This window comes from Ictidomys tridecemlineatus, chromosome 11 (genome assembly GCF_052094955.1).
Source record: "Ictidomys tridecemlineatus isolate mIctTri1 chromosome 11, mIctTri1.hap1, whole genome shotgun sequence".
In the NCBI taxonomy this organism is placed as follows: domain Eukaryota; kingdom Metazoa; phylum Chordata; class Mammalia; order Rodentia; family Sciuridae; genus Ictidomys; species Ictidomys tridecemlineatus.
This window is the reverse complement of record NC_135487.1, coordinates 10,386,591-10,665,935: the sequence shown is the minus strand read 5'-3', so window position 1 is coordinate 10,665,935 and position 279,345 is coordinate 10,386,591. Positions and strand designations below refer to the sequence as shown.

At 51.6% G+C, this 279,345-nt stretch overlaps 8 protein-coding genes and 2 long non-coding RNA genes across 22 annotated transcripts; 6 read left to right on the top strand and 4 right to left on the bottom strand.

Annotated features, from left to right (window-relative positions):
* Nucleotides 1-437: 437 nt before the first annotated feature.
* Arhgef19 (Rho guanine nucleotide exchange factor 19) lies at nucleotides 438-13,348 on the top strand. 3 transcript variants are annotated; one of them, XM_078025391.1, is made up of 16 exons: nucleotides 441-2,609; nucleotides 3,927-4,361; nucleotides 4,749-5,021; nucleotides 5,187-5,298; nucleotides 5,371-5,447; nucleotides 5,765-6,027; nucleotides 6,694-6,854; nucleotides 6,961-7,113; nucleotides 7,297-7,426; nucleotides 7,505-7,579; nucleotides 7,762-7,851; nucleotides 7,978-8,138; nucleotides 10,365-10,523; nucleotides 10,812-10,894; nucleotides 12,210-12,314; nucleotides 12,633-13,348. In XM_078025391.1, exons 1-16 carry the CDS (start codon nucleotides 2,510-2,512, stop codon nucleotides 12,788-12,790), a joined length of 2,535 nt encoding a protein of 844 aa, XP_077881517.1. In that variant the 5' UTR covers nucleotides 441-2,509; the 3' UTR covers nucleotides 12,791-13,348. The 3 variants fall into 3 exon arrangements, with proteins under 3 accessions (XP_077881518.1, XP_077881517.1, XP_040143908.2); XM_040287974.2 differs by having other exon boundaries at nucleotides 442-2,609; nucleotides 10,812-10,891; XM_078025392.1 differs by lacking the exon at nucleotides 6,961-7,113 and having other exon boundaries at nucleotides 438-2,609.
* Nucleotides 13,349-45,888: 32,540 nt separating this feature from the next.
* Nucleotides 45,889-71,325, top strand: Epha2 (EPH receptor A2). Its single transcript, XM_078025380.1, has 17 exons — nucleotides 45,889-46,154; nucleotides 50,696-50,763; nucleotides 52,573-53,242; nucleotides 61,054-61,209; nucleotides 61,285-61,617; nucleotides 62,123-62,238; nucleotides 62,511-62,664; nucleotides 63,142-63,241; nucleotides 63,654-63,709; nucleotides 63,974-64,099; nucleotides 64,206-64,394; nucleotides 64,533-64,594; nucleotides 64,700-64,909; nucleotides 65,026-65,175; nucleotides 65,595-65,788; nucleotides 66,398-66,553; nucleotides 70,345-71,325. Exons 1-17 carry the CDS (start codon nucleotides 45,893-45,895, stop codon nucleotides 70,448-70,450), a joined length of 3,108 nt encoding a protein of 1,035 aa, XP_077881506.1. The 5' UTR covers nucleotides 45,889-45,892; the 3' UTR covers nucleotides 70,451-71,325.
* Nucleotides 71,326-80,880: 9,555 nt separating this feature from the next.
* On the top strand, nucleotides 80,881-83,197 carry LOC144367894 (uncharacterized). The gene is made up of 3 exons (XR_013427466.1): nucleotides 80,881-81,058; nucleotides 81,969-82,057; nucleotides 82,596-83,197. It is a non-coding gene; the product is annotated as an uncharacterized LOC144367894 (long non-coding RNA).
* Nucleotides 82,941-88,153, bottom strand: LOC120890639 (uncharacterized). Of its 2 annotated transcripts, XR_013427468.1 has the most exons (3): nucleotides 87,977-88,153; nucleotides 86,067-86,231; nucleotides 82,941-83,481 (listed from the first exon to the last, which is right to left on the bottom strand). It is a non-coding gene; the product is annotated as an uncharacterized LOC120890639 (long non-coding RNA). The 2 variants fall into 2 exon arrangements; XR_013427467.1 differs by lacking the exon at nucleotides 87,977-88,153 and having other exon boundaries at nucleotides 86,067-87,046.
* Nucleotides 88,154-100,962: 12,809 nt separating this feature from the next.
* Nucleotides 100,963-117,207, top strand: Fam131c (family with sequence similarity 131 member C). Its single transcript, XM_078025372.1, is given in 11 exon segments — nucleotides 100,963-101,244; nucleotides 112,077-112,192; nucleotides 113,040-113,075; nucleotides 113,305-113,398; nucleotides 115,236-115,253; nucleotides 115,256-115,314; nucleotides 115,316-115,418; nucleotides 115,616-115,726; nucleotides 116,376-116,504; nucleotides 116,507-116,560; nucleotides 116,563-117,207. Coding segments are annotated over 11 exon segments (834 nt in total). The 5' UTR covers nucleotides 100,963-101,222; the 3' UTR covers nucleotides 116,655-117,207.
* A 217-nt stretch (nucleotides 117,208-117,424) lies between these two features.
* Nucleotides 117,425-128,617, bottom strand: Clcnkb (chloride voltage-gated channel Kb). The gene is made up of 20 exons (XM_005317495.4): nucleotides 128,477-128,617; nucleotides 127,804-127,906; nucleotides 127,150-127,278; nucleotides 126,276-126,404; nucleotides 125,668-125,807; nucleotides 125,335-125,412; nucleotides 125,174-125,252; nucleotides 124,518-124,643; nucleotides 124,171-124,255; nucleotides 123,978-124,079; nucleotides 123,412-123,496; nucleotides 122,983-123,156; nucleotides 122,550-122,619; nucleotides 122,296-122,406; nucleotides 121,672-121,885; nucleotides 120,809-120,942; nucleotides 119,140-119,228; nucleotides 118,913-118,996; nucleotides 118,324-118,410; nucleotides 117,425-118,020 (listed from the first exon to the last, which is right to left on the bottom strand). Exons 2-20 carry the CDS (start codon nucleotides 127,898-127,900, stop codon nucleotides 117,973-117,975), a joined length of 2,061 nt encoding a protein of 686 aa, XP_005317552.2. The 5' UTR covers nucleotides 127,901-127,906; nucleotides 128,477-128,617; the 3' UTR covers nucleotides 117,425-117,972.
* A 15-nt stretch (nucleotides 128,618-128,632) lies between these two features.
* On the top strand, nucleotides 128,633-135,915 carry Hspb7 (heat shock protein family B (small) member 7). Of its 7 annotated transcripts, XM_078025374.1 has the most exons (7): nucleotides 128,633-128,771; nucleotides 129,197-129,279; nucleotides 129,586-129,650; nucleotides 130,210-130,371; nucleotides 132,710-132,938; nucleotides 133,364-133,497; nucleotides 134,638-135,915. In XM_078025374.1, the coding sequence occupies exons 5-7, from the start codon at nucleotides 132,728-132,730 to the stop codon at nucleotides 134,815-134,817; spliced, it is 525 nt and encodes a 174-aa protein (XP_077881500.1). In that variant the 5' UTR covers nucleotides 128,633-128,771; nucleotides 129,197-129,279; nucleotides 129,586-129,650; nucleotides 130,210-130,371; nucleotides 132,710-132,727; the 3' UTR covers nucleotides 134,818-135,915. The 7 variants fall into 7 exon arrangements, with proteins under 7 accessions (XP_077881500.1, XP_077881503.1, XP_077881499.1 ...); XM_078025377.1 differs by lacking the exon at nucleotides 130,210-130,371; XM_078025373.1 differs by having other exon boundaries at nucleotides 129,197-129,650; nucleotides 130,210-130,940.
* Nucleotides 135,916-144,155: 8,240 nt separating this feature from the next.
* Nucleotides 144,156-146,429, bottom strand: Srarp (steroid receptor associated and regulated protein). Its single transcript, XM_005318042.4, has 2 exons — nucleotides 146,249-146,429; nucleotides 144,156-144,951 (listed from the first exon to the last, which is right to left on the bottom strand). The coding sequence occupies exons 1-2, from the start codon at nucleotides 146,316-146,318 to the stop codon at nucleotides 144,524-144,526; spliced, it is 498 nt and encodes a 165-aa protein (XP_005318099.2). The 5' UTR covers nucleotides 146,319-146,429; the 3' UTR covers nucleotides 144,156-144,523.
* A 9,653-nt stretch (nucleotides 146,430-156,082) lies between these two features.
* Nucleotides 156,083-182,625, top strand: Zbtb17 (zinc finger and BTB domain containing 17). 2 transcript variants are annotated; one of them, XM_005317491.4, is made up of 15 exons: nucleotides 156,083-156,231; nucleotides 176,937-177,143; nucleotides 177,695-177,883; nucleotides 178,504-178,644; nucleotides 178,943-179,065; nucleotides 179,426-179,667; nucleotides 179,747-179,889; nucleotides 179,977-180,277; nucleotides 180,619-180,706; nucleotides 180,795-180,911; nucleotides 181,001-181,121; nucleotides 181,312-181,442; nucleotides 181,753-181,962; nucleotides 182,071-182,160; nucleotides 182,239-182,625. In XM_005317491.4, the coding sequence occupies exons 1-15, from the start codon at nucleotides 156,225-156,227 to the stop codon at nucleotides 182,520-182,522; spliced, it is 2,394 nt and encodes a 797-aa protein (XP_005317548.1). In that variant the 5' UTR covers nucleotides 156,083-156,224; the 3' UTR covers nucleotides 182,523-182,625. The 2 variants fall into 2 exon arrangements, with proteins under 2 accessions (XP_005317548.1, XP_040143898.1); XM_040287964.2 differs by lacking the exon at nucleotides 156,083-156,231 and having other exon boundaries at nucleotides 177,006-177,139.
* A 1,387-nt stretch (nucleotides 182,626-184,012) lies between these two features.
* Spen (spen family transcriptional repressor) lies at nucleotides 184,013-266,733 on the bottom strand. 3 transcript variants are annotated; one of them, XM_078025369.1, is made up of 16 exons: nucleotides 266,327-266,733; nucleotides 245,146-245,466; nucleotides 241,099-241,575; nucleotides 230,113-230,148; nucleotides 212,154-212,314; nucleotides 209,610-209,810; nucleotides 206,179-206,330; nucleotides 202,098-202,223; nucleotides 201,640-201,753; nucleotides 200,140-200,253; nucleotides 199,080-199,180; nucleotides 187,210-195,325; nucleotides 186,283-186,792; nucleotides 185,945-186,139; nucleotides 185,550-185,708; nucleotides 184,013-185,169 (listed from the first exon to the last, which is right to left on the bottom strand). In XM_078025369.1, exons 1-16 carry the CDS (start codon nucleotides 266,407-266,409, stop codon nucleotides 185,038-185,040), a joined length of 10,998 nt encoding a protein of 3,665 aa, XP_077881495.1. In that variant the 5' UTR covers nucleotides 266,410-266,733; the 3' UTR covers nucleotides 184,013-185,037. The 3 variants fall into 3 exon arrangements, with proteins under 3 accessions (XP_077881495.1, XP_077881496.1, XP_077881497.1); XM_078025370.1 differs by lacking the exon at nucleotides 230,113-230,148; XM_078025371.1 differs by lacking the exons at nucleotides 230,113-230,148; nucleotides 241,099-241,575; nucleotides 245,146-245,466 and having other exon boundaries at nucleotides 266,327-266,732.
* Between the last annotated feature and the right edge of the window lie 12,612 nt (nucleotides 266,734-279,345).

Sequence of the window (279,345 nt, the reverse complement as noted above, 5' to 3'; positions counted from 1 at the left end):
TCTCCAGCCCCCAGGAGTCCCCTGAGCACACCTTGCATTGGAGAAGCTCCAGCAGAGGAGTAACCTGTCTCCCAGGAGAAGCAGCAATGCCTCCCCCATCTTTAGGACATCTGGGGTCCTTCAGAGCCTCTCTTGCAGGCATAGGACTCCCATTGTTCCAGCCCCCTCTGTACCCCAGACTGGCCAAACCGGTTCTGAGGAAGGGGGGCGGGGAGCAGGCACGTTGAGACAGCCGCCTGCCTCTCTGCAAGGTTCCCTCCGCCTTCCCCCGCCCTGCCCCACACAATACCCAGCAGTTTGCCTTGCCGGGCTCAGGGGCCATGCTGACATCGCCCCCTGAGGACTTGGCTACAACCCCAGAGCCCCCAGGGTGGCCTGCAGCCCTGGACTGTGCCCGCAGCTGGACGGAGCTCCCTGGCTGAGGTAGGGCCCCCAGGGTGCCAGCAGCCCCATCCACCTCCCACCAGTCTTCCCCAAGTGAGTCCTTTGTGCTGCCTGCCTGGCCTCTGATCTTGGCCCCAACACACTTATGGCCTCCTGGGGATCTGCAGACCACTTGGCCTGGATCCCCTTTCTAGCCATGACCTCCCACTTGTTTTTTGTCCTTAGGGGGCAGGATCCCTCTTCCTGTGGGCTGCAGGGCTAGGGGCACTAGGCAGGAGCAGGGAAAAGACCATAGTCCGTGTCCAAGGACACTCTCTGCCAGCTTTGCCAAGTGGCCTATTGCCCTCTGTGACTGGCAGTGCCCACCCGATAGGACTCTCCCTGGCCTCTGCCTATCCTTTTTGTCCTGGAGAAATATTTATGATGACACAGGTTTCTTAGAGGGAGCAGCTGGGGCTGGGAACTTCGGGATACTTTGAAGGTGGGGATACTGAGGCCCACAGATGGGCCATGACTTGTCTAAGGTCACACAGAGCTGATTAGTGCCCACATGGGGCCTTGAACCTTGTCTAAGGTCACACAGAGCTGATTAGTGCCAATATGGGGCCTTGAACCTTTGGCTGGGTTTTTCCCCTTTGGGTTCTAGAATGGCCACTGGTCTCTCCTGAGGTTATGTCCTGGGCAGGTAGTGTCCCTGCTGCCTGGGCCCAGTTCTCTCCCTCAGGTTTTCTTCTCTTTTTTCCTAGCAGAGATGAGCTACACACAATATGAACGCAGCTCTGCCCCTGCCTGATCCCCAGCATTGAGGTTGGGTGGCCACACCACAGCTGGGTGGATCATTCCCTTCGCCCCTCAGCCTGGGCGTGGGGTGGGTGGAGGCTGCTCACTCCTGACCGCCCACTCAGGACCTGCCTCCAGCCCGCTCCTGCCGTCCACCTTCCCTCTGCCCACACTCACCAGGCTTTTCCCCAAGGCCTCAATTGGACGTGCCTCTGCCCCGAGACTCAATGTTTGGCTTATTTATCCCTGTAAATTATGGGGGTTGCCTCTCCCTGCCTTCCAGGGGCGTCTAGAACTCCAATAGAATTTCCTCTAATACAGGGAGCAGGGGCATGCACGAACTGTGCTGAGGACTTCTTATTCCTGGAGAGAAAGAAACCTATCTGGAGGGCAGAGGCCACCTGGGTCCCCACCCACATGCTCCTAAGATGTCATGTGTATCTTCATTTTTCCCATCTGGCTGATGACCCAGACCATCCCCCAACACCATAAAGACTGATGACAATAATAATGATACTCTGGGGAATGACCGTGAACAACAAGCTCCACTCTGCCCTGGGTGCTTCACCTCTACGGTGCCTATTCTCCCATTAGCACTGTCAAGTTGGTGTCTGTCTCCTGTTTGCCAAATGAGGAAACTGAGGCTTAGGGAAGTATACTCAGATGGACAGAGGCTCCAGGTACAAGCTAGAGGCGCCACCTCAGGGAGGCTCCTTAGGAGCAGCCGGTTCCCACCTGGCCAGGGGTAAGAATGGGGAAGCAGCTGGACCACTCCTCTTTAGGTGCTCTGGGTCCTGGGGATTTTGCATTAGCTGTTACCATGACCTCCTCCAGGAAGACCTCCAGGATTCCCAGGTTGAGTGAGCCTGGCACACTACTCAGCTGTGCCTCTGGCTTGGCTCTTGCCAATCTGGATTGTAACTGTTTTCATTCTTGGCTCTCCCACCAGACTGGCAAGCCCACGGGGCATGAATTGTTTGTCCATCTGTCTTCTGGGGTTTTTCTGGGCTTCATGTCTGTCTCTGAGTATCTGGACTGTCTGAAATTTTTTGTGTCTCTGTCTGCGTCTCTGGGTCCCTGAATGTCTTAGCATCTGTGGTTTTTCTGTTTGTCAGCATTCAGGGTCTCAGTTTCTGAGTTGCTTTCTAAATGGTCTACATTTCTCTGGGTCTCCCTCTGAGTTTCTTGGCCCTGCCAGACTGGGCACTGCCCATTTGGCCAGAAGGGACCTCTGGGGGGTCCTTGCTGCCCAGCCTGCCCACAGTGAGGCCAGGCTAGGGTAGGCCCCCGCCCAGCCCGCTGCCTGCTCCCTCCTCCCTCCCGGCTTGCCTCACCACAGGGTTTGATGAATCAAACTCTTTGTCTGGGTGGGATCTCCCCCAGCCAGCTGGGCAGAGAGAGGGCTTCCCCTGCACAGCAGCCCGACAGCATCAGCAGCTGGAAAGGTGAGGGGCAGGAGGGTGGTAGTGGAACACCCTGGGGCAAAGGCCATGGGGGCTTAGACCCCTCAGATCATGGTTCTACCCCAAGGCTCTGGCAGGCTCCCGGGATGACGTCCTGCCCAGAAAGAACCCAATTAGCCTTGCTTGATCCAGGGGCTAGGAGCCAGGGTGGGAGAAAACCCCCCTGACCCCAAGCTGGGGGGCTAGGCCACCTCTCTACCCTTCCCTGGGAGGGCCCCACCTAATCTGGGTTGGCGGCCTGCCTTCCGGCTGTGACCCTCCCAGCCAGCTTGGCATGGGTGTGGGCATCACTCAGCACTGAAGGCCGCCACTCGGGGGGAGGGGGGGAGGGGGGTTGGGTCACACCAAAGCAAGGACTAGTGGGCCCATGCATTCATGTCTGCATCCTGGGGTGTGTGTGTGTGTGACTGGAACAGAATGGGAAAGTGTGTGTGTGTGTGTGTGTGTGTGTGTGTGTGTGTGTGTGTAAACATCAGATAGGTGAGTGCATGTTTGGAAGAAAACACCTATATAGATGTTTGATTTAAAAAAAAATAAAAAAGCGAATCAAAAAATATGTGTCCGTGAGCCAGGCATGGTGGTGCACGCCTGTAATTCCAGCAGCTTGGGAGGCTGAGGCCAGAGGATCTCAAGTTCAAAGCCAGCCTCAGCAAAAGCGAGGTGCTAAGCAACTCAGTGGGACTCTGTCTCTAATAAAAATATGAAATAGTACTGGGGATGTGGCTCAGTGGTTGAGTGCCCCTGAGTTAAATCTCCAGTAAAAAAAAAAAAAAAAAAAAATGTGCCCGAGAATTTGTGTACTTGAATCTCAAAAGTCTGAGTGTATCTATGAAAGTGTATGTGTCAGTGTGTGTACTTGAGGGTAAATGTGTGAATGTATTTGTTGGAACATGGATTTGTGTGGCAATACACATATATGCCATGCATCAGTGTATTCAAGAAGGTACACAGTGAATAAATAGCAAGTCTTGAAAGTTGCAAAGCCCGAGTGAGTATCCTGGCTCTACCACTCACCACATATCCACCTCTTTGCCTCACTTCCCTCACCTATAAAATGGGTAGAATAACAGCATCGACTTATAGGAGGAGTTAAATGAGATGATATGTGGAAAGCACTTGCCCGGCATTATGGCATTACGTAAGGGCCAACTATTAGCTCTTAATTAGATAATCAGGTGGGTGTTTGTGCAGATGTGTATAAACAGCATACACGAGGGGTTGTCCAGGCCTCCAGAATGTGGTGGCTTACTGGCTAGTCCAGCTGTCCTGTGCCTGGCTCTGATCCCTTCTCCCCTGCAGGCACAGGTGGGTGGCACAGCAAAGGAGGAATGGACTGTGGGCCACCTGCGACCCTCCAGCCCCACCTGGCTGGGCCACCTAGTACTGCCCGCCGCCCAGTAGCTGTGTGCCAGCAGGAGAGTCTGTCCTTTGTGGAGCTGCCCACCCTGCAGCCCCTGAGCCCTGTGTGTCTGGACCTCTTCCCCGTCGCCCCGGAGGAGCTACAGGCTTCTGGCAGCCGCTGGTCCCTGGGGACCCCTGCCCCTCTCCAAAGGTTGCTATGGCCACCATCCCCAGGAGGCCCAGACACCACCAGTGGGGGGATGCGGCCCAGCAGGGCGGGCAGCTGGCCCCACTGTCCTGGTGCTCAGCCCCCAGCTCTGGAGGGACCCTGGAGTTCTCAGCACACACAGCCACAGCGACGGGCCAGCCATGGCTCTGAGAAGAAGTCAGCCTGTGAGTTACCCTTCGGGGAATGGCCCATTGGGGCAGACAGGGGAGGGGGCTGGGTGGGCTCTTTTTGAACCCCTTAAGCCCCAGAGTTCCAGGACAAGTGGCAGATCTCAGTGATTAGGGAACTATAGTGCTCAGGGAGGGCAAGTGACTTGTCAAAGGTTACACAACAAGTCTCTGGCTGTCCTGGGCCCTTGCCCTGTGCTCTCTACCCCTCTCATTGCTTCCATGGCCCTGGGCACCAGATCCTCACAGAAACATCAGCCTTTCTCTTGGGCATGGGGCCTGAACTCCCTGGGATGCCCAGAACCACAGGGCAAAAGCAGGAGACAGGGGTTGGAAGAGACCCCAGTAGGTGCCAGCCTGTGCTCTCATGCCCCACAACCACAGGGCGCAAGATGCGAGTGTACCAGCGTGAAGAGGTCATGGGCAGCCCCCAGGCCCAAGCTGTCTTCATGGAGCCTGGGCAAGCTGCCCAAGAGAGGCATTTGAGCACAGAGGAGCCCAGGCCACTGGAACTGTCTGGGACTACCAGGGCTGGCCTTGAGGGGCCTGAGCGCAGGCGCTTCTCAGCCTCAGAGCTGATGACCCGGCTGCACTCTTCTCTGCGCCTGGGGCGGAATTCATCAGCCAGGGCACTGACCTCAGGAGCAGCCCGGGAAGGTACCAACAATTCCCCTGGTCCCTGACAGCCCTGGGTGAGCACATGAGGGTGGGGCATGTCCAACTCGCTAGACACCGGGACACTTGCCACTGGATGCTGGTTGAAAGGGTGTTGTGCCCTGTACCCTTGGGACCACCCACCCTCAGCTCTTTCTCTCTCTCTAGGGAAGGCATCTGGAAGGGAGCCCCGAAGCATAGAGATGAGGGTGGACAGCATTTCTCCGCCGGCGGCACCTGTTGACCCAAGCGAGAGCCACGGCGGCTTGCTGGAACCCAGGTAACCACCACTCACTCGGCTCGGGTCTGAGGCAGGGTGCAGCCAAATTAGAGTCCTGACACTCTTTCCTAGGCTGGACACGCAAGAAGGGCCGCCTCCAGATCCTAGAAGCGCTAACGAGCGGCGGCAGTCGCGATTCCTCCTTAACTGTAAGCGGAGAGGGTCTCTGGGAGGGGATCACGGAGGAAGAGGCTGGGGTGTGGAAACTCCAGGGTTTGGAGAGGTGGGAGGTTCAGATCGTGTGAACGAGAGAACTGAATTCTCGAAATCTAGCACTGGTGCTACCGCGCAGCTGGCGCTCAATTAGTGTCAACGGCATGAATAAATGAGTGAATGAATGAATTCAATGTGTCCCAACCACTGCAGAGGCTTGTTAAGTGAGGCTGGCTCTCGGGAGAACCTGGGAGGAGCCGTGCCGGGGCCGGCGGGCGTCCCACGGCCCTACCCGTGTCCCTCCCCCTCCCAGCTGTCCTGTACCAGGAATACAGCGACGTGGCCAGCGCCCGCGAACTGCGGCGGCAGCAGCGCGAAGAGGAGGGCCCCGGGGACGAGGCGGAGGGCGCGGAGGAGGGGCCCGGGCCGCCGCGCGCCAACCTCTCCCCGAGCAGCTCCTTCCGGGCGCAGCGCTCGGCGCGAGGCTCCACCTTCTCGCTATGGCAGGACATCCCCGACGTGCGCGGCAGTGGCGTTCTGGCCACGCTGAGCTTGCGAGACTGCAAACTGCAGGAGGTGGGCGCCGGGACCCGGCGGGGCGGGGAGGAGGCGGAGCCTGAGTCGGGGGGGGGCGGAGGCGGAGCCTGGGCGGGGGGGCGCCCTCAGAGGGTAGGACAACAAGTAGGTAGGTAGGGAGCGGGCCACAAGTCCTGGGACTTAGAGCGGACCGAGTCACAAAAGGACCGAGCGGCAGGGTTGCCCACACTGAGGACGGGAGGGTCCTGGAAGCTAGGACAAGAGAAGTAGTGGGGCCGAAGGCAAGTAGAGAAGATAGACTGGGAGCGTGAGGGGCGGAGCCAAGGGAGCGAAGCCTCGGATAGGGCAGGGCCTGAGGGGGGAGGAGCCATCGAGATAGCCGGCGCTGGGTGGGGCGGGGCCTAGGGCAGGGGCGGGGCTGATGGAGGAGCGCTCCGCGGGCGAGGCAGGGCCCGGATTAGCGGAATGGGGCAGGTGGGCGGAGCTAGAGGAAGGGGTGGAGTCGAGGGCCACTGTTTGGCTCCTACAATTGCCTGCGGCAGGAGGCGGGACCCTGGGCCGCCGCCAAGAACCAGATTAAGGGTGCAATTAGAGAAGGGATGGGTATAGGGTGTCTGTGGAGGCGGCCTTGGGTTTGGGGGATTCCAGGCCAGGATCTCGAGGTAGGCTAGCCTGGCCCTTACAACCCCGTCCATCCTCCCTCAGGCCAAATTTGAACTGATCACCTCCGAAGCCTCATACATCCACAGCTTGACAGTAGCCGTAGGTCACTTCTTAGGCTCCACCGACCTCAACGAGTGTCTGGGGGCGCAGGATAAGCAGTGGCTCTTTTCCAAACTTCCTGAGGTCAAGAGTACCAGCGAGAGGTGAGGGAGTGATCTGGCCTGGTGGAGGTGGGGACCGACTCTGTGGCTGGCACGCCCCCAGATCTGTGAGCTCTGCTCTGGCCCTGAGCCCCGGCCCACCCTTCAGGTTCTTGCAGGATCTGGAGCAGCGTCTGGAGGCAGATGTGCTGCGCTTCAGTGTATGCGACGTGGTGTTGCAGCACTGTCCTGCTTTCCGCCGTGTCTACCTGCCCTATGTCACCAACCAGGCCTACCAGGAGCGCACTTACCAGCGCCTGCTGTAGGGCTGGGGGCTCTGTATGGGGGAGGAGGGAGGGAGGTCCCGGCCGTGACTCTGAACGGGGAGGGGTCCCTCTAAGGGGCTCTGTGACCAAGATAAGTGGCACCTGAAGAGCCAAGGAGTAGTGGGGTGGTGGACACCAGGAGTTCAGGCCTAGGGGTGACTCCTCTCCCCATTTTATAGCTTGGAAAACCCCAAGTTCCCCAGCATCCTGGCCCGTCTGGAGGAGTCCCCAGTGTGCCAACGACTGCCCCTCACCTCCTTCCTCATCCTGCCCTTTCAGAGGATCACCCGCCTGAAGATGCTGGTGGAGGTACCCAGAGGGAAGGGCTGGGCAGGCAAGATCATGGGGGAGGGAGTGGCCTGTCTCATTTTAGAATCTCACCTCTAGAACATCTTGAAGCGCACAGCCCAGGGCTCCCAAGATGAAGATATGGCCACCAAGGCTTTTAATGCACTCAAGGAGGTGAGCTCAGGGGGACAGGGCTGTTTGGGCTCCTGACCAGCTGTCCTGGACTCCTAGCATGTCCTTTAAAGAGCCTCCAGCTGTGGGGGTCTCTGATTCCTGGGCAGAGGCCTGAGGCTGGGCTCTGGTATCCTGGGCTCTGGTCAAGCGGCTTGCAGGTGACCTGCCCCTGGCCTCCCCAGCTGGTACAAGAGTGCAATGCCAGTGTGCAGTCCATGAAGAGGACCGAGGAGCTCATTCACCTGAGCAAGAAGATCCACTTTGAGGGCAAGGTTTGTGGCTCTTGTTTCCTCTTTCCCCTGGGGACTTCAGGCCCCAGTGTCATTCCCATACCCACCTCCCAACTTGTGCTTTCTGTCTGTGCCCCTGAGCCTCTCTTTGTCTACTCCATCCTCCAGATCTTCCCGCTGATCTCTCAGGCCCGCTGGCTGGTTCGGCATGGGGAGCTGGTGGAACTGGCACCACTGCCCGCAGTGCCTCCTGCCAAGCTGAAGCTGTCCAGCAAGGCTGTCTACCTGCACCTCTTCAATGACTGCCTGCTGCTCTCCCGGCGGAAGGAGTGAGTCTGGGTGGTGGGCAGGAGGATCGGAGCCAGGCTTTCTTCTCCTCCATCAGGACCACTGCTAATGGCCTCTCACAGGACTTGGGAGCCCCAGCTTGTGCCTGGCTAAGCTCCCCAGGCACCGTGAGCTCCCTGGGCACCCTGAGCATTGGAGGCTCCTAGAACACAGGTGGACAGTGAGGCCATTGTCCAGATGGGAGAGTCAAGGGCTGGGCTGTGTGCAGAGGATGTGAAGCTTCAGCCAGTGAGATCAGAAATGAGCAAAGCTCTGAAGTCCACCTCTTCCCTGAGTCAGTGATAATAGCCAACATTGGCCCAGGACATGTTCTGGGCCAGGCGTGCTGCATGGATTCCCTTCAGTCCTCCAGATACCTCCCTGGAAATTAGGCTCCCTTGTTATTCTCAAGATTGGGGCACTAGTGAATGAAGGACCCAGAGGTAACCACCTCTGTGTGATGCCAGAACCCATGTTCTTACCTACCACACCGCCCTAGTGTCCACCTGTAAAACAGGCTACCGTGTAGGGACATCCAGTGTGACAGTCACTCTTAAAAAGAGCTCAGCTGGGTGCCTGGGCCCAAGGAGCACTCGCTCAGTCCTAGCTGTGATTATCCCAGGTGAGGAGGGATCAGAAAGAAGAGCTCATTAGGTGGAGGCTGGATGGGGTGGAGAGAGGGCATCTCAATCCATGAGAAGAGTTCATTCCTGATTTTTTGCTTACTTGATAAACTGTCACTGAACTTGTTCTGTAATGGACCCCCTCTGCTGAGTACTGGGGACATAAATATGCATGACAGTTGCTGCCTGCTCACAGGACTCTCAGACCAGTGAGCATCCATCCTGATAATCATGTCATGTGGGTTCAGATGGGAGGGTGTGTGTGGCAGCCCCTAGTGTGGAGTGAGTATTGATAAAGCTACACAAAGGAAGGGACATTTCAGTTGGGTTCGTAGGATGAGGAGTTGTTTTCCAGGTAGAGTAGTAATTTGGAGGAGAGTATTCAGCAGGGCTGTAGGAGTTTAAGAGAGGACAGTGTGGTTTTTAAATTTTTTTTTTTTTTTTAGTTGTCAGTGGCCCTTTATTTTAGTTATTTGCATGTGGTACTGAGAATCAAACCCGGTGCCTCACATGTGTTTGGCAAGTGCTCTGCCACTGAGCCACAACCCCAGGACAGTGTGTTTTGGAATGATGAACCTGCTGTGGCTGAATTTATAGAAGAGAGGTCAGGAGAGGGCAGTTGGGATGTTGCAAGTTTCAGTGGAGAGGTCAGACTTGTCCTGGGGGCAGCAAGGAGCATGGAGAGCCAGGAGCAGTGTGACTTATTGCTCCTGTCCATCTGAAGGATGGCCGGGAGCAGGAGAGACTAGAAGCCCTCGCAGTCGCCCAGGTGAGTATGGGTGCCCCAGGGGTGACAGGGTGTTTCAGGGTGAGAGGATTCTGGGGACAGTACATAGGAGGGAAGACAGGTCATTTGGGGGGTGGTGCGTTGGCACCTGACTTCCTTTGGGGCAGTTGGTGGGGTTCTTCCCTAGAACGGAGAAAGAGAAGGGAATTGATTTGGAATGGCAGATGCTAAGATAAGGAAGCTACGGGACAGATGGGCACAGTGGTGCCACTCAGGATGTTGTAAGTCACAACTGTAATTCCAACAACTCTGGAAGGAGGATCCCAAGTTCAAGGCCAGGCTGGGCAACTTAGTGAGACCCTGTCTTAAAAAAAAAAAAATCAGAAATAAATGAAAAAATTAAAAGTAGGGCTGGGGATGTAGCAGAAGCTGTGGGATACCCTGCCCACTTTCCACCCTCCTTCTCACAAGTGTTTACTGAACCTAAATCGTGTGCCAGGCAGTGCCCGGCTGTAGGATGCAGGGCTAAGAGGCAAGGTTTGGCCTTCTTGGAGCTTCTATACCAGTTAGGGAGTCAACACCAAACAGGAACGCATGTAGTTGGGTCCTCCCAGCAGGAGCTGGGGCAGAGGTTCAGGGAAAGCTGAAGGTGTGCCTGGGTCAGGACTGGTCACCACTTTCCCCCTCTGTCAGCGACCTCTGGGATGGAGCTGCCAGTTTCTTGCTGGCCCCTGGAGGAGTGGCACCCTTCATGGGCGAGGTTCCCTGGGAGGCTGCTGGAGGGGCAGAGACCCCTCTCCCTTCGGTCATCTTACCTTGTCCAGAGGATGGTGCTAGGAGCCCGGGCCCAGGCCAGGCTGACCTCCTCCTTCCCGCAGGCTCGGGAGGTTTGCCGTCTTCGTCCATGCCAGGATGGTGGAGCTGCAGGTGAGGGACCTCAGCCTGCAGCTGCAGGGCATCCCGGGCCACGTGTTTCTCCTCCGGCTCCTCCACGGGCAGCATGCCAAGCACCAGTTCCTGCTGAGGGCTCGTACAGAGTGAGTGGCCAGGGGAGGGAGGAGGACCCCGAGTGCCCAGAGCAGCAGATGTGTCCGACTTGGGGGCCAGGGCCAGGCCCTGGGTGTCTTCTGGATGCCAACAAATACCCCTTATCTCTGGCTTCAGGATGGGGCAAGGCAGGACATGGGCAGCGCTAACATCCTGGGGGCTCTGGGGCGGAGCAGACGTGGCTCCTGAGTTGGACATCGTTCTCCGTGACCTGGTTTCCCTCACCTCTGGGCAGTGGTATTTGGCATGTTGTGACAATACAGCCCCCTCTTCCTTAGGAGTGAGAAGCAGAGGTGGATCTCAGCCTTGTGCCCCTCCAGCCCCCAGGAGGACAAGGAGGTCATCAGCGAGGGGGAAGGTAGTAGCCTCCACCCCAACCACCCCATGTCCCTTAGGCTGGGGACCTCACTGCTTTCTCTTCCTCCAATCCTGGGTGGCTGTAGGGAGGGAGACGGGCAGCCTGGGGTGGTTAGGGGTGGCTCAGAGGACCCTGGAAGGCTAGGCAGGATTGACACAGGACAGGCCGGCCCTGTGGGAGGGGGGCAGCACAAGGAATCTCCAAAGTCCATTCTGCATGTTAAAGACAGATTCTGAGTGGGGAGGGGATTAGTCCAGTTCACCCAGCCTGTAAGTGGCAGAGCTCTCTGGAGACCGGGTCTGCCTCTGCCTTTGCATCAGTTGCAAAGAGAACGGTACCTGTGGGTGGTGGAGAGAGGGTGGGGGCCTGCTTGGTTGATAGAGTCACCTCCTTGGAGTCTGGGCTGGGGAGTCACGGTGCTGCCTAGTCCCAGAGCACCTTGCTGGCAGGCAGTTGATCTTGATGGCTCTGAGCAGAGCCTTCGGGCTGAGCTTTAGGAAGGGATGCGTTCAGGAAGGAAGGGATGCGTTTCCACCAGCACCTGCCACACGCCAGGCCCAGGGCTAGGACCTTTGCATTTGCATTTATTTTATTTAATCTTCACCACAGCTCTGTGAGAATCATTTTCTTCATTTTTCATATCTGCCCAGAAAGGTTAAGTAACTTGCCCAAGGTCACAGAGCCAGTAGGTGACAGAGCTGGTTTAGATGCTCTAACCTGTGGCGTTTGGACCTCCTGCCCAACTAGCCTGTTGGAAAGGGTAGGGCCTGGAGCCACAGATCCTCTGACTTGGGCTGAGTCCCACTGGCTGGCATGAGACCCCTACTCCAGACAGGTGGTGAGGGCACGCCCCTGGGAAGTAACCTCTGAGCCCTAGGGGATGAGGAGGGCAGCCATGGACGGTCCAGGAGGAGCACTCCTGGCCGACCACACAGGCCTGTGGGCCCAGGGAGGTCTGAGGACGTTCTCAGGGGAGAGGGAAGGGTGTGGCTGGCATCGCTGCAGAGGGAGAGCCTCAGTGCTGTCAGGGGACGTGTGACGCCATCACTATTTCCTGAGTGGCAGTTGGAGGTTGGAGTCTAGGGGTCAAGGGCAAAGTGTGGGATTGAGCTGGGAGGTGAGAGCCTTGGCCAGAGTAGAAACCAAAACGTGGAGGGACTGGACCCAGCAGGGTTGAACTGCAAGAAGAGGGCGCCAGGTCTTGCTGGTGGCCTGCGGCGGGGAGGGACAGAAAAGCTCCTCCCTTTGCTTTACATTTTCCTACTACCCCTCCCTTCCCCACGTGCCTGGGACTCCCCGACCCTCCCTGGGGCTGTAGACCGCCCTCAGGTTCAGTGTGTCAGGACGTACAAGGCCCTGCAGCCTGATGAGCTGACCCTGGAGAAGACGGACATCCTGGCAGTGAAGACCCGGACCAGTGACGGTGAGCGTGCCACCCTGGGAAGCACTCCCGGCCAGGGCTTAGACATCACAGGGAAAGATTGTGCAAAGGTTGATAAACCACAGCGTGTGGGAATCCGTTAGATAAGAGGAGGAACTTCCTGCTCCTAAAGCTGCAGGATCTAGAGTGAAGGGGGAGACTGGGAAATACCCTTCTCAGAGGTATCAATAAAAACAGGTCAGTTTATCTACAAGACAGCTAGGACATGCTGAAATAATGTCACCTGGGCCCAGGCTGGCATCAGGCGGAGGCCTGGTGCCCCTTTGATGCTACCAATGCTGCTGTGGGCTGTGTCCCTAGGCTGGCTGGAGGGGGTCCGGCTGGCCGATGGCGAGAAGGGGTGGGTGCCCCAGGCCTACGTGGAAGAGATCAGCAGCCTCAGCGCCCGCCTCCGGAACCTCCGGGAGAATAAGCGGATCACCAGTGCCACCAGCAAGCTGGGGGAGCCGCCCGCGTGACTGGCACCCCTGGCCTGGACAGGTCAGGGGCCTGCAGTGTCTCCACACCCCGGGGCTGCTGCGGCCGCTGGCCCTGCCATCGAGGGAACAGGCTGGACCGAGGAGTGGGGCCTCCAGAGGGTCTTCCCTGTCCTGTGCTCCTCGGTGTCCACACTTCAGGGCCGAGTGAGGCTCTTCCTGTGGGATGGGGGCCATGACAGGCGAGGACGCGGCCCTTCCCGCTGTGCCCTCCACCCTGCCCACCTCTGGGCCCCTCTGGCAGGGTGCTGGCCGAGGAGTGCTCTAGTGCTGGTTGGTGGGTGCTGGGACCTCTGTGTGTCTGGAGTCTTCTCTGCCCCCTCCCCACAGCGCCAGGTTGGGGCTGGTGGCTGTGACCCGTCTCTGGAGCCCGGGAGCCTGCGCACTGAGACCAGGAGCGCCTCTGGCTGCTTCGCCCTGGGTTTCCTTTTCCAGAATTCTCCAGGGACAGGCGCCGCATGGTTAGGCTGCCTTCAGCTGCCGTCATGAAACATTGGGTTCCAACAGCTGAATATTAAAGAGATTTTATTAGTTCTTGGATTTGTCTCCTATGGCTTCTGGGTGACTTCAATCAACAGCAATGTCTCTGTCACCGCTCTGGAGCAGGACTCTAAAGTCCAACATCGCTGGGCCCACGTCCAGGTGTTGGCAGGCTGGGCAGGGCTGCACTCCACTGGGGACCCAGGAGAGGGTCATCCTGCCTCTTCTGGCTCCTAGTGGCTGCTGAATTCCTTGACTTGGAGCCACATCGTTCCAGGCTCTGTCTCTGGGGTCACCTTCCCGGTTCTTGTCAGATCTCCTGCCTCTGCTTACGAACATGTGATTGTTCCTAAAGTTTGGAGCCCACCCAGATAATCCCCCATGTCATCATCCTGCACTGATACAGGCAGAGTGGGGTGCAGTGGCACATGCCTGTGATCCCAGGGACCTGGGACACCGAGGCAGGAGGATCCCAAGTTCAAAGCCAGCCTCAGCAACTTAGCAAGGCCCTGTCTCAGAGTAAAAATAAAAGAGGCTGGGGGCATTGATCAGTGGTAAAATGCTTGCCTAGCGTGTGCCAGGCCCTGGCTTCAATTCCTGGCATCTCAGAATAAATTAATAGATCACATTACAAAGATACTCCTAATCTACTATTTTAAAAAACCGTTTAATCATTTTTGAAAAATTAGTTTCCAGAGATTAGGACATAGATATACTTTGAGGGGTCATTTTTACCATAGTTTTTATTCTGAGCACAGAAGAGACAAGGTGGGCTTCAGACTTGGCTTGATCAGGTGGCTCATTGATGTCACTGAGGACCCAGCTCTCTGCATTTCTCGACTCCTGTCCTTGGTGTTATCTTCCTCTTAGAGCTTCTAGGGGCTTCTTTGTTCCTTTTTTTTTTTTTTTTTTTTTTTTTTTTATTGGTGGTGCTGGGGATTGAACCCAGGGCCTTGTGCAGGCAAAGCGAGCACTCTACCAGCTGAGCTACATCCCCAGGCCTGGGGCCTCTTCATTCATATCCAACATGGAGGAAAAATGTCTCAGTATTCCCAAAGTCCTGGGATTGTTTTGTTGTTGTTGTTGTCAGTGAATCTTTTATTTATTTATATGCGGGGATGAGGATCGAACCCAGGGCCTAACACATGCAGGCAAATGCCTACCACTGGGCCACAACTCCAACCCCAGTCCTGGGATTCTTTCTGACTGGACTGCCGGGGTCGCATGGCTTCCTCTGGGTTGATGTGGGGCATGGTTTATGCTGTTAGATGTAGGCTAAGTGTGTCGGTCAGCTCTTCATCACTGGCACAAAACACCTGAGATAATCAACTTAAAAGGAGAAAAGGTTTATTTTGACTCAGGCTTTCAGAGGTTCAGTCCAGGGTCTTTGGCCCTGTCACTTGTGGCAACACAGGGTGGGAGCGAGGAGGGGAAGAGGTCTGCTCACCTCAGGAAGTGAGAGGGGAGAACGGGTCCCAGTGTCCACTTTAAGGGCACCCCTCCACAGTGACCTAACTCCCACCAGCCCCACATCCTACAGCTCCACCACCTCCCAGCAGAGCCATGGGCAGGGGACCAAGCCTGGGACACGTGGGCCTGGGGACACTCAGATCCAAACCGCAGCACGCCAATCACATGCTCCTCCCCGAGGCCTGGCTGGGGTCAGCTGCCCTGGAGTCCAAGTGGTCCCCAAGCAGGATGGGCAGCTGCTGGGAAGCAGGGTCCACGTTGAGCAGGCCACTGTTGGCGAAGTCCAAGCCGCCAGGAGAGCGGGAGGAGCTGGACAGTGAGCTTTGAGAAGTGAGCGCGGGACAGGGGGCTGGCTTCAGCTTCCAAAGGAGGTCACTGGGGGAGGAAGACAGAGGCCTACCCTGCCCCAGGGGGCAGACCTGGGCGGATGGAGAGAGGCACAGACCCAGGGCAGGGCTTGGGGAATGACTGAAGTGCCCTGCCACTCAGTTACCCACACCCCAGCCCCACGTGCAGTGTTTACAGTCATTTTAAGTTTATTTATTATTATTATTATTATTTATTTTTTTGCAAAGCTGGGGAAGGAGCCCAGGCCTCACCCTGCACGCTCCCTACCCATGAGCCCCACCTCCAGCCCTCCCACCTTTTATTCCTGAATCCTTTTGGGTGTATGGGGATATTGCAAGGGGAGGGGTCCCATCCACCCCCTCACAACCCTCCACTGGAAATGCCTCCCAGGACGGGGTCCCCGTGGCACAGCTAAGGACCCCTCCGCACCCCACCGCTAACTCAGCTGTTTGCCCTTTTCTGCTCCTGGAGCCCTCGTGGCTTCCGGCTACCATGTCTGTCTGTCTCTCTGGTCTGTGACCGTTTCTCCATCCTTCCTTGCTTTTCCTGACCTTGTACATTTTGAGGAGTTCTGCTCAGTGTTTTGCCGACGAGCAGGGTATCTGATGTTTTCCTCATGGCCAGACCTGAGTGATGGGGTTTGGGGGCAGACAGACCGCATCTCGGCAGGGGGCACATGCTGGCCCGGGACTTGCCACGTGAGCTGGTTCTGTTTGTGTTTTTGTGGTGCTGGGCATTGAACCCAGGAGCGCTTAACCACTGAGCCACACCCCCGGCCCTTTTTATTTTTTTTATTTTGAGACAGGGTCTCCCTAAGTTGCTGACGTTGGACTCCAACTGGTGATCCTCCTGCCTCAGCCTCCCTCGTAGCTGAGATCACAGGTGAGGGCCACTGCTCCAGGCTTTGGCCTTTTTGAATTTTTTTTAAACCACCGAGTTCTGCAGCCCCAGCCATGTTGACCTCGACTATGTGGGTAAGGTGGTGTCTGCTGGGTTTTCTACCATGAAGCACCTCTTTCTCCTCTTTCCCAAACTGTTCCTTGGAACCCAGTGGAGCCCACAGGGCGTGCTGCACTCTGGGAGGATGCATCTCCACGTGTTATTAGGAATTCCTCCTCATGGAGGATTTGTCCCTTTCCCTTCATTTATTTAGTCTTCTAGCCGCGTGGACTCGTGTGTCTATGCATTCTAAACTCTGGGCTGCAATCTAATACTATGGGCTTGTCCAGGGGTTCAGATTGCTCCAGCTTTCTGCCGAGGTCTCTCAGGTCACCTCCTGTGACTGTCTGCCTTGCCCACGTCCTCTGAGGTTTTGAGCATTTCCTTGGTTTTGGCCCCTGCAGGACACTCCAGGCTCATCTTGCGTGTCTCCTGCCTCCACCGAGGACTCTGCTGTATCTCCAAGGAGGGCAGGCTCCACTCATTAGGACAGTGGGATTTAGACACCAAGACCTGGCTGCTGGGGGTGCCCATTGCCGCAGAGGCACCCCTCTTCAGCCGTGGGAAGTGTGTGCGCGCACTCGTGTGTGTGTGTGTGTGTGTGTGTGTGTGTGTGCACACGCGCACGCGCGCACATATCATGGGATTTTAGACAAGGCCCCAAGCTCCTCAGAGGGTCTTTAAGTCCCTGAGCCTCAGTTACCTCAACTGCAAAATAGGGTACCTACTTCCAAAAGCCTCCATGGACAGAAGCGTTGGACACGTGCCCTGTGAAGAAATTATACCAAGCGACCACCTTGGAGGTGGTGCGGCCTCTGCCCCTGGAGGACTTAAGGCACGTGGACAGCGTGAGGATGGCTTTCCTGTGCCTACCCCAGGAATCTGCTCGGGGAGAGCCGAGGTTGACATGGGCTGGCAGAGCAGAGGCCCCCCACGTTTCCCTGCCCTGGCACATCCGATTCTGGCCTGTGTTGGGGCTGGGCTAGACTGCTGGCCCCGGGGGCTGGCTTGGGGGTGCTGCCAACAGGACTTCCCAAGGCTGGCTGGCCCACTCCCCTCCCCCCCTGCCTGCTCCCCCACCAAGAGATAGGTCCAGACCAGGCCTCTTGGAGGCCCCTCTCTCAGCAGCGCCTGCCTCTGCCCAGTAGGCCCTGCACTGGTATCTGGCCTTGGCCACGGACCCAGGGCCCTGCCCCTGCTTGCTGAGGCGGAGGAGGCTGGAGCGGGTGGTATTGGACAGGGCAGGAGGTGGAGGCGGGCATGTCTAGGGCAGGTCCGGCCTGGGGCTGTCTGCCCAGCCAGTCTCCAAGCCACGTGCCTGCGGGAGCCAGCACACATGGCTTCCGGGGACTGTCTCCCCACCAGCACCCACGCTCCTCTCTGCTGCCCATGACCATCCCAGGTCCCCAAACTCTGAGTCTATGTAGATTTTTGTCCTGAAAAATAATTGAGAGAGTGATGTATACCGGTTGACAGTGCAGCCCAGTGGTTGGGTACTTAGTATAGGCAGGGCCTGAGGCTCAGTCCCCAGCACCAACAGGGGGGGCAAAGGGAGGGGAAGAAATTTGCTCAGTGGTTTGTTCCCATGGCACAGCCTGGTTTTGGGGAACCAATGAGCACAGCTTCTGACTTGGTGGGCACTTGTCTGGGGCTGCAAGCCTGGCAGAGCACAGCCCTGTGTGCTTCCGCCTTCCCGCCCTCCTCCTCCCCTTCCCTCCTCCCTCCCTCCTCCCTCCCACCTGCCCCCTCTTTCCAACCTCCTTCATTCTCCTCCCTCATTTACGCCTCCTCAGGACCAGGGGACACAGTGCCAGTCTTTGTGGCGTCCCCTACTGGGTAAACAGGGGAAGTATGGGACTCTTGAATAGCTCCCCAGGGTTGGCACAGCCAGCCAGGCAGGCAGTGGTGGGCGTGAATGGGCACCACCGCTCTCAGCAGCCCAGCAGCTTCGCTAGAGCTGAGCACGTGCTGAGTGCACAGTCCCACCACCTTCTTGGTACACACTCGACAGAAATGGGCACATTCAAATCCCCAAAGACGGGAACTGGCACCTAGTGCAGTGGTGCATGCCTGTGACCCCAGCAACTTGGGAGACTGGGGCAGGAGGATTGCAAGTTCTGACCAGGCTGAGCAACTTAGCAAGACCCTGTCTCAAAATAAAATAAAAGGGCTGGGAATGTGGCTCAGTGGTAAAGCACCCTGGGTTCAATCCCCAGGGCCAAAATCCCCCTAAAACACGAAATAGCATGTTCTTTTTTTTTTTTTTTTAAGGGCTTTTTATTTTTTTTTAAAGAGTGAGAGAGAGAGGGGGGACAGAGAGAGAGAGAATTTTAACATTTATTTACTTTTTCTTAGTTCTCGGCGGACACAACATCTTTGTTGGTATGTGGTGCTGAGGATCGAACCCGGGACGCACGCATGCTAGGCGAGCGCGCTACGGCTTGAGCCACATCCCCAGCCCCGAAATAGCATGTTCTTAACATTCATTGTCAAAATAGGAGAAGCTACCCAGGTGTTACCAATGATAGATGACAACCACACCGTGGGACTCTGTACAATAACGAGAATAAAACATCTGCAGCCACGTGTAAGGACGTGGACATGCCATGAGAGAAACCAGACCAGATGGCAGAGGAGATCAGATGGTTGTATTTGCATGAAGTACAAAAGCAGGCAGGACTGACTGGCCAGGGCGGGGAGTCCCCTGGCGCGGGAAGCAACCAGAGAGGGAGGCGGCTGGAGCTGTTTGCCCAGGGCCGGTCCCTTTGGATCCACCCACTGAGCCACACACTTAGGATCTGTGCAGTTTTGCATGTGCGTTAAACTTACTCACTAGCTGGAGTGCAGCCCCTGGGCTGTGGAGTGCAAATAGGGAGCAGCCAGCCCTCAGGAGGAAGGACAGACTGCCTGGAGGTGGTACCACCAAGGGGTCATCCTGAGAACCCAAACGGAGGTGGCAGGACAGGAACATGCTGAGCTGTGGCTCAGGAGCTGCCCTCCCCTGGGAAGCAGTGGCCCAAGGAGAAGTCCTTTCCTGCTGGGGAGAGGGAAGGGATTGCCTCCTTAATCTGACCTTGGCCTGCTCCTGCTCCGTTTCCATGTGGGAAGGACCAAGGACCCTTCTTGCTCCAATATTTTCTGGGTTTTTTTTTTGGGGGGGGTGTTGGCAATTGAACCCAGGGGCATTAAAACACTGAGCCACATCCCCCACCACCCTTTTTATTTTTTTATTTTGAGACTTGGTCTTGTTAAATTGCCTGGGCTGGCTTTGAAACTGCAATCCTCCTGCTTCAGCCTCCCGAGCCGCTGGGATTATAGCTATGTGCCACTGTGCCAGATGCTTTGGGCTTTGATGGAAAGTCACCTTCTGACTTTTTTTTTGTACTGGGGATGGAACACTCGGATACGTCACTGCTGAGCTGCATCCCCAACCCTTCATTTATTTACTTATTTTTTTTTTAACTTTTGGACAGGATCTCCCTGCGTTCTGAGTGTGGCCTCAAACTTGCTACCCTCTTTCCTCAGCCTCCTGAGTCACTGGGATCACAGGTGTGTGCCAGGCTAGAAGGTCACCACCTGATCTTAACCAAGTATAGCCCCGTGCCAGCACCTCCCTGGCTTGGGGTTCTGGGTGTTGGGAACACGATCCTTCAGATGTCAGAGGATGGTGAGAAAAGCTTTGGAGTCGGGAGTTCCTGGTTCGGGGGAGCAGGGCGGATGGCAGGACCTGAGCCTGAGCCTCCTGTGGCCTTTAGATCCTTTGCCATCGATGGCTCCAGAGGTTTTGCAGCGATCAGACTTCGCAGGGCACTTCAGCGATCAGAGGAAGTGCTTGGCAAACTGTGAAGTGCTGTGCATGAGCACTCAGAAATATCTTCCAGTACCCAAGGGAACAGTCGAGCAGCCCCTGTGCAGGTGGGGTCATTTTCGAGGGGCGGGTGGTGATGAAGTGAAACCCCGAAGGCTACCACGGATGGCCTGGCTACTAGACCAAGGACTAGGTGGTACAGCACTAGGGACTGTGAAGCCGTCCATGTCAAGATGGAGTCGCGTTGGTTGGGCGCTGACCAGAAATTCAATACAGCCCGGAGGCTCTAAAGGAGGGGATCTGGTGCCCGATGACAGGCGCCCCTCACAGGACTGCCAAGCCACCACCTCACCCAGAGGCCACTGCACCTGACACCCAAAGCACTTCCGCAGGAGGCCTCCCCACACTGCCCGCTGAATCCCGGGCTGACACTCGGCCTCTACTGATCCTTGCCGCCAGGAATTGTTATTTCAAAATACTTTGTGGCCTCCTTCCCGTTTTTGCCTTTAAAGCATCCTCCTGGGCTGGGGACGCAGCTCAGTGGCGGAGCCCTTGCCTGGCACGTGGGAGGCCCTGGGTTTGACCCCAGCACTACGGGACTTCCCTGCCCGTGTGTCCACCCCTGTGGATGGGAGTACCTTTGGGTACCATTGATTCCATTTGACAGGTAAGAAAACTGAGGCTCAGAGCTGGGGGCCCTGTGAGTTCTCGCCCTGGTGGGCCCACAGAGCCCTGCCCCTGGCCATCTTTCTAGGTGGCTTCACACCAGCTCCTTGTGCCCCGGGGCTTGGCTCAGCAGCTCGTTATCAGGGTCTCCCCGGGATCTTGGGGCCTCCCTCCTTCTTGTTATTCAGGCCTCAACTCCAAGCCGCCTCCCTGGAGACCCTTCCCAGTCACCTGGCCAAGGGTCACTCCACCACCCTCTCTGGCCACTCCAGGACTCCTTGTCCGTTCATCTCTGGGCTGGCTCGCGGTCGTGGACTGTGCTACCCTTGAGGGCAGGGACGTTGGTGTCTTCCCGGTGCCGTGGCCTGGGTGCGAGATGCGTCACCAGGCCCAGAGGAGGAATCAGCAAACGTGTGTGGACGGTGACAGAGCCGTTGCCAACCCGGTTCCCAGAATGTGAGCACCACTGTGCGATGAGGCAGGGTGGACTTGTCAGGCTGCCCGGGGCACCAGGAGGAGACCAGCTCGGCCACTCTTGCCACCCTGACCTGGACTTGGACTTGGGTTCGGCTCTCACTTCCTGCCCCTGAGAGCTGCTTTCCAGTCCCAGGGTCCCTCTCTGTGGTGTCAACTGTGCTCCTCACAGGGTGACTCTGTCGCTACTGGAACAAAAGGAGATGGGCGGAAACAGCAGCAGGAAGGACTGTGGTTAGACACTAGAGTCTACTGCTATGGGAACCCTCACAAACACCTGGGCGGGAAGAGGAAGCAGGTTATGGAATCTCCTCCCCTGAGCAGCATGAAGAACAGGATGAACAGTCATCTGCCTGGGTGGGGTGCAGAGGGATGGACAGGATGACCTTTGGAAGCCACTTGCAAGCTCTGGGCTCATGAGTGGGCTGGGGAGCTGGTCAGGAGGGAAGGGGTCAGCTGCTGGGCTTGGCACTTCAGTGCTGCCACGGAATGGGAGGGGGAAGGGACTCTGACAGGGACAGGAGCTGGGCCTGCAGAAGGATGCAGGCACCCTCAGGAGCTTCAGAGTGCAGAGCATCCAGGCGCGGGGAAGCGAGGTGGGGCTGGAATCAGCACACCGGCCTTCAGTCCTGCCTTAGCACTTACAAGCTGTGAGGCTGCAGGCAAGTTACTTCCCCTCTCTGGGCCTCGGTTGCCTAATCTGTTAAATGGGGGTCACCATATGGGAGCGGCCTCTCAGACCAGGCCAGTGTCACTAGGTGACGATGCCTATGTTATTGTCCCCAGCTCAACCTCTGTGACAGGCAGTGGGTCCCTTAATCCTCATAACAACCTTGTTTTTGTCACCCCATTCTACAGAAGAGGAATCTGAGGCTCAGGAGATGATTCGCACAAGGTCACCAAACCTGTTGGCCCAGGGCTTAAAATCCCCCTCTGATTTCCGCCCAGAACTGTCCCCTGCTCTGTGCTGCCCATGCTCGGATGGGGAGCTTCTCCGCAAATTCAAAGTGATGAACAGCAGAAGCAGAACTGCAGCACCTGGGGTTTGGGTGTTTGCTTGTTTATTTATTTATTTATTTATTTATTTATTTGGTTCTGGGGATTGAATCCAGGGGTGCTGGACCTTGAACCCAGGGGTTGCACCACTGAGCCACATCCCCAGCCCCTGCTTTCTAGTTTGAAACAAGGTCTTGCTAAGTTGTCCAGGCTGGCCTCAAACTTGCCATCCTCCTGCCTCAGCCTCCCGGTAGCTGGATCACAGGCTGCACCACCTCGCTGGTGCATCATCATCATCATCATCATCATCATCATCATCATCAATTTATTTTTTAATGGTAATTGCCATTTGGTTCCCCCAGTGGGAGCAGCGTCCTTCTCAGGATAGCCACCAGGGGGCAGCAAAGCCCAGGGTAGGTGTGGAGGGGACTGGGAGCCGGGCTGTGTGTTCCCTGGGTCCCAGGGTGAGCCTTCCTGTTGCTTAGCTGCCCCTGGGGCAAGGGAACAAGGCAGTGGGCTGCACAGGGGCACAGGTCTCAGGAGATAGGAGCTCATGCCCGGTCCTGGTCTCAGCTCTGAGGGTTCCTAAGACTGGAAGGTGCTTATTTCCAGAAACTCTGGGGACCAGCAGCTTGTGCTGTCTCAGTCCTTCATGCCAAGTTCTTGGCTGAATAGTTGGACCATAAAAACCACCAACACCAAGTGCCACATGTCACCAGTTCATTGTCACTGAGTACCTCCTTTAATACCTGTCACAACCATAAGAGCAGGTTCTATTCATATCATCCAAATTTTACAAAGGGGGAAAAACAAGGCTCAGAGAAGGGATGTGACTTGCCTGAGGTCACACCTGACCTGTGGTTAACGACCATGCCACGGCTCCCAGCTGGCCGAGTGCCCGTCCTTCAGCTCCACAGTTCTCACGACAGGTCCTGAGGCAGGCAGGCAGGCAGGCAGGCGGGGATGGGGAGGTGTGCCAGGAAATCTCCACCCTGCACAGAACCGGTTGTTAATGTTTACCAGCACACCACTGTACCAACAAGGGACCCTGACATTGAGCCATTGGAGGACCCTCCCGCTTCGCCCTCCAGGCCTCAGCCCTCTGCCTGGCCCTCCAGATGCCTCTGGCCAGCTCTCTCTGCCCTCGCCCCGCCTGGGTGTGGGTGTGGGGATGATGCAATTGGTGGCCGCCAAGCCCCTGATCCCATTATCCCCTCTAGGGCGTGACAAATGCCTGTGACCGGCCCGCCAGGCTTCCAAGGACCGCAGGTGCTCCTGCACCCAGCCCCTGTTCTTGACCCCAGCTGGGCCGTGGACGCCTTGGTCCTGATGCCTGCCACCGGGTTCTTATGTTTCCCTAAAGATGCTCCCCATGGCAGAGCAGCACTGAAGTCCCCAAGTAAGAGTGGCACCTAATGGTGTCACACCGATGTCTGTCCACGCCTGGCCCCTTCAGGATGGGGCAAAGCCAGTCTCTGCGGAAGGCGAGTGGGCACATGCCCAGCTAGGCTGTGCTGCTTGGCTGAGGGGGTCACTTAGGGGGCCCTACTGGCACCCTTGTCCCAGCCCCACGGCCAGCTCTGGCCCTTGGATCCAGGAGCCCTAGGTCTGGGCACACGGCAGGGGGCTCCTGAGGCACCTGGAGGGGGATCCTTGTGGACCAGCTGAGGCAGGATCTGCGGGCAGAAAGGGGTGCCCACACCCCCTTCCCAAACCGGAGCCTCCTCCCTGACTCCCTCTGTGTCTGCCGTTTTCCAGGAAAAGGCCCTCACAATGGCTGAGTCAGCGGGTTGAGGTGGCATCACCCAGTGGCTCCATGGGATGAGCCTGCTGCTTCCAGGGCCCGGCAGGGCCGGCCCAAGGGCCCCAGCCTGGCCAGGCTCCCGTTACCCGCCCTGCTGTGCGGCTGCCTGGCACCTGCCTGGGCCTCTCACTCTCCTCACCCGCCCCACCCTCTAGCCCAAACAGCACCTCATGCCCAGCCCAGCCTCTCTCCAGTTCCATAGGTGCCAATCCTTCCTGGCCCTGGGTGTGAGTGGGGGTGGCCAGAAGAAGTGAACTGGAATCCTAGGACCACACTTTTTGGCTGTGTGGCCTGGGGTGAGTCCTCTTCCTTCTCTGAGCCTCACTTTTCCTTGTCTGTGAGATGCAAGTCAGCATCCCCACCAGACCATGCTGTTCAAAGTATCAGGTGCCAGGTGCAGGGGCCGCACCTGTAATCCTAGTGACTTGGGAGACCGAGACAGCAGGATCACAGCTTGGGGCCAGTCTGTGCAATTTAGTGAGCAATTTAGTTTTTTTTTTTTTGGGGGGGGGGGTGGGTACCGGGGATTGAACTCAGGGGCACTCAACTACTGAGCCACATCCCCAGCCCTATTTTGTATTTGATTTAGAGACAGGGTCTCACTGAGTTGCTTAGCAAGTCTCTTTTGCTGAAGCTGGCTTTGAACTTGAGATCCTCCTGCCTCAGTCTCCTGAGCTGCCGGGGGATCCTATTTTAAAAATAAAAAGGGCTGAGGATGTAGCTCTGCGGCAGAGCACCCCTGGGTCCATCCAGTACTGAAAAGAAAAAAGAAAAGATATTGAAAGCCCAGCTCGGAGCCTGGCCTAGGGAGGAATTTGGGAAACAGCTCTCACAGGATCCCGGTAGGTAGGTTCCTGCCCAGCAAACCTGTTTTCCGGGGCCCATGGGGAAGTAGGAAGCCAGTGGAGGATCTTCGGCTCAGCTGTCTACCATTAATCAGCATGCAATTATTATGCACCGCACGCAACTCTGCTTGTTCACTGGGGAAATGGAGCTCACTGAAGCCGGCCCTGGCCGATGGCTTGGGTACCGGGTCCGGGGTCCTGGCATCCGGGAAGCCTGAGGTGTGAGTGCTTGAGGTCTGGCCCTGGGACAATCTAGCTGTCAAAGAGGCAGGGTGGGTGAGGCCACACTGGGAAGGACACTGACTTGCCACCTGCAGGCTGGGAGGCCCGACCCTCTTCGGGCAGTGCCAGGTGCTGGCTCCCGGCCAAGGAGCCCATCCTAGGGGCTTAGCGTCCACACCCAGGTCTGGTCTTAGCACGTCACCCCTGCTCCAGACGGCCCTTCTCGTTTGTTTTGGGCCGAGAGGAATTAAGGAAATTGTTGCAGTCATTAGCAGCTCAGCCAGCACCGTCCAGGACTGGCAAGGGGCTGGGACTCACTCGGGGACTGCCCAGCAGATGCCTGGCAAAGAGGGAGGAGGGTGAGTGAGGCACTGAATCAGGGAGTGAATCGGTGAGTAAGTCAGTGGATTAGCGAATGTGTACACTGTCACCTCCGTCACCCCTGGGCACACACAGGCCTGCCATCATTCCCATACTTGTGTGGATTCACAAAACCCCGCCATATTATTTTCTCCATTTCACAGAGAAGGGACAGGAGGCACAGAGAATTTAAGTTGTGTGACCAAAGCCACACAGCTGGGGGGTGACTTGAGTTGGGACGGAAACTCAGGCCAGCTGGCTCCAGAGTCTCTGGGTCCCAACTGGGATCATAGCTTCAGCTCCAGGAGGAGGAGACGTGGAGGAGGGGACAGGAAGAGGGGCTCCTCTGTTCCCTTGAGCTTGGACCCTTCAGATTGCACAGTGACCATCTGCCTGTTCTGCATATCCGCGCACTCGCGGGCTCATCCACGCTTGGGGTGCTGCCTTCAGGGCTGGGGAGGGCTGGGATTAAGAAGATTCCATCCTGGCCTACCAGAGTTCACCCTTCAGGGCTGGGTCCAGGTGCTGCCTCCTCCAGGAAGCCTGCCCTGACTTTCTCTGCAGGGAGCCCCTAGCTCGGCCCTGCTCCACGCTTCTGTCTTGGAGCACTGTGGGTGCTCAGCAAGTGCTTGATGAGCATCCCTTTCTGCTGCGCCTCCTCCTGGTTCTCTGGCCCATCCTCTCCTCGCCCCTCTGGCCTCCTGATCCCACCGATGGAATGGAAACTCCCAGGCACTGGTTCCAGCCAGGGGCCACGGTCAGCGGGGCTGGGATTCACCCCTGCCCCTGCCGAGGGAAGGAGGGAACCGGGCCCGCCCTAGCTCAGCCGCCAGAAGCAGCCTCTTCCTTCCCTGGCTAAATGTTTGTTTTCAAATTCCTGAGGCCCCAGTCACCCCTCCCGTGTGTCCGCTGGCCCTGAGCTGCCTCCACTTCCTTCCTTCCTTGCTTGACCAGGCTGGTCTGCCTTGGGGCACCCGGCCAGGCCTCTGCTCCCCACTCCCCACCCACGGGGGCCAGAGCCTGGGGCTGATGGGTGGGGAGCCCCAGAGATTGGTGAAACACAGGACGGGGCACCACGGGAGCCCTCCACCCCTCTGGATGCAGCATGGAAGAGCCCCCATGTTGGCTCTTCAGGGAGAAGCACAGGCTCCCAGGAGCCCCAGGCTGCTAACCAGAACTAGTTATCTTCAGGTTTGGGTTAGCTGGGTTCGGGGAGCCCTAAGGGGTGCCCACCCTGAGCAGGCCTGATCCTCACAGGTCAGACCTGATGCAAACTCTTCTTAGCTGGGAGTCTTGAACAAGAAGGGTGGTGGGTTCAGACCTGACCTTGTGCATCAGAATCACCCGGGGACTCAAACACAGACTCCTGAGCCCATTTTCTGAGATGCTGATTCTGTGGGTCCGAGTGGAACCTGGATTTTAGCATGCTTCCCTGGAGACTCTGATGCAAGAGGTCTGACGTCCTGCAAGGCAGTACCTGGAAGCTTGACTAAGACAAGGCCAGGGGAGATGAACGGGGCTCTGAACGGCGCACACATGACTCACTGGAACTGCACAGTCCAGTTTGGTAGGCATCAACCACCTGCGGCTGATGAATTTAAATTAATTAAAATGAAATAAAATTAAAGTCAGTACCTCATTTGCATTAGCTACAGTTCAAGGGCTTAATAGCCCCGCGCCAGTAGCTAAGGGCCACCCTATTGTGCGGAGCAGATCCAGAACGGGCCACCCATCTGTCACTCCATTCACAGAAAGTTCTCCGGGCAGCACTGTTCTAGAATGTTAGCTCCACAAAGGAAGAGATATTTGTTTTGTTCCTCTCTGTGTCCACAGTATCTGGCACAGTGTCCAAAACACAGTTGGGGATCGATACGTTTTGTTTCTTTGTTTTATTGTGGTAAACTACACGCAGCGTAAACAAAGACAAAAGTCCAAATCAGCACACCTGGCCTACGCGCGGCCACTGTAACCCTCTGAAAGCTGCAGTCCTGAGACTTTAAGTAGATTCATGCTGTGGTGCGGCCTTCAAGCCTCCTATGGGGAACTTTTTCACCTTCCCTAACTGAGACCCCGACGGTTAAACACTCCCTGTTGGGGTCCCTCCCCACTTCATGCAGTGCGTGCCCCCAGGGAAGTCTCCTGGGGCTCCGTCCAGGGTTGCACACCTCCCTGTTCTCTGAACTCTGCAAGGACCATGATCCAAGTCCTTGGAAAGAGACCCCTGCCGACCGGATTCACACAGGTATGCGAGGGGCCTGGGCTCTGAACCACAGCTGACCCCTGGGTCCAGCCAGGCGGGTTGCCCTCTCCTGGGACTCTGATTGCCCCAGATGGGAGGGAAGCTGGAAGGAGCCCTTACACAGAGGCCATGGTCCAGATGGGAGGCTGAGGCCCAGTAACACAGGGAGCCCACAGCTGAGCCAGGACTCAAAGCAGAAACCCTGATCTCACTGTTTCCAGACATCACCTGGCGCACACGGGAGACACCAGGCCACGGAAGGTGGACGAATGGATGGGCCTTGCCCATGAGCCCACCATGCCGGGGAGGAAACGGGCTGCGGGGGGGTAAGCGAGGCGCTTGGCCGATGTTTATGGTGCAGTGTCAGGGGGCAGGGTGCGCTGGGCGGCAGCTCTGAACTTGCAGGACTTTTAATTTCTGCCCCAAAGGGACAGTCAGAGCAGTTTCTTGCCCTGGACAGGAAGTCGTCATGGCGGAGTAGAAAGAAAGAGAAGCCACCTCCTGACATCACCACCCGGAGGAAGGAATTTCTTTGGCTTTGGATTCAGACAGGCTCAGATCTGTCTCCGGACCGAGACAAAGCCCGGCTCTCACTAAGCTATTGTTCCTTCTCAGCCAGGGACCCCCCTGAGACACTGTGCGAGCTGTGGGCTCCTGTCAATGTTCAACAACCCCCTTCTGAAAGGAAAAAGAAGACAGAAAGGAAAAGCGAGGCAGGCTGGGGCTGTGTCCTCTGCTGCAGAGCTGATTTCCAGGAACCGGGGACACCTGGTCACAGCCACGCAAATGTAGCAGTCTTCTCTGCCTGGAGCAGCAAAAGCCAGCCCCAGCACAGGGCTTGGTGCCAGCTGAGTCCCACGAGAGGGCAACCCGCCTGGCTGGACCCAGGGGTCAGCTGTGGTTCAGAGCCCAGGCCCCTCGCACACCTGCGTGATCCGGGTCGGCAGGGGTCTCTTTCCATGGACTTGGATCATGGTCGTTGGCAGAGTTCAGAGAACAGAGAGGCGTGGGACCCTGGAGGGAGCCCCCGGAGACTTCCCTGGGGGACACTCGCTTGGTGCAGTGAGCTCAGGGCACCCCTCCCCTCCCGCTGCCTTGCCTTCCCCATCTGTCAAGTGGGTGCTGAGGGTTCCTGCCAGCAGGCAGTGGCCAGGGTGGAATGAGTCACTTCCACGCTCCAAGGCAGAGACGAAGGGACCGGGGACACAGGTGGGGACCTAGGAAGGTCTTAAGATCATACTTCCCACCCCTAACTGGGGCATCTTGGGGGCCCCAAGGGGCAGAAAGGAGCATCGGCTGTTGGAGGAGCCTCATCCCTCCCCTGACCTTGGGCTCCTGGTCAGCTCATCCTCCGCTGACCAGCAGGGGCGCTCATGGAGCCCTTGCCCTTCCCTCTTGGCCACGTTTAGAAGCCAAGCAGGGGTGGGTGGAGTGGCGAGGCGCTGGGACGGTCTGCCCAGGCCTGCCTTGCCCCCGCCTTGCTGATCCCCCCCACCCTGTTTACCTGCGCTTGGCAACTGGCGCTGTGGGCCGGGAAGGGATTCCCCTCTGCCAGCAGGCACCACCGTCCTGTCCCCACCCTAGCCCTGGCGTGACCTGCATATGCAAGGGGGTACAGCTTTGGCTGCAGGGTGCCAGGTTATGTGCCTCTCCTCGGCCGTGGCCCTGAGACACAGGGCACCAAGGGCCTGGATCTCAGGGGGGGGGTCGCCTTGAGGAGGGTCCTTCTCACTCAGGGAGGGGAACCTGCATTCCGGCCAAAGGTTCTAGAATTTCTTCCAAAGGAGGCAAGAACTCAGTGAAGGATTACAGCAGGAAGGCCCTCAGTGGCCAAGGCAAGCCTCCAATTACAAAGACAGGGACACTAGGGCCTCGGAGGGCAAAGGTCCTGTTCACAGTCACTAGAGGACCCAGAGCTGGGACTTGGATCCCGCCCCTAACACTGCGACCAAGGAGCTGGAGGTGGGAGACGGGCAATATGGCTGTGCGGGGGCCAGAGGTGACCGACACGCAGGGTCTGCCTTTCCCTGGGGGTGCCTCATGCCAGGCCGGGTGACCATCTCAGGGAAGGGGTCACTACTCCCTGAGGAAGCAGCCCTCCCTGCTACACCTAGGGGACCCCCATCTGCCCAGCCTTGTCCCTAATTCCCTTGGCAGCTGTGGTCCCCTTGGACCTGTCTCTAGTTGCAGGACGAGTGATTTGGATTGGACCAATGTTCAGTTTTGGATTTTGCCCACCCCCCCTTTAATATTTATTCTTAAGTTTTAGGTGGACACGATGTCTTTATTGTGCACGTATGTGGTGCCGAGGAGCGAACCCAGTGCCTCGTGCATGCTAGGCGCGCTCCCCCGCTGAGCCACAACCCTAGCCCCCCACACACACTTTTTAAGCTTTTTCTTTTTTTTTTTTTGCAATGCTGGGGATCAAACCCAGGGCCCTGAATAGTGAAGCAGGTGGTGTACCACTGAGACTCGTCCTTAGCCCGGACCGTCTTTTAAAACTTATTTCAAGGTGAAGGGCTTTAGTATCTGAGATGCCTAGGACAGAAAACAGACCCAGAGGGCAGAGGAGCGGCCGCGGAGCTGCGCAGACCCCAGGCCCCCAGGAGCAGGCTGGGCCCTGGTAGCAGGGGTCCAGGCCATGTCCTCAGCCTCCCACCTCTGCAGACGCCTGCCCGCCGGGAGGAGATGGGGAGAGTGACAGATGAATCAAGAAAGAGGGAGGGGAGGAAAGGGAGGCGCCAAAGAGAACATGGGGGGGTGGGATGGAGAAGGATGCGGGGAGGACACATGTTTCCACTCAGAGTTCTTTCTTGTTTAAAATAAAACCGACCCAACCATTTCTGCTGCTGACGCTTGGCCAGAGCCCAGGCCTCAGGAGGGGCATGACCACGACCTTCTGGCCCCCTGCCTGGAAACTCAAGTCATCGCTGAGTGGACAGCTCTTGGCCACTTCTGACACGGCGCCTTGTCCCTTTCTGAGGGTCCCAGCAGAGAGCCCTGAGCGGGCAGGGCCCCTGAGGCACTCCCAGCTGCCTCCCGGGGCTGCCCAAGCCACAGAGCTCTGGCCATTCCAGGATGGAGGCCAGGGGTTGGGGCCAGGCAGGGGACTGAAGCCAGGAGGAAGCCCTAGGTGGACAGGCTGAGGCTCAGCTTTAACTCAGGGTCCCCTCAGCAGCCACCCACATGCAGACTGCCCTGGGCACTGCAGCCCTAGGCCCTGTGCACTTGGCTGAGAGTGAGACGCACTGTCCTGGGGACTTTGCAGGTGTCAGGGGAGGTCGCTCTGGCAGGTGGCAGGGTGGGCCACGTCTCTGGCTTTCTCACCTGCACACACTAGCCCTGGCCTAGGCCCCAGACTCATAGGCAAGACCAAGCGAGTCAGAGCGACTGCCATCTGTCTGTCTGTCTGTCCCATTGTATGCTGGGCCTATGCTGCCACAGGCCTCCTCTCATGGATCCTCAAACCCGCCAGGCAGGAGCCATCACAAGTCCCCCTGACAGATGGTGACACTGAGGCTCAAGGTTAGAACACCTGCCTGATCCCACAACAACTGGGATGTGGGATGGACCCCAGGTTTGCTCGCCTACGGCTGCTCACACCCAGGGTGTGGGGAGCTCCCAGGGTTTGTCCCCCATCCCACCTGGGCATCCCAGGGCCTCCCAGGGCCCGGGAGGGAACACAGCTCATCCCTCAGGCCCCGACTGCCATCCCTTCCGACTGCCATCCCTTCCGGAGCAGAGAGGGGCAGGGCAGAGAACAGCTGATCCCCGGGTTTTGTTCTTGGTACAAAGGCGCCGGATCCAGGCTTAGCGATGAATGGCCTGGGGGCCCTCAGCCCCCTCCCTCGGCAGGCCCGACAGGCCCAGCCCCTGCCTGCTTCCCACAGCCCTGAGCTCCCTGCTTCCTATTCAGACCCCAGCTCAGCTGCCCACAGGGGAATTCAAGGCAGGCAGATCTGAGGGGATTAAAGAGGCTGTAAGGGGCTGGGGGCAGGTTGATGTGGGGTGGGGGCAAGCACCTGGGACACTCATTTTCCAAGGAGCAACTCTGTTGGGCACATGATGATCAAATATGCAGTACAGGTGATCTGACTTGAGCTCCCTCATGCAAAAATCCCAAATCTGAAAATTTTGAGGGCCAACATATGCTCAATTGATTTCAAATTCTGGAGCATTCTGGATTTTGAGATTAGGGATGTTCAATTGGTGAAGTCTGTGCAAATGTTCCCAAATTGGAACTATTTCTGATTCTGAGCATTTCAGACAAGGGATACTACCTACCTGTGATGGGAAATGGAAGACCAGAGAGGGCAAGGGACTACACAGCAAGTCAGAGACAGAACAAGCTCCGAGTCAAAGCTTCTTTTCCTGAACGAGTTCCTAGTGCTTCAGACACCCCGTCCTGTGGCCTCCTCCCAGGGAGGAAGAGAAAAGGCACACAAAGGAAGGAGAGACACCAGAGAGAGGGTTCCTGGGGCAAGAGGCTCTCCTGGCCTGTTGAGGGGCAGGGGGCAGGGACACAGGAGTGACACAGTTCTGCCCTTGGTCAATGCCTGTCTGCTGGAAGAGTCTGGGACTGGCAGGGGTCCCCAGTGGAACAGAACTCCTGAAAGAGGAGAGACAGAAGCCCAGGTTTCCCCACCCAGAGCCTCCAAGCCAGTGTAAGGGGAGGGGCCCCAGGTCCTCCCTGACCTGAGGCTCTGGGTGCTTGTAGAGGACAGAGGGCAGCATGATTGACGGGAGCTGTGAAGCCTTCTCTGGGCCTCAACCCCTCTCTCCAGGGCCCCAGAGCCTGAGGGTCCCCCCATTCCTTCAGGAGACGTGCTCTCCACAGCTGAGGGTCCCGCTCACTGAAGGGCTCCTCAGGTCAGCCGGGCTGGTCTGAGCCCTGGCCTGCTTTCCTCCATCCAGGCCAGTCCTGAGCGACTGTCACCCTCCCCACATTACAGATGAGGAACCTGAGGTTTGGTCACACAGCTTGTAGAGGTCACAGAGCTGCATGACTCTCTGTGGCTGTCTTCTCTCATGTCACCAGATCCAGACTCTGGGCTGGGACTCTGAAGGCCAGGCCAGAGGCAGGCAGCTGCGGAACCCTGGGCCCTGGTGAGGGGGCTCCCTCCTGCCTGATGCCCAGGTGGCAGAGCTAGGAAGGTGCCTACCTGCCCCCCAGTCCCAGGCACAGTGCCACAGCACCCCCAGGAATGCCGCTGCATTCCTGTGGCAGGGGTGTGGCTGCCCATGGCTCTGTTTGCCTGGGGCCTGGCCTGTTGCTAAGCAAAGCCTAGCTCCAGGCGCTGAGTCAGCAGGTTGGGTGCTCGTCACTCCCAGTCAGCCGACCATCACCAGGAAGGTGGTGGCAGGAGCTAGAAAGGAAGTTCCATTTCCCTTGGAAGAGGAAGGAGCCTCGGGGTTTTAAACCTGGGGGCAGAGCCTAGGAGTAGCAGGGAAGACTGGGCCTGATGTCTGGGTGAGAGGGAAGACATCCGGCCTTGAGGGGGTGGGGGTCAGGGTGCAGGACTGGGGGAGAAGCAGGTGCCCTGTACCACCTGTGTGCCAGGCGCCGTGCTGGCTGCAGCAGCCTGAGCTCTTATCTCAGATAATAAAACTGACTCACTCTTTATCCTGGATTTCACCAAATGGAGAAACTGAGGTGCAGTCGGCGGGTAAAGGGCAGACGGCCTGTGACCATGCTAGGACGCCTACCTCAACCCATCAGGCCCAGGGACATGAGCCTGGCCAATCCCCTCCTTTCCTGGGCCTCGCTTCCCACCCTGGCTGGGGTCAACCCAGGTCTCTCCAAACCCTGTGAAAGCCAGAGGGGAGGTCCCAAGATCTCCTTCTTAGTGGGGTTTGCTCAAGTGGCTTTCCCTAGATGGCTTCTGCCCTCAGGTTGCCTTTGATCTCCCCGCAGAGCCTCAGCCTCAGGATCCCTTTATCTTTATGGACAGCGCCCAGGCCTGCCACCCCACGCTGGCGTCTGGACAGTAAATAGCGGCACACCCAGGAGAAACAGTATGGGGCTGAGGGCCAGGGAGCTGGGACTTTGGGGTGTGGGATGTTGGCTCCCTGAGGCGGGTTCTGCTCCCTTGGGGGCCGCCTTGGGACAGAATTGGCAGGATGTGGGTGCTGGGTGCCTGGGTGCGGCAGACTGGGTGAGACAGGGGAGGGTGGGACAAGGGAGGGGAGTTTCGATGGCTGGTTTTGGTGGTTTTGATAAGAGAACCAAGGGGTGGGCAGAGTCCATGGGAGACAGGGTGGCTGGGGCGGGAGGGGCAGTGGGTGTCACTCCCAGGCCACTGAGCACTTTGGGTTCGACTGTCCAGGCCAGGGCAGAGGCCCTGCTGCCCTCTCAGGTAGATGGGATTGATTTGGGGGGAGTCAGGGATGAAAGCAGATGCCCCCTCCTGAAATGCCCCCCCCCCCCGGAGCTGGCGGGCTGGGGTGGTCCATTGTGGAAGCTGGCCTCCGCCCTGGGATGTCCCTGCTTGGGTGCAGGAGCCACAGCCCCCAACCAGGGTGGCTCCAATCTGTCCAGGGCACTTGCTCCATTCCTGGAAGATTCCCTTCCTCTGGGAGAGGAACTGTCACCCTTTCCTCTAGCGGAGCTCCCAGTCCGAGGGCGGAGGCCAGCATGGAGGTAAGGAGGCAGGACTGGCCCAGATCCCCACCCTCCAGGATCAGCCTGGAGTCAGGCCTTGGGACATGGCCAGCTGCCCTGACTGGGGTGGGGGGTCTCCCTTAGACAGGCCTGAGGCACATTTTCAGACAGTGACAGGAGGCTGCAAAACAGTCATTACCTGCATCCCTGCAGCCAGGTGAGTAGGGAGGGTGGATTACAGGGCTGGAGGGCAGGAGGCCCTCCCTCCTCCCCACCCTGCCCACTGCACACACCCAGACCCAGACACACACCTGTGCACACATGCCCACCAGCAGACAAGCAAACTTCTTCACCACCGTGCGCCTCAGTTTCTTCATCTGTAAACAAGGATTATAATAGTATGCACGAGGGCTGGGGGTGGGGTGGCTCAGTGGCAGTGCATCTGCCCATCACGCTCATGACTCTGGGTTCCATTCCCAGCATAGCAAAAAAAAAAAAGCATGCACAGTACACAGTGTCTGCATATACCAGCGCCTCCTCCACACCCTGTTGCACTGGGACACACAGGCATGAACACATATGTGACCTCACAACCCACCTGGGCTGGAAAATGACCATGTGGCCCTCCTCAGGGCACCCCGTACTCACGCGCAGTATGCATACATAAAGTTGAAGGCCAGACCCAGAGGGAGCCCTAACTGACTCCGCCAGCCACACCCCATCTCTGGGGTGGACCCCCAGGTAAGACAGGCCTCTCTGCAGGCTCAGGGACCCTCATGCCGTCTCTCCCAGGGAAAGGCCAATCTGGCTGAGGGAGAATGAGTGTGAATCACACAGATGAAGCTTCAAATGCAGTCTGGGGCTGGGTGAAGCTTGCCTGGCAGGTGTGAGGTCCTGGGGAAGAAAGAAAGAAAAAGAAAGGAAGAAGACAACACTGAATCAGTTTCCTCATCTGTAAAATCAGGGAAATGAAAGTAGGCGTTGTGACGCACTTCTGTAATCCCAGAGACTTGGCTAAGGCAGGAAGATCAAAAGTTTGCGGACAGCCTCAGCAACTTAGTGAGATCCTGTCTTAACACAGAAAAATAAAAAGGGCTGGGATGTACTTGGTGGGAAGGCACCGCTGGGATAAATTCCTGGTACTAAAAGAAAAAAAGGGAAATGAATTTTTTTTAAATACCTTCATTTTATCTATTTAGTTTTATGTGGTGCTAAGGATCGAACACGAGTGATGGTCTTTATCAAGTGTGATTTGTGTTAAATGAGTGGAATGTAGTACATGCTTAATACATGCTGGGTGGATTGGCCTGAGTAGGCAAAAGCCTATCTGGAATGTGGAAGGAGAGAAAATTATCAGGTGCATTCAACAAACCTGTTATGTTCCAGACCCTGAGCTGGGCCTTGGAGACCAAGATTAAAAACAAAGAAAAAACAAACCCAACCAAACCCTGTTCTCTCCCTTCCCTGAAGGTGCTCACCCGACACAGGAGAGGTGTCAACAGCCAGTTTCCAGGCAGTATGAGGAGCTCGGTTGACACAGGACACAGGGGAAGGAGAGAGGGGCCACTTGCCAGGGGTGATGGTAGTCAAGTGACTTTCCCTCTTTGATTTGGTTTCCTTAAAATGAGCATGAAATATCCACCTCACTGGACTGTCGTCCACGTTCAGAGGCTCAAGCACGCTAAGCAGGAGGGAAGACGATTCTGGCATGGCTGCTCCCTGGGAGGTGGTCTCTGGACTCTTTTCTCCCCTTCTGAGCTTGTGTGGAGAAGGGTCTCAGGGTCTGGGGCAAGGCTCTGTTTTCCATGGCAGAACCTGCAGGAACCTAGTCCTTGCCAGGCAAGGTGGTGCACGCCTGTAATCCCAGTGGCTTGGGAGCTGGGATAGGAGGATTGCAAATTCAGAGCCAGCCTCAGCAAAAGTGAGGTGCTAAGCAGCTCAGTGAGACCCTGTCTCTAAATAACATATAAAATAGGGCGCAGGATGTGGCTCAGTGGTCGAGTGCCCCTGAGTTCAATCCCCAGTACCTGCCTCCCCACCCCCCCAAAAAAAGAAAAGAATCCATCTCTGTAGCCATCAGATCTCAGGAGCAAGGTGAGGAACCATAAAGGAGCCCTGGGATGCTCTTGTCCTGGGAGGGACACGGCCCACCATGTCCAGCTTGGGTTTGGGCATTTCTAGTGCCCACAGGCTTGGGGAAGTAGCAGAGATGTACGGACCCTTCGCAGCACCTAGTCTGATTAGAGAGGCACAACCCCCTGCCCCAGGGAGCACCGGGTATGGGTGAGGCACTAAGGCAAGTCACCGGCATGGCCTAAGTCTTCAGAACGTCGGAGCTGGGAGGCCCCTTAGAGATGTCTCTTGAGTGGCCAGCAGCTTGACCCGGAAAGAACCACCGAGCATCCCAGGTGAAACTGTCCCCGGATAGGAGGTGATTTTTAGCCTAGTTTTCTCCTTTGTAAATAGGGACAAAAGTAACCGGTCCCCACGGGGTTGGTACGAAGACAAAATATGATGGACGTGAAGCGTGCAGCCCCTGCTCGGCCGAGAAGAAGCCAGGTCCACGGTAAATTATTTTTGCCAGGAAGCGCCAGCGGGGCCGCCAGGCGCGGTGGCAGGTGCTGAAGGCTTTCTGGAGGAAGAGACTTTAAAGGGTGGGTGATGGATCCGGGGAGGTGGGTCGGAGAGAGGCGGGCCTGCCGGGTGGTCGCGACCGAGGGGAGGAGCGTGCCAAGACCCGCAAGGTGCGCAGCGGGAGCGTCCTGCGCCCTGCAGCGCCCTCCCGCCCGCCGTCGCCGCCCCCAGGGCTGCCCCGGTTTCCATGGTGACGGAGGCCGCCGCTCCGCAGGCCCCCGACCCCTTTTACGAGGCGCAGAGGCGGTTCCCAGCCGCGGGAAGGAGGCTCGGGCCCCGCCGTAAACCGCACGCGGCGACCCTCAAAGGCGGCACCTGCAGCGTCGGAAGCCCGGGCTGCCCCGGTGCGAGACGGGGCGGGCGGCGGGGGAGGGGCGCTTCCGGCCCGCCCACCCTGGGCTCGGCGCGACCTGCGGCGGGGCAGGTGGGCCTCCAGGCGGGGGACCGGAGCTCCGATCCCTTCTCCCTCCCCCGGCCGGGTGTCCCTCCGCAGGTCTCCTCCGGCCCGCTCTATTGTCCTGCCTGCCTTTCCCTGTCCTTCCTCCGGGTCCCGCCGCTTCTCCACGTGGCCCGGGCTCCCTCCTGGGCCCATCTGGGTTCTCCAGCATTCCCCTTCCCGGGGTGTGTGCGTCTCGCTCGCTCGGCCTTTGTCGCTCTCTGCCTGTCTCTTGTCTCTCAGCGCCAGGAAGAGCAGAGGGGGCGGTGGTGGGGAGAGGCTGCCCTTGGGGGAGGGGACTGGTGGCTCTAGGCAGGGGCTTCCAGGGCGGCTGCCTGGGCCCCCAGCCGTCCTGGGCGTTGGCTAGGTCCCTCTTAAGGAATCAGGAAATAAGAGTGGGGGCTGGATATCATCTCAGATTATGTCTATATTTTTGAACAGGTCAATGATGAATATGGGAGAAAGTGCAAACAGGGGCTTAGGAAGACAGGACAGTAAAATAGTCCACACCCATCTGCCAGCAGGAAAGCCCCCAGTTTCCCCCACACTGGCACACACAAGGTCCTTAGAGCAGCAGGACTGTGCCCAGGTTTTCCTGCCCTCTTTCAAGGATGCAGCCCAATGAATGCTGGAGGTCACAGAAAACTCTAATGTGGGTTCCTGTACACACAGATACACCCACCTACCCAGGCCTGCGGAGGTGACCTTAGGGGGCCTGACCAGGAAACATGTGAATGGCAGCAAGACTGGACAAGTGGTTTGCAGCATGATGGATGGGCTGGTGGACAGATGGATGGATGGGCTGGTGGACAGACAAACAGAGCAGCCAGGAGGTGACTACCTGGCAGGGCAGGGCTGTCTGGGAAGTGATGGATGGGCCCAGGGGGAAGGAAGGAAGTATGGATGGATAGATGGACAGACTGACAGATGAGGGAGACAGATGAGAGGTTGGGGGATGGATGGGTGGGGGTCTGGTCTGGTCGAGTGATGAGAGACCCTGCTGAGAAAGGGGACAGGGGCTTGCTGGGATGTGACAGAGATGAAGGATCAGGGATGAGGATAGACTGCTCACCACTGGGCTGGCCCAGGCAGATCACATACAGCTGGACTTGTGCAGGGTTCCCCAGGGATGGGCTGATGGAGATGGACAGATAGAAACAGGACAGGAAGGAGGAGCAGGGTGGGGGTGGGGTGGGAGGAGAGAGCCCTAGATCTGTCCCCAAATGATCCCTGAGATCTGGTCATTAGGAAAGTGCATGTTTCAGGATTGTTGCTTGTGGACACAGGAATGAGTGTGCATGGGCAGATGTGTGTGCACATGCATGGGTGTGTGCCCAGGCATATGAGGGTGCTTCTGTGGCTGGGTTCACAACACTTCCCAGAGAGTTGTGTAGGCCTGGAGCGTGCAGGCCTGGTGATCGGGCCCTGGCATGTGGGGACCTTCTCCTCCAGCTGGGCTGGATGTGATCCTGGTGTGTTTCTCCAGGAAGCATAGCAGGAAGGGGACCTGGGACAGATTTCCTGATGTATGGGGCCTTTCTAGTGCTCTATAGGGGCAGGTTTGGGGGGGGTTCTCAGAGGCAGGGCAGCTTCCTTCCGCCTTCCGCCTTCCGCCTTCCTTTCAACCTCTACCTAGGCTTGCAGCAGAACTGTCTGGACTCAAGAAGCGGGTGGCACCTGGCAGGTACTGTGCCAGCCTGAGGCCCCCTAGTATGATGTCAGTGATAAAAATAATCACAGCTGACATTTAGGGAGGACCTGCCATGACATGCCAAGTTTCTCATACTTCCATGTCTCCCCAACAAGGTAGGCATTGGATTACTTTCACCTGCACTTGCTGGAGGAAAAAACAAACTCAGAACTTTTTTTTTTTTTTTTTTTGGTACCGGGATTGAACTCGGGCACTCAACCACTGAGCCCCATCCCCAGCCCTATTTTGTATTTTATTTAGAGATAGGGTCTCACCAAATAGCTTAGTGCCTCACTTTTGCTGAGGCTGGCTTTGAACTCTCGATCCTCCTGTCTCAGCCTCCTGAACCTCTGGGATTACAGTGAGCCACCATGCCCAGCCCAAACTCAGAACTTTGAAGTGCATCACCAGAGTCTCACAGCAAGTGGTGGCCCTGGGAAGCCAGAGATGTGTCCTTGGTCCTTGGCCAACCATGGCTCAGTCTTCATCCCCACATTTGCTCAGGGGACCCCAGGTGTTAGGGAGGGGACCAGGGTAGACAGAAGATGGCAGTGAGCTCAGGAGGCCGTGATTGTGACAATGGGAGCCAGGGGAGTTGCTAAACTGGTTTTAGAACCTGGCTTTGCCACCTATTTGTGCAACCTTGAGCAGGTTACCTCACGGGGGTAAGCCTCAGTTTCCCAGTCTGTGAAATGAGGAACGTGCTACTCACAGGGGGTGTCGTGAGGATGAGATAAGATAATGTAGGGTAAGTAGGGGCATATCACATCAGAAGGCCCCACAGCCACAATGGGAAGAGTGGAGGATTCTGGGACTTGGGAAAGGCCACTTTTGGAGCCTTCTCCACCCCCCCCCACCTTCCACCCCCTTTGTTGGCCCCACCATTGCAGCAGTGGGAATACCCCACTAGTTATTCTCCCCAGAGTTTATGGGGCCTCTAGACAGGATGCCAAGCTTTGTACTTGGAATATGGTAAACCATGCAGACTTTACACCTCTTTAAAATGGTGAGGAGCTACTGATCAGGAAGTAAGGCAGGCAGGGAGCACAGGGTGGGGGAGGGGTCCTGTGTCCTGTTGGTGTTTTAAATAGAGTGGTCAGGAAAAGTGTCACAGATGGGCTAAACCTCTAACAGGGCTCTGAAAGAGGAGAGGGAGTCAGCCCTCCCTCTTGGGGTGGGGGTGAAGGCAGGGTAAAGGCAGAGAGACAGTCATTGCAAGAGGTGGGGGGGGGTCAGTGCTACAATTTCCTTATTCCCAAGATTGTGGGGAAGCACCTTCCAGAGGGCTGACAGCCTTTAAGGGCTGCAGTGGGGACAGAGAAATAAATGAGAAGGTGAGCAGAACAGAGACCAGGTTTCTAGTGTTCACATTAGCTCTTTCACCTCCAGCAAATCCCTTCTCCAGAACTTGGATTGACTTCATCTCCTAAGGTTCTGAATATGGTCAGATGGAGGTGAGGCATGGAGAACCAATCGGCTTCAGAGCCAAGTGTATTTTTTTTTTTGAGGGGGTGGGTGGAATTGAATACTCAGGAGCAGTTGACCACTGAGCCACATCCCCAGCCCTACTTTGTATTTTATTTAGAGTCAGGGTCTCACTTGGTTGCTTAGCACCTTGCTGTTGTTGCTGAGGCTGGTTTTGAACCCTCGATCCTCCTGTCTCAGCCTCCCCAGCCACTGGGATTATAGGAGTCTGCCCAGTGGCTGTTTGTTTATTTATTTATTTGGGGGGGGGGCAGGGATTGAACCCAGGGCATTGTGCATGTGAGGCAAGTGCTCTATCCCTGGCCCTGTTTTTTTTTTTTTTTTTAACATTTATTTTGTAGTTGTAGGTGGACACAATACCTTTATTTTACATTTATGTGGTGCTGTGGATTGAACCCAGGGTCTCACTCACGCAACCTAGGTGAGCACTCTTCCTCTGAGCCACAACCCCAGTCCCCAAAACCAGATTTTGAAGATACTTTTGCCCTTTCAGTTTCCTGACCTTGAGCTCCCAACTTCTCAGAACTTCAGTGGTTTCATCTGTAGTTCCAATGGGGGCACAGTCGTCCTCCCACCCCAGCACTTGTGCTCATGGATGAGGTGAGGCTGAGTACCCTGGGCCCAGAGTCTGGCCCCTAGTCAGGCTCAACAAGTGGCCACTGCTTTTGCTCTGATTTTTTGAAACACCTGGCTGCAGACCAGACACTCAGAGGCTGGGGAAAGGCCTGGGGCCGGGTGGACAGGGAGGGAGTGGAAGCCTAAGCTGAGTTGGAAGGGGAGGAGGATGTGGCTGGATGGGGAAAGGAAGGCCGAGCGGAATGAGGGGCGCTGGCCAGGAGCCTGGACTGGAGGAGGGGACTAAGAAGCCCGGCTGGGGCTGGGGCTGGGGCTGTAGCTCCGCGGCGGAGCGCTCACCTAGCATGTGTGAGGCACTGGGTTCCGTCCAATACCACGTAAAAACAAACAAATAAGGGCATTCTGTCCATCTACGACTACAAAAAAGAAAAGCGCCCGCCAAGAGGTGGGCAGCCGGCGCCCCAGAGACCTTGGGGTGGTGCCTGGCTGCGGGTCCGGAGGAGGCCCCGCCCCTCCCGGAGGGCCCCGCCCACTCAGGCCCCGCGGGCAGGATTTGCCCAGAACCCACTTCAAAGGGGCCCAGGAAGCGCTAGCGAGCCTCAGAGGAAGCGGCGGAGCCTCTAATCCAGCGCAGGGGTGGGGGAAGCCCCGCAATTACCGAGGGGTTTCCTCCCGCGCCCCCCCCAATCCTGGAACATTTAACGTTCCCTCCATCCTCACCTCTTACCGCTTCATCTCTGGGAGTGGGGACCCCACGGTGCTGAGCAAAGCTTTTATTCAGCAAAACCTCACCTGGAAAGTGGAGCAACCAGTGCCCACCTCTTGGGGGGGGGGTTAATGAGAAAAGGGGTTCAGCGCAGAACCGTCGTGAGCACTTCCCAAGTGTTGGCTGCAGCGACAGCATTTTGCTGCTGCAATTGCGGAATGTGTTCTTTTGAACACAAAAGTCGCCGCGTGCCCGCGCAAACTGCAAACGTTTGCTGAGCACCTAACCGTATGTCAGGCACCACTGGGGCTAGCAAGATGGAGGAAAGGGAGCCTCTGTTCCTCCAGGAGCTCCCTGCCTGAAGGGGAGGGAGTTATAAGATACTATGGGAGCAGAGTTTGTTGCAGGATGAAGCTATTTATTTGGCCCCAGGGAGCCCAGTTGGCTTTTCAGAAGTGACTTTTGATTGTAAAAGCAGCAATAGCTAAGATTTAATGCAATCACTGAGTGCCAGACACTGTGCTAACTAAGGGCATTAGCTACATGATCTCCTGTAATCCTAGCAGCATCCCTGGAGGGTGGAAACCATTTTTATCTTGCCCATTTTACAGACTATGCAGCTGAGGTCACACAATTGGTTACATGGTGGAATTCAGGTCTGCTGGAATTCAGGTCCATCCGTCCACTTGCCAAGACTATCTTGGGGGCACAATATGGACCAGGCACTCTCCTACACTTTGGGGCTCCATCCTCCTGTGCTCCACCAAAGCAGGTCTGGAAGAATGAATGGGAGCTGCTCTGATGGAAAGAGGATCCAGGGAGAGGGCACAGCTTGGACAATGGCATTCAAGCATGAAAGCACATGGTGTGTTCAAAAGGAGCAGGCAGACCTGGCTCTGGGGCAAAACACACTTAACCCTCTAGTGCCATCTCTGTGGTGTAAGAGTCATGTAACTTCAAGTGAGTTGGTTCTCTTCTCTGAGCCCCACATTATCCAAAATGGGGTCAATATTAGGTTTTCCTCTAGGGCTGCTGGGAGGATTAAATGAGTTCCCATAGATGGAGTGGCTTGGCATACAGCAGACCTTCGAGAAACATGGATTGAAGTAAGTGGAGGAAACTGATTCAAAATGTCATCATCGAAGGTGAGCATCTACCCAGTGAGGCACTATTCTGACTAGTGCCAGGAATACAGAGGGCTGGGAGATTCATCCCCTGCCTCCAGGGATCTTCACAGTTGAGTCAGGGATAAGGTTTGGTTCAGAGGCTCGAGAAGGCAAAGAAAAATTCACTTGGCTGAGACTCGAGTCCTGACTGGCATGTAGCCTGTGGCTCAGGGGCAGGCACGATCCCTGGGGTTTCTCTGAAGAGGTGGTCCCTAGACTGTAGAGTGGGCAGGGGGCGGCCATTTGAGTTCTGTAGAATTCAGAGACAGAGGACAAAAGAGATGCTCACAAGGGTGTGTGCTGGATCCAGACTAGAATCCCAGCTACAACTTTCACTAGCAAGGTTGCTTCTTGGCAAAACCCATACAGTAACAATGCCCACCTCTTAGGGGTAATGAGAACCAAGGGGTTCAGTGTGGGAGAAGTGCTGAGAACCGGGCCTGCTGCGCAGTAAGCACTTTATAAGTTTTGGCTGCAGTCATCTTTTCTGATAGTGTCTGGCTCTTGGCCAAGGCAGGCGCAGATCAAAGGTGGGGTGGGTGAGACCAAGGCTCCAGCGTTCAGCCTGCTAATCTGTTTGTGCCCAGCCAAGTCCTAGCAGAGGTGAGCACCTGCAGGGGCAGATGAGGCAGGCGTGCACTCTCCTCTCCTTCTCTGTCTCTCTTTCGCACATACATATGCTCAGATTCTACCTGCCTGTACCAAAGCTTTGCCCGCTGCAGTGGCTCTTAGGCCCTGAGGGCTCTTTGGGGCCTTTATAGGTAATTCCATCTCCATTAGAGCTGATTATGTCACAGTAAATACCACATTTCCATGCCGCTTTATAACACTCACTGGAGAACTTTCCTCCTCAGCATCCAGTCACCCAGAGCCAGAGACTGACTTGGGACAGGAAAAGAAGAAGGCTGAGTTAACAAGTGGGTGACTAAGGGCCAGGGAGCTTCCCCCACCCCACACCCTCCTGCCACCTCACATATCTTCCTTCCCACAGGCTCATGTCCCAGGCTGTTAAGTGAGCACCATTCAGTGCCAACACATACTGCTGGGCACACAAGCCACAGCCATGGGGACCTGCCTGACACCAGCATGGGTGGGTCCAGGCTTTGGGGGGCTGGACACATCCAACACATAGAACCTGCAAATGGCATGTAACACATGTACAAGCAGGGCCTTTTTTTTTTTTTTTTTAATGTGGTGCTGGGGAGGGAACCCAGTGCCTCACACATGCTAGGTGATTGTTCTACCTCTGAGCCCATACAAGCAGGATCTTACAAACAACTCCTATGAAGTCTTCCATAAGCCAGTGTCCCCAGCCCAGTAAACATGCAGAACACTCACCATACCACATGTTACGCACACGCACGTGCCCATGCACGTACCCTGTGCGCACCACATGAACCACCCTCTCCAGAGGGGACTTCCTTTTGCTGAACCACATGTACCAGTAATGACAGCTGAGATTGAACTGGCGCTTTCTGACATCCCGCCTGTGTGGCTTACACACATGACCTTATCTGATCTTCACGGTCACTCTCCCAGAGAGGAGTCTTCCCAAAGAGCAGACAGAGGCTCAGAGAGCAGAGATAGCCTTTCCAAGCCTGAGTTCTCAATCACTGTGTGCAGGGCACACTCACACAACACACTCAGAACAAACCCTCTCATACGCGTACGTACATCAGCATCCATATCCACAAGCACACCAGCAGTCAAACACAACTTTACACACTCACACACACATACAGTTCCTCTCATGGCCACATACTCTCACACACACTTATAAATCAACACTTGTATCTACACTTACACATGCATACACACTCGCCAACACGTCTCTACACACACACACATATCAGTACTTACATGTATACACATCCACACTCAAACACAATCGCTCGCACACATGGACTCCCTCTCATGGACACTCACACACTCTCCGAAGCCCAAGGCTCCCCTCTCATCATCCTGATCAAAGGCTTTAATTAATCCCAACACCTGTAATTAACCCTTCCTCTCCCCCTCCAGGGGAGATGTCCAGACCCGCTTCGCAAGGGCAGAGGCCAAGACCAAGCTGTCCACATCTGGCAGGAGGACCTGGGTACCTGAGTAGCCCAGCATGGCTGCTGGGTGAGGGGTCCGTGGGAGTTGAGGAGAGGCTGGGGTCAGAGAGGAGGTGAGCAGAGGGCAGCTGGGGAAACCAGGCCAGCTGCAGCTGTTCCTTTCACACTGGCCAAATGGTGACAAGGCAGTAGGCATCTGGGGGTGGCTGGGTGGGTGGCCCCTGGCTGGGCAGTCAGTTGAGAGGACATTTCCCATTTGTTCCTCCGCCACTTCCATCAAGAGGGGAGGTTGTGAACTCACATCTGAGGGACCTTTGAGGAGAGGCCCCTGGAAGGGACAGGCAGGAGGCAGGAGTCCTCCAAAGTGTCAGAACACACCAACTTGATCATGCCAGGGTCAGGGAATGAAGGGTGTTAAGCTCAGCCACCCTCCCAGAATGCAGCAGGGGTTAAAGCGGAGGCCACCAAATCCAAACTTTGCTTCTACTACCTGTGAGTTATGTAAGCTTCGGGCATGGGGTACAATCTCTTGTAGCCTGAGTTTTCCTCTTCTAAAAAAGTGTGGACTATGATGGCTGCTTCCTAGAGGAGAATTAAATCAGGGCATGTCTGACCTGTTCCCCGAAGAGGGTTGCTCCTAGATCCCAGTAAGCATAGAGGCTTCTGAACAAAGGAACTCTCCTTGTCCTTCCAGGGTCTGGTGCACCCTTCAGAGGTCCCAAGATAGAAGGCATCCGGTTTATTTCAGGCCTCCTCTCCCAGGACTGATGCTAAGGAGGCAACTACTTCTTGGACATCCGGCCCATTTCTGCCTAGACTGAGGCCAACGTTGAGTTCACTCACAACAGCGCACGTTTGGGCCGAACATCCTGGATTCCGAGATCCCTGGGGACTAGCGCGTGGGGGCGCTGATGCTTTGAGACGCGCAAACTCTGGAGCGCCTGGGGGGCGCCGGTGAGTCCAGAGGGCCCCAAAGTCTTACCCAAACCCCTCTGGACTTTCCCTCCCTCCCCTCGGGATGCCAGCCCGGCCCCTTTAAAGACATTCCTGAGGGCGTGGCTTGGGTGACGTCAGCGCGGGGCATGAATGAACAGGAGCGGGTTCTCACCCAACTTCCATTAAGGACTCAGGGCAGGAGGGGCAGAAGTTGCGCACCGGCGGGCGAGCGGGCGGGCGCGAGCCGGACTCCGAGGCCTGCGTACGCGCGTGCGGGCGTGCGGGAGCCGGGCGCCGGGGATCTGTCCCGGAGCGAGGAGCGCAGCATGGAGCACCGGACAGTCGGCGCCTGCCTCGCCCTGCTGTGGGGCTGCGCGTTGGTGGCCGCGGCGGCTCAGGGCAAGGAAGGTGAGCGTGTGAGGCCGAACCCTGCCCGGCCCCGGGACCCCTAGACCCCTGCTCCTCCTGGAGCCGCGCGTACTCTAATGCGCACAACTTTGGAAACGGACCAGGTGCTGCCCAGTCTCGGCGCGCTGGCGTCCGGAGGGCGCGCGAGCTGCGATCGGGACGAGCCTGGGGCTCCTCAACGGGATTATAGGGGCTATGGAGACTTAGGGGTTTCGGCTCCGGCGCGCGGGACTTGGAGGCCTCGGAGAAAGGGACGCAGTGCGGGCCACGCGGTTGCAACCGGCTTCAGGAACGCGTCCCGGCGGGGGGCGCGGGGGTCCCATGGAGAAGCGGGTGTCTAGAGGGCCTTTCCGTGGGATCAACTTCTTAGTGGCTTGAATTCACTTAACTCACTTGTCCCGATTTTGCATCTGTGGAGGCCCGGTTTGGGGGGAGGGGGCTCCTCCACGGGCCGGGGGCCCTAGCCGTAGGTCCTGCTTGTTGAGATTTTCTGTATGCTCTGTTTTGCCTCAGTCCCAGCAGTGAGCCCGGGGAGAGGCTGGGGTCACTCCTGACCACGCACGCCCTTCTCTCCTTTCCCACACCGCACTCCGAACTCCAGGACAGGTCAGGGGAGCTGGGAGAGAAGACAGGAAGTCCCAAAGTCAAGTGTTCTGAGTAAGGGGTGACTCAGAACGAGGAAATGCGGCAGGTGGGGGCGCGGTCTCTCAAGGTGTGGAGCCGTCACCCCAGAGCCACCAGGGAACCTGGACACACGGGGGTGGGGGATTGAATCACCCACCTCCGCCCCAGCGTTTGTGAGCCGCGCTGGGTGAGGGGCCGCAGACTTTGTCCTGGGCGGGGCAGGTGTGTGGATGGGGGCGTCGCCTCTCAGCTAGGGTCGCTGAAAGGATGGGGGCTCCTGCCCTTGACCGAGGACCTTCCTGACCACCCAGCCGCGATCGGCTGCCTTTCCCGGCAGAGAAAACAAGTTTTCCTCGCCTGCCAAGGCTGAGCGCGGCTCACAGGCTCCACCAGGGGAAGCCCCGGAGGAAATCCTGGGCCGGAGAGAAGTTGCCTTGAGTCCTGCGGTCGCTCCCCCTCCAAGCTGGAGGTTTTGCTCTTCCACGTTGGGAGGATAAAGAGGACGGAGCAGCGCTCTAGGGGGCGGGTGGTTGGGTGTTTGGGGGTCACATCCCGTTCCAGTCCCTAGGGCAGACATGAACTCTAGTCGCAGCTCAGAGCTCTAGCGGAGAGCTTGGCAGGGATTTCTGCGACCCTCCATACGCCCTGTCTTGTGATCCTCCCCCTTCCAGGGGGACTGTGGTTGGAGGGAAGGGGAGAGACAGCTGGAATCAGTACCGGCCTCTCTCCAGGCTGCCAGCGGGTGGGGGGATTAAACGGTTGTTTTGGGCCCCAACCCCCAGCCACCCCTGGGGGAGCTTGGAACTCCCTTCCTTGCCCTCTGCCTCTGTATGTCTCTCCCTGCCTATGCCACTAGCCCAGAGCCCCATTACCACCCCACATAAGACGGAGGGGAAAGGACAGCATACTGTACTGGGGTGGGGGGACATGAGAGCAGCTTCCTGGGGTGCTGTGCCTATGTGGGATGGAGCGGGGGTCAACACCCGGCTGGCAGCTGCTGGTTTTGATTTCCTTTCTTTTTTTTCTTTTTGGTGCTGGGGATTGGACCCAGGGCCTTGTGCATGCGAGCGCTCTACCATTAAGCTGGGTCCCCAGCCCTGGATTCATTTATTTGGATTCAGCTGGATGCACTGTGTCTGCCCTGGGGAGGTTTGGAGAGAGATAGGAGGCCACCCAGGCCCGTCCACCCATGCTGCTCAGATTCTCTTTCTTTCTTGCCCCCACCTTTGCATTTGGAGGTCCAGGTGGAGACTGCTAGGTCCTCTCTTCCACATCCATTGAGTTGACCCTCCTTTACAGATGGGGAAACTGAGGGAGGCCTGATGCTTGCCAACCAAGGCCCTCTGCACAGAGGGTCAGACCCCAGCACCTGGGCAAGAATCTCTCACCTTGCTCTTGGTGGATTTTGCTGGAAAGCTAGCATAACCCAGGATCCTGGTGGCCAGCGTTGTTCACCTGGAGTGTTGCCCATAGGAAGGGGGCCAAGCAATGCCCAGGGCCTGGGGAGTCCTGGGCTTCTTAATTCTGTTGGGGCCCTGTCTGCTCTTTGTCTACCCTTTGACTCCCTCCCTATTTTTCTTCCAGGACCCTAGCCTCCTGCTTTCTTAGGCTTTAGGGGTGAGCAGGGAGAGGGCAATGGGGGAGTGGGTGTTAAGTACTGCATTTGTGGGAAAATAAGTAAAGCAATATGGACCCAGGGTGGCATTGATAGAGGAACTTCAGGTCGAGGAAGGCAGTTCTTCCGGGGGTGTTAGTGGGGGGATACAGGGTAAATGGGTAAGGCCCCAACTGGGCCAACCTCTCAGTGAAACTCTAGGGGGCTAAAGAGCTCCTAGGCTCCCCACTAGAAGCCCAGCTTATGGCCTAGGGGAGCTCAGGGAACCCAGCCAGCTCCAAACTATGGGCTGGGCTCCCCTTGTTCCTGGTGGTTGGTTCTAGGGAATTTTCTGGGAGGGGGCTGGGGCTGGAAGCCTCTGGGGAGGCTCCTTCCTGGTGAAGGCTTCTTTTCTTCTCAGATTGATCCCTGAGATACTTCTAGAGCCCGACCCAGGTTGGAATGGGCGGGGCTTCTGTGCCAGGTTAACCCTTCAGAGCCATATCTCACTCCCTGGGGTGCAGATTGAGTGTGTGTGTGTGTGTGCCCCAGGAGCACCCACCTTGTCTTCCTACCTACCCAGTTGGATTCAGGAGCCCCCAGATTCCTTCCTGTATAGCTAGGACATTCCACTTGCTAGTGGAGTCACTGACTTTCCAAACCTGGGCCCTGGACATGTCTGAACAAATCCCTGTCCCTCCCCCTGCCCCCGCCTGTGCCATGGGGCTTGGTGCCACATGGATTTCCTCTTCCCTGTCTGGACTGCTGGACCCTTCCTAGAGAGATTTGAACAAGGTCAGCGGTCAGGGGGTCAGGGCCTCATACCAAGCTTCCAGCCTGCAGGACAGAGGGGGCAGGCTAACCTCAGAGGATGGCTTGCTATTTATTTATTATCACATCATTACTTTTTGTGGTATTGGGGATTGAATCCAGGGGTGCTTTACCACTGAGCTATATCCTCAGCTCCTTTTTTTTTCAAAAATTTGAGACAGGATCTTACTAAGTTCCCCAGGCTTGGCTCAAACTTGCCATCCTCCTGCCTCAGCCTCCTGAGTGGCTGGAATTACAAGGTGCACTCACAATGCCTGGTGGCCTTTTTAATTTTATATTGTTATCCTTTCATTACCTCTGGGGATAGAACCCAGGGCCTCGCACTGTGCTTTACTGCTAAGCTACTCCCAGCCCAAGGAAGAGGTTTTCAGCTGCCCTCAGGGCCTCCAGGGGTTCAACTCACCTCTCATCTTCCCAAACAGGTGACCTGGCTCGCAGCCTGCCTGGTCTCCCAGGCTCAGGGCTGAAGGAGGCCAGATCCTCAGGATTCCCGGCTGCAAGTGTCCTTGGTCCCTTCCCCTCCACTTTAGGCCTTACCTTCCAGTACATGGCACTTGTATAGGTTCTAAGCCTCAGTTTCACCAATCTCCTTGCCCTCTATTGAGGGTGGCCCTTGGTGGCACTACCTGGACTTTATTTAGAAATAAAGAAGGGACAGTACTTTGGGTCTTGGCTTCAGCCACTGACTCTGGCGCAGAACCAGAGGGTGCTCCTGGGAGGTGCTCCCGGGCAGGGCTGGCTCTAGGGAAGCCCCTAGCAGTGGGTCCCTCTGCCTGGCCCTGGCACCTGGTCCCTCTGGGCCTGGAAGTCCCCCACCAGGGTTCTCCTCCTGGCATTCCTGGCTGTGGCAACAGGAGCAACTTTCCCAGGGCGGGGACCTCAGCAGCTGTGTGTACCTTGGGGCCCCTCCTAGAGGCCCCTGTGGGCTCAGGGCTTTACCCCGCCTGCACTGTGGCTTTTGTGGTGGGAAGATCCATTTCCAGCCCCTCCCCTCCCCCAGAGCAGTTTCCACCTGTTAACTGCGCTGTCTTGGAGCGCCAGGAGACACGTGTGTTCATGCATGTGTGCTTGTGTGTGCTGTGTGGCCGGGGCTGGGTCTGGGAATTTTATGCTGGGGGATGTCATAGAAGCAGACACCAGTGTCCCCAAGGCCCACGTGTGTGAAGTGCTGCCTGGGGGCCTTGTTCAAGGAAGCAGAGGGGCTGGCCGGGTGTTACTTAATACCCCTGCCCACTCCTGGCTCTGCCCAGCTGCTACTCTCCCGCTGGGTTGAGTCCCTGTCTGCCTGAGAGGACCGCAGGGCTTGCAGCCCTGGCCTGGGAGAGAGGAGGCCCAGTCCTGACCCCGGCCTGCTGTGTGACCTCCACAGCCCTGTCCCTTCTCAGGTCAAGGACCCTGTGGGTTCCTGGGAGGCCTCTCCCCTTTTCTGCCATGCTCTTTCTCTCCCCTGGAGACACCCCGTGCTCACGGCTCCCTCCCCTCTCTCCCGCAGTTGTCCTGTTGGATTTTGAGGCTGCAAAAGGAGAACTTGGCTGGCTCACACATCCCTATGGCAAAGGGGTAAGTAAGCCAGCGGGGCTGGGCCCGGGGTGAGAGCTGGGCTCTGGGTTCCTGGGATCAGGGAGGATGGGCCTGGCTGGACTCAGCAGCTGGGCCAGGCTTCAAGCTCATCTTGCTTCCTGCATCCGACTGAGTTGCCCTCCCAGGCCAAGGCTGGCTGGGGTGGGAAGGTAGGGCAGGGGCCGCGAGGTGGGGGCTCTGGGGAGACGCCGGGGGGCTAGCAGAGCAGGACCCTTGGATGCCCCAGAAGGGCTGATGACCTGAGGGAATGTTTGGCTTCCTCCATCTGCCTCTGGGGAGGGAAAGAGTTGACAACTCCCCCGTCTTGAAGATCGCAGATGAGGAGATGAGGGGTGAAGGAGGAGGGCTCCCCACAACTCCAGGGACAGGGAGCAATTCACCTTCTGCCTGTCCTGCCTCTCTGCTGCTCCTCTTTCACCAAGATTGATGGCCCAGAGGCTAGGGTCCCTTCCCCAGTTTTGCTTGTGACTTTCCTGTGATATTTTGGGGGGGGGTACCAGGGATTGAACTCAGGGGCACTCAACCACTGAACCACATCCCCAGCGAAATTTTGAATTTTTATTAGAGACAGGGTCTCGCTAAGTTGCTTAGCGCCTTGCTGTTGCTGAGGCTGGCTCAGTGATCCTCCTCTCTCAGCCTCCCGAGCTAGCGGGATTACCGGTGTGTGCTGCTGTGCCCGGCTGCCCTGTGATCTTGGGGCAGATGCTGGTGCTGCTCTTGAGGGACCCCGTTTCCTCCTCTGTACAGTGGATTCCTGCTGAATTTGTCCTGGCGCCCTGAGTGGGCAGGGGGTTCAGGGGGCTCCTTGGCACCGTTCCTACAGCTGGTTTCACCTGTGACCTGGGTGCCTGTCCCAGGCATAGCTCCAGCAAGGCCTGGGGTGTAGCTCTGAGTGGATTTCTAGGGTCCTGGAGTGTCCAGCCGGGAGGCAGAGCCTCTAAGCCAGCCCAGTCCTAACAGAATGGGAAACAGCCTAAGGGCCTCGGGGCCTTGGCCAGTGCCACCCAGTGCTGGCTCGGCCTCTGTTCTCGTCCGCTCTGTTTTATTCATTTACTGTCACTCAGTCACTCAGACTTCCCTGAGCACCTGCTCTGTGCCACAGAGGCCCTGGGGACAGAGATGAATTAGATGAAGTCCCTGCTCCAAGGAGCTCAGAATCTAGCTTGGAGCTGGGGTGGGCGTCACTGTGTGCCAGGTGCTATGACAAAGGAGACATGGAGACTGTAGGAACCAGAGAGAGAGGGGCTTGGCCCAGCCTAGGAGGTCTTTCTGGAAAAGGCTTCGCTCTGTTCTGAGGAGGGAGGAATGCATGTTGATCTGTTCCAGGGCTGAGATCAGGATGAGGGAGCTCACCCACTGCCTGATCCCACCCTCCCCCTGCCACTCACACACAGGGACCCCCCCCCCCCCAACCAGGGACCAGTGACAAATAGCAGTGATGAGGCAATGAAGGCTACCATGCCAAGTGCCGTGTTGGGCATTTTGTAGACATTCTGTCATTTATCCTCACAGCAGCCCTGTGAGTTTTGGGGTCTTGCACCCCATTATATAGATGGGGACATTGAGTCTCAGAGAGCTTAAGTGACCTGCCTGAAGTCACACAGAGCCCCATGTTCCACCCTGGGCTCATGATCTCAGGTTCAGCACCCTGACATTAGGGTCAGAAAGGCCGGAGGGCTCCTGGGTGCTGCTCTCCAGGCCACAATACCACCTCCCCCACCCTGCTCTGCCACCTGGGCCTCAGTTTCCCGCTGGTGCCACCCACACTGACCTGTTGACCCCCCACAGTGGGACCTGATGCAGAGCATAATGGACGACAAGCCCATCTACATGTACTCCGTGTGCAACGTGGTGGCCGGCGACCAGGACAACTGGCTGCGCACCAACTGGGTGTACCGCGGCGAGGCGGAGCGCATCTTCATCGAGCTCAAGTTCACGGTGCGCGACTGCAACAGCTTCCCCGGTGGCGCCAGCTCCTGCAAGGAGACCTTCAACCTCTACTACGCCGAGTCGGACGTGGACTACGGCACCAACTTCCAGAAGCGCCAGTTCACCAAGATCGACACCATCGCGCCCGATGAGATCACGGTCAGCAGCGACTTCGAGGCGCGCAACGTGAAGCTGAACCTGGAGGAGCGCTCCGTGGGGCCGCTGAGACGCAAGGGCTTCTACCTGGCCTTCCAGGACATCGGTGCCTGCGTGGCTCTGCTGTCTGTCCGCGTCTACTACAAGAAGTGTCCCGAGCTGCTGCAGGGCCTGGCTCGCTTCCCCGAGACCATCGCAGGTTCCGAAGCACCCTCCCTGGCCACCGTGGCCGGCACCTGCGTGGACCATGCTGTGGTGCCGCCAGGGGGCGAAGAGCCCCGCATGCACTGCGCGGTGGATGGCGAGTGGCTGGTGCCCATTGGGCAGTGCCTGTGCCAGGAGGGCTACGAGAAGGTGGAGGACGCCTGTCAGGGTGAGTGCTGGTCCTGGGTGTCAGGGGAGGGGGACGTGCGGGGGTTCTCTTGCGGAACTTGGATGGCCTTTGTGAACAGCAGTTTCCTTATTTATGGTGAGGCTAACTTAATGATCAAGAATTAATGAACTGAAGCCAGGCCAGCGGTGGCATAGGCCTGGAATCCCAGCGGCTTGGGAGGCTGAGGCAGGAGGATCAAAAGTTCAAAGTCAGCCTCAGCAAAAAGTGAGGTGCTAAGCAACTCAGTGAGACCTTGTCTCTAAATAAAATACAAAATAGGGCTGGGGATGGGGCTCAGTGGCCTCTGAATTCAATCTACCCACACCCCCGCCAGTACCCCCCCCCCCCAAAAAAAAAAAGAATGAATTGAGAAAGGATTCTAGAGAAAGAAATTCTGGCTTCAAATCCCAGCTTTCCGTTTAGCTTGTGTGACTTCAGGCTGTTTGCTTAACCTGTCTGTACCTGGGTTTCGTCCTATGTAAAATGGAGATGATTCTAGTATCTCTCTTGTAGGGTGGTTATGATAATCAAATGACTTAATACTCATAAAGTGCTTAGGTCAATGCCTGACACATACTTTTAAGCATAGCTGTTATTCTTGGCTGTTCCCACGAAGAGTTCCTGAGTATCTGCTCTGCATCAGCCCTGTGAAAGAGTCCCAGGAATTAGTTCACCTCTGTCGGTTATTCCCTGTGTGTCCTTTAGGCAAGTTACTTAACCTCTCTGGGCCTCAGACTCCTCGTTGATAATTAGAGGTAATTGAATTGGACCCAGGGTTTGCATTAGACTCACCTGAGGAGTTTTTGACCCAGGCTTGTGTGGAGGGAACAGACACAGATGAGCCTAGAAAAGAGACCAGTTCATTCTGATTCTGGGAACGGGGCTTGTGCATCAGTGAGCTCGGGGAGGCTACGGCTTGGCAGGGCCAGGCCTGTGGCAGCGGAAACCTACACCCAGGTGAACTTTCATTGGATGACGCCTTCTGGAAGTAGCTGTGGGGCAGGGCATTTGAGGAATGCGGGTGACCTTTGCAAGGCCCACTCAGCCTTCTCTCTTACTGAGATAAGCTAGGTGTTGAGAAATCCGCGTTGTCCCCCGCACTTCCCCGCCACTACCTCCGGTGAACCTGCCTCAGCTCCTGCCTTGAGTTTCCCATGAGTTCGAGGAAAGGCATCACGCGCAGAGGGGATGCTTGGTTTCTGGCATGGAACTTGCAGCCCATGAAAGCACCTGAAGTGTTGGGGGACCTCAGAGCCCTTCCTGAGAGAGGGTCCACATGCGCCTCAAGGCTAGTCCTCAGAATCTTGCTTAGCCCAGCCTGCAAAGTCCTGGGTGAGAAGCTCCTAGGAGCCATGTGCCTGCGGTGTGTGCGGTCTCTGCTTCGGCCTCTGCTTCGGCCCTTCTCATCTCCCCCTTGTCCTCCCAGCTCCCCTCCGCTGACGGTCCCCTTCCCCAGGCGGCCCCTGTTTAGGTGACCTCAAATGCTCACTCTCAGCTCCAGACAATGACTGTAGGGTGGGGGGGCACCCGTTGGGCGCAGGCTCCTCCCCCATGACATCCTCGCACAAGAATGCGGGGGTGGGGGTGAGGGGCAGCTGAAAACTTTCCACAGGCCTGTGATTCAGGCCCCGCAGAGATAAGTGGAAGGGTGGGGGGGTCTCTCCAGGCGCCTCCCCTTCTCTGGAGGCGGGGGTCAGGGTGCTGGCAGGCCTTGTGTGTGAAGAGCTGAGCAGGCCCCTGGTTGGGAGGGCCAGTTCCCTAGAAGGACATTTCACTTAGTTGGAGGGACCCTCCCCAGTTGCCGGCCACCTATTGCCGTGGTTCTTCCTCCTTGTGATCCCTGCCCAAATCGGTTCCCCTGTGGCTGGGAATCCCAGCCTGGCTCCACGCTTAAAGCAGCTGCCCGACCGTGGCCCCGGGAACAGGGATGGTGACCACCAGAGACAAGGGCTTTCCGAGCCCTTTGTCTGCACCTCCTCTCTGTGCAGAGGGGGTGCTCTCCCCCCCATCAAATGGATGAGCAGCCTGAGGCTCCGAGAGGCCAAGGGGCCCGCCTGGAGTCACAGAGCTCGGAGGTGGCTGCCTCAGGATTTGAATCCTGGCAGCCAGGCTGCAGGAGGGTCAGGAAGTGGGGTGGGAAATGGGCAGTTCCTTTGGAATCCCTGATTCAGCTCCTGGCCCCTGGACAGTCCTGGTGCACGGGACTGGGGGCTTGGAAGGGGAAGTGGAGGAGGCGGGGTCTCCCCTCAGCTTGACCCTGTATGGCCCGTGGCCCAGATTCTCCCCCTGGGGCTTCTATTGAGGATAAACAAGCCCACTGTGTGCAGGGTCTGGGCCGAGATAATATGAGAGGGGGCAGGGTGTGCCAAGGCCACCCGGCTCCTTGTCCAGGTCACTCGGCCTCTCCCCAGGAAGCCGAGAGGATCCTGGAAAGTGTTAAGTGGGCAGTAGCCAGTGGAAGGCACCTCCCAGGTGCCTCTTACGGACAGGTGGGCACACTGCCCAGCAGCTCCAACAGCTATGTCAGGAATGAGCCACTTCCCTCCAGCACACCCCCCCCCCCCCCCCGCCCTGCCCAGGGGACAGTGCAGTCACTCGGCCGGCCGCCATCCCCCGGGGCTTCCTGTGCGGGCATCACTGGTGGGGCCCCGGCTGGCGCCTCAGCCTGGGGAGATCGCCAGCCAGGTGAGCAGGTGGCCAGCAGCCGTGGCCAAAGGCTCAGCCCAGCAGCGGGGAGGCCAGCCCCTTGGGGATGTCTCCTTCCGATTCCAGTTTTATTGTCTCTGAGCTCGCAGGGACACCCCATTCCTCACACCATGCTGAACATTTCACAAGCAAGATTTCCTTCATTCCTCAAAACAATCCTGAGAGGGTGAGGACTTTAGCCCCATTTTACAGGTGAGGAAACTGAGGCCCAGGGAGGAAACAGTGACCCAAAGAATAGGGACCCAGCCTGAGGAGGGCAGTGCACCATCCCCAGTCTTCCCTGGTGTGTGTCCTTCCACCCACAGCAGCGTGGCCTTGGCAAGTCCCCTCTGGGCCTCGTTCTCCCCATTTATAAAATGAGTAGATGGGCCAGGAGCTGTGAAGGGACTTGGCCCCTGGAGATCAGAGCCAGCCCTTGTGGCTTTGAGCTGTGGCTCAGTCTGAGCTGTGGACTGTATGACTCACTGTGTGTGGTCAGGAGGGGGGTCCAGCACTGGCATCCTGAGTGGCCCAGGCCTAGCCTAGAGTCCACTGTGAAGGGGACAGCTCTGGTGCAGCTGGTCCTTAGGCAGGGTGGCCTTGGACCTTGGCCCAGCTGTTTGCAGGACCCTTGCTTCCTAGGGACCTGGCCGATCCTTGCCTGGGGGCTCCCAGGCTTGTCCCCCGCCCTGGGGAGGGCCGCAGGCCTTATTTCTATGGCCTGCAGAGGCAGCCCCCACGCCACCCCATGTGGCTCTGACCTTGGTGTCCTGGCAGCCGTCCCTCCCTGGGCTCGCACTGTGGGGAGCCTGGGTGCTGGCAGCTCCACCGGGCAGGCCCGCCCCTCCCTCCTTCCCCGGAGGTGAGTGGGTCCCCAGAGCGGAAGGAGGCAGCAGGGCAAACAGGAGATAAGAGGCTGAGTAGGGGGAGGAGGAATGTGCCACAGATAGCTCCCGGGGTGTGTGTGACAGGGGCAGGGTGCTGGCAGCAACGGGCCCTGGGGACGGACCCCCTTCTGCAGGAACAGCAGGGCCTGAAGTTATCAGTCCCCCCCCGTTTGCTGGGTCAATAACTCCCAGGTCACCAGTTTACTGCCATCAGGGCGTAGAGACAAAGTCCAGGCTCCACATCCTTGGGCTGAGGTGGTGCCTGTGGTCACTCACTGGGCCTGGTGTGGGAAGGTGACTGGCCCTAGGCGAATTGCCACTGTGACCTCTTAACCCCAGGACCTTGCCACCTGAGGCCTAGGAGGTGGCCAGGCCTGGGGGGAGGGGCTCTGCTGGGGGCTGGGCTTGCGTCATGCAGAGGGTGGCTGTCCCTGAGTCACCCCACGCTGCCACCTGAGGGGCGGGCACCAGGAACTGGAAAAACCGGGGTACAGCCCTAGGTGCAGCCGCTGTGCCCCAGTTCCCCTGCTTGGAGTGGCCGGGGCCTGCCAGGCAACTGGGGCCAGAGACGCTCCACACAGGTGTGCCAGGGTGTGCCAAAGCCAGGCTCTTGTGCCAGGCAGGTGGGCGTCCAAGCATATGCCCCCCGGGGTCCCCTGGGTGTTGAGACACTGCTCACCTCCGTGGCCCCAGAGCGCATGCTCAGCTGCAGCGGTAGGTTTTGCCCTTGATTCATTCATTCACGTCTGCATCCCGCCATGCAAGAGACCCTGGCTGAGATCCTGCCTGTGCCAGACCCTAAATCACTCTCCCTTCCCGCTCCCGGGAGGGCTGGGTGGCGGGGTGGGGGGGGTCTGCCAGTCTCAAAGAGGATTCTAATATGTGCAGAAATGATTTCAAATGACACGCGAGAGCCAGGCTGTGAATTCCCCTGGAAACGAAAGATGTTTATCTGTGTCGTCACGTATCCCAGCACCCAGCTCCGTGCCAGGCTCGTAGGACGCTCTCCTTTCTGTTTGGTAAACATGAGATTGAGTAACAGACGCCCTGATGGGGCCTACGGGGGCCAGCAGTGGGGCAGTCTGGGAGGCCGTGTAGGGACCCGTAAGCTGGGTATTGAAGGGTGCATAGGAGTTTGTTGGTCGCCCAAGGAAAGGCGGGTGGGTGTGATTCTCTCCCCACTCGCCTGCCCAGGATGCCAGGTTGGAGGCTCACCGGTGTCCTACTCTGGGACCCCCCAAGCACTGGCAAACTCCTGGCAAGCCTGGGGAGATCCCGGTCTTTCGGGGTTGGAGGAGGGGCAGCACATTCTCATCAGGCAAGCACATGCCCCGTTGAGGCCGCCTCTCCACTGCATTATCTGGCACATCCGCAGCGGAAATCTCTCCAAATTCCCTCTTTCCTGCTGGCAGCAGGCAGGCCACCCCCAGGCTCTGGGGCCAGGGAATGGAACCCATCTCTTCCCCCACTTCCTCCTCTTGGCCTCCGGTGAGGGACTTGAGAGCACAGGGTGGCCAGTGAGGGCAGGTGGGGGCTTGCAGGTGTCTGGGGCCCTGGGTGGAACTGACCGTGAGCCATGGGGCTTGTGGTGCACTCGCCAGCAGGTGATCCAGGGCTGGGAAGGGTGACTGTGGTTCCAGGGGCTGGACATGCTGCCCCAGGCCCCTACTCTGCTGGACCTGGACCAAGGGCCAGCACTTACCTGGAAGGCAGGTGCCTCAGGGGACAAGTCAGGGCATTTGGGGGGAATTGTAACCCCAAGATAAAGACGGCCTGGCTTCTGGGAGTCTCATTTTTTTAAACTTGGAAGATTTGGGGGAAGAGAGAGCTATTTATATGTGGTGGGGAGGATGGAAAGTACACGTGGATTTCTTAAATCCAACAGGAGACTTTGAAAGACACTTGGGAGGCCACATTAGCGAACCCCCCCAGCCCCCGAGCAGGGAGTCTATGCTCTTCCACAGCAGATGTGCCCAGTTGGAGGGGATCTGAAATGAGTCCTGGATTTTTCTGGCTGTCAAAGCAGGTCAGGGCTCGACTCCTCTCTCTTTGGGCTTATTGCAAAGTGTTGATTTTTTTTTTTTCTGAACTAAATGTTTTATTTATTTTTTTCTTTCTTTCTTTATTTGTGCATTACTGTTCTTAATACACCTTTATACTACCATTTATCATGCTCAAATTGGAAGTTGATTTCTCTTAACTCCAAGTCGAGGCGTTCCTGGGCAGGGAGGCGGAAGGAGAGAGGTCAAAGCCAGGCATCCCGGGTTTACATTTGGATTTCGTGTCTTGTTAGCTTGGAGACCTTGGGCAAGTTGTTCTGCCTCTGAGCCGCACTTTTCTCACCTGAAGAATGGGGTGCGTGTTGGTGGCCGTGGTAACAGGTGTATTGTGAGGACTGATGGACGCGAGGTGCTTGGCCCAGACCCTGCACACAGTGGGCGCTTCATGAATGCTCACTGTCCTGGGGGTTCCTAGCTTTGCAGAGATCAGGCATCGTTTCTGGGCCTCCACAGCCCGGCTGCGTGTCCCCAGCCCCCTGGTGCCCAAGCTCTCAGCCTGTGCTTAGGCAGAGGGGATAGGAGAGGCTGTTCGTGTGATCCCCAGGCCAAGGTGGCTGTGGCTGGGCTGCCTCAAGGGATGGCCAAGGGCTGGGTGCAGCCCAGTTCCGGTTGCACTTGGAAGTCACAGTCTAAGAACTTATGGAGCTTCTGTCCCCTGCCTGTCTCTGCTCACACAGGGTACTGTGCAAAGGGGGCGTGGCCCCACTCTGCAGCCAAGGGCGAGCTGCGGGGCATGATCAGAGGTGCCCATGGGCCAAGCCACCCCATTTCTTTTCTGCAGTACTGGGAATTGAACCCAGGGCTTCGCATGTGATAGCCAAGAGCTCGTCACCTCAAGCAGGCCAGGGCGCTTGACCCTGGCTTCCCTGGAAGGGTTGTCCTTAGGCTGTTACAGGCCAGGCTGCCCCAGATCTTAGGCAGCCTCTGTCCAAGAATTTTTCCTGACAGCGCAGATCTGACTGTCAATCACTTCCAACATCAGACCTCCGGTGGCTTCCGTTTCCCCACTTCTTGGCCCGGCATTCAGGGTGGCTCTTGAGTGCTCTGTAGCCTGCTGCTCGTTTCCATTTGTGTCCCCAGAGCTGCTCGCACCTTCTCTATTGGGCATGTCCTTTCACACCCTAACTCCCTCCCACAGTATCTCTGGGCTGCGGACTCCTATGCAGCCTCTAAACCCTAGCTGCAGTGTCCCCTCTGAGATTCCTCAGATTCCTGACCTAGGTCATTTCCCTTCTCTGTCCCATTAGCTCACCTCTTTATTATGGACGTTGTCACATGCTCCCAGAGCTGGGGGACGGGCTTTGTTTTCATCCCAGGGTCCATGCTCAGCCTGGGGTCAGGCCCTGGGTGGGCGTGGCACTTGGGGGGAGGTGTCTGCGGGTAGGCAAAGGGTGGTATTGGAGGGGTGTGGGGGAAGGTCTCGGGGCGACCCCACTCTGGTCCTTTCTGCATCCACCCAAGCCCCTGACAGTGGGCTGTGTCTGAGCTGCTTCCTGCCTGTGGGGTCAGGAAGGGGCTTGGGGCAGGGACAGGAGAGGGCAGTGGGAGGAAGAAGCCCTCGGTCAGGTGCAGGAGCCCCCGGCCAGCTGGGCCAGGATGGAGGCGCCACTGGGGGAGGAAGAGCTGCTTCCTGACTGCCCTGTGAGCGGTGGAAATGACTCGGCCCTGGAAACAGGTCAAGGTGGCCGGGTCCTGGGTCGGGGGAGCCCCTGAGGAGTGGCATCCTGAGCCATGGAGGCCTGCTGGTCAGGCGGGTGGTGGTCACGGTCCGTCAACAGACACGATGGAGAAGCGGATGCAGTTGCTTCCCTGGTCAGCTCGGAGCTGCCTGGTGGCGGGCGGGCGGTGACCGTCTGGTTGTGCCTATCAGGGGTGACGAGTCAGGCGGGCAGTGTGCTGCGAGGTGCTGAGCCAGCACGTGGCAGGGTTCTTAGGGCACCGCCATGGACCTTGGATGCCAGCACAGGGTGTGGCACCTCCTGAGTTGGTGGGGACTGTGCCAAGGTTTGGGGACACAAGCCAGGCTCCTGCTAGTATCCCCCACACCGGGTGCTGGCACGTTTCTTCTCATCCAAAGACATTTTGAGAAAACAGGTCCGGGAAGGAGGGGTGGAGGGGGACCCGTGGGGAGGGACACATCCGGCTGATGTCCTTGTGCCCTCTGTCCCTGTGCCATCAGCCTGTTCACCGGGATTCTTCAAGCCCGAGGCCTCCGAGAGACCCTGCTTGCCGTGCCCGGCACACACGCTGCCGTCCCCCGAGGGTGCCAGCTCCTGCGAGTGCGAGGAGGGCTACTTCCGGGCGCCCGAGGACCCGCTGTCCATGCCCTGCACACGTGAGTCCTCTGGCCGGCCGGGGAGGGCGGGTGGGCCGGGGTGACCGGGGCTGACGCCAGCTGCCCCCTCCGCAGGCCCGCCCTCCGCCCCCCACTACCTCACCGCTGTGGGCATGGGCGCCAACGTGGAGCTGCGGTGGACACCACCCCAGGACAGCGGGGGCCGCGACGACATCGTCTACAGCGTCACCTGTGAACAGTGCTGGCCGGAGTCCGGCCAGTGCGGGCCCTGCGAGGCCAGCGTGCGCTACTCAGAGCCCCCCCACGCGCTGAAGCGGACCAGCGTGACGGTCAGCGACCTGGAGCCCCACATGAACTACACCTTTGCCGTCGAGGCCCGCAATGGTGTCTCGGACCTTGTGACCAGCCGCAGCTTCCGCACGGCCAGTGTCAGCATCAACCAGACAGGTGAGTCCCAGGGGTGGTGGCTGTGCCCTGGGGGAGCCTGCCCAGGTGGCAGAGGACAGCCACCCAGGGCTCAGCTGCGTTCCAGAGATAGGCAGCAGGACAAGAAGTTTAAAACACTGTCTCTGGAGCCACTTCCAAGCTCTGTGACCGTGGGCAAGTTACTTAGCCTCTCTGGGCCTAGGTTTTCTCATGTGTGAATTGGGCGTGATAATGATGATTGAAAGGATTGAACAACTATTATCTTCAAGGCTCTTAGAGCAGAGCTTGGTTCACAGCGATTATTTAATTTTTATTATTTGTGTACTAAATGCTCAGAGGGCACTTCTGTGCCAGCCCCTGGGGTGGGGCCTGGGGCTCTGTGATCTGCTCTGGAGCTTGCCTTTAAGGACGCAGGGTGGGGTCTGGGAGCCTGGGCTTTGGGGGCAGCTGGTCCTGGGCCTGCTGGTTCTCTGTCCCCTGTCCCCCGGTGGCTCCTCACCCCCTTTCCCACTCTCTGCCTGCCCAGAGCCCCCCAAGGTGAGGCTGGAGGGCCGCAGCACCACGTCACTCAGCGTCACCTGGAGCATCCCCCCGCCACAGCAGAGCCGAGTGTGGAAGTACGAGGTCACCTACCGCAAGAAGGTAACCCACTGAGGGTCCGCGCTAGGACGGGGTGGGCTGGTCACGTAGACGTCCACACCCACGCCATCTGGAGGGACTCCCCTCTGCAGCTGGGAAGCAGGTCTGGGGTCTCCCAGGGCCGCTCAGCAGAGATGTGTAGACGTGCTCTAGATCCTGGAAGCCGCGGTCAGGGAGGGAAGGCAGGGCCTCCGGGTGGCCGGGTGTCTTGGGGTGCTGAGCGGAGGTCCTGCGGTGGCCTCATGGCCTGCTCCCTGCCTGCCTGCCACCCACAGGGGGACTCCAACAGCTACAACGTGCGCCGCACTGAGGGCTTCTCTGTGACCCTGGATGACCTGGTTCCTGACACCACCTACCTGGTCCAGGTGCAGGCGCTGACGCAGGAGGGCCAGGGGGCTGGTAGCAAGGTGCACGAGTTCCAGACGCTGTGTGAGTCGGGGGCCCTGGGCACGTGCCAGACCAAGGCTCTGAAACCAAGCCATCAGGACATGGGTTGGGGGGTGGATCCAAGAGGTGAGAAACTCGTGTCTCCTGGTCAGCTGGAGCCTGGGACAGCCCTGCATGGGCTGTCTCCCAGTGGGAGAGGGCAAAATTGAGGTTGGGGCGTGGAGGACCAGGGAGGTGCATTCAGGCTGTGGGCTCCGGCGTTGGAGACCTGAGTTCAGATTGTGCACCAGAGCTGAGTCCCCATGCAGGGGAGTCCCTGCCACAAGGCCCTGGGGAGGCCCCGCGCTAGCTGTCCATGGGAGGGAAGAACATGTCCTCAGGGGCCTCAGGATCACTCTTGCGGCCAGCACATGGAGACCCCAGGTGTCCTCGGTGCCTGCAGTGGGTCTTGGGTGCAGCAGGGGAGTTTGCATGATTTGGGTGGGGGGGCCCCCTGTCATCAGCTGGTCTTTCCTGCAGCCACAGAAGGTTCTAGCAACATGGCAGTGATTAGCGGTGTGGCTGTTGGCGTCTTCTTGCTTCTGGTGCTGGCAGGAATCGGCTTCTTCATCCACCGCAGGTTGGTCAGAGCCCACACCCAGGTCCCTGAGGGCTGGGGGAGGACTCGGGGCAGGAACTTCAGTTTCCTCCTCTGAGGAGTGGGGCTGAGGCTGATCTAGTCCAGTGCCGTGCAGTCCCCAGCTCCTGGGTGACGTGAAGGTGTGCCGAGCCAGACACGCCAGGCAGGTGCCTGGCACCACGGGGGGCTCAGGACACGGTGGGTAGCCACCCTGCAGGAGGCCTGGCAGCCCTAATGAGAGAAGCCCTTGTTATGGCCACTTACGGGGCCATTATGGGGCGTGGATCCCAAAGTGTGAGTCCCGACTGGCTCATTTCCTCTGGTTCCCCACGCCCAGTGCCCGCAGGGGGCTCCCCCGGCCCGGGCAGGCCTCGCTGACCTTGTGTATCTGGGTCTCTGTGGGTTCTTTCAGGAGGAGGAGTCTGCGCGCTCGCCAGTCCGCAGAGGACGTCTACTTCTCCAAGTCAGGTGAGATGCAGCCCGCCCCGAGCCGGCCTGTCCCCTCCCCAGGACACCCCCTCAGCTCTGTGCGGAGCTGAGGGCAGCCAGGGCGTCCCAGGGCTCTGGGTGGACACAGAGGCATCATCCGGCAGCTCTAAGGGCTCTTCCAGAAGGCCTGTGCCCCAGGCCTGGCCTGGCCCCCAGGTCCCTGGTCACGTGGCGTCTCCCTTCTCCTTTAGGGACTTGGCCTCCCGGGCGTTCTGTGACCCCGCCCCTTCTCTCCCCTTCCAGAGCAGCTGAAGCCCCTGAAGACGTACGTGGACCCTCACACATATGAAGACCCCAATCAGGCTGTGCTCAAGTTCACCACGGAGATCCACCCGTCCTGTGTCACCCGGCAGAAGGTGATCGGAGCAGGTCAGCTGGCACACCTGTCACCAGGGGAGGCGGGCAATGGGTGATTCGGGTGGGGCCCTTTGGCGCCCAGGCTGACCAGGAGGTCCCCTACCTTGCCCACCCACAGGAGAGTTTGGGGAGGTGTACAAGGGGACCCTGAAGGCGTCCTCGGGGAAGAAAGAGGTGCCCGTGGCCATCAAGACCCTGAAGGCAGGCTACACAGAGAAGCAGCGCGTGGACTTCCTGAGCGAGGCCAGCATCATGGGCCAGTTCAGCCACCACAATATCATCCGTCTGGAGGGCGTGGTCTCTAAATGTGAGACTAGGGGGACCCTAGGGGCCTGACACAGGGTGGGGGCAGAGGGACTGCCTCAGGGCCACCTGACCCTAGCCTGCCCACCTGGCCCACCCATCTGGCCTGCCTGCCTCTCACCCCTGTGCCCACACCCCGCAGACAAACCCATGATGATCATCACAGAGTACATGGAGAACGGGGCCCTCGACAAGTTCCTCCGGGTAAGGACGTGGGCAGTGGCGGGCGCGAATGCTGAGCCGGGATGCGGGGGGGAGGTGCCCTGGTGGCTCAGGGCCACATGGAGCTGAGGGCCTGTGCCTGGGCAGGAGAAGGACGGCGAGTTCAGCGTGCTGCAGCTGGTGGGCATGCTGCGGGGCATCGCGTCGGGCATGAAGTACCTGGCCAACATGAACTACGTCCACCGTGACCTGGCTGCCCGCAACATCTTGGTCAACAGCAACCTGGTCTGCAAGGTGTCCGACTTTGGCCTGTCCCGCGTGCTGGAGGATGACCCCGAGGCCACCTACACCACCAGTGTGAGCTGGGAGAGGGGCCGTCACTGTGGGGGCTGGGGGGCGGGGGTGAAGCAGCCTTCACGCTGCCCCAGAGGCCTGGCCAGAGGGACAGCAGTGACTGGGCCTGTCCTCTGCAGGGTGGCAAGATCCCGATCCGGTGGACGGCCCCCGAGGCCATCTCCTACCGCAAGTTCACCTCGGCCAGCGACGTGTGGAGCTACGGCATTGTCATGTGGGAGGTCATGGCCTACGGCGAGCGGCCCTACTGGGAGCTGTCCAACCATGAGGTGGGGGCCCTTCCCAGGCTGAATGGACCCCAACCCTCTGGATGTCCCCAAATCCTAGGGCACAGGCAGAGGAGGGAGGGAGGCTGGGGCTGTGCCAGGGCTCATGCTGGGCGCCAGGCCCTGGTCCCTGCCTACAGTCCAGTGGGTACAGAGCCGAGGAAGCAGGAAGTGGGTGTGTGTGCACACGTGTGTGTGTGAGAGGGTGCACGTGTGTTTGCATGTGTGTGTGTCCCGGTGCCAGGTTTCTGATCCAGGGCATGATGAGGAGGAGCACCTCCACCAAGGGAAGTCCAGAGGGAGGCTGGGCCCCAGGGGGCACAGTGTGGCTGCCCTACGGGGGTGGGGGGCTGCCGGGGGTCTGTGCCCCAGGCTGCGGTGGCTTCCTGCCGTGGCCACCCTGACCCTCCTTTGCCACCCAGGTGATGAAAGCCATCAACGATGGCTTCCGGCTGCCCACGCCCATGGATTGCCCCTCGGCCATCTATCAGCTCATGATGCAGTGCTGGCAGCAGGACCGCGCCCGGCGCCCCAAGTTCGCGGACATCGTCAGCATCCTCGACAAGCTCATCCGCGCCCCCGACTCCCTCAAGACCCTGGCTGACTTCGACCCCCGGTGAGTCCCATGCCCTTTGCCCGTGGTGACCCCCAACTTCACTCCTGGGGACTCCTGAGCCACTTGGGTGTCGTGGGCAGCTGGGGGGAGTCAGGGGCAGCAAGGAGGGCTCAGAAGGTACGCTTGGGCTTCCCTTGGGCTAGACGGGGTTGTCTCTGGTGAGTGCCAGCCTCCTCGATGCCGTGTGGGCCGCTCAGCGCCCAGCGTGCTTTACCTCCTGGGGACAGGTCCTGTAATGATCCCCTTTGTGTAGATGAGGAAACTGAGACAGCGATTAAATATCTTTTGTGGCTGGCAAGTGGCCAGGCTGGGGTTGTGACTCCAGGACTCTGAATCTCTGTCCCTTACGCTTTGTGATTGGGGGCTCCTGACGGTGGTCTTGTTGGTAGGATCAGGGGAACCACAGTAGAGACAGCTGTGGACCGACCACTACCGATGTGCCACCGTCTCCTGGAACCCAGCCTGGCTGGGCCTCCCTATTGCCCAGATGAGGAAACCGAGGCTCAGGCGGCTGTGTGAGCTGCCCAGATTAGGGGGCAGCAGGGCTGGGGCCTGGGACAGGCTGGGTGCTGCAGCCTCTCACCTGCGCGCGGGCGGTTCCCCTTCCAGGGTGTCCATCCGGCTGCCCAGCACCAGCGGCTCAGAGGGAGTGCCCTTCCGCACGGTGTCCGAGTGGCTGGAGTCCATCAAGATGCAGCAGTACACAGAGCACTTCATGGCAGCTGGCTACAATGCCATCGAGAAGGTGGTACAGATGACCAGCGAGTGAGTAGCACCCACGGCCCCGCCTCCCTCCTGGAGGCTGCCCCGACACCCTGTCCACATCCTCACCCTCCCGCCTGCCTCCCTTGCTGCTCTGTCTCTCTCTGGGGGGGAGGGGCTGGGCAGGAAGAGCAGAACAGGCTGGCTGCCAGTGGTTCTGGGGTCCACCCTCCGCGCCCACCCTTCCTGCCTCTTTCTCCAGAAAGGGAAAATAACAGTTAATGTCACAATAGCATAGCCACCAGCGACGGGCTGACTGCAGGCCAGCTCTGGGATGGAGCCCTAGGACCCAGTCCTTACTAGGACGGGGCAGTAGGGCCTATCCACGTCCCCGCCAGACAGAAGAGACAGGTACAAGAGAGAGTTCCTGCCAGCGGGCTCCCGGGCACTGTCCCCACGTGGTGGCTCTCAGCCCTGGAGAGGCTTGCCAGTCCTGGGTCTGCCCTCTGTCTGGCTGCCCCTCCGGACTCTCCTGCCCCCTGCACTCCAGCACCATGACTTCCCAGCACAGCCTTGGCAGGGCCACCTCTTCCGGTCCCTGCAGGGAGAGGACATTATGCTCTTAGCCTTCTGTGCCTCTAAAAATAGTAGTGGGTCCCCACAGCCCTGATTGTGCAGCGTCCAAGGTCTCATCAAGAACAGACCCTGGCCCGGGAGGTTTTGGGAACCACTTGGAGGGGATGACCTGGCCTCCCACACTGCAGGATCACAGAAGTCCTGGGACTTGGGTCTCTGCATGAATATTCTCTAGGGCTTCTGGAAGCTGCTCAGTGGGGCCTCCAGCCTGCTGGCTGTGTCCTGCCCCAGGGGGACGGCCTGCAGTGGGAATCAGGCAGGGACAGAGCTAACCAGAGGGAGGTGCAGAGACACGGGAAGGGGACCCAGGTCCCTGGGTCTCTCTCACCGCCAGCCAAGGGCAGGCACACACTTGGGCTCTGTGGTCACACCTGGGTTCAAGTCCCATCTCTCCCTCTTCCTAATCACCTTGATCCTATTAAGTCCACTTTGACCTGGGGGGCCATCTCCTGCTGTGGGGCCTGCATGGGTCTGAGGTGGGTGGACCTGCCCAGCACCTAGTGAGGGCTTAGCTGGGGTCTCCTAGTCCATGTCTCCCTGGCTTTCTGCCTGTAGACCGTGGTCAAATAAATACCTGGGTTCCCGAGCTCTCTCCTCCTCCTTGGGAACCTGGGCCAGGCCCCTTGGCCCCCCCCAGGGGTCCCCCTGGAGGACAGCACAGCTTCTCTCCTGGTGACCAGAGCGGAGGGCGAGAAGTCCTTACAGGAAACACATGTTCTTAGAAACGTCCCGAAATAGCCTGGGGTGCTCCTGGCCAATTCCTTTCCCACGAGCAGGGACAGGGCTCTCTGGGATGGACAGAGGCCGTGTGCTCATGTGTGTGTGTGTGGTTTGGAAGGACCTGGGTAAAGCAGGGACTCAGCCGGCAGCCCGTCCTCCCGCCAGCCTGCCAGGGGCACTGGGCCCTCGGGACTCACAGCCGCGCAGACTCCCCAAGGAAATGGGGATCTCAACACAATTTTACAAATCTGCAGTGTGTTGTCTACACGGCCTAAATCTCACGGGAGCTGGTGGCAGGGGCACAGGCCCTGGCCTGGTGGGCTCGCGCTTTGGCTTCCTGTCCCCGGCCCCCGCTTCTCTGCTCCCTGGGGCCTGCTGCTCGCTCCTGCCCGAGTTTCTGGCTAGACAAGGAGTGATGGGACAGGTGGGTGTCGTACACGCCCCCAAATTGCCCAGCCTGACAGCAGGTCCTGCCCAGTGTCAAGGCGACAGTGAGCAGTGCCTGTGTGTGGCCGGGGCACAGGCCACAGCCCCGGGACAGGCTCTGCAGGAGGAATAGCCCAGGGAGAGTGGTTGAGTGACTTGCGGGCGCTGGGGGCCATTCCTCGTGTCCCCCTCCTAGACTCAGAGCCACATGCCATAGATGTGCATTGGGTAGGTGGCCTGGGGCCAGAGCTGGCATTACGAGTGCTCAGGAGGTGGCCCAGCGAGGTGTCACCTTGCTCCCATTCAGGAAGCTGGTGGGGGGCTGCCCAGCGTCGGGGACCCCCGCTGGCAGGGCAGGCTCGGGGCGTCTGCCGTGGGTCACTAGTTGGTCCCAGTGCCTTGCTCTGTTCGTGGTTAGGAAAGAAAGGGGAGGGTCGGGGACTGCGTGTGAAGGAGGAGGGGCTGGGCTGCTCTCTGGAGAGGCTCGCTGACCCTCCCTTTTTACATGTAAAGACCCAGGACAGACCCACCCGGGGCTTCTGCCTCCGGAATGGGGTCAGAGGCCACTCAGCGCCCGGGAGATGAGCCTGCGCTGCTCTGATGGAGGAGAGGAGCCCGAGGTGGCCTGGGCAGTGGCTCCATCCTCACAGAAAGCACGCATCTGCTCATTCTGTGCTCAGCAGGTGCTCCCTGAGGAGCGAGCATGTGCCAGAACCCCTGGAGGGGCGGTACGGGGGTGCCAGCCTCCGCACGTGTCTAGGAGCTCACAGACTCTGGTGTTTCTTAGACTGAGGGTCAGTCTAAGACTTCTGCACTTTAGCTGCCCAGGATCCTGCCTTTTCTGGGGATGCCACCTCCCCAGGTGTTCTCAATAAGTGCTTTTCCAGCACCCACACTGTGACACCTCTAGGGGTGGGAGAGTGCTCCCAGCTAGGTAGGTTTGAAGTGTCATTCAGGTGGTAGGTTTGGAAGTTGTCCTGAAAATCTAACTTCTGGCTTTCTTGCTGCAGCATGAGCAGCCACCTCCCTCACCTGGGTCTGCCCTTCCCTGCTCAGCACTTCTCAGAGGGTTCCCTGGAGCCTGTGGGAAAGTCATGTCTCCGGAATTGCAAATAGGAGCTTGCACCATATAATTAGCTTCGTTTACAGCCAAGAGACGGCTGTAAAAACCTGGGTGTTTTCATGGGTTTGGGCTGGCGGGTGAGGAGAGCCGGGGAGAAAACTCCCAAAGTTAGCAATAAACGGCCTGTTGCGGGCTGCTGGGAGCCTAAGTGGTTTTACAAGGGGACGGCGGGCGGGCGTGACGGGGAGAGGCCGGAGCCTGCACCTCTCTCGGGTGGGAGGGGAGACCTGCACTCCTGGGAACAGCTTCCCACCTGGCACTGAAGCTGCGTGCTCTGCCGTCCCTGAGGTCTCCCGCCTGCCATCGGGCACTGCCATCCCCTTTTACAGGGAAGGGAATCAGGGTGCGCCAGGGAAGACACCGGCCTCAGGCGACCTGGTCACTCTGCCGGTCAGAGCTGTAATGCTGATGGTCCTTCAGCAAGTCTTTCCTGAGCCCTTCCTCAGCTGCCCACGGGGAACTTGAGATGAGGCGATGGACAGATAGGAAGAGACCTTGAGTGGAGAAGGGCTTTGTGCAATGGCCTTCAAGGGTCCCTGGAAACTAGTCACCTGGCAGTGGCCTCGTGCCACCTGGAGAAGGGGCCTCGGCTCCCCACTGGTTAATACCCAGCTCTTTCACCAGAGAGCTGTGTGACCCCGGGCAAGTCACTCCACTTCTCTGAACTTCAATTCCTGAATTAGCAATAAGGGGCTAAAAAGAGCACCCACCTCAGAGATAACTGTGAAGTTTGATTAGATTAAAAACAGGCAGAGTGGGCGCTGCAGTCACTTTCCCAACTTTGATGATGGTGGGCCATCTTAGATCCTCTCAGGATCTCCTCGGGCCTCCCTGACGGGAACAGGTCCCCTTGTTCTCCTCCTCGCTCCCCTACCCTCCCTGCCCCGTCCACCTCCCTCCGCAGCTCTGGCCCCTAACTCTCCCTCTCCCTCTTCCTGCCTGCCCGCAGCGACATTAAGAGGATCGGGGTGCGGCTGCCCGGCCACCAGAAACGCATTGCCTACAGCCTACTGGGACTCAAGGACCAGGTGAACGCCGTGGGGATCCCCATCTGAGCCGCCGCCTGGTGCGCCCTCGGCCGAGAGTACTTGAAGGATCCAGATGGCCCCCTGCCGGCTCTGCAGTTGGCCACCAGGGACCTTATTTATTTCTAGTTGTTCTTATTGATGCCCCCCCCCTGAGGACTCTGCTGGGGGGTCATGGAGGACATCCTGCCCTGAACTGATGAGACCCTCGGGGATGCTGGCCGAGGCCTCGTCCCCAGTGAGGGACACGGCCCAGCACTTAGCAGGCACCATCAAGTTCCCAGCATGCCCCCGGGCAAGCCCCACCGAGACCTCGGACATCCACGAGGGACATTCCAAACTGACCCCCACTTTGCCTCCTCCCACCTGGTAGAAGCCACCTTGGGAGATGGGGGTCAGCCCTGGCCACGTGAACAGGTGGCCGCCTCAAGCCCCACCCCTCGCTGAACGAGGGCAGACCTTGAACTTGGCTGGGTGAGAGCCACAGTGGTGCTCCGTCCCTCGGGCCTTCTGCAGACCCCAGGCCCTGTCCTCAGCCCTAACAGGCCAATCTCTTGCTCTCCTGGGCCCTTTCGGGACGCTTGGTTGTGTTGAGGTTTTTTTAAATCTGTATTTTGTACTTCATGGAGAGAGTGCACGTGTGGCAGGGGCCCCGCAGGGCTGGGGGCAGAGCGGGCCTGGGTGGACGCGGCCAGGCTTCGGGCACCGATGCTGCCGGAGGTTCCTGCCGGCCGCCCGTCCACCCCATCTCCCGCCCTCTGGACGACATTCCCACATTGTCAGTGTTAATGACTTTGTTTTGTTGGATATTTTTTGAAACCTTAATTTATTATTTTTTTTTTATATTTATTGTTAGAAAATGACTTATTTCTGCTCTGGAATAAAGTTGCAGATGTTCAAACCGATCTTGGCTTTCGGTCTTGGGAGCGGGCTGGGGATCGAGAGGCCTCCTGTGTGGGGTGTCGGGCAAGGGCTCCCCACTAACCCCGGGTGTTTAGACAGAGCTTCTTGCGTAAGGCAGGCATGTCGTGTCACTGGGTGGGTGGGAGGTGGGCAGGGGGCCAGGGAGCAGGCCCTGCCAAGCCTGGCCTCCATGCCAGCAGGCCTCAGTCACCTTTGATCTCCAGGCTTTGGCCGGGCCAGGCAGGCACTAGGCAGGCACTAGGCAGGCGCGAAGTCGGGGCAGCTGCCGGCCTCCCTCCCACACGGCTCCACGGAGTTGTTGGAAGAGATTCTTCAGCGAGCTTTTCACAGGTTTTGTCTTGTCGGAGCTTCAGCGACCTGCGACGGGTTTTGTGGGTGGCCCCATTCTACAGAAGAGGCAAACCGAGGCTGAGCCCAGTGAACAGCCTTGCCCCAAGGCACACAGCAAGTGAGGGGCAGAGGCCAGATGGCAAGCAGAGCTGGGAATCCCCCTGAGAGGCTCTTCTCATAGAGGGGACCAAGGGATGCTGGCCGGGGCTTTGGACTTTCCAAACTGACCTCCCCCTTGCCTTCTCCCACCCACTAGAGCCGCCTTGGGAGATGGGGGTCAGCCCTGACCGTGTGAAGAGGGCACCTCAATCCCATAATCCCAGTCCCAACCTCTCCCTGCTGGACCCGACTGCGGCCCTGCGGGTCAGAGGCTGTGGGAAGCAGAGCTCGGGAAGGTGTTGAACACAGGTCACCAGGGAAGGGCCCGGCACACGGAGATGATCTGGAGGAAGGCTTCCTGGAGGAGGCAGCCCCCGGGCTGAGGCTGAGGGACTGGGAAGGATCTGCCAGTGAGGCCGTGGGAGGGGCGTGCAGCCAGGGTTGTGCAAGGGACCCGCCAGCAGCCTGGCGTTCTGAAGTCGTGACACGGGTTCTGCCGAATTCGCCAAGGTCTTGCAGGGCAGGTCCAGGAGTGGGATTTTGCTTGAGGGTAATAGGGAGCCATTGCAGTCTTTAAGCAGCACGTGGCAGGATTCCCGTCCCTGGGAGAGGCAGCATCGACTCAGCCTGGAGGACTCAGCCTGGAGTCGTGGGGGATAGGACAGATGCTGCTTGCCCTGGGGTGGCAAGGCCTGCACTGCCTAGCTCCCTGCTGGGGGAGACTTTCCTGGGTCAGTTGTGGCTGGGGCTGGGCAGGGTGAGGGTGGTCAGGGCAGCTGGCCTTCCTCCCCTCTCACTAGTGCTGGGCCACCAGGTGGGCTGGCATGGTGCTCAGCAGAACGTCCTGGGGCCTCACCCTTGCCTGGCCTGGTTCAGGTGACCACTCTACCTCTGGCTGGACAAGGGCCACAGAGCTGTTGGTCCAGCAGGGGGTCAGCCCGTTCCTGAAGCTGCCAGGCCGCTGAGCCCACCCCACTGGTGAGCAGGCACGGTCGAGGAAGGGCTGAGCCTGGCAGAGGGGTCCCGTGCTCCCGCTCCCTCAGCCCCGCTGGACCTGAGGCCCTCCGTGGGCCTGGGAGCCCGCACAAGCCTAGAGGCCACAGACCGACCCTGTTCTCTCTAGTTCCCCAGAGACCCCACAACTGGCTAAAGGGGAAACTTTTTTTAAATTAAAGCAAACTAAGCTGTGTCCCCTAGAAGGCCGGAACGCAGTGACACCCCTCTAATAACATGCACACCCGGCCCCACACCTGGGCTCCTCCACACGCTTCTCCAACAGACGGAACCAGGCCCCCTGGGAGAGAGGGCCGAGCCCGGGGCGAAGTACGCCCAGGGACCTGGGAGGCTGAGGCTGGAGCAGTTCCAGAGCCTGTCTCCAAAAAACAACAAGGAAGGGCTGAGGATGTAGCTCAGTGGCGGGGCGCCCGGGTTCCATGGCTCAATCCCCAGGACTGCAAAAAAGAAAGTCTAGCGAGGGTTAAAATTAAAAAAAAAAAAAAAAAAGGAAAAAGTAACTTCACTGCAGCGAAACCCGGCCAGCAGCTCGGGACCAAGTGATCCAAGTTCCCGCCACGAGTGAAAAGCAAACAAGCCACCGAGGGCAGAAGGAGCCTGTGCCCCGGGGCAAGATCGGGCATCAGCAAGCACCTGCCCGGGTCAGCTGGGCTCGCCACTGCGCCCAAGGGCTTGGCCTAGGTCCTTCCATGACCCTCCAGGGCTGCAGTGGCGGGCCGAGCTTGCCAGGGCCACTGGCCCATGGGCAGCAGGAGGGAGCCGGAGTCAAGCCCCAGCGGTGCTGATCCAGCCCTTCGCCCCGTGCCACAGAGGCCTGGCTACACAGCTGGCCGCCGGCCTCCCTCAGCCGCCAGGACCGGACACTGTCCTGCCTCCTCTCAAGGGTGCCTCGCTAGTGGAAGTATGGGAGTCACTAGTTCTGGGGACACTGAGGCCACACTGCCACAGACCCCAGACACCCGGAGTGTCTGTCCCTCTGTTCCTTCCCTCTGGTCACCTCCCGCTCTGTGCCAGGCCAGGCAGTGGGCCACAGAGTCGCATGAAGCCCCTCTCTGTCCACATGAGTCCGGTGGGGGCCACGGAGGCAGAAGAGGAGCCGGTGGAACAGAAACTGGGGGGTGCACCTGACCCAGTCTGGAGGGTCCAGGCAGCTTCTTTGAGGAAGTTCCGTCCCAGACCAGGTGGGAGCCCATCAGGTGAGGGGACGGGGAAGTGTCAGGAGGAGGTTGGCCCTGCCTGATTCCAGGTCTGTTGGGGAGGCCCCAGCCTCCCCTTCACATCTGGGAGGCGACCAGGACAGCCCCCCTCTGCCTCCACACTGGCTCTAGACCACCAGCCCTGCCACCAGCCGCCTCGGTCTTCCCGGCTGGGAAGTGGGCCTGCAGCCTGCTGCCCTTCTGGGCTCTGAGCTGCAGGGCCTTGGCAGTCAGGGCCCAGCAAAACCCTGACAGAGGCAAAGGCAGCAATTAGAGGGCTCTGGGAGGGGACTCGCCCCTCCCTCCAGCCTCCCAGTCTGGGTACAAGTCAAAACAGTTTCGCCAGGAACCGGCCTTCGACTACCCAATTAATTAGCAAATCCTAGAGGAACCGGCCGGCTCTCTGCCCTTCCTCCCCACTCACACCCCCCAGCCCTGGCTGAGGCCCAGGATCTAGGTGAGCCATAAACAGGAGCCCGAGGAGCACCTACTTGGAAAGCGCTTGGATCTGCAGCTGGGACCTCTGGGCTGCACCCAGGCTGCGCATGACACTGATCACTCGCTCCCCGATACAGTTGGCCCAGCAATAAATATTTGCTCAATAAACAGATAAATAAAAAGGGAGAAGGACTGGGCTTGACCTGGTGGTGCCCCAGGGAAGATTATTCCATGTCCGACCAGGTTTGGGGCGGGACTACCTGTGGGGCAGGTGGCTCAGCTCCTGCTGGCTGACTGGAACCACAGAAACAGAGAAGCCATCAAACATTTCTGAGACCTACTTTGTGCCAGTCACTGAGCCAGGCCTGAGACTCTTGTTTTTTTGGTACCAGGGTTTGAACCCAGGGACACTTAACCCTGAGCCACATCCCCAGCCCTTTTTATATATTTTATTTAGAGTCAGGGTCTCACTGAGTTGCTGAGGCTGGCCTTAACCTTGCAGTCCTCCAGTCTCAGCCTCCCAAGGCTCTGGGCTTATGGGTGTGCACCACGGTGCCTGGCTTCATGTTGTCTTATTGAAGGTTTGTAGCCCTGCAAGGCATGGATTTATTCCCATTATTAGATGGGAACACTGAGGCTCAGCAAGGTTACAATCATCAGACAAGGACCAGCTCATCTCACCGCCTAACATAAAGGGGCAATTAGAAGCCTTGGGGGTTTAAGATCCAGTGGAAAGGGGCTGGGGATGTGGCTCAGGCGGTGGCGCGCTCGCCTGGCATGCGTGCGGCCCGGGTTCGATCCTCAGCAGCACCACATGCCAACGGGGATGTTGTGTCCGCCGAGAATTAAGAAAAAATAAATAAATGTTAAAATTCTCTCTCTCTCTCTCTGTGCCCCCCTCTCTCTCACTTTTTTTTTTTTTTTTTTTTTTGTGTGTGTGTGTGTGTGTGGTAGGGGCAGGTCCTGAGGTTTGAACCCAGGAGCACTGTCCTGCTAGAGGCTGGCTTCGAACCTGCGGTTCTCCTGCCTCGGCCTCCCCACAGCTGGGATTCCAGGGGTGCGCCACCACACCTGGCTCCGGTTCTATGGGGCGTCTTCTGTCCCTGGCTCTGGGGCCCTGCATGTGCCCAGGCCTCTGTGGTCTCAGGGGGTCCGTCTGTAACATGGAGGCTTGGAGGAGTCCCTCCTGGCGGGGATAACCACCCGCTGCCGGCTCCCACCCTGGCGCCCTCTCCAGGGCAGCGGGCCCACTCCCGCCATGTGGGTCTGGCTCTCCCCTCCACACCCCAGGAGCCAGCCTCCGCGGCGGAGCTGGCCGGGCTGCTGGGAAGCGGCCGCCGCACCCCACCCGGCCCGGGACGGCCCCTGGCCCTGGCCGGGCCCATTCCAGCAGCCTCATCACATTCCCGAGCGGGAGCCGGGTGCACGGCGCAGTTTCCACACTGGTCTGGCAGCGCCAGGCAGCTTGGGGACCGCTGGGTGAGGGGCCTTCCCCCAGGGCTGGGGCCCAGGGGCATCTGAGCAACCCCAGCGTCTGGGCTCAGGTGGTGGCAGCCCTGGGACAGGCCTCCTCTGCATCCACAGAGGCTGTCCCCTCGATTTTACCCTGATTCCCCGCCCCCCACCCGTTCTCCATCCCCGGCCTCCCCGGCCCCCCTCTCCTGTTCCCGCCTGTGGAAACCACAGCCACCTGCAGAACCCCTCGGACCCCCTGTCCTCAGGCCTTTCCAGAAATCTCTGCTACCAGACCCCATACCCGAGCTGTCTGCCTGTCCCCACTGCCCTCTAAGTGAAAGTAGCTTGCTCTGCCCCCCTCTGTGGGGCTGCAGCCTCTGCCCAGCCTGTCCTTCAGGGCCACTCCCAGGCCTGAGCCACCAAGCATGCAGGTGTCCCGGCCCTGCCCCCACGACCCCATCCCAGCCCTCTGTCCCGCCCCCAGGCTGGGCGTCTGGGAAGGTCCATTGTGACAGCCCCTGACATCACAGTGGGGGGCAGCATGATGTCACAGGGCCCCATTGTGGCTGCGCAGGGAGGGCTCCCTACCAGAGGCCCGCTCTGCCCCCGCCCAATCCTATTAAGCCAGCCAGGCTGTGACAAAGGCCGGGCTGGGGTCTTAACCGTGTCTGAGGGAGGGGATGGCAGAGGTTGTGCATTCCAGAGCTGGCAGGCCCCCCAGCGGGGCCTCCAGGTCAGAGTGGGGCCCTGCTGCCACCACCAGGGGCCATCTCCAGTCCCCAGCCCTCCTCCCACCGTGAGGGGACAACAGAGATAAAGAACTCCCGTCTGAGCTGCCTTCCATGCCAGTCACCCTAGGCCTGGGGAGGAGGCTGCCAGCAGACCCTGCACTGGGTCCCCCTCATCCCCTGTAGGATGAGGTGGCTACCCCAGAGGACTCCCAGGGTCATTCAGGAGGAGACAAAATGTCAGTGGAAGCCAGGCAGAGAAGGCAAAGGTGCCCAAAGGATGGCCTGGAGGGCCAGCTGAGGGCACATACAGGGGACAGGCACACAGGGGCCTGCCTGGTCAACCAGGGTATCAATGAGCACTTATTAGACACCTACTGAGCGCTTCGCCCTTTGATCTTATAAGCCTGGAAGGTGGTGGGGGTACAGACCTGGTGGATGGGCGCTCAGATTCCCAAGTTTGGGGACAGATGGGCAGCTGCTCTTCTCCCAGGTGACCCTGAGTCTCCCTGCAGCTGGGAGGAGGGGGCAGGACTTGCGGAAGCTGGAGCTTTGGGGTCAGAGCTGAGAAAGTCCCTTGGCTGAGCTTCCCTTTCTCAGTGGACCTCCCCCTGGGTTGTCTCGGGGCTGACAGAGGCAGCAGCGTGGAAGTGGGAGCCCCGGGCTGTCACCTGCCCTCCCTGCCTTGGCCCCCAGCTTGTCGGGGTGTTTCCTCAGTCTGGGCACCGCCACCCCAACCTCCCGCTCTCCCTGGGCTCCAGACTGAGCCCCGCCCCGCTGCCATCTGTACTTGGCTGCCCCTATCTAGGCCCTCAGCTGGGAGGGCAGCGTGGCCGGCAGGGGACACCCAGCTCGAGGCAGGCAGAGGCTTCGACAGAGGCCTGGTGCACCCTTCGCGGGTTTCTGTATCCCTGGCAGAGCGCCCAGGCATACAGGGAGGCCGGGGGTGGCTCAGCTCCGGGCAACAAAGTCCCCTTTCTCCCTGGTCAGAGGAATGCCGCGCACCCCTCCCGCCCCTGCCTCGATCGTGTCTGCTCCCCGGACCTGGGAACTCAGGCTGTGGCCACCCTCACCCCTCACAGTGCCTCCCCCGACTTGGATACCCACACGCCCCCAGACTGACACAAGCTCAAGGTGGTAGCCCCAATCCATGCAGAATCCAAAGCTGTCTAGGACAAAGGTGTCCCCAGCCAGCTGTGAAGGACAGGCCACCGAGCCCTAGGTATGCAGCGACGTCTCACCTCTGCTTCTCCTGTGTCTTTGTGCTTGACATTTGGCTTTGCCCCAACTTGGCAAAGCAAAATGTCACAGCCCACTCAGGCCTGCCGCATAATTTGGATTGGTATCAGTTGTGAAATTCCAGAGTCTGAGACCCTCGCTCCACTGGGCCCTTCATCCTTACCAAGGAACGTGCAGAGGCCCAGAGGATGGGGTGCCCAAGGCCACAGAGCCTGGCCGGGCGGGACGAAATGTGGAGTGGGGCTGGTGACGTCACCCAGAGCTCTGGGGGGGCCTCAGCATCCCCTGAGCCCAGCCAGGGACTGGAGGAGACCCGGTCTCTGCACAGATGGTGCTCCCTTTGCACAGATGCTAACACTGAGGCCCAGGGGAGAGGCCCAGGGGACACAGCCAGGAGCACAACAGGAATTTAAGCTCCACCCCTGGGGCCCCATGGATGGGAGGGACAGTCAGAGAGGCCGAGCCGCCGGATCTCCTGGCCACCATGTCCCCAGCGCATCCCCAGGCCTCGGCCGCAGGCGGGTGCTCCTGCCCAGGCTGCTGCCCTGGTCTTGACCCCTGGGTGGGAGCTGCCCCTCCTGCCACATCCCTGGCCCGACTCTGCCCAGACACCTCAGGAATGCAGGGGGAGGGGTACTCAGTGAAGATGGGGCCTGGGGTCCAGGGAGGAGAGAAGAAAGGAGCCACAGGTGGGGCTCCCCATGTCCCTGGGCTGGGTCACAGCTGGCAGAGGGAGGCCGAGAGGCAGCCCAGGCGGGTGCCCCCTCGGGGCTGTGTGACCCTGGGGATGCAGATGCCCATCTCTGAGTTCTTGGGATGCAAAATGGAGTTCCAGAGCCGGGGAGCTGAGGCAGAGGAGCTGCCGGGCTCTGAGGTTGGGGCTTCTGGCGGAGGTAGGGAGAGGCGGGGCGGCAGCGCTCTCCTCCGAAGCCTCAGGAATCGCCTTAATTACAGCGTCAGCCTCGCTGCGCTTCCTGCCATAAACCCAGGAATCTAAATTAGAAGGCAGAGGGCCGGCTCCCCGTCCTGCCGACCCCCCAAGTCTGCTGGGAAGCTCTCCTGGAGACAGGCCGCCAGTGGGGGGCTAACTGCAGAGGTCCCAGGCCCAGACCCAGGGGGCCCCAGGGGTCAGAGGAGGGCAGGGGGCCGTCTGCAGATTCCCTGTGGCTGTCCTGGGCCAGACTGAGGGCAAGACTCCTGTTCGCAGGGGAAACCGAGGCGCGCACCCAGGTCTCCCAGGGCGAGGGGTCTCCAGCTCCCAGCCGGGGTTGGCCACCAGAGGAGGTGGCGGGCTCCTGCCCAGGTCAGCCCCTCTGCCCTGAGAGAGACGGGAGGCAGGAGGACGGCGAGGGGTCCTCTGCTCCTGGGCAGTGGTCCGGGGGTGGGGACGGGGAGCCTCCCTGGGCGCAGGTCTGGTCCACGTGTGCGTGTGTCCCTGTGTTTGCGTGAGCTCACATACGCGGGCCGTGTGTGCAGGAGCGTGTGCAAGTGGGGAGTGAGGTCATGTGGGCAGGAGGCGCTGAGCGTCCAAACCACTGGAGCCGCTGGGGAGAGACAGCCTGGCCCAGGGAGGGGGCCCCGGGCAGAGAGGGGAGCCGGGGACAGGGCGGCCAGCCAGCCAGGGGGGTGGCGCATGCCTGGGTGGGCAGAGGGAAGACAGGAGGGACCCAGAGAACGGCGGTGGGCAGGGCGGGCCAGCGCTCTGAGGGGAAGGGGCTGTCCAGTCCCAGGCTCCCCTCCCCCTCCCCTGAGTGGGGGCCCAGGGCAGCTCTCTGAGGCTGGTTTTTCTGGTCGGTGGCTCTGTGACCACCCTCCCCTAAGGCAATTTTTGGAGGGCCTCTTGCACATGCCAGGGGGCATCTAGGGAAGGCCCCGTGGGAGGCCAGATCATGGAGAGGAGGGGAGGCAGGGTCCTAGGGACCCCAAGGGGCCTGTGATGGCTGGGGGAAGGCTGGGCCCACTGGGACCTCCCCCAACACCCGGCTCCTGACAGAGGCCGCTGGCCACATTCTCCTGCACCCGGTGATTTTCAGCCAGCAGCAATTTTGGCCTGCCCCCAGGGGACATCTGTCTCTGCCTGGAGACCTTCTGGCTTAATTGGGGGTGGGGACAGAGGCCAAGGTCCTTTGACAAACCTGTGAGCTTGCCTGTCTCCTGTCCCCACCTGGTGGCTTCATTCCTGCCTCAGGGCCTTTGCCCTGGCTGTTCCCCTGCCTGGAGTACTCTGTTCACAGACTGTCACACAGCTTCCTCCTCATGGGGGGGGGAGCAGGGGGGTGTCTCTCAACTGTCACCTGCTCAGAGCAGTTTTGACACCCCCCACCCCTCCTGCACTCTGTCACAAACCTCAACTCTTTCCTTCCCAGCACTCACCAGGCCATTGAGAGGATGGATCTTGTTTCTGTATTTGGATTCTTATTTGCAGTTTGGCTGTGTGAGCCCCAGGAGGGCTGGGGACTTGTCTGCCACTTGCTCAGAAGACAAGATCGAGAGGTCACTCAGAACAGCCAGAAAATGCTGCTGGGAACACTTTGCAATTAATACCTTCCTGTTATGTCCATTTCGCCGGTGGAGAAACTGAGGTTCAGAGATGTCAAGTGACTTGCCCACAGTGACACCGCTAGTGGATGCCTGAGTTAGAATTGAAACTCAGGCAGGTGGGCTCCCCGGCTCACTCTCCTGACACATGCCCCCCCTCTTTATAAGTGTCAGCTGGACGTGTGCATGACCTGGTCACCAGGAAGCATGTCCCAGCAGCCCGGTCCCCGTTTCTCCCTCTCCCTGAGAAAGCCTCCCCAATCCAGGTTTTGGAGGCTGCTGCCAACGGAGCCCCAGCTCCCAGAAAGGAGGAGGGGCCCTTCCACCTCAGGCCAGCAGACACACAGGCCCTTCTTGGCAGACTCGGGTGCAGGGTCCCTTACCAGGGGGAGCCCCAAGTCTTAGTCACCACGTTGGGGCTGCAGCTGCTGCCCTGAGTCACTGTTGACTGGCCCTGGATGTGTCAGCCCTGTGCCTCCTGCAAATCGGAGCTGAGCAGGAGAGGGACACACTTAGGGACAGGAGGAGGTGCCCCCTCCTCTTGCTGCCTGGCAGGGCCACGTGGGCTGGGCCCTGGGCTGAGTCCCAGGGTTGTGCTGCACTGTGAGCCAGGGACCCAGAGCAGCTAAGGAGGGTCCCACCTGCCCCCCGCTGGCGGCCCTAGTGAAGAGCTGAAGGTAGGAGAGCGTCACGGCAGCGAGGGTGTCACAAGGAAAGGGGGGACTTGTCTATGGGGGTGACAGAGGAACTCGGAAGTCTGTCCAGGGCTCTTTGCTGCCCAGATTCCCAATCAGGAAGCCCCTGCTGGCCCTGGGCCCACCGCCCACTCCTCCTCCTTACCTCGCGCCCCTCCACCAGGCCACCGTTCACCACTACACCCCCAGCCGCACAGCCCTGCCCCAGGCTCCCCGAACTCCTTTCCCCGGCCTTCTCCTAACTTCTATGGGGCCACTCAAATAACAGCCAAGGCCTGGGGTCTGTTGAGGGTCCTGGCCCATCCTTTCAAATGTAGTGGCTTGGTCTCAGATGCTAGGCCCATGTGGCTGAGTTAAGGGTCACTTCACCACTTACCAGCTGTGTGGCCTTGGGCAGGTTTCATCACATCTCTGTTTTATCTTTTTTTTTTTTTTTCAGTGTTGGGAATTGAACCCACGGCCTCACACATGCTAGGCAAGCACTTTACCATTAAGCTACACCCCAAGACCTTTCATCAGGTCTCTGAACCCCTAAATTTGCAACAGTTAAAAGAGCAAGATAAACAGGGGATGCAGTAAGAAGGGGCTTTGGAAGGTTCACTAGGCCAGGCTCAGAGCGTGCGTGGCACTTTGCCCTGCTCGGGGTGCGCAGCAAGTGTTCTTATTCTCTGTGAAAACTTCCCTGAGGTCCCTCCAACACCCAGAGGAAGGGCAGGCCTCTAAGGTCTAGGAAATCAAGTCCTGGATCCTAATAGCAGCCCCAGCCCCCGAGCCCCTGAAGCCGAGGGCCTCCTGTGGGGGGTGGGGGGGCACTTGGGAGGCCCCTGTCCTGGCTCCAGGCCTGGTGGGCGCTGGGTCACGTGGGACCTGGGCACATCCTCCCCACCCTCAGGCTCCTCTCCAGACAATGATCTCAGAGCAGCAGGACGTGGGGAGACAGCCTGGGTCTGAACCTCAACTCGGCCTCCTGACGGACCTCCGGTAAGCGGCCTCCCTCAGTTTTCACCTGAGATTTGGAAAAGTAGCGGCCCCTGCCTGGCGGGATGTGGGGGGACAAGTGCCTCCCCCCAAGAAGGTGCTTAGAAGCCTCCGGCTGCATGGTTAGCGCTCAACATGCCTTAGCCGGCATTTCTTAGCATTATTTCTGAGGGTCTTCACATACATAATCTTTAAATATTAATATATTAATATCTAATTTTAAAATATAGAGCTGGGGATGTAACTCAGTGGCAGAGCAGAGCACTGCCTAGCGTAGTCTCATTCTAGAATATTCCGTCCTCCCAAACTGCATTGTCACCCCTCACCCCTAGCAATCGCTAAGCCACCCTCGGTTGTCCTTAACAACACCTGTCACTGACTTTCTTCTTGGTGTAGCCACCTTAGCCATCTTGCTGTGGCTTTAATTTATATTTTCCGGATGACTAATGATGTTGGCTCATTTGGGGATGCTATAACAAAAGTGCCGCAGACCTGCGGGCCTGGCACAGAAATCCAGAGAGCATTTCTCATACTTCTGCAGGCTGGAAGTCGGAGATGAAGGTGCCGGCAGGACTGGATTCTGATAAGAACTTCCCTCCTGACACAGATGGCTATCTCCTGGCTGCATTCTCAGTGGCAGAGAAAACAGAGGGAGCTGGGAGTGGGGTAGGGAAAGAGGGAGAAAACGCTCCTGTATCTTATGACGTGAGTCTCCTTCCTGAGGCCTCCACCCTCATTTTGAGTTAATGGTGTACTGGGGTATAAGGTGGGAGGTAGAGGGACAGCTTCATTATTTCACAAGGTAAAGGTCCAGCTGTCCCGGCGTAATGTGTTGAAAACTCTCCCCGCACGCTGACTTCTCTTAGTACCCTTGTCAGAATTCAAATGAGCACAAACACGTGGGTTTATTCCTGAACTCTAAGTTACATTCTTTTGGTCTATTTGTCTGTCTAAAGGTTGGTCCGGCACAGTCTTGATTATTGTAGCTTTGCATTAAGTCTTGGAATCATGGGGCTGGGGCGGTAGCTCAGTGGCAGAGCACTTGCCTCTCATGTGTGAGTCACTGGGTTCCATCCTCAGCACCATAGAAAAACAAATAAGTAAAATAAAGATAATCTATCTATCTGCCTATATATCTTGGAATCAGGAGCTATGAGCCTCCAAATTTGTTCTTTTCCTGATTCTTTTGGCTATTAGGGGTTCCTTCCATCTCCATGTGAATTTTAGGATCAGCTGGACCACGAGGATCTGTAAGCCTGTGATTCTTATGTTTTTTTTAAACACCTTTCAAAGGCCATAATGTCTGATAATTCCTGTATCGGAACTCTTCATGGTCAATCTCTGTTGTCTTTTGTTTGTGCCGATTCTTGCTCATGGGGTCTTGTCTCCTTGTACGCCTGGTTATCTTTGTGCTCTGCTCACCACATCTGAAAAATAATTTGTGAGAATCACATGAGGCCTCAGATGCTATCACCTCCCCTTTAGACAAGTCTTTCGTTCATGTCTACCAGATACCTGGGGTCATTACTAATCCAAGGCCCTTTAATTCATGTTCAGGGGCTGAGTTTCTTGAATCACCCATGTGACTGTGCTCAAGGTTTGGTTCACCTTTATTCAAGGACATTTTGATTTAAAGGTGACATAGAGTACTGGATTCCTCATCTTTTCTTCCTTCTTTTTTCTTTTTTTTGTGGTGCTGGGGGTTGAACCTGGGCCTCATCCATATTAACCAGGCACTCCACCACTGAGCACCTCCCCGGGTCCCTGGGTTCGCCTTTTACCCTCCTTCTCTCACCCCTGCCCCATGAGGTCATCACAACCACAGGTTGGTTTCAAAGCTGTTTCTTTCATGTTGGCAAATGCTCCGGGGAAAATGTGGTCTTGCACGCCGGACATTTCCCCTGGATTCTTGCCTTCTGAATTCTGGATAGAATATTCTTTGCTAGAAAATGACTTGCTACCTTGTTTTTTTTTTAATATTTATTTTTTAGTTATAGGTGGACACACATATCTGTATTTTATTTTTATGGGGTGCTGAGGATTGAACCCAGTGCCTCATGCATGCTAGGCGAGCGCTCTACCTCTGAGCCACAACCCCAGCCCCTCTTTGCTACCTTGTTAAGTTTTGTTTTTGTTTTGAGGCATGATCTCACTGTGTTGCCCTGCTGGTCTTGAATTCCTGGACTCAAGTGATCCTCAGCCTCTCAAGTAGCTGGGAACTACACGCGGGCACCACTGTGCCTGGCTTCTACCTACTGAACTGTTCAGTGGTCTTAAGAAGATGAATTTTTTTTTTTTTCAAAAAATTGATCTAGGGATTGGAGTTGTCCTTAGCAGGATCTAAGTCCCAGCCTTACCTGAAGTAGAAGTCTCTCAGAGCCATCATTTCCCACTGGTATCTCCTCATCTTTGCCCAGGCTGTGCCTAGACCAGGGCAAGCCCCTCCCTACTTGACTCAGGCACCCCAATCTCCAAATCTTGCTCAAAAGCGTTGCCACCAAAACCTTTCCAACTTACGGTTCTTTGCTTTCAGCTCTGGCCCCTAAAGTTATCTCCATCACTGTGATCACTCATCATCAAACATTTATGTGGCACCCACTGTATGCCAGGCTCCTCCCAGGCAGTGGGGATTCAGGGGTGAACACAACAGGCTGCTGCTTACCCTGGAGGAAGGTCACAGACAGTGACTTACTACTCACTGTGTTCAAGTTTGAGAGGGAGGGGCAGAGAGAGCCATAGGTACATCCAAGATCCAACCAGGGGAGGCTTCTTGGAGGAAGTGACATTAAGATGAGGCTTGATGGATGGAATCTCCAAGCAAAGGGGATAAGGAGGGGAGGGACTTCCAGGCAGAGGGGAGAGGCATTTGGGAGGGGGATGTGGAAGGGCCTGGAAGAGTGAATCTGAATAGAGTGTGAGGAGAGGGCACTGAAGGACCCACAGGCTTTCTGGATCCTCTCTTCCCTCTTTTGAAAGGTCACCTGTTGGCTCACACCTCAGTCCCCAGCTCTGCTTCCTTCCTGTCCTCCCGCCTGGGGCAGAGAGGAGAATGCCACATCCCGTCACCAGACAGCAGGATTTAGAGCTGAATGAAGCCTCAGAGACCTTCTTCCTCAACTGCCACCGGCTCCTCCCTGGGAGCCCCGGGGCCCTGTGGGCCCTACCTGAGCCACCTCCGGCTCTGTCCGGACCATCCTGTTTGGCTTGGATGTGGTCCCTGATCCGGGGAGTGAGGAGGAACCGGGCTGGAAGGACACAGAGCCTGAGCCCGACGCTTTCCACTGGTCACGGCTCCCTCCCCAGCCAGGGCTCTAGTGACCGGGGACATATGGAATCCCCCAGATGCGCACCTGCGCCTCAGGTCAGCCCTGTGTCTGTTCTAGAAGGTGAAGACTGGATTAACCCTCAGGGAACCAGGGTAGAGAGCGGGAGACCAGAAGGTTTCTGCCCTGCCTGAACCTGAAGGGTTCATGGCAAGGGAGAGAGCGGGCCCAGGTGGGCAAGTCCCATCAACCTTTCACCCGCCTGGGCCTCACCCACCCATTGTCCTGATGGATAAACTGAGGAGCAGGCTACATGGCAAATGAGAGGCCGAGGCAAGCGCGGGGCCCAGGGCTGCTGGCCCAAGCACTCGTTCCCTTCCTCCGTCTCCTCCTGCAGGTGCCAACGCCCTAGCACAGGGCTGGGGCGGAAGGGACAGCGAACGGGGCCAGCAGGTGCTGCGGGACCATCAAGCATGAACATTCTTTCTCCAGCCACGGGGCTGGAAATAGGCCTCCTGGGGACAGATGGAGTGAAGGCTCCCCTCTGGCCCCGTCGTGCCTCCCAAGGGGCTGATACTCTGGGGCTGACTCACTGCTGTGGCTCCAGAGGCATCAATGAAATGGGCTGAACAAACCAAGTCTTGTTCAGTTGTGAGACTTCGTGCAGGGTCCCAGCCAAGGGCCACCAGAGTCACCTGCCTGAGCGCAGTGGGGGTCTATTGGCGGTTGGAACGGAGGAGCGTGCACACCTGGGAAGCCGTGGGCCATCTGCGCACAGGGTCCTAGGAAGGACTGGAAAACGGGGGCTTGTTCTGGGTGCTCCCGGGAGGATGCAAGGAGACGGTGCTTTTGTCTCAGGCGTGTGCTCACAAAGCGGAGGCGATTCTGTGATGGGGGATCTTAGTGGCTTTTATCTGGAAAGGAAGAGAAATGAATGGGTGCTGAAGCTGCTGTCACTCAGGCAACCAAGACAGAGGACATTGGGTCGTGTTGGAGCGTGTTGATTTTTTTGTCTGTATTCAGACACGATGGCAGCGTGCTCTCGATGTTTTGTCTTGATCCATCCTGGTCACAGAGTGGTCCTGTCTGACATCAGGGACTGAAATCAATTCCGTGTGGCAGGGTGAGTCCCAGGCTGGGCTGGGAGGGCCAGGCTGGGTCCTGGCTGTCAGGGGCTGCTTCTTGCAGCCTCCATTGGAAAGGAAAGGTTGGGGAGCTCTGGGAAGCTGGCCACACGGTGCAGGGTGCCCTCGAGGGCAGACGCCAGCCGTGCCTCCTGGGTGGGTCCCAGGGCTGCAGAGGAGGCTCGGCCAAGGACCCGGAGCCCAAGAACTTCTGACACCAGACCTGGGTTCCAATCCTGGGCTCCTGACCTTGTGCAGGTCACATCCCCCTTCAGCTTCATCCTCTCAGCAAATGCCAGGGACACCAGCTACATGCCTGGGTCAGGGACCTGGGGCCGGTGACTGAACTCTCCGTGGCTTAGTTTATCCCCCTGGGAAAAAACGAATTCTGTTGGTACCCAAGGGACATTAGTGCCCGTCTCCTCGGATTGCTGTGAGATCAAATGAATAACCAGAGCTGGGCACCTGCCTTCTGCACCTCCCAGAAGCCTCTGAGCCGCCCTGACCACCTCTGCCTCATGGGTCCCTCGTTAGGAAAGAAGCAGCAGGTTCTCCTTCCAGGCAAGTTCCCTGCCCCGCTGCCCAGGGACCTGAGCCCCCAGCTGGGTCCCACACAGGCCTGGGTTGCACGAAGCAGGCTCAGGGCTCCTGGTGTCCTGCCCCCCCCCCCCCCCCCGCCTACAGTTTAAGCCGATCCCTGAGACCGGACCACATGATGCAGCCGGGAGAGGACCCCAAATTTTGGAATGGCCCTGCTGGCAGCCAAACCCCCAATGCCACCCAGACACTAGCCCACCAGAGTGGGTGCATGCTGCCCACTCCTGGGGCTCCATCCACCCTGTGGGAACCAGGCTCGGGCCTCTGCCACTGATGCTCTGTGAGTCTCAAGCCTTCTCCAGAGCGTCTCGTGTAGCCCTGTGCAGCCGCTGGGGCCCGGGAGGCAGAAAGGGCAGCAGGGCTGCGGGGGTGGAAGCGGGCATGTGCCATCCTGCCTGCTGCAGGCGTGGAGGAGGGGGTGGTGACAGAGGAGGGTGTGAGACCAGCACAGAAGGAAGTCTGTCTGCTGGAGGTGCGGGGGGAGCCCCATGACCCGGGCTTGAGCAGCGTGAGCGGCCAGGCGCTCCAGGGGGGTGTGCACCCACATGGGTGTGTATTTGTGTAGGCAGCACTTGGACAGAAGGGTGGGAGCACACTCGTGTGTCCGTGTGTGATGCCCCCACCTCAGTGGGTGGCTCTGAGTTTAGGATTCACACTGGCCTGGGGTTGATTCCCAGTTGAGCTCTTTTCTCGCTGTGTGGACTCAACCAGTCGCTTGACCTCTCTGGGCCTCGTCCGTCCATTACACAAGTTCACCCTAAGGTATTGCTATGTGCTGGGGCACATAAGGCAGAAGAGGTGCAAGCCCTCCCAACACTGGAGGCCTAGCGTCGGTTTCCTTATCTTTAAGTGGAGGTGCCAGGGCACTGGGGCATGGGGTCAAGAGCTTGGTAGAGATCTGTGTTCTTTTCCCTTCTGGAAACCTCGGGGCTGCAGACCTTCCTTCCCAGGGTCACAGTTCTCAGCTGGTGGCAGCAGGGAGCAAAAGCACGCTCAGGGCATGATCCAGCTCCACCTGCCCCTGCTCTGCCCGGCTCGGGGTCCTGGAGGCCTCTGAGTGGGGAACTGAGATGGGTCTTGGGCTTTCCAAGAGCCTGGGGAACAGGGAGAGAAGGGAAGGGCGGGGTCTGGAAGACAAAGATTCTCTGTGGCCCCGTGGGTCACCCCCGCACACGCCCAGCGTGGGCTCAGGTGTGGGATGGCAACTCCTCCGACAAGTTGGGACACCCTCTTCCCCTGGGCGGGCGGGGCTCCCGGGGAGGGGGCTGGGGCCGGCCGCGGAGGCGCCTGCCCACTTCCCACTGGGCTGCTGTTTACACCCAAGCCGTGAGCTGGCTCTGGGCCTCGCGGCCCGCTCACCTGGCCAGGTGTGCTTGGACAGGCTGCGGCTTCTGCCTGGCTCCAGCCGAGTTCGAGGCCCTGGCCCTGCTGGGTTGGGCACCAGAAGGTGTGTCTGGAGGAGGACGACTCCGGTCCCTCTTGGGAGCCAGCTGACCAGGTCCCACCTGGGCCCCGGCAGCCCCTCTGCGTGGGAGGCCTCAGTTCCCCTCAGGGCGGGCTGGCAGAGTGCCAGGGCACCCGGGGCCAGAGAGGACCCTGCCCTGGAGAGAAGCAGTGTGAGCTCTCCTCCCACAGCCCTGGGCAGGATGGGGTACACGAGAGGGACTGCCCTCTGCCGTCCCAGAAGGCAGCTGGACAGGAAGCGGGCTGTGGCTAAGGCAGAAGGGATCGGGTTCCACCCGGAGTCCCTGCAGCCCCAGCATGGGTGCTGGCCAGAAAGGGGTCTCCTGGGTACTGGCACCATCCCTCTCAGGGCCTGCCCTTGGTAGGGGGGGGCGGGGGAGGCCAGGAGAGATGGGAGGAGGGATGGGTGTCCTCTCCCTCCAGCCAAGTGAGGAGCAGGTGGATTCTGCACCCACCACCCACCCCTTTCCTCCCCTGCTGGAGAGAAAACAGCTTTGGGGGTTAGAACTGCCGGGTGATCATGAACAAGCCCCTTCACCTCCCCGGACCTCAGTCTCCCCCTTCTGCATGATGGGTGGGTTGTATCTGCCTCCCAGAGTGTCCCCGGGCTGCCAGACGTGCTAGATCTTATACGCCACTCACCCCACACAGGGTCTTTCTCTCTCTTTTCCCTGTAGCAATGGGGGTTGAACCCGGGAGCAACCAACCACTGAGATACATCCACAGCTCTTTTTTTTATATTTATTTCTTAGTTATAGGTGGAACCAATATCTTTATTTTATTTTTATGCAGTGCTGCGGCTCGAACCCAGTGCCTCATGCATGCTAGGCAGCGCTCTACCACTGAGCCACAACCTCAGCCCCAAAGTTCTTGGGTTTTTTTTATTTTTTTATTTTTATTTTTTTAAATTTTGAGACAGAGTCTCACCAAGTTGCTGAGGCTGGCCTTGAACTTGAGATCCTCCTCCCTCAGCCTCCCAAGTGGCTGGGATGACAGGCGTGCGCCACCTCGCCTGCCTTAGCGTCTCTTATTCTTGCCACCAGTCCTCTGAGGCAGGACTTTAGAGCCCCCTTTTAGAGGGGACCTTGGAGAGTCCGGGAGCCCTGGGTTGGCAGGAGCTCTCTGTGTCGTGGACCTTGTCTTTCTCAGAGAGCAGGCAGTTGAGGCAAAATCCCCGGCTGTGGCGGCAGGAGACGGGACAGCTGAGCTCCGGTTGCGGCTGCAGGGTGTTCTCTTCTGGTCTTCTTCCCGAGTTTCATTTCCTTAAGCAATGGGTCACAGTGAGCCTCCACTGATAAGGCCGTGGGAACACAGGTGTCCGGGTCCCCAGCTGGGGCTCTGCGGACACGGCCTGCCCTCCTGTTTCTTTTCCTCTTTCCCTCACCCTCTGGGCCTCCATCCCACCTTCTTCCCCCTCCCGCCTCCCAGACCCCTGCAGATGTCTAAATGTGGCCTCCTCTCTGGCCTGGTCTTTACCCCCCTAGCTTTGGCCTCCGAGCCTCCAGTCTGGCCCCTTCCGCGGCCTCATCCGACCCCCTTCTGCGCTGTGCTGCCTCCTTCAATGGCTCCCCTTTGGCTCCTGGCTGGTCTGACATTCAGCACCCTCCCTGGGGTCCCTGGCCTAACTGGGACCTGCAGGGCCTTGTCCTCCCAGCCGGTTTCCTGGCCCCAAGTCAGCTCTGGATGCAGAGGGGAGGCGGCCATGGCTCCAGGAGGCCCGAGGGCCTCACCTGGCTCCAGGAGGCGGGCAGCTCCACAGGGGCTCAGCCTCTTGGCTTTGGCCCTGCAGGTACCAGCTCCCTGGGAGCCAAGCAGCCCGTGGGCAGGGCTGAGCCCTCCTCCCACCTGGACGCCCACTGAATCCCCATACGCCTGAGCCAATGAGTGGCAGGCGTCCCACCCGGATCACCCCAGAGGCCACGTGTGCCCACTGGCTTCGCTGCCCACCCACATGCCCGCGGCTCCTCAGAGAGGCCACATGTCAGGGAAGCCGCCAGCCAGCCGCCCCCTCAGGCAGGTTTGGGGCACAGGGCCCCGAAGCCTCCTCCCAGCACCATCCGGGGGAAGGCCAGCCCTGGGCCACTTCCCCTTCTCCAGCAGGGCGGCCTCCACCCTCTGCCCACCCCAGCAGGTTGTTTTCCGGGCACTGATCCTGGCTCAGCCTCCAGGGAGGGCCAGTCACGTAGCCAAACTCGTTCCTCTTCTCCGCTGCCCAGGGTGCTGAGCGCAGCGGTTTCCTGCTGGGGAGAGTACAATGGAGCCTGCCCCAAGGGACCCGCCCTGGGGAGGCGCCAGCCCAGCCATCTCAGAGCGCTGTGTGACCCAGAACGGGGCCCACACCCTCTCTGAGCCTGGAGTTTTCCCTCATGAGAAGTGAGGGGGTAGACAGGTCACGGGAGGCCACCTTCCAATAACAGTAACCGCAAGTGTTCCCAAGCACTCGGTGTACGCTGGGCCCAGCAAACCCACAGCCCCGGCCACCGGGAAGTGGGGACGGTGAGGTTAACTCACTTGGTCACAGCTGAATCTCCCTTTTTGGTCCCAAATCTCTCTGAGCTTCTTCACAGCCTCCCGCTCAGCAAGCTGCTGTCTCCCTGTCCCCCCCAGCGACCCTGTCCCCCTCTGCAGGAAGTGTCGCCAGGTGCATATTAGATTGCAGGGCCTCGGAGCCCAGGTCTGCTGGTCCCAGTTGGTGAGGACAGGAAAGGTTAGGGAACTGCAGGGACAGGGACGGGCTGTGAGGAGGGCCAAGGTCAAGGGAGAGGGTCCCATCCAGAGGGAGCCAGAGTGTGGACAAGCCCCGGCCAGGCAGCCTCTTCCCTGCCCGGCTCCTGTCCCCCATTCCACCCCCTCAGCCTTGGAAGTCTGGCTCTTGTTTCCAAGTTGGAAGGGGCTCTCTGACCCAGAGCCGGGAGCCAGGGGCTGACCCTTGTGGGAGCCTCACTGTGGGGACATTTCCCCAGACCCCAGTGTGCCAGGGTCCCCAAAGGAAGGCCTTCTGGGGGCACTGAAGAGGTTTCCAGGTGAAAATTGGGGGGACAACAAGAAAACATCCTTCTTCTGACTCAGGGGGTCCCCTAGGGCTGGGGAAGGGGAAGTGACCACTGTCCCCAGAGCCACACCTCCTTGCTCTTCATGTTCAGTGTTAACATGGCTGGTGCCCTCCACCCGCAGCCCTCCAGGATCAGAGGCTCACCCCTGCTCCTGCTCAGCCCTGGCCTCCGTCCAGCCCCAGCCAGGCCCGGGAACGTCAGCAAAGCTCAAGGTCCCCAGAGTCACCAGCCCCAGGTGAAACCCCCATCGTCACCCATCCTGAGTGTCCCGAGCCGCAGTGGCGAGTTCCACTCTAACAGAACTTGGAATCCCAGCACTCGGCCCCCAGAGCCTCAGACTGCCCAGTGCACCGTGTCCCCAGCGGGTGGTGAGGCTCAGAGGAGATGCACACGGGGCCCTCCCCCAGGTGCAGGAACCAGGGAACTTTTAGTCTTAACTGAACTCCGTTCCCCGCCCCCATCCTGCTCCTGGGGCACCCTGCTGCCCACCTGCAGAGGTCCTCCCCACCTCAGTCAGGACCTGGCTGGAACCCGCTTCCTCCTGCCTCCTGGGCTTCTGTCCTTCCAGCAGTCCTCAAAGCCCCGCTGAGGGGGATTGGCACTCTCCAGGGGCCTTCGGGCTCCTGACCAGACGCAGGGGTCAGGACCTTGGGAGGATTCTGATGTGCTCCCAGGGGCCCCAGTGCCTACTGTCCCCCCTCCAGAAAGGAGCACTCTCCCCTCAGGTGAGTCCTGGGGCCCCTCTGTCAGTGCCCCTGGCCCCCTGGCTGCCCCTCCACACTCCGCTGACCCCTGGCCGTGCTATGCTCCCCTCCCACCTGCCCACTCCAGGGCTGGGAGGTTGGGCCGGGCAGGGCAGGGCAGGGCAGGGCAGGGAGGCCAGCCGGGCTGTTTGTTTTGGGGGTTTCCTCTTAGACTGGTTTCCTAAACAATGGGCCCGGTGGCGGCTGTGGGGACAGAGCCAGCTCCGGCCCCTTGTGGGCCGAGGAGATTTCAGCAGAAGATGGTGGCGGGTATCTAATTCCTTCCAGAACTGGGCTGGGTCTTAGGGCAGCTTTCACACCCTGTGACATAGGGGCTTCTCCCCCATTTTATAGAGGAGACTGAGGCTCAGAGAGGCCCCAGGGCACATGGCAGAGGAGGCTCCTGTCAGTGGAAGGTGACTCTGCAGAAGAGCCAGGTGGGGACAGCACCAGCGTGTGGCCACCCTCTCCTCCTTCCAACTCCCTTCCCCACTCCAGGACCACCCCTCCTGCCTCCAGCCTGTGCTCCCCTCCCCCAAACCTCTCAGCCTGTGCCCCTCTCTCATCTTTAGGTGGCCTCCTTCCCAGCCCTGTCCTCACCACACTCCCCAAGTGGCACGCCCCTGGTGGCCTCCACTGCCAACATTGAGACCATTGACATAAGGAGCTTGCAGGGTCGGGCCCTGTTCGGAGGGGCATTACCCGGGATCAGCTCTGGAGTCCTCACGACAGTTCTGGGGTTTCTGGGGTGCAGACTGTTAGTATTATTCTCATTTTAGAGGTGAGGAGAAGCCCAGAGAAGTGAAGTAACTTGCCCAAGGTGGCAGAGCCAGCATTCGAAGCCAGGCAGTGTGGCCCTGGAGCCCACCGCCCTGAGCGCCTGTGTTTCCCTCTGGACTCCCAGTCCAGCCCTCTGGCCTGAGCTTTAGGTGAGACATCTCTCCTCAATTTCCTGTGGGCTCCCAGGGCAAGGGGTCACTATGCCTGCCTAGCGCCCACCCTAGTCCCCATCTCACTGAGTTAGGACCCCACCACCACCACCACTTGATAGGGGCACCTTGGCATCCCTGTCCTTCACAACTATGTCCCCACAGCTTGTGCTGTAGGCTTGGTACCTCACTCCAGGGCCTCCACAAGGTGTTCCTGGAGGAACCAAGGGGTTCCAGCTCAGGATCTGGCCCAGGCTGCCCCTCATAGTGCCCCCTGCTGGTCAGACAAAACACTGCCAGAGCTCGCCACAGCCCAGGCTTGATGGGATCTCCAGGGTAATAACCCCCTGAGTTTATAGGGCTCCTTTTTTTCCACTGAGCTCAAAGCACTTTCCCATCTGTGATCTCCACGGCCTGGGACCAGCCCCAGGAGTGTGGGAGGACCCAGCATTCATCTCCCCATTTTACAGAGACAAACCAAGGCCTGGAGGGGGGCTGCGGCGAGCCCCAGCCTGTCACTGGCAGATCTCACAGATCTATTTATTCAACTCCCTTGGTTACAGATGGACACACCGAGGCCCAGTGGGCACAGGCTTGCCCACACGAGTCCTGGGCTAGAAACCAGGCGTCCTAAATACCATCGGGGGCTTTCCCATGACAGATCTACCTGCAGGGACATGGAAGAAGGTGGAGCCTGTTCATCAAACGTGATGGGCTGTTGTCCTATTTGTAAAAAGAAATGTACCTCCTGCTCCTACCACCTCCAGGAGGCGGCAGGCTGGGAAGCACTGGGGACCCCCGGGAGGCCAGGTGAAGTGTTGATAGGATGGAGCCTTGGCCCAAACTGCAGATTCCAGCAGAACCCTTGGCCCTGCCTGGCCCAAACACCACTCGGCCCCACTGGACCTTCAGAAGGGCCAGCTGTTGAGTGCTGTCCACACCCTGCCCTGGCTGGCCTGCCGAGGGTATTAAGGGTGGGAGGTGAGAAGAAACCAGTCTCACCCTAGGTCTCCATTCCTGCCCCCAGAGTCCCCCCCCCACTTCTTGTGATTTGTTGGTTTATTTATTAATTTATTCCACCAGCTTGTTAATTCCTGTCCCTCTGCCAGATTCCAAGCAAGCATTGGCAAACCTTTTCTGTAAAAGGGGAGAGAGTAGATATTTTCTGCTTTCATGGTCAGACCATCGCTGCCTCAACTCCTGTGTAAGGGGCAGAACAGCCATAACAAGAGGCAAACAAATGAGCATGGGTGTGTTTAAATAAAACTTTATTTAAAAACCCATCATTGGGTCATAGCTCACCAACACCAGCTTCAGTCTCCAGACAGTGGACCGTACCTGTTGGTCTCGGCTGTCTCCCATTGTTTGGACATGAGGCACCTTGCAGGTGTGGCTTCAGTCTGCCTTTAGAGTAGGAAGGCGTGGATGAGGGGCAAGACACACAGACCTCTGTGGGTAGAGCTCACAGCACAGGTGTGTGTGGTGTGGCCCGATGGGGGGAGTGCACGGCTTGTGCAAACATCGAGGAACAGGAATAGGGAGCTGCCTCCTGTCAGGCCCATGGTTATCAGGCTTGGATTCACCTGAGCATCCAAGATGGGAAGGACTCTGACCTGACACCTGACTCCAGCTAGAAGCCCCCAATCCCAAGCCCAAAGCCAAGTGTGGGCATGTTCCAAGGTCAGCCTGTGACTTTCTCAGCCCAGGGGCCTGAGCCCAGGCCCCTGGGAACCCCAGGAAGGGACAGGTCTGCAGAAGTAGCCCTTAGCATCTGAGCCTCCAGATTGGAGCAGGGAGTCCCCTGGTTCTGGGGTTCCAGGCCCAGATCCACTCCCAACATTTGCTCAGTGGGAAGCAGGACCAGGAGGTGTCTAGGTTTAAGGGTGCTGTTCACCTATGTGGAGGCTCCGGGCCATTAAGAAAGACCTCCCTCCGGGCGAATGCAGCCTTGAAGTGCCACCTTGCGCTAAGGAAAAGGGGCTTCTTTCTGGGGTAGACGCAGCCCTGGGGCATGTTAGAACTCAGGGCTTGGTGACCAGGGCACTGGGAGGGTTTCAGTCCCCTGCCCTCGGCTGAGCACCTGAGCCCTGGCTGGATCCGAGTTGCCAGCGTGGTACTTTCTGGGTCTGTGGCCTAGGAAGGAAAGTTAAGACAGCTCAGAATGACACTGTCTCAGGCTGCCCCATGGTGGCCACTCTCTGCATGACACTCACAGGTCTGATGAGCTTGGCTCCTGCCTGCAGGGATCCTGAGGTCCTCTGAGCCCTGTCAGGAAGCAGCCGCTGTGAAGCATGGGTATCTCATTGTTTTGAGCTGAGGATTGAACCCAGAGCCTCATGCTTGGTAGCCAAGTTCTTTACCACTGAGCCTCATCTCCAGCTGTGGGCCAGGCTTTTAGGGATGGGCTCAGTGGGCCTCTTTCCTTCAGAGGCTGGAGGCTTCCCGAGGGTGGGCACTGGTCTCCCCACTATCCCAGGACCCAGCCCAATGATTGTGTCTTTTCCAGCAAACTTGGAAATCCCTGGGGGCGCTGTCTCCTGCATCACACTAACCCACTTTCTCTCTGTCCTCCTAGTCCAGCGGGCTTCTGGGGGTGAAGGTGGAGACCATCTGACCTGCAAGTCTGGTTGGCAGGCCTCAGGCCTGAGCTGGGAGCTGACAGTAGGCACATCCTGAGGCCAGCCTGGAGACTTCTTTCTCAGGCCTCCTGGAGAGCGACTGAACTCTGGCCCCCAGAACCCCCAGGCAGGGCCCGGCCACCAGAAAAACAGGGAAACCCCCACAGGCCCCGCCCCCAGAGTCAGGTTCACATCATGGGGCTTCTTGGGGCTCTGTGACAGCCACAGCCCGTCCCCAGGTTCCTCCCTCCTCCCACCTCCAGCCACTGCCTGAGCTGGTCTCTGCCTGAGGTCCTGTCCCTGCTGGTCCAAGTCTCGCTCATCCTTCAGCTCCGTGCCACCACCCCGGATGCTCCCCACCTGTGCTCTCGGGGGCTCTTCCCGGGCACTTCCAGGGCCGTGGTCTCTGTGCATGCTGGTCATCGCGGGACCGACGGCAGCCTCCTCCATCAGAACCTAAACTCCAGGGAGCGGGGCCCTGTGTGCCGCACCCACACGGCTGCCTCAGCACCAGACAGGACTCTGCTCACGATGCTCAGGGAGCTTCTGCTTCTTGACTGAAAGGCTGAGTCAGTCTGGGCCGGAGCCACTGTCCAGATGGGGGCTTGGGCCAGTCTGTCAACACACACCTCCCGAGCAGCTGCTACGGACGGTCCAGCCTCAGGGTCCAAACCCAGGTCTGCCAGGCGCCCAGCCACTCTTCCTGCTGGTCCAGCTCTGTCTTTCCTAAGGGATGCCTGAGCCCTAGGAAGGCCAGCCCCTGTCCACTGCCTCAGCCTCTCCCGCTAGTCCCCCATATATCACCTGTGCCAGTCCCCTGATGGTCCCCAAACCTTGGTTTGGAGCTCCCCACCGTCTCTGCCTGGCATCATCCACCCCACCTTTAACATCCTGGTGCAGGGTCACAGTAGCCTTGAAACCGTCCGTCCTCAAGGCCCTGGCAGAAGCACACACATACTCAGAGGGAGGTAAAACCACACACACTGACCCCGAGTTATTTACATACTGGTCCCCACACCCCCAGGACTGCCCGGCAGCCGCTGGTCTGATCTGGTGCTGTGGGGCTCCCACTGGGGCATGTCCCTGGGGTCAAGGCTGCAGCACCTCCTCTTCACGCTCCAGCGCCCAAAGCAGCGGGGGACTCAGGGCTGATGAGCGTCCGCTGATGAACAGGAGCGAGTGGGACGCACGTGGGAGGGGGGCCTCCCTGGGTCCCCAAAACCACGACAGGAGAGTGGGTTGAGGTGTGAAGGGCACGGCCTGGTGGTCCCTCCCAGGAGTGAGTGTGGCAAGGAGGGGACTGGGGTGAGCAGTGGACGGTCACAGGGCAGATGGGCCGTGGGCTGAGCTGGGAAGGACAGCCCGCCCCAGGGAGGACAGCACACATCTTGGAGCTGTCTGGACTTCGTCCGCTTCAGCAGAATTCCAAGGACTGGGAAGGTGAATGTGAATGCACAAGGAAGAGCTCCCCGCCCCCCACGTGGCCCAGTCTCAGGCTGGCACCTGTGGGGGAGGGGTGCTGACCGGCAGAAGCCCTGGGTTCTAGTCCCCATTCTGCCATTGATTTGCTGTGTGACCTTGGGCAAACCCCCGCCCCTCTCTGACAGCCAGTCTGTACAATGAGAGGACTGAGTCAGCAAGGAACTGGCAGGCAGGAAGCTGGACGCTAGGGAGCCAGAGGATAACAGAAGCACCCATCCCACCCTGGCAGGGCCTGTGGTGAGCCAGGAACCCTGGGCAGGGTCTCTGCTCACCTTATCCTCCGGTCCCTGTCTCAGACTGAAGGGGGCACAACAGGGACTCCAGGAAGCCCCTCCCCTGTGAGGTACTTGTCCTCTCTGCAGGGGTCCCGCCCTGTCCCCTCTCCCCCAGAGCTGTCAGACTGCCAGCTGGGAGCCTCGGCAGCTGTGTCCAGTGTCCTGCATCATGGTGACTCAGAGCCGTCCTCCACGCCAGATCCAGTCACTCCGAGACAGGACTAAGAAGGACACTTCTGCGTCCTCAGTCCTGGGACCCAGAGCCTGGCCACAAGCAGAGCCATCTTTCCTCCTCCACACAAGGGCAGAAACACCCCTTGCGTGTCACCCGGGCATCCAGATGTGACAAGACTGTCCCTTCAGAGCCGCCTCAAAGAGGCCAGACTTGAAGGGCAGAGTGTGGGGGGCTCCTAGCACCTGTGCTGAACAGAGCACCTGCCCGTGGAGAGTCTTGTCTCGCTCACCCTGGCACAGAGTAGGTGCTTTGCACATATCCCCTGAATGGAGGAATTCAGGCTGCCGAGGGGATGTGGGAAGGTATGCGAGGTAATGAGGCTTGTGCTGCCGGCAGGACTACAGCCCTCCCCCGTCACCCGAGGATACGGGAACCCAAGGATGCTCCAGTACCTTACATAACGCACGTAGTATTTGCATGTGTGTCCTGCCGTACACCCTCCAGCACATCATCTCCACAGCACTGGCCATACCGGGGACAATACAGACACTCTGGGAAGAGTTGTTAGACTGTATCTGTTACAGAATAACGACAAGGAAAAAATCTGTATATAGTACAGAGGAGATTTTTGGCTTTGGATATTTTTTTCGATTTGCTGTTGTTTGAGTCCACAAAGAAGCAGAACCCATGGATTCAAAGGGCTGACTGTATTTATTTTTAGCCTTAAGTACCTACTATATGTCAGTCATTTCGTGGGCATTATCTCACTAGCCCTTAAAGCTATCCTATGAGATGTGGGTTTTTTTTTCGTGTGTGTGTGTGTCAGGGGGTACTGGGAATTTAACACACACACACACACACACATATACACATATGTGTGTGTGTGTGTGTGTGTGTGTATATATATATATATATTTTTTTTACTTCTTTTTTAAAAAGAAATATTTTGGGCTGGGGATGTGGCTCAAGCGGTACCCCGCTCGCCTGGCATGAGCGGGGCACTGGATTCGATCCTCAGCACCACATAAAAATTAAATAAAGATGTGCCCACCGAAAACTAAAAAATAAATAAAAAATATTTTGTTTTACTTGTAGGTGGACACAATACCTTTGTTTTATTTTTAAATAAAACTGAGGATCAAACTTAGGGCTCGCTAGGTGAACGCTCTACCGCTGAGCCACAACTCCAGCCCCCGAGCCTTTTATATTTTTTGATTTTTTAAAATTTATTTTTTAGGGGCTGGGGATGTGGCTCAAGCAGTAACGCACTCGCCTGGCATGCGTGCGGCCCGGGTTCGATCCTCAGCACCACATACCAACAAAGATGTGTCCGCCGAAAACTAAAAAATATTAAAATAATTCTCTCTCTCTCTCTCTTTAAAAAAAAGAAAAAGAAATAAATATTTAAAAAATTATCTTTTAGTTGTAGTTGGACACAATACCTTTATTTTATTTATTTTTATGGGATGCTGAGAATCGAACCCAGGGCCTCCCAAGTGCTAGGCAAGCGTTCTCCCACTGAACCACAACCCCAGCCCAATACATTTTTTGATTTTGAGACAAGGTCTCACTAAGTGGCTGAATTTGGGATCCTCCTACCTCAGGCTCTCAGATTACAGGCATGTGCCACTGTGACCACCATGAAGTGAGATTTTTTGGGGACAGTTACCAGAGATCGAACTCAGGGACACTCAACCACTAAGCCACATGCCCAACCCTATTTTGCATTTCATTTGAAGACAAGGTCTCACTTTAGTTGTTTTTTTTTTTTTAATATTTACTTTTTAGTTGTAGTTGGACACAATACCTCTACTTTATTTACTTATTTTTATGTGGTGCTGAGGATCGAACCCAGGGCTTCATGCTAGCACTCTACCGCTGAGCCCCAGGCCCAGCCCCTCACTTTAGTTGTTTAGTGTCTCACTGCTACTGAGACTGGCTTTGGACTCACAATCCTTCTACCTCAACCTCCAGAGTCACTGGGATCACAGGCGTGCACCACCACGCCACGGCATGAAGTAAGATTTTTAACCTCCAATTAACAGATGAGAAAAACTAAGGTTCTGGGAGATGGAGTGTCACACTCAGCTTGTGTGAGCTGAGCCCTGAATTCAGAGCCAGGTCTGCTAACACCGGCGCCAGGCACAGAACCCAGACTTTACCTGGCAGAGGGAACCCAGCCTAGAGAAAGGGAGCAAGGCCGATGCCCACTCCAATCCCAGCTCAACTGACCACTACCATGGCAGCCCAGCTTCTGCTCTGCAAGAGACCCTAGTCCCACCCCAGGCCCCTGCCACCAACCTTATCCATCTTGCAGGTCTGTCTTTAGTGACAAGGACAGCTCCCTGCCTGGTTTACAGGGCGGTACAGGAAGGAGCCTGATGAGTATATGGAGGTGGGTGTCTCAGTCACTGAGGCGCTGATTGCCCTTTGGCTAAGAGATCTCCAGTCACCCTCCCCAGGGGCCAGTGCATGTGTGTGTGTAAATGTGTGTGCAAGTGTGACAGTGCACAAGGACAAGGGTGTGTGAGTGGCGGGGACGTACACGTGGAGCGCGTTCTTGCGTAGGGGAGTGTGAATGAAGGTGCGTGTGATCGGATCCTACCGCCGCTGCTCCCACAGAGGCCACCCAGGGCGCAGACAGGGACCTGTGCCTCCGCGTACTCTGCCCTAGATAAGCCGGGAGAGGCGGCCCAGCCTTCTTCAGCCAGAGCCCTGGTCCAGCCACGAGGCCACCAGTGGCCTCTCCCTGCCCTCCGCACCCCCACCCCGGTCCCGCGACCCCCAAATGAGGAGTTGGGGTGAAGAGGCGCAGGTCCTCGAAGCTAGGGGCTCGGGCGAGGCGCGTGACTTCTGTGAGCCTCGGGTCTGACTCCGCGCGCGAGACGCCAGGATGGAAAGGGTTCCTGGGCGCAGCTCCGGGAGCCTGGTCATTGTCGTTAAATGAGTGTTGTTGACTGGGAGCCCTCGCGCCAGAAGCCTCCCTGCCCCGCGCCCCGTCCCTGACCTTCAGCTGCGGACACCGGGCGGTGCGGCAGGCCGAGGGCCAGAGGTCCCCGCTCGGCGGCCCGCGGACCCGGTCCCCCGCGCGGGCGGCAGCGGCTGCAGGTGCGCGGTGGGGGCGGGGCCCCCGCGCCGCCCCCGCCTCCCGCGCTCCGCGCTCCGGCCCCCGCCCCGCGCCCCGCGGTGTCGCCGGGCCCTGGCGACAGCGGGCGCGGCGCGGGAGGCGGCGGCGCGAGGCGAGCGGGACGCAGCGGCGGCGGCAGCAGCGGGGACGACCCGGCGGGAGCGGAGGCCGAGCCGCGCGGAGCCCGCGCCCTGTCACCCGCCCGCGGTGCCCCGGCCCCCGCCCCGCGCCAGCGCCGCGCACCCCCGGCGCCGGAGACATGAGCGCCCCGCGGCCCGACGCACCCGAGGCGCAGCGGCCCGGCCCCGAGGCCCCGTGATGGGCTCCTGCGTGTCGCGAGGTGAGGGGCGGCGGCCGGGGGTGGTGGGAGTGGGGACCCGCGCGGAGCCTGGGCCACTCGGAGGAACCTGGGACGCGGCCCGCCCTTCACGACCGGCCGCACCCCCAGCGGACGCGGTGCCAGTAGGGGACAGGATTTGGGAGGGGTGAGGACGGAGAGAGCGCGAGGAGGTCACTGCATCCCGGGGCCCCTCCGATTCGCACCTGGCAGGTGGCGAGAAGCAGGGTCCCCAGCCACGCTTTCCTCCCAGCAGCCACACACCCCCTGCCGCTGCCTGGGAGGCGAGGGAGGCTTCTGACTCCTCTTTCTCGAGATTTCAGGGCACTAAGAGAACTAGCAGACCCCCTCCTTGTCCCCAGACCCAGGCCTTCTTAGCCCACCCTACCCCAGCTCCTTCCTCCCCTCCTGGGTTCCCTGTCCCTGAACCCATTGGCAGGAAGGGTTAATGGTGAGGAACAGGTTATAAAGGAGGTCCCCTCCCCCATCCTCATCCCTAACTCCTGGTTCCTGCCTCCTTCCTTGGTCAGGGGACAGGAACAGAGGGCAATTGATTTTCGTAGTAACTGCTGGGCCTTTCTCTGGTCTCTGCGTGACACCCCAGCTCTCCCCAGAGTGGTGCCAGGGATCCACAGTGACCTGCCCTCATCTGGGGGCCGCCTGTCCTTGAGGGTTAGGGTCATGCACAGAGGCTAAGGGGGCAGGGTGGGCTTGGGAGCCCCCCTTCCCAACATGCTGCTGAGCAAGGTTGCAGGAAAAGGGACCAGGTGGAGCTCCCTGGCCCCCAGACCCTTCACCCCACAGTGGAACCCGGGGGCAGGGCTGGGAGTGGGGGTGTCTTTGGCCTTGTCTCAAGCTCTACAGGCTGAGGCCACTTTGTCTGACCCCAATCACAAGTTGTTCTGGGGTACCACCCCACCTGTCACCCCAGTAGCTTCTTCAGGTGCTTGGGGAGGGGCTAAGCAGGTCCTGGAGGGGCCCTGGACATCTGGGGGAGGCTGAGGAAGAAGCACAGTATCCCTTCTCCACCCTCCCGACTCTGAGGGGCTCTGCTCACTAGTTCATGGGACATTCAGGAAAGTGACTCAGGACGTCTCTGGAAGGTGGGATCACAAGTGGGGGAGAGGAAGGAGCAGCTGACTGTGTGGGGCTGGATCGCCCTTCACCAGGCTGATACCACCTACACCGTGCCAGGCGTTGTAGGGAACCCCATCGAGGGACCCAGCACAGCACCTGTTCTGTGGGGCCAGTGGCCGGGAGGGAGGAAAAGCGACCATCAGAGCAGAGTTGAAGGTTCTCTAGGAGTCGCAGCTCTTAGCGTCCCAGATGTCCCCCGGGATCTGACCATCTCCAGTGGGACCAGCTTGGGTGGTGGGGATCTGGGTATTTCCTTCAGCGACTGTGTTTGTTCTCCACGACGCGGCCATCTCGTGCCGGGTGCCATGGACACCCAGCCACAGATGAACTCATCTGTGCGCCGAGGACCCACTGAGCAGAGGCCAGGGAGGAAGAGATGCCCGTCAAGGTCAGGCTGAGGCTGAGACCTGAGTCCCCTGACCCGCACCCGGTGCTCCCCCCACGGCACCCTCTGCCAGGGTTGTGTGAGGTCACACTGGCTGAAGTGACCTCTGCACCCTCCCTTTTGCATCATGGATTTCCTAAGTGCCACCCCCCAGCTAGTTGTATATTCCAACCTTGTCCCTCTCCTGAGCCACTTAAGAGTTTTGACACATACCCAGGCAAGTTGGATAGAGGAGGGGAACTAGAGAGACAGAGGGTGACCAGTGTTCCAAAGCCAGTGCATGGAGGCCACCCCCTCCAATTGTCACTAATTGGGTGCTTACAGCTAACCAGGTACTAGTCTGAAAATTTTAGGGACAAACAGCTAACCTAGGTTGTATACCACCATAGTCCCCATTTTATAGACAGGAAAACTGAGGCAGAAGGCGATTGAATGACTTGCCTAGGGCCAGGTAGCCAGGAAGCAGCAAAGCTAGCTCCCTGGCACTCTGACTCCAGAGCCTCGGGGTCCTGAGTCTTGGCATTGCCCAACTGTCCCTCGGCTCCTTGCTGGCACCTGTCCTATTCCCCTTGAGCTGCCGGGTGTGGGCCTGAGCCCCCGAAGTGGGTCTCCACACCTGCACCAGTTGCTAAGAACGTCTTCTAAGTGCCAAGGTCAGAAGCATAGCCTCAAGTGGAGGCCAGGGACCAGGAACCTTGTACTCATGGCCACAGCGAGTCTGGCGTCCTCACCCAATTGGCGCTGCTCAGGCCAGGCCCCACCTGAGAGAGCCATGCTGTGCATCTGGTGGCTTCTGCTTCCCAACCTGCTAGGCTGGAGTCCCTGCCACTCCCTAGCTCTGTGATCCCAGCCAGTGTGTGTGCACCTCAGTGTTCTCATCTCTAAAATGGAGATGCAGCAGTGTTGTAGTTATGGATTGCTGGGGGCAGGGAGTGGCTTGATTCATGTAAAACACCGTTGCCAGGACCTGCCACGTGGTCGGCGCTCATGAGTATTAGCTATTACGCCCGTTTTTAGTTTGTCCGAGCAGCTCTGTGCGCACAGCTAGCCCAGACCTTCCTGGCTGGACTGGGGAGCCGTAGAGGCAGAGCTCGGCCTTCCTCTCTGGGAAGGAGCAGGGCTGGCCCTCGAGGTACTAAGGACAGGGCAGAAGTGATTGGGTCCAGTTTAAAGCAACAAATGCAGTTTCCAGGAGCTTCTTTGTGTTCGTTACCTATTTTTAAGCTATCGTTTGTTGGGAGTGTCTCCTGAGCCGCGCTGAGCCTTTGCTCTCCTGACCTAGTTAGTTCTCCTTCAACCCTGGGAGGGGGAAGTGGGGCTCAGAGACGTGCAGAGCCTTACCTGGGGTCACCCAGCCAAGGCATGGAGAGACCGATTGGAACCCAGGCTGGGAGGGGCTGGGAGCTGAGTGGGGAGCCCCTGCTTTTTGCTTTCTTGTGTCCCCCCATAGACAGGTGCTCGGTGCTTAAAACCAACGCTTAAAACCAACCTTCTGGAATAACTCAAATGGCTCACATTTGGCTGGGGCTCTGCCACCACTGCCATTATCAAACTGCCCATCCCATGCCCTTGGCCCAGTAACCTTCTCCCTCCTGTCCGTGTCCTCTCCCCCACACCAACTGGTCAGCCTCCTGGCCCCACCCTGGAGGTCACCAGTACACTGGGCACCAAGAGGCTGCAAGAGCAGAAATGGGAGAATGAGGATTTTCTTCTGGAAGGTCAGACATCCATGCCGTCTAAACGGAAGCAGGGCTCTAAGGGGGCCAAGCAGAGCCACCCACAATACCCGCCGTCCCCAATCCCTGTCTGGAAGGTCGTGGCATTGCTGGTGAGCAGCCTGGTACTGGGCACCGTGGGGAGAGTGAGGAGAGGGCAGGGGGGACCTTGCCCTTAGGTGCTCAGAGTGAGGAGCAGGATAGAGCCTTGGCTTTGGAGTAGTGAAACGGGGGAGGCGGGACACACACACACACACTCACACACACACACACTCACACACATACAACACACACTCACACTCACTCTCACACACACACACACAGTGGCGTGAGGCCACTCCCTAGAGATCAGCCCTGCTTAGTGGCTGGGGAACGTGCTTTGGAGTTTCAGACTGGCCTAGGTTTGAGCCCAGCTCTGCCACTTGCCACCTGGTGAACTTGCATTAAGACTTCTCTGAGCCTCAGTTTCCCCATCTGTGCAGTGGGCATGGTGGTGCCTGCTTTGTAGCATAGTTGTGAAGATTCAATGAGAGGGGACAGGGGAAGGCCTAGGACAGCACCTGGCGCAGTCGGCATGTGATCTACAGTGACCTGCTGCCAGACCTGGCCCATTAGGGCTGCCGGTGAGGGAGGCACCTGATACAGGAGGCCCAGCTGCCTGGAGGAGGTGAGGCTGGAGCAGGGCGTCCCCGAGGCTGGTGCCAGCTGGCAGGGAAAGTGGGAAGGAGCCGGGCGTGTGCGAGTCCTTGGTAGGGGGTGGAAAGGGACCCCCCTGAGCCTCTTGGAGCTGTCGTCATGGCTCAGGTGACTTGTAAACAAATGTCCCAGGGAGCGGAGGACACTCAGTCCGCTGGAGACCCAGCATCTGCTAAGCTCCGTGACCTGCTCCCTGGGCAGGCGGTGACTCACCAGGCAGAGGCCCGGGACCCCGGGGCAAGCTCCACCCGAGGGTAGGACTAGAAAGTGGCTTGTGGTCCAGGAGAAACTGAGGGACAGGGACAGGGGCGCTGCCAAGAGAGAGCGCTTGCCGCAGCAGGAGCTCGGCCGCAGCCCCTGGGCCCACGTCTCGACCCACAGATGAGAAGCCCAGGTACCCGGGGGCAGCACGTGCCCAGCCCAGGGGCTGGCAGGGAGAGCGGGCAGCCCCTGAGAGCCGTGCCTCTGCACCCCTTCTCCCAGAGCTGAGGTCAGAGCTGCCCGTCACAGCTGGTGGCAGGCACCCGCAGTGGGGACTGGAGGCGTGGCCTAGTGCATTTGCCACAGGTGCCCTGAGGAGCCTGGAGGAGAGCCGGTGGCTGGCTGGGGAGTGGCAGCGTGGCCTTGGGCCCAGGTTGCTGTTTGTGCCCTCGCTGGGCTTCTGGGAAAGAGCAGGGCTGAGCATGGCACCCTGTGCCCTCCCCGAGTGCAGAGCCCTGGGAGACTCTGGGAGCAGATGGCAACCACGGTGACTAATAGGCTGGGACACAGAGCCCCAGAGACCAGCTGCAGGCACTGGGTGACTCTGAGGAAGATGCCCGAGGGGTTGGGGCTGTGCTGCAGACTCCCCCAGGGAACAAGCGGAGAAGGCCAGTACAGGAGCGTTGCAGCAAGAGGGGTTTAGGTTAAACATCAGGATGAACTGTCCAGGTGGTGAGACTGGAAACCTGATAGAGGACCTCAAGTAGGAAGGCCGGAAGCATCCTGGCTAAGTCGAGGGGAAGCTCTGGTTGAGGACAGAGGGTTGGAGGAAGCATCTGGATGAGGGGGCTCTCCTTGAAGGATCAAGATGGCCTTCCATGTTGCTGTGGCAACCAGAGGCCTCTCATTCCTGTGGTGGGGGGAGGTGTGGGAGGAAGCAGGTCCCAACGGGGCCTCAGACCTGGAGGTCAGGGAGAAAGAAAAGGATGACCCCCAGAGCTCCCTGGGGAAGGGAGGTAGTCACAAAAGCAGAGCCAGCGTCCCTCGGGCTGCCCCAGCCCCCACCCCACATGAAACTCTGTGTTTTTCCAGTTGCTAGTGGTGGTGACGTGGCCCGGTCCCAGCTGGGCTAAGAGCAGCCTGTGATTTCACCCTAGGCTGGTTCATTACCTGACGTCTCCATGGCAACCAGCCGTGACATCACGGGCCAAAGTCCTCTGGGGGAGAAAGTGAGTTTTGCAGAGGCACCTGCACCCCAACTGGGCTGGGGGCAGGCAGGCTGGGGGGCTGGGAGCCGGAATCCCAAGGCCACCACCAACCATGGCACAGGCATGACCTTGTCCGAGTCATGTTTCTGCCAGGCCCAGCGTCACCCCCAACCTGCTCTGAGCTGGCTCCCCTCTCCGCCAGCTGCACCCCTGCTCCGCAGCTAGAGGACTTACGGACAGCTTCAGGGGACAGCCAGGGGCCCTAGACATATCCCAGCACTCTCGAGGTTCCCAGGGACAGCCCGTAGCTGGGGCCACCCTGTCCACAGCCTGGCAGAACCCCAACTTGCAATAACATGCAGCATCTCTGCACCTTACATGTGGCTGATTTCAGACTTGTGACTCGACTCATCAGAATAACTATTTTGCTTTTTTTTTTTTTTTGGTACCAGGGATTGAACCCAGGGGGGCTTAGGCACTAAACCAGATCCCAGCCCTTTTTTGTATTTTATTTAGAGACAGGGTCTCACTGAGTTGCTGAGTGCCTTGCTGATCTGCTGAGGCTGGCTTTGAACTCTCAATCCTCCTGCCTCCGCCTCCCAAGTTGCTGGGATTATAGGCATGTGCCACCACACCCAGCTATATTTTACATTTTGACCCAGGGTGCCCACCGTGAAAATTCTCGCTACACGAGTGTGCAGACACACACACGTATCCGTGTGATTCCAACAAAAACTTCAAGAAATAAGACTTCAGCCGTCTCTGCCCTTGGCTCTGTTAGTCTCTGCTCTATTCAATTCTGCTGTATTTGCTTTAAAAATAGACCAAGTTTGCTGGGCGCGGTGGCGATCGCCTGTAATCCCGGCAGATCCGGAGGCTGAGGCAGGAGAATCCTAAGTTCAAGGGCAGCCTGGACAATTTAGCAACAATGTCTCAAAATAAAAATATAAAAAATAAAATAAAAAGGGCTGGGGATGTGGCTTAGTGGCAGATCATCCCTGGGTCCAATCCCCAGGACTGGAAATATATATATATATAAAATCAGTGACGCGCAGGACCTACCCAGAACATTGTCTTTGTAGAGATGGAGACTCTGAAGCCCATCTAGCTCAGGGTCACACAGCCAGGACTGGGGACAAGAGCAAGCTGAGCTGGGTGCTGCGGTGTGCAGGCACATGGCTCAGCCCACAGGATCCTGTGTCCTCCCTGCCCTGACCTCCTTATGCCTCAGTCATGGGCAGTGGGGGCAGTTAGCCATGGCCCTACCCTACCTTCCCTTTTCCCAGCCCCAGCCCCTGCCAGCCTCTCCCCAGCCTCTCCCCAGCCTCTTGGCGGCCCTTCACAGCCCTGGGCTGGTCTCGGCACCCACTAGTCCCCTCTGCGTACTAAACCAGTGCAGCATGGGTGAAAGCAGGTGTCACTTCTGTGCTTACCTCCCCACCCCCCACCGCCGGGGCCGGCCACACTCTCTGCTCTGGGATCCCTTCCTCCACTAACACGCTGGGGCCTGGCCCGAGGGATTGGAGACCAGGACGTCTGGGTTGACCGGGGCTCTAGTGGTCTCTCTTGACAAATGCTGGCTGGCTGTCGAGGCCCTGCATGGCAGGCATCCAAATATTCCTGCCTTCCTCCTGGAAATAGATATGTATTGAGTACCTGTTGTATGCCGGGCCCTATGGCAGGTGCTGAGGCTGTCATGGTGAATGAGATGGACAGAGTCCAGAGGAGCAAGACAGGCTGAAGGGATGGAAGGGCAGGTGTCGTGTCCAATAAGATGGTTTTGGCGGGGGATATTACTGAGGTCACAGCTTTTGAGCAAAGACCCAGATGGGACAAGAGAGTGAACCTGCGATCATCTGGGAGGAGAGTTCCAGATGGAGGGAGGGAAGAGCCAGTGCAAAGGCCCTGAGGCAGCAGCGTGCTGGGCCTGTCTCAGGAAAGTGCAGGATCGTCAGCAGAATGGTCAGCGTGGCCAGAGTGGAGAAGGGAGGGCAGTGGGAGATGAGGTGGGACAGGGTCCTCCAGGTTGAGTGGGTGATTTCTTCAGGAGACATTGGAAGCAGGGGCTTCCTCTCCACAGGGCCCTGTCGTAGCAGATCTGCTCTGGTTAGACCTCCTTCATTCCCACCAACTCCCCCATCCTCCTGAAGTCTCCAGCCTCTAGTCTCTTGGCCTGGGGTCCCCTGCACTACAAGCAGCCCCCTTAGGGGAGTCCAGCGAGACCCAGACATGACATCTTCCTTGTTGTCTCCTGACCCTTGAAAAACTCCCAGTCCTGGCCATGCTGGGGAGGGGGGCCGCTGGCTGCTCCCCTCCCTGCCCTGCCCCAGTCTCTTGGGGTCAGACATCTAGTGGGGGGTCTCCTCTGCAGGCATCTCACATTTCTGAGTGATTCTCGGGGACCCCCTCTTCTGGTACGTGGGTGGAATGGGCAGTCAGGTTTGGAGGAGCGGTGAGTGGCTGGGGCAGCAGAGTCTGCTGGCCCCTCAGAGGAGGCTGTCCTCAAAACACGGGGTCCCCAGGGCCTCTCTGTGTCCAGTTTGGGATGCTGATAGACAATTCCTGAAGGACAAGAACAGGCTCCCCCGACTGCTCACTTTACAGATCAGGAAGCAGAGACCAGGGAGGTAAAGTCACGGGGTAGTCCCATCAGGAGCGAAAGGCAGGTTGGGTTGACAGATGTTTGGGGCAATTCCTCAGAAGGGGACCCTGACTTGAGAATTCGGGTGCAGCTGATGTATGAAGGGCGGGAGCAGGAGGGCGTGGTGTCAGGCCGTCCTGCAGGGGGCGCTGGAGAGTCAGTAAAGTGGAATTTCCCATCCCAGAGGAAGGAGCTGGGGCCCGGCCACTGATGGTCAATGGCTGAGGCCACACAGGAGTTGTCCTGTGCTGCAGCAAGATCTTTGGATCAAAGATAGATGGCATATATATCGGTGGTCCCAGAAGATGATAACAAAGCTGAAAAATTCCTATCACCTTGTGATATCAGAACATCATCCATCTTGGCCCAACACATTGCCCCCCCCCCCCCCCCCCCGTGAGTGGGCGTGTGAACTAAGGGATACATAGTAGCAATACAATAACTATGTGTAGCACATAAGACTTCTTATTTTTTGAGTTATAGATGGACACAACATCTGTATTTTATTGATTTATTTTTATGTGGTACCAAGGATCGAACCCAGTGCCTCAAGCATGTGAGGGGAGCGCTCTACCTCAGAGCTACAAACCCCAGCCCAGCACATAATACCTGATAATGATAATAAATGATGCTGCCACTCTCTTACGTATTTACTAGACTAACTTTTCATCTTTTGGGGGAGAATCGAGCCCACGACTTGGCACTGTACAGCTGAGCTCCACCCCCAGCCCATACCCGTGTTTCAGAGTGTACTCTACTTTTTCTTTTCTTCTTTTTTAAGTGGTGCTGGGGATGGAACCCAGGACGCTGCTCAGCTGGGCAGCCCTGTGTCCCTGCACATGCCAGCCCAGCAGACGCCTGCTTGTTAAAGGAGAGTCAACTGGTCCTTTGGTCCATCCAAAAGGTGGCAGCTCTTTGCCTGTTAGTCCCTGAGGACCCCTTAGTGGGATAAGATGATCCTGACCCTGGGCTCACGTGTACGTTTGTGTCTTAGGCTTGTTTTGTTCATGGTGCTGGGGACAAAACCCAGGACCTGAGCATGCTGAACACACAGTCTACCACTGGCTTGCTCCCCCAGCCCTGTGTCTTAGTTTTTAAGAAAAGTTTTTTTTTGTTTTGTTTTTTTTAATTTATTTATTTATTTATTTTAGTTCTCGGGGGACACAACATCTTTGTTGGTATGTGGTGCTGAGGATCGAACCCGGGCCGCACGCATGCCAGGCGAGCGCGCTACCACTTGAGCTACATCCCCAGCCCTAAGAAAAGTTTTTAAAACTACAATGATAAATTTTAAAATAGAAGAAAACTTATAGAATAAGAACATAAAAACCACACACACACACACACACACACACACACATTTTGCAGTGCTAGGGATTGAACCCAGGGTCGTGCACATGCTAGGCAAGGGTTCTACCACAGAGCTACATCCCAAGCCCTTTTTTATTGTTTTATTTTGAGACTGGGTCTCACTAGCTTGCTGAGGCTGGCCTGGAACTCGCCATCCTCCTTCCTCCTGAGTGGCAGGGATTACGTTGATGAGTGCAGCTAAGTGTTCTCCGGACATAAAGGCTACACAGTAGTGCACAGTAGCCTCCTTGACTTTCACCAGCACTTCCTGACTCCAGGCAGCTGCCGGTCCTGCAAGCCCCACCCACGGCGGGTGGCAACGCAGGTGTACAGTTTTTACCTTTTACCCTGTATTCTTGCCGCACCTTTTCTGTGCTTAGAGGACACTTGGCACTGTGTCACCGTTGCCTACAGCGTTAGGTACAGTAACACGCGGTGCAGGTGTGCACCTAGAGCGTTGGCTTCACCACCTATGGGGGTGTGTGGCTGCACCACTAAGGTTGGTGCAAGTACACGAATATGTCCACAGGACGACAAAATCACTTAGCAACGCTTTTCTCAGAACACCACTAGCCCAAGGGCAGCCTTCCCAGAGAGCCAGAGAAAGTGCCCACTGGGAGGGAAGTGTATGGGGGCAAGGGGGCACAGAGGAGGAAGGGACCCAGAGACACCGGGTGGGACATCCACTTTGTCCCCAACTCCAGTGACCTGCCTGGCCTGGGCTGTAACTTCCCTGTGCCTCTGGGTGGAGGGAGGACTGAGTCAATCCAGAAGCCACAGTGAGGATGAGGATGGATGAATCTGGAACACACTGGCCAGAGAACCCAGAGGAGTTCACAATGACTGGGTGATGTGGAGGGAGGAAAGGCAGGACAGAAAATTCCTCAGAAGGTTGGAAATTCAGACCAGAGCCCAAAGGAGGAGTCGGACCTGGGACATGAGTATAGGCATCGTTAGGAGTGGTTTTTTCTACTTCTGTGAAGAATGTTATTGGTGTTTTAATAGAATTGAATGTGTAGATTGCTTTGGGGAGTATGGACATTTTAACCATATTAATGCTTTCAATCCATGAACGTGGGATGTCCTTCCATTTGTTGTGTGTCCTCTTTGATGTTTTTCCACCAGTTTCTTGTAATTTTCATTGCAGAGATCATTCACTTCTTGCTTAAATTTATTCTTAGGTATTTTATTTATTATTTTTGCAGCTGCTGTGAAGGAGATGATTTCTTTCTCAGCAATTCTGTTATTGGTGTATAAAAAAGCTACTAATTTTTATGTGTGGATTTTGCATCCTGCAGCCTTACTGAGTTTGTTTATCCTTTCAATCAATTTTTTTTCGATTGAGTTTTTAGATTTTTCTCTGTATGAAATCATGCCATCTGCGAGCAGAGATAATTTGACTTCCTCCTTTCCTACTGAGATGCCCTTTATTTCTTGCTTCTGCCTGATTTATTGCTCTATCTAGGGCTGTGCTTTTCTAAGTGTCTCCTTCTTATTTCCAGATCTGTTCACAAGTGCCCACAAAGACTGCCCCATGCCCCAGGGCACAGAGCCCAGGAATCCAGACCTGCCCTCCAGCCACCCACCCACCATTGTTGCAGACCATGTCACTGGCAAGGTAACCTGTCACTCATCATCCCCCCCATCTGCCTGTTCCCTGGTTCCTAGACTGACCCCCTACAGATCCCCACAGAGAGCGAAAACCATTCCAAGCTCCTTCCTTCCCTGCCCAACTCAGCTTCTTCCTGTGGCATTGGGCCCCTGCCCTTGAGGTTTGTTGTTCAGCCCAGGGAGGGTCTGGATTGACCTGGGCATCCAGAGACCCGGCCAGCCCTCTTTGAAAAGATAACCGAAGGTCCTCCCACCCAGATTAACTCAGCCTTGCAGACAGCAGGGCCGCTACCCGCCTGTGACCCTTCACAACCTGTACCACCTCTCAAGAACACAAGAGTGGAATTCTCAGTGCAGGTAGATGAGGAAGATGTGGCTAGGGAACCCAGATCTGGTGCATAATTTCCACCCCACCCCCCAGATTGTGACCTGAACTCCCAGTTGGACACAGTTGCTTTTTTTCTTGAGCACCTACTGCATGAAGAGCACGGTGCTGGGCACTTAGTGTCATGTCATTATGCTTCACCACAACCTTGGGGGTGGATTTAGTCTGCCACCTTCCACAGAAGAACAGAGGTTCTGAAGGTCAGGTCCCTAGTCCACAGACACCTGGCTAGAAATGACAAAGTGGAGAGCCACACCTGGGTCTGATCTATGGCCTCTCCTCCCAGTGCCACTGTGGCTCTCCTCCTCTCTCTGCTGCCGGGTGACACCAGGGCATGACCCAGGAGTGCAGACTCCACCTCCTGGAGCACCAGAGGCCGACCCACACCTGCCCTGGGGAGCCAGGGCTCGGCCATCTGCTGGCAGGGTGTGCCGAGCCCTGCCTGACCCTCTTTCTCCTCTTGCTGTAGGACAAACAGATGGATTTCTGTTGGGATCCTTGGCAGGTCAGTGCACTTGCTGTCCCCAGTTTAGCCAGCCGCAGCTGACACCATCTGCACCTGCTGTGCCCAGCCCAGGCCCACATCCTGCCAGCCCTGGGTGGGGGGATAGGCCCTCCCTGGCTGTACCTGCCCTCTCCCGGCCCACCGCCCAAGGGCCTGGGGTGGGCTGCAGTGGTGTGGGGACACCCTCTGGCAGCCTGCCCTCCTGCTGACTCCTCCCTGCTTCCTCCAGAGGTGCTTCCAGACCACCAACGGCTACCTGTCCGACTCCAGGGCCTGCTCCGGCAACTACGGCGTGGCAGCCCTGGCCACCTCGTCCCTTGTGGGTAGGTTCCAGCCGCCTGCTCCTGCCCTTGGAGCTGGCATGCTCCACCTCGTACGTGAACTTGGGAAGGCAAAGCTGAACTGCCGCTGGAGGACGGCGGCCCTTTGGATTCCTTGTTTTCCAAGCGCCGGGCTCCATGCTGGGCTCCGGGTGACCGGAGGGTTCCTGCTGCCAGGGGTTGAGTGGTTGGCTTCTGAAGACGCTCGAGGTTGGCCCAGATTTGGGGGATGTCTGTCTGGTGTGGTCTCCCTGCCTCTGTGCCACCTGCGTCTAGCGGAGCCTGGAATAGGATCCTGTGCTGAAGGGTCACCCTCCAGCCCGAAGGAGTGTGGGAGGCGGCCGGGGCTGCCGGGGTGCTCAGCCTGGATCCGGTTCTGGGAGTCTCCTGCCAGCCCCCCGAGAGCTTGCAGCCCCAAGTGCCCCTCAGAATTGGCAGCGATTGAGGCAAGGGGGCTGGCTTTATGTCCCCCACTGGCCATTCCTGTGTGGCCCTGGGAGGACTCTGCCACCTCGCGGCCTCTCAGAGGGGACAGCCGCAAGCCTCAGCGGCTCTCCAGAGAGGGTGCGGGTGTGAACCAAGACAGCGCACCGCAGGCGCTGGGGTGGGCACGCAGCCTGGGGAGGGCGGGCTGCGCTGCTCCCGGGACGCTGCTCCGGGTGGCACTGACCAGCCTTCCGGGCCAGCCCACCTGTCAGCCAGCTTCGCCACCCCCCCACGCCTCAGGCCCCCCTTGCATGAGATCCCTCACGGCTCCCCGGAGCACCCTGCTGCCCACGCTCCCCTGGTACCTGTGAACCCCACTCCCCCAAACCCCCGACTGCTAGCACCCTGCCACCCGGGGGCTCAGCTCCCCCGCTCTGCCTCCCCTGGGCCTGTCCTGCCGCCCCAGGTCCCCATTTGCTCTGTGGCCACCTCTGTGGCTTCAGGAACACTGTGAACCCCAGGTCTGTGTTCTCGGCCGCAGGTCACAGAGACGCAGAGCCACCCTGCCAGCCCTGCCCCTCCGTCCACGCCTGAGAACCCTCTCCTCCCACCATTCCAGTGGCCTTTACTTTTTCTGGGTCCCTGCAGTGACCCCCCGTGGTGCCCTTGCCTTCACCCTTGAACCCTGATCCTCCGATCAGGAAGCTGGTCCTAAACAGCAGGGCCAACCTGTCCCTCTCCTGCTGCGGCCCCCGCTGCTGTGAGGACACCTGAGCCTCAGCCTGGCTCTCTAGGCCCAGCCTGGCCCCTGGGGGCTCCCATCTCCTGCTGTCCTAGTCCTGCGGTCACCCCCGTGTCTCCCCGGGGGGCTGGAGTCACACCAGGCGCTTCCCGCCTCTCATCTCTGAAATAATAGCCCCAGCCTCGCCCCCACCTGCCCAGCCCCAACCTGTCTCCAAACTCCAGGCCGTTCCTCCAGGCAGCCCTCCCTACTGGACCACCCAGGCCTCACTGTCAGCAGAGCTGAGAGCAGAGATGCTCCCAGGAACTGTCCCTGGGTGGGCGGGGCTGGGGGACCCTGGGTAGGGAAGGAAGTGGGGTGGTGGCCACCCAAGAAAGAAGCACTCAGTGGCCCCCGTGTTCACTGGGAGGAGGACACTGGAGGGGCAGGCATGTGAGTGGGTGGGGTCCTGTGAGGTGGGGTCCAGCTTGGGAGGGCACAGGGCAGGCCTGGGGCAGTGAGTGAGGCATGGGCTGGGCATGGGGGAAGGCACAGGTGCAAGCCACAGGTGTGTCTGGCATCGGGCTCGGGGGATGTGTGGTTGTGGGGTCCAGACCCTGGGGTGGGCCAAGGGTATTGGGGGTCCGGAGCTGGGCCTTGTGGGACAGCCATCGATTGCCCTCAATGACCCAGGGGTGGTGCAGAGCATCAAGGACACATCACCAAGCCCACGGCCATGGCACGGGGCCGGGTGGCCCACCTCATCGAGTGGGAAGGGCTGGAGTGCCCAGCAGTCGGGCTGGGAGCTGTCCCCAGCTGAGGACGAGCATTACTGCTGCCTCCCGGATGAGCTGCGAGAGGCTCGATTTGCTGCAGGTCAGCAGGGGACAGGGAGGAGACAGAGGTCACCACAGGTGGCCACTGCCTGGGCAGGGAAAGTAGAGGCCTGGGGTGGGCAGGGCAGGGCGTCCTTGGTCCCCTGGGCACGGCTGGCCAGCTCACAGGCCTGCTCTGGCTGGGAGGCCCTGCCCGCCCGCCTGTGTCCCCAGCGAGCCGGCCTCACTGTCCCCCAGGCGTTGCTGAGCAGTTTGCCATCACCGAGGCCACTCTGAGCGCCTGGTCTTCGCTGGACGATGAGGAGCTGCACCCCGACAGCAGCCCCCAGGACGCTGTCCAGCTCCAGGGTACAGCCCATGGGGGCCGGGGCGGGGCGGGAGGAGCAGAGCACAGGCCGTCCCTGCCCTGGCACCAGCTGCAGCGTGCGTGGCCTCCCCTTCCTCCCCTCAGCCTCGGTTTGTGCTACAGAATGGGACGGGGGTGCTCACTCTGCATTGGCCACGGCGTGTCCCCAGCAGAGGGACAGCCACTGTGATGTAAGAATCAGGCGTCTGCCACACTAGGCACTTCCTTAGTCTCCCCCGCAGCCCTGGGAGCAAATCCCATTGTCCCCACCCCAGAATAAGGAGACCGAGGCGCGACGAGGTCCAGAGGCTCACCCGAGGGTCACAGCGGGGAGTGTCCGAGCCAGGATCTGGAGCCGACCCCCAGGCACCCCCAAACACCTTTCTAGAACTCCGAGCGACTAGGGAGGGGGTCAGCGAACCTGGGTCCTGCATTAAGTCACCTCATCTGATCCTTCCTCTGACCGGAGGGGAGCACTGGTTGTCCGGGTCCTCTGAGCCTGCTGTTGACTAGGCACTGGGCTCAGGGGCTCTGCGCTGTGAGCTCTCCAGCAGGAGAGGGACAGGTCTCGTGCCCTTGGGCTCCCTCACACGCCCAGAAGGTGAGCAGGGACGCAGGCCTCAGCGCCCCACCCCCTGTTTGGTTTTCCAGACCTGGAGAGCGTCTACCTGCAGGACAGCCTTCTGAGCGTTCCCTCACAGGACGACAGTCTTCTGGCCTTCTCTTCCCCGGGCCTCTCCACGGACGGCTGGCCCTCGCCCCAAGAGCCCCCCGTCACAGCTGCCAGCCACCGTCACCCAGCTCTGAACAGCAGTGTCAACAGCAGCTCTTGGGGGCCTGGGGCCCGAGGGCGGGGCCCACCTGCAGGGCTCCCTGCCCTCGGTGAACAGCGGCTCCCTCTCTGAGGAGGACGAGGTGTTCTACAACTGAGGCTGACCCCTCTGCTCCAGCGGCTGCTCAGACCTCCACCTTGCCTGGCGGGCAGCCCAAGATTGCCGGGACCGTGGGGTCCGAGCTGGGCACCTCCTGACCCTCAGGGCAGCAGGGATGAGGCCAGCACTCCTGTGGACCACTGTGTGCCTCTGCGGACCTGCCCAGCAGGGGAAGCCATGGTCTCCCTCTGTCTTCTGAACTCGGCCACGTGGGCACCTTCCCTGCAGGCCTTCTGCCCTCAGTGAGCTCCAGGACTCTCAGCAGATGCCAGGGCAGCTGGCCCCAGGGAGAGCGCCATGAGAGGAACTGCACGGCCACTGGGAGCCCGGGACCCCACCTGGAGCCTGGCTCCGCTCCTCCCTACTCCCTCTGTGCATCTGTCCCTGTCAAAGATGGGGTGGTCTCTACTGGTAGCTCAGCGCCCACTCCTCCGCAGTCTCCGGAGTGTCTGTTCCTGGCCCTCTGAGCCTGCTTCCTTGGTGTCCCCCCCACCCCGCCCCGTCCCCCTCAACGTTCTCTGGTGACATTAAAGTGGTGGATTCACCCTGGATGAGCTTGGCCTGGTCTCTGCTCCTGACGGCATGTCCTTGGGCCCTGTCTGGAGGAAGTAGGGAAGGAAACGTACCGCTGGTTGACCACAGCCTTCCACATGGGAGAGGCCCCGTGCAGGACGCCCCAGGCTCATGGACTCCCCAAGGACAAACCTGGGGAACCCCACTTGATCAGCCATGGCTCAGCCAAGGGAACTAGGGCTGGAGTGACAGTAATTGTGCAGAGTCCTGTTTATTCGTGAGGACAAGCATCAGAGGACCTGGGCGGGAGGGCTCTCCCCCAGCATCTCCCTGCTGGGGAGTGGGGCACGAGGAGAAGAGCAGGGATCCAGGCCTGCAAAACCCGGTGGCCACCAGCAGCCTCAAGGGCTCACTCTGGGCTAGCACAGGGGAGCCAAGGGGCCAGCCCTGGGAGCAGGATGGATGGCCGCTCAGGAGCGCCTCTATTTTTCTCAGGAGCTTTTGGTTGGGAACAGACAACCCCCAGAAAGCACAGGTGCCATCCCTTCATTCCTGAACTTCATGACCACTCGCTGGGCGCCCTGTGCCCCTTACGCTCGCAGCCCCATCCAGGGTGGGGTTTGTCCTTCAAGCAATAACTGCTGTTGGCCCCAGGATGGGACACAGCGGATGCAGGGCCTCTTCAGGGCTCCGTTGCGCTGCCTGCTCCACAAGGCACGGAGCTGGGCTGGAGGGGTGGGTGGGTTGTGGTGGGGAAGAGAGGAAGGTCTCTGCCCGGCCTGGCATGGGGTAGCTGGGTAGGCTCACTTCGGGGCAGGTGGATTTGTCAGGTTGGAAATCGCTTTCTTCAACTACAACAGAGGAAACGGGGTTTGGGGAGAAAGCACGTGCAGGAGGCTGAGAGTGGGGCCCTGGCGTGGTGACTCCCCTAGTGGTGGGTTCTTGGGCCAGCGTCTGAGCTGCAGCCTGGTGGTTGTGCAGAGGGGTCCCTGCCGCCCAGAGCGGCAGGCCGGCTGTTAGGGGTAGCCAAGGCCCAGTGGCCACACTGATTCAGGTATGGGGCTTATCAAAGTCTTTTCGAGGCCCCCAAACCTTGAATGGAAGGATGTTGGTGCCCCCCACCCCTCATCGCCCTGCCGTTGAGACCCTGGTACCTCCACCCAGGACACGAAGCCCACAGCTCTGCCCCGTGACGTCACGAAGAGGGACTGAAGGTTCAACAGCTCAAAGAGGTTGTGCGTCTGGAGGGGAGGTTGGTAGGAAATGTTGGTGGGCAGGGGACCCTATGCCAGGACCTGAGTGAGATGGGGGGCCCCCCCGGCAGGCTGGGGAAGGAGGGACCTGTCCTGCAATATCTAATGTGACCACCAGGGGTCGCCAGAGTCCATGCAAGGAGCAGGGCAAGGCTGTGGTGGAAAAGTGGCCTTTACCAGCAAAGTGCCCCCCAGCCCCCTGGTCTGCTGTGCTCTTCCCCTCCCCAGGCTCTGTCCTGAGTGGATACTACATAGGGAGCATGCGCTGGACCTAAAATTAAAAGCCACCAGGCCCCACGTGACACTTAACCCCTCTCTCTACCCAGAGGCCTGTGCCCTTGTGGTGAGGGGCAGGTGGGCGGCACCTGCCGAGGAGGAACAGGCCCCGGGAGCAGAGAGCAGCCCAGCACAAGGGAGGGGCTGCCAACTGCTCCCTGTGTGCCCACCCCGCAGCCCGAGTCTGCCCGCATTCTCTAGTGCTCCCCGGTACCTGGTGCAGGGAGGTCTCTGGGGACAGCTGCAGGGTCACCGGTTCCATGGGGCAGCCCCCAGCCAAGATGTCCTGGAGACACCGCTGGAGATGGAGGACACACAGTGGGGGGGTCTGGGCCAGCCTCCCTCCCCAGGCTGCCACTCTCAGGCCACCTCTCGGGCAGGTCAGCTGGCCCCTCCCGTCACTACCCTCTGACCTCCCGACTCGTCCTCCAGAGGACCTACCTGTTGTCCTGGAGCCCAGGATGGGGGGTCGGTCTGGAGGGCCTGCACCAGCGGGGCCCTCGGCACGATGCCCACCAGGATCTGAGACTCTAGCAAAAGCGGAGAGAGAGCCGAGTCACAGAGAAGGAATTCTCCTTTACCAAGAATCTTCAAGGTCAAGGACGGTGCTGCGCCCCACGTCTCTGAGGGCGTGGGGCAGCCTGGGTCTGCTATAACCCTGACTGCTCGTTTTACAAAGGAGGAAACTGAGGCTTCAGGCACAGAGGACCTCTTGTCCTGCCCAAGGTCGCCCAGCTTCTGGCGTGGGGGTGCGGCAGCTCAGGTGGTTGGGAAGGCCGCCTGGGGGGGCAGGAGGGTAGCAGGACTGGGCTTCCTCCTCCGTTTCCCACAGGAGGTTCCACAGCCAGCTCAGCCAGAGCAGGAGTGAACCCAGGGGCCCGCCATGTTCTGTGGTCCTACTGTGTGCTGGGGGCTCGGCAAGCCTCTCTCTAGCCCTGGGTTATCAGGGGAGTTTGCAGGCTGGAGGAGCGAGCTTGGCATTTTAACCCTGCATCCAGTAAAATACAAACTCCAGGCTGGGTGTGCCGCTCAGGGCCCGGGTTCCTTCCCCAGCAACACAAGGAAAGGACTGGAACTAGAATTATAAGCGCTCTCCCCGCCTGCAATCCACAGAGCTGTTTCCTGGGTGGGCGGAGATTCTACCGCCTGGTCCCCTCTGCCTGGGACCTCCTTGCTTCCTGTGACTCAGCAGAAGAGATCTTTCAGGTCAACTCTTTGTTTAGGAGGAAAGCCTCTTGGCAGGGTCAGCCATGTGCAGCATCTTGAAATGGGATTCAGGCCTGTTCTGGAAGGTAGTGCCGAGGGTTTCCTTAGGGTTCGGACGAGTGCCTGATATTTGGGTGATGACCTCTAGCAACCTTCTACCATAGTGATCCCCGTTTTCCAGACAAGGGCACTGACTTATGCAGCCACAGTTCTTGAGCTCATCAGTGGCCTCTTGAGGCGGCACACGGGGGACCCATAAGGTTGTGCAGGTTGCTCACTGCCCCAGATGCCAGCTCAAAGGACAAGTAGGGACTAAATCCAGCTATGTCATGTGCACTTTGTCTCACTACACAGAGGGGACGTGTGGCTGGTAGTAGCCCTGATGGAGCAGGGCCACCCCTCCCCAACTTCTCTTTACTTAGATACTGGACTTTCAAACAGGAAAGATGTCTGGTTCCCTCCTTCCCTGAGATTCCGTTTCCGTGGAAGAGCCACCATTCATTTGTCTACAAACATGCTTTGTCACTGGGAGAGGGCACTCAGGTAGGGAATTCTGCAGGGAAGCCCGGAGGGAAGCTTCTGGAAGACCCTAACAGTGGCCCATCAGCCTTCCCCAACCCACAGGCCACCAGGCCAGGCTCCTGCAACGAGCCCCAAAGCTGTTCATGGGGTACCTTACAACACCCCTCTTTTATCCCTTAAACACGTGGTTTTATGTCCATTTTATTGATGAAGAAACTGAAGCTCAGAGAGGTGAAGGGACTTGCCCAACGTCACACAGCTGCTAAGCTGCAGAGCCTGGATCCGGTTGGGATCTACACCCTGGTTGCCTTTTCTGGTCCTGATCCTTGGAGGCCCTATGGGAAGGCAGAGGGAGGCCCCCGCCCCAGCCCTTCCCTGGCACCTGTGCTCTCTACCAGGGGGTACTCGGCCACGTCTGTGGAGGTCACGACCTTGACCACCTCCTGGAGCGGCATGTCCTTGGCCAGCGTGGTGAGAGAGCGGTTCATGAAGTGCTCCACGGTCACAGGGTGGGAGCTGCGGGCAGGGGGATGCTCCCTTTAGGTCCTGGAGTGGGGACATCAGACCCCAGGATGGGGCCGGGGCCCCTAGGAGGGTGGCTCTGCTGGGACAGGACCCACGATCCTCCAGTGCGGGAGGAGACTGAGGGGCTGTTGCAATGAGTGCCTCCCGGGCCCTCGGGTGGACGGGAACCTGGGGCCATGTCACTGAGGCCCTGCGTCCCCGACCAGCTCTGCTGGGCTGTTCCATTCGGCAGCCTTCCTGGAGAATCTCATTGGAGGGGAAGTTAGATGGGAGGAAAAAAGACTTTAAAATTTGGAAGCCCCTGGAGTAGCCACCCGGGCCTTGCAGCAGGCAGCTGAGGCCTGGGGCAACCTGGCAGTTTGCATCCGTGGGCGCCGAATCTCAACCCAGGGGCCCCGAGCCTCAGATTCCCGCTTCCCTGGGGACAGGAGCTGCGTGGGTCCTCCCTGGGGGAGCGAGGGCCTCGAAGCCCACTCCGTGTCCACCTCCAACCACGAGCCAGGACCCCAGAGAAAGAGCCAGGAGGACAGAGGGGACCTCAGATCTGGTGCTGGCCCTCAGGACCTGGCGCAAGACAGCACCCGAGCCCCAGCTTCAGGCAGCCAATGCGGCCCCGGGGAGGCTGAGGCCGGGGGCCCCGAGTGCCGGCCCCTCCCACCCCGTCCCCCATGGCTGCCGAGGGGCTTCTTTGCCCCCCCCAAGCGTGAGCCGCCTGCTCACCCGATTTTGCGGCCCCGAATCCACGGCAGGAAGGGCAGCTTCTTGACAATGATGGTGCCGTCGTAGAAGGACGGCTGGCAGCTCTGGGCGATGGCGTTGGCCGCCAGCACCGCCATCAGCACGGGCAGCGCGTGCACGATCTGACCCGTCAGCTCGAAGGCCAGCAGTGCCGTGGAGATGGTGTGTGTCACCGCCCCCGAGAAGGCCGCCGCCCCTGCGGGGAAGAGCCGGGGTGGGTGGCTCAGGCGGGGGGCCAGCTTCAAGGGGGGAGGTGGGCAGGGCCACGACCGTGGCCAGGGTGGGAGGTGCGAAGGTGGCCAGGGTGGGAGGTGGCCAGGGTGGGAGGTGGCCAGGGTGGGAGGTGGCCAGGGTGGGAGGTGTCTGGGAGGTCCCTGGCAGCCACCACTGGGTGTACCGTGGAGCCTGGGCATGGTCAGAGGAGAGGGATGGGGGGATTGACACAGGGACAGGACAAGAACCAAGAGGGAGTCAGGAGGTGACAGGCCTCCGTGGGAGTGGGGGTCAGATTGAGGGTCTCAGTAACCACTCATGGGCCCTGCAGTGCCACCAGCAGATCCAGGGCCCCCAGGAGGTTTGTGCCCAGGCCGGGCCCTGACCACTCACCTGCCAGAGCATAGCCCCCGGGCATGATGGGGTTGACCACTCCTCCAGACACGATGCCCTCGGGGAAGGCCACGGAGAGCGCCTCCCCCAGGAGGCGGCCGATGGCAGCTCCTGCACACAGACGGGGTGAAGGGGACAGCCCTCTGTCCCTGGGACCATCCTCAGTACCACCCCGGGAAGGAGGAGGTGAACCAGGGCCATGGCCCTGCCCCAATACCCCTGGGCCTCCCAGACCCTCGGGACCCCAGACTCACCATACACAAATATGGGCAAGAAGTAGCCAGCGGGGATGGGGATGGTGGTGGCCAGGATCAGCATCCAGAACTGGGGGTGGACCCAGAGCCCGGAATTAGAGGCCTCGGAGCCAAGTACAGGGCAAGGGAGGGACAGGACCGAGGGAGTTCCTAGGGGGGGCTGCCATCAGGGATGCAGGGGATGGTGCCGACAAAGGGCCCACTGTGTGCCTGGCACCTGCCAGTTACTTTCTTTCCTCCCTCTCAGCCTTCCCTGGAGGCAGAAGCCATAGCAATCCACCTAGAGACTAGAGACCGAGGGTCAGAGGGCCGAGGCCACTTGCCCTGGGCACCCAGTGAGCAGGGATCAGATGGGGGACCCCGGGTGGAAGGGCTCCATGCCGCCTGAGGCAGCCCCAGCCCGCCCAGAGCTGGCCTTGGCAAGTGTGCCCACCTTCATGACGAGGAAGAAGGCCAGGGTCCCGAAGATGGTGAAGCGCGGGTGGTGCCATTCGAACCACAGGTTCTGGGGGTCAAGCTCCGTGGGCCAGGGAGGGGACGAGTTCCGGCTCATCAGGGCCCAGGAGTTGTTGTCGAACAGGGAGTCCAAATGCTCACTCATGGACAGCTGCAGCAGGGTGGGGGGTGGCAGTTTCGCAGTCCCCAGCCCCCTCACTGCCCGGCCCTGCCCCCCAGATCCTACTCTGCCGCTCCCCAGTGGGGACCCTGGGTCAGCCCTGACCTCCCGGAGCTAGCCTCTTCACCTATAAAATGCCACACAGCATCTCCCTTGGAGGGTGTTCTGGGAACTAAGTGATAACGCTCACAGAAGGGACATGAATAGGGTCCCCCACTCCCGCCACCCCCGCCCGCCGCCCCTTACCCTGGAAGCCAGGAAGCGGCCCACGCCAGGCGGGTAGGTGATGGAGGCCAGGACCAGGGCGGCCAGGGCCGAGTACAGAGGCTTGCTGGGTTGAGAGGATCGGCTCCAGTGGGGGCCTCCTCTCCCCAAGAAGGGGAAAGGGGGCTCACCCAGGCAGGGGCGGCTCCCACCACCCCAGGACTGACCCCAAGGCAAAACTAGGGTGGAGGGAGGCCGAGCTGGGGTGTGGGTCAGACACCCCAGGGGACCTGGGCTGGCGGGACAGGGCCAGGCCAGGGCAGGGCAGCCAGGTGTCCTGGCCGAGGGGAGGGAAGACAGGTCTGGGAGGGAGGTGGCTCGGGGAGGGAGTTGGGGGGCAGTGGTGTAAGGACTCAAGGAGGGGGCTGGGGTTAGTGCAGGGGCTGGCTGTGGGGACCTGCACAGGGGTCAGCAAGGGAGTGGGGTCTCCCCAAGTGGGCAGTGGGCTAGGGAGGGGGTTGTTTGATGGTAGGATAGGGGCTCAGTTAGGGGCACAAGGCTGAAGTGGGGACCCCCTGAGTGGTCCCCAGCCTCAGCCCGCAGCCCACCTGGTGGCCAGCAGTTTGGAGGTGAACCGATTGGTCTTGATGAAGCCTAGGAAAGTCCGCTGGCAGAAGAGGTAGGCGCAGCTCAGGATGCCGCAGATGGCCCTGCGGGGGACAGGAGGTGAGTCCAGGGCCCCTGCCCACTTGGGCTGGAGGAGGCCCCCAGCTGGCTCTCAGGGACCACGCCCCGGCTCACCCCAGTGCCACAAAAAAGAAGATCTCTGGCAGGTCAAAGGGCACGTCCACGCGGAAGCTGGTCTTGTAGAGGGAGGTGATGGTCTCTGGGGCAGGAGGGCAGCGCGGGTCTCAGGTGGCACAGCAGGTAGGGGGGGAGGTGGAAGCAAGATGGGCCCTCCCTCAAGGCCACCCCAGGGCGCCCCCCAGGGCCTTCCCCCTCCTCCTGCACCCCAACACCCTCCCACCCTCCCGGAAGGAGGCACAAAGAGGACGCGAGGGGGAGAGGGAGGGGGCAGACGAGGATGGACGGAGGGGGGAGGGAGGGAGGAGCGGGCCGGCGCGGTGGGCACCGCAGCCCGCGCTCACCCTGCTCGCTGTTGAAGACGGCCAGCAGCCGGAACATGAAGGCCCCGCAGGTGGCAGCGAAGAAGCCCCTCCAGTAATCCCAGACGGAGAAGTGGGAGGACATGACCTCCACGCTGAACAGGACGCCTGGGGCCACGCTGAGTCAGGACACCCGCCCGCCCCATCCCTCCTGCGGGAGCCCCTGCCGCCCCGTCCCTGACCCTTTTCTGATCTGCTCTGCAGCCTGGACAGCCAGGGCCACCCTCTCCCCAGAGCGGGGGAGGTCAGGGCTTGAGCCCTGGGCAGAGAGGACCGCGCTGACCCGGGAGCACCAGCCAGCTGTGGGCTGTCTACCCGTGTCCTCCTTTCTCCTCACCTGTCACGCAGGGACTGCTTTGATCCCCATTTTACTGCTAAGGAAACCCAGCTCAGAGAGGTCAACTCACTGGCAGGGGCCACACAGCGGGAGCTGGGCTTCAAACCCTCGTCTGTCTAAGGTAACCCTGAAGCCACTGAACACCTGCCAGCCTCCTGGGGGGGGTCGTGCCCACAGCAGGACGGCAGTGAGAACTAGAATTCAGCCCAACCCCTCCTCCTGACCCGGGGCAGGAGCCAGCGGACCACAGGGGCGCGTGGGAACCCGAGTGCAGGGGCAGGGGCCGGAGGGAGGGTCTCACCGCTGAAGGGGGCTGCGAAGACGGTGGCCACGCCCACTGCCGCTGCGGCCACCAGCATTTCGTTTTGCTTGCTCTTGTTCTGGGGGGTGGAGTCCTGGGCTCGAGCCCGCCTCCTCCCCACGGGCCCTCCCATCCCCCCAAGGGGCCTCCCGGGCGCTCACCTGGGGCTCCCCGATGGTCCTGGTGCGCACGCGTCCCAGGTAGGCGGCAATCATCACACTCAGGTGCACGAAGGGACCCTGCCGAGGCGAGGCGTGGGTGCAGGGCCTGGGGAGTGGGGGGCCCACCCTCGCTGCTGGCGGAGCCTCCCCAGGGACAACAGGTTCCCCTCTCACATCTCCCTCCGAACCCCAGGGCTGTCCTGACAGGACTCTGCCCCATCTGGGGACCTGGCTTGTCTGTCCCCCCAGAACTGAGCTCAAAGGCAGGACTGGCTGTGGTGGGGGAAGGGCAGAGGGGCGGGAAGCCGGGTGGGCGCCCCACACTGCCCGTACCACTTTGCCCAGGAAGATGGTGCTGCCGGTGGCCAGGGTGCAGGAGAGGCCCACCACCTTGGCCCCGAAGTTCTTGATGTCCAGGTAGTCCTCCAGGACCACCCCCGACAGGATGGTCTTCAGCTCGGGGATTCCAGAACCTTGGCGGGGAGGGCAGGGTGAGAGTCAGTATGGGAGCTCTTAACCCTCTGCCCTGGGCACAGGGTTTTCATGTCACCCTCAGGTCCCAGCCTCCTACACCCACGCGGTTCCGATTCAGAGCCTCGCTTTGCAGAGGAGGAGACTGAGGGTCAGAGATGTGGGCTGTTTTCTGCTCAGGTCTGGCAGACCTCAGTGGCAGGGTAGGGGGTCCCAGGGCGGAATGACAGGCCACACTGGAGACGCCTGACAGCCCCCACTCTCTGGAGGCTGCACTAGAGGCCTGGGGAAGCTGGCTGCCTCCAGCAGCTGCTCCTTGGTCTGGCCTTGGCCAGCCTGTCAGGGGAGCCTGCCGTCACCTGTCCTGTTTCCCCCGCCCCCCGGAGCCCCATGGGACTTCAAAAGGCTTGGGCAGGTGAGGGCTGCAGTGCAGGACCCCCGAGAGACTGGCATGGTGCCCACGAACTCACCGCCAGAGAAGGGCGTGATGCTCTGGGAGAAGCCGGAGGAGAAGGAGAGGAGGGCCACTGGGTACACGGTCCAGGAGAGGTACCGGAGCAGGTGGCTGTCCCCGATCTCCCGGTACAGCCACTTGTGCGCTGGGGATGGCCAGGTGTCAGGGGGCCACCACAGCCTTTCGTGGGGGACACTTGCTCACCAGGAAACAGAGATTCACAGCCACCCAGTGAGTGGCCGACCCCCAAGAAGTGGCAGGAGTAGGACCTGGGTCCCCACATCCAGTTTTGCTACTTCCTAGCTGAGTGACCTTGGGCAAGTGACTCAACCTCTCTGGGCCTTTGTTTTCCCATCTGCCAAATGGACCATTGTGGATGCCTCCCTCTCAGGGTCACCAAAGACTACAGGAGACCTGTAGAGGCCTGAATGAGACCCAGTGGGAGGCCCCTCGGGTGACAGGTCCTCATTAAGGCAGTGGATTCTCCAATGAAAGTTTTTAGACCTCTCCTGCCCCATGCCTCCTCCTCCAGAGAGGCCTCAGGGTGGAGGCCAGCTGAGGGACAGGGACAGAAAGCCATATGCCTGGAGTCCAGGGTAACTGAGCTGAGAGCAGGGAGCGAGGCTGGAGGAGGAACAGGAGACCCCAGCGCTCAACTGGGGAGGGGTCGGGGAGCAGCTGTCTCCCTCACTGTCCAGATGAAGTGACTGCCCAGAGAGGGCCAGGAGCTTTCCCAGGGCCACACAGCAAGTCAGCAGCAAAGCCAGGGTCAGCCCCAGGCCTCGTCCCCAGGGCCCTGCCCACCCTGCTGCGCTTGGCAGCCCACGTGGCATCCCCGGTGTGTGCCCGGAAGCCCGAGGTCCAGAGCGGGCGAGCCGGGGAGGGGCTACCTCGGACCACTCGCGCGATGGCGAAGTTCATGGCGTAGCTGATCAGGGCCATGAGCACCCCGAGGGTCATCAGGAAGTACCAGTCCTCGCCCACACGGAACAGCTTCTGCTTCAGCCACTCCAGGCCCCCTGGGCGGAGCACTGGGGTCACCTCCTGGGGGGCCAGCAGGGACGGCCCTCCCTGGAGGACTGCTGGGCGGGGGCGGGGCCAGGGGAACCGGAGGCGGCTCTGCCTCCTGAGGGCCCAGAGGACTGGGGGCAGGTAAAGCCAGTCCTGTTGTCCCCCCAGAGAGCCTTTGACTTGCCCCCCCTCCTCCCCGATCCTGGGAGTCCTGTGGAAAGCGGCCAGGGGGTGGCCCGGAGCGGGTGGCAGTGACAGCCAGCGTCTCGGCAGGGTCTGGGGTGCACAGAGCGCGTCGTCCCAGGGCCTGGGGCCATCGAGCCTTGGGCCCCAGGCAGCGCCCCTCCATGGTGGCCAAAGGCAGAGGGCAGACCCCGGTGCGGCTGGCCCACAGACAGGCAGGCCCCTGCGCTCCCTGCCACCCAAGAGAGCCCGGGCAGCGCGGCCAGGGCTGAGGGGGGGAGGGGCCGGGGTGGGCTGGGGCTGCAGGTGACGTCCCCAGGGATCTCTGGTGGGGAGTGGAAGGACCTCACCTCGGATGCCTCGGCGAATGCGGGGACACGGGCCCCACAGCTCCTGCAGAGGCACGGGGCCCGAGGAGCCCTCACGCAGCCCTACCAGCTCCTCCATGGGGCCCTGAAGAGCAGACAGACAGACAGACAGACCCTGGGTGAGCAGCCTCAGCCCCACCTGCCTCCAGCCTCTCCAGGTCTCAGTCTCCTGAGTGGAAAGGCAGGTCCCGGGTGCCTGCGTAGCTGGTGCATGTGAATGTGCACTCGGGCACTTCTCAGGAGGGGACGCAGGTCCTGGTCACAGAGGCTGTGTCCCCGAGGGGTGGAGGGCGTGTCTGATGGGCAGGGTGGGGGTTCCTAGGCATCCCCCATGTCCAGCCCAGACCCCTGGCCGGAGCCTCTCTCTCCCTGCCCCTGCACCTGCTCTCCTGGGACCCTAGGCTGCTTCTACCACCCAGGGATGTCACTGTGTCACTGCAGGGTCCCCCTGGTGACTCTGATTCCCCAGGCCCATCCCTGGGCAGCTGTGACCCTCCACTCAGGCCGCAGGAGGCAGGAAAATCCCAGGCCCAGAGGGAGACCCCTCGAGCATCCAAGTGAGGCGCTGGCTCCTGCCCCGACCTCTTCCTGCCTTGCCCGCCCCGGCCCCAGCAGGTCCCAGCCATGTCCCCGCGCTGCTCCGGCAGCTCCTCACCCGTCAGTCCTTCCTGCCCTGCTGTCCTGCTGTGGCCCCCACCGGCCTCTTCTAACAGCCTCTTCGCGTCCAGGTCTAGTGCACCTGGACAGGTGTGCACTCCACCAATCAGCACGCTCCCCGCCCCCGCCCGGCCCAGGTTCACTGTGGCATTGAGAACGTCCTTGACAAACCAACCAGAACTGCCTGCGTCCACTGAGCCCGCAGAGCAGGGCTGCCCACGGCGGGGAGGAGCGGAGTGTCCCGTCCACACCAGAGCTGGCAGAGAGTGGCAGCTGACTTCACAGCAGCACGGGTGGGGCTCCTGGGGGCCGGGCTGGGAGGGGGACACCAGTGCTCCTGCAGGACAGGGAGAGGTCCCCCGCTGAGGCTTGGGGCTCTGGGTTCTCAGGGCCGACATGGGAGCGGGAGAGTGGGGTGTGGAGCAGGGGAACACACTGGCGGCGGGTGGGGAGCATGGCTGTGCTCTGCCGAGTGGTGGCAGGGCTCAGTCCTCTGAAGAATGACTGAGTGCTCACGGAAACCCAGCGAGGTGGCAGTGTCAGCCTGTTTTTTTTTTGTTGTTTTTGTTTTTTGTTTTGTTTTGGTACCAGGGATTGAACCCACTGAGCGACATCCCTAGCCCTTTTTATTTTTTATTTTGAGACACGGTGTCACTAAGTTGCTTAGGGCCTCCCTAAATTGCTGAGGCTGACCTCCAACTTGATCCTCCTGCCTCAGCCTCCCGAGCTGCTGGGATTACCTGCGTGCATCACGGTGCCTGGCAGTGTCATCCTGTTTTAAAGAAATGGCATCGCAGAGAGGTAAGCTTTCTTGCCAGAGATCAGAGAGGCAGGCCGGGTGTGTGGCACACCTACAATCCCAGCTACTTGGGAGGCTGAGGCAGGAGGATGGCGTGAGCACAGGAGTTCAAGCCTAGCCTGGGCAACGTTGCAAGTCCCCAAGACCCCATCTCAAGACACCACCACCATCACAACCAGACGTGGTTCTGCCTTGATGGTCCCATCTTGTTCAGGGGCAGGAGGAGCCCAAGGACAGTGGCCTGGGGTGACTGAACCCTCAGAGCCTGCTGAGGAACTTGACTTGATGTTTGTGTCTGGACCTTCAAGTCCCAGAAAGCTGCCAGTCAAACCCACAGCATCCCGGGGCACCGGCTCTGGCCTGGGGCCTCTAGGTAAGTGCCCCAGACCTGGTCTCACCTCAGCAGAAGCTAGGAACACAGGCATCAGGGGGAGGGTAAGGGAGCAAGCAAGCTTTGTGTGCCAGCCACTGGCTCTACCTCTGCAATTCAGCTCATCCTCCCCACACTCTTGGGAGTCAAGGGTATCATCACCACTTTGCGGATGATAAATGGAGGACCAGAGAGGTGCAGTCACTCAGCAGAGATCACACAGCAGAGGCTGCACTCAGACCTAGACTGTGCAGCTCTTCCCCTACTGGGAGTTCCTCCAGCCATGATCTGGGCACCAAGCTGAGGGTTTCTTTTGCCACTTTTAGAAGATTTGGGCAAGGGATATGGGACAATTGCTGACCACCCCAAAGCCAACACCTGAAAATCGCAACGGTCCTTCATTGATTTGCTCAGTTCTGGGACCCTGGGCTGCCTCTGCCCTGGACGCCAGGCCAAGTCCATTCACGTAGGAGCTGGAGTGTTGTTGGTGACGTCAGGGGGTGAGGGCTTGTGCTCTGTGTGGACTGGGCATGCCCTCACCTTAGCCTCTGTGACTGTCCAGGATTGGATAGGGACTGCCCTGTTGACACCTCAAACCCCAGTCTCTGGTCTCGGACAGCTGCCACCACAATCCCACGGCCAAACCACGCCCACATCCTTGATCCCTGGTCCTTCGAGCACCAGGAAACTGGGAAGAGGGCAGCAAGGAGACACAGTCCCTGGGGTAAGTCCCTCCCAAAGCCACTGTCCCCAAGCCAGCCTCCAGTTTCTCCAAGTGCCTGGCAGACGTACAGATGGCTCAGTAGGTTCCGAGCAGGTTTGAAGCCAGTTCTGCCAGCCAACCCTTTCCCCACTTAGAGCCTCGGTTTCCTCTTCTGCCCAATGAGGATGGCCTAGGACAGTGTGTGCCTGTGCCTGTGAGGGCCAGTGCCTCCCATGTCCAAGTGCCCCAGCCCAGAGCAGTGCCCGGCACATGGGGGAGGTGTTCCACCCCAGGTTCCAGAACCCTGGCCTCGGGGCTGGCTGAGAACAGGTCTGGGTTCCTCCCAAAGCCCAAATCAGGATCTTGGGGAGTGACTTTCTTCGCCCCAGTACCGAGGATTGGACCCAGGAGCACTTTACCACGGAGTCACGTCCCCAGCCCTCCTACTTTCACTGGGACACAGGGAATGGGCTAAGTTGCCCAGTCTGGCCTTGAACTTGCGGCCCTCCTGCCTCGGCCTCCTGAGTGGCTGGAATCACAGGCCTGGGCCCAGCTGGCTTTGGGGAGCTGTGTTGGTGAGAAGCCTCCAGGTGGGTGGGGCCACCTCTGGCCTCCAGGGACTGGATCCTGCTGGAAGCTCCTCCCATCCCTGTGATCCCCAGGAAGAGGTCTAGAGTTAAGGAATGGCCTTGATGACCTTTTGAGGTCCCTCCTGGCCACGGAACCGTTCAGTATTTATGTGCATGACGCCTGGGCGTGGGGGAAGGGAGGAGGGCTGGTGGGCGGGGTGGGTAAAGGGATCCGACGTCCAGGGGCCATGACTCAGGCCCTGGGCACCATGACTGAGTATCTGCATTTAGCCCTGGCTCCTGTCACCCCGGCGGGTGGCGGGCTCCTGGGCCCCCCATCCTGCCCCCACCTCACTCAGTGCTGGTCACTTCCCTGCCAGAACCCCCTCGGTCAGTTATGTGACCGGCCAACACAGGCAGGCATCTCCACAGTGACAACAAACTTCTCTTGCTGCAGCGCCACCCTGGCCCCTGTGCCCTGCCTGCCCCTGCGTCACACACCAGTAGCCCCAGTGATGGCAGGAGTTCCCGAAGGGGAAGCTCCGGGCTGGGCTTCGTGGGAGCCGAGAGGAGAGGCCATCCGTCTGCAGGGACCCCCTGTCCACAGGGAGACCAGCGAGCCCTGGCAGATGGGGGGGGAAGCTGCCCAGAAGTCTTAGATCAAGGAAGGCCGTGGCACAGGGATAGGGACAGGTGTCATGGGCACCTGGACGGGGCTCTGGGTGGACTGGGTTCGAGAGGAGACTGGAGGTCCCCGACTGCTGCTGGACAGCGCAGGCCACCCTGAAGGGCCTTCCCCTGGCTTCCACCTCCTGGCCCAGCCCCTCAGCGGCGCTCTCTGAGCAGGGGGTGGACACACGGGGCTTCTCAGGCTGCGGCTCCAGCCTGTTGCCATAAGCGCATGTTCAGGGTCTGGATCTGACACCTCCGGGTTCCCGACCCTTGCTCTGAGGTTCCATTTCTCAGTCTTTAAAAGGGGCACATTTCTCCTCCTTGTGAGCTTGGGGGCCGGGGGGGGGCTGCTGGAGAGCCCACAGCGGGGCTCTGGGCCCAGAAGGCAGGACTGGAACACTGTCCCAGAGTTCGACTCAGATCCTCCGACTGCAGCCCGGGGTCTCCTGAGCTGGAGGTCAGGCTCGCAGTTGCTGGGAACTTGACCTCTGGGATCTTTAGGGACAATTACCAAATTATCTGCCCCACCCCCCACCCCCTTGTGAGCCCAACCCCCAGCTCTGCCTGGCGCTGACAGCTTTCTCCTCTCTGGGCCCCTAAACGTTCGGAGAAGGGGATGAGAGAAGGGGGTGAGGGACGCGGAATCCAGGCCCCCTGGGAGTGGCAGGGTCACAGCCCACACTCTACCGGCCCCCAGGGCTGTAAACAGAGCCGTGTGGGTTTGATGGGGGAAGCACAGTCCCTAGAGAGTCCCCAAGCTGCTGGGGGAATCACCAAACCCACACGGTCCTGGGGCAGCACAGGACTCGGTGCCGGGGCCCAGGGCCCACCCCTGCCCTGTGGGCGCGGAGGCCTGGCTGGAGCCAGGCCTGGAATGCCAGGGTGAGCTCAGCCCTCGGCCCGCGTGCGGCCGGCTGTCAGCAACGCGGATTCTCCGGAGAAGACTTCCAGCCCCCTCTGGGCCGTGGAGAGGCCTAAATTTAGCTGGTAGACAAGGGGGCTGGCCCCGAGCCCGGCGACCGTCGGGCCTTATAAAGCGCTGGCAGTCCGGGCCAGGCACGCTCCCCTGGAGGCCTGCGCCACATCCCTCTCCTGTCTTCCCCTGGCCGCCTGGACAGGGCCGGTGTCACCCGTGGATGAGCCACCGAACCTCCTCCTCCTTCAGAGCGGAGAGAAGCTTCCACTCCTCCTCCTCCTCCTCCTCCTCCTCTTCTTCTTCCTCCTCCTCCTCCGCGGCCGCCCGGGCCCTCCCAGCCCAGGACCCCCCCATGGAGAAGGCCTTGAGCATGTTTTCTGAGGATTTCGGCAGCTTCATGCGACCCCACTCGGAGCCCCTGGCCTTCCCAGGCAAGTGCTGGGGGCTCTGGGGGGGGAGGGGCTCAGGTTGGGGACTCCCACTGTGGCTGCCAGCTGCCAGGACAGAGGTGGGCCTGAAAACAGGTGGGCCTCCAAGGAGCAGAGGTGGCCCTAGGTGAGATATGGCTTCGCTGACCATGCACCTGTGACCAGGCTCTGGCTGGGACCCTGGAGGGCTGGAGGGGACAGAGATGTGGCAGGCAGCCCGAGCCTCCTGGACTGGGTGGGGCTGCCGCACACTGTCTGGAGGGGGCCCCGCCCGCCACAGAAGCTGGGCTAGGACGCGAGGAGGGGCCCCCAAGCACCATGGAGGGGAGGTCACCTGGGACAGCCACCTGCTTCCCAAGAGAAGGACAGAGAGCAGGTTCTGGACACGACCCCCGCCCATGCCCAGCTCACAGCTGCCCTCCCCACAGCCCGCCCCGGGGGGGCCGGCAACATCAAGACCCTGGGGGACGCCTATGAGTTTGCAGTGGATGTGAGGGACTTCTCCCCCGAAGACATCATCGTCACCACCTCCAACAACCACATCGAGGTGCGGGCCGAGAAGGTGAGCCTGGCCTCCCCTGCACCTCCCCTCTGCACCCCCTGCCTAGTCCAGCCCCCCGGGTCCCCTACTCCCACCTCCCGTCCTGAGACCTCAGACCCTTGCCAGTGTCCCCTGCCCACCCAACTCGCCCAGGGCACACTGGAGATCTTGTCCCTGCAGCTCCTGGGTCAGGGGTCCTCCCGCCCTCGGAAAGCTGCCAGATTCCGCCGTCAGGAGCCCGGGCAGCTGAGTGGCCTAGGGGTGGGCGGGAGGGGGGGGATGCAGACCGAGGGGACGCCAGGGGGTGAGTCACAAGGATGTGACAGGAGATAGATGGAATGGTGGCATGAGGACTGCAGTTCTGGCAACAGAGGGCGGGGTGTCCCCACGGCCACACTCCATCCGTCTTCCACCCAGAGCCGGAGGCCCAGGCCTCACCTTGGGGCCCCCAACTGGGCCCGAGACCAGGCAGAGGCCACACACTCCAGACCACACGTTCCTCCACCCACAGGCTCAGGGTCACTGGGTCACTAGGGTCCCTGAGTCTGAGCTCCCAGGAGACACTTCACCCCAGAGAGGGGCGGGGCCGAGCCTGCAAGGAAGCAGCCCCAGGCCACGGTGGCCAGTTGCCTGTCAGGGACCTGCACAGGATTCACCGTCCCCAGCGGCCTCCTCCCCTGTACACAGGGAGCTGGTCCCGAGCGAGAACCCCGGCCACCGGAGCTGAGGACCAGGGCCAGGGGCAGCACGTGCCAGCCCTGTCACCCTGACGGTGACTCAGCCGGCCAGACTCCTCTGGACACTATGTGCTGGCTGAGCTGTGGGGGAGGGCGGTGGCCTGGTCCTGGTGGGCGAACCCAGGGTGTGTGGGTATCCAAGAGGGCACTGCTAAGGAGCCCCAGAATCCTAGTGTCTGTCACGGAGCCTCGCCCTCGCTGCGGTCACCAAGCCCCTCTTCCCCCGTTGGGACCACTGGAGTCCTTCCATGCACCCCTGCACCTGTCCCTGCAGACCCGTGGCCGTGGCCGCCCCTCCACACGTGACGGCAGAACCCTCAGCACCCGGAGCCCCGCTGGGATCCGAGTGGGGAGGAGGGCTTGTGGCTTGACATGAAAGGACAGGGCTGAGGGGCAGCCTTCCCTGACCTGTCACCCTCCCCAGCTGGCAGCAGATGGCACGGTCATGAACACCTTTGCTCACAAGTGCCAGCTGCCGGAGGACGTGGACCCGACCTCGGTGACTTCAGCCCTGCGGGAGGACGGCAGCCTCACCATCCGGGCGCGGCGTCACCCGCACACAGAGCACGTCCAGCAGACCTTCCGGACGGAGATCAAAATCTGAAGGCCTCCCCCACCCGCCCTCCCAGCCCACCTCCCCTGGCCTGCCAGACAAGTCTCCCTGTCCCTCCACGACGGCCCGCAGGACATCACAGCCCCCCCGCAGCCCTAGGCCCCAGGCGGGCCATCCCTTCCAACCAGGGCCCTCCCCTCTGCCCAGGCAGGCCAGGGACCTCCTTGGCCCACCCATGGACCCCAGATTCCAGATATGGTCTCCTTTACTTAATTCAGAACACAGGGGTTGGGAGGAGCAGGGAGGTCCCAAAGAACCTATTTTGGGAAAACAGGATGGAGACAGGCAGGGCTTCTGGGCGCATCATCTGCAGGACAGACAGACAGACCAATCCTTTGATCTGTGGAGTCTCTGCAAGGCAGGGGCAGGGTCTAGGGATGGGAACTGCCCTGGCCAAGCGGGCAGAACAGGGAAGGCCAGACAGAGGTGGTCACCTGGATGGAACTGCAGGAGGGCCCACGGAGGCCAGGAGTTGGCCATCCCGGAAACCTCCCTCTGCCGCCCTCCAAGCCCCAAAGCAGATGGCAGGCTGCCCGCTGCCCTGTGCCCCAGCCAGCCAGCTGTGCGAGGGCTGGGCACTCTGTGTCTGTGCACAGATGGGTTTTTCCAATACAGCTGGCTGGTGGTAAACAGGGAAACTCCTGCTGCCCCTACCTGCTGCTGCCTCCAGGTGAGGCTGGGCCCAAATGAGGCTGTTCCTACAGCAGACAGGACCCCAGGGTGGGAGTGAGAGCGGGGATGGCGAGTCGGACCCAGCCTCTTGCAGCCCTCCCTCTCCTTAATCTAGGAATCTAGAGGTTGGTGTGTATATAGCGCGCGCGCGCGCACACACACACACACACACGAACACATGCACACACACACGCACACAGGCACACGTCTCATCACTGTCCTTCAAATACTCGGCATTAACCTTGGTGGGGGCTGGGTTCGGAGCGTATAAAATCAGCTGGAGCCTGGGAACTGCGGCAGAAACTGGTAATCCCAGCAACTCAGGAGGCTGAGGCCGAAAAATTGAAAGTTCGAGGCCAGCCTGGGCAATTTAGCAAGACTCTGTCTCAAAATGAAAATAAAAAGGGCCGGAATGTGGTTCAGTGGTGGAGCTCTCCTGGGATCAATCCCCAGTACCAACAAAAAAAAGAAAAAAAAAAATCAGACTTCGTGTTAGTGTTTCCATTTTCATCAATGGGAAAGGCGTGTCTCTGAGCTGTTGGATGTCGGGTTTTGTGGCTGAAGGCTGGATCTGAACCCAGGACATCTCAGCTGCTGGCTGCCCCCACCTTGGTCTCCTTCCATCCAGTAGGGGAAGGAATCACAGGAAGATCTTCATCCCAGGTCCCTCCTGGTCCCTGAGCCAGGGTAGGGACCCCATCAGCTGTGACTCTGGTGAACCTCAGCCACCCCCAAGACCCTGACTCAGTCTCCCACATACAGAAAGGTGAAGGAGGTGATGGCTCTGTCTTTGGGGGCCCCAGAACAGGTGGAGCCCCCCAGTCCCGCCCTAGCGCTGTAGAGAGCCATTCTGGGATCCTGGGGGGGAATGGGGGTGGGCGCCATGGGAGGGTCCAGGCGCTGTAGCGCTGTAATCTGCACACACAATAAACACAGTGTTGCAGTCTGCTGCAGGGCCATAGCCTGAGATTCTCAAACCTGGGGTTGGGCAGGAAGCAGCCAGGCAAGGGAACCCAGGATAAACAATTTAAAGTTTAAGCTCCCAGCCTCCCTTGGCTCCCCAAACCCACCTGCAGAAACCCCAGGATTATTTCAGTGAAAGTCCTGTATTCCCTATCCCCCAGCTGCCTGCGCACCCCCCCCCCTTTAGATTCATTCATTATTGCAAGAGACATTTATTGTTTGTGACTATGTACTAAGAACTACGTCCCAAACTGTCACAGGTGCAAGGGACACAAGACTGGTCAGGCTGCACAAGGCCGCCTGACTTTTGAAGCCCTTCTACCAGATGGAAGCTCTGAGGTCCAGAGTGACTGAGTGACTAGCCCAAGGTCACACAGCTCCAGAGCTCAGCCGGCTGGAACCTGGGGACAGGGTGGGGTGCTGACTAGTTCAGGAAGCCTGGGGGCGGGCTCTCTGGAGGAACCCCCACCCTGCACACCCCCAGGCACTACTGAAATCGGAGTACCAGGTTGCGGTCAGAGGACTGGAGGGGAGAAGGGGTGCGGTATTTCCAGCCTCCGTGACTCACTGATTCCACTGGGCTATTTGCAGACCCAACCTTCATCCGCGCGGGGCTGGGGGATGGGGACTGACCCAACTGGCTTTGCGTCTTCGCCCCCCCACCCAAGGTCAAGTTCGCCTGGTGGCTCTCTCGGGCTGGAAAAGGGGGCAACTTCCCGGTGAGATTGCAGTGGCGATCGGCCGCTGGGGACAGGGCTGGTCCAGTCTCAGGGAGCCCTTGGCCGGCGCTCCAGCCAAGGTGACCCTGCGGCAGGCTAGGGCGGGGACGTGGGGGCGCCGCCCATCTGTCGTCGGCTCCTCCCCCTGGGCGCCTGCAGGGCCGCTTTGTCTGCGGCGCCCCCACCCTTCCCAGGCTAAACATAGGCCGGCTGCCCCCGCCCCGCGAGTAATTATAGCTGCCCATTCATTGAGTGCCTAGTGTGTGCCAGGCGCCCTGCTCACCCCCACAGCAGTCCCGCAAGGTGGGGAGTACTAATTATAATCCTACGTGAAGGGTATGGAGGTTCAGAGAGGTCAAGCAACTGGCCCAAGGTCATCCAGCTGGGTCAGCCCAGCTCAATTCACCCACAGGGCCACGTCCACCCAAACAGGAAGCCGTGGTCGCCGCCACCCACCCGCAGCTCCTTCGGGAAAAGGGGACTGGCTTGTCCTGGAAGTGGAAAAGATGTAACCCTCGGTCCTGTGGACCTGTGGGACAGTCTAGGCCAGGTGGCGCCACAGACTCTAAGAGTGATGGAGGACCCTGAGTAGTAGGAACGCGAGGTTAGGGGGTGACTCGATAAACCGGGGCCACTGTGCTGACCACCCCCACCCCACACACTGTCACTTTTAAAAAGCCATTTACCTGCCACCCTGTCTGGCTTAAGAGCACAGGTCGGTCACATTCCTCAGCAAACTACCTGTTCTCTGAAGGCCACCTGCAGGCCCCAGAGACAAGAACAACAGGGTAAAAGTCTGATGTCATCCTGCTGTCATTCCAGAGTCAAGAGCTGGACCTGGGGGGCTGGGGACGTGGCTCAAGCGGTAGCGCTCTCGCCTGGCATGCGTGTGGCCCGGGTTCCATCCTCAGCACCACATACCAACGAAGATGTTGTGTCTGCCGAGAACTGAAAAATAAATATTAAAAATTCTCTCTCTCTCTTTCTCTCTCTCTCTCTCTCTCTCTGTCCTCTATCACTCTCTCTTTAAAAAAAAAAAAAAAAAAAAAAAGAGCTGGACCTGGGGAGGATCCTCTGGAAACTTCCCTGGAGCCCATCACGGTGAGCGCAGGGTCACCTTTCAGCCTTCCCTCTGGCAAGAATGCCAGGGTCGTTCCCACTCAACTGTGGCTCCCAACACTCTGGGCGGCCTCAGGTTCACAGAAGGTCCCCGCCCTGTGGCAAGAAGACACAAGATGTTCCCCCTTTTAGGGTCAAAGGCCTCTTCCCCCAGAAAGCCCTTCAGAGAAGCCAAGCCCAAGCAGCCTCAGGCCTGACGATTCCCATCTCCTTCCCAAACCCTGTCTTCAAAAGGAACCCACTGCTATGCGAGTCCTGCGTGCCCTCGGGGGAGCGTGGGCAGAGCCTCACCTCCCACTGTGGTTGGCCAGGGACACCTCTCAGGGAGCCAGCCAAAACTCCTGATGTGATGGGGCGACCTAGGCTCAGAGAGGGTAGGCCTTTCCCAGGGTCACACAGCAAGGTGTGGTGGAGGTGAAATGAAGATCTCAGGCCCCCACCCTCCGTGGACGCCGCCTCCCTCCGCCTGCTCCCAGTCTGTCAGTCCTGGATACTGTTCCCCACGCGGGACAGGGCTTCTTCTGCCCTCTTGCTCCAAAGTCTGGATGGAAAAGGAACAAAGTCAATGTTTATTGGACTAAAATATAAGCAAACAAGCCTCAGTAAAGAGGGGAGGGGTCAGTCAAAGACCCTGGAGCCAGACCACCTGGGAGTGGACTTAGACCCTGCTGCTCCTGAGCCTGCGATTTCGATTTGGAGCAGGTAGCTTGACCCCTGGGGCTCAGTGGGCTTTCCGTGAAGAGGCACCGATGGCCTCTGCGGCCAGGGTTGCTTGTACATTTGGTGAGTCACCGTGTGGAGTGCTTGGCACACAGTAGGTGATGGCTGCTCACCTGTGCCACGCTCCGAGGACACCGGGAAGGCTCAGCTGCTGTGGTCTCATTTAGATTTGGTCCCACTGTCCCCACTGTCCCTGGAACCATCAAGACTGGAACTTAAAGCCCCTGCTCCTCTTAGGAGACCCAGTCTGGGCCCTGGGGACCTGCTCCTCGGCATCTCCAAGGTGGGCACAGTGCCCTCCCAGGGTGGCTCTGAGGAGCCATCCACCTGGGGTTTAGTGTAAACTCAGGAAATGCCAAGCTCTTGGGAGATGGTGGCAGTGGCTTTCTGGGCAAGACAAAGTCTCACTGCTCCAGGCTCTGGCCCCAAACACGAGAGGGTCCTTGGGGGCAGGGGCTGAACCTGCTGGCCTGTGGCCGACCAGGGGCTCTGGGGAGGGTACTGCTCACAGTCAGTACAGCCAGGCCAGCCCTCAGCCTGGACCCCAGGTGTCCTCTGTCCCCAGACATCAGGGACCAGTCCTAAGCCCTGGGGCTTCCTGTGGGAGTCTAGGGGCTACAGGGAGGGGTGGGGGGTCCTCTGGGTGCTCCCTGCAGGGCACAGAGCCAGGCTGCTGGCCCCAGGGAACTGAGAGGAGAGGGCAGGTCGCTTGACTACCTCCAGACCAGGGGCTGGGGACAGGGTCCTGAGAGGCATGGCAGCCAACCTCGAGCACCAAAACTGATCCCTCGCGGTTCAGTGAAGTCTTCCACTTACTGATTGATGGAGTCAATCCGTAAGCACCTGTAACTTCGGTTAGTAGGGAAAAAAAATCTAAGGTCAAGCCACGGCTGTTTCAATGCTGTGTGGACACACTGTGGTTTGTCTGTCCATTCGTCAGTCGATGGCCACTTGGTTTGTTCTCACCTCTAGGCTTTTGTGACTCACACTGCTGACGTGCGGGTTTCGTGTGAGCGTGTCGTCCTGTGCCCGTGGGCGTGTGCCCAGGAGTGGAGCTGCTGGGTTATGTGGTAGCTCTGTGCTTGTTTGCGGTAACCCCAGGCTGGTTTTCCACTTGACATTGTCACTGAAGACTTTACAGCCTTGGTCTGGTGTGGAGCTCAGGGGTAGAGCGCTGTAGACCAGGGAATACTGGAGAGAATGAGCTTCTTCCGTGGTGGGGGTGTGGATCCCAGGCCCCCTCCACAGGGCAGGACGGAACCTGTTTACTGCAGACACTCCTGTGCGGCATGCCGATGTGTTGTTACAATACACAGAGTTGTGAAATGGCTCAAAGGCCTGTAAAGCAGTTCGGCCCCCAGAGAATCAGACAGCATTGGAGACACCCGGGGATTTTTTTTTTTTTTTTTGCTTATTCCAAAACTAGAAATATTTATTCGTTTATTTAGGCAGTGCTTGGGGTGGATCCCAGGGCCTCTGCGTGCTAGGCAAGCACTTTGCCACGGAGCCGTACACGCCCCTAGCCCAGCCAGAACTGTCTTACGCGCCCTTAACCTTGGGCCTTTAGGCGGCCTCCTCCAAGCCTTCTCTGAGTGGCTGTAGTCACCCACCTCCATGCCGATGGCTCTCCTGTCACCAGCCTGGGCCCCTGACCAGAGCTGCAGTGGGGGAGGGGGCGGGACATGCCCCACCTCCCAACATGTCCCAGGGTCTCCATGCGGGTGCCCTCCTGACGCCATTGTCTTCCCATGTTTTCCCGTGTTCCTGCTCGCTCCTCCACCATGTGGAGGGCCAGTCACCCACTCAGTCACCAAACGCTCCCGTGCCCACCAGGCCCTGCCCTGGGTCCGTGGGAAGTGTTCACTGCTCCTCACTTACACATTCATCAAGGTGCACTGAGCGCTGAAGCACCCTCTGCTTCCACGCCAGGTCTGCACCTGGGCTCTGCCTCTTTCTGATTAGTGACCAAGAGCAGAGTATTGAACTTCTCTGTGCCTCCATTTCCTCATCTGTAAATGACAAAGAAAAATAATATCCACTCCCGAGACTGGAGCTGGTGAAGTCAAGCAGTGTTGCATGTGGTACCTAAGAACTGTCTGGCCTGGAGGCACGCCTGTAATCCGAGAGAGACTCGGAAGGCTGGGGCAGGAGCACGGCAAGTTCAAGGTCAGCCTGGGCAGCGCAGGGAGGCTTGTATCAAAATAAAAAAAGAAATAGTAGAGGCTGGAAAGGAGCCCAGAGGTTGGCACTACTGAGTTCAATCCTCAGTTCTATAAGGGGAAGAAATGAATCCAGCCGGGTGTGACGGCACACACCTGTCATCCCAGCAGCTCGGAGGCTGAGGCAGGAGGATCACAAATTCAAAGTCAGCTTCAGCAACTGAGTGAGGCCCTAAGCAACTTAGAAAGACCCTCAAAATAAAAGTAAAGAAAAGGGCTGGGGATGTGGCTCAGTGGTTAAAAGCCCCTGGGTTTAATCCCTGGTACCAAAATAAGTAAATAATAGAATAAAAATATCTGGACAATAGGAACAGTGACAGCCCCCTTTACTGAGCAAGTGATAAACGAGTGGTCCCTCTGAATCTCCACCAGACGCCCCACTACTAAATTCTGAAATGTCACTGTGCCTGGCACAGAATGAACACTTATTATTCAGGATGAAAGGGGCTGTGGCTTCTGAAGACAGACCCACCTGTGCCTGGCAGGTGCTTCCAGAAGCTCAGTGCCCTCCTGTCTGAGGCTAGGGCGACACCTGCTGGTGGGTTGTAGATGTGCAGCCACAGACCACCCTTTCTTCCAATGCCTTGACTTTGGCTGACCTCAAGATAGAAGGAGGGCAGGGAGCTTTATCAGCTTTCTTAATGGACATATGTCACCCAGGTTACTCTTAATATTTTTGCACTTCTGGGATCGAACCCAAGGCCCCATGCATGCTAAGTAAGTGCTCTTCCACTGAGTTCCATTGCGAGCCCGTCATCCAGATTATAACTGCCACCTTCCCGATAGTGGCTCCCCTTTGCTCAGCCTCCAGGGTTTCAGACATGCTGTCCACATTCTTTTCAAAGGTGAGGCTGGGCCTGGGCCTGTCTGCTCCCAATTTCCTGAGTCCCATTCCAGAATAAGATCTGAAGGCTTCTGATCTCTTTGATCTCTGATTTGATCTCTGCTCTGTAGATGTGCATTGCTTATGTCCCCAACCCGAGGGCAAGCTCCTTCACGCTGGGCTTTGTCTGTCTTCTTCGTTGATCCATTCCAGGGTCTAGCCCAGATCCTGGCATACAGCGGTGACTAATAAATACTTGGTGAATGAATCAATGAATGGTCAGACTGAGTGGCCCTGATCCTCCTGCGTAAAGCCCGTGGGTCCCCTCCCACTGTGTACTCAATCTCTCGTCAGATCTGTTTAGCTGTCACTTCCTGCAGGATGCCCTCCCTGACCCCCTGTCCCCAGAGTGAACTGGTCACCTTCCTCTGTGTCCTTGCTGTTAAACTTAGGTTTCAAAATTGTATTTTATTCACTTTTATTGTTTGAGTCAGCTTTTTCACTGCTGTGACCAAAAGACCTAAAAAGAATAATTTTAGAGGAGGAAAAGTTTATTCCGGGCTCACAGTCTCAGAGGTCTCTGACTGTAGACAGCCAGTTTCATTGCTCTGGGCCCAAGGTGAGGAAGAACTTGGCAGAAGGGTGTGGTGGACGTGGCACCAGGACGTGGCACCTTGTTGAGCTCTACTCAACCAGGACAAAATATATACCCCAAAGGCGTGGCCCCAGAGACCCACCTCCTGCAGCCACACCTACCTGCCTACAGCCACCACCCAGTTAACCCCATCAGGGGATTAATGCACTGATTAGGTTAAAGCTCTCATAACCGGATTGTTTCCCCTCTGAGCTTTCTTGCATTGTCTCACCCATGAGCTTTCGGGGGACACCTCATATCTAAGCCATAATAGTTATTATTGTTATTGTTATTACTATGGTACTGGGGATTGAAAGAAGGGAGCTTTACCTCAGAGCTTCATACTCTACTTGGGGCAGAGTTCTATTAAGTTTCCAAGGCTGGTCCTCAACTTGCAGTCCTCCTGCCTCAGCCTCCCAGGTGACTGGGATTACAGGCATGTGCCATGGTGCCCCACACATGCTATCATAGCTATTGGGAACTGGTAACTGCATCCCTTCTTTTTTTGCCCACTAGGCTGTAGGCTGCTGGAGGAGAGTTACGTGTAGCCTCTCAGGGTCCCTCTGCCTAGAGGACAGGTCCTTCCCAAAGGCGGCCCACTGTGAGGAATGAGAACTTGGGCACCAGATGAAACTCAACTGTACCAGCCTGTGGGAGCTTGAATGCAGTCCTCAACCTCTCTGGGCCTTGGTTCCTAACCAGTGAAATGGGCACAAAACAGTGCTCCCTTAGACCTGCGTTGTGAGGATGTCAGTTCCCAGGATCCAGGGAAACAGTCAATCCGTGTTAATTGTCAGGGTTTGTAAAGCCTAGTTCAATTGTCACTGAAGGAATAAATGAACATTCAGCAGTTTTTACCCAGGTGCTTAACCATCAGAGGCCCCGCCTTGCTCTGGAACCTGACTGGCCTGTGAGGACCAGGCTCCCTGGCTCCCGCGTTTCCTGTGTCCCTAGAGGGCAGTGTGAGCCTGGGATGGGTGACGCTCAATCAGTCGTCTCTCCACTTGTTCAAATGTGCTGCCCATTTCATTTCTGAGCACCTCCACCCCTTCTGGGAAGCCGGGTACCCCTATTTTCCATGGTCACATCCCCCCCACACACCAGGCTGCCTTCTGGGTTAGTTTCCTGTGGCCACTTCCCTGAGCCTCCCAACCCCCTGCCCCACCCTCCAATGGCCTGTCCCAGCCACCTCCAGGCCTGCCTCTGAGCCAAGATGGCCGCAGCCACATGCCGACCCTGCCTGTCACGCAGGGGCACCGGCCTCTGCCGGGTCTAGATGCAGCAGGTGCCCTGGAGAGGGTGGATTCCCACCAGCTGGCTCCTTCCCATTTTTCCAATGGTCCTGTAAGTGTCACCTGCTTGACAAGGCCTCTCCCAAGCACCATATCAGGAAAGCTGTCCCCCAGCCATGCCTGGCCCAGCGGCTCCCTCCAGTTCCTGCAACTGAGCACTCATCACGGTTCACAATGGCCTTCTTTATTTATTGGCTTACTTGTTGAACCCTTCTTGCCTCCCCCTGCCCCAAGAATAGAAGCTTTGTGAAAACCAGAACGACGTCCCGGGCCTTGCCCAGGGCCAGCACATAGAAGATGCTCCTCTAGTATCTGCTGGGTGAACGGTGAATCTCTGTCCCCGCAGGGGGTCCTGGTGGGCCTCTGTTGAAAGGTTGGCAGGGACGGCAAGGATGGAGGAGGCAGATGTGCACCGGTTGGCTGTTTCCTTTGTCCTTTAGTAGGCCCAGGGGACAGGAGGCTGGCCTGGGAGTCACAGCCCTTGAGCATTGGGACCTGGCCTGCCAACCCCTCCTCCCACAGCCTGGCCCTTCCCGTTAATCCGTCTGCCCACAGACACAGGAAGAGAGGGCTTTGAGGGAGCCCTTGACTGTCCCCCAGGTTGAAGACCTCGCAGGCCCAGTCTTCAGGGGCCTCCCCTTGGCTTTAGGAGCCCCCTGGGGGCAGGGCGGGCTGTCTGGGAGGGAAGCGGGGTCCACAGCCCCTCTGCGGGGTGGCAGGGCATCCTTGGCCTGGGCAAGGCACCCCCCACCCCAGGGGATGTCCAAAGCTGATCGGGGCTGGTTTTCCCCACAGAACACAATATAGGTCTTCATTGGCACAGTAACAGGTCCCTGGCTAGGGCTGGGGACTTGGGGCGGCACTCGGGGAGCTGCTAGGGAGAGCTGTTTCCCACGGACACAGTCAATAACGAAAGTCATGTGAGCCGTAGGGATGGCCTTGTGACAGCGGGCCCGCTTCCCACCTAGAAGGAAGGAAAAGACCAAGGTTGGTGTTGCACAGCCAGGGACGAGGTCTCCCAATGCATTCTTTCATCTGTTGCGTAGGGCTTAAGTGACCCACGTGACAGGACAGCTGGGAGTTCAGAATACGGGGTCAGCATGGATTTATTTTCACTCTATGTGTTTTTGGTGGTGCTGGAACCCAGGGCCTTGCACACACCGGGAAAGCACCCTACAGCTCAGTTGCACCCCCAGCCCGAGACCCTGTCTTCATCACCACCTTGGAGCCTCAAGTTCAGCACATCGGTGGTTCTTGGGGCATACTGTGCTCCTCCACGTACTGTCGTCCCCCCCCCCACATAATCTTTTCTTATTTTAAACACATTTTTGTAATATTGGCAATTAAATCCAGGGGTTCATGCATGCTAGGCAAACATTCTTCCACTGAGCTATTATACCCCGGTCCTTTTAATGTTATTTTATTTGTGGTACTGGGGATTGAACTCAGGGACACTTGACCCTGAGCCACATCCCCAGCCCTATTTTGTATTTTATTTAGAGACAGGGTCTCACTGAGTTGCTTAGTGCCTCCCTTTTGCTGAAGCTGGCTTTGAACTCTCTCCGGACTCAGCCTCCCTAGATGCTGGGATTACAGGCATTCGCCACTGTGCCCGGCTCCCCAGCCCTTTAAATTTAATTTTATTTGTGGAATTGGGGATTGAATCCAGAGGGTGCACTACCAATGAGCTACAGCCCTTTTTATTTTGAGACAGGGTTTTGCTAAGTTTCTGAGACAGGCTTTTAACTGGGGATCCTCTTGCCTCAGCCTCCCAAATCCCTGGGATTATAGATATTCACCATCACACCTGGCTTCTCCCCACATACTTTTGTCCATGGCCTCAGAGAGTCCTATCCACGCCCGGTGTCCTCTACCTGGGGATCCCTACTCTAACTGTTGTACCCCACCTTCTCCCTAGCTCAGAGCCTATTAGGTGGTAGAAGAGTGAGCGGAAAAAAATCAGTTATCGATAAAGCAAGAGTCAGAGCTGGTCTATCTAAAACCACAGTCTGTTCTCTTAAAAAACTAACTTTTCAGGTGAACCAAACAACATGCCTGTTCTCTTAATTCTGCCCTCTTCACCACGCCATGGACTCGGAAGAAAGCTTATGTTCTGGCCAGCTGGTCAATTCAGGCACTACGTGAAGCCCCCCACTCCGCTGTGGGGTGTCTGTCGTCAGACCCCCCACCTGGCCTGCCCACCTCCCCTTGACCGAAGCTGATCTTTCTCCAGGGCTGAGGTGCCCTGTGCCACCCCTTACCAGAGCTGGTCTCTAGGCCGGTGTCTTTGAGGCTGGTTCTCCAGTCCCTGACGTCCTCTGAGGGAGCCATGCCACTCACAGTGCCTGCCTGGGACTGGCAAAGTCCTTGCTACCTCTTGCAGGATGTAGCCACCCCACTCCAGGGACCAGGTCTTTTATATTTACCAGATCCGGACCGGATCCGCAGAGTGAACCGGATCCGCAGAGTGAGCCGCAGGAACTGGCCCAGGGCAGTCAGGGGCTTGCTTTGATCAGCAGGGGTATGTCAACACGATTGTTGCTAGGTCCAGGGGACGGGCTTCCTATGAAACGGCCACTATGTTTTCCCAACCCTAGCTGCTTCCTGACTTGGGCTGGGTCTCTGGAACCTTCTCAGCAGGCCTCAGTTTCCCAAATCTGCCTTTATCTGCCTGTTTCACCATCTCGCTTTGTGGGTTTGTTTCCCATCTAAAACAGGGTGCTGCAGATACTCAGGCAAAACCACTGAGTTCACCGAAAAAGAGATGGACTTTAGAAGGAAAGTCGACCGAGCTGCATTAAATGGGAACGGCATCATTTCCATAAAAAAGAGGTAACCCGGCCTGGCCAGCAGGATCATGGTCCACTGGAGGTGTCCCCGCCCCAGGACCCCGGGATGGGTTACCTTCCAAGGCAGAAGGGACTCCGCAGATGTGATTAAGGCTGTGGACTTTGACTTGAGGAGATGATCCTGGATTCCACGGCTGAGCCCGGTCTAATCCCAGGAGTCCTGGGAATCCAACCTTTCCTGGCCTGAGTAGAAAGACGCACGGAGGAGGAGGAAGGCCAGGAGCAACTGAGGCCTCCATGCACCATGGCTGGCTTTGGAGATTGTGTCCCAGGGGAAGGAACCAGCTCAATTCAGTTTCTCAGACTACACTGTCTCCGATGGCAGGTGCCAGCGGGGTGTCCTGTATTTCACCTGGGTTCTGACAGTGTCTACCTGGGGACGACATCGGATCCCAGAGGCTGAGGGCTGGGTCCCCAGGACTGCTCAGTTCAGACACTTGGAGAGCCCCATTCATATGCTTTACCTGGGCTTCGGATCCACCAGCTATACATGGGGGTTCCATTGATCTGCAAGAGCAGCTCCCGGGACTCCAGGAAACACCCTCTTCAGTGGGTTTACTGCAGGGGATGTTACGAAGCGGACAGGTGAAGAGGTGAACGGGGCCAGGCACACGGGAACCCGGGAGGGGCTTCCCTGCCCTCCTGGTGTGCCACCCTCCAGGAACCTCTAGGTGTTCAGCTCCCGGGAAAGCTCTCTGTCATTTGGGGCTTCTACGGAGACTTCAAGGCATGAGCGTGACTGAAGTGTGGGTGACTGGGCAGAGGTGGTCTCCTCTAGTTCTGCTGGACTGAGGGCAGAGCCCAGTGGCACTGTCGGCCTGCACCCCTCCCTCTGGGGCACGGGCAGGACTGCTCCTGCCAGGAGAGGTTTGAGAGCTTCATGCGCTGGGGCCAGCTCAGGGGTGAGCGCTTGTCTAGCATGCCCAAGGCCCTGGGGTCAATCCTCAGCAATACAGAGTTTTTTTTAAAGAAAGATAGAAAGAAAGAAAGAAAACAGATCTACTCTCAGGCAATGTTTTCTCTGGCCATCTCCGTCCGAGGTGGGGGAAGGTTAGGGTAGGTTTTTCCTCTCTGGGGCCCATCTCGGGAAGCTCTAGTTTCCAAGACCTGCCTTGGGGAGAAAAAGGAGCAGGTGAAGGGGGGTGGTCAGGTGGGAGAGAGACCTTGCTTCTGAGGCTGAAAGTGCCCCTCCTTCCTAACAGAGGGCTCCTCCCCTTTATGGCCTTGAAGCCTCTTTGGAAACCAAAGACAAAAAGCCAAATACTTCACCCTTATTGTCCTAATCCCTGGAGCTAGGGACCACGGACAAAAAAATAGAGTATCACAGCAACAGAGGAAGAGAGGAGAGCCAAAAAACCCAGGTGCCTCTGGAGGCTGGGGAAGGCAGGAAAAGGACTCCTCCCTAGCCACTCCACGGAGGAGCCTTCCTGTGCTCCTCAATTTGGTGGGTGTTGACGATCCGCAGAGAATAAAGTTGTGGTACCTTTAGTGACTGTACTGTGGTGACTTGGTGCAGCATCAATAGGAAACAGACATGCTAGGCAAATAGCAAAGAAACTAAAACAAAATGAAATCCTTGCCAAATATTTTTTTTGCCTGCATTAAATGACTTAAAATGTCACTTTAGCAATATATATATTTACCACAAATTTAAAAAAAAAATTTCTTAACAGCCGTGCCCATGTAGGCAACTCTGATACCATGTGATAAGAAGGGTGTTCACCTCTGCTAGGTCCTTCTCCCAAACCTGTGACCTTGGCTTAGACATGAGACTAATTGGGACTAATCCAGAGAAATTGGGGATTGAACCCAGGGGCACTCAATCACTGAGCCACATCCCCAGCCCTATTTTGTATTTTATTTAGAGACAGGGTCTCGCTGAGTCCCTTAGCACCTTGCTTTTGCTGAGGCTGGCTTTGAACTTGAGATCCTCCTGCCTCAGCCTCCCGAAGTGCTGGAATGACAGGCATGTGCCACCGTGCCCAGCTAACGTTACTTTTTAGAAAGGAAAAAAACTTCTGTCTTCTTTCTCCTCATTGAACTACATTTCTGGGTAAGCATACAGACCTGGTTGTTGGGAGGAATTCTTGTTTACAGAAAAATTCCAGCTGATCCAGGCGCAAGGCACTGATTTTTCCAATCACTAATGAAATCATTGCCTCAGATAAGGAAGATTCCACTACAAGTGGAAAGTTGATGGGAATTTTCCGGAGGAGAAGGCTGGCTGGCCAGCTCCCCACCCAGAGGCCTCAGGGGACGCTTTCCGAAGGTCTCAGCTGTGTGCTCTCACCCACAGGCCCGGTTTGAGTCTACTCAGGCCTGGGGTTAAGTAATGGGGAACAGGGGGACAAAGTACAGCTTATGGGACAGGATGAAAAGCAGGGAAGTCCAGAGTGTAGGAAGTTCTGAGAGATGGGTGACCCATTTCTGCCACGAGGCAACAGAATGGAATGAACGGAAAACATCAGAACAAAAGTGACTCAAAAAGACGGTTTGGAACAACACCATCACCACCACCCAGTATGGCCGTGACAGGAGGCCCTCTGTGAATCCTGACTTGAACAAAGCAATCACGAAAAGACAGTTGGAGAAAACTAGAAATGTTTGATTATGGTTGGATAGCCAAGGATCCCAAAACAATATGTTCTTTTGTTTTTTTTTCCCCCTTTGTAGTGTGGGGCACTCTACTGTAGAAATTTACACCCAGCCCTTTTTATCATTTGTATTTTTAAATTTCAAGGCAGGGTTTGCTAAATTGTCCAGGCTGGCCTCAAACTTGCAATCCTCCTGCCTTAGATTCCGACTCGCTGGGATTAAGACATGAGCCGTGGCACCATTGATTGATTGATACTGTGAACTGAACCCAGGGGTGCTTAAGCACTGAGCCACATCTCCAGCCCTTTTTTTGTATTTTGAGACAGGGTCTCACTGAGTTGTTTAGGGCCTCCCCAAGTTGCCGAGGCTGACTTTGAACTCACAATCCTCCTGCCTCAGTCTCCCCAGCTGCTGGGATTATAGGCATGCACCGGAGCACTCGGCAGGATGATGATGATGATGATGATGATGATGATGATGATTATCATTATCATTATTTTATTTGCTCTTTTTAGTTATACATGATAGTAGAATGAATTTTGGCAGATTATATATACATAGGAGTCTAATTTATTCTATCTGGGATCCCGCTCTTGTGGTTGTGATGTAGGGCAGAAGAGGCCAAACACCAAGGAATCAAGAAGCAGGTTTATTGGCTGCAGGGTCCAGAGAGGCTATCACTTAAAATTCTCTGGACCTCGAGTCTGGAAATGTTTGGAACTTTATACCCAAGGTCGGGGGAGGTGGGGGCCTCAGAGGTTACATTTTTTGGAATCTACATAAAAGTATTTTTTTTCCTTGAGTTCATATTTTTTAGCCACAACCCCAGCCCCGGGATTATTTTTTAATGGCTGCACGCTGAAATATATCAGAGTAGAATGTCATGATGCCTGGAATGTGCTTTAACACTTCTGCACTAAAAGAAACAAAGAATAAAAACTCCTGAGTCTATACGATGGCCATATAGAAAACGTTTTATTTTTTCTAATTTTGTGTATCTAACATACATTTCAAAACGGAAAGCTACTCAGGAGGCTGAGGTATGAGTTTGGGTCCAGCCTGGATAACATAGCGAGATCCTGTGTCCAAAAAACCAAAACAATAGGGAAAAAAAGGGGGCTGGGATTGTGGCTCAGAGGTAGAGCGCTCGCCTGGCACGGGTGGGACCCAGGTTCGCTCCTCAGCACCACACAAAAATTGTGTTGTGTTGTGTCCATCTAAATAAATAAATAGGAAAAAAGGGACTGGGGGGTACAACTCAGTCCCCAGCTCTGCAAAAAGGAAACAGAAACCATTTCATGATGAGTGGGCAGAGGGCAAAAAGTATGCTTGATAAATTATGTGTAGCTGGGTGCGGTGGCACACTCCTGTAATCCCATCGGCTCGGGAGGCTAAGACAGGAGAATCATGAGTTCAAAGCCAGCCTCAGCAAAAGCGAGGCACTAAGCAACTTAGTGAGACCCTGTCTGTAAATGAAATTCAAAATAGGGCTGGGGATGGGGCTCAGGGCGCGAGTGCCCCTGAGTTCAATCCCCAGTACAAAAAAAAAAAAAAAAAGTTATGTGCAGCTCACTTAGAAGTTATGAGCTATATAACTCAGATTTTCAATATTTGTGTCATCAAATCCATAATCTAAATTGTATAAATAGATGTATGTTGGTTCACCTACAGCTTTTTTTTTTTTTATTTCTTAGTTCTCGGCGGACACAACATCTTTGTTGGTACGTGGTGCTGAGGATCGAACCTGGGCCGCACGCATGCCAGGCGAGTGCGCTACCGCTTGAGCCACATCCCCAGCCCTCATCTACAGCTTTTCAAGTTTATGTCTGTGAGGTGGCTAATCACCTGAAAAATTCCAGTTGCTGGGAAAACGTGGACAGAAACCTTCAGGTGGCAGGTGGGTGAGGGGTAGGCTGGAGACTCAGCATGTCACTCATGTCACTCTGGTGGTTGAGTGGAGGGATGTTGGGTGGGACTTGGGGCACCTACTGGTAACATACTGAAGCAATGATCTCCGGCGGGAAACCAGGCAACTGGGAATCATCCCCTCTCGGGTTGGACGGAGGACGTGGTGCCTGCCCCGTCCAGCCATGGAGCCCAGGGTTGGGCTTCTTTCTTCCACACCATCCTAAGGAGTTTCTGGCATCCAGCTTCATTTGATAAAGGCCAATGGAGAGCCCAGATTCCAATCACTCAGATGAGCTCTTATAACTATTTCAATTTGAACCAGGTCCGGAGGCACACGCCTGTAATCCCAGCAACTTGGGAGGCTGGGGCAGGAAGATCACAAGTTCAAGGGCAGCCTCAGCAACTTAGTGAAGCCCTAAGCAACTTAGTGAGACCCTGTCTCAAAATAAAAAAATAAAAAGGGCTGGGGATGTGGCTCAGTGGTAAAGCACCCCCTGTGTTTAATCCCTAGTACAAAACAACAACAGGAAACACTATTTCCATTTGAAGAACAAAATCCCAAATCTCTGCCATGTGCCCTTTTATCATATTCATCAATCTGTTGCCGAAATCTCAGTCCTTGTCTCTGATGCCAATCCAATAATGAGGACACGGTTTTGAGAAAAAGGAAAAAGAAGGTTTGTTGCTTCGCTAGCAAAGGGGAGACACAGGAGACTCCTGTCCCAAAGGCTGTGATTCTGCCTATCTTCAGGAACAGGGGACTTTTACAGAGGTGATTCAGAGAGAATGAGATTAGGGTGGAGAGATCAGGAAGGAGATCAGGGAAAAGAAGATGGGGGAGAAGATTAGGAAAAAGAAGATCAGGGAGAAGTTTAGGGAAAAGAGGATTTGGGGCGGGGGGACATGTAACTTTCAAAGCCAGAAGGGATATATAGTCAAAGCATCAAGTGAACCCCTGTCACAAATTCAGCAAAGTTGAACGTTGTTGTGTTCTTTCCTCCCTGACACAGCTCCTCTAGACCCCAGTCCTGCCCCTGTTCCCTAGATTTCTGTTCACTTAATTGCCCAAGGCTTGTTTTGTAAACGAGGGTCAGACTCAGTCTGGTCCTTGAGGTTTCTTGGAAGCTATTCTTACAAATCTGGAAGCCACAGAGGTGGGTGGAGCCTTCTCCAGCAATCAGCCTGCCCTCGAGCAATAACATCCTCAGGTGAGACCACTACAGCTCCCATGGAAATGAGGATCAGCAGATGGGAAGAGGGGCTGCTTCCACCTGCAAGGAGTTCTCATTGGATTTTGGATTTGGGGAGTTGGGAAACTGCTGTCTACCCAAATATCCCCTTTCCAGTTCTCTCTCTCTCATTGGTACTTGAGATTGAACCCAGGAGCACTTTACATATATATGTAAAGTGTGTGTGTGTGTGTGTGTGTGTGTGTGTGTGTGTGTGTATCCCCCCCACCCCCCCAGTGGTCAAGAGCGGCCCTGGTCTCTGACCCTGTGTTATGCTGAGAACGTAAACCCTCAGTCTTTCATTTCTGGAGATTGCAGTGCAGTTGTAAGCAGCTCTTCCCATCTTTATTCCCACCAGAACGGTCAACTGCACTCTTGTCTTCATTAGACAATCTCCCCTCGGCAATGATATTTATCATCATAAGTGACGACTTATGTAATGATTTTTTTCCTGCCTGAAGTTGATTACATGGGGATCACCTTCCAATCCAGTCTCGTGATTTTCAGCCTTGAGGACCCACCACCTGCGGAAACAGAAAACTCACTGGACTCTTTCTCCTTCCGGATCATGTCCTTTCTCTTTCTCTCCCTCTTTCTTTCTTCAGCGCTAGGGACTGAAGCAGGGGCCTCAGGCATGCTAGGCCAGCGCCCTACCACTGAGCTACACCTCTAGTCCCCAGATTTTCTTTTTAATTAAAAAATGTTAATTTTGAAATAATTGTAGGTTTACATACAATTGTAAGAAATAATACAGAGAGACCACCCTGCATCCTTTACCCAATCTCTACTGATTCTAGTAACTTGTGAAACTAGTTCGATAATACAACCAGGATACTGGTGGTGATATAGGCAAGGTGCAGAACATTTCCATGTTGTTTATAGGCTTCTTTTAAGCACAGAGGGATTTCATACAGAAGATTAGGTATTTATAAAATCATCTGAAGGGCTGAAAGAGTGGTCACTGTAGTGGACCTTATAGTGATTCCCAGAACACTTTAGAACTCACCAATCAAGAACTGTTGCTTCTGCTACAATCAAGAAAACGGGAAATCAGAGACCATTCCGGGAATTATTGCATTTTAGAACACATCATGGCCAGGTGAAGTAATCCCAGCCACTCAGGAGGCTGAGGCAGGAGGATTGCAAGTTCTAAGCCAGCCTCGGCAAAAGTGAGGCACTAAGCAACTCAGTGAGACCCTGTCTCTAAATAAAATACAAAATAGGGCTGGGGATGTGGCTCGGTGGTTGAGTGCCCCTAAGCTCAATCCCTAGTACTAAAAACCAAAAACAAAACACACATTAGGGCCTGAGTTCGGTGGTATGCGCCAGTAATGCCGGTGACCCAGAAACTGAGGCAGAAGGATTGCATGTTCAAGGCTGGCCTGGGCAATTTAGCAAAACCTTGTCTCAAAATTAAAAATAAACAAAAAGGATCAGGGCTCAGTGATGGAGCACCCCTGGATTCAATCCCCAGCACCCAAAAAACATGCTAGGGGGTCACGAGAGGGAATCTTTCTCATATGCAGGACTGTGATGACATTCACCTTCCAGTTCTCACTTACGGGAAGAATCCATCCATAGGTGAGATTCTAACTCCAATTAAGTCTAAGTAAAAATTTAACCTCTTACATTCTGGAGAGAATGGATGCTGGGTCCTGATAAACCCCATCTAATGCAGATAGACAAACATTTGTACACTCAGTATTGGGAAGATAAGAGGATTCTTACCAAATCTATTATTTCCCCCTAAAAAAGATGCGAAAGTCCAGGGTGGAGGAGGATGCAAAGAAACCAGAACCCCTGTGCACAGCTGCTGGGAATGCAAAATGGTGTGGCCAACATGGAAATTCCTCATAAATTAAAAAATAGGGTGAGAAAGTAGCTCTGGGTAGAGTAATTGCTTAGCAGGTACAAGATTCTGGGCTTGATTCTGGCACTGAAAAAATAAATAGATAAGGAAGGGCATGGTAGTGCACACCTGAAATCCCAGAGGCTGAGGCAGGAGGATGACAAGTTCAAAGCCAGCCTCAGCAACTTAGGGAGGCTTAGCAAGACCCTGTCCCTAAATAAAAAGGGCTGAGGGATGTGATTCAGTGGTTAAGCATCCCTGGGTTCAGTGCCTGGTATCAATAATAAATAAATAAAATTAGATTCAGCAATCTTACTTCTAAGTATTTATCCTACAGAACTGAAATCAGGATCTCAAAGAAATAGTAGCACGCCAATGTTCATTGCAGCACTATTTGAAATGGCCAGGATGTGGAAACAACCTAAATGTCCATCAGTAGATTAGTAGATGAAGAAAATGTGGTATGTACATACAATGAAATATTATTTGGCTTTAAAAAAGGAAACCTGCAATGTCCAACAACAATGATAAAACTTGAGAGCATTATACTAAGTGAAAGAAAGCAGTCATTGAAAACGAATACTATATGATTCCACTTCCATGAAGTATCTAAAAATGGTCAAATTAATAAAATCAGAGGGTAGAATTGTGGTTGCCAGAGGTTGGAGAAAAGGGGAAATAGGGAATTGCTAACCAATGGTCATAAAGGCTCATTGTACAAGAGAAATGTTACCCTAAAGAGCTGTTGTACAACACTGTGCCTGTGCTGTATTGCACAATTAAACATTTGTTAATAAGACAGAGCTCATGTTAAATATTCTTACCACAGGTTAAAAAACAAACTTAAAAATCCAGGATGTTAACTGCTGAACTTTTTAGTTTCCATAGTCATTGTGAAGATAGTAGTGAGTTGGCCAAAGTGACATTTGCTGTCGTTCTACTTAAGGGCCAGGGACTGAAAATGTGTAGGAATAGCCTGTCCTGTTGAGTACTTTCTTCAGCTGTGATTGGCTGTTTGGGTGCAGGCAAAGAGAAAAGGTGACGCTTGATTCACCATCGTTGGAATTCTTACCAATCCATGTGACAAAAAAAAAAAAAAAATAAGGAAATAGAAGAGTAGGTGGCGATGGTGGCGAGAGTGGAGTTAAAATTGGGAAGAAGTCAGTGACTTTGAGAAACCAAAGAGATGGAATGAGGTGCCGGGTGGGGCGTGTACACACCCGTTGTAGGGCAGCCTCACGTGCACTCAGGCTAATCCTGGAGTCGAGTAAATATGGAGCGAGTGACGGTGGTTTAAAAAGTAGAAAAATATAATGGGATTTACAGAGATATAACTAGGTTCATATCTCTGCTCCATCACTTAGAAGATGTGTGACCATGGACAATTTATTTATCCTTTGAGAGTCTCCCTTTTCCCTTCTTCAAAAGGGGGGGAAAATAAAACTATTTGAAAGTTGTTATAAGAATTTAATGAGAATGCACATAAAGAGCTCAACGCAGCGTCTGGCGCTCAATAGGCGCTGAACACATGGAAGTCGGTACTGTCATCATGGTAAGGCAGGGTTATAATGAGGACAATTCTAAGCGCAGAAGTAACGTAGAACTTTTGGATAGCTAGGCGCATGCGTCGGTCCGCGGTCGCGCATCCAGCGCGAGCGTTGCGCATGCGCCGGAAGTTGCAGCCGGGAAGCCAGCGAGGTCGGTTCCGCCCGACTCTAACATGGCGGCGCCCTTTGTCTGCTCTGAAGTGCCGTCCCTGGCCTTCTCGCGGCCGTGATGCACCTCCTCCTGCGGTGGGGTCCGGGACATGGCAGGTGAGGGTCATCAAGCGCCGGGGGCCGGGGGAGTTCCCGGAGCCGGGGCGGAGGCGGCGGAGGATGGGGCGCGGCGGGACGCCATGGACGGTTGTGTGGGGGAGGGGAGGGAAGTGGAATGGGACGGGAACCCGGCTGAGGGGACACCGCGGGTAGCAGGTGCGGGGCCGCTGGGAGGGGGCGCCGCCCCGAGAGCGGGCGGGAAGTGGGCGGGCGGACCTGCTGCCCCAGCGAGGCGGCGAGAGTGCCCTCCGGGGCCGGGTGACACCCCAGCTGGTAGCATCTCCGCCCCCGCCTCCGGCTGTCACCGCCCCTTGACCCCGCGCGCCGCGGCGGGTGGGCGTTCTGCGGCCGCGAGGGGGCGAGGTGCTGGGCTGCGCTCGTCGCCTGCGGAGGCTGGAGGGCGCAGGTCCGCCGCGGCCGCCGCTGGCCCTGTCAGGAGGCGCCGTTCATTCATTCGTTCCGCGGACGCGGTTCAGCCCCCTCGGGTCCCGGGCAGAGCCCGCGATGCAGCCTGACGCCCGCCAGCGCGGGGCCCGCGGCCAGGAGAGGCCGGTTCCCTCTCCAGGCTGCGTCTCTGGGCTCTTTGGGCTCCCTGCCTCGGTTTCCTCATCCGTGAAGCAGAGAGGATAATAAAATCTGCCGCCCAAGATGGAGATAAAGGTTAAATGAGGTAGTAGGTGTGAAGTGCTTCAAATACCTGTGGTTAGGAGTAAATGCCGTACAAGTGCGCGTTGCTGGTACTTGTGTCATCATTTCCCGGAGTTCAGACTCAGGTGGGAGACCCTGAGATACTGCTGCGCGGGAAGAAGTGCCCCCCTTGCTCAGGGAAGACGCAGTAGAGGCACTTCGCTGCTCCGGGAGTCTGGGTGGATCCAGGGAGGCTTCTGTCCCCCGAAGAAAACTGACACCCAAAGCTGGAGAAGGGGCCAGGGATCTGGGTGGAAGACAGGAGACAAGGCTGAAGGAAGCAGGCTCTCTCAGCTGTAGGGGACCTTGTAAACCCAGATAAGGACTTTAAATTGTAGGGTCTCCGGAGGTAGCTCAGTGTAAAGCGCCCCTGGGTTCAATCCCTACTACCAAAAAATAATTAAATAAATTTTAAGTTAAGGAGAAGGCATTTAAGAATCAATCTTGTGGCCGGGGTGGAAAGTGCACACCTATAATCCTAGCCACTGAGAGACTGAGTCAGCCTCAGCAACTTCGTGAGGCTCCAAACAACTTAGAACCTGTCTCAAATTGAAAAATAGAAAGGGCCTGGGGATGTGGCTCAGTGGCTAAGCACCCCTGGGTTCACTCGCTGGTAATACTACTACTACCACCACCTAATAATAATCAGGCTTGTAGATTAGAAAGATCGCTGGCCATGCTGAAGAGTGTGTCAGAGGAAATGGCCCTGGAAGCCCATTAAGAGGCTGCTAGACTAATCCAGTTGAGAAATGGGGGTGGACTTGAGTTAGGTTAGAGGCAGAGTTGGGGAGAGATGGTTTCCAAGGTAGAACAGTGATTAGTTCAATGAGAGTAAGGGGCAGGGAGGGGTCAGGATTGTCTCCTAGTTCTTCACAGGTAGATGCCAATACCACTCAATGCTATAGGAAGAGCACAAGGAGAGAAGACTTTCGAGTCAGGTGCCTGTAAAACTTTCAAGTGAAACCATCTGGTGGTGATCCCTTTGGCTGTCATCTACCTAAGTCTCCTGGAGCCAGGAGAGGGGACATGCTCACCTAGGGGAGGGTGGGAAATGAGAAGAACAGTATCTGGGTCAGCGCAGTGGAATGCCATGGTGGAGTAATACCGGGAGCAGCCTCGGGTTTTTTTTTTTTTTTTTTTTTTTTTAAAGAGAGAGGGAGAGAGGGAGAGAGAGAGAGAATTTTAATATTTATTATTTATCAGCAGACTCAACATCTTTGTTTGTATGTGGTGCTGAGAATCGAACCCGGGCCGCACGCATGCCAGGCGAGCACGCTACCGTTTGAGCCACATCCCCAGCCCAGCCTCGGGGTTTTTGCCTCTCAGTCTTCCATAAAGCAGGAGTTCCAGAGTGTGGGGACTGAGGCTGCGTTTATTCATCTTTGTGTCCAGCACATTTTCCGGTATGCAGCAGGCCAATAGTAACCCCGTTTAACATTTATTGAGCACTTGCTCTGTGCCAAGCATTCTGCACTTGCCTGTTTGATGGGTGGGTGGAAGTCTTAGGGAGCAGGTGCTGCCACCCTTCATTTTCTCATCAGATTTTTTCACTGAGTGTCTTTGATTCAGATAGTGAGCCAAGCTGCAGTTTATGTAGACAGATTGTCAGAAAAGAGTAGACTGGGCTATTTGGAAATCTGCGATGCATCTGTAAACCTCAGTGGTGAAACCAACCTTGAAAGAGTTTGTCTTCTCTGAGCTCAACATTCAGCTTTTTCGCTGGGCATGGTGGTACACACCTGTAAGCCCAGTGACTGGGGAGGCTGAGGCGGGAGGATGACAAGTTTAAAGCCATCCTCAGCAACTTAATGAGGCCCTAAGCAACTCAGTGAGACCCTGTCTCTTTTAAATAAAATATAAAAAAGGGCTGGGGATGTATCTTAGTGGTTAAGCATCCTGGGTTCAATCCCCAGTACCAAAAAAAAAAAAAAAAAAAAAAAAGAAAGAAAGCTTTTGCTTTAAAATTAGTAATGACAAAAGCCTTATTACAGTTTGGTTGGGAAATCTTTTTTTTAATATTTTTTATTTCTAGATGGGTGTAACATCTTTATTTTGTTTATTGATTTTTATGTGGTGCTGAGTATCAAGCCTAGTACCTAACATGTGCAAGGCAAGCACTCTGCCACTGAGCCACAACCCCAGTTCTTTTTTTAATTTTATTTTTTAAGATATTTTCTTTTTTAGTTGTAGTTGGACACAGTACTTTTATTTTATTTTTATGTGGTGCTGAGGATCGAACCCAGTGCCCTGCATTTGCTAAGCAAGTGCTCTACCGCTGAGCCCCAGCCCCAGAAAATTGTTGATATTCCTATTTTTTTAATCAGGAAAGATAAAAGTAGATTAATTAGTGGGCAGTATTCACTCTTATTTTAATTAGGTGTTATCTAGAATGCTCCAGTAGGACTGGGGTGTGGCTCATTGGTATAGCGCTTGCCTAGCCATTTATTTAGTACTGGTTCAATCCCCAGCACTAGAAATAAACTGCTCCAACAGAGCAAGCCCAAGTACAGAGACTGAAACAAAATAGAAATTTACTCCTCACCTTTTAACTGTCTGAAAATCTGTAGTTCAGAGCTGTAGAGCAAGTCTCACTGTTCTGTGAGGTCCATTTGGGAACAGGGATCCCTTGATCATGTGGCTGTCCTTGCTCAAACCCAGGCATCCATATCATGGTCCAAACTGGCTGCTTCATCTCCTGCCATCATGTATGAACTTCATCTGACAAAAAGAGTCGGAGCAGGGCTGGGGATGTGGCTCAAGCGGTAATGCGCTCACCTGGCATGCGCAGGGCCTGGGTTTGATCCTCAGCACCACATACAAGTAAGGATGTTGTGTCCGCCGAAAACTGAAAAATAAATATTAAAAAATTCTCTCTCTCAATAAAAAAAAAAAAGGGACAGAGCAAGAGTCATGCTCATTTTTTTTAAGGTTCTAAGGTTTAAAGAGACATTGTTATGTAATATGGTCCCCAGACATAAATCAGTTTTGGTATCTAATATTCAACTAAAGAACCAATCATACCTGTTCTAGTGCTGGAGGGAAAACTGTCAGAAGTCCAAGGAGTGTTGGGCTTGCTCCCCAGGCCTCTGTCTGCCTGGGCAGGCTGCTCTGGCTTGGGGTCGATATGTGGTGATTGGGCCCAGAGAGCCCAGGCTTGCTTATGCATTCATTCGTTGTTTCTGTGCCTGTTGTACGCTGCACACTGTGCTCAGTGTTAGGAACATGGACATGCGTAACATTGGATCCCAGAAGCAAGACACTCCCCAACCCAGGTCACCCTGAATTGTGCTTGTATCATTCTCTTGCTTATTTTTTGGTACTGGGACTGAACTCAGGGACATTCTACACTGAGCTATATCCCTAGTCCTTTTTATTTTTTATTTTGAGGAAGGGTCTCCCTTAGTTGCCAGACTGGTCTTGTGCTTGTGATCCTCTTGCCTCAGCCTCCTGAGTAGCTGGGATTAACAGGCCTGTGCTGCGACACCCGACTGAGCATCTTTTCTTATACTTGCTCATCATTCCCGCTTCACTTTTTCTGAAACATCTGCTTAAATATTTTGGCTATTTTTCTATTTGGTTATTTTTTTTAATGTTTTTATTTATTTATTTTTTTTTAGTTTTTGGCGGACACAACATCTTTATTTGTATGTGGTGCTGAGGATCGAACCCCCGGGCCACACGCATGCCAGGCGAGCACGCTACCGCTTGAGCCACATCCCCAGCCCTGGTTATTTTTTAATTACATGTAAATTTTTCTGTTATTGTCTAAAAAATTTTAGATACTGATTCTTTGTGATCATACAGGAAAGCTGAACTATCTGCTTCTAATTTATGGCTTGTCTTTGCACTCTAGTCCCCCCACCATTTTGGATGAGAAGAAATTCTTAACTTTATCATTTTTTTCTTTTATAGGTAGCACTTTTTGTTTCTTTTTAAGAACTTTTATTATTTTTCTGTATAGTGTGAAATGGAGGCTGACTTCATTTTCACTTTTTAAAAGAATGTACCAAATTGTCCCAGTTATTAAAAAACTGTATCCTTTTCCTCAAATTTTATCTGTACTGTCATCAGTACCCATTATTATATATTAAGTGTTCACAAATGTGTGGGTCTGTTCATCGACTTTTTTTTGGTTGTTGGTACCGGGGATTGAACTCAGGGACACTCGACCACTGAGCCACATCCCCAGCCCTGTTTTGTATTTTATTTAGAGACAGGGTCTCACTGAGTTGCTTAGTGCTTCTCTGTTGCTGAGGTTGGCTTGAACCCGAGATCCTCCTGCCTCAGCCTCCCGAGACCATCTGATTCTGTCCCAGCGTTCTCAGATCTGTTTGGCTCGTTTCACTGAGTTGCTTAGTGCCTCACTTTTGCTGAGGCTAACTTTGAATTTGTGATCCTCCTGCCTCAGCCTCCCAAGGTGCTGGGATTACAGGCATGCGTCACTGTGCCCAGCTTTTTTTTTTGGGGGGGGGTGGAGTACCTTGGAGCACTTAACCACTGAACCACATCCCCAGTCCTTTTTGTTTCTTTTTTAGAGACAGGGTCTTGCTAAGTTGCTTAGGGTCTTACTAAATTGTGGAGGCTGTTTTTTAATTCATGATCCTCCCACCTAAGCTTCCTGAGCACTGGGATTACAGGTGTGCTCCACTGGGTCCAGCTTCATGGGCTTTTTACTATCTTTTATCTGTGTCCTTAAACTAGATTGATTTAATCACTATAATTGATATTAGGTAAGGTCCTGAGCCTTTGTTTTCCCATATTCATTTTAGATCATGCATGTCAAATGCTGTAACATTTTTTGACAATATTTTATTAAAGTTTCTCTGAATTTATTATGTATCAATTTGGATAACCACCTTAACATTTTTTAAAATAATTTTTTAGTTGTATTTGAACACAGTACCTTTATTTTTCATTTATTTATTTTTATGTGGTGCTGAGGATCAAACCCAGAGCCTTGCACATGCTAGGCAAACACTCTACCTCTGAGCCACTCTACCTGTTTAGCCTTCCTGTCCATGAACATAGTATGTCTTTGAATTTCATAACTTACAAAGTTTAATTTTAGTCACTGTCTTAACATCTTACACTCAAACAGTTAAGGGCCTTAGAACACTTTAATTTCTATCACTTGCTCTTTTTTCTCTCCCCCCTTCCCCTCTGCCCAGTATAGGGGATTGAATCTAGGGGTGCTTTACCACTGAGCTGCATTTCTAGTTTTTTTTATTTTTTATTTTAAAACAGGGTCTTGGACTGGTTGCAATGCAATGTGCCTGTCATCCCAGTGACTCAGGAGGCTGAGGCAGAAGGATTGCAAGTTCAAAACCAGCCTCATCAACTTAGTGAGGCACTAAACGACTCAGTGAGACCTCTCAATAAAATACAAAAAGGGCTGGGGATGTGGCTCAGTGGTCATGTGCCCCTGAGTTCAATCCCCGGTTCAAAAACCAAAACAAAATGGAGTCTCGCTAAGTTGCTGAGGCTGGCCATGCACTGTGACCCTCTCCCAGGTCGCTGGGATTGCAGGTGTGCCGCCGTGTCCAGGATCATCCTTCACTTTTATGTTGTAGGTGTATGTTTTAGTTCTGTTTAAAAATTTACAAGACATCATTAGTTCAGTATTTGTTTAGATTTATCCACTTATTATTTACGACTTTCATTATTTCTCCTTCCTTCTTGCATTGTATACTTTCCTTCTGGGATCACTTTTCATCTGCCTGAGGAATATCTTTTATAATTTATAAATTTGGGCTGTTAAAAAAAATAGATTTTGAACTGTCGTCTGCCGGGGGGCCGGCTAATGGTTACACATTGGTGGGGAAGCTTTTTCCCTCCTCCATTCAGTGCCAGGATAGGAGGCAGTTTTCTGTGCAGCCTTCTTCCCACCGAGGTCCTGTGAGACCTCCTTCCTGGTGGGGTGGGGCATTCCGCTTGCTCAGTTCCGTGGATGCTTACCCAGCCTCCAGAGCGTCCCTTGCTCTCTAGATTCCAGCCTTTTAGTTTCATTTGACCTCTCTGTATTGCTTACTGATTTGGTATTTCTGTGATGCATTTACAAACGTACTTTATAATCGTTTCTTCAGCTTCTGTAGCTGTTTGCTGTGGGTAAGAGTTGGCCCTGGCATGCAGTGCTTCCAGAAATTCAGATGTTTTGTGGTTTTAATTTTGTATTTCATTTGGTAGCAGCAAACTTTAAATATCATATTTTATATTTTACAACACTCATTAGTATAAGGAAAGGGGTTAGCAGGTTCATGGCAGAATTTGCCCTTTGGGGACTGATTAAGGATCTGTTGAGCCATGAAAGTTTTTTTCTTCAGTAGAAGGAGCACAGTTTTTAGAGTATGTCAGACTTGGCCATGAATCTGGGAATGGTGGCAGATCTAGGTCAGTCTCTGTAAGCCATTGTTTGCTCATCTGTACAGTGGGGTGACCATGCTAATGCCATCTTCTTAGGATCACCGTAAGCACTGTTGAGGTGGCATGTGCGTGGGAAGCGTTCTGCCGGTCGGTTCCCCAGCAGCTCTTGCAGTTGTTCTCTTTATGGTCTCAGTTGGCAGTGACCTCTCCACTGCCCTTGTGAAACAGGAGCCTACAGATTTCTCTTGCTAGTCACTTCCCTTGAGTATTTAGTATGGGGAGCTTATTACTAGCAGAGCTGAGTTTTCTTAGGGCGCTGTCACACTGTTCCACCAACATTCTTTTTTTTTTTTTTTTTTTTTTTTAAGAAAGAGTGAGGGAGGGAGGGAGAGAGAGAGAGAGAGAGAGAGAGAGAGAGAGAGAGAGAGAGAGAGAGAGAGAATTTTTTAATATTTTTTACTTCTCGGCGGACACAACATCTTTGTTGGTATGTGGTGCTGAGGATCGAACCCGGGCCGCACGCATGCCAGGCGAGCGCGCTACTGCTTGAGCCACATCCCCAGCCCCCCACCAACATTCTTTTACAGAACTCATGATGTCTTTTCTCTTTCTCTTTCCCATTTGCTGGGGATGGAACTCAGGGCCTTGCACGTGCCAGACAAGCACACTACCACTGAGCTACATCCCCAGCCCTTTCTAGTTTATTTTGAGACAGGGTCTTGCTGAGTCACCCAGGTTGACCTCCAACTTGAGATCCTCCTGCCTCAGCCTCTTGAGTAGCCTGGTGTGAGTAGCTTTGTGTGGACACGGCCTTTCTGTGTTTCAAGGGCCTTTTGTATTTCAGGGCTATTGCCCTGTATTTACTGCATGGGCCAGAAATATTCTCTTCACATTGATATTTGTGTTCAGGAAGTTGAGAAGAGTGGAAATTGAATGAAACTGCACATTTAGGTTTCTAGTCTTTCACACCCTAAGCATAGTTTGTGGGTCCTCCTCACTGCAGCAGCCCCTAACTTGACCAGCCTGCCTGCCTCAGAGCAGGCATGGTCCTGGAGTCTCAACTCTCTCCTGCTCTCACTGTTCTAGGACCAGGAGCCAGGCAGCACATGGGTGGTTTCTGAGTTTCTCTCAGAAGCTTGCACTTCAAAGTGGCAGGCTGACAGAGTGCCAGGGTTGCAGGTCACCCACTGCAAGGCTTCCTGCAGCTTAGGGGTTCACAGGTGGTGGGGTTTAAAAGGCGGAGGTCAGTAGCACGGTTAGTTCCAGGGCAAATATGGAGGCCCAGCCTCAGCTTATCTGTAGGGTCACCATATTATATCATCTGCATCTGATGAGCCCTGTGCCTTTTAGAAATTATTGGAAATTGAGACATCAAGTTCTTGACCATTTTTTTATGTAGGTGTAACTTAAGGTTTTGAGATCCCCAGAATATTTAAGGTATCTTTTTACTTGTTTAGATTTCCTAATCAGGTTTTTTTTTTTTTTTTTTTTTTGTGTGTGTGTGTGTGTGTGTTAGTGGTGCTGGGAATTGACCCTTGGATCTCACACATGCTAGGCAAGTGTTCTACCATGAGCTACCCCCCTAGTCTTTCTCAGTTAAGTTTTACAAAACCTTTACTTAGTTTAATCCTGTTTGGAATGATAAATGTAACATTTGATGTTGACATCCACCATATATTTCACAGTTGGTATTTATGTCCTGTGTAGTTCATGTTCACAGTTGGTAGTCTTTCATACTGTAGGAAAAATTTTAAATGAAAAAAATCTGCTGGGTACTAGGTAAATAGCTAATTTTTTATTGTCATTCACATGATATCCACTATACTTAAAATTCATATCTTTGTAATCTGTAATCTCACTAAAGAAAGCATTCATTTGTTCAGCGTTTATTAAATCTTAACACTTGAAGGACCTTAGCAGTCACCTAATCCTAATGAGGATACAAACCCAGGGAAAGTCAGTCGAGGGAAGAGCCTGTGTCACGTTGAAGTCCTCCTCCCTCCATTTCCAGTCTGTATTTAACCTCCTTTTTTCTTTGGCTTGGCTTCTCCATCCGCCACAGGATTTGTGCCTCCTTTGGAATTGCTGTGCTCTCTCTCTTTGGGATTGTCACGCTCTGCTCCTCAGTGAAAGCCTCATTACCTTGGAGCCAGGAGAGTGAGCATTCCTTGAGCCTTTTCCTGGTCTCAGTGCAGGTGGAAACTTCACCTGAGATGGGCACCTGGACACCTGATGAGATTTTTACATCCACATTTAGAAGAGAGGACAGGATCAGAGCAGCAGGTTCCCATGGGTAGTAATAATGACGATGGCCAGGAGCCACTCCACCACATAGGAACCTTCCCGTCATCCCCATCTTATAGGTCACCAGTCGAGGTTCGAGGTGCATGTGCTCTTGCCTGAGGTGCTCACCCATCCTGGGATGGACAGGTGGGGGCTTTGGCTGGTGCTGGGGCTTGTGAGCCTGGGGTGAACACAGCTCCCGGCTCCCAGCATCACAGGGCTTCATGTGGGCCTGAAAACGAGGGTGCCACCTGTTCTCTTGGGGAGTCCCCTGAAGGCATTTCTACTCAGAGTTTCCTAAGTGACACATTCTCTGCAAATGGCACTTTTCTATTTCCTCTATGGGAAATTTTTTCCTATTGATAAATTTTTAGTCACCAGGTCTTGTAGAAAATGTCTTAAAGGATTTATGGTGGCTAGAAATGAAGGACTTAGATCCCTGACTCAGGGTATTCTCTCTGTATCTCCTTTCTTCCTTCTTAACATCCTCAGTTTTAAGTTTTTAATAGTATGTACAAGTGGTAAAACAAAAAAGTGCATTACCATTGGCTCCTGCGCCCTCTGGAGATGTGGGTGTGGGTATCTTCTCTCAAGTGAAAGTCAGAGCTGTGACTCTTGGCCTGGTTGTGGCCTGGACAGCAGCGTGGCCAGCTTCTGTGAGGAGCGAGCTGACTATCACTGAGGGTGTTAGCACCCCCGCCGGAAGAGGCTCTTGGCCTTTGCGGGTCATGTGGTCCTCTGTGGGAGGCGCCTCTTATAGGCTGCTCAGAGGCCCATGGAAGAGTGTGTTGAGTTCTTCTAGGACCTGGCTGGACCCTCCCAGTGCTCGTGGGGCAGGAGTGGGATACTGTTGTTTTTCCCGTCCCAAGGGTCCAGTGCTGTGGGCATCCCAGCCTGCTTGTGTGCTTTTGATCTCCACTCTGCTTTCTGCTTGCCAACTGCAGAGGACGAGCTAGCTCTGATGTGGAAGTCACACCTGCACCTGGTCCCCCCATGTGCCCACCATTCTTTGTCATGCTCCTGCTCCATGGCTCATGCCTCCCCTGCCTGCACAGCCTTGGTGCCTTTGCTCACACGTCTCTTTAGATGCAGCCAGGTCCTTGTCACCCGCTCATCAGATTGTCTTTCTCCTGGGTGGATGGTCCCAAGGGTGAGGCTCAGCCCTGGCCGCCTTCTCCTGCCGGGCTGCCTTTGCAAGGCTTGATGGGGTGTTGTGGGAGGTGAGCCCTGGCTTCACTGGCTGAGCACTCCCTCGAGTGCCTGGTTCGTTCTGCTTTATGGGCTCACCTTCCCTTCACTGCAGGCCTGTGTGAGGGCGCAGTATCTGGCTCCACTCTTGCCAGGCCTGGGCAGACTTCCTGTTTGCCTTTTGTCTTGGCGAGTGCTCAGTCATCATCTTTTTGTGGTTTTCCTGTTTTATGGGTGAGCAATCTAAAGCTCTTGCCTGAAGTCACTCGGTCAGGTACTAGATAGAGCAGGACTCAGGCGCTCGCCCTTGGATCCCGAATCTGTTGGTCTTTTCCCTTCTTCATCCAGTGTCTGCGCCCTTCACTGTCTGCACGGCTGGCCTCAGCAGAGCTCGACTCTTCCATGGAAGACTCCCCCAGTCTTCCTCAGCTTGGCCAGCTGCTCAGGCCCGATCCTCCAGGTCCCCACGACTCCTTCCCTTTTCTTCTAGTCAATGTCGATTAGGTCAGCTAATGATGTTGGTTCAGCCAAACACAACCCTGATCCAAGCACTTCGGTTGCCACCTGGGTGAGGGTGCCACCATCTACCATCTCTTGCACCCACTGCCGTGGTCTGTGTAGCCTTCCTGTCTCCACTCTGGCCCCCTTGTAGTCTCTCTCCTGCTGCAGTCAAAGGGGCCCTGTGAAAATGCCACCATTGTGATCTCAGCTCTCCCAGGGCCTCCCAGTGCACTGAGGGGAAAGTCCAGTCCAGAGTGCCCCTCAGAGCTGGGAGCCCTCAGCCCTCTGTTGCCAGTGCTGACTCCTCCCCACCTGCCCGCCCTCCCACAGGCCTCGGTGCCATGGTCATGCTGCCTCGAGGCCTTTGCTTCTGTTCTTCCTGTGTCTCTTTATAGTGTCATAGCTCACTCAGGCACTTCATTTAAATGCCACTTCCTCAGAGAGGGATGTTTGGTTCCCCCGCTTCCCTTTTCTTCTTTCCTATAGCAGGGCTTGAACTCACGGGTGCTCTGCCAGTGATTACATCCCAAGCTCTTTTTTTTTTTTTTTTTTTTTTTTTTAGTTGTAGATGGACATAATATCTTTATTTTTTTATGTGGTGCTGAGGATCGAACCCAGTGCCTCATTCATGCCAGGCAAGCGCTCAACCACTGAGTCACAGCCTCAGTCCCACCAAGCTCTTTTTACTTTACTCTGAAACAGGGTCTCTCAAAGTTGTTCAGGCTGGACTCAAACTTGACATCCTCCTGCCTTGGCCTCCTGAATATCTGGGATTATAGGTGTGCATCACTGTGCCCAGCTTCTTCTTCTTCTTCTTCTTTTTTTTTTTGAGAGAGAATTTCATTATTTATTTCTTAGTTCTTGGCGGACACAACATCTTTGTTTGTATGTGGTGCTGAGGATCGAACCCCGGCCGCACGCATGCCAGGCAAGCACGCTACCGCTTGAGCCACATCCCCAGCCCTGTGCCCAGCTTCTTGGTCCCTTTCTTAAATATTAAATTGAAGAATGTCCCTCTAGGTGTGGTGTCACACACCTGTAATCCCAGCTGCTGAGGAGGCCAAAGTAGAAGGGTCACAAGTTCAAGGCCGGTCGTAGCAACTTAAGGGAGACTCTCTCACAAAATAGAAAATAAAAAGGGCTGGGATGTGGCTTAGTGGTAAAGCACTTCTGGGTTCAATCCCCAGTATCGTGGGTGGGGCAAAAAAAAAGAATGCCCCCTCCCCTCTCAGCTTGCTCTAGCTTTCTCCACAGCACCTGGGAGATCGAACATACTGTTTTACATACTGCATGGACTTCTTACTGCCTTCCCCGTGAGGCTCACAGTCCTCACTCGGCACCTCAGACGAGCTGAAGAGGCTCTCCCAGTGCTTGTGCAGCTTGGTAGTCTTTGTTATGCTCTTATGTGGCTGCAGAGCCCCAGGGGCAGTGCAGCAGATGGGAGTAAGGATGTCACCCTCTGGCCCTCTGTGTGCTGGGAACATCTCCCACCTACCATGTAGGTTTCTCAGGTGGCCATCGTCTTAGTCTGTCTTGTGTTGCTGTATAATATACCACAGTCTGGGTGATTTAAAAACCCTCACAGTTCTGGAGGCTGGTAAGTCCAGTATCAAGGTGCCAGCATCTGGTGAGGGCCTCCGAGTTGCAATTTCCTATGCAGAAGTGGGAAGGAAATGGGGGTGCAAGACTGAGGAGGGGTGCCGGGCCTCCTCCTTTCTGCCAGGAGCCCACTCCTGCTGTAACAGCATTGATCCAGCAGGAAAGCAGAGCACCCTCATGGCCTGATGGCCTCTCAAGGACCCCTCCTCTTTATACTTTGACCTTGGCAGTTAAATTTCAGTGTGGGTTTTGGAGGGGGCAGACATCCAAACCACAGAGCACATGGATGTGCTTGTGATTGATAGTTCAGAAGTTCATTGTTAGAGTGGATTTTGTCAGTTCACTTGATTAACAAATACAAAAGCACAACTGTCATTTCTTTTTTTTTTTTTTTAACACTTGTTTATTTTTTTATGTGGTGCTGAGGATCAAACCCAGGGTCTCGCACATGCGAGGCGAGCGCTCTACCTGAGCCACAACCCCAGCCCCTACAATTGTCATTTCATAGGGGTCTAGGGAATGTTGACATTGAGTTACACAACTCAAAAAGGCCTGCTCTCTGCTCTCTTCCAGGTCTGTTTGTCACCTCCATCTGTAACTTCTTTAGAGCAGGGTCCTGGATTAGTGCTGTGAGCAGCTGTGAGGGAGAAATAAGCACCCACACCTGACAGTGGGCTTTCTATGCTGGCAGGAAGATGAGGTGGCACAGTGTCATTTCAGGCTATCAGTACTTGTGGCTGGGGGTGAGGGGAGAAAAGCTCAGATGTGCCCACGTCCTACATGATCTTAATATAAGAAGAGTGTTTGCTGGGCAACCCACTAGGCTGGGTTGGCTGCTGTTTGCTTCCCTGCCAGGTCACACCTAAAGGGAGAGATTGTCACCTGGGTGGGTGGTGGATTGGGTGGGTAGCTTTCAAGGTCACAAGGCTGGTTGGAACTTCCATTTCCTTGGCTTGAGTTTGTTGACCCACCTGTATTTCTAGAAGATCAGGAATGCCAAGTCACTGGCAGCCCAAAGGTGACTTCTCCCACCTGCTCTCAGGTTCCTCAGGGCACTTGGACAGGCTTGGCTGTGTTCCTGTGGAGGCTGGAGCTGGGCATGACCTGTTGTGGGAACCAGAGGCTATGGATGTGAAGCTCAGCATCTTCTTGTGGTAGGCCAGTTGTTTCCTGGCCTAATGGTGCCCCTTTGTGTGGCAGTTTGGCTGAGTGCTTGATAATAAACTGGGTAATGTTTCATGTTTGAAAGGTGTCCACTCGACCCCAGATGGAGCTGCGCTCTGTGGGGTCTCTGCGCACTCTGGGGAGGTCGTTGCGTGCAGAGCGCTTAGCAGAACAGCTGCTTGCTGTAAAGTGCCTCCCAGCAGAGAAAGTGGCTCTGAGTGGCTCTTTGCTCAGCGCCTCCTCCCTGGACTCCCTCCCTCCCTCTTTTCTTGCTAATGGTGTTCTGGGATTTTCCCAGATTGCATTTAGAAGGAATAATGGGTTATGATTATGCCTTTCTAACAGGGTGGAGTCACCAAACAGTTATTGACTACCCCTAAGGCATCCGGTATAAAAGGGACATAGAAATCATCTGATAAAGTCTTTGGCCTTAAAAAAGAAAATTGCATTCTTCATCTCTGCCTCCTGGTGACAATGGTTGGCTGAATGCTGACAACACACCAGGCCCTGGGTCCTGTACCTGACTTTTTACCTATGTTGTTCTTTTGTTTTTTTGGCACTGGGGATTGAGCCCACAGGTGCTATACCACTCAGGTATGCCCCCATCCCTTTTTGTTTTGAGATAGGGTCTTGCTAAGTTGCCTAGGCTAGCCTCAAACTTATGATCCTCCTGCCCAGTTTCCCAGGTAGCTGGAATTACAGCCATGCACCACTGTCAAGTGTTGGTATATACAAATTCTTATAAGCTAGAGTGAGGAGGAAGGGAGAGTAAGGGGCCTCCTCATTGACATGTAATCTCTTCCTTTCCTGGCTGTGCTTTTTTTTTTTTTTTTTTTAGTGACTGGGGATTGAACCCAGGGATACTCTACCACTGAGCCACATCCCTAGCCCTTTTTATTTTTATTATGAATCAGGGTTTCGCTGAGTTGTGTGGGGTCTCGCTAGATGCCAAGGCTGCCATCCACATTTCTGAGCCTCCCGAGTTGCTGGGATTGCAGGCATGTTCCACAGTGACCAGCTACCTCCATTCTTTGTCCCTGTAACAAATGTGTTAAATCCTCCTATAGGCCACTTGTTATTGGAGACACTGCAGGGCCTGCCTATGGTAGGCTGCAGGCGGAGCTCCAGGCCTGCTGCTTCCCAGAGGCAGCAGCGTGGAACTTGACAGCTGGCCGTGGCTGCATTCTTAGTTTTCTGGTGCCCAGAGTGTGTCCTGCCTGGCCTTGTTCTTTTGGACATGTTGAGGACACTCTAAATGCCATTTTGTTACTGGAGGGACCTGTTGAACTGCGTGGAGTGGGTTTCATGATCCAAGTGGAACCTTCCTCACAGATAGTCTGCGTGGTTTGGGCCTGAAGGCAAATGAGGTGGTTCAGCAGCACCGTGCCCAGGCCCCACCCAGGCGCACCTTCTCTGCTGTTGTAGCTCTGCTGAACTTCACCATCCTGCAGCTGCTGGGCCCTGACCAGAGCAGCTGGTCTTTGCATGTGGCCCCATGCTGTGGCTGGAGCAAGTCTGCAACTGAACTGTTTTTTCATTGAATTTTGAAAGGTCTGCGTATGAAGGTGTACAGAACGTACAGGTTGAGTTTAAATTATGCATCTAGATATCCAAGCAAAGTAATAGAATGTGCCCAGTGCCTCAAAAGAGCCCCACTGCCCTTCTCCAGGAGACGGGCCCTCCTATGGATTGTGGTTGATTGGTCCACTGTTTTGACTGCTTTACCACCTGTTTCAGTTGTCCCTTCCTGTACAGACCTCCCAAACTTAGAGGCTTAAGCCATTAGTGATTTATATTTCTCATAGTTTGTGGGTTTCCTGGGCAGTTGTTTAACATCTTGGGATGATGGTTGAGGTCATTCATGCGACAACATTTGGTGGGCATCTGGGCTGGGAGGTCCAGGAAAGCATCTGTCTCATTCCAGAGCCCTGGTGTGTCGAATGGCCTCTCTGGGTCAGGGTCTTCTTCAGAGCTACTGCTCATGATTTCCAACAGGAGAGCTTGGGCTCCCCAGCAACATGGCAGCCAGGTCCTCAGGCCCTTAAGGTCCAGATCTGGTTGTACCCTATTTACTAGAGTCCTTGCTGGACCCATCCCAATTCCATAGGTGAGGGGGCCCTGGCAGGGATGGAGGAACAGAGTCAGGGCCCATCTGTCCATGTCTGAATTCTCTGATCAACAGAATATCCATTGTGCCTGCCTGGAGACACACTGAGGTGTCCCTCAAATTCGTCCCAGAGAATTCTTCATGAGGTCCCCAGGGCTGGGTCCAGTCATGCTGTTTGTCATCAGGAGAGCACCCAGCTCTGAACCCTGCCATCTGGCCCATTAGTCAGGGATAAAAACTGAGCCAGTGGAGGCGGCACTGGGGAATGGTACCTGATTGCAGTCAGTCTGAGTGGCTGAGGTTCCTGGGAAGCCAGGTGTCATCGAGGGCTCTACAGTTTTTTTTCTAATTGGTTATGCATGCCAGCAGACTGCATTTTTGACATTGTACACAATTGGGCCACAACTTCTCATTCCTCTGGCTGTATGGGGACGCATTTTCTGCATCTAAAAGGAAGACACGGGGCATGAAAGGCTCTAGAGTCTTTTTTTTTTTTTTTTAACTTCCAGTACATTTATTGTAAATCTGCTTTTTAAAAATTCAGTAGTATTTCATATAAATGAAAGAACCACAATTTTCAAGAATCCTGAGGCAAATTGTTTTAAAATGATTTTTTTTTTTTATACCAGGGATTGAACTCAGAGGCACTCAACCACTGAGCCACATCCCCAGTCTTATTTTGTATTCTGTTTAGAGACAGTGCCTCACTGAGTTGCTGAGGCTGTTTTTTTTTTTTTTTTTTTTTGAGAGAGAGAGAGAGATTTTTATTATTTATTTTTAGTTTTCGGCGGACACAACATCTTTGTTTGTATGTGGTGCTGAGGATCGAACCCAGGCCGCAGGCATGCCAGGTGAGCGCACTACTACCGCTTGAGCCACATCCCCAGCCCTGAGGCTGGTTTTGAACTTGAGATTCTCTTGTCTCAGCTTCCTGAGCCTCTGGGATTAAAGATGTGTGCCACCGCGCCCAGCAAAAAAGAAAATATTCTCGGGACTGGGGTGTAGCTCAGTGGCAGATCACTTGCCTAGCATGTGTAAGACACTGGGTTCGATCCTTAGTACCACATAAAAACAAATAAAGACATTTTTAAAAAAGAAAATATCCTTTCAACAAATGAGCCACGATTTGAGTTTAATTTTTTAAAATAGTTCCTCCATTTTTAAAAATTTGGTCTTTTTAGAGCTACATGACAATATAGTGTATTTTGACACATTATACATACATGGAGTATAACTTTAGAAGTACTTTTGACTAGCACCCACATTTATCACCAGTCAAGCAGGAGAGGAATGTGGGGGTCCCTGCACCTGTCCTTGAGTGAAAGACCTGCATTCCAGGGTGGCTGGTGGGTGCAGCCTTCTGATGGAGCAGTCTCGTCACTGTCACTTAGGGCAGCAGGCCTGGTAGTGTGGGGAGTGACTGGCTGTTGATCTTATTCCTGTGGCTTTGGTTTGAGGTGACCCTTCATGCATGCACCCAGGACAGGGCTACAGATGCTCTTGGTCCTGTGCGTGACCCATCATCTTTGCCGCTCTGCCCTTTCCCCTGCCTCTCTAAGCTTGGCCGTCCTGGTGTCCTCCTGTGAATGCCCTGTGGTTCCAGAGGTGGGTTGCTGCCTAGTCCACTTAGCCCTTCTGGGAGAAGGACTAGGTCAGCAGCATCTCACCTTCCCTGGTGTGGCCTAGGGGAGGGAGCTGTTCAGTTGTAGAGATCACAGGGCTGCTTCTGCAGGTGACATCATTTGGATATGGCTGCTGTCACACCATGGGCTCCTCACAGATGTGCTGGGCATCTATTTGAGCTGCTACTCACATGAGCCTGGGAATGGGCTGCTGTGTTTTCTCTCCCTATTGGACTTCTCTCCTCTCCTGCCCGCCCTTCCCTCCTCTTGCTTCTTTCTCCTTCCCTTTTATCCATTCCTCTTTCTCTTCTCTGTCTTTGACTCCTTGTAGGTGTCTCTGTTGGAACAGCCTTAGAAGAATCAAGGGCCTTGCTTTTCTCCTCCTGACACCTGCATTTGGGGAGAATCCCACCTCTGGTGGGCGTGCTGCTGTGAAGGGTGGGCTGGCGTCAGTGCGCAATGGTGTGTGGGTCACACAGTTGCTTTAGTGTACGTGCACCAGGAGGGAGGGAGTTAGAGGGACAGGCCACCAGCCACCCTATCCTGGGAGCTCTACTGGTCTTCTAAAAACAAGGGCACACACCTAGCTCCCCGGCTGGTGTTTCAAGCCCAGGAAGGCAGTTTGGCTGGGCTTTGACACCTTCTCCCCAGGAGCTCCATGGTGAGACCACAAAAGCTCATTGCAGCATTGGGTCCCAGACAAGCCAGCAGGCCTTTGCTCCTGTGGCCAGCAGTCTCTCTGTATATCTTCCTGGCGAGGCAGGCCAGTTTCCTGCTGGAGGGTCCTTCTTTCCTCAGGCCCTAGCCAGTGGGACCTCAGAACCCCTCTGTCCTATAGGGGTTTTGCTGCTGCTCTACAGGAGTTTTGAGCCCGGGAGACACCGCCTCCCCAGCCCAGTTTTCAGGTCAACTCCTAAAGCCAGGCCTCCTGCACGGAAGGCTGGGTGTGGGCCTCATGCGCAAGTTGTGAAGCTGATTGAGGATTCTGCCCTGTGTGGACCCTCGTTTCCCTCTTTCTGCACTTGACAGGTGGTTTACTTGGGGTTCCTGGAGGAGGGAGAGGGTGACTGGGATCTGAGACCAAGACTTGCTCACACACCTGCACATTCCTGTCTGTTAACATGCCTGTTCCACTCTCAGGTCAGCATGGCCCAGGCCTGTCCTTGCCTCTTGCCTTTGGTTCCATGTGCCTCTTGCCTGTTGTGTACCCACTCTGGGTCTTGGCCTCGGAACTCCAGCAAGAGCACTTAGCCTAGAAACTGGATGTAGTTTCTTTACCATGTCTGAAGCTCGGGGCCAGTGCAGCTGTGGTTCTCCCCTGCATTCCTTCAGGTTACCAGCGGGAGCTGGCTCTTCCGAGGGATTGAGGACCTTAGGAAAAGGTGCCTTTACGAGGTGTCCTATGCCTACAGAATGTTTGCCCTCACTGGCCTGTGCAGCCATGGCTAGTTTGCTCTGGAGAGGTCTCAGCAAGCATGGAGGCTGGCTGCTACCTCTTGCCTTCAGGCAGCCTCTGACTCTCCCTAGAGATGCTTCAGCTCCAGCCCAGGCGTTGGTGGGAGAACTGGTAGGGTCAGAGCAGGGTCCCTGTCTGTGTGAGGGGACAGAGTGGGTTGTCCAGGTCTTTGGAACTCACCACTCAGGCTGTGATGCTGTGCTGTGGGCCCCTCCCAACTGCCATGTTTTTCCCTCATTTGTTGGGTGTCGCCCTGAGCTCAGGAGACACATATTCTTCTGTTTGGTTCTTTTGCAGAGCTGGGAGTCGAACCCAGGGCCTCACACATGCTCGGCAAATGCTCTACCATTGAGCTGATGCATTGCAGCCCTTGTGTTTGTTTTTTTGACTGGAAATTGAACCTGGGGTGCTTTAGCACTGAGCCCCCTCCCCAGCCCTTTCTGGTTTTTGAGACAGGGTCTCATTAAGTTGTTGAGGCTGGCTTCAAACTTGTGATTCTCCTGCCTCAGTCTCCCGAGTCACTGGGATTACAGGTGTGCACTGCCACAGCTGGCACATACCCCTACTTTTGAGGTTTCCAGACACCATGGAGTGAGTGGCCTCGGCCTCTTGCAGCACTGACTTGTGGCTTTCAGAGCAGCTCATCCCAGCAGCCAGCCACACATGGTCCCCGCAGCTCCAGGCTGCAGCAGTGACTCTCCCATGAGGCTGGTGTAATGGGAACAGCCAGAGCTGCCGCACCCCTGCAGAGAGCCCCGAGGTTCCTCACCTGCCCAGGAGCAGCTCTGACAGACGTGTCCTCTGCTGGGTTTCAGACCCGGTTTTGGAGCAGCTGGTAAAGAACCATCACCACTGTTGAGATCCTGGGCTGGCACCACAGCCTCCCTGCTCATCCATACAGTGTGGGCGCAGTGGGTGCTGGTTTTTATTTTGAAACTTTCCAAAATTGGTCCTTTCTAGAAAGGAAGCCCTGCTTGTTTTTCCTAGTAAATTGCCGGTCTTGAGGTGGACCCTGCAGCAGTGCTGGGTGGCAGGCGAGCTGGTTTAGATACTTATTTAGTCATGGTTTGTGCAGCTCATGATAATTGGGCTCCCGGCCAGGGAATTTTTCTGAGCACATTTCTTGAGATGGTTGTGAGATTTCTAGGCATTAAGTGAGGCCCTTGACAGAGGAACTAGCCAGGCCAGCAGCTCTTAGGATCACGATTGGAGTTCCTGTTTCTCCTGGGAAAGTCAGCAGAACAGAGGTTTCTGGTGGCAGGTGACTCCTCAACCTTATATAGTTCCCAGAGTCTGTGAATCAGAAAGGTTGAGCAAGCCCAGCTCTGCTAAATGGGCCCCGTTGGACATCCATCTTTTTCTGAGATTATGTGGTAATATTCTTTTCGTAGAAAATGTTACCCTGACCAATGTCGTTTCTTCATTAAAATCACAACAGCGGGGTTTTGTTGTTTGCTTTTGTGACTCTTTAACTTCATCATCTGGTAAGACACAAGGGTAGTGTTTGGTGTTGGACCCTGGGTGCTTTCTGGTTTGGAACATCCCTGTTTGGTGGACCTGGAGTAGGGAGCCTCTGCCCATCTTGACTCACAGCAGAGAGCCAGCCCCATCTCGGGAGAAGCGCCTCTCCCTGGTTTCATTCTCTATCTCCTCCCCGAGTCTCATCGGGCAGCTCGGTGGGGTGAGGGTGCTGGCGCCTCTCTCGGTGCTAACAGAGGCCCTTGGCATCCTGCAGCCATGGACTTCCCCCAGCACAGCCAGCACGTCCTGGAGCAGCTGAACCAGCAGCGGCAGCTGGGGCTTCTGTGTGACTGCACCTTTGTAGTGGACGGTGTAGACTTCAAGGCCCACAAGGCGGTGCTGGCAGCCTGCAGCGAGTACTTCAAGATGCTCTTTGTGGACCAGAAGGACGTGGTGCACCTGGACATCAGTAACGCGGCAGGTACCCCACAGGGTCAGGGCGACTTGTCGAGGACTCCTTTTGTGCTAGGAGCTGGGTGATAGTGGAGCCAGGGAGGCCAGGACGTGGGCTGGAAGTAGGCCTTGGGATTGAGGAGGGAACGGGTCCTGGTCTGGGCTCCCAGCCTGGCATAACAGAGTGAGGGGTATGGGGCAAGGTGTCACCCTCCCTTTATATGGATGTGGCAGCTGAGACCTGCAGAGATCAGGAGCCTGGCCTGGAGGTCAGTGGCGGTGGCGGCAGAGCCCCAAGGAAGCTGATGCTGACACAGGTGGGCCGGAGAGTCCTCCAGCGGTGAAGTGCAGGGCCTGGGCCTAGGGCGTGCAGGGTGGCCTTCCCACCCTTTGTCCCCTCTGGGAGGCTGTCTGCTGGGCTGACCCCAGCTGCCCACCCTCCAGCTCAGGAGAAGGCGATGGCCTGCCACTCAGCTTTTCAGAACTCCTTGGCCTTGCCATACTGAGTGGAGGGCTGGACGGGCTGCTGGTGTCTGCCTTGAGGTGGGTCTGTGACAGTGGCTTTCCTGTCTTTGGCAGGCTTGGGGCAGGTGCTGGAATTCATGTACACAGCCAAGTTGAGCCTGAGCCCCGAGAACGTGGACGATGTGTTGGCCGTGGCCAACTTCCTCCAGATGCAGGATGTCATCACAGCATGCCATGCCCTCAAGTCACTCGCTGAGCCGGCCACCAGCGCTGGGGAACATACAGAGACCTTGACCACGGAAGGTCAGAGTACAGGCAGCCAGAGACTCTTGGGGGCCTGCCTCCGACTCAGGGTCATCTCCCTGGGTCTCAGTTTCCTCATCTGCCCTTTCTCCATTGTGGGGAGCTGGTGAGCATTGGCTGCAGTTTTGTCTGAGAAGGGCCCTCTGCTGCCCTGTCCAGTTTGTTGCCAGCAGGGGACAGGGAGCCACCTAGGTGGCTGCCCGTGCACGTGGGTGAGGCTTGCTCCCACGCCTCCTCCCACGCCTTCTCCAGCCACCTCCTCCCACTTTATACTCTCCCCTGACATCCTCAGAAGCCCTTGGCTGTCTGCTGTGGGCCAAATGCTCTACACTTTCAGGGGACCTTATTCCTCTCCCGTGGTCAGCATCCTACTTACACATGGGGCTGTCAGTCGGTGCACCTCCATAGGCAGAAACTTTCCCAGTGCCCGCTGGCGGCCAGGCACAGCACTGGCGCCTGGGGAATGATGTGTCCAATGACCACACTGACTGAACAAACCACTGTTTAGACGTGTCCCCAGAGAGGACCCAGAAGAGCTTGGCAAATTCTGGGATACCTGACCACGCCCCCCAGGTGGGCACTTGGTGGGAAATGGCAGACCTGTCCTGTTCTATCTCCAGGAGGGGACAAGAGAGCCAGAGAGGAGAAGGCTGCTGCTGCCACGCTGACCAGGCTGGACCAAGCAGGGAGCAGCCCACCTGCAGGCCCAGGACGAGAGCTCAAAGAGGAGCGGGGCGGCCAGGCTGGGAGTGCCACCAGCGGTGAGTTGTGATCTGGGGACCAGCTGGCTGCCTGGTGGGAGATGGTGGGCAGCAGGAAGTCAGAAGGCTATCCCATCCCCTGCCAGCAGCCTGGACAGGGACAGGCTTCCGCACTTCTAGAGTCCACCTCCCCGACAGACCTACGGCTTGTTGTGCAGTCTGTCCAGCCAGGCAGAGTCACGAGCTGCTTGGGGCCTCTCCTGGGCCACAGCCACCCCCAGGGGCCTGGACAGGGGAGGCTTCAAGCCCTTAGACGGATTGTCCTAATCCAGCCTCTGGTGCTGTCCCCTCCCCTCAGGTGCAGAGCAGACGGAGCGGGCTGACGCGCCTCGGGAGCCCCTGCCCGTGGAGCTCAAGCCAGACCCCACAAGTGGCATGGCTGCTGCAGAGGCTGAGGCCTTGTCAGAGAGCTCGGAGCAAGGTACCCTCCCCACTGCCTCCGCCTGGGCAGCGCTGCCTCCAGTCTCGCTCTCCTTGAGTCTTGACTTGTTGAGGTCCCATGTCCTGGCAGCTCCCATCAGCACACAAGTGTTGGGGTGCAGCCTTGGAGGTCTGCTCCCACAGCTCTGGGCCCCACTCAGTGTGCTGCTGTCCCCCCACCAGTGCTGTCGGCTAACTGGGGCCCACATCTGCATCCTCCAAGTAGCAGATGGCAGGTCTGAAGACCTTTCCTTGCCACTCCCAGATGCTCCCAGGGCCTCCCCCTCCTAGGTTCCTAGGTGGGACTGCTAGGTTCCTGGGGGCTCTTCTCCATCTGCTTCAGCGCTGCCCTTCTCTGCAGAAATGGAGGTGGAGCCGGCTAGCAAAGGAGAAGAGGAGCGGGAAGAGGAGGGCACGGGGCCAGCGGTGGTGAAGGAGGAGGGGCCTCAGCTGGAGAATGGAGACGCCCCGGAGGAGAACGAGGAATCAGCAGGCACAGACTCGGGGCAGGAGCTCAGCTCAGAGGCCCGGAGCCTGCGCTCCGGCACCTACGGGGACCGCACCGAGTCCAAGGCCTACGGCTCCGTCATCCACAAGTGCGAGGTGCGGGCCGCGGGTGGTGCCAGCCCTCCGTCGCGCTCCCGCTGCAGCCCCTCACCACGCCTTCCCGCTGCGCCCGCAGGACTGTGGCAAGGAGTTCACGCACACGGGGAACTTCAAGCGGCACATCCGCATCCACACGGGGGAGAAGCCGTTCTCATGCCGGGAGTGCAGCAAGGCCTTCTCGGACCCCGCTGCGTGCAAGGCGCACGAGAAGACGCACAGGTACCTGCGCCGCCTCCCCACTGTCCAGGCTGCGCGCTCTGGGCCCCGTGGGCGCGCCCTTCCCTGACTGCGCCTCCCACCACCCAGCCCCCTGAAGCCCTATGGCTGTGAGGAGTGTGGCAAGAGCTACCGGCTCATCAGCCTGCTGAACCTGCACAAGAAGCGGCACTCGGGCGAGGCGCGCTACCGCTGCGAGGACTGCGGCAAGCTCTTCACCACTTCTGGCAACCTCAAGCGACACCAGCTGGTGCACAGTGGGGAGAAGCCCTACCAGTGCGATTATTGTGGCCGCTCCTTCTCCGACCCCACATCCAAGATGCGCCACCTGGAGACCCACGACACTGACAAGGAGCACAAGTGCCCTCACTGTGACAAGAAGTTCAACCAGGTGGGCTGCTGGAGCCCCCTGCTGATGGCGAGGAGCAGACAGGGCCAGAGGGAAGCTGCCAGGGTCCGCAGAGTGGCTGTCCCAGGAGGGTGCGCCCGCTGCTCTGTCCAGGCAGCCCCAGGCAGGTGGAGTCTGGCGGGGGTTAAATCAGAGAGAGCCGGGCGGCAGGCATGTCCTTTCACTGCTGGGACTTGGAACATTCCATCTGGCTTGAGAAGACAGGGAGCCACTCCAGCCCACTGAGAGACCTGAGTTTTAGTGGTTCCCTAAGGGAGGGGGAGGGGAGGGGATCAGAGGCCAAGTGCTTGGGGTGGCCCTTCTGACCCCCTCCCTGGGCACAGGTGGGGAACCTGAAGGCCCACCTGAAGATCCATATCGCGGACGGGCCTCTCAAGTGTCGGGAGTGTGGGAAGCAGTTCACCACCTCAGGTAGGCCCAGGGCTGCCCTGGCTGCCCTCACAGCCCTGCTCCTTGGCCCCCGGGCCCCATGCCAGGCCTGCCATGGGTCTCACCACAGGGAACCTCAAGCGGCACCTTCGGATCCACAGCGGGGAGAAGCCCTATGTGTGCGTCCACTGCCAGCGACAGTTCGCTGACCCCGGTGCTCTGCAACGGCATGTCCGCATCCACACCGGTGGGTGAGCAGCCCCTGTGCTGTGGGGGCCCGGGTGGGGCGCACAGGGAGAGGTGGGTGCTGATGCCTTCCCCTGCCTCTGTCCTCAGGCGAGAAGCCTTGTCAGTGCGTGATGTGCGGCAAGGCCTTCACCCAGGCCAGCTCCCTCATCGCCCACGTGCGCCAGCACACTGGGGAGAAGCCCTACGTCTGTGAGCGCTGCGGCAAGAGGTGCCCCTCTCCCCCATGCCAGGGTGCTGCCCATAGTGAGGGGGTTCTGTTGGGAACTGGGCAGAGTGCCACCCCAGCCCCAGGCTTTGCTCCCAGGGTCCTGTCTGATCCATATGTGGCCAGAGGCCTCTCAGTCTGGCTGGGGATGGCTTGAGCAGATCAATCTAAGCCCCTCCCCTTGGCCCTACAGATTTGTCCAGTCCAGCCAGTTGGCCAATCACATCCGGCACCACGATAATATCCGCCCACACAAGTGCAGTGTGTGCAGCAAGGCTTTTGTCAACGTGGGGGACCTGTCCAAGCACATCATCATCCACACTGGTGAGCATGTGCCCACCCACTGCACATCTCCCTGCTCAGCCCGACTTGCAGGTGGGATGGGTGAGAAGGGGGGACCCCTGGATCCCAGCCTTGGCTGCCCGTGGCCCTGGAGGCAGTTCAGTTGAAGTGTGGACCCCTTAGAGCTTCCAGTGGGCCAGTTGCTACTGGAGGAGGCTGTCAGCTCGGTGGCCACCCCAGAGCTTCCTGCTGGACAAGACAGGGCTGCAGGGGAAGCCGAAGCCTGGACCCCCCGTCCCCCCCCACCCCGCTGCCCTCCACCATGGCAGGAGCGAACCTTGCCTCCCCCCAGGAGAGAAACCTTACCTGTGTGACAAGTGTGGCCGCGGCTTCAACCGAGTGGACAACCTGCGGTCCCACGTCAAGACTGTGCACCAGGGCAAGGCTGGCATCAAAATCCTGGAGCCAGAGGAGGGTGGTGAGGTCAGCGTGGTCACTGTGGATGACATGGTCACGCTGGCCACTGAGGCACTGGCAGCAACGGCCGTCACTCAGCTCACAGGTGAGGGCCGTGGGCAGCAGAGGGTAGTCACCTGTAGCTTGCCTCGAGTGGCAGTAGCGGGCACATGTCTCTGGCCTTTGCCTCAGGGTCTGCCCATTCTGTTCACAGTGGTACCAGTGGGGGCTGCGGTGACAGCTGATGAGACGGAGGTACTCAAAGCCGAGATCAGCAAGGCCGTGAAGCAAGTGCAGGAGGAAGGTGAGGGGGCCGCCCAGGGTGTGAGCCCCGGGGAACCAAGGGCCCTGCCCACCCTGACTGCCGCCCCCACCTCCACAGACCCCAACACCCACATCCTCTACGCCTGTGACTCCTGCGGGGACAAGTTCCTGGATGCCAATAGCCTGGCTCAGCATGTTCGGATCCACACCGCCCAGGCACTGGTCATGTTCCAGACTGACGCGGACTTCTACCAGCAGTACGGGCCGGGCAGCACGTGGCCAGCTGGGCAGGTGCTGCAGGCCGGGGAGCTGGTCTTCCGCCCTCGGGACGGGGCTGAAGGCCAGCCTGCAATGGCAGAGACCCCACCCACAGCTTCTGAATGCCCACCGCCTGCTCAGTGAGCAGGCAGCCCTTCTCTTGACTGTTTATTTAAGGACGGATGGCACCCTGGAACTGAAAAGGGCAGCCCATTCCCTAGAGAGAATAAATTTGATTATTTTCTAATGCTGCCTGTAGGTCCCTGTGGGGGTGGGCCGGTGCTGGCAGCTGTGGCTGATGCCACAAGAAGGCTGTGCCACAAGAAGGCTGCACAATCCAGGGACCAGCTCTCTTCAAAGAGCCCTGCTGCTCCTCCTGTGGAGCATAGCCAGGATCCGTCCATGCCCAAGCCAACTGCCTTATCCACAGTGGGTGGAGCAGCACACAGGGCCGTGACCCCAGCCAGCACCACTGTGGCCTTGCTCCCCTCGCCCGGGGGTTCAGCCGGGGAAGGGACCAGTGGGAAGGACCACAACTGTTCACAGAGACCTAGGTGACCAAGAGCCCAGTCTATGGTCTCAATGGCTTTGCCTCCTATGACCACGTCTGTTGGGCCTGCCCTTGGGTACTCTCAGCCAGGCAGACGGAAGAGCCCTTCCTCCCAGGACCATGGCCCCTGTCTCCAGACCCCAATACCCACATCCTCTGCGCCTGGTTTTCCCCTGTGTCAAAGTCTGAAGTGCCTTCCGCATTACCTGGGAACCATTTGGGGCCTTGACGTTTCAGTGGTGTCTGCACCACAACCTTGGAAAATTTGTTCAAGTTCACTGTCCATGTCGGGCAGCAAGGGGCAGAAGAACATGTTGGGCTCTGTGCTTGCTTCACAGTAGTGCCAGTGCTGGGAGGCCAGTGTCATCCTGTGGGAACAGTTTACCTGCCTGAATCAGTGAAGCCTCCACCTGGAGGGACAAAGGAACAGTGGAAACAATGCTAGCAGGGCTGCCCATCCTCCTTCCTGGTGACAGGGAGGCCCCTCTCCTGGGGTCACCCACAGCCACAGCCAACCCTCCTGTCTTGCACAAGCCCACAGGCCTGTTTGTAGTCCTGTTGTGACAGTGAGAAGACACCCAAGACTGTAGTCCCCATATCCCTGTTCCTACCTTCGGATCCAGCCCCACGGTGGTATGGGGGCAAGGGCCAGGTGGCCCACCACTCCCCCCGCCCCAAGCAGGCACAAGGTTAAGGGAGTCCCAGAGAGCAGCACTAGATCAGCTCGACCCCATCCCACCAAACAGAAGGGACAAGGCGAGGCAGATGGAGTTAGTCTGTAGGGGTCGTTTCACTCATGTGAGCAGCTGAAGCGCCTCCGGCACTGCCCAGGAGTGACTCGGAACCCTGGAGCTTCACAAATTTCTTAAGCCACAGCACTGGAAAATGTTGACAGCCCAGCACTGGTGACAAAAATCACTCTTGTACCAGATAAAATGCTTGCTGGGGAGCATTAAGTGGCAGAAGAAAGGAAAGAGGCCCTGTAGACTTGGGGGTGGGCAAAAGCAAAGCCAGGGCAAGGGCGAGCTGTTCCCATAACCAAGGACCCTTGGTTCTCCCACCCCAGTGACAATCACATCCACACTTGAGGTGTTTTGTATTTTTTAATAAAGTTTGTAATCCAATGGACACACAAAACAAAACTGCGCTGAGAAAAACAGTTTCATAAATTAATAAGTGTTAGGAAGTTGGGGAGAGGCCCGGGTCACAGGAGGAGGGGACTGGCCAGTCTTTGTACAGGTGCTGTGTGACACTTCCACGTCGCGGGAGCGGGGCCCGTGCTGTACTGAAGCGCACTTATACAAATGAGTGACAATACAAAGTCTGAGTATGAAAATAAGATTTTCTCTGAAAACACATTTTTGGCACAGATTAAAAAAAATGTATGTCGGGGAATTTTGATTTTTTAAAGTCAGTATTATATATATTTATATATATTATATATTTATATATACACACATCCGAGTTCTGCATATCCCACCAAGGAAGAAAATCCTTCTGTTTGCTCTTGTTCGACTGTGAACCGTGCACCCCGGTGAGTCAAAGGTGGTGACAGCAGGAGAATTAAGAAAGGCGACACGTCCGATGAGCTGGGGAAGGGAGGTGTGGTGGGGCAAAAAAACCCAGTGAAATGTTCCTTGACCCCAAGGTTTCAGCAGAAGTCTGAGTCCTGCAGGAGAGTCCGCGATGTGTGTTCACACACCACATGTCCAGAGCGTCACAGCCTGTCTCACTGTGCAGAAGTCCAAGTCACTAATTTAGTGCAAAGGCAGTTCTGTTTTTCTTGTTTCTTAAAAACAAAACAACAAAAAAAGGAATTCTACTGCCCTGTTCCTTTTCTCTAAAAAAAAAAAAAAGGAGAGAAACAGCCCCAAGGTGTCTGCAAGTCTGTCGGTCGGTGGTCTGTCCTGGACAAAAGCGTCCTGTAAACATACAAGGTAGCAGCACCACCGCCCAGAGGTCTGTCCCACGGAGCTGGGCAGGCGCCCGGGCACGGGAGGATGGCGTCTGTCCCTCCGCAGCTTCTCCTCCGCCTGGCTGAGTTGTCTGGTGTTCATTTTTTGCAGCAGAGCCTTGGGAAAATGCCCTGAGGTGATGACCATCCGAGGCTCACACAGAGGCAATGACAATCATGAGGTGGGGAGAGATGTTGGAGATGCTGGCAAGGAGGTCAGGGGCCAGGCGGGACAGGTGGCTCTCGGAGAACTCGCAGGGTGGGAAGATCTGTAGCACATAGGCGGGCTGGAGAAGGGGCGAGAGAAAGTGGGACCTTCTGCCTTCATGTCACCCTCCCCACTACGCTCCCAGCAGGCCCTGGAGAGGCCGGGTGCAGAGGCAGCCTAGGTCAGCTTCCCGGCCACGGCTGTCAGATGAAAGCAGCGCCAGGAAGCTCTTGCCGCCGGCCTCTCGGTCTCTCTGCCCAGCGAGAGGAAATCCTCTCATCTGCTCCCCTGGCTCTTCTCTTGAGGACAGCAACACACTGCTTGTTGCCTCAACCCAAAAATGCCTTACTGCCCAGCAGCGCCCTCTAGCTGGCACTGGTGATCCAGGCCAGCACGCTGGCCAGCCCCCCTGTTCCCCACTGGCACACACTCGTGGGGCGGGCAAGAGCACAGACTGACCTGATTGGAGCCAGGATTGGGGACGTTGATGATCCCAGCTGCCTGCTTGGCCTGTAGGTAAGTGATGAAAGCAGCCTTAAGGGACTCGGTCTGGCTCACCACATCCTCTTGGTCACGACCACAGGGCAGAGCCAGCAGCAGACAGTAATCAGTCTCCACCTGGGGCAGAGAGGCCAGTGGTCAGGGGCCTTAGTCAAGTGTAGCCTTGTTCAACCCACGGTGTTAAGCCCACGGGAACCCCCGCCTTCGAGATGGCCTGAGGTTCACCCTGGTATTTGTTCAAAGAAAGAAAGCCCTGCTGCTCTGTTTTGGGTCGAGGTGTTTTACTCCAGGGCCATCAGTGCCTTCCTGCCTGGGGTAGGGTCAGGGGCTCTCCAGGACCTCTCGAATCTTACCGTCATTCTTCGGGCAACCCCCTCCAGCTGTGAGGCTTCTAGCCGCATTCTCTGGGCGATCCTCAGGGGGGGGCCTCCTTCAGACAGGGGGAGGCTCCGGTGGGCCAGGACGTTGTTGCCAGAGACGAAGTGGAGCTGCACGGCAGCCGTGTCGTTCTTGAGGGCCAGCAGGCCTTGCCACACGATGGGATACTTCTGCTCACAGGGGACAGAGCAGAAGCACACTCAGGGCCAAAGGCCAGCCATGCCGGCCACAGCCCTAGCGGATCTGTCATGGGGAACCCCAGGACATTAGCACGGCACAGAGTGGGAAAGAGAGGGCAGGGCCCCGTGCTTACCTTCAGAAGCTGGACCATATCCACAGGCCTCTGGGAAGTCAAGTGTGGAGAGGAATCTTGCTTGGATGCTGGCTGGGCTTCAGTGTGTGGCAGAGGAAGCCCTGGTGGGGTGCTGGGGCCCGAGGTTGTAGGAACAAACAACGGCTGCTTTGGGGCAGCCTGAGAGGGAAGAGGGGCTGGGAGATCAGGCTTCATGGAGACAGACACAGGGGACGGGTAGGACGTCTGGCTGGCTTCCACCTGTGCCCTCTGAACCTGGGCATGGGGCTCAGGTGGCCTGCTGGCAGGGACAGTTTGGAGGCGAGGCTGCTCAAGTCCTCCTGTCTGGGTCCCCTTTGCCTCTTGGGAGACCTGAGGCATCTTGCTAGTTGGTGGCTGGCCAGGCTGGCTGAGCGGGGAGGGCTGGCATGGTGGCACAGGAGGGGCAGGCTGCGAGGGCTGCACTGGCTGGGCAGGCTGCGTAGACTGTGCAGGCTGCGTGGACTGCAAGGCCTCACCTTCAGGAGGGCCCTAGAGTTGGAAGGAAGGCAGGGGACACAATCAGAGTCTGCTACACACATGTCACTGAACCCAACAAAAGATCCAAGGGACAACAGGAAAAAGTCCAGTTGTGGGGCAACTCCATCCAGTTCAGAGCACACAGCAGCGTTAACCAGCCACGGCTCTTGGGGACCCTGGTAAGGTGAAGTCACCGTGACCTCCCTCCCCACCAACCATTCCCACAGAACTCTTTCCCCACGTCTAGTTTTCCAATGTGATCTGATTTTGTCACCCCCAGGCTTAGGAAGTCCCCTTTCAGCCCAAGCTTGCCTGTACCTTGGCAGTGGCTTGGCCCAAAGGCTGACTTCCTAACCCACCTGCACTTGAAAGCCACAGAGTTCCCCAAGCGCATGGCCAAAAGATGGAGGAGGCACCCAGCACCCTCACCTGGGCGGGAGTCTTGGTCCGAGTTGGGAGCCCAATTGAGGAAGCAGCAGGAAACTGAGTGTGTGTGAGCTGGGCCGGAGCGTGGTAGGTCCGGATGTCCCCGTATCTGTACTCCTGGAACAACTCTCCACTGGAGTGCACTATCTGCACCCCATGGGTCACCACCACAGGTGGGGTCAGAGGCAGCCCTTGGAGTTGGTTGCTGGGGGTGACCGTGAGGATGCGGGCCTCGCTGTGAGGAGGGGCAGGGGCGGGGGCAGGTGTGGTCTTGGCATCTGGGGTCTTGGCAGTCTCTTTCCCCATTTGCTGAGGGGCCTTGCTGGCTGGTGGCACCTTCACGACCCCCTCTGCAGGTCTGGGTTGCTCGCTGACGGCCGTCACGTGTGGGTGCACCATGATCCTCACGTCGCGGGGCACTGTGTACGGGTGCAGCCGGTACTCGGACTGCATGACCAGCACCTCTGACTGTACAGGGGCCGCGGCTCGAGCCACAGGGAGGTGGTAGTGCACCTCCTCCTCAGGAGGGTGCTGGGGGGCCAGAGCAGGCACCCCGGCCGTGGCTGGCTGCGGAGTGCCGGCACGCTGCGGGGCCCTGACTTCTATCTGTTGGGGCTGCAGGGGGGCCCGAGGAGAGTGCAGCGTCTCCGGCCGGATGCTATAGGTGATGCTGGGCAGCGTGGGTGTGTTCATCCTCACCTCCCCCTGGGACAGGTGTCCCAGGGACACAGTCTGGGTGATGCTGTGTGGTGGCATGATGACAGACTGCTCCGGGTGTATGCTGGAGATGAACTGCGGCACTGGGATGCCTGCGGCCAGCATGACCGTGGCATTGGTTGAGAGCGCTGTGGAGGTGGTGCTGTTGGGGTGGCACGCCCTTGGGAACGGGGACGGCGTGGGCCCACTGGGTCGAGGAGAATGTGCGTCTGGCTTTGTGGCTGCCAAGTGGGAGACAGTTCGATCTGTCGGGGTGCTGGGCCCTGAGGTGATGTGGTTCACTTCTGCAGGCAGTTTGCTAGGCAAAGCAGGAGGATGGTGGGGTGTCAGAGTGGACCCCAGATTGGCTGGCTGAAGGACCTTGGTCTCTATTTTGAGGGTGACGGGGTCGGCAAGTTTTTTATTAGTGGTGACTATGCTCGGGGTGAGGACCAGCTGGTTGTGAACCAGCACTGGGGGGGTGTTTATGCCCTGGGTGAGAACCTTCACTGTGCCACCCTGAGTGACAGGTGTGGACACAGAGAGGTGAATGGGCTCTGGCTTCTCCAGTGATGGACGGTCAGCCTTAACAGATGAAATCACAGGGGAGGCATTGTATGTCTGGGCCGTCAGGACCAGGGTGGAGTGGGTGGCCACGTTGGCAAAGCCTGAGGGAGCCTGAGGGCCTTTGGGTGCAGACTGTGATGGTGTAACAGAATCGGGTTTGACCTGGGACTTTGACACTGACTGCTGAAATTCGATGTCCATTGCACTGGCCGGGGGTATCTGACTAATCTTGGCGCTGATGCGCTGGGGCCCTTCAGTCTTCTGCCCTGAATAGCTCAGGAGCACAACGCCTTCCGAAGTGTTCACACGCAGCCCGGCGCCGGAGCCCGTGTCTGCCGGGCGGTCGTCAATCACAGACATGGACCCAGGGTGGAACCGACTGTTTTCATTACTGCTCGATCTCTGTTTGCACTTTGCTGATGGCGCAATCACTGCACCAGTCACGGTCGCTGCGCCTGTTGTAGCAGTTGCACCACCAGATGCAGCAGTCACCGTCCCCGCTGTGACAGTCACTGCCCCTGCAGTGGCATTCACAGCGCCTGTGGCTGCATTCACTGCACCTGTGGCAGTGTTCACGGTTCCCACGGTGGCGTTCACTGGAGTGGTGAGGACGTTCACTGGCGCCGTGAGGACGTTCACAGGCCCCTTCAGGACGTTCACAGGCCCTGCAGGGGTGCTCACCAGACCTTTGAGCGTGGCCACCGAGCCCTTCACAGGGCCTTTCAGGGCATTCACCGGGACCAGAGACACATTCACCAGGCCGGTCAGAGCGCTCACCAGGCCGGTCAGCGTCTGAGGAGCGGGCTTGGCCAGCGTTATCTTTTGCGAATTCTCCAAATCAATGCTGACGGGCATCCGGCTAATGACCGATGTGATTTTAGGAGCAATGACTGGGGCCACCTTTTCCTTGTCGGTGGCTACGGGAGCCTCCAAGGCTTGTGTGTCAGAGGTGTTTGTTACCGGGGCCGCTGGTTTCTCTTCTAAAGGAGGCTTTTTAGATTCAACTGGAGGGGGTGGTGCCTCGTGAAGGCAGGGGGCAGCACTCACAGGCTCTGCAATGGCCGTGGTGACACTTGTGGAAGTGACACCTGTGGCGGACACATATTTGGGGTCCATGAGGATCTTCCTCAGCGTACTAGAACTGGTGTCCACGTCAGAGGCCTTTGTGTCTGGGGGAAGAGCCGGAGACGGCGTGGACTGAGTCCGCGGCTCCTCCTGCCTTGTGATCCATTCTGTCACCTTAGCAGGGGGACTCTGGTTTGGAACGGCCCCAGAGGTGATAAGAGGTGGTGGAAGCTTTGCAACAGTCACAGAGGGAATTGTGGGTGGGGGTATGCTCGAGTCGCTGGGCGGGGTCACTGGGTCACTTTCAATGATTGAATGTACCTTGAACCTGGCCTGCGCCTCCTCATCCACGGGTGCTGGCTGGGCAGGGGTCGGGAGGTCTGGGGGCGCGGGCGCTTTGGTTGGAGTCTTCTCCTCAATGTTGCTTTCCTGTGCCGGACTCTCGGGAGGTGGAGTCTTGCTTGGGTCGGAAGCACATGCCTGAGGAGGGGGGGACTGAGGCTTTTCACTCTGCTTTTCCTCCTGTGGGGGTTCTGGGGGGCGTTCGGGTGTCCCCTCATCCGCTGCAGGGCTCTTGCTTGGAGCGGGGGCCGGCTCGGGGGCAGGGGTTTCCGCAGCAGCACCTGCCTTCTTGTTTGCATTGCGCTTGCGGCGAGATCGAGTTGTCTTCTGCCGCCCTTTGTCCTTACGAGTGGGAGCAACTTCTGCTTCCTTTGACGCTTTGGCTTCCTGCTCCGGTTGCGAGGGCTCACTGCTGTTCCCTCTGCCTTCCTTTGCATCTGCTGGGCTTGCCGAGGGGTCAGGGGCGCTGGCTGGTGGCCCTGAAGACACTGTAGCGGCCTCTGTCTCCAGGATGCCAGACACGGCCTCATGGGTCTCGGGCTCCATGCTCTGCTCTGGGGGCTGCAGGTCTGCCTGAGATTCTGCAGGGTAAGGGGGAGGTGCAGGGAAGTTTTCTGGCTCCCCAGGAATGTCATTGATGATGGAGCCAATGGCTGCAGCCAGTTCGGTTTCGCTCGCCTGGTGTGCAGGTTTGTCCCTGTCCTCTGTAGCAGGGCCCTGGGATGCACCTGCGGCTGCCGCCTTGAAAGCACTGGCCGAGGTCTCGGTGAGCTTTGCGATATTCTCCACGGCCTGCTCGAGCTCCGTCTGCTTGGCTAGCTGCGTGGCTTCTGGGGCAGACACGTCTTCCTTCTCCGGTTCCTTGCTGGATTCAACTGGATCATTTTTCAGCTGGGATGAGCAGCTACTATCCTTTTGGGGATTCTCACTTTTCTGGGGGGAGGCTGCCGCGATTCCGGCTTCCCTGTCCACGGCCTGCACTGTAGCCCCCTCGGCCACAGCAGGACTGACGGCCGTGTCCAGGGTTTTCAAATGTGCAGCTCTGTCCACTGCTGACCTAGAGTTCCGAGATCTTCCTCTCTTTGACTTGGAATTTTTCTCAGGGGCTGGTTTTTTCTCCACCACTTCAACTGGGGGCGTCTCGGGTACATTTCTGTCCGTGTTGCTTTCTTTTCGATCCCGTTTCTGTTCACTTCCTGCTTCTTCTTTATCAGCCTTGGCCTTGGTGTTATTTTCTTTCGAGTTCACCTGGGGGCTCGCCTCGGTGGCAGCCTCGGCATCGGCTTTTGGCTCGCTCTTCCCCCTTTTCCCCTGGGGGCCGGCCGCTGCTGCTGACTTTTGTGACCTCGGGGACCTCCACCCCTCAGCGGGCCTGGGAGTCTCCGCGGGTTCCTTGGCCTCGTGCTCCTCGTCCTCCTCGGCTCGGCGGCGCGTCTTCGGAGGCCTTCCCCTGCGGGGCGTGGTGGGGACCACTGCGGCGTCCTGAAGCTCTCGCTCCAGGCGCTTCCTGGTCACTCGCGGTTGTTCAACAGGCTCTTTGGCTGGAGAGCGGCTGTCGTGGTCACCCATGGTGGCATAGACACTCCTGACGTTCCGACGCCTTGTGCGGCTCAGGGGCAAACTTGGCTCAGGGTGCTCGGGGTCGGCTGCAGCGTTTCTAGAAGCAGTCCTCGTGATCTTCTCCGCCTCCATCTTCAGTTCTAAGAGCTTCTGTGCCTCTCCCCGGGGGGAGCCGGCCCGCTTGAGCTTCTCCCGGTCTATCCTCTCGCTCTTCCTCGTGACAGGCTTCTCCACCACACTGGCTGCCGCTGCCTGAGCAGGGGCCTTGGAGCGCTTGCTTTTGTTTGGCTTTTTATCTTTTGCAGCAACTGGAGGATCAACCACTACGCCTTCAGAAGCTTGAGGCTGCACCTCAGGAGCGACTTCAGCATTTTGGTTCGTATTAGCCTCAACATTTGCTGCTGCGTCCGGCTTTTCTGCTTTTGGCTCGTGGGTGTCCTCAGGCTTCTGAGTCAGTTTGGACAGTGGCTGGGTACTGTCTGGTTCCGGATCCTCATTATTCTCTACTTGGGAAAATGAGGCGCCAGGAGTCGGCGGCTTGGTATCCAGGTAAGGCAGCGGGGCTGCGGGTGGACCATCTTCGCCTGTGAGGGGCGCCACGGCGGCATCTTTACTGGTGTCAGCTCCAGGAGACGAGTCTGCCTGCTCTGGTTGCTCCCCAGGGACAGGAGCCACTTCAGCTACGGGCTTTGCTTCTTCTGAGGGGGTGGCTGGCTCCACACTCTTCTCTTCTGTCACTGAAGGCACCTCCACTGTTCTCTCACTGGTCATCCTCTCTGGGGCTGATGACTCTGATTCTGGAGCTGCAGGCGTGACACTAGGGAGCCCTGGTGCACATGGAGTCCTCAGTTCTGGCTCTTTACTCTCAGAAGCAGATTCTGGGGTCTTGGGTTGATTCTCTGCATCTTCCTGTTTCTCAATCTCTTTGGGTTTTTGGTCTTTTTCTTTTTCTTTCTGTTGCATTCGTGTAAGCTCCATGAATTTGCTGTGGAACAGAACCACAGGCTCCTGCACCGAGTCACTGGTGCTGTTCGTGCCGTCTGATGCCTGCCTCCCGTATAACCTGCCAGAGATGAAGTCAGACTCTTCATCTTTCCTCTCTAGATGCTGCAGTCGCTTGGAATCTTGTTCAAAGATTGAGCTGTGTAAAAAACGAGAGGCAAATAATTCTTGCCTCTCCTGCTCCTCTTCTTTATGATCATCTTTTTTATCATCCATTTTCCCTTCTGAATCAGTCCTGATCTTCTTCTTTTTCAAGTACCAGGACGGAATAGGCCTTGGAGCAGAGTCAACCTTTTCTTTATCTTTGTTGTTTCGAAAGTTAGCAAATCGGGAGTCCCAATCCAGAAAGGACCAATTTTCTTCTCGGGATGAAGAGAGGGATTTAGCTCTTTCAAGCAAAGCTTTAGTGTCTGGTGTGATTGTCTTATCCAACGCAAAAGAATAGAATTTGTTCCTTTCTAAAGAACTAGAGAGTCTTTCATCCCGCTCACGTAGTTTGTCTTCTCTGTCCCTCAATAAAAAAGACAATCGGGAACCTTCATAGAGTGCTGAGGCTCTAGGGGAGTGGGACTTGTGTTCACCATCTTCATCAGAATCAGAAGGCACCTCGCCAGGTTCCAAATCTCGCACAGACCTCTTTCGCAGGCTGTCTCTTTTAATTATGCTATTTGGGAAGCTCACATCAAATCTGCTGGCATCTTGTTTCATTTGAGAGTCCCAACGGTTCAGTTCATCTTCAGAATTCAAGACAGATAGTTTTAGTTTGGCCATATCTGCCATCTGTTCTCTCCTGCTAGAATCATAAGGATTAAATTTTAAGGACTCCTCTCTCACTGTTATATTAGAATAAGGGAGGCTTTTTTCATCTACTTTAGGAGACCCTTTTCCTGACATTAGCCTAGGAGAGCCTAGGGGATCATCATCCTCATGGAAGGAACCATGGCGAACACTGGGAGAACAGCCTGTTCTTTCGGAATCCTCACTGATTTGGCGTGAACTCCTGTAATTCCGCTCTCTCTTGGTGCAAATATCAAAATCAACATGATCCATCCTTTTCTTTTTGCTGGGAGGAGAATCATCAGTGACATCCTGAGGAGGTTTGCCTACCTCATGAACAAGGCTGCGTCTTTCATATTCATCTACATCTTTCTTTGGACTGCCAAATTTCTCAGACTTGGCTATTTCCATTTCCATCTGCTGTTTTCTACGACTCTGCTCCATTTGTTTTCGGTAGCTCTGTGTGTGATCAATGTCAATGCCAATTTTTTCTTCAGGATTAACTGGATGTGGCTTCTCCTGGCCTGATCTCCGCTCAGGTGTTTCATCACGAAGACTGCAGTAGTTTTTCCTGACATCCTCTCGCTCTGGTCCTTGATCATCCAAGAGCTGCAGCTGTTTGAGCTGTGGTTTTGACAGGGTGGGCTTCTTTGACTGGATTTCTTGATTTTCCACAGATTCACCTACTGGTTCTCCCAGTCTTGTTTGTAGGTCTGAGCTGGGCCTTGAGCCAGACGCCACAGAAATACTGGCAAGCTCTTGACAGTCTTTGGGGCTGGGAACAGTATTAAGTCTGTCCAGCTTGATTTTTTTAGATTCTCTTTTAAGAATCTCTTTTCTCACAGGCTTTCTTTCAGTTTCTCCCTCCCTCATCAGAAGGACGTCTCTAGATGATACGTCAGACTGCTTTTTTAAAAGCACCCGAGCATCTTCCATCTCAGGACTGCTTTTCTTGACTTCTGTTTTTTGCCTTTCTGCTTTCAAACTAGAATCTGCAAAGCGCCTTTTCCTGGCTTCCAGCTTCTCCAGCTCCGCAGCACTCACGCCATCAGCAGTCTGCTCAGACTTGAGGTGCTTCCGAGGTCTAGGCCTGCCTTCCTTATCTACCACCTCAGTGTGACTCAAAAGCACCTTTTCCTTTGGCACTTTCACTCTGGCAGGTTCCAGTTTAGACAGGTCGGATTTTGCAGGCTCCGTCTGAGAGGCCTGAAGTTTCTGGTCTAAAGCAGAAGACTTGCCAGCGTCGTTATCCAGCCTGGTCTTGGGCTTCTCCAGGGGAGTGTGGTCGATGACCTTGCCCTCCTTCTCTTTCACTCGAGTCAGGACCACGCAGGGCATGAGATCCAGGCGGTTCTTTGCTATCCCATCTTTGTCGGCCTTTTCTCTGCTCAGTTTATTGGAACTCCTTGGTTTTTCGGGGCTCTGTTCTCGCTCATTTTCTTGGTCTGTTTCTGAAGACTGAGAACTAGGGGAATGGACTTTTCCTTTTCGTTTCTGCTTGTCGGTTTTGTCCTTTTCCACTTTTTCCTTCCGTATTAAGCGCCTCTCTCTGTCCACTCTCTCAGGGTCAAAAGTCCGCTCTTTATCTGTCTTTTCATTTTTGGCATAGCGCTCCAGACGACACTTGTCCACTTTATCGTACCGTGGTGGGGAGAGGGAGCTGCAGCTGCCACTCCGGTCTGAGGACCGGCTGTAGAGTCTCCTCTCAGAATCACTGGGCAGCCTCTCTGCCTGTGAGGGCGACGCACCAGGGCTCTGAGGCCGTCGCAAGTGCACTGGACTCTGGCTCCGCTCTATGGGCCTCCTCTCATGGTCTCTGTCCCGCTCAGACTCAAATCTTTCGCGTTCTCTCTCCCGTTCCCTTTGCCTGTAACTGTATTCCCGAATATCCTGGTCATAAGGATCATTCCTGTAATCCCTGTATTCCCGAGGATCGTCATAATAGCGTGACTCATAGTAGTCCCCCTGGTATGTCTCCCATTCTGAGTAGAATTCTCTTCCTCGAGCTGGGTAGTCCCGCCTGGAGTCCTCGGGATATGTGCCTGGAGTGCGAACACTCTCGTAGTATGTCCGATCTTGGTTATAGTCATAGGATCCCCTTCGTTCTTCTCTGCCGAAACACACAAAAAAGATGACATCAGTTCTTTTGTTCTACTTTTGCATTATACCACAGACATGAGATCAGGAAGTCCTGGTGCTAAGCATCTCTGACATTATCTAATCACGTGTTGAATTGTAGTTGCTCTCCAACACAGCAGCCACTAGACACATGTACCTCTGAGCACTTAAAATTTTACTAAATTGAGAAGTGAATGTAAAATATACACCAGATTTTGCACTTTAAAAATACACCGCAACGAAATGATAAATGTTTAAGGAAACTGAAACATTAATTACCCTGATTTCACCATGACATTGTTTACATATGCCAAATTATCACAATATACAACAAATGTTCAATTGTGTCAACTTCAAAAAAACAATTTTAAAAAAAATAAGCCTCAAGAATTTATTTAAATTGATTTAAAAACTATATATTAAATAAATTTAATTCCATCTTTCTTTTTCTTTTTTTGATACTTGGGATTGAACCCAGTAAGATCACATTCCTAACTTGAACTCACATCAAAACTTTCGTCCTCTCAGGTAGAAAGGGCTTGCTCATGCTAAGCAGAAGCCATTAGCAGGAGTGTACTCAGCACGTACACTCTACTGCAGTAACAATAGAGAATTTAAGTCCCCTAAAAGCACAGACTTTGTCTTCTTAGCCACAATTCCCTAGCTCTCATAGTAGTGCTTGGCACATTGAGGCACTAACATATTTGCTGAAAGAATGAACAAGAGAAAAATATGTCAAAACTGCTACTAATGTTCTAACCCCTTTGAATAGCAAATAAAAGATCCAACACTGAACAGGCACTGGAAGCATCACCAACATGTCATTATACACACTCATACTGAATTTTATTGGTTCACAGAAACTACTTTTTGGTATCTTTTTTTTTTTTTTAAATTTTTTTTTTTTTAATATTTATTTTTTAGTTTTCAGCAGACACAACATCTTTGTTTGTATGTGGTGCTGAGGATCGAACCCGGGCCGCACGCATGCCAGGTGAGTGCGCTACGGCTTGAGCCACATCCCCAGCCCTACTTTTTGGTATCTTGTTGACATTTGATTTCACTAGATTCAAAATGACTACCCCACAGCAATCAGATTCTTTGCCTAAACACTGACTAGCCATCTTATAAATAAATGTTACCAGGCACTCACTGCCATCATAAATACATATTCCAAGAAAGTACTGCTTTTCTGTATGAAGGTGAAGACACTACGTGCTTTCTAATATTAGAAAGAGAATAAGACATCCACCTAGAACGGACACTAGATGACTATCTGATCTTCAGCACCCTCCAAAAATGGGACAACAGAGACGGCCCTCCCTTCCCCCGACAGAACACTTGAAGGATCAAATGAAATACTGTTTTGTAAATGGCAAAGCCCTATAAAAATAAAGTTTTATTTTATTTATATTCCTGAGCTGAATCACAAGAGTAAAGCATCTTTTCCTTTCAGGCATCAACTAGTCACTGGGGTGACTCCCTCCACTCTGAGGGAAAACAAGGATCCTTGAGCTACCCTGCAGGAATCATTCCACAGGCACTGCCACCTGAAGACACCCAGGTCAAACTCAAGTCACAGTCAAGTCCTAGGCCCTCCTACTTCCTCTATTAGGAGATAACAGCCATTGGTCAGGGATAAATAACCATGAGAAAGCACCAAAAAAACAAAGACACGGTCAGAACACCCACACTACATTACCCAACCCTCTTAAGACATGGCTCTTTTTAAAATGTATTTCATGTTACACACACAGGATTTCAGTGGATTTTCAGTATCTTAGGTACAATTAGACCACCAAGACACCTTCTGCTCACGGGGAGAATTCCTGTAAAAATTTCTTTAGGCAGTTAAGTATTAACAATGCCTTTAAACTGCTATTAGGGAGCTGGAATGGAGAACTTTTTTTCTCTCTCTCAACTGACACACACATTCTCTTTCATGTGTATGTACAATCTATTGCATGCACACATGCACGTGCACCCACACACGACTGTGACAGAACAGCTTATCATTACTGGTTGTCCTGCTAGAGGACTTTTCTGGGTGGGGAAAAGGGGTACTAGAGATTGAACCCAGGGAAGCTCTACCACTGAGATACATTCCTAGCCCTTCTTATTTTTTGAGACAGGATCTCCCAGACTGGCCTGGAACTTGTGGCTCTCCAGTAACAGTCTCCCAAGTAACTGGACTTACTGTGTGTGCTGCCACGCCCAACAAAAACTGTTGATTTTTAATATTTTTTGAGTTAGTTTCTGGTTTATTTAGAGGTTGATCTACTAGGGAGAAATTTTAGAAAACTGGTGGTGAGGGACATTTTCATTTTCATTTTAAAAACTAAGTACTCAAAGACAACATTCCATGAGGAACTGACTCAAGAGACATATACTTTCTGTGATTTCAACAAAAATGAACTGGCAAGAGGCAGCAGAAGGGTGATGCATCAACATGCATCCTGATCATGTTGTTTCTGGCAACATGATCAGGATTTGGCTGATCTTTGTCACAGAGCTCCCTTCTTTATCTCAGGTGTCTCACTGCGTTTTCCACAGAGTCTTTTGTCTAGCATATGTAACGGGTGGAAACCTACTGTGACATTCCAGGAGAATTAATCACAGAGGCATGTCTGGACAAAAGGCTTTAACATATGCACAAGAGCTTCCAATTTCAAATGTAATCGGCTATTAAAGAATCTGATGGCATTATGTTAGGATGTTTTAATACACTGTCTAACCAGCAGAATAAATATCAAACAGTACATTACCATGACTGAAAAAGTTAACATGGAGAAATCAGGTTTACCTTTCACATTGTCAATGTCACCAATTTTCATGTGCTTTGGCTTATATTTTGTTTTGTGAAGCTTGTTATCCTCCTGCCTTAGCCCCCACAAGGAGCCAAGTGGCTGGAATAATGGGTGTGCACCACCACATCTGACTTATGCCTTGGCTCCCTGATTCACATTCATAAAGTATTTAAGAAGTGGGAAGGAATACTTGCTCAGTGGTAGTGTTTGTCTAGCATGCCAAATTCCCCGAGTTCCATCCCCAGTAAAACAACAACAACCAAAAAAAAAAAAAAAGTAATTTAAGAGATTGAACAAAAACAAAGCTCTTGATATTCTTCTTTGAGAAGTAAGTATGTTTTTATTTACAAATTTTTATGGTGAAAAACCCGGATGATGTTGTTACTAAATCTGTAAAGCATTTAACAGTTTATAATGCACCTTAATATATGTTATTACATGTAATTAAAAACTACTGGGCAGGATGATTTGTATTTATAATTCATGGTACATAGTTATAATCAAGCAGAACAGTAAATCTTTCAAATTACAGGAGCATTCAGTGAGAAATTTAGATAAGGTACTCCAAACCCATAAGCCATGTGAAAACTGGATTCATTAAAAATATAAAAACTTTTTCAAGGCCAGCCTGGGCAAGTTAGTGAGACCCTAACTGGGGGGGGGGGGGGGAATATATATATATATATATATATATATATATATATATATATATATATATATATATTTTTTTAAGGGCCAGGGAAGTAGCTTAGTGGTAGAACACTTGCCTAACATATGCAAGGCTGTAGGTTCAAATCACAGACCAGTACACAAAATGAAACCATGTTTCCATATTACAAAAAGAAATTTGGGGGAGATGGAAATTATGAAAATAAAATTTAATCCCAATGTTCATTTGTATTAAGATTCAAGTTATGCTAATATGTTTAAAATACATACCTCCTTTCTGTTAACATCTCATAAAAGTCTCTGATATCCTGACCAGATTTTTCCATGCAGTGATAAAATGCCAGCTGACTTTCTCGATTTGCAAAATCCACCTTTTTAAAAAAAAAAAAAAGAAATTTGACACTAGTTTCAGATTTTAATTATAGAAAATATTATTGAATGTAAAAATTTGTCACAACATATCCCTTCTGGACAAATTTCAGGAAACATCAATCTTTAACAAGAGAAATGATGCTCTTAATTAAAATAATATATTTTGGTAACATGATCTCTCTCAAATTCTAAACAAATCTTGATAAATGTAATTTAAAGTTCCAGAACCCAATAACAGAAGAAATGGAAAACGTAAAACAAAACTGAATCAAAACCCTACCAGGGTTGTAGGTTGGCAATAATCGGATCAATCATATTCCAGCAATCTTGGTTTTACATAAATTTGCTGAAACAATAGTTACAACATAAAACAATGGAAAAGAACATTTAAATTTTATTCACAGGTGAGCTCAAAGTCACTAAAGCATATGAAGATTATTGGCTAATATTGTTACTATTTTATTCCAATGTAGTCATCAGATATTAAATACACAATTCATCCAAACAACCAAGAACATCAAGGTTTTAAACAAATAATACCAGATAAAAATATCATGCTTACAGTGGCTACCTGCTCTTTAGGAAAAGAAGATGGGATCCTTCAGGAAGCCGACTGACACTCTGTACCCCTGGGTGAGCACGGTGTACATGTGCAACTATGGATGGGCCTCTACTGAGAGTGCACACAGGAGCATCATGCACCCACAGCAATAAGAAGCATTCTTTGAATCAAGATGGGTTTTAGGGAAGGATCTGTGACTAATGGTTTAAGAGAGCTGTGCCCACAAGTAGCTGAGCACACAAATCCTAATATTCCCCCTAAAAAGTGAGGACATACACATAAACCATGTCATGTAAACCCACCCCCTTGCTGACAACCTACTAACACGGGAAGTTACTAACACGGGAAGATTTGAATACAATTTTGTTTTGCTTTTGCTATCGTCATTCTGCACACCTTAATTTTATTCCCACCGAGTTTCCTCCCCTTGGTCTCTTTTACAGCTGCTTGTGCATATTCAATCTCGTTGTAAAGAACTAGGGCCATGCCTTTCAAACGGTCAAACACCACCTGCGAAAAACAAAACAAAATCCAAATAAGAGCCTCATCCACTGGACTTCATGTCAGTCCCAACAAGATCCTAAGTCACAAGGCTTAGGATCTTTATATGTATTTTATTGTAGACCAAAAAAATTTAGGCTTCTCCTGATACGGCACATTGTAGTGAAGACATAATAAACTGTACAGGGACTTTGTAAAACTGGGGCTTGAGGTATTTATTTTGTTTTTCTGTATTTTATTTTGCTTTCTATGTTGACTACTATGCTATATTTTAGTAAAACATTCTTCTATTCATGTCTCAAAACAAAACAAGCCCCAATATCCTTTTTTTTTTTTTTTTGGTACCTGGGATTGAACCCAGAGGCACTCAACTACTGAGCCACATCCGCAGCTCTTTTTATCTTTTATTTAGAGACAGGGTCTTGCTAGGTTGCTCAGAGCTTCACTAAGTCACTGGGGCTGGCTTCAAACCTGTGATCCCTGGCCTCACTGGGACTACAGGAATGTGCCACTGTACCCAACCAAAAGCTACATTTAGAATAAATAATTTTTAAAAAGGGTGATGGATGGATGGAAGGAAGGAAGGAAGGAAGGAAGGAAGGAAGGAAGGAAGGAAGGAAGGAAGGAAGGAAGGAAGGAAGGAAAAAAGAAAGGAAAAAAAGAAAGAAAGAAGTCAGGCAACAAACCCACCACAGTGCAAGGAGTTAAAGCTCTACCTTCACACTAAGGAACTGAGTGTAGTTCAGAAGGCACCACCTTCTCCTGCTGTCATAGGCATGTCACCTAATAAACACTGGCTAGATAAATATTATGTTTTGGGGACTTTTCTTTCAAGTTATCATCATTAAAAAAAGAAAATCAAGTCTAATCACATTTTTAATTTAATGTGAATAATTATATAATTAGATTATCTAGTTTTAATCTGGGATAAATTTTTATAAAACTCTTAAGAAATATTTTATTTAGCTGTATAATAGTTTCAAATTTTTCAAAAGTCTCAGCTGGTTCAAAATTGTATTTTTTCTAAATATTCATATGATGAGTTAATAGATAAAAATGCCCTTATAAGCCAAATTTTAGCACAGAAGGTTATTAAAGAAATGGAAAAGGGCTGGGGATGTGGCTCAAGTGGTATAGCACGCTCGCCTGGCATGTGTGTGGCCCGGGTTCGATCCTCAGCACCACATACCAGCAAAGATGTTGTGTCCGCCGAGAACTAAAAAATAAATATTAAAAATTCTCTCATTCTCTCTCTCTCTCTCTTAAAAAAAAAAAAAAAGAAAGAAAGAAAGAAATGGAAAAAGCAGCACCAGACATTGGGAATGGAAGGAGAGAATACTAAGAAAAAGGAAATCAGATATGATTCTGAGCCACACTCAAATAACCCTCACTTACCTTCACCACAGGCCCATATCGGCAGAAATGTCTTGTTAAATATTGATCCGACACATTTGAAGAAAGCCCATCCAACCACACGCAGTTTGTAGGCATGCTCTTTCCAAAACCCAGCTGAGTATAAAAGGTTAAATTCCTATTAGTAAAGTTTACAATAACTATTCTATAAAATTTTCAGAAAACTGGTCCCAGAACACAAAGCATAAGCTCCACCACTGAGCTACTCTTCCAACCCCTCAAATCAATCTTATGTGGAAACCATCCAGTTAAACGAAAATAGAAATTCACCAAAAAAGGAATTCTGCCTGGCTAACCACGTATTAGTTCAGAAGGCACCACCTTTACATTTACCTAACTGTCTTCCTGCAATCTTCAATAATCAGAAATATGGAGAAAACTCCTAATCCAAAAAACAAAGCAAATCATAACTGCACAATACGTCATGCAAATTCATTTACCTTGAGGCGATTATTTCCAAGGTACTCCCCATCCATCTTCTTAATAGCTTTACAAACACTGGCAATGTCACAGTATTGCAAGAAGGCATATTGAGGAACTCCATTTACTTTCTTGATATCAATATCCTGAAAAAGTCAATATCACTCAGAAAATAAATCAGAATAAGCCAAGTCTAAGACCCTGTCTCAGAATAAATAAAAAGGGCTGACCATGTGGTCAATGGTAGAATGTTTATCTAGCATGTGTGAGTTCCCAAATTCAATCCTCATAACATGCAGTGCTGAATCAGAACACTCATATATACCAACATAACCAATTATATCAAGGATGGAGATTGATAAATATGGTAAAATCTACATATTCAGAATGAAAGGATACATAACTACATGAACTACTTTGTGAAAAAATACCTCTATTATTTTGTGAAGATGTACCAGAACACTGTCCCTGGGTTAGAGACACTCTACAAAGGAATACTCTTTTCTCCTTGGAATTTGCAAAAACCTGTAGTGATCTCTGACACTCCCAACTTGCCTCAGAGGAGGTGGTGAATAAAACAGGCTTAGACTGAAAATGGTCCAGAGAAACCAGTTGGATGGCAAAACTTGTACTTTAACAATAATGATCTGCGCATGAACTGCAGAATAAGCACCGTTATTACAAAGCCTCCTTAAAGGAGGCTTACTCAAATCTGAAGAACAGCAATAACCAAAAAGCCAACATTCCAAACTTAAAACAGCAAAACAAGTAGTACATTTTTACCAAATGGATCTTAAAGAAAGCAGTACATCTATACTCAAAATTCTTTGAAGTAATGATAAACAGGAATTAATTTCCACCATATGTAGAATATAAAAACTGAGAGCTGGACACGGTGTCACAGCCTATAATCCCCATGATGGGAGGCTGAGGTAGAAACATATTGAGTTCAAGATCTGGCAATTCAGGAAGTCCCTATGTTAAAATTAAAAATTAAAAAGATATATGTATGATTGCACAAATGGTGAGACTCCACATCATGTACACCAGAGAAATGAAAAGTTGTGCTCCATTTGTGTACAATGAAACGAAATGCATTTTGCTATCATGCAAAACTAATTAAAAGAGGTTAAAATTTAAAAAAAAAGAAATAAAATGGATGGAGATATAGCTCAGTAGTAGAGCACCCTTGGGTTCAATCCCCAGTACTGAAGAAAGGAGGGAAAAAAAAAAAAACAGAAACAAACAAACAACAAAAACACCACAGGATTATTCCACTAAAGAGAAATGATCTCCAAATACCAGTAGGTTGACTCAGTAAACAGGTTATTCTGTTATAAATAACCAGCAGTCATTTTCCCAAAAGTTTGTGTCATTTTAAATATTAATACTAGCCAGGCCAGGGATGGTGTTGCATGCCGGTAATCCCAGTGACTTGGGAGGCAGGAGGGTTGCAAATTCAAGGTCAGCTTCAACAATTTAGCAAGGCCCTAGGCAACTCAGCAAGACACTATCTCAAAATAAAAATATAAAAATGCTGAGGATGTAGCTCAGAGGTCAAGTGCCCGAGTTTATATTCCTAGTTTAAAAAAAAAAAAAAAAAAGCAAACAAAAAAACACTAGCCAGACATTGTGTAATCTCAGCTATACAGGAGGCTGAGGCAGAAGAGTCAGAAATTCAAGGCCAGCCTGAGCAACTTAGCAAGACTCTGGCTTTAAAAAAAAAAAAAAAATGCTGGGGCTGTAGCTTTGAGGGGTAGGAAAGATGGTAACAGGCTATCAAGTCAAGCCTGCAGTCCCAGCACTTGGGAAGCTGAGGCAGGGGGATCCCTTGAGCCCAGGAGTTTGAGACCAGCCTGGATAACATATAAGACCTTGCCTCATTCATAAGTAAATAAATAGTGACACTCATCAGCATTTGCTTCATCGTGACATCATGGTTTTCAAAGAGAATACTGATATATCCACCTTACTGAGAATCACAGGTATTACAACACACAGTAATTCTTCCATTTTTGGCAATTTTAGTGATAAGTGTATCCATGTGCTCAACGACACCTTTTTATACTGTTCCAAACTTTAAGTAGCAGCTACATTCAAATAAAAAATATCTGAACATTTTATCAATTCACAGGTTTATAAATGTCAAACAAGAAATTATATATTTCTCTAATAAAACAAAACAAAACTTGAAAAAAAAATAAAAATAATCGGGACAAGAAAGGATGAATGTTTTGCTGGTGTAGACGCTTTTTTGTTTTCTCCTTTTCCACAAACCACTTCTACCTTTTGTCATCAATTACTGTAAGATGAGACTTAGATCAACCACAAACATTTTATTCACAAGACTAGACTGTTTCATAAAAAACAAGCAACCAACAACAACACCCCCCCCTCAAAAAAAAAAAAAAAAAAAAAAACAAGGATCATTTGCTTGAGCAACAGTGTATAACTAAGACTAGACTGATGAAAACACATGCATGGGCAGGTGGACAGATGGACACACACCCTCAAAGATTAACAACTGTTGCTACAAAAAACAATTTTACTCTCCCAAGTCCAACAGAGCAATTTTTTCACTATTAATGAGTTGTTTTTTTTTTTAAAGACAGAAATAACTTCTCTATTTTTTTAAACACAGAATAAAACTGTAATATCAGCCTATAATCTCTGTGATTTAGGAAGCTAAGACAGAAGGATTTCAAATTCAAAGCCAGTCTCAGCAACTTAGGGAGACCCATCTCAAAACAAAAACTAAAAAGGGGTCTGGAATTGTGCCGCAGTCTGGCTGGGCACAAATCACTCAAGCAGGAACAAACTTTATTTTCCGAATTCCCGCCAACGAACACCACCCAAGTGGCCCTCCTAGGCACCACACACCAACCGGAACTCCCTCTACAGGAACTTCACCAACCAACTCTCAGGAAATCCCCACAAGAACTCCAAAGTAGGGCGCCAGAGGCAGACAGCAAGGGTCTATATACAATTGAATCAATCCAGCATCATCTTAATGGCTCGCCTCTCAACCATTACTTCTGGCAAAATGCCAGGAGCCATTCCATCTCTGCTGTGGCTCTCAATAGGATTGTAGTTCAGAGGAAAAGTGCTTGCCTCACATGCATGAGGCACTGGGTTCCATCCTTAGCACTGCATATAAATAAAATAAAGGTATTATGGGCCAGGGTTTGTCAGTGGTAGAGCACTTGCCTAGCATGTGTGAGGCACTGGGTTTGATTCCTGGCACCACATTAAAAAAAAAAAAAAAAGATATTGTGTCCATCTACAATTAAAAACATTAAGAAATAAAAAAATCCAAGAGTATAAAGCTGTGACTAAACTATATTCACTATAAGTGATTCAAGTTTTGATTCAAAGAAAAAGAAAGATTCTTTTATCCCTAAATCTAAAATGACTTTAGTAATATAAAAAGTAAATCTAATTAAAACTTCAAAATAGAATTGAGGGCCAAGGTTGTGGCTTAGTGGTAGAGCGCACTTGCCTAGCATGTGCAATCCTCAGCATCATGTAAAAAAATAAACAAAATAAAAGGTATTTGTCCATCTACAACTAAAAAAAGGAAAAGAAAGAAAGAACTGAACTTTCAGCAGTGACATCCATTACCCCAGATATGCCCTGTAATCACACAATAACCAAAGAGTAATCTATTGTTCATTTTACAAATGTTTTCTCTTCCAGAGGGGTGCTGGGGTTATGGCTCAGCAGCAGAGCTCTTGCCTAGCATAGGTGAGGCCCAGGGTTTGATCCTCAGCACCACATAAAAGTAAGTAAATAATTAAAGATATTGTGTCAAACTACAACTAAAAAATATTTAGGAAAAAATAGACAAATACCCATTATAGGCTTTTACATACACATATAGAACAATACACAATGGGCTTTTCTGGACCATTGTTTTTATTGTTTGCTTTTGAGACCATCTCACCATGCTGCTTGCCGAAGCTGGTGTCAAATTCTTAGATTCAAGTGATCTTATCTCATCCTCCCAAGTAGGTGGGACTGCAGGCATATGCCACCAAACCCAATTACTTTCTATGTTTTGTGATGAAGATCTAAAGTTATTTTATTATCAAAGCAACATACCACAATTTCTCCAAAGCGCTGGAAAATATTTCGAAGGTCATGATAAGTAGTGGTTTTTTCAAGGTTGCCAATAAAGAGAGTTCTTGTTGCTTTGGGGTGAAATTCATCTATCCTTTCATCCAAGGGGCGAAATTCATTTTCACTTTCTGTTTCTGTAAATGGGATGGGACAGAGTAAAACAGAAAAGGAAATTCTAATGTACATTTATGCATCATGAAAAAACTCTACATTTTAAAACAATCTCTAAAATAATGGGCTTGGATAGTCACACAAACTGAAATACTATAAACACTTTCAGAATAGCTACCACTTATTCACTGTGGAGCAAACACAAATACAAAGGCTAAACAAACTTGCTCCAAAATGTTCAGAACAAAGTTAACACTTTAACATAGCAAATGGACTTGAAATTGAATAAAATTTCAATCTGCTAAATGGACTTATAATAAAAGTAATCACTAACAGACTTAAAACTCCAACAAAATTTTTAATTATTTGAGCATTATGTAGCAGGCTCTCAATGTGGAGTATGAATCTATACATACTAAAAATTCAGTTTAAAATAGCCCAGCTCCATTATTTCATTTACTTTTTAATATTTTAAGGATATGTGACATTTAATATTTGTCATATTAATTAGGACAATAAATGTAGAGCTTTTAGATATGAGAATAACTATATGAAAACTAAGCTCCCCAATGACAAAGAAGCTAATGTTCCTTAAGGTTTCTATTTTTTATGATCAAAAGCCCTGGCTTAGTTTCTAATTCAATCATAGCCTTTCTCTGAAGCTCCACTTATTAACTTGGTCTAGGACTGGAACATTTAAGGTTTTGTTGATAATTATAGCACAGTACTATATGTTCTCTATTTTTTTTTTAATGTAAAACAAAGCCACACGCACCCCCCCAAAAAAAAAAAAAAACAAAAAAACATTTAATCAACTTTACCAAAACAGAGTACTTAGTGACAGACACCAAACATTATTGATGATGTCAACAATAACATCAATATTAAAAACAAACAAAATCTTTGGGGGGTGGTGCTTCAAAACTGTCAGGTGAATTCAGCCAGAACACATCTAACTCAGGTTGGATGGCCCTAATGATAGCTTAATCTTATCAGTTTCATCAAATAATACGTAATTTAACAGAGTCAGGGGGACCCAAACTGCCTGGGACTCATAATAACTGTCTCCGTATTTCCAGTATATCCCACAGGGGTCTAGCTAGATCTCATTTTCAGCTCAATTCAGTCTCTTGAAACTATCTGATGGAGGGCAGACATTTGAAATGAATTAAGAGAAGAAAACTGAATTGAAGTCAGCTATATCTTGAGATTTATATTCCAAAAGGCAGAATAAGAAAGGCAAAGCATGATTTGCATCCATTAAATTCATTACAGACTCTATTTTCACCAAACAGCTTGGTAATTTGTTAAGACTGAAACTTCAGCAAAGAAAGCTTTTTCTAAATTAATCTACTTAACCTTCAGAACCAGTCGAAGTCTTAAGCTCTATACATTTTCAGGAAAAAAAACGATTTTATCTTGCAATTTCATGGTTAGGAGACGCTAAGGCTATGTGTAGGACTAACAAAGTATGACATCAGAAGCCACTAAGGATCTAACTGCAAAGCTAGGTTTCCTAGATTTGGCTCTTTACAAAAGTCCTTGTCCCAAATAATCAATTCAATATATTTGAATACAATACATTTATGACTCACATTATAAAAGCATAATTCCAACCAGTTCTCCAATCTCAGATTCAACTGCTTTCAAATATTAAATATTGTATATATTTAGTAAATATATTTATTTAAATATGTAAACATTTATCTGTTTGATTTTAAATATTATGTTATTACACCAGTACTTAATGTGCCATCTGGTAAAAGTTCCTCTGACTTTTCTATGCTTGATCCAACCAAAATTCTTAAAATTTTTACTGGCAGCTAGTTAAACGATACTATTTCCTGGGTACCAATAATTAGGTGTAAAAAAAAAAAACAACAACAAAAAAAAACTTTTTTTTAAAGTAAAAAATTTAAGCTAACTCCAATGCTCTGAAGATCACTGTTCATCTCCTAAATGGCCCTGGATTAGATCCTCATTACTTAGAATTATGATTGATCCTAGAAACTTATAAAGATAATATGGCAGACTAAATATTCTTCCTCAAGCATTTTAATCTTCTCCAAATGTGTTCAACGAGAACTTCTGAGTTACCCTTAGCTCAGTATTATTTTGGGCAGTACTTCTCAAAATTGGGAGAGATAAATATAAAAGTACCCTTTAAAAAGAAATACTCCTCTAAATTCCTGCATTCCATCATAAAATTATGTATATTCATTCTAACAGTTCTGTGTGTTTTAATATGCAAACAGCATTTAATATTCATAGCAGGAAATTATATTTTTTCCTCTTAATTGTCAAATAAAATGAACATTCCAGAGATATTCATGTTTACCCTTCAAGTAGGCTATGAATTCCACTTAAAGTCTTTTTAATGGTCAATTGTCTCAGATTCACAAGATGACTACAGAATTTTAATATTTCTATTAATTATTTTATAAATTTGCCCACAAGTTGCTTTAAATAAGGTGTTCCCACCAATTGTGGTGGTAAGGGCCTAATAATCCCACCAACTTGGGAGGCCAAGGCAGGAGGATTAAAGGTTTGAAGTTAGCCTCAGCAAGACCCTGTCTCAAAATAAAAAACAAATGGGGGTGTGTGTTGTGTGGCAGTTTAGGTGTTCAGGAGCAGTTAGCTAGGGTGAGGTCGAAAACTCCAGTTTGAAACAAATACTGCAAGTTTTTCTGAAACATGAGAAACACTGACCCAAGCCATGTCAGAGACCTCCTGCCTTACAATAGCTCTTACAGGAAGGTTCAACCTAATAAAACATTCCCTTGAAATTCTTAATGTGACCAACTCATAAGTCCAGTTTCTCTGTCACTGTCTTTCCAAGTCAAGTAACCTACAATAATAGATCCAATTTGTGCTAGGCATAATGGAACTTAAAACTTGTCAAACCAGTCGCTCAAATGATACAAGCACGTAGTTTAGTTTTTAATTCAAGATAATTCTGTTTTCATTCTTACAGAAATAAAAATCTCCGACTCAATTCATTCTTTTGGGAAGGCTGACACAACAAGGGTATAAAACACTACCTTTTGGATTTTGAAAAATCAGCATTTCTCATTACAGCAACAACAACAACAACAAAAAACAATTGTCCTTCCTAATACATTGTTTTTGATTAAGGTAAACAGCAAATACCACCATCCTTCAAAAGAGAAGACACTGGAAGTATGTCAATGAATAAAACCAGAATAGTGTCTACATTCAGGATACTATGATGACTTCTCATAAACTTGAATACAAACAGTATATGTAATTTGCAACTGAAATTCTGTTTCCTTGTCTCTTACCTGGCCCTATCCACGCTGTCACTTCAATCTGCATGCCAAAGAACAGTTTCCCTTTAGATGCAGTCAATGCTTTTTCTTGGTCCTCTTGCTGCCGAAAGAATACCAGACCATACCTCTCTTCAGAAGCTCCATGTATCTGCACTGAGGTCACCTTGCCAAATTTCTTAAATTCATGGAAAAGGCCATCTTTAAGGCTTGTATCTAAATCCCCAAAGAAAAACAAGTTAACTTTTCTAATTACAACTCAATAAGTAAGCTACTATATTTTGGCCAGATTTTTGGTCTAAACTTTTTTAGCATTAAAATATTACTTTATTAGGGGTGGGGGTTGTGGCTCAGCGGTAGAGAGCTCACCTCGCAGGTGCAAGACCCTGGGTTTGATCCTCAGCATCATATAAAAACAAATAAGTGAAATAAAGGTACTGTGTCCAGCTACAACTAAAAAATAAATATGTTTAAAATATATTACTTTATTAAAAAAGTAACTCTAAGTTGGTATTTAATAGATTACAAGTCTGAAAATAAACTTAATGTTAGATGATATTATTGAATATTTGTTAGGTAAAATGGTATTTGTTTTCTGGGGAAATGTCAAAAATATCTATCTATAAATTAATGTGAAATGGCACAATGTTGGGAACTTGTCTTTCAAACAATATAACTCAGCTATAGTGCACATATCTAGCAGGCTCAAGGCTTGCCATAGATAGATAGATAGATACATAGATAAAAGCTAGATCAGGAAAAGAGGAAGATAAAAGACTTATGAAGCAAATAGGATAAAATCTTGAGCTGATGTTTCGGAACCTGTAGTAAGGTAGAAAAGGATCTCATTTTGCTATTCATTCTACTTTTAGATATGTTCAATATTTTTATAATAAAAAATTTATGTCTATATATTAATAAATTAAAGTTTAAAGACTTAAGAAGAAATGCTATACTTTCAGCTTTCCTGGTATCATCTCAATGACAAAATTATGTGGGAAGCATCAAATAACATGTCAAACAACTTTAACACTGATAGAACACTGTGTGGCTGGAGGTACAGCACATTTAGTAGGCGCCCTGGATTCAATCTCCAGCACAAAACAAAACCCAAAAGAATACTTTGAATGCCTTTTAGAGATGAATCATACTCCATCAGGAGATCTTGTGTTAATTTGCTTCATTATAAAAATAAAAGGCAAGCCAATTTTACTCCCTCCTCCATTTCTAAATTACCAAGAAATCTAAATTAAAACTCAACAACTTTTATCTAAAAAGAAAAATAAAAAATAAATTAAAGGGACTGGGGTTGTGTTTCAGTGGTACAGCACTGGCTGAGCATGTGTGAGGTACTGGGTTGGATCCTCAGCATCACATAAAAAAAATAAACAAAATAAAATAAAATAAACTGTATCCATTTACAACTAAAGAATAAATTCTTTTAAATAAATAAATAAAATTTTAAAAATTAAAACCTCATCAACTTTGCATCTAAGTATCTTTATTCACAAACCTAGTAAGTTCTATAGGTTGCTTTAAACAATAACTTAAACAATCGTTGAAATGTACTTAACTAAGAAATACATAATTTGATCTTTGTTGGTTTTCCTGTGTACTAACAGTTTAACTTAAAATTTACATACTCAATATGCCTAAAGTAGAAATAACAGTATATTATGGTACACGGTAAAATAAAAACAATCAGGAGCAAGAGAGATTATAACACAGCCTGTAGGCTTTCCCATTATTCACCACTTTCCTCATTCAAAGTTTAATATTTTGATACACACTTCTTATCCTAATGTTATGCCCAAAGTTATTTCACATAACACAGGACTTCAAGCCAACATAACAAATAGTATTTCTACAATTTCTTCATACCAAATCTCCCTCAATACCAAAATGTTTAATCCAGAAACATTTATTTTAAAAAATGCTTTCTTATACACCATCTGCCATAAAATGTACATATACATGCATATAATAAGCAAGTAATGAGCCAGGCATGGTGAAGTACACCTGTAATCCCAGCTACTCAGGAGGCTAAGGCAAGAGAATCACAAGTTCAAGTCCATCACGGGCAACCTAGTGAGACCCTGTCTCAAAAAATAAAAAGGGCTTGGGGTGTGACTCAGAGATAGAGTGAGCATGGGTTCAATCCACCCAAAAAGGCCACCAAGTAATGTATACATAAATTTATGTACACATATGATGTATATAAATACTATCACCATACAATATATGTACATATACATACAAGGATATATATATATGTAAAAGGATAACAAATTAGGACTTAAACTATATAGTTACAATAATCACTTAATTTTTCCAGGAGAGGTGGCGCATGCCTGTAATCCCAGCGCCGTCTTGGAGGCTGAAGAAGGAGGATCTCGAGTTCCAAACCAGCCTCAACAAAAGGGAGGTGCTAAGCAACTCAGTGAAACCCTGTCTCTAAATAAAATACAAAATAGGGCTGGAGATGTGGCTCAGTGGTCAAGTGCCCCTAAGTTCAATCCCTGGTACCTCAGAGGAATGTATAATCATTTAAATTTTTACCTGTAGAGCGTACTGGAAGATTCTGAACCTTGATCCCAAAACTTTTACGGGGTTCATCTTTTTCCAGAGATGAAAGCAACTGGGAAGTGGGTGCTGGGACAGCTGCAGATTGAACTGATCGGGCTGGAGAGTCATCACTTGAACTGCTGCTGGAATCACTGCTGCATGAGGACCAAAAACAATACAATCCCACAAATTTTAGCGGAAAGACGAACAGAAAATGAGTAGCGTATAAAAGTTCTTGAGGTTAACAACAAGTGGCAGTGATTATAAGATCTAAAATTTAAGATTGGGATTTCTAAAGGCTCTACATTTTTCTTATTTGTCATAATCTTCAGAGATCGTAAAGACAGTAAACACTGGGGTGAGAATGTGGAAGCAAAAATGATATTCTTTCATTAATATGCCCCCAAACAGCACCTGCTGCATTCTATGAAAAATCTAAACAATTTTTTCCAAATGAAGTAAGACTGGTAAATCCAATTCACTTAGAATAATAAGAGGAAGAGCAACAATAATAAAACAAAGAACATATGGGTCTGGGACTCAAGAGATCTAGATTCAAATCTTGGCTCAGAAAGACAGCAGGTATCCTTGACTAAATCACTTAACCTATTGCTGAGCTTCATTTTCCACATCTGTGAAATGGAAATAATGAGAACACTGCTAATCTCACAGGGTTAGGAATTCAATAAAATCGAGAGGATGGTAAGTGAAGGGTATTAGGAAGGACAGATACCAATGAAGTATATAATATCCATGTATGAAAATTGTCAAAATGAAACCATACTTTTGTACAATTAGTACATACCAAATGTACACATAGTAATTATACAAAATAATGGGCAATTATACTTTTTTAAAAAAGAATTAAATATTATAACCCATCAACATGGGGTTTGGAATATGTCAGGTATTCAATACATTATGAGCACTGCTCTATTTCTAAGGGCTGAGTATCCTTATCTGAATTGCTTGGGACCAGAAGAGCTTTGGATTTCAGATTTCAGAATATTGCATAGATATGAGACACCCTGGGACTAGGACTCAAATCTAAACATGAAATTGTTTATGTCTCCTAAATACCCTATATACACAGCCTGAAGGTAACTTTATATAATATTTTAAATAATTTTGTGCATGAAACAAAGTTTCATGGCATGGAATGCTGTACTTGTAGTGTCATGTCAACACTGAAAAGTTTCAGATTTTGGAACACTTCCAATTTTGGCTTTCAAATTAGGAATGCTCAGCCTATGTGCTACCCCAGTGATAAATTAATTTAATATCCAAAATAATTGTCCAGGTAGTTTGAAACTTTAAAATTTCTGAAGGACTAATAAAGAAATATAATTTAAGTGGATCTGTTAGTTTAGGCTTTGTTCCCTGTGGGTAAAGTGAGAAGTGAGTGTTTCATAATGAAACCAAATTTATTACTCTCCTCAGTTTAATAAGATCCTCAAAAGGGGAAATAGTCAATTGAAAATGAAGATTATATATATATATATCTTCACAGAATAAAAGTTAATTTTAAGTTTATTATAATTAAGTTTATTATACCTAAGAAGTATGAGACACAAAATTCTCTTTCTAGTACTGTATGTACAAAACTGCTGCAGTTTTAAGCTCTTTTAGGGTATTCTCAAACATACTACTCAAAAGCTATCTGCAGATACTGTCTTCGTGAAATTTTGCTTCATACTTTCCTCAAGCACAATAGCTACAAGAAATGACCCATAGTAGTTTCTATCATTTGCACTAAGACTACAAATCTCATAGCCAGGACAATGACTCATCCATCTACCCAAATGAGTCCAAGCCTAGCTTGAGGGGGAAAAAAATTATTTTCCAAAAATAATGAAATATACTATGTTTTCTTATAGAAAACCAAATATATTTCTTGAAAACTAAGAATTTACACAGCAGTTTTATTTAGTTCTCACATGCTAAGGCACAAGATGAAAACATCATAAGGTTATTATCAGAACTTTTACTTATTGCAATTCAAAACGTAGGAAAATAAAGTAATGTCAGTAAGAGCCAAATGGAGGGAGCTAGGCTACAAAGAGAACAAAGCAGAAGAGACCAAGCCTCAAGATCCTGGCTACGGGTGTAGCTCAGTTACAAAGTGCATGTTTTGAATGCACCAGGACTTAGTTTCAATTCCAAGCAACCCCACCCACAAAAAAGCACTTCAAAATAGAACCATGTCACTGACAGGCCTCCTATAAATGTCTTGGCTTTAGTTATAAAAATAAAAATAAACAACAAAACAACAATAATAATAATAATAATAATTATTATTATTATTGGTCATGAAGCAAAAGCTGTGTTACTAGTTCTAAGTAAACAGTATCCTAAATAGGATACCATATTATCACTGAAATTCAAGTTAACAAAATAATCTTATTTTCAGCACAGAAGGAAAAAAATGTTTGTTGTTACCAAATACAAATACTGAAACCAATACATTCACAAGGCCATCAGATGACTAAGTATAAAATGTTATATGATTTATCAACTTAATAAATTACAACAAATCAAAGTAACCATTAAGGGAAAGATTTTAATTATAATACCACCAATGTTATGTATGCCTAAATTTCTTACACCAATGGGTAAAGGGTAAATAAATATAGCTGAGAGAAGAAATTCAGTCCACTGAAATAATTAATGAGGCAACAAGAACGTTCTAAGTCTGTATTATAAAAATGAAAAGAAAGATGACTGAAGAATGGTAATTATAGTCTAAAATAAAATAACCCTGACAGGTGCAGTGGCACACACCTATAACCCCAGTAACTCAAGAGACTGAGACAGGAGAATCACAAGTTTGAAGCCAAACTCACAGCAACTTCACAAGACCTTCAGCAACTTAAAAGAAATGGAGATGTAGCTCACTGATAAAGGGCTCCTTGGTTCAACCCCCAGTACCAAAAAATAAAGTAACAATAAGTACAAAAAATAGTGACAGAAATTAGATTTGTTATAAATGTCACCACATTCTTTTCTGGTAATCCCCTGTTACTATACCAATTCTGAAACCAGATATAAAATTTAACTGTCTGAATCATCTATATTCAAAGTAATAACTAGAAAAGGGAACAGGTTTTAAAATAATATGATATTATTTTCAAAGTAATAACTAGAAAATGGAACAGGTTTGAAAATAAATTATGAAATTATAAAATGCAAGTTCACATTTTGAAAAGTCAACCTAAACTGCAATGTATATTTTTCCAGTACAGTGTATTAAATATACTAAGGACTTAAAGATCCTGAGTAAAAGTGAGCTCACAAATTTAGATACACAAATGCTTTTCAGTCCTACTAAGCTGACAACCCAGAGGACATCAATTTTAATTTAAAAGTTTCACAATTTGGGGGCTAGGGATATATAGCTCAGCTGGTAGATGCTGGCTTCCCATGCACAAGGCCATGCACAAGGCCCTGGGTTCAATCCCCAGCACCACCAAAAAGAAAAAATGTTTCACAATTTTGTTAAAAGTAAAATCACAACCATTCATCAAAACACAGGATACATAGTACTTAATTGCCAAAAATAGTCCAAATTAAAGATATTAACGGTGTATTCACCAATAATTTTAGGAAAGTAGACTTTAAATTTACCTGGCACATTGATTATTGTATTTTCAACATCAATTAAATTATTTATTTAATTTAATTACAATTCCTTGCTATTTCTAAATAGTAAGGAATTTAAAAGAGACACAATTTAAAAGAAATCTACATCCGGAGTGATGGTAAATGCCTATGGTCTGGGCTAAGGCAGGAAGATCATTTGCAACCAACTTGAGCAACAGAACAAGATGTGGTGTTTAAAAAAAGACAAGGGGAACAAAGGCAGTAATCTATTTTTCCTAAGGACAATTTTTAAAGAACAATGAAGGCTCAGTTATTTCTCCAGGTTTTTTTTTTTCCTTTTAGTTGTAGATGGACACCTTTACTTACTTACATACTTACTGTATATATGTATGCATGTATTAATTTCAGGGGGGTGCAGCAGATTGAACTCAGGGCACTCCACCACTGAGCCACATCCCCAGCCCTATTGTACATTTTACTTAAAGACAGGGTCTCACTGAGTTGCTTAGAGTCTCACTTTTGCTGAGGCTGGCTTTGAACTCACGATCCCCTTGCTTCAGTCACCAGGCCTGGCTATTTATTTTCATGTGGTATTGAGAACTAAACTCAGTACCTCACATATGCTAGGCAAGCACTCTAAGCTACAACCGCAGCCCCTATTTCTCATATAATTTATATGTAAGATTATTATTAAGACAACTGAAAAGCAGGTATGATCGGAATTTCCATAATGAAGAAACATAAGAAAAACAAACTGGATACATAATAATTCTTGATAAGTCAATTCAATATAGGAGTCTCGTAAACCAAATCAGGACGTCAGTCATCTATTCCTTTTCCTACCGTCATTTTATTCAAGAACTACATGAGCATCTAACTCTTCCCACTGAAAATGTCAATACACTGGCTATAGCATTTGTAAGATGATTCAGGACTATATTTGTTCATACACAAGTGACTTCCAATAACTGACTTCTATATACCGTGTCCTTATAGTATGTGTAAACATTTGATTGAGGTAAATAATGAATCTATGTCTTTAAAAAAAAAAAGTTGGAAGATTAAAAGGCATTTAACCAAATAGAGAAACAAAAATTTAAAATAAAGACTTTTCAAAAAGAAACAGTTAATTTAAAACTTTAAAACAGAAAGATCATTAGTTAAATGCACATATGATCCTAAGCGACAATTTTCCAATTAGACAATGATTTTTCTCTCCAAAGTCAATACATAAACTTATGTCAAAAGGAAAAATATGCAAAATATGGATTTTCCATTAGGCCTGGGTAATACAAAATGTACCCTCTGGGGTCCTTGGTGTTTTCCTCAGATGTGGGAGTGGGACGGGGTGTCATTTAATTTGCTGATTGGAAAGCATCACTACACAGGTTATATATCCCTCTATACACCCTCCTTTAAAAAAAATTCAAACTGTATCTTTCTACTGAAATTTTCTTTCTTTTTGGGGGCGGGGGTGGTACTGGGGATTAAACTCAGGGGCAATCAACCACTGAGCCAAATCCCCAGCCATTTTTGTATTTTATTTAGAGACAGGGTCTCACTGAGCTGCTTAGTGCCTCACAGTTGCTGAGGCTGACTTTGAACTATCAATTCTCCTGTCTCAGCCTCCCAAGCTGCTGGGATTACGGGTGTGCACCACTATACCAGGGACTACTGGAACAATTCTTTAAATGTAGTAGTCTGGGGACTCCTGTGGACCCTAAAGATCCTTCAGAGGGTCTATGAGTTCTTTCCAATTTTAACTACACATTTGTGTAAGGCCAGATTATTCTCATATACTCCACCCCCCCCCAAAAAAAAATCACAATATGAATCAAATTACATATGAGAATCTTATTAAATCAGACATAAAGAGCTATTTGCAAGATAAAACAATGACACTCTTCTCAGTGTTTTTGATTTATAAAATATTTGGGGCTGTGGGCTGTGGATATAGCTCAGTTGGTAGAGTGTTTGCCTTGCACGCACAAGGCGTTGGTTCAATCCCCAGCACCACAAAAAAAAAAAAAAAAAAAAATTGAGGCTGAAAGTGTAGATCAGGTTAGAGCACTTGTGTAACCCCAACACTCAAAAAAAAAAAAAAAAAAAAAAAAACAAAAAAAAACACCTCAGTTGGGATTGCCATAGCTCAGTGCTTAGTATGCTTTATAAAGCCCTGGGGGTTCAATAACAGAACCCCTTGCCAAAAGGTTAAAGGAATTAATACAGAAAAGTTTATAAATTTAGTTTTAATTTTAATGATAAATGTCAACCAATACTACCCACAATAAATAAAAGCTCAACAATTCAAGGATGCAAAAAGGTTCTGAGCCTAGAAAGTTTAAAAAAAAAAAAAGTATTAGTTTAGTAGTTAGTTTGTTATGATCCCACTACTACTAAAATGTAATATGAATGAAGCTTCTACATTGTTAAGTCAGAAAAACAGGAAGGAGGGGCTGGGGATGTGGCTCAAGCGGTAGCACGCTCGCCTGTCATGCATGCGGCCCAGGTTCGATCCTCAGCATCACATACAAACAAAGATGTTGTGTCCGCCAATAACTAAAAAATAAATATTAAAATTCATTCATATTCTCTCTCTCTCTGAAAAAAAAAAAGAAAGAAAAACAGGAAGGAAATATTGAACTGGGTGTACTAGAAAAGTTCCTCGTTTTACCTCTTTAAATTTCAATTTTTCTAGTGGGTTGTCATAACTTAAGATCTTTAAAGTCCCCCACTTAGTTCTAGGGTCCTATTTCTCTCTTTTCCTCACTTCAGAGCTGAAGATGAAAACCAGAGTCCCTGCACAGGCTAGGCAAGCACCCCACCCAACTGAGCCACACCCCCAAGTGCTAGGTTCCTTTTACTATCCTTTCTACCCTCGATTTTCCATCTCTGATAACTCTCAGATACGTGTAGGGTAAAGTCCACATTCCTCAACAAGGTAGAGAGGACCCATTATAGCGTGACACCCAAATATTTTCTAGTCACTCCCTCTCAAGCATATCAACTCCAACTCACTAATGATCAGTCCACACCAAGTATTATACCAGTTTCTAGTGAAGGACACTTTATTTCTTATGAGATTTGAGTACTTAGTTAAATTATTTTGTCTCTAATCCTTTATATCTTTATGTGTGAATGGTGACAATTCCTACTACTTTTGGGAGTTGCTGTGAGGCTATAATCAGCTAATGATTATAAACTGTTCAGCACTTGACAAAGTATATAGCAAAGCATAGAAGTGTCCTTGTTATACCCACTCCTGAAGACACCTTCCTTTCCCTTCTTGCCTGCCTTTGAGAATTGGCTCAAATCTCCTGCTCTACAGCTGCTCCTGGCACCCCAATCCCATCCCCAGCCCATCAAATTTATCAGTTTTTTAGTTTTGTATTCCTAAAATGCTTTAACTACAACATCTGCACTCTGAATTTTAACGAAACATTTCCCAGCCTTCTTCAAAGTCCAATACTAGATTGATCTTTGTAAATGCAGAGCCCAATAAAGTGCTAGATATGAAACAGCTAGTCCTCGAAGAAATAGTCAATATGAATTGTGCAAATGATTGAGATTAGTGCCTGGCAATTACACTAAATTCAATAAAAAGGTGTTAATATCTAAGAGTGAAATAAAAGTTTCTGATAAAATACTGTGCTTGGTTTGCAAACTGTGAAGTTTTTCTTTTTTAAAACTTTTTTTTAGTTATAGATGAACACAATACCTTTATTTATTTATTTACATTTTTTTAATGTGCTAAGAATCAAACCCAGTGCCCTTACACATGCTAGGCAAGTGCTCTACCACTGAGCCACAACGTCAGTCCCAGTTTTTGTTTCTTGATTTTTTCACTAATTAGTCAAGAAAAATAATAGCTGTTGTAACTAAGATCCCAGGACTTTTACTTTTATTTTATTTACTTATTTATTTTTGGCAGTGCAGAGGATTGAACCCAGGGCCTCACAAATATTGGGTAAGTGCTCTACAACTGAGCTATATACCCCAGTTCAGTCCTAGGACTTTAAGTGGCACATATTCATAACCTGATTGAAAAAAAAAATCATTGATAGTTATAAAACCAAATTCAAGCTAGGCCAGAAGCAGTGGCACACACCTATAATTTCAGCAGGTGGGGAGAATGAGATAGGAGGATCGCAAGTTCAAAGCCAGCCTGAGCAAAAAGTGAGGTGCTAAGCAACTCAGTGAGAACCTGTCTCTAAATAAAACATAAAACAGAGCTGGGGATGTGGCTCAGTGGTTGAGTGCCCCGAGATAAGCATCCCCTGCCACCCTCCCCCAAGTTTGAGATCAGTCAGGGCAACTCTGTGAAATCTGTCTTGAAATACTATTTAAGCCAGGCATGGTTGTGCATGCCTGTAATCCCAGCAGTTTAGGAAGCTGAGGCAGGAGGATCCTGAGTTCAAAAGCAGCCTCAGCATCTTAATGAGGCCCTAAGCAACTCAGTGAGACCCTGTCTCTAAATAAAATATGAAAAAGAGAAGGGGAGGGCTGGGGTTGTGGCTCAGTGGCAGAGCACCTGCCTCGCAGGTGTGAGGTGCTGGGTTTGATCCTCAGCACCACATAAAAACAAATAAACAAAATAACGGTATTTTGTCCGTCTACAACTAAAAAAGGAGGAGGGGGGATATGGTTTAGTGGTTAAATGCCTGGGTTCAACCCCTGGTTTAAGAAAGAAAAGAAAGAGAAGAAAAGGAAAGGAAAGAAAAGAATACAAGTAGAAGAGCATATGCAAAAGGTCCTGGATTTGATCCCCTACACACACACACACCCCAAAATTAATTAATTTAAAATATATATATGGGCTATGAACATCTAACAAAGACCAGAGTCCTTGGATAGCTAATCTACCTCATTCACAAAACCCACACAGGACATCCTATGACATTTACAGCCATCTAATAGGTAGAGCTCAGGGATAGTGCTAACTTTCCTACAGTACACAGGATAGTCTCCAGAAGAATTCTCTAGTCTCAAATTTAAACAGCGCCATGGTTGAGAAACAATGGCCAACATTATTTGTTAGACTGTTTTCTCTTCTGAAAAATCTAACCATCTAATTTCATACAGCAATCCAAACTAAGGCTCCTTAAAGTGACTATTTTTCCTTATTTTCCTTAGTGTGTATAATTTCATAAAATTCTTTGAATAACTCACAAACAAAAGAAGAGGAAAAAGATTTCAACTTCTGAAATTTGGCTACTCAAAGAGAATTTATGACCCAACACTCTGGCATCTCTTGATTTTAAAAGACAATGGAAATATCTTTTTACAATGTGTGCTTTCCCATATCAATACCAAGGTCAAAGAACTTTGCAGACAAACTATTCTATAATTTTTAAACAGATAATGAAGTGAAATATACAGTATGGCTACCCATACTCACAGTAAAGTTTATACCAATGCAAACTATCCTGTATTAAAATGGTTCCTTTCTTAAGGATTTAAGGTTGAAGTAATTAAATTTAGGTAAATGATTTAAGGTAAGCATCACAATTGGATTTTTTTCCTTGCAAAAGTACATTGTTAAGAACAAATTAGTACATTTTCTGTTCTACCTAAGTTACTGGAGCAAATTGCTTTTAATTTTGAAACATTTTTAATTTGCCTTTTACAATAATGGTACAAGCCAAGGAAGAGTGGCACACACCTGTCATCCCAGATACTAGAGGCTGAAGCAGAATGATCACAAGTTCAAGGCCACCCAGAGCAAATTGGCGAAACCTTGACTCAAAGTTTAAAAAAATTAAATGTAGTTCAGTGGTAAATCACCCTGGTGTGGTTGAATCCCCAGCACTACAAGGAAAAAAAACAGATAAAATACAACTCAGCAATACAAAAATCATCTTGATTCAAAAATTGGCAAAGGAGGCCAGGCGCAGTGGCGCCTATAATCCCAGCAACTCTAGAGGCGGAGGCAAGAGGATCATGAATTCAAAGCCAACCACAGCATTTATCAAGGCACTGAACAACTCAGTGAGACCCTGTTTCTGATAAAATACAAAATAGGGCTAGGTATGTGGCTCAGTGGTTGAGTGCCCCTGAGTTCAATCCCTGGTCCCCTCCCACTAAAATGGCAAAGGACTCAGATATTTCTCTAAAGATATAAATATAACACTAATAATCCCATGAAAACATGCTTAATTAACGTCACTAATCATTACAAAGATGCAAATAAGATATCACGTTGAATACATTAGATGGCTATTAAAATCAAACAAGCAAACAGAAAATAACAAGTGTTGGCAAGAATATTTAAGAACAAGAACCCTTTTGTATCACTGATGGACAGGAAAAATGGTGCAGCCACTATATAAAACAGTATTGTAGTCCCTGCCCACATACCCGCAAAATTGAAGCACAGAATTTATATATAACCCAGCAACTTCACTTGATTATATACCCAAAAGAGCTAAAATCAGCGACTTAAATAGATACATGTATACCCACATTCATAGCATGTTCTTTAATTAAAAGGTAGAAGCAACTCAGGTGTCTATCAACAAAGTAACAAAACACAGTAGATATTTAAAATGGGATATAATAAATATACCCTTAAGAGGAAAGAAAATTCTGCCACATGCTGTGTTTGAATTTCAGATATTATGTTAAATGAAATAAACCTGACACAAAAAGGCAAATACAGGGGGCTGGGGATGTGGCTCAAGCGGAAGCGCGCTCGCCTGGCATGCGTGAGGCCCGGGTTCGACCCTCAGCACCACATACAAAAAAAACACAAAGATGTTGTGGCCGCCGAAAATTAAAAAATAAATATTAAAAAAATTAAAAAAAAAAAAAAGGCAAATACAGGGGCTTCAATTGTGGCTCAATGGTAGAGTGCTCCCCTAGCATGCACAAGGCACTGGGTTCAATTCTCAGCATCACATAAATGTAAAATAAAGATATTGTGTCCACCTAAAACTTAAAAAAAAATATTTTAAAAAAAGGCAAATACATAATTCTCTATGAGGTACAAAAAAGTATTAAATTCATACAGATGAGACAGAAAGCACAATGGTGGTCACCAGGGGCTGGGAAAGTGTAAATTATTATTTAATGGCTACAGAATTTCAATTTGGGAAGGAAGGGGTCTACTGATTAAAAAAAAAAGAAAAGAAAAGAAAAAGAGTTCAGGAGATGAAAAAGTTCTGAAGACAATGGTGTTGATGGCTGCACATAATGCGAATGTATTAATTGCCAGAGAACTGGTTAATTTAAAATGGTTAAAATGAGCCAGACATGGAGGTAAATGCCTATAATCCCAGTGACTTGGGAGGCTGAGGCAAGAAGACCACAAATTTAAGGCCAGATTCTTCATTTTAGAGAGACCCTGTCTTAAAATGAAAAATAAAGAGGGCTGGGGAGCCAGTTGTGATGGAGCACACCTGTAATCCCAGCAGTTTGGGAGGCCAAAGCAAGATGATGGCAAGTTCAAAGCCAGCCTCAGCAAAATTGAGGCACTAAGCAATTCAGTGAGACCATGTCTCTAAATAAAATACACACAAAAAAAGGGGCTGGGGATGTGGTTCAGTGGTTAAGTGCCCTTGAGTTCAATTCATTTCCTACAAAAAAAACCCCACTAAAGTTGAAATGATAAATTTTATGTTATTTTGCCACCCTACAAATGCCTCCATGCACACAGACAACTTAAAAAACAAAATGGAGATGGTTCTGTTTTTAGAAAAAGATGAGAGGCCAATCCAGTATTTATAACAGTGTACTTGCTGCTTTTTGTCCACTGAGTTTCTGCTGAATCAAGGGCTCTGACAACCATTATTCTCAGGTAAATTTCCTCAGAAATGTCACAGATACAAGTCAGTTCTAACTGGTGATTGTGCAACTGATTACAAAGGAATTGGAAAGCACACTAGGACTCTAGCGTATAAAAGATCAAAAAATTAATGAAGTGTTTTTTCTACACTCTTTAAAAAAATAAACATTTTTTTAAAAAGTACAAAATGAATTGTAATGGAATCAATATTTCAATTTCAACTCTGCTTAGTCTACTAGATTTTTTTCTGTAATCAGAAACTACAACTATTTCTAAGGAAAAAAAATCTGATAAAACAAATAGGAGACGGAAAACTGACAAAAGGGCAAACACTGTCTTTTATTAAGAAAAAGCCACGGGCAGAAAGAACACCATAATCCACAGCAACTCTCACTGCAATCAGCTTCTACTGCTGATATAACACATAGTAGCAATTTATTTCCCAAGGATTTTTAGTAGAAAATCTAGACCTAAAAAACAGCTTTTCTGGGCTGCAGCTATGACTCAGTGGTAGAAAAATTAGCATGTGTGAGAAAAGATCACTTTTCTTGAATTCTCCTAGTTTCCATGTAGACTTCGCCCCGGAGCACTGGTGTTTATCAAACATACCTAAACCTTAGACAGGTACTGGCTCCATTTTCTAAGTAGGCAAGATTAAGACTTAAAAAGACAAAGTGGGAGGACTGGGGATATAGCTTGGTACAATGCTTGCCTTGCATGAACAAAGCCCTGGGTTCCCCAGTACCACGAGGGGCGGGGATAGTTAACAATCAAACACAATAATTAAAATAACTGATTTTATTTCCCTTCCAATTACCAATAATTTACATAAATGAGGAAAAAAAGAAAATCACTAAAAACTTTTTTTAAAGTGTGCCTTGTTTTCAGCAGAAAATGTTGTTTAAAACTGAGCTTGCTCAAAAATGTCTAAGTACAAGTCATTCTTCAAAATGCAATTACAGACTGGGCCCCACGGCGCACACCTGTAATCCCCTGTAATCCCAGTGGCTCAGGAGGCTAAAGTAGGAGGATTGAGAATTCAAAGTCAGCCTCAGCTAAAGTGAGGTGCTAAGCAACTCAGTGAGACCTTGTCTCTAAATAACATACAAAATAGGGCTGGGGTGTGACTCAGTGGTGGAGTGCCTCTGAGTTCAATCCCCAGTACTCCCATGCCAAAAAAAAAAAAAAAAATTGCAATTATAGTTGTACTTAATATTTTTTAAACTCGTGACTATCTTTGAGTAGAGTCAAATAAAAGAAATATGGGTAGTTTATAAGATAATTGCTGGATAATGAAAGCTCATCCCAAATAAATGAAGGATATTACTCAGTTTTATAAAGGAACGGAAAAAAATATTTTTTGAATTAGGGACTGAAACCAGAAGTCCTCTACCACTGAGCTACATCCCCAGCCCTTTTTATGTTATTCTGAGACAGGTTCTTGGTACATTGCTCAGACTGGCCTCAAACTTGCAATCCTCCTGCCTGTGTCTCCTGAGTTACTTGGATTATGGGTGGTAACCACCCATGGATACAAATGAATGAAATTCTGATATACTTGACAAGACAGACTTAGCTTTAAAACATGTTAAGTGAAATAAGCCAGACACAAAAGGACAAACGTCCCACATATATGGGTGCCTAGGGTAGTTAAAAATTAGGAGACAGAAAGTAAACTAGTGGTTCCTATAGGCTAAAAGAAGGAAGCGAGAGGAGTTATTGTTTAATAATGCGAAAGTTCTGAGGCCTGGGGCTGTAGGTCAGTGGCAGAGCACTTGCGTAGCACCTTTGAGGCACTGGGTTTGATCCTTAGACCACAAAGAAATAAACAAATAAAATAAAGGCATTCTGTCCATCTACAACTTTTAAAAAAAAGTTCTGAAGATGTGTTGACACATGACACATGCCTGTAATCCCAGAGATGCAGGAGACTGAGGCAGGGGAATCACAAGTTGGAGGCCAGCCTGAGCAATTTAGCAAGACCTTGTCTCAAAATTTTAAAAATTAAAGTCTGGGAACATAGCTCAGTGGCAGAGCACTTTTGGGTTTGATCCCATCCCCAGTATTACACGCTACCACCACCAAAAAAAAAAAAAAAAAAAAAAGTTCTGGAGATGGATAGTGGTGGCTACACGATATGAACACAATTGCACAGATTTATACACTTTAAAATGGTTTAAATGGTAAACTTAATGCTTTGTCTACTTTGTCAGTTTTAAGAAAACTTTATTTTTGAAGTCTTACTGGCTGGTATTTACTCTTCTGATAACAGTAACAAACATGGATAAGATTATATATTTTAGTTGTAGACACAATACCTTTATTTTTAAAATTTACTTATTTTTATGTTGTGCTGAGGATCAAACCCAGTGCTTCACATGTCCCAGCAAGTACTCTACCACTCAGCCACAACCTGAGCCCAAGGCTATACTTTTTTGATGAACCACTAAGTATTGTTTGACATTTTCTGGTGGGCTTTACAGGATGCTAAAATCCCCTAGACAACTTTAACAACTATCAATGATCAACTTCCAAAGATTCCATCTCCAAGGGCTTCTTATCTCTTTATGTCCAGTTTTGTTTGGGGGAAGAAGGTCAGACATGTGATGAGATTCTGCTATGATGCTAGGGGTATGCGTGTGTGTTACTGAGGATCAAAACCAGGGCCTTCTGCATACTAGAGAAGTGCTGTACCACTGAGATACATCCGTTGCCAATGGACATTATACCTTTATTTTTTATTTATTTATTTTTATGTGGTGCCAAGATTGAACCCAGTGCCTCACACATGCGAGGCAAGCGCTCTGCCACCGAGTCACAATCCCAGCTCCCCTAGCCCCAATATTTTGATAAGTACAAAACTCTTAATGAAGAAAGTGGAAAAGCTGCTTCTCTACATATTCTCACTACCAAAAACAATTTTGCCCTAGAGTAGTTCCAGTTTAAATTCCAAAAAAGCTAGCCCATAAAACCAATACATGGTTGACAATCCCGTAGGATTCAGCAAAATTGCCACTCAGGTAAACCAAAGCAAAAAGCATCAAACACAAAATACTTTCTATACAGACTAGACAAGTCTGCCTAAAGAACAAGAAACCCTTCTTGGGGCTGAGGTTGTGGCTAAGCAGTAGAGTGCTCACCTAGCATGTGCGGGGCATTGGGTTCAATCCTCAGCACCACATAAAAATAAAATAAAGGTATTGTGTCCAACTACAACTACAACAAAATGAAAGAAAGGAAGAAAGAAAGAAACCCTTCTTCATGGAAGCCAAATCTTTAGAACATCCAGTAGATGGCTCACTAAAGAGACAAAATCCAAACTATCAACTGTAACACGGAATTGGATCATTCCCTTAACTATAAAATCACTTATATTTCTTATAAGAGCAACTGTAAAGTGTTTCAAAACACACGAACCAAGAAAGCATAAATGTAAGTGAAAAAAATTTCTCAAAAGCTTCCTGATGAAGCTTTCACCAGGACCACATGTCTAAAATTTTACCTTTTTCCTATTTAACTGTGGTGCTAATTACATATCCTTCCTATCCAGAATGAAAAAAAAAAAAAAAGGTTTGCTATTTCCCACTTCTATTAGAGTGGTTTAGGCCCATAAGATAAGAAGGGAACCTAACTCCTCATCAGGAAGCCTCAGCCATTTACTATTTGGAGCATTTGTTTATTTTTAAATGACTAGAAATTACGCAGTAAAAAAACCCCATCCTGAAATTGTTCTGCTTAAATAAAACAACTTCTTTGTAATTTCTTCCAGTGACAGGTCCAAATGGGCTCCAAGGACTATGACACAGCACATTCAGAAGGCGTCAACCCCTCCTCCCATGATTGAAAATAACAAAGAATCACAGAATTCCCCTCAGTTTTGGGTATATAAATCATGTCTAGAAGCAACAGGGATGTCTGTTAAGTGTGTGTTTCTTACTCCCAACAACTCCACTGCATGTTAACAGACACATTTTAAATCTTTACCTAAAGTATTAGCCATTATTTTATTTTATTTTATTTTTTTAAAGAGAGAGAGAGGAGGAGAGAGAGGGGGAGGGGGGGAGAGAGAATTTTTTTAATATTTATTTTTCAGTTTTATTTTATTTTATGTGGTGCCGAGGATCGAACCCAGGGCCCCGCGAATGCCAGGCAAGCGTGTTACCACTAGAGCCACATCTCCAGCCCGCCATTAGTTTAAAATGTCCTAAAGATTAAAATTCTTCAAATAAGAAAAAAAAAATAATACCTGTATTGAGAAGATTTCATTTTCTTTCTGATTAAACTAATTTATTTGGGGGCTTAGCTATTAAAGTTTTTTCAAGAGTGGAGACACTCCCTTGGTCACCTTAGAAACTCACACACATTTTACCTTAACCAATACTGAAATCGTTGAAGATGGACTCTGGAAGTGGTTCAGTTAATATTTTAGGCATAAAGGCTGGGGCTGTAGCTCAGCATTAGAGCACCCACCTAGCATGTGCAAGGCCCTGGGTTTGACCCTCAGCACCACATAAAAATAAATAAAGGTGTTGTGTCCAACTACAACTAGAACTAAAAAATAAGCATTAAAAAATATATTTTAGGCATAAGAGAGCTAGGGCTGGGACTCAGTGGGTAGAGTGTTCACCTAGCAAGTATGAGGCACTGGGTTTGAGGCACATAAAAATAAAGGCATTCTCTTCATCTACAACTATAAAAACAATATTTAAATATATACTTTAGGCAGAAGAGTCCATGAAACATTTCATTAACCTAAAATTTCCAAGAGAATAGAAAGCTTTCAGGAATTTAAAAGAGGAAAGAATGGACATTAAAGACAAATAATAGGCCCTATTTGTCTTTAAGCAAAATGAAAAGCACTGATAGATAACTTTGTGACATTATAACTTGGCTGAGTGTTCTTCTAAAGCAATGTTACTCAACAGAAAATATAATCCACAAGTTATAATATTACAAATAACTATTTTTTAAAAAGTAAAAAACAGATAAAATTAATTTCAATATATTTTAATAATATATTCAAAGTATTACTTGAACTTGTAGTTAACATAAAAATTAATAAACTCTTTTTAACCAGGTTTTCAAAATTATATGTAGTTCTACTGAAATAAAATTTCATAGCAGACAATCACCCATTTAAAAGTAGACAATTAGGGGCTGGGGTTATAGCTCAGCAGTACAATTCTTGCCTCGCACATATGAGGCACTAGGTTCGATCCTCAGCACCACATAAAAACAATAAAATAAACAAAGTAAAGATAATTTTTTTTTAAAGTGGACAATTAGGGATGTAGCACAGTGGTAGAGCACCTGCCCAGCATATTTTAAGTCCTAGGTTTAATCCCCAGTACCATCACCCCCCCCTCAAAAAAAAAAAAAAAAAAAAGACAATTAGGATGGCATATGCCTATTATCCCAGCTACTCAGGAAGCTCAGGTGGGAAGATAGCAAGTTCAAGGACAATTTAGCAAGACCCTAAGCAACTTAGTGAGACGCTAACTAAAAATAAAACCAGCTAGGGTACATGTAGCTCAGGGGTAAAGCATCCTTGGGTTCAATTCCCAGAACCACAAAAATAATAATTGTTATACCATAAACACTATTAAGAAAAACTGACTTCACAGTGTCATCTTGATTAACTTGCATGTTTCTCATTAAAATTCCAGAAAACTCCATGGCCCAGGGGTGTGGCTTAGTGGTAAAGCACTCTCGTAGCATGTGTGAGGCACTGGGTTCGATCCCCCGCACCATATAAAAATAAAATCAAATACAATTAATAATAGTAATAATGAATTCCAGACAACCTCAACAAGTAAGCAAAATTATTTTTAAAAGTATCAATTTCTATTTTAAAAATGTATAGGAGGGGGTTGGGATTATGACTCAGTGGTAGAATGCTCCCCTAGCATGTGTGAGGTCCTAGATTTGATCCTCAGCACCTCATAAAAATAAATAAGTGAAATAAAGGTATTGTGCTCAACTACAACTAAATAAATAAATTTTTTTAAAAAGCAGGCAAGTAAAATAAAAGCATTCTGTCCACCTACAAATACAAAATTAATAAATAAAAAAATAAAAATGGATGGTGGGCTGGGGGTGATTGAGGCCCTAGCCATGAGACAACACCACACAGAAAAGTAGAGAGTAAAATTATTAGAGTAAAAAAGCAGATCTTAGTTATAGGATATTTACATTCCAAACTTTTTTTAAAAAACTATCTTTTGATGACTAAAAATAAAAATTACCCCTTGTTTGGTACAAGATGAATTAATAATAACAACTGACACACAGAAATATTTTTTGATTTTACAGCATTAAGAGAAAGTCAAATGATTATTAATGAAGCCAAATTCTAATAATGTCCATACTGACCCTGTTTTACCATTTATTTGTAAGAAACCATTTTACCAGCCTCCTTTTGCTTATATTTCTAGTCTTTGCTTTTCCACATTAAAGAAAAGTTTTTACAGTGAGTATGAGATTCTTAGGAAAAAAACTTACTCTACTTTGCACAGACATTTTAAAAGATACTTCAAGGGCTGGGGTGTAGCCCAATGGCAGAGGGCTTACCTAGCATGTGTGAGGCTCTGAGTTGAATCCCCAGCACTGCAAAATAAAATAATAAAATACATTTCACATACATTTTGTCTACTTGGAAAGAGGAAGTTTATTTACTGTACCAAAAGCAGATTTAAAAAAAACTTCTATAGAAATGACTTTATATAATTTCTAGCAGCAGTATACTCAAGTAGCATGTCATTTATGAATAATAAATAAATTACCAAAGGTTGCTCTTCCCATTTTCTCATAAGAAAAAAATTTTACTTACTTACACACACACGCACACACACACACACACACTCTAGTATTCTCTGTAGATTGCCTTTAAGACACAGATCAGGCTGAACATAGGATCTGTCTGCAGCTGAGTGAAATAGATGCCTTTGAGTTTGAATTTTTGTCACATACTAAAATGTAAGTCAGCCCTAAATAATCAAAACACTTTTATTTTCTTTTTTAATAGGAACTTTCTGAAGAAAAAAGTGGTGTGTAAAAACATTTGATATTTAAGACAATAAAGTTTTTAATCATAAGAAAAAAAAGACACAGATCATCAAAGGGGGAGGTAATTCTTAACTTTAGGAAATATTGATATTTATTTTTGAAATGATAATGCCCATTTTCCCTTTATTTAATGCCTGACTGGGGCAACGTGAAATTGTACCATGAATTCTGAAAATACTAAAGAGCCTCCAAGTGAACACAACCCAAGAAGGGTAAAGGATTATAAGGCCATATCTGCCCTGAGTAAAATAACAGTTTCTTTTTTTTTTTAATATTTATTTTTTAGTTATCGGTGGACACAACATAGTTGTTTGTATGTGGTGCTGAGGATCGAACCTGGGCCACACGCATGCCAGACGAGTGTGCTCCCGCTTGAGCCACATCCCCAGCCCTAAAATAACAGTTTCAATCTTGTTCCTAAAGGCTAAAACAAACCAAAGATATGGACATGTATACTTTCTGTACATCAGACCCTGGCATTCAGTAGGACCAAAATAAATACACACCTTTACTTAGGATTTTATATCTGTAATAGATCAGAAACTTCATGGTGTGCTCTGATCAGAAATTAGGCCATGCTTCATCACCTTGGGCCATTATTCCTCAAAAAGGCAACAAAGTAGTCACGTTATTAAATACTGGCAACTCAGGCAGGCATGCTCTCACACGCCTAATCATCCCAGAAACTCAATTCAGGAGACTGAGACAAGAGGATCACAAGTTTGAGGCCAACATCAGTAATTTGGTGAGACCCCAACTCAGTGAGACCCTATTCCAAAATAAAAAATAAAAAGAGCTGGGAATGTAGCTCAGTGGTCAAGTGTCCCCATGTTCAATCCCCAGTGGTGGAGGGGGTGGTGGTGATACTTGAGCTCACCTTCCTCACCCCACCCCACCGCTGCCCACCCCCACAGCACTGGAGATTGAACCCAGGAACATTCCACCACTGAGCCACATCTCCAGCCCTTTTATGTTAGCACATATTGCAGCCCAGGCTGGCCTCGAACTTGGGATCCTCACATGTCACTCAGCCTGGAGTTGCTGGGTTAACAGGCATGTGCCAGGGCCCGACTGGCTCAGCGATTTCCATTTTAAAATTGTTTAGAAGTTAAATCTGCTTAACTACTTTAAGTTCATTTTGAAGCAATGGTAGAAAATTTCACATCAAAATTAAATTAAAATCCACAGGATACAAATTCACAGCTCTATACCAAACCTATTTTAATTTTTTCCACCTTGTTTGCTTTGTTAAGCAAAATAAAACACAACACAACCCCCAAGTGAAAGAACGAAAAGGGAGAGACTAACCTCACTAAAAACAAAGTTCTAAAAGCAAAAATCACGGTAATTAATTCTTTGGTAATTAGCGCCTAGCCGGCGTTGTGATGTAGCTAACAGTGGCTGGGCAGAAGCAGAAGCTCAAGCTTAGCTTCCTAGACGCGGAAGAGAAAGGGTTACGGCTGAAGCTAAGGGTTAACAAGGGCAGGTCTTGAAACCCGGCTTCTATTCTTGGAGTTCACCCCTGCTGCTCAGCTCTCTGAAGCTGCCTCCCTCCGCCTGCGCCTGCCCAGTAGTGCTGCCCAAGCATGCCCCGCCCTGGGCTCAGGGCTGGGCAGAAAGGCTGGCAGCGAGGAGCCTCAGAGGTGGCAAGCAGCCAACTCAAACTGGATGATTCCAGTTTAGGCTAGTTCGAGTAACAAATAAGCAGTTCCTAGCTTTCCCTGGGATATTCTGACAAGGACTGTTGCAGAGATCATACTACACTACCCGGAGCGCTCTCCTCCTCGAGCACACACAGGCATGAGGCTGGCTTTAATGGACCCCCAAGACAGAAGGTAGTGGATAGTTCGCTGTGCAACAACAGAGCAAACTACACAACAGCCAAAAAAGGAATGTTTCAAAAACGCGGATTGTTCAGTGACCTCTACAGTTTGTCTGCAACTGAAGCGGGCTGAGGGGTGTTAGTGTACTTGTCTCCAAACATTTACTGTACTTTTCTGGTAACATTTCTATCATGCTGCATAACAGTCCTAAAACTGCATTAAACAAGGAATGAGCAAATGCTTTTTCTTTTCAAAATAATAGGAATCAAGAAAGAGGCAAGAACTATTGTTTTCCCGAGGAATACAGAGATGCTAACACATCTGTTGTTCTTTTTTCAAGCAACTACTCTTCTAAGTGGGGAAACAATTTAGATACTACTATTTCAAAGAAAATATTTTAATCAGTAAAACCATTAATTGGCTCTTACTGAGTTCCATCACAAGTAAAACAAATGCGAATGTCAAGTCAGAAACTTTGTTTAAGAGCTGGAAGGATCCTGAGCAATAAATTCATTTTATTTATAACACTGATTTTCTTTTCTTCTTTTTTCTGGGGATTGCATCCCCAGTCTTTTTTATTTTTACTTCTAGCCAATTCTCACCAAGTGGCTGAGGGTTTCACTAAATTGATAAGGCTATCCTCAGATTTGTGATCCTCCTGCCTCAGCCACTCAAGTTGGCTGGGATTTACATGTGTGCTAAGATGCCAGGTTATAACACTAATTTTCATCAAAACATTCTCCCTTTTGAATCCTTCCATAATTGCAATAATGTTTTTTTAAAATGTTACAATTAATGTAAAAAAGAACAAGAGCCATAAACAAATCGGCTATATGAAATGCAATATATAATAATTCACTCAGGCTTAAATAAGAGTGCAAATATTTACATTTATTTAGGTGCTGGGAATTGAATCTTTGAGACAGAGCCTCCCTAAGTTGCTAAAGGTGGCTTTGAACTTGCAATCCTCCTGCCTCAGCCTCCCAAGCCCCTGGGATTGTAGGTGTACACCACCATGCTGGGCCTCTACATTTTAAATTAAAATAGAGTCACAAAACAAATTAGGAAAGATTCACTCTGGCCTGGAGATGTGGCTCAGTGATAGAGCACTTAGCTTAACTTGCACAAGGCCCAGAGTTCAAGCCCCAGTACCATGGGGAAGGGAAAAAAAATAAAAATATACCTACACACATACACACACACATAAACGTGTTCTACAAATAATACCACCACCAATAAAAAAGTATTTTCATTTAAATTTCAATAAAAAGTAGTTTATTTTAAGAGGGGCATGTTCCTGTAATCTCAGTGACTCTGGAGACTAAGGTAAAAAGATGGCAAGTTTGAGGACAGCTGGGTAATTTAGCAAGGCCCTATCTCAAAAAATAAAATGGGCTGGGTAGTTCAGTGGTAGAGCACCCCTGAGTTTGATTCCCAGTGGGGGGGTAGGGGAAGTTCTAGCAAAAAGCTAACAGAAAGAGAGGCATAAAACATTCCACCTTAATATAGCATAGGAACTAAGAAGTCTGAGTGTAATAAACTGTGCCTATCCATCTCCCCCCCCCCCATACCCCACCACAACCCCCCCCCACCGGGCTTGCTTTATTTATTTGTTTGTTTATTTATACTGGGGGACTGAACTCACTTAACCATTAGGGTCTTGCTAAATTGCTAAGGCTGGCTTTGAACTCGTGATCTTCCTGTCTCAGCCTCACAAGCTGCTGAGATTACAGGTGTGACCACAGTGCCCAGCTTCTCTCCCCTTTTCTGTACCTAAGCTTCTTTTCCAGTTTGTGAATGTTCCAGTTTGTGACATTCAAAAGATAGGGACTAGAAGGGTAGAGTATTTGCCTAGCATATGTGAGGCCCTGTAGGTTCAATCCCCAGCACCATCAAAAAACAAAAGAAAAAAAGACCATTCTAATGATATAACAATAATAAAATAAAAAACTTAGGAAAGTTGATCAACACTTTTTCTTGGAGATGGGGTGTTGCTATGTTGCCCAGGCTACTCTAGAACTCCTGGACTCAAGTAATCCTCCCACCTTTGCCTCTAAAATAACTGGGACTATATAGGTGCACACCACTGTGCTCCCTTTGAATACATTTTTAAACATTTCATTATAATTTTTAAAAACTATTTAAGACAGTTTGCTCTAAAACTCTAATTTCTTCAAAGAGGTATCTGAGCATGATTAAAGCCAAATGGTTTAATGAAAACCAAAACCAGACAATGTCACCCATTACAGTTACTTGTATGCAGTTCTCTTTGCTTACTACTGTATTTAAGAATTCCCATCTTAAATGTTTATTTTGATTAGAACAAAGTCTATGTTGCTTTTTAAAAATATTTTTGTTGGACACAATACCTTTATTTTATTTATTTATATGTGGTGCTGAGGATTGAACCCAGTACCTCACCCGTTCTAGGAATGCACTCTACTGCTAAGCCACAACCCCAGCCACAGAACAAAATCTGAAGTTGTTTGACATAGCTTCCCATCAGATGTTAACTCTTAATTACGCATGTAAAATTTCTGCTGTGGATTAGTCAAACTGGCTCTATTTTGGGGTTCCATACAACCTGCCACTGAGCAATCTTAAATCCATATACTTTGGGCTGGGGATGTGGCTCAAGCGGTAGCTCGCTCGTCTGGCATGCGTGCGGCCCGGGTTCGATCCTCAGCACCACATACAAACAAAAACAGCACCACATACAAACAAAAATGTTGTGTCCGCTGAAAACTAAGAAATAAATATTAAAAAATTCTCTCTCTCTCTTTAAAAAAAATCCATATACTTAATGCACAGAGCATAATTTATTAAAAGGAAGAGTATTAAAGGTAAACTCAAGTTAACTTTAGCCAACAAAGAGATTTAGGGAAGTAACCTGTTGAGGGGAGGACAAGAAATGGGGGTAAATTATCCAATCTCAACTTTCTATTATCTTTGCATCCATTTCAACCATTCATGCAAGAAACCTTTATAAGATATAGAATCAAAAACTAACTGCAGCTCAGTGGTAGAGTGCTTGCCTGGCATGTGAGAGGTCTTAAGTTCAATCCTCAGCACCGCATATATATAAATAAAAGATCCATTAACAACAAAAATAAAATAAAATTTAAAAAAGAACTAACTGCAGCTACAAATGACCCTTTTTGGCAATCTGCTGAAAATGTGGCAACATGGGCCATGTTTTAGAATAATGTTTTAAAATGCATAGTGAGCAGGGGATGTAGATCATTAGTAGTAGAGTGACTGCCTAACATTCATGATCCCTGGATTACTGAATCCTCAGCACCACAAATAAATGAGTGAATACTAAATACAGAAATAAACAGGAATTAAAAGGAAGAGTATTGAAAATGACATATATCTTTAACATTAAGTAACAAGGGCTGGGGCTGTAGCTCAGTGGTAGAGGGCCTGCCTTGCACATGCAAGGCGCTGGGTTCAATCCTCAGCTCCACATAAAAATAAATAAAGGTATTGTGTTCATCTACAACTTAAAAAAAAAAATAAGTAACAAGACCTAACATTGGATTTAGTAAGTTTTAATTTCAAAGTAACAGTGAATATAAGCCCAAATTTAAAATATCAAATGTTTATATTGGTAACAATGTAGCTATTACGGTGATACTACTGTAGTTTGTTAATATCACAGTATTTTGGTTGCCTAGTTTCAAATGGAAGGCAATGCTTAATTCCAGCTATAGGTTAAAGAAAAGATGTAATATTTTCCCTATACAAATTCAGAAACCACACCCTGCCCCAACCCCAGCCAACTAATCATCTTTGATTATAGTCAGAACAAACAACTGGAAAACAAACCTCAGTAAAAATTACTTTAAGATATTAAGAAAGTTATGAGTTATAATATTAAGAAAGTTGGTGGCACATGCCTGTAGTTCTAGTGACTCAGGAGGCTGAGACAGGTGGATCACAAGTTTGAATCCAGCCTCAGCCACTTAGAAGACACTCAGTAACTTAGGGAGAACCTGTCTCAAAAAAATTTTTTTTTGTTTTAAGTGGTGGGGGTGTATCTCACTGGTAAAGTGTCCCTGGGTTAGATCCCCAGTACAAAAACAAACCAACAATAACAAAAGAGTTTATGAAGTGATTCAACCTCAACAAATATTTCAATTCCTTCCAATCAAGAAAATTTAAGGGGCTGGGATTGTGGCTCAACAGTAGAGTGCTCACCTAGCATGAGCAAGGTGCTGGGTTTGATCCTCAGCACCACATAAATGTAAAATAAAGATACTGTGTCCACCTAAAACTCAAAAATAAATATTTTTAAAAAAGAAAGAAAATTTAAAATAAATTCTTTTGTGGAGTTTAATTCATTTAAAGTATTGTGTTGAAAGGAAGTGACTCACTGAATGTCCATAACAAAGAAAGGGACCTATAGCAGCACTGGGAAAGTTTACACCGTGCGGCCCCAATTCTCACCAGTTAAATGCTATTAATAGCTGTGTAGAAACAGTAGGTATGTCATTTATAGGACTTCACAACTAGACTGCCACTAATCCCATGTTTACTCATTTAAAATGCACTGTTAGCAATCTGTTCACCAAAGCTGTAACAATTAAGAATGGAGGATGGTTAATTTCCCAGTCAGTTATGGAGATAGAACACTAATAAACTATATTTTGTCCACTATGCAAATGATATTTTTAAACATCTTCAAAGAACTTTTAGGGATGTCATTTCCACAAATGTAAAAATTTAAAGATTACAAAAAAGAGCTTGTTTTTCCCAAGAGGAAATTAAACATTTTGAATTTACGTAACATTTCAAAATATTACACTTTGTACTCAGTATAATTAGAGAGAAAGAGGGCATCTGATGAAAGGGAGGCTGAACCCAGGGATAATGGATATGCTCTGAACAGCAGAGGACTTTTTCTGTGTGCCTGCTTCAATCACAACTTAGTGACTAAATTTTTCATCTATCTACATCAATACTGCTGTGTCCTTCATGATAACTATGAATTGTATTTCAATTTTTGGACTGTTTTTGAACAAGTGCTCTAAAAAAGGCAATATGCTGTGTTCTATGATGTGCACAAGGGCCACCTGATCCTATTCCTACAAGACAGCACTGAAAGCCCAACATTCGGTCAACCACCAAAAAGTTTATTCTGTTTTTTTCAAATGAGCATAATCTGACTCTTCCTACAAAGTTTCTTCCACCTCTCCCAAATTAGGCACTCTCACAATCCAAGCTATTCTTCACTGAAGTACTAAAATAGCATCCTCGCCATAATCTTTCTGTTCTAAGTCACCATTTGCACAAACCTCAACAAGCTATCTCCCTTCTAAAATCCTTCAAGAGCTCATCTCTGCACACAGAATAAGAACCCGAAATATTACCATGGTTACACCACCCTAAATTATCTGGTCTCAAAAAACATTCTTCTACCTACTTTGTTGTTCCTTCTGCCTACAACAGTCCTTGTCTAGCCTAGGCTTCTCTTCTTGTTGAAGTACTAGGTATTTCATATTCCAACCAAACACTATCTCTCAGATGTCCCCAGTAGTCCAAATAACTCTTTTTGTTCTCTTGCTGTTCTGTATATAGGTACAAATCATTAAACTCGTAAGTGAGGTTCAGGTACTAAAAACTCTTCATATTGTAACATTGTGTGCGTACATACAGAACAAGAAATCCCACTATTATACATAATAGTGCACCAATAAAAAGGAGGGGGGAGAAAAGAAAATGTAGTTCTAGAAAATGGCTACATGTAAAAAGGAAACCAATAACCATAACTTTTCCAAACAGGGAAAAATAACATTTTACCAGAAGGAAAAATTTACACAGACTCAGGAAAGGGGGAACAAAGCAAGAATCTTGGTTCTTCCCCAAGCCCACAGGAAAAAGCTGTTCTCAACTAGCAGATTTCAGTTTCTTCACCTCCTTGTCTGATATGGTCCAGCATGCCAATCAGAAGGAAAACAGAATCAAAATTTGGACTTTTAGGTAAAATTCCTAGTTTTTAACTGGCAATAACTTCAATTTAAAACACTATACAAGGCAAATTAAACTTGCCAGCTAGTCAGGTGTGACCTTCTAAACATCCAAGGGTATTGCATCCTTTGGTGTAAGTAGAAGATCTAGCTACCAAAACTTGATATATAAATTTTAAAAATTCCTTTGCTAACCAACTTTCTTACTGTAATTTAGTCCCCATGTATATTTTCTAAGTGTACCATGCTCTTTGGGCAATTAACTATAAATATTCAGAAGCAAAGACCTGCTTTTCTTTCAGAACACAAGCAAGGACTAGCTCCATCAAATCCATCAGTCCACACTGAGGGCCAGATCCTAAATCAACTAATTCCCACCAAAGTATAGTGCCACCCTGAAGGCCTTGTGTCACTGATGGCCCTCTGACTTTAACACTGAAGCCAGAATTAGACAGGCAGTCAGTATAGATAGGAAAATCAAGTCAGGTAGATCAAGGAGGCCAATTTGAGCGGTCCCAGAAGTTGGAAACTGTCCCCTGAAGGACTGAAATGTCAATTCCTTCAGAGCCCTTCCTCCACCCTCATCAAGAACCTGCCATGGAGCTCCACCCTGCTGCTAAGGTGGTAACCTGTCCCAGGAATTGCTCCTCCCTACAGGGAGTTATAAAGTTGTTAATGAATGTGTCCAGGGCTGCTCCATCCTGCCCTTCTCCATTCAGCCCACCTGTTGGCCATGCCACCAAGCATTTCCTGGGCCTAGTCACTTACTCAGGAGGGAGAAAGATAAGGGGAAGAGAGCAGGAGAACAAAGGAAGCCTAAGATATGAAAAAGGCAAAACACCCTTATTTCTGGGAATACCAGAATACCAGCCATGGCCCCCTTCTCCCTCCTGGGAGGAATCTATGTTATCCCCTTTTTAAATAAACCCTGCTTTATATGCTTGCCTTGGTGTGCTTCTCTAATGTTAGACTTCAACATGTGAGGGAGCAGGCCTCGTCACCGATAACTGGCGGTATCAACACCACCAACACAGCTCTTCCTTTCAGTGAGCTGTGATTCTGACGTTCTTTGAATGAAAAAAGATTGGAAAATGACTAAAACTTGAATATTTTAGACAATTATATGCAAAAGAAAAGTGAAACACAATGAAGTTTTATAATCAGTTTATAGGACAGAAATGAATTTCATCACTCATTTATCTAGAAAATATACCAAATAAAATGCAAGATAAGGGTTTTCACCCATGTCATAAAGTTGCAAGCTGGGGCCAGAAGCTGGTTTGCCTAACTTCCTGAACTAAGTGCTTATTTAATTTTAACATGCAACACTTTCCCTGGAAGTCTGAATTACATCAATCTAGCAGGAGAGATTTAAAAATTATTTCCACTTACTATTTTGAATTAGAAAATTTATGAAGCCTAAAAACAGCCATTCAATTACATGATCATTTCCTTTTTCTTTAATCAAATCTAAACAGGCAATACTAAAAGAAAAATAATCTGGGCTTTTAATCAGGTCAAAGAAGTTGTACCCTGTTAAATTTAAAATGTATACCACCTAAAGTTAAAACTAGGACATCTGTGATTAACAGAATAAATAACATTAAAGGAAAACAAGGTAATGCCCAAAGACTGGCAGCATATGCAGTAGTAAGAATAACCAGCAATTCATTAAGGGTGGTATTTACTTAACATATACTGGGTGCCAAGGTAAGCACTTTAGAAGCAGTTTCCATTTTAATCTTTGCAATAACTCTATAAAGTTAGGTTCTCATAAAAGATGAGGGGAAAAACACCCAGAGAACATAAATTGTCCAACAGTGTTACAAGTAATCTATACCATCTACCTAGATCTGATTTCAAAACCCATGAAGTTAAATAACTTCTAAGCTAAGACTCCTTGTTTATTTTACATCTTTAGAATAAAACATCTTTGTTTTTTTTAAAGAGAGAGAGAGGGAGAGAGAGAGAGAGAGAGAAAGAATTTTAATATTCATTTTTTTAGTTCTCGGTGGACACACCATCGTTGTTTGTATGTGGTGCTGAGGATCGAACCCGGGCCACACGCGTGCCAGGCAAGCGCGCTACAGCTTGAGCCACATCCCCAGCCCAATAAAACATCTTTGTAAAAAAAATTTCCAACTAATGAAATGAATTAACTCAGCTTTAGAGACCAATAAAGTGATAGTATGCAATTTAAAAAGGCTTCTTTATGAGTTTATAAATTAGCCTACCAGCTTGATGTCAAAATTAGTTAAAATGTTTTCATAAATTTAGTCACAGATGTGTCAACAATATTATTTCAATAACACATATTTAACCAACACATTTTATAAATCTTCAACCAAAACAACAAATAAATTGATGCTACACACCTAAGTGAATTAAAAACTTTAGAGATACCACATTTTCAGTGTCAAAGATTTGCCTCACACAGCTTAAGTCACATTTCTCTTCCTTTTTTTTAAATTTAAAATTAATACTGAGCATGTAGAAAATGAAAGAGCATTTGGTAATCATATTCTAGCTACTGGTTAACTCGATAGCCCATGTTAATCAAAGTTTCTTTATTCATTACATATATAATCCAAGATTACTTTTTTAGAAAAAAATTACTATGCTAAAAACCATCACCAATGATCATTGAGAATTTATTTAACGGCTCGTCTCTTATAATAAAAGGCTTGTTAACCTACCTGTCACTGCTGGTACTACTGCTGCTGCTGATTGAATCACTACTGGAGGATCTGCTCCTAGAGCCGCTGCCGCTAGGGGACCTGGTGGGTCTAGACGCTTGGCTAGCCAGTCTCTGAGGAGACTGATTCCTAGACTGGGACGAATGTGGAGAGTGACTCCTGCTGTGCTGGTAATTCCGCTCTGGCCTTCTGCCTCGTACCTCCCGGGTAATATCATCCCTGTAGATATCCCTGTGTACCACACTGGGCAGTGTAAACTGCTCCCGAGCCCTAGGTTCGTATCGGGGGTCATGAGCATCAAAGCGGTTTGGACTTCGACTCCGAGAAGTATAATAGAGCCCATGTTGTAAAGTCCGCTCTCGAGGATCTCTATAGTAATCCTGATCATAATGTCTTGTCCGATCAAATGCTCCTGTCCCCCGTTCATGGTGTCCATAGGCACTATGTTCATAAGCACGCTCCCTGTTATCTGAAGCCCTGCATTTAGGAGGGGGGAAAAATATTTAATCAGAAAGGAGCAAACAAAACTAAATGCAAATCATGCAAACATTCATTTCAGAATTCTTTGTCTTTGCAACAGATCATTTTCCACACAGCATTAACCTACTTAGTAAGCAAATACTAACAAGCTTAACATTTTACTTGATCCCAAAACTTATTGTCACAGCTCAGCAATCCATTGTTTTAACTGTATATTGGGTTTTTCGTGACTGGTGTTCTACAGGTGAGTTGCTCGTTTTATAAAGAATTTTCTGACTTTTATACTGAAATATTCATATATCATCTTCCTTTACAATTTTAAGTTTACTAGAACAAAGAAGAGACTGTCATTTCAATATGAAAGATTTTTACATTTCCATCTGATTAAAATATATTTTTCATTACTTGCAAATTTATATTAGGTCATATTTCTACACTAAACAGATATGAAAGCCTTGCTGCAGTGTGTATTCTGCAGTAGGAAGGACTTTCAAACAAGTCCAGAAAAAAAAATTTTAAGAGCAACTCCTCGTTAACTTCTTTTTTTCAATGCTGGGGATCAAATGAAGGGCCTCACATGTGCTATGCAAGGGCTCTAACACTGAACTACATTCTTAGAGCTTCGTTAACATATTTTTTTTTTTTTGGTGGTACTTGGGATTTGAACCCAGGAATGCTTTACCACCAACGTACATCCTCAGTCCATTTTATTTTTTTATTTTGAGACAGGGTCTCGATAAGTTGCTCAGACTGTCCTTGAACTTATGATCCTCCTGTCTCAGCCTCCAAATGGCTGATATTATAGACATGCACCATCACACCTGGCTTCTCAATAACTTTTGACTGGGTGATTATTAAAAAATCACTATATAAATTGCCCAATCACATTTAATAATAAAAATGGAATCTTAAAAACAATTAAGATATCAAAATACTAAATCACCACATGCTATTCTATGTAAATTTAACAAATTATTTTATCTCTTGGTGCTATCAAATTTCACATAATTTTTAAAATAATCATTTCATGATTTCATTTGTTAATACATGTACCTGAACATTGGAGGAAATGCATTCTCTTAGCTTTGACAATATTCAAGTTGCCACTGATAAAATTAGGCAATGCTGAGAACTATAAGAATACTCTAAGGTTGCTATGAACAACAGTTCAAGTATGTTTTGTTGTTCTGGTGCTGGGGATTAAAGCCAGGGCCTTGCACATGCTAGGCCAAGTGCTCTGCTATTGAGCCACATCCCCAGGTCCTTCAACAATTATTTTGGTATAACATGAATATTCATCAACCTAAGAATACAAAAATCGTTGCATGTACATGTACATTTATACACATGCAATTATGTGACAGTATTAAAAACTAATTCTACTCCCACTAGAAATCATAAATTCTCTATTTTTGTCGGGAAGTAGAACTCTTAAGAATTCAAAGACCAATTCACTTGAATTTCTCTTCAATCTCATATCTTTAGATCCATCCTCTATCAAAGGAGATTAAAGAATCGTGAAAGAAAGATTTAAAATCTCTCAAACAAAAGTTACACTGCAAAATTTGGTAGCAACTAATACTATTTTTCCAACACATTCCTAGATTTCAAAACCTTCTCCACTGATATTCATTTTCACTCACTATTTCAGTTAGTAGCAACCCCATTTTCCTAGGCTTTTTTTTTTTTTTAACTAGGGATTGAACCAAGGGGTGCTTTACCACCGAGGTACATCCCCAACCTTTTTTTACATTTCCTATTGAGACAGGGTCTCACACTTGTGATCCTCCTGCCTTAGCCTCCCAAGTTGCTGGGATTACAGGTGTGCACCACCACACCAAGCTCCTAAGTAATTTTCGCAGCTATTATGAAAAACAATTGGTATGGCAAAAAAAAAAACAATATTTTTCCTTCTCATATGTATTAAGTAATTGTCTTCTTTTTTTATTTGCTACAATTCTGAATTTAAATATTTCAGTGTCTAACACGTGTTCCTGTGAGACTTAAGAGAAAATTTCATAAATAGTTCATTTAGCACCCTATCAAATGTTAATCAGTGAAAGCTATTATTAATGATATAACAAGCAATAGGCAAAAGTTCTAGAAGAATTACTGCTACAGCTGATATTTTATAAATATGAAAAGTTCTTATCCATTAGGAAGATACAGAAGGCAGGCACAAGAGCTAGCAGAGCTGAAATCTAATGGCTATTTTTTGATTCATCTATTAGTACTAAATACTTCTAGAGTTAGTGGGGGGAAAAGAGAGAGTTGGACTTGGGTTAGGAGAGGGGCTAATATACACAGGTCAGGACATACCAACCTTTTCCAACTGTGGAAACACGACCTATAATCCCAATTAAATCTAGGGAGAGAATTGTGAATATAACTTCCCCAATTTTGGCCCCTCTTATGGGGGTAATCCACCTTCTTAATGGGCAAGGGTGTCAAATGATATTTAGATGAACCACAAGAAAAAAAAAATCTTAGTGACCAGACAAAATAATTCCACAGGAAGCCAAGAAGTCCCAGATAGACTGTAACTCTCAAACCCCCAGACTTCTTTCTTGAGATAGTAGACAATTATAAATTGATCCACATTCATAAAAATCTCCAGCCCTAAGTATGAATCAGGAAGCTGGCAGAAGGGAAAGATCCTCTACAATTCCAACGAATAAAGAAGACACAGTTGCTCGCCAATTGTTCCCTTTTGTAGTCATCCAGCCCAGTCAATTTTGATTGCTGTATCCACAACTGATCGCCACCATGTGTTCAAAGCTAAAGTATCTTTAACTGGACAGCAACTTGTTTAAGAAATGAGAGTAATCCTCTTCCCCTGGGCTAACAGATCTTGAGAACATGACATCCCATACATTCCAGTAATTAGAAAAGAATGGCTATATTCCAGGACTTATGAATGTCCTCAATTTTCCCCCATTCCATCAAGGAGTATAATTCCAAAACAGAAATTGTGTAGATCCAAAATGGAAAACTCAAGCTTTGCCTTCACTCTTCCTCATCCAAGTACACATTTCCATGTCAAAGTATTGTTGTAGCATCCAAATGGTTGAATCATTATGGTCTACTAGATCTTTTGTGACAATCCAATTTGTTTGTACACTTTATGTAGTGAAAACCAAGAAGCAGATATCAACTTCTAAAAGAATCTGTAGGCTTTAATATTCCAGAAATATTCCAAATAGCATGACCATAAAACCAAATAGCTCCATCAGGTGGAAAGATATATCCAAGGAAGGCCTTAATATTATCCAGAAGAAGAAATAATTGATTCTAGAAGACAGGTAACTCCAAAAATGATGCTGCCACAGGAAATCTTCCACCACTTTATATCTCAGGAAGTAGGTATCCAATCCACTGCAGGAAATATCCTCTATGATTCCATAAGAAACCAGCCACTGGGATAGAAATCACTTCCGTTTCCAACCCAAAATAGGAAACATCGAGAATGCCCAAAACTTTAAATCCATCTGGGGCCCCTAAATATGAGTTTCTGTTTCTCACCACATCAAATACAAAATACCTGCCTACAGAAACCTTGGAACTTACCCATCAAGTCTCCGCTCATAACGTCCTTCTCGTGCATGAAGTGATGGTGGAGGGCCATAAGCAGGCCCTCCACCACCTCCTCTGAACCCAGAAACCTCTCTACTACGAGATGCTATGGAAACTGTATCATCCAAACCCCGAGCAGCACTCGGAATGGTGCCTGGTTCATTATAATCCGTGCGTAGGTCTCTATCTCCCATTTTGTTGACAGAGTTGTGAGCTTTCTGTGCACTTTTGATGTCCACAAAATCCACAAAGGCAGCCACTCCTCCTTCAGATCCCCTCTTAGGGAGAATTTTGACACTTTCCACGCGGCCATATCTGGGGGGGGAAAAAAGTTAATGTTATTGTTGTGTATCAGTAATTTTCCAAGATCAGTTTTTAAAATGTTGTTTTTTATTCATAGACAATTTATTAAGTATGAATGAGGTGGGTCTTTTAAAATAGCTTCATTTACACTTATACTTCTCTCACTGGAATAGATATTTGCACCCCATTATTACTCTTACTTCTTAAATATTCTCTAAACTACCTCAATCTTTCTAGTACACTTAGCAAAACTGAATATCTCAGAAGTTTTTTGATACTTTTACACTCTGAAAAATTAGAATCAGCTTGGCACAGAGGTGCACACCGGTAATCCAAGAGACTCAGGAGGCTGAGGCAGGAGGATGACAAGTTCAGAGTCAGACTTAGCAAAAAGCGTGGTGCTAAGCGACTCAGTGAGACCTTGTCTCTAAATAAAAAATACAAAATAGGGCTGGGGATGTGGCTAAGTAGTTAAGAGCCCCTGGGTTTAAGCGCTGATTAAAAAAAAAAATCCCCCCCTCTCGATATCAACTAAGACTCTAATAGTATCCACCAATGTTCACTGCAGCCACTATTCTTAAGAATGTGAAAACCCGGGCTGGGGATGTGGCTCAAGCGGTAGCGCGCTCGCCTGGCATTCGTGCGACCCGGGTTCAATCCTCAGCACCACATACAAAGATGTTGTGTCTGGAAATACTAAAAAATAAATATTAAAAAAAAATTTTAAAAAAGAATGTGAAAGCCCAATAACTATCAATGGATGAATGGAGAAACAAAATCTGGAATATACCTCTAACTGAACATTACATTAAGTCATAAAAAGGAAAGTAGTTCTACACATGCTACAACATGTATAAGCTAGAAAGCATTGATGCTAAGTGAAAAAGGCTAAACACAGAGTATGATTCCACTTATGTAAGATTATCTTGAACAGTCAACTTCAGAGAGTCAGAAAATAGAAGAAAGGTTACCAGGAGATGGAAGACAAGAATGGGGAGTTACTACTCAAGGAGTACAGTTTCTATATGATGAAAAAGTTCTGGAAATATGGGCTGGGGCTGTAGCTCAGTGGCAGAGCACTTGCCTAGCATGCATGAAGCTCTAGGTCCAATCCTCAATGCCACATTACAAAAAGAAAAACAAAGGCATCTGTCCATCTACAGCTACAAAAAAAATTAACAAGAAAAAGTTCTGGAAATAGCGATGATAATTCTACAACATTGTGGTGGTATTTAATGCCACTGAAATATACACTTAAAAATAGTTTAAAAGTTAGGAAATGAGACTTATCAAATTATATTATGCACATATACAAATCACAATAAATTCCACCATTATGTATAATTGCACCAAAAAACATTTAAAAATTAAATGTAGGGGGCTGGGGATATAGCTCAGTTGACAGAGTACTTGCTACCATACACAAGGCCCTGGATTCAATCCCCAGTACCATCAAAAATAAATAAATAAATATAAAAGTAGTTAAAATTATAATATTATATACCCTTTTACCCCCCTCCAAATAGCAACCTTATGGCCAAACCCAAATTCACATAGACTTTTTTCCTATCTTAAAAAAAAGGGGGGGGGCTGGGGATGTGGCTCAAGCGGTAGCGCGCTCGCCTGGCATGCGTGCGGCCCGGGTTCGATCCTCAGCACCACATACCAACAAAGATGTTGTGTCCACCGAGAACTAAAAAAATAAATAAATAAATATGAAAAATTCTCTCTCTCTCTCTCTCTTTCTCTCTCTCCTCTCTCACCCTCTCTTAAAAAAAAAAAAAGCAATCAATCTCCCATCAAAATAAGTCAGCCACATACAAGAAAACAATCATGCTTAAATTCTAAATAATAAAGCGCTAAATGCAATGGTAAGAAAAACTAAGTATTCATGCAGATTTATGAATACAAAACAAAACCAAAGCACATCTACTTCACAATGGTGGGCTCAACTGTTGTTTTTTGTGGGGATGGGAGTTATCATGGATTGAACTCAGGGACACTCAACCACTGAGCCACATCCTCAGCCCTATTTTGTATTCATTTTTAGAGACAGGGTCTCACTGAGTTGCTTAGGGCCTCGCTAAATTGCTGGTGCTGGCTTTGAACTCGAAATCCTCCTGTCTCAGCCTCCCAAGCTGCTAGGATTACAGGTGAGCACCACAGTGCCCAGCAATTGTTATCATTTTTATATAAGAGAACACATTTTGGAAACAAAATACCAAACTTAACAAAAGAGAACTTAATTGGATATTGCAAATCTATGTCTATACTAAAAAAATTGGAGACACTCAGTTTTTAATTAAACAAATAAAAAGTCTGCTTAAATCTTTATATCCAAGAAAACACAGCCAGTAAATGTGATGTCCAATTTTGACTACTCTTTCCAAACAATAGTTTCTTTTAATATTCAAATATTTCTCAGCTATTCAAGATGAAACATTTACCTTTTGTGTAGTGTGTGTGGTACTGGTATAGAACCCAGGATTTCAGGAATGCTGGGCAAGTGCTCTACCACTGAACTAACTATACCTCCAGCCCCTACTGACATTTGTTAACTAAAAATGAGCAAGAACCAGAAGGCAGTGGTGCACATCTGTAATTCCAGTGACTCAAAAGACTAAGACATGAGGATCAAACTTTTGAGGCAGCCTGGGCAACTTAGCAAAACATGTCTTAGAATAAAAAACTCAGGGGATATAGCTTGCACTCCTAGTTTTTCAAGCCCTAGGCAGAAGAGAGGAAGGGAGGGGGCGGTGAAGAAAACCTAAACTAAGGAGCTATGGGTATGTAGCTCAGTGGTGGAGTGCTTGCCTAGCATGTACAATGCTCTGGGTTCAATCCCCAGCATGGTGGGAGAAACAAATAAATTTAGACTAAAATTAGTTTGTATTTGCTCAAAAATATTCACCATCAATATATTAAACTGATCAAAACACTATATCATGGCTGGGGTTGAGGGGAGTCAGTGACAGATGTTTGCTTAGCGTTTGTGAGTCCCTAGCATTACCATCCACATCCTTCAACTTATTCTGTACAGATATACCTTGGTATCCACAGGGGATTGGTTCTAGAACCAAAATATCTCCCTACTCACCCCAAAGGCAGATACCAAATAGCAGCTCAAGTCTTTTACATAAAATGGTAATGTATATGCATATTGACATACATATATCTTCCCATATACTTTGTGGAGGTTTTTGTTTGTTTTTTGAGATAAAGTCTCCCTATGTTGCTCAAACTGTCCCATAATTCCTGGGCACAAACAATCCTCCTATCTCACTTCCTGAAAAGATAGATAGATATTCCCATATACTTTAAACCATCTCTCAAAATTACTTTTAAATGCCTAATTAATTCAATGCTGCTGCTTTGTAAATATGTGTTATACTGGGAGATGGGGCTGTAGCTCAGTGGTAGAGAATATGCTTACCACGAGTGAGGTCCTGGGTTGGAACCCCAGCACCACCACACTCCAAAACCCCTTCTCCCTCAAAAAAGTGGTTATATTGTTTAGGGAATAATGACAATGCATAAGGCATTCACAACAGAATCAATTTTTTTCCAAATATTTTCAATGTGTGCATGATTGGCTAAGGAGGACCAACTGTATTCTTATATTCTTTCATTCCTGTAATACCAGTGACTTGAAAGGATGAGGTAGGATGGCCAGATTCAAGGCCAGCCTCAGCAACTTAGCAAGACCCTGTTTCAAAATAATAAAGTTTTAAAAGAACTAGAAACAGCTCAGTAGGGCTGGAGTTGGTGCTCAATGGTAGAGCACTTGTCCAGTAAAAGTCAGGCACTGGGTTTGATGGCCAGCACATTTAAAAAAGAAAAGAAACTTATATCACTGGGTTCAATCCCTATTACCACCCAATCCCCATCACCACCACCCCCCCCCCCGAAAAAAAAAAAAAAGATGCTCTTGGCATTTGACATGTATTAGGAGCAAAACAAAGATCATTTAGCCTCACAGAATTTACTTACAATTTTCAATTTTCTGACAGTGAAAAAAAAGACTCCTTCCTAGTCCAAAACTGTTTCCAAAAACTTCACAAGAAACTTACTCCAGGGGCTGGGGATGTGGCTCAAATGGTAGTGCGCTCGCCTAGCATGTGTGAGGCACTGGGTTCGATTCTCAGCACCACATAAAAATAAAGATATTATGTCCACTTAAAACTAAAAAATAAATATTAAAAAAAAGAAAAAGAAACTTACTCCATTAATTCCAAAGCGTGATCTATTACACATCAATCATTAGCAAACTAAAACCCAATAAATTTTCTTAATACCCCTTCTTTCCAGAAGGAACTGCATTCAACTTTGTCAGAGTTATCAACAAGAATACAAAGAGTAATTTTAATTCCAGCTTTTGCATCTGACCTACTAATAAGCAATAGCAATGAACTGCCACATACTTCATTTGCACACAACTCCTCCTACTAAAGAGATCAATCCTCCCTGAGTCATTCTTGAAACAACACAACAAAACTACACCCCACTGAGAAAACAACACATTCCAAGTTTGGTACTAAACTCCTCTATTTCCCAGTTAATTTCTAGAGTTCACATCTCAGGGGTTGGGGGATAAGCTCAATGGGAGAGCCCTTGCCTAGGAAGCACAAGATGCTAGGTTCAGTTCCAGCATGGGTGTGGGGATGTGGGATCAGACCTGAGCCTTTCATCATCGCCTACATTACTACTCTATTTCCAGGTAAAAAGATTCTGTCTTCCAAGGCTATCCAGGTTTCAAAATCCTACTACGAAAGGAAGAGTTATAGAATTGTGATGAGCAGAGTATAAGTCTCTTTGAAGATGCATGCAATTAACCTAGCCAACCACACACCTAAATCCAATTCAAGTTGATTATCACCTCAGCACTCAAAAAGTTTTAGATTTCTGATCATTTTGGATTTTTGGATTAGGACTGTTTAAAAGGTAAAGTCTATGCAAATATTATAAACTATGAAAAACTATAAAATCTTGAACACTTCTCATTTCAAGCATTTCAGATAAAGGATACTCAACTTGTAAATCATTTTCCAGAGATTACATACTTTATCATGGGCTGGGGATATAGCTCAGTAATAGAGCACCCTGGGTTTAATCCTTGGTACTGGGGGGAAAAAAAGAAGAAAGTTATCAAAATACCAATTTCTGGGCTGAAGTTGTGGCTCAGTGTAGAGCACTAGCCTGGCAAGTGTGAGGCCCTGGGTTCGATCCTCAGCACTGCATATAAGTAAATAAACTCCACTGACAACTAAAAATATTTTTTAAAAATGCCAATTTCCTACCTTTTTATCCCATGATTATCAAATTGTTCATTATTAGAAAGCAAATAAGGGCTGGGGATGTGGCTAAGCGGTAATATGCTCGCCTGGCATGCACGGGGCGCTTCGATCCTCAGCACCACATAAAATAAAGATGTTGTGTCCACTGAAAATTGAAAAATAAATATTTTTTAAAAATTATTTCGGGGCTGGGGATGTGGCTCAAGCGGTAGCGCGCTCGTCTGGCATGCGTGCGGCCCGGGTTCGATCCTCAGCACCACATACCAACAAAGATGTTGTGTCCGCCAAAAACTAAAAAATAAATTAGAGAGAGAGAGAATTAAAAAAATTCTCTCTCTCTCTCTCCTCTCTCACTCTCTCTTTAAAAAAAAAAATTATTTCTCTTTCTCTCTCTCTTAAAAAAAATATTAAAAAAAAAAAAGAAAAGAAAGCAAATGATAGGGTCTGGAGGTGTAGTTCAGTGGTAGGTGCTTACCTGGCATATTCAAGGCCCTGGGTTCCATTCCCAGCAACACCAAAAAAAAAAAAAAAAAGATAAAGGATCCAAGGGAGAAATGATGCATACCTGCAATCCCAATTACTATAATATAGGCTACACTGAAAGCTGAGGCAGGACAACTGCCAACCTGGGCAGTTTGGCAAGACCCTGGTCTCAAAAAAAAAAAAAAATGTTTAAAAGGGCTGGGCATGTAGCTCAGTGGGGTACCATGAAGGAGGCCTGGATTCAACCTTCAACACAGAAAAAAAAAAAAAAAGAACAACTCAAAATCACTTCTCATCCATTCATTCACTCATTTTGGTTCTGCTGTAGGGACTATATCCCTAGTTCTTTTTACTTTTTATTTTGAGACAGTGTCCCATTAAAACTGCCCAGGCAGGGCTTGGTGGTGCACACTTGTAATACCAGGAGCTCAGGAGGCCAAGATAGGAAGTTGCCAAGTTCAAAGCCAGCCTTAGCAACTTAGTGAGGCCCCAGGTAACTCAGTGAGGACGTGTCTCTAAATTAACTTGAATTTTTAAAAGGGTGGGGATATGGTTCAGTGGTTAAGTGCCTCTAGGTTCATAGCTAGTACAAACAAACACTGCCCAACCTGGCCTGAAATTTACCATCTTTCTACCTCAGCCTCCCCCAGTAGCTGGGATTATAAGTATGGGCCACCAGAAAGTATTGTTTCTCTTTTGAACTCAGGTCATAAATGTATCCATTTTAACCAATCTATCTAGAATACTGCAGGAACATCAACACATGTATTACTTTTTTATAGCAAAAAATATTTATGAAGGAGTTACTAATATATAAATCAACCACTTGGTTTTATACTTAGACCAAAAAACTGGTTTCCCCTCTGTGTCAGACATTTATTTATTTATTTATTTATGCATTGCTGGAGACCAGAGCCTTTCTCATGCTAGACAAGTACTGAACCACTGAGCAACACCACCAACCCCACACCTTTACTTCCTACTTCACAGACTGGGATTGCTTCAAGTATGCAAAAAGACAGGCTTCCAAGAAATTTTTAACAGGGCCTCCCTACGCTGCCCAGGCTGCCCCTAGCTTCGTAGATAGCGGGACTATAGGCAATTGCCACCATACACCCAGCTTAAATAATGTAGCTTAGCCCCTGTTAATTCCAGGGGCTCAGGAGACTGAGGCAGGAGGATGACAAATTCAAAGCCAGCCTCAGCAACTTAGTGAGAACCTGTCTCTGAATAAAATACAAAAAAAGGGCTGTGGATGTGGCTCAGTACATAAGCCCCTCTGGGTTCAATCCCAGGTATCAAAATTAATAATAATAATAATGTATTTTGGGCTCAAGAGGTAGCGCGCTCACCTGGCATACATGGGACGCTGGGTTTGATCCTCAGCACACATAAAAATAAAATAAAGAGGGGCTGGGGATGTGGCTCAAGCGGTAGCGCGCTCGCCTGGCATGCGTGCGGCCCGGGTTCGATCCTAAGCACCGCATAGATGTTGTGTCCGCCGAGAACTAAAAAATAAATATTAAAAAAAAATTCTCTCTCTCTCTCCTCTCTCACTCTCTCTTTTAAATAAATAAAGAAAGAAAGAAAGAAAGAAAGAAAGAAAGAAAGAAAGAAAGAAAGAAAGAAAGAAAGAAAGAAAGATGTTGTGTCCACCAAAAACTAAAAAATAAATATTAAAATAATAATAATAATGTATTTTAACATTAAATTAGAGCTGGGCACATTGTTTTTACACCATCACAGCTCAATCTTTTAAGTAAAAAAATTATTATGATAAAATAAAGTTAGTTATTTTAACCATTTTTACATGTACAATTCTCAATCTTTTAAAGCTAACCAAAGCTATTATTTGTCATCAACATAATAACTTTAGATATTAAAGCTACTTTATTAAAACTACTGATACACACTTCAACATACTAAATGTAGGTCTAACTCAGAATTATATACTTAGATCACAAGACTACTATTATTGGACATAATCAAATAAAGATAATGATATTTATAATGTCATGTCTCTTATCAATCAAAACAAATCAAAGTCAAAAGTAAAACTTGAAAGTTTTAACAATCATCTAGCAAGTCAAACGATTTCTTTTTCTGGGGCTGGGATTGTGGTTCAGCGGTAAAGAGCTTGCAAGTGTGAGGCACTAGGTTCAACCCTCAGCACACTATTAAAAAAAAATAAAAAGTTACTGTGTTCATCTACGACTAAAACTACAAGACTAAAAATTTTTTTTCTTTTTTCTTTCTGGTGCGTGCTCTATCACTGAACTGTTTACCCCCAGCCCTCTTAAATAAATTCAAACAGTCTACATAACAAATTAGTTAATGACTTTATGCTATCCAAAGACATGTACTGCACATAAACAGAAACCCACCGAATGGAAGAAAATATTTGCAAGTTATTTATCTAATTAGAAACTCTTACAACTCAATGATGAAAACAATCCAATTTTTTAAATGGGAAACAAATATAAACAGACATTTTTCCAAAGATATACAAATGAACAATAAACACATGAAAGATGATCCATATCGTCAACTCATAGGGAAAATAAAAATCAAAACCACAATGAGCCAGGTGAGGTGGCACAGGCCTGTGATCCCAGTAACTTGGGAGGCAGAGACAGGAGGACTGCAACAGATCAGGCTTGGCAACTCAGTGAGACCCTGTCTCAAAATCGAAAGTCAAAAATAAAAAGGGTTAGGGATACAGCTCAGTGGTAGAGCACCTCTAGGTTCAATTCCCAGTATAGTAAGTGTACACACACACACACACACACACACACACACACACACACACACAGATATCACTTCATATCTAATAGGATGACTTAAAAAAAAAAAAAAAAAGACAATATCAAGTGGAGACATCTAAACCATCATACAAGGAAGCCACTTTGGAAAAAACATGTCAGTTCCTCAAAATGTTAGACAAAGAGGCTGGAGATAAGTTCCATAATAGAGCTCTTTAAGTGCTAGGACTAAATTCATCCCCAGCAAACCAAAAAATAAAAAAAGAATTAATGCATAAAACCAGCAATTCCACTCCTAGGTATATACTCAAAAGAACTTAAAACCTGATCACATTAAAATTACATACAGAAATGCTTGGGCTGGGGATGTGGCTCAAGCGGTAGCGCGCTCGCCTGGCATGCGTGCGGCCCGGGTTCGATCCTCAGCCACCACATACAAACATGGATGTTGTGTCCACCAAAAACTAATAAAAAAATAAAATATTTAAAAAAATTCTCTCTCTCTCTCTCTCTTTCAAAAATAAAATAAAATAAAAAATAAATATTAAAAATTCTCTCTCTTTAAAAAAGAATGCTCACAGCAACTTCCTTAAAAGCCTTTTCCCCACTTCCAAAAAAGGGAAACAATTCGAATGCCCATCAAGGTCCATCCATGTTTGTAGCGTGTATCAGAACTTCATTTCTAAAAGTAAATAATACTCATTTTACATGTTTCTCATCACATATCTGATAAATATTCTATTTATCCGCGTTGGTCTCGGACTAGCAGGTCACTGAGATCCTCCCACCTTCAGGAACTCCGGATCTTTAGCATAGGATACATGGTATTGCTCTACCACTGAGTTAGCCCCATATTACTTTTTAGTATGAGAAACTACTGGTTTTAATTAGAAAGGGTTAAAAAAACTTAAAAACTGAGGATAAGCTTAATTCAACTAATAAAACTATATCCCATGTTTCTCTGAATTCAGAGTGAATGCCTAGATTCCTGTACATGAAAATCTGATATCTAGAACTCTTGGCAAAGGACACCTTTTTTCAGTAAAGCCCTAAATGATAAAATTCTTTGGAATTATTACTTCAGTGGGGGGGGCATATTATTTATACACACATATACACTATTCTAAAGCAATCTAATAAAAAGCCATTTACTAAGTAAAATTAACTTTTTTACTATTTATTTTTTAGGTGTAATGGATACAACACAAAACCCTTATTTTTATGTGATGTTGAGGATCGAACCCAGGTCCTGCCCATGCTAGGCGATTGCTCTATCGCTGAGCCACAATCCCAGCCCAGTATAAAAAGGATAGTCTCAACTAATCTTTGAAAAGATCACTAAATTTTGTGTTTTGTTTTGTATGACTGAATTCAGGGACATTCTACTACTGAACTACATCCCCAGGCCTTTTTATTTTTAGGCAGGATCTTACTAAATTACCCAGATTGGCGTAGAACTTGCCATCCTCCTACCTCAGCCACCCAACTGCTGGGATTACAGGTGTGTACTACTGCAAACACTACCCAATTTTGAAGAGAAAAACTCCAAATGTTCTGTGATCATATAAAATGCTCATGATCAACATTAACCACTTTTTAAATTAACAGCAGTAAACAAAAAAAACTAATGAAGACAAAACAACAATATGCAAGGCAAGTTGATCAAAAAAGGGAAGGTTGGGGAAAAAAAAAGTTCAAGTAGCAGAAGTCAAGACACTAAACAATAAATTAGCATAACTCTGCAGCAAGAGTCCCTAGTACAACTGCAAAGGACTCTTGGAAAGGGGCTTCCTACTTGCCTTGCCAGGACAATACTGACACTACAATTGATGAAAAAAATTAATCTCTATCCTTATTATTTATTTTAGTCAAATATTAATTTTTTAAATTAAAAATTTAGGAATATGTCTAGTTTTCACTGAAAAAACTAATGATTTATCCATATTTCATAACATATTGCTTGGATAGAAGACGACAAATATGTGATCATACCTTTTTAAAATATAAATAAATTCCATATTCTTTTCATATATCTATCTCTTACACACACACACACACACACACACACACACACACACACACTTGGAGGGAGAATACTGAGGTTTTACCACTGAGCTATATCCCCAATCCTTTTTATTTTTTTGGACATGGGGGCCTCACTAAATTGCTGAGGCTGCCCTTGAATTTATGCTTCTCCTGCCTTTAGCCTCCCCAGTGCCTGGGATTATAGGCATGCACCTCCACTTGCGGTTCACTAGAAATATTTTTCTAAAATTTTGAGCAATTACCTCTACTTCCAGTTAAGAAAATAAGGTTCTTCCTCATCACTCTTCAATCTCTAAATATTTGGCTTTTTTCTACTCAACTCCAACATTTTTTATAAAACTAATAAATAAACTTGGACTAAATTAACTTCATCAAATTAAAACTAAGTTACTAGATTCTATGCCTGAAGATCTTAATTATCCTTCCCTAAATTTATTAAATATTAACCTCTCCACTCAACTTAATATTTATTTTTCAGTTTTAGGTGAACACAATATCTCCATTTTATTTTTATGTGGTGCTGAGAATCAAACCCAGTGCCTCACACATGCTAGGTGAGCACGCTACCACTTGAGCCGCATCCCCAGCCCTCCACTCAACATCTTAACCTGCCTAGTTATAGCTCTCAAACAAAAAGCTTTCTCTAAAAACGATACTTTTTTTGAGGAATTTTCTCATAAAATTATTTTTTAAACAAATTTCAAATAAATTCAACATAAAGGCAATCAAAGGTCACAACCCTGAGACTCAAAACTGTAATCAAAAGTTCCTTTTTTGTACCTTCTTTTTTAGAAAGACAAAACAAAGTTATGCTGAAAAGGATTCATCTGTGTCCAAAAAAACAATTAAAAAACAATTCTGTTATTTCGTAATAAGGTAGAAGAGATAAAAAGAGGTCTATAAGAACAAGTCTTTATATGCCTTTGATTAGTGTAACAGAGCACATTTATCATTTTTTAAAATTAAGGGAAACCCAGGCAAGGTGGCACACACCTGTAATCCAAGAGATTCAGGCGGCCAAGACTGGAAGATGCCAAGTTAAAGGGCACATTGGGCAATTTAGCAAAAACCTGTCTCAAAATCAGTGGTACAGCAGTTGCGCAGCATGTGTGAAGCCCCAGGGTCAATTCCCAGTACTGCAAAAAAAAAAAAGTAATAATAATAAAATACATATTATGCAACATCTGGCTTGTTTGTATCAATGAACATGTGTGTTCATTTTAGAGTACTAAGGATTGAACCTGGGCCCTCCTGCATTGTCCAGCATTTTTCTTTTCTTTTTTTTTCTTTCTTTTTTTTGGTACTGGGGATTGAACTCGGGGCCCTAGGTTACTAAGCCACATCCCCAGCCCTATTTTGTATCTTATTTAGAGAGAGGGTCTCACTGAGTTGCTTAGCACCTCCCTTTTGCAGAGTCTGGCTTTGAGGTGTTGGGATTTCAGGCCTGCACTTCTGCACCTGGCTCCTCAGCTCCTTCTTAAATTTTATTTTTAGCCAGGGTCTTTTGAAATTGCTCAGGCAGGCCTGCAATTTGAGATCCTCCTGCCTCAGCCTCTTGAGTAGCTAAGATTACAAGTGAGCTCCACCAGCACAGCTGGAACAGGTATCTTAATTACTTAAGGAAGCCACAACAGTGAAGGTGGAAAAGGGAAAAAAAATAAAATAAAGATTCAGGTCAATAAAGTTTGGAAGAGGTAAAGTCAGGGCAAAATTTTAGTGAAATACCACACCAAAGTGAGGGTTGACACCCAAATAAAGGGAAAAAGGACTTCTAATATTATTACTAAGAAATGAACTCTCTGAGCCTGGTGGCACAGCTGTAATCCTGGCAGCTGTAGAGACAGCAAATTCAAAGCTAGCCTCAGCAATTTAGCAAGGCCCTAAGCAACTTAATGAGGCCCTGTTTCAAAATAAAGAATAAGAAAGGGCTGGCGATGTTGCTCAGTTGTTAAGCACCCCTGGGTTCAGTCCTCAGGACCAAAAAGGAAAAAAAGAAACTGTCTTTATCATTATCACCTCTCCCCTGACTCACATATGATAGAGCTCAGACTGATCCAGTGGTTGAGCTCACATTCCACAGAAAGTCAGTGATCCAAGTAAAATCAAACCTAAAATTTTAAGAATGAGGTGGTCCCAAATCTGCTTTAAAATGGCATCAGCAGCAAGTGCCATTTTGGCAGTTTTGAATCCATCCACAAGTAGTCTCCTACAGAAAAAATAAGAGCAAAAACAGGCAAATCACTTTCAGTCCCACCTTCCTTTCCTTGCCTTGCCCAGCTGGTTTCCAAGAAAGAGAACAGTTATGTACAGGAGGCCCCCAGAGGCGACAGAGGCAATGTCACCAGAGGTGAAGAAGAAAGGGAGACAGATTAAGTTGGGATATACCTACATAGAACATATAACTGAGCAAATAAGTATATCATGAATAATGGAAATCAGGTTTCTTGTCTGAGAAGGAATTTACAAATATGAAATGGGAGGTTAGAAAAATATTCACATGGGCTGGGGATGTGGCTCAAGAGGTAGCTCGTTCGCCTGGCATGCGTGCAGCCCAGGTTCGATCCTCAGCACCACATACCAACAAAGATGTTGTGTCCGCCGAAAAATAAAAAAATAAAATAAAATATTAAAAAAATATATTCACATATTGTAACATCTGTGAGCCCACAGTTTTAAAGTATGACACAGAGGCATGTTCATGTGTATATATACATGTACACCCAAAAAACACACCTCAGCTCTGCAGTAATGGCAGAAATAAATGTCTGTTTCAGTGACAGAGAAAGTACAAAATAAGCCTTTGTTGTGCCAGAAATGAGTATCTGAAGAATGATGGAAACACAGTAGCTAGCTAACTTTTTATTTTTCTGGAAGGAATGGGGGCTATGACAGGGTCTCACTATGTTGCCCTGGCTGACCTCAAACTGAAACTCCTGGGTTCAAGAGATCATCCTGCTTCAGCCTTGCAAGAACCTGGGACTACAGGTGCATGCTCAACTACACTAGTAGCTAGTTTAAAGGCTCCCCTGCTGGCTCAAAATTAGGATGTTATGGGCATCAAAACAAATAAGCAGGGCTGGGGACATAGCTCAGTTGGTAGAGTTCTTAGTTGGAGGATGGGGCAGGAGGACTGAAAGCTAGAGGCCAGCCTCAGCAACTAAGTAAGACCCTATCTCAAAATAAAATAAAAAGGACTAGAGGTATGGCTCAGTGGTAGAGAGCCTCTAGGTTCAATCACCAGTACCACCAAAAAAGGGAAAGGAAAAAAAAAGGAAAGAGAAACAAAGCAAATGTGACAAAATGTTAATAACTGGGGAATTTCAGAGAAGGAGATCTGGGAATTTTTTGTTCTGTTCCTAAGCTATCTTTTTGAATTCTTTTTTCTTTTGAAATAATACAGGAAGAAGAAAAGTAAATGAGGTCCTCATTCTGGTATATCAAATGTCCATCTTCTCACATCTAAGATTATGTTCTCATCCCAAGCCTCAGGGTGCTCTACTCCCCTCCTTTGCTTTGTTTTTCCTCATAGGTCATATACTGATGGTTGTGGGCTGATTGATAGGTTCTTGGGATTCATGTACTATTTTGGTTCCCCCACTCCAGGTACTGTGGATTGAACCCAGGGGTACTTTACCTCTGAGCTACACCCCCAACCCTTTTTATTTTGAGAGTCTTGCTAAGTTGTTTTACTGTTTGGTCTACTTCTCTATATGTTCAAAATTCTCCAAGTCAGAACTTTTTTTTTAATATATCTGAAATAAAAACTGGTGATACCATAATCTACATACACACTTTTTATTCCTGCATCAAATAAAAGCATATAGCAGCATATCTGATGTTATTATAATTTTTCCAAGTCATGATGAGGATGAATAATGATGCATGGGGTGTAGTGGTGCATGCCTATAATCAACTACCATGTTGGTTGCCTGAGAAGGGATTTACAAACATGAAAATGGAGAGGTTAGAAAAATTCTCATGAAGTTGGAATAATGTCTAGTATTAGCTACACAGGTGAAGAAATAGTGTTTTCCGTTTGAATTTTCCTACACATATTCCAAAACTATAAAGATTTGAGCAGTTTCTTATATAATAAAAATCCTTAAACATACTAGAGATATGTGAACCCACAGTTTTAAAATATATGACATCTAGGGCTGGGGATGTGGCTCAAGCGGTAGCGCACTTGCTTGGCCATATGTGCGGCCCGGGTTCGATCCTCAGCACCACATACAAACAAAGATGTTGTGTCCACTGAGAACTAAAAAATAAATATTAAAAAAATTCTCTCTCTCTCTCAAATATATATATATAATAAAAAAACTTGAGATTTAAAAATAATAATAAAAATAAATAAATAAATAAGTAAATAAATAAAATATATGACATCTATAAACCAACACCATGTTGTTCCCCCGCCATACCACATATGAAGGAAATACTAAATGTCAATAAGACATAAATATGTACTTTCCCATTCAAGTTTAGTGCTTCCTCCTGAATTCTTACCTAAGCAGTAACAGTCTTCACTAAAGATTCTAACATCCTTCTGATATAATAAAGTAATAATGTATTTTTTTATCATCATTCTTTCAACCCAAAGTAACTTTTAAATAACCCTGAATGCAAAGGAGCATAATTTTAAAAAATGAATGGGTGAATCAAAAAATGCCTGCTACCTAACAATTTACTGATTTATAAATTACATAAATCATTCTGGCACAATAACACACACCTGTAATCCTAGCTACTTGGGAGCCTGAGGCTGGAGGATCAAGGCCTGCCTGGGCAAGTGAGCAAGACCCTGATTCAAAACAGAAAATAAGGGCTGGGTTTGTGGCTCGGTGGTAGAGTGCTTGCCTAGCACATGTGAGGCCCTGGGTTCGATCCTCAGTAAAGATATAGCCTACAACTAAAAAATAAATAAATATTTTTTTAAAATGGTAAGAACTTAAAGGTCAATACAAGGTATAATTGGAGAAATTTCAGTTTGTCAATATTCTCAGCAACTAATATAAAGAAACAAAGACAGAGGCTGGGGATATAGTTCAGTTGGTAGAGTGCTTGCCTTGCATGCACAAGGCCCTGGATTCAATCCCCAGCAACACACACACACACACACACACACACACACACACACACACTTGAAGTTGGAGTAGTATCTAGTATTAGCTACACAGGTGAAGAAATAGTGTTTTCTGTTTGAATTTTCCTACACATATTCCAAAACTATAAAGATTTGAGCAGTTTCTTATATAATAAAAATCCTTAAACATACTACAGTTCTATTCGTTTCTATACTCAAAATTAAATCTTAAGCAATTAAATCCAAAGAGTCGCTAAATTTAAAGTTAGGATTTTATACAGTTATTCCACTGTAGTTTTTTTCAGTTATTCCACTGCGTTATTTTCAACTTGGCAGTCAAGGACCCATGCATGGGGACAATCTGAATATTGGAATGTTTTTTACCAAGAACATCTCTTCACTGCAAAGCATATTTCCACACACTAAAAACCAGCTAGATATCACTCATAAATTACATGGCTTCTAATAAAATAATTAACATTTGGTTTCCACATTTTTCAAATGTAAGCAACAATGCTGGGATACAGTTTAAGAACAGAGCATTTGCTTAGTATATTCATAGTCCCAGGTTCCATACCTATCACTGCCAAAAAAGAAAGTTAAAAAACAACCCTTCTAACTAAGGGGAAAATGACTTGAAAGAACATTTAGAAAAGCCTTCACTCACATCACTACTATGTTTATACTTCTGTGTAAATTTTCCCAAAACATTAGTGTTCATGGAATTTAAAATGTTTCATAAATCAAGCCTGAAATATTTCATAAACATATCAAACAACACAATCCCAAGTAATCAAGAATTTACAACAAAGGTGTCTGGAAATGTTACCTGCTACACAAATTGAATGCCATCACTCTTCCTTGCAATGAGGCCTAAACTGTCTTCCAATGTCACTTTTTTTTTCCTTCTTTATACTGGGAATTTAATCCAGAGGTGCTTTATCACTGAGCTACATGCCCATCAATGTTTATTTATTTATTTTTTTAATTTTGAGACAGGGTTTGCTAAGTTGCTTGGGACCTTGCTGAACTGCTGAGATTGGCCTTGAAATTGGGATACTCCTGCCTCAGCCTCCTGAGTGGTGATTAACTCCCTGCATAACTGATTTTTTTGTGTGTGTTATTTTAAAATATGCAAAAGTCTATCATGAAAATAGATATTCAAAATCATAATATTCAAAATCAGAGGTCATCTCATAGAAACCATCTGGTCTTGAATGCAGCAATGATGTAGGCTATGATAAGTAAAATTTGTTTAAGCCTAAAAATATCTCTTGCTATAAAGGACAAGGAAACTCTTCCTTATTATTTTATATGTGTCCAAGAAGTAAAGATATTTGAACATACGTAACATTTATTCCAACTATTTAAACTCGGGGAAAAAATATTGTGATGAAATTCCTTTTTTCCCCTCTTAGAAGTACTGAGGATTAATTCCAGGGATGCTCTACTACTGAGCTAAGTCCCTACTTGCCCCACCCTGCAATTTTTTGAGTCAGGATCTGGCTAAATTGTCCAGCCTCAGACTTCTGATCCTCCTGCCTCAGCCTCTGAAGTTGCTGGGGTTACAGGCATATACTACAGTACCCAGCCTGATAAAACATTTAAATTGCCAAAAATAAAGCATATTTAAATGGGTCTAATTCTTGACAAATTTTCAAGAATGAAGATTTACCTCACCCAATCTTAGAGTAACATTTAATTTATGACTAAAACAAGCCAGTGGGAGGTGAATGGAAAGAACCTAATCTGAAAATAAGGCATAATTTTTAACAAAATCTTTCAAGGGTTCTATTCATTCCTTCTTTCTAATTCAAGGCTGGCCTTTGCACACACCTCTCTCTTACAACTAAAAGACAGCAACCAATTGTTGTGTAATTCCTCCCTTCCCCCTTCAACCCAGCCAAGATACAAAGGAAAGGACTTTCTCCATTGTGCCCCTGTAATGAATCTTTGTTAACTAAAACCTGATTCAAAAAATAGTCCTTGCTTAATTTTTTTTTAATTCAACATATGGAAAGCTATAAAGAGAATGAACACAATAGATTTATTATTATGCACGAAGGTAAAGCCAAATTTTGAAAATTGCTCTTATGTTCTAAGGGTTTGGTCTTTCTTTGGCACAGAGGGAAAAAAGCCAAATCGGCATCCTTCCCTCAATCTATTGTCCACCAAAAACACTGATTAAAATATAAATTGGAAAAAGAAAATATGACTCGATACCACCCCATCCCACCCCCAAATGTGTCTAAACTGTCCTGCCTCCAGTACTGTCTGGTTTAGTTCTTTTTTTAATCCAAATACTTTTTAATCCAGATACAAAAGCCTAGTCACTGTTAAGAGAACATTCATCTTGAAAACGTTTTATATAATGTATTCCCAGTGTACACCTCTTAATCCTGTAAAACAGTTATTAGTTAATGTTGCAATCGGCTAGGGAAAAGGGCAGAAGCAGGCACTTAGGCGTCAGGTTTGTGTTTTTTTTTTTTTCCTTTCTTTCTCTTTTTTTTTTTCCTTCCATGGGGGGCGTTGTTTTGTTTTTTCGGTACTGGGAACTGAACCCAGAACCTCACACACGCTAGGCAAGTGCTTTACTACTGAGCTATTACCCCAAGCTTTAGTTTTGACATAGGTATTGCATGGTTTTTCTCATTCTGATGTCTACTGGACTCCAGAGGAGAATATCATTAAATTTTCTTGTAGAGCCATCATTCTGGTATAACTACCTTTCATCCCTTTTATTTAAAATTATTCAGATTTCGTTTTCCCTCCCGTAGGAGTCACACATTTTACAAAACATTCTACAAAAGGAATAAAAGGCTGGTTGGTCCTTTTAGCTCCACAGCAGGATCATGGAGAACACTTCTTGTAGGCGCAGAAAGATAAACAAGAAACCAGAAATAGAGATTACCTGTTTGCGGGGCGGGAGGTATGAGAACCGGGAATTCCGGGGTCAAGGGTGAAGGGGAGATTTGTCTCCTATGTACCTTTTTATACTCGCTGAAACCATTAAAAAGTACTGCCTATTCAAATGAGATAAATTCATTTAAAATTTCTAAAAATCGCCTTTAAAATAAAGGAGTTTCAGAGACACAGTCTGCTTTATTTTAAAATAAAACCTGCTTCTGTCAGTAGCATCTGTTTTGGTGCACAATAGGCAGACCTTCCTCTCCAACGCAGCCGTGAGCACTGAACACCGCCAAGCTCTCCGAGGCAGCCCCGCCGCCTCCCTCTGTGCATTCTGCGCTCTGCTCTGCCGATTCCCACATAAAGTGGGTCCTGGCCGCCATTTTAGAAAGTCATTCACACGAGCCGGACCGCAGCGCCATCCACTTAAAGCCCTTCCAGAACCGCCTGGGACCACTTCCTCGGTCCTCTCCCTACCCCCTCTCATCTTGCAGAGGGGTCAAACTCCCCGCCAGAGGCATGCAATGTCTCTGAACTCTGCCTAATACGGAATGACACGTCGGGCTCTTAACAGGAGCAGAGCGAATGCTGCAATGCACGTGTCTGCACGTCGGTGCTACGAATCTCCGGTGCAGAGACCCACAGGGAAAGTGCACCCGGAGATTAAAGGGAGCCCTTCTCAGCAGTTTTCCACTCCCATAATCTGCACCTAAATGATTTTTCCACCAAAACACTGACGATAACGGAGGCGGGGGCGGGAAAGGGGTGGAGCAGCACCAGGAAAGTTCCCATCTGCTACCCGCCTCAGCCCGCAGCCTCCGCTCGTCCCAGGGCACCGAGGCGAGTTTCTCCTCCGACCTCCCCCTCGCCGGTCTCTCAGGCACCACGTAGTAAACACCGGGAGTCCCGGGGAGCGCGCACCTCCCCCAGGCCTGCCGGGGACGGCTCAGCAGGTTATGAATGGCCTCTGCGCGCCCGGTCCTTTTCACACGCGGACACGCGCACACGCGCGCCCCAGCGGCGATTTAATACCCCGGTAACAGTAACCGCCAACACAATCAATGATCCTCCATCTGAAAGAGGAGCTCCGCCGCCGCTGCTTCCATTTCCTTATCCAAGCGGCTCCGGAACGAGCGACGCAACCTATTTTTCCCATGGTGACTCACTAATAAGGACGCCCCATAATTTCCCTCTCTCGCTAGATAGTAAGAGGAACTGAATTAGGAGCGAACCAGACTCGGAGCCCCTCAGGGTCCTGAAGACCGGCAGGGACAGCAACCTCCCAGACGGCCGCAGCTCTGCGGCGGTCCTCCTCTGAGTGCACCCAGTCCCAGCACCTCGTCATTTTAAGTAGTAGTCCCCACCGCGGCCTCCCCCCAGTGACAGCACACATGCACTCCACAAAGAAAACAAGCGCCAAGCGCTACTGAAAAGTAAGGTGCACCAAGAGCAGCACCCAGTCCTACATTTCCAGACAAAACGTTCGGGAAGGTGGAAACCATTACATCTAACCCTGAAAGGCCGGCGCCTTTGAATCACTAGATTGACGAATTCGGGGGTGGGGACAGGGCTACTCGAAAGGCCGCTGGGTCACAGGGCCGTGGCGGCGCGGGAGATGCCCGCCTTGCCTTCCCGGCCGGCGCCCGGACGCTGGGTCCGCCACCCAAGCCCCGGAGGGAGGCCGGGCGCGGGGCGAGGGCGTCCAGAGGCGCCGCAGCCCAACTTCGGGCAGCCTCCTGCGCCGAGCCCGCAAAACGCGAAACCACTTGCCCGCTCCGCTGGTTTCCAGGCGCAACCCTCCGCGAAGTCCCCGGGACCTCTCCCACCTCCAGGGAGCCCCGCGGTACCCACCGGGGCTTGGGTTTCCGCGCAGCCCTCCCTCTCCAAGCCAGACATCTCGAGCGCGAGGAGCGGGAGTTGCTGCGGGACACGGGGCGCCGCGGCGGTCGGGCGGCCTCGGGTTCCCGCCCGGCCGCGGCCACTAGCAGCCCCGGAGCCGGGCGCAAGGACGCGACCCCGCGGGCGAGCTCGGCGACAGCGCCGCTCCTCCGCGGACGCGAGGGCACCCGGCCTGCTCCCCTCGGCGGGGAGGCGGCGGCCCCGCTCCGCGGAGGCCCGAGGCCCAACGCCGCGAAGGGGCCGAGCGGCCGGGGACAGCGCGCGCTGCCCGCACCCGCCGCGGGTCTGGCCGGGGTCCTGCTCACCAGTTCCGCGCACGGGGAGGGGCCGGCAACGGGCCGGTCGGGCAGCGGCGCCCGAGGAGCGAGCGCGGCCCGGGGCCTCGTGTCACTCACCGTTTGAAATGCTCGATGATCTTCTCCTCCCGCACGTTCTCCGGTAAGTTGCCCACCCAGAGGTGCCTGGTTTCCCGGACCATGCTGGGCGGCGTGCCGGCGACCGCGGTGGCTGGCTCCCCCTCGCCGGCTTCGTACGAGGCCGTCAGCGCCGGGAGGCGGGCGCCGGGGCGGCGGCGGCGGCGGCTGCGGCGGTGGCGTCGGCAGCGGCGGCGGCTCCTCCGGCTCCCCCGGGTGCAGAGACCATCCCTCTCCCCCAGGTTCTGACTCTCGGGCCTCGCAGCTCCGCTCTGCCGCCACCACACACCCGAAGCCGACCCTCGCGCTCCGGCGGCGCATGCGCGCGGGCGGCGGCGGGCGGGGGGAGCGGGAGGAGGGGCAAGCGGGACCCGGGCGGCAGCGACTACGACGGAGCTGGCGCTGTGGCTGCCGGACGCTTCCCACCGGCGCGCGCGGCCCGCCTCCCGCCGCCTGGCCGCCGCCCCCTCGCCGCGGGTGCGCGCGCGTCCGCCGGCTCGCGGAGGCCGGGACGCCGAGTTCCTCACAGCCTGCGCGCAGGCGCGCGGCGCCGGGCGGGGAAGGGAGGGACGGCGCCGGGAGTCCTGCTCGCGCGCCGGCCCCGGGACGCGGCGGGCTCAGTGCTGCCCCGGCGCCCTCCAGCACCGCGAGCAGACGGCCCTGGCGCCGGCCTGGGGAAGGAAAGGAGAGGACTCGGAGGAGAGGCGGCTGCGGGAAGCGGCCGCCAGCCCCTGCCTCTTCCGGGCGCTTGGTCCCCGCCTGCTTGGGAAAGTGGCTGGAATTAGGCCGCCCTTCCCACCGCTGGCTGCGCAGTGACGGCCGCGGAAACCCGGCCCTCGCGGAACCGGGCTGTAACCTAAGCCGCTGCGTAGACAGCACCTTGCGAAACCTTTGCAAGGAGCCTTGCTGCCACTGGGCGCGCAGGCAGTAGAGCCGAAAGAGGCGGCGGAGTCTGAGCCTCCCCTCCGGAGGATTTGCGGTCCTTTAACACCATAGAGGAGAGGATTGGACCTCCGGCCTCGTTCGGGCTAGGGACTTTTGAAATCTGCAGTTGGACTTTTATTTTAAAAAGACCGGGTTACAGAAACCTGCGGAACACCCACCAAGTTAAGGCAACTGTACTGCATACCGAAAAACCGAGTTCATTAGAACAGCAACAGAAGGATGGTGCTTCAGATAAAAGCCAAATTTTATTTTTTTTATTGGTTATTCAAAACAAAGCCAAATTTTAGATATTTGGTCTCATTCATTGTCTCAAGTACTAGGTCACAGTGGCGCATGCCTGTAATACCAGTGAGTCAGGAGGCTGAGGCAGGAGGATGGCGAGTTTGAGGCCAGTCTCAGCAATTTAGCGAGACCCTGTCTCAAAAAAAAAAAAAAGAAAGAAAGAAAGAAAAAGAAGGGGTGGGGATATAGCTCAGTTGGTAGAGTGCTTTCCTTACATGCACAAGACCCTGAGTTCAATCCCCAGCACCACAAAAACAAGAAAGAAAGAAAAAAAGAGTTGGGGTGTGGCTCAGTGGTAGAGGCCCCGGGTTCAATCCCCAGTAACAAAAAAATAAATAAAAGTTTGAAAAATGCAAGCCGACTTATTTTCAAGCTCTGTAGTATTTTGAATTAGAAAATAGTCACTAAAACCAACTGCACCAGTGTCTGGAATCACTTGTGCATAATATTTTGTTCCACAGAGGATAAAGCTCCAAATTCATTTCGTTTTTATTTGCTTGTCTGTCATATAGCATAAATATTGTAATGAGTAATTCATAGTATAAAGTTACTTGGGTCACCTTAAATTTTTTTCAGTTTTTTTAGTTGTATATGGACTCAATACCTTTGTTTTTATGTGGTGCTAGTATGGAACCCCAAGTGCCTCACACTTGTGAGACACTTGCTCTACCACTGAGCTACAACTCCAGCCTACATTAAACTTTCTTGTATTGAGCTTGTCTATACTGAATTTAATAAACTTGATCTCAGCAGGTCCTATCAACTGAAATTATCTCTCTTTCCTCTTTCAGGGCGTTCAGGCTAAGCAAGTCCTATATCACACAGTTGCAACAATCATAGTATATGTGATTTCAGAATTTTAAAATGTTTTTGACATACTGAGAATTCAACTTAGGGCCTCAAATATTCTAGGCTGTGCCATGAGTACATCTTTAGCCCTTTCTGGGTTTAATTTTGAGAAAGGGCCTTTCTAAACTGTGGAGGCTTGACCCCACACGTTCGATACTCCTCCTTCAGCTTCCTGACTAGCTAGAATTATAGACATTAGCCGCTATGCCTGGCTGATTTTTGAAATTTTGACTGTTAAGATTTTCAGATTCTTGGGGCTAGGGATGTGACTCAAGCGGTAGCGCGCTCGCCTGGCATGCGTTTGGCCCAGGTTTGATCCTCAGCACCACATACAAACAAAGATGTTGTGTCTGCTGAAAACTAAAAAATAAATTCTCTCTCTTTAAAAAAAAAGAAAAAAAAGATTTTCGGATTCTAAGCTACTGATTAATTTACTGGTTTACTTTCTATGCCACTTTCCAGTTAGTTTAATTTTACATTTTCTATTTCAACATTCTTTTCTTTCTTTTTTTCCTGGCCATTTTTATTTTTTATTTTGAGACAGAATCTCCCTAAATTGCCAACACTGTCCTTCAACTTGGATCCTCCTGCCTCAGCTTTCCACTTGCTGGAATTACAAGTATGCACCACTGTGACTATTTCCTGCCCTTGTAATTTTTTTTTTCTTTGACTGTTTTGGAAACTTAAGTAAAAGGAATAAGCAAACAAAGAAGTTAGAAAAGTTGGGGGGGGAGCTTAGTAACTGTAAACAAAATGTCACACATTCATAAATTAAAGTGTCTATTGCCACCATAGAAGTCTTTGTTGTCTTCATTGCAAACCAAAGTCATTAAACGAAATAGCTACTAGGGAAGCTGAAGCAGGAGCATCCCAAATTCAAGGCCAGTCTGGACAATTTAGAGAAACTGTCTCAAATTTTTAGAAAAGGGTAGGGGGCTGGGAATGTAGAGTACTTGCCTAGCTTCGAAAGCCCTGAGTTCAGTCCCCAGTACTACACATGGGCACAACAGTAAAAACATATCAACCTACATTAAGATGTAGGGTTGGCCATTTACATTTGGTCGTTTCTGTTATAACTATCTCAAAAGGAAATTCAAACCAGCACACTAAATGGCTGTATTTAGTAATCTGCACTGAAATTCATAATTTTCACAATGCCTGGATTTCAAGCACTCAGAGGTTGAGGCACATTTTATTTATTTATAAGTACTTAAGTACTAGAAATTAAATCCAGGGGTGCTCAACCACTAAGTCTCATAGCCAGCCCCCCCCCCTTTTTTTTTGAGACAGGGTCTTGCTAAGTTACTTAGGGCCTTGCTAAATTGCTGAGGCTGGCTTTGCACTCATGCTCCTCCTGCCTCAGCCTCTGAGCCACTGGGATTACAGGCTTGTACCACTGTGCAATAGGAGACACATTTTAAAATACATTGCAAATTACTCATTTAAATGTAGAGTACTTGCCAAAACTCTGAATTTGTTGAAACCACTTGGGAAAGACCAAAGTGTTGCCATGAAGAGCAAAAGAGGCATTAAAAGGGGCAACTGGCAAGAGGATCCAAAAAACAATATAAAAAAATGTAAAGTTCTTTTGAAAGCAAAATCATTAGGAGAAAGAATAGAAAAATAAATAACAGATAAATGTAATATTTTGTAACTATGCAGCAATGCTGGGGTTGTGGCTCAGAGGTAGAGTAATTACCTAAGATGCATGAGGCACTGAGTTCAATCCTCAGCACCACATAAACATAAAATAAAGATATTGTATCCACCTATAACTAAAAAATAAATATTTTTTTTAAAAAAAAAGAATAGGTAAGACAAAAATAAAAAGCAATTAAGGTGTATTTATACTACTTTCTCCATAGCACAAGAATAAGGAGACATTACCTGAAAATAAAAAGCAACATGAACTGAGGGATGTGGTCTACCTGGGGAGTCCCAGCTACTTTCGAAGCTGAGACAGGAGGATGACTAGGATTAATTGAGCTTAGGTGTTTAAAACCAGCCTGAGCAAATAGTGGAAAGTCATTTAAAAAAAAAAAAAAAGTGGCCAGGCAAAGTGAGGCTTGGGAGGCTGAGGCTGGAGGATATCAAGGTCAAGACCAGTTTCAGCAATTTAGCAAGGTCCTAAGCAACTTAGCTGTCAAAATATTAAAAAAAAAAAAAAAAAAGGCTGGGTATATGGCCCAGTAGTTAAGTACCCCAGGGTTTAATCCCTAGTACCCCGTCAAAAAGTGACATATATTATACACACACACACATATACATACACACACATATATATATATAAACCAACATACTTATCAACATTTTAAAGGGGCTGGGATGATGGCTGGGGCTGGGGTGGTGGCTCAGAGGCAGAGTGCTTTCCTGGCATGTGTGAGGCCCTGAGTTCAATTCTCAGCACCACATACAAATAAATAAATTAAATAAAGGTCCATCAATGACTAAAAAATATTAAAAATTTTTAAATGTAATTCTTGATTATACCAAGCAGTGTTGTTTCCCCATGTAAAAAGCAGAGTACTTCAATAGTTCCTTTTTTTTTTGCTGACCTTTCTATTGCAAAAGTTCCCAATAATAACAAACTACCCTTTGCATAGCCACAAATCAAGTATTTGATTTTCTCAGTGCTTTTCTTTTTTGCTGGCAATGCATCAAGAAAACACTAGGAAAGCTTGTCTTCATTTCTATCCTTGTTACAAATATTTACAGGGGCATGTAAATATTTCTTCAAAAGCATGTAACTTTGTGTTTTCAATAGAAAGGAAAAAAGGGGGGAGACAAATAGAAAAGCAACCCACTCTATTATTCTCTGATGACTTTTTATCTTAATTAATAATTAATGCTCATTGAAAAAGATCAAAAAGTAGACTAATTTATCTATGATAATGATCAGAAAGTGAATTTCCTCATTTGAATATTAAGGAGAATTCAGAAAGGTAACATTAAAACAGAACCATTTGCAAAGGGGAATTAAAATAGATTTGTTTTTAATCAAGTCTTATTTTCACACTGAGAAGCTGCTGTATTTAGCATGCTAGACATGCTCAAAGAGTTCAGTCATGCGTATTGGAAGCTCAGATGGGGAAAGCATCTGAGCCTCAAACTCCAGCTCTGAATGCTAACCCAGCCACTGGAGCAAATGAATTAATATGAACATTAAGTGGAAGGACAGAATAGCTACCGGATATTTAGAAATTATTTGTTTACATATTAGGTCCCAATCTATTAAAATGAAGCTGTCTCATAAGAAAACATGCACTTAAAATATAACCATTTTTCTAAAAAGCATTATTTAAAAATGTATTCACTAGCTCTGAAATGACTAAAGTCCCAACCACAGGAGAGCCTGACAATACTAACAAATCCCCATTGTTAGAATCAGCATATTTCCCCCCAAAATAATAGAAAAATAAAAAGATAAGACCATTATTTTATTATCAAAAGTATTAGACATCTTGATATTTTATTTTATTAGACATCTTGGTATTTCTTTTTTTTAACAAAGATTTTTTTTTAGAGAGAGAGAGAGGGAGAGAATTTTTTAATATTTATTTTTCAGTTTTTGGTGGACACAATATCTTTGTTTATATGTGGTGCTGAGGATCGAACCCGGGCCACACGCATGCCAGGCAAGCACGCTACCACTTGAGCCACATCCTCAGCCCGACATCTTGGTATTTCTGAAGGTCAAATAGTGAAAGAAACCAGCCTATTACTAGACTTGCCATATAAAAGTACACTGTGGGAAAATTATCTATACAAAAGTTACAAGAACAACAAAAATTTGAACAATTTTAGCCCTCTAGATCACTCTACAAGCTAACACTTCATAATTTACTCTTTAGACTTTAAGAAAACTAAATAATTTATTCCACATTGATTTTAGTTTTCCAGAAATTAATAGAATACCTGATTTTTCAAAAATCAATTCTTACAGTTTCTACCATTCTTTATGCCAGGAAGGTGGTTGAAATTAACCTTACCCACTGAGGAAACACTGTTAATGTATCTACATTCAGAATTACTAATTTACTAATATTTATGGAATAGAAAATAGCCAGGAAGGCTATTTACTAATGTTAATCATGGTTAATTAATATCCTATGTGGTAGAATTTGAATATAAAAATTTTATTCCTCTATATTTTCTTTCTTTTTTTTTTAATATTTATTTTTAGTTTTTGGTGGACACAACATCTTTCTTTGTACGTGGTGCTGAGAATCGAACCTGGGCCGCACGCATGCCAGGCGAGCGCGCTACCGCTTGAGCCACATCCCCAGCCCTCCTCTATATTTTCTAATATTTTTTTTGGTGCCTTATTGGAAAAAGTTATAATAAAATAGTTTTTGGAAGTCAGCATCTGGGTCAATTTACTTAAGGGTTCCTCTGAAATGTTGATAACTTGACTACATTAAATTAACACATACAGGCAGGCTCATTGATAGATGTTATCCTAGTGACTCTGGAAGCTGAAGCAGAAATTCTAGCACAGCCTTGGTAACTTAGTGAGGCTCTATCTCAAAATAAAAAACAAAAAGGGATGGGGATGGGGATATAGCTCAGTTGGTAGAGTGCTTGCCTCTCATGCACAAAGCCCTAAGATCTATAAAGATCTATCAACAACTAAGGAAAAAAAACTAAAAGAAAAAAAGAAAGGAATTCTGATTTCTGAAGACCCAGCACCACAGGGGGGAAAAAAAAAGGGATGAGGATGTGACTTAGTGGTAAAGTGCCCCTGTGTATCAAAGAACTTTAAAATGAAAAGGTCTGGAGATACAGCTCAGTGGTAATATGTCCCTAGGTTCAATTCCAAACACCACTCTTACACACACACACACACACACACAGAAAATATTTACATATTAACAGATCCCATATAAATAAAAATGTTATTATTCCCTATGTTAATTCAGATATTTCATAAAAACTTTTAAAACCCTACTGCTAATCTCTGAGAAAAAAACTTAAAACTCTTTCCCTATAGCTGATAGACATTAGCTAAAACACTGCTGGTCTAAGGAGATTGTTAATTTTATTTATTTAATTTGGTACTGGGGATTGAACCTGGGGATATTTTACCATTGAGCAACATCATTTTTTATTTTGAGACAGGGTCTCACTAAATTGCTCAGGGTCTCACCAAATTGCTGAGGTTGGCCTCAAATTTGGGATCCTCCGGCCTCAACCTCCAGAGTTGCTGGGATTACAAATTTGTGCCACCACATCCAGCTTAATGGACTCCCAAAAGCGATACCAAATAAAATGTGTTTAGGCTGGGCACAACTGTCCACATTTATAAATCTCAACTACACCAAGGAAGGTTAGGGCAGGAGGAGCCCCAGTTCAAGGCCAGCCTGAGCAATTCATCAAGACTCCATCTCAAAATTAAAAAAACAAAACAAAACAAAACAAAAAACAGCTGGGGATGTACCTCAGTAGAGGAGCACCCCTGAGTTCAACCCCCAGTGCCAAAAAACAAAGAGGTGATTTATTAAGCTCCCTTACTGCTCCTCTCAGAGGTCTGGCAGAGTAGCTTGAAATAAAGAATTCAAACAAAAAAATTATTTATGTACTCATTCAAAACATCTTTTAAAACTGTTTCTATTTTAATTCAATTAGTGGCCATTTAATTGTATGCTTCTTTAGATCACAGAACTTAAATTTTGCATTAATTTGCAGGATAGCCAATGATTGCTAATTTTATATAATAGTCCATAGTTATGTGAAATCTCTTGGTTTAAAATAAAACCCCATATATTAAAGGCTAGGTAGGCCATGATGTATTTCTGACTTAAATGCCAAAATTACTTTACTTATAAGGTTTTAAAAAGTTAAATTTTAGTATTTTGAATAGAGAAGATATAGACAAAACTTTTTCAGGCCTTACAAAAATTCTAAGAGTCATCTAATTTTTTTTTTCTATTTGCTGATGGACCACATGCCTTTGTTTTTATGTGGTGCTAAGTATCAACCCAGTGCCTCACACATGCTAGGCTCAACCACTGACCACAACCCCAGCCCTAATAGATCCCTATTTAAAACTATTATTTAAAAATAACTATTTTTCTCTAAGAAAGATAACAGAATCAGTAGAAGCCATAACTAAAGATTATACTGTATGTTATCTGGTAAGAGGGCTATGGAATGAACTGAAAAAGGGACTTCATCTTTTCCTACTCCCACAAAAATAATTTACACATACACCCAAGGAGAAGCCCTACACTTAACAAAAAAAATTCATCCGAAATAAGTGGGGTTTTTAAAAAAAATTTTAGTTGTAGATGGACACAATGTCCTCATTTATTTTTATGGGGTGCTGAGGATTGAACCCAGTGCCTCATAAGAGTGAGGCGGGCGCTCTACCACTGAGCTACAGCCCCAGCCCCAAAATAAGTGTTTTAAACCAGAGTATTTTGTCCTTCATAGTTCTCAATTTAATCATACTGTTCCCCTTAAAATAAGTTGCCAAAGATCCTAAATATTAGCATTTAAGAGCTGTAATCCTGTAACCCTGGCCACTTGGGAAGCTGAGGGGGGAGGATGACGAGTTTGAAGACCAGCCTGGGGAATTTAGGGAGACCCTGTCTCAAAAAATAAAAGGATTGCAGTTGGTAAAGTGCCCTTGGTTTCAAACCCAATGCCAAAAAAAAAAAAAAAAAAAGAGTCTATTTTAAATATAAAACTCATACACTAAAAACTCTCTTCTTGGTGTCATCCTTACTGTAGAAATTCTGGTTTCTTGGGCTGGGACTGTGGCTCAGTGGTAGCCCACTTGCCTAGCATGTGTGAGGCACTGGGTTCGATTCTCAGCACCAGGTATAAATAAATAAATAATAAAGATCTATCAACAACTAAGAAAAAAAAAAATAAAAGAAGAAAGAAAGAGATTCTGATTTCTGAAGACCCGGAGTCTAAAACAGAAATTCTTCGAGTTCAAGCACATTTGACCTGGTGTTTCCAAGGCTCAAATGACAGGCGCAGGCAGGGAGGAGTTCTGTGGCTTGCAGCTCCACACGAGGAGTTCCGGTAGGAACCGGGCACCACCTCGCAGTTCCCACCAGAAAGACACGTCTCCCTTAGCGGGGCTCCGCCCAGAGCGCTGCCCGGAGCTGACCTCGGGCGCACCGCGGTCAAGGGCGCACAGCACCTGCGGGCCGGTTGCCGCCTGCCCGCCGACCAGCCGCAGACCCGCGACTCTCGGTCGCCAGCTTGCCACTGCCCGCGGGCGGCAGCACTCCGCAGGGGAAGCCAAGGCGTGCAGGTGGCGAGGTGGCCGCCTCGACCCCCGCCGGGGGACGCTAGCATTGCAAACTCGGGGCTGACGGAAGGGGACTGCGTGACGGGAAGGCTGGGGTTCCTTTTTGGCTTGTCTTTTTACAACTCTGATACAATTCCCACCACCCTCCTAAAGGAAACGCGGGTCACTCCAGTGACCACTGCCCAAGGCCGATCTTCAGAGGGAGCACGCCCAGGCCCTCGCTCAGCGCCTGCAGGCCACCGACCCAGCGGCCAGCCCGCTGCCCAACAGCCCGGCCGCGCCCCGACCCGAGGACACCTTTGGGAGCAAGCGCTCCGGGCACCAGCCCGCCCCTCAGCCAGGGACTAGAGGCCCCACCACACTCCATACACTGCATCCAGCCCGCCGCCTTTCCAAACACGGCGTGGGCAGGAGTGGGAGGCCAGCCCGAGACCCCGGGCAGAGGCAGGGCCGATCTCCAGAACACCGTAGTACAAAACCAGCACCCTTCAACCGGTATCCCCTCGAGGGATACAGATTCCGCGAATCCGGGTTGAGGAAACAAAGGGTAAGGAACAAGAGAACGGCTCCCACACACTTCACGTCAAACACGCCACCACAGGTAGCGCGGAAAACAGCGCGAGCCGGAGGGCTTCGTGCGCATGCGCGCGGGGCCACGGCCAGAGCATTCGGGAGAACTATCCGCCCCCAGTCTCCCGTCAGAAGCCAAAAAGTCGTCCCAACACGCATGCGCAAGGACGGAATGTTGGGGGAGGGGAGACCTGTTCCCTTCATTGTGAGATCGGCTCCCGCAGGCGAGCGCGCGCGCACGTCCCACTCTCACACTTGGGCGTGCTCCGCGCTTTCCTCCAGGCCTGTCGCGCATGCGCAGGGACGGAGGCAGAGGCTGCAGCGCCTGCGGGTTTTTGTTGCATATCCCAGAGAAGTTTCTGGAAAGACGGAACCTCGGGGAAAGCGGAGGGATGGGAAACAAGCGTTTTCTGGAAAAAAGCGAAAAAGCACACCGCCACCGCCCTTCTTCCACCGGTCCAGCCACGGCCAAAGCAGAACCCAAGCCTACCGAGACACCCACAGCAGGGGAAAAAGCGCGGGGACGGCGGCTGCGCTTCTCCCCCTGCCCGCGCGGACAGCTAGCGCGCTAGGGACGCTTGCGAAGCGGAAGGAGGTCGGGCCTGCGGGGCTGCCTTGGAGCGGCCCTTGCTAGGGCTCAGCGGCCCGTGGAGTCCTGACTTTGGAGCTGAGCCCCGCTGTCCTTAACTGCCCCGCTTCCGCGGCTCTGATGGCCCCTTGCCCCCGATTCACTTGGGGGAGCTGCGGGTGTGCACACGCTGGGAGAGGGGCCCGGGCGATGCCGCTCTCCAGAACGCAGGCCAGGCCTGCGGACGCGGCGTGGGGAGGGCGGGCGTGCCCGTGGCCAGGGCTCTCACGGCAGCGTTGGCGCGGGGAGGGGTCGGCACAGCCGCCTTCGGCCCGGCCGGCTGCCATTTTGTGGTGCGGCCGCCATTTCGCGCGGCCCGCGGCAGGGGCGGGGCCGGGCGGCCCCTTTGTTCTTCCCGCCCGGTCGCGACGCCTAAGAGGCGGGCTGCGTGTGCGCGCCCCGAGCGCCTGGAACGTGGGATGTGCGCCCCACCCGTGCAGGCTGGAAGGGACACGTTCTGCGCGGGGAGGCTTAGCACGCAACCGTGGGAAGGCTCCTTGGAGCTCGCGCCAGTGGCGCGCTGCGCCTAGTCGACCGCAGCGCGCGGCCGCCGCGACACCTGACGGAGGGGCTCACCCCGTGTAACCGGGAGGTTGCCCTCTGGGAAGAAAGAGCAGGCGCGGGGCGGTGTCCGGGGGCGCGGCGGGCGGGGCGCCGCGCTGGCCTCTGATTGGCCGGCCGGGCTCGCGCTGCCCCCGCTGCGGGAGGGGGCGCTCGGCGCGCAGCGCGTGTCGGGGCCGCGGCGGAACAGCCCTGAGCCCCGCGATTGTGTGGACGCGGGCGGCCCTGATACGCTCCACGCACGGTGCTGCGCCAGCACCCTTGAAAATCCTGAAAGAGCTATTGTCTCTCGTTTCAGGGGAAATATTTAAGTGTGGGTCCTGGTGCTCTTAGTGTTAACGTGTGGCTCCAATCAACAAAGCCAGGAAATTCTAGAGCAGGCTGCTAAATTTGTCTTCCAGCGTTGCTTTTGTGCGAGGGTTTTTGTTGTTGAATGACAGTTTTGTTTTTCTTCACAAGAGGCTGAGTTCATGAAGGAGCCAGTCCTTCCTGTCTCAAAGCTATGGGTGTCTCAGCTACAGGAGGCTTTGGGTTTTTTTTTTTTCCTCCTCCTTACTCTGTATAATTACAGGGATTGGTTATCTGTTTCAGTAATGGGAGGGTAAAGCTCATAATGACGGGATGAAAAGGTCAAACACGTTGTTGCTGAGGGAACCGGTCAGGATTTGGTGGCTTCCAGATGGAAGAAATATCTCAGGGCTTTTAGATTCCAGATTCTGTTCCATTGTGAGTGGGAGCATTGCATAGAGCTTTAAATTTTGTGCCATATCTTAAGAGTCTAAATATTTTTATTTTTTGAATTTTTAATATTATTTATTTTAGTTCTCGGCAGACACAACATCTTTGTTTGTATGTGGTGCTGAGGATCCAACCCGGCCGCACGCATGCATGCCAGGCGAGCGCGCTACCGCTTGAGCCACATCCCCAGCCCCATAGAGTCTAAATATTTTTAATGCTTGCTTTTTGCATTGATTTCTAAAAAACATGTTAGGTGTTTAGTGCTATTTTGTTTTTTCTGTACATCCAAAGTGAAAGTGCATTAAAATATTAGTTTTAACGGGAATTAATATAGGCAGAATAATAAGCTGGAAGTAGAAGTTCAAAAAACAATTGCCCAGTACTTTATATAGACCCAAAGGTTCTGTTTAAGCAATTCTAATTCCTACAATTTGTTTTTATTTATGAAACGTGTATTCACCATATCTTTGACCATTATTCAACACAGCCAGGTATGATGACATAGCTAGGGAGGCTGAGGCAGGAGGATGGATTTCAAGACCAGCTTGGGTAACTTATGGAGACCCTGTTTCAAAATAAATAAAGGGCTGGGGATGTAGCTCAGTAATAAAGTGCCCCTGGGTTCAATCTCCCAGCACCCCCACAAAAAAAAAATTTTTTTAACACAAAGTGCTGATTTGTATTTTCTTAGAGTAGTTGGTATTTTCATTGTTGACATTTTCCTATGACCTATGGCAAATGTTTGCACAACAAATAGTTGAACAAAAGTCCAGGGATAACCTTCTCTCCTATCATAGTATTGGCCTTAAAACATTTTTCAGCTTTTAAGCCAGAAAGCCTGAACATTGCTGAACAATGATTTTGAATCACCACAATCTCATGATCTGCCCCAGGGGTGAAAAGGCCTTTGTATATGTAGTCCTAGATCTCATTTGAGTTTAATCCAGCCAGACAGAACTAGTGAATTCCAGAATAGCCAATTCAATTCGTTGTCCCTTTAATATTTGTTTTTTGTTCTAAACTGAGGTGTCTGAATTAATTTGTACCCCATTTTGTGAGTAGGTAATCTTTGGTTCTACCAAGTTCCCTGAGACGACCAGTGAAAAATAGAAATGGTATTAGCTAGGGCTCCTTTGGCTCATATATTTGGATTTGTTTATTTTT

Bases quoted from the DNA above. Each gene is read 5' to 3' on its own strand.
- Arhgef19 (XM_078025391.1), top strand. From the start codon at position 2,510: ATGAATCAAACTCTTTGTCTGGGTGGGATCTCCCCCAGCCAGCTGGGC. The intron at 2,610-3,926 runs GTGAGGGGCAGG...TCTCCCCTGCAG, and splicing joins CAGCATCAGCAGCTGGAAAG to GCACAGGTGGGTGGCACAGC. The intron at 5,299-5,370 runs GTAACCACCACT...ACTCTTTCCTAG, and splicing joins GGCGGCTTGCTGGAACCCAG to GCTGGACACGCAAGAAGGGC.
- Epha2 (XM_078025380.1), top strand. From the start codon at position 45,893: ATGAATGAACAGGAGCGGGTTCTCACCCAACTTCCATTAAGGACTCAG. The intron at 53,243-61,053 runs GTGAGTGCTGGT...CTGTGCCATCAG, and splicing joins GGTGGAGGACGCCTGTCAGG to CCTGTTCACCGGGATTCTTC. The intron at 64,100-64,205 runs GTCAGCTGGCAC...GCCCACCCACAG, and splicing joins GCAGAAGGTGATCGGAGCAG to GAGAGTTTGGGGAGGTGTAC.
- Clcnkb (XM_005317495.4), bottom strand. From the start codon at position 127,900: ATGGAGGAGCTGGTAGGGCTGCGTGAGGGCTCCTCGGGCCCCGTGCCT. The intron at 125,413-125,667 runs GTACGGGCAGTG...TCGCCTCGGCAG, and splicing joins CCATCTTCCTGGGCAAAGTG to GGTCCCTTCGTGCACCTGAG. The intron at 119,229-120,808 runs GTGCCAGGGAAG...CGCTTTTGCTAG, and splicing joins CCCCCTGGTAGAGAGCACAG to AGTCTCAGATCCTGGTGGGC.
- Spen (XM_078025369.1), bottom strand. From the start codon at position 266,409: ATGGTCCGGGAAACCAGGCACCTCTGGGTGGGCAACTTACCGGAGAAC. The intron at 241,576-245,145 runs GTAAGTTCCAAG...TCCTAAATGCAG, and splicing joins TATGAGCGGAGACTTGATGG to GGCTTCAGATAACAGGGAGC. The intron at 185,709-185,944 runs GTAAGATTCGAG...TCTCTGCCCCAG, and splicing joins GGGTTGCCCGAAGAATGACG to GTGGAGACTGATTACTGTCT.
- Srarp (XM_005318042.4), bottom strand. From the start codon at position 146,318: ATGGCTCCCTCAGAGGACGTCAGGGACTGGAGAACCAGCCTCAAAGAC. The intron at 144,952-146,248 runs GTAAGGGGTGGC...CCTTCCTTCTAG, and splicing joins CGGCCTAGAGACCAGCTCTG to GTGGGAAGCGGGCCCGCTGT.
- Zbtb17 (XM_005317491.4), top strand. The intron at 180,707-180,794 runs GTAGGCCCAGGG...GTCTCACCACAG, and splicing joins GAAGCAGTTCACCACCTCAG to GGAACCTCAAGCGGCACCTT. The intron at 182,161-182,238 runs GTGAGGGGGCCG...CCACCTCCACAG, and splicing joins GAAGCAAGTGCAGGAGGAAG to ACCCCAACACCCACATCCTC.
- Hspb7 (XM_078025378.1), top strand. From the start codon at position 132,728: ATGAGCCACCGAACCTCCTCCTCCTTCAGAGCGGAGAGAAGCTTCCAC. The intron at 132,939-133,363 runs GCAAGTGCTGGG...CCCTCCCCACAG, and splicing joins GGAGCCCCTGGCCTTCCCAG to CCCGCCCCGGGGGGGCCGGC. The intron at 133,498-134,637 runs GTGAGCCTGGCC...CACCCTCCCCAG, and splicing joins TCGAGGTGCGGGCCGAGAAG to CTGGCAGCAGATGGCACGGT.